Source organism: Vulpes vulpes, chromosome 4 (genome assembly GCF_048418805.1).
Source record: "Vulpes vulpes isolate BD-2025 chromosome 4, VulVul3, whole genome shotgun sequence".
NCBI lineage: Eukaryota > Metazoa > Chordata > Mammalia > Carnivora > Canidae > Vulpes > Vulpes vulpes.
The window spans coordinates 41,025,009-41,313,366 of NC_132783.1; the positions used below are offsets into that span (position 1 = coordinate 41,025,009).

At 36.6% G+C, this 288,358-nt stretch overlaps 5 protein-coding genes and 2 long non-coding RNA genes across 13 annotated transcripts in view; 4 read left to right on the forward strand and 3 right to left on the reverse strand.

Moving 5' to 3' along the window:
- Positions 1-23,673: 23,673 nt before the first annotated feature.
- LOC112908372 (uncharacterized) lies at positions 23,674-29,196 on the reverse strand. Its single transcript, XR_003232913.2, has 4 exons — positions 29,109-29,196; positions 28,408-28,558; positions 24,757-24,834; positions 23,674-23,881 (listed from the first exon to the last, which is right to left on the reverse strand). It is a non-coding gene; the product is annotated as an uncharacterized lncRNA (long non-coding RNA).
- Positions 29,197-29,423: 227 nt separating this feature from the next.
- CENPE (centromere protein E) lies at positions 29,424-115,328 on the forward strand. 5 transcript variants are annotated; one of them, XM_025983832.2, is made up of 50 exons: positions 29,618-29,793; positions 38,429-38,520; positions 39,878-39,967; positions 40,080-40,198; positions 40,904-41,023; positions 41,442-41,523; positions 41,678-41,745; positions 41,819-41,884; positions 49,187-49,238; positions 51,727-51,814; positions 52,142-52,271; positions 52,815-52,934; positions 54,484-54,642; positions 57,565-57,706; positions 58,545-58,633; positions 59,893-60,060; positions 63,775-63,849; positions 64,077-64,196; positions 66,012-66,134; positions 66,218-66,383; positions 66,823-66,977; positions 68,722-69,039; positions 69,155-69,427; positions 69,583-69,741; positions 73,063-73,266; positions 75,310-75,468; positions 77,989-78,279; positions 79,546-79,836; positions 81,256-81,498; positions 81,651-81,809; positions 81,997-82,281; positions 82,421-82,525; positions 82,695-82,982; positions 83,571-83,729; positions 83,907-84,188; positions 84,991-85,149; positions 85,747-86,016; positions 86,624-86,782; positions 86,947-87,237; positions 88,497-88,601; positions 90,525-90,743; positions 92,748-92,945; positions 93,631-93,834; positions 95,699-95,917; positions 98,314-98,499; positions 105,307-105,419; positions 107,054-107,151; positions 109,267-109,450; positions 112,157-112,443; positions 114,789-115,328. In XM_025983832.2, the coding sequence occupies exons 1-50, from the start codon at positions 29,738-29,740 to the stop codon at positions 114,881-114,883; spliced, it is 8,283 nt and encodes a 2,760-aa protein (XP_025839617.2). In that variant the 5' UTR covers positions 29,618-29,737; the 3' UTR covers positions 114,884-115,328. The 5 variants fall into 5 exon arrangements, with proteins under 5 accessions (XP_072611648.1, XP_025839617.2, XP_072611645.1 ...); XM_072755544.1 differs by lacking the exon at positions 86,947-87,237; XM_072755545.1 differs by lacking the exon at positions 86,947-87,237 and having other exon boundaries at positions 114,792-115,328.
- A 4,918-nt stretch (positions 115,329-120,246) lies between these two features.
- On the forward strand, positions 120,247-143,885 carry BDH2 (3-hydroxybutyrate dehydrogenase 2). Its single transcript, XM_025983836.2, has 10 exons — positions 120,247-120,364; positions 123,469-123,560; positions 124,430-124,508; positions 126,284-126,380; positions 128,129-128,237; positions 134,888-134,948; positions 136,133-136,246; positions 139,196-139,254; positions 139,810-139,902; positions 141,932-143,885. Exons 2-10 carry the CDS (start codon positions 123,489-123,491, stop codon positions 141,983-141,985), a joined length of 738 nt encoding a protein of 245 aa, XP_025839621.2. The 5' UTR covers positions 120,247-120,364; positions 123,469-123,488; the 3' UTR covers positions 141,986-143,885.
- Positions 143,886-143,947: 62 nt separating this feature from the next.
- Positions 143,948-144,730, reverse strand: LOC112908358 (uncharacterized). The gene is made up of 3 exons (XR_003232906.2): positions 144,642-144,730; positions 144,276-144,336; positions 143,948-144,066 (listed from the first exon to the last, which is right to left on the reverse strand). It is a non-coding gene; the product is annotated as an uncharacterized lncRNA (long non-coding RNA).
- A 175-nt stretch (positions 144,731-144,905) lies between these two features.
- Positions 144,906-205,226, forward strand: SLC9B2 (solute carrier family 9 member B2). Of its 3 annotated transcripts, XM_025983821.2 has the most exons (13): positions 144,906-145,181; positions 145,896-145,966; positions 156,254-156,388; positions 157,052-157,232; positions 162,153-162,323; positions 166,165-166,307; positions 167,221-167,348; positions 168,801-168,976; positions 176,463-176,569; positions 180,532-180,681; positions 193,018-193,126; positions 196,058-196,194; positions 199,590-203,279. In XM_025983821.2, exons 3-13 carry the CDS (start codon positions 156,299-156,301, stop codon positions 199,809-199,811), a joined length of 1,614 nt encoding a protein of 537 aa, XP_025839606.2. In that variant the 5' UTR covers positions 144,906-145,181; positions 145,896-145,966; positions 156,254-156,298; the 3' UTR covers positions 199,812-203,279. The 3 variants fall into 3 exon arrangements, with proteins under 3 accessions (XP_025839606.2, XP_025839607.2, XP_025839608.2); XM_025983822.2 differs by lacking the exon at positions 196,058-196,194 and having other exon boundaries at positions 199,590-205,226; XM_025983823.2 differs by lacking the exons at positions 193,018-193,126; positions 196,058-196,194.
- Positions 205,227-227,314: 22,088 nt separating this feature from the next.
- SLC9B1 (solute carrier family 9 member B1) lies at positions 227,315-268,082 on the forward strand. Its single transcript, XM_025983809.2, has 11 exons — positions 227,315-227,383; positions 229,341-229,476; positions 241,786-241,956; positions 243,168-243,310; positions 244,444-244,571; positions 256,714-256,889; positions 260,549-260,655; positions 261,539-261,688; positions 265,223-265,331; positions 265,768-265,904; positions 267,750-268,082. The coding sequence occupies exons 1-11, from the start codon at positions 227,315-227,317 to the stop codon at positions 267,960-267,962; spliced, it is 1,539 nt and encodes a 512-aa protein (XP_025839594.1). The 3' UTR covers positions 267,963-268,082.
- Positions 268,083-285,091: 17,009 nt separating this feature from the next.
- Positions 285,092-288,358, reverse strand: part of CISD2 (CDGSH iron sulfur domain 2) — a 13,366-nt gene continuing 10,099 nt past the window's right edge. The window contains exons 2-3 of the mRNA XM_025983815.2: positions 287,575-287,789; positions 285,092-286,091 (exon numbers count right to left, since the gene is read on the reverse strand). Of these exons, the coding sequence (XP_025839600.1) occupies positions 286,002-286,091; positions 287,575-287,789 (305 nt within the window). The 3' untranslated portion in view covers positions 285,092-286,001. The remainder of the gene's footprint in view (positions 286,092-287,574; positions 287,790-288,358) is intronic.

A 288,358-nucleotide genomic window follows, 5' to 3' on the forward strand; every position in this document is an offset into this window, starting at 1 on the left:
CTGGTTTTCAAAAAATCAATTGTACTGGAGTCTCAAGGAGAAAACCCAACTTAGCAGAAGTTCTTATGAAAAACACCTGCGGGATTTAGTTGACTTCAAGTTCAATAACAGACAAAAGCATAATGGACTTTACAAAAGAGCTAATGCAATCTTAGATGGCATTAATTGACACATATTTTGCAGGACTGAACTGCTGATAGTACCACTGTATTTTTCATTGGTCAGATTCTTCATGAAGTATTGTGTCCAGTCTAGGTATCAGATGACAAGGCATACCAACTGTAAAGGATTAAAGTTAAATCAGATTAAAGTTAAATTAAAATTACTGTCAATAGTATCTTCACAGCTGGTACTTCAAACAATCGAACAATTATTTCCTTAACTTTTATCTTCAAATCAACTAACCCATCGTCTACTTTAAATGTATCTTCCAGAACTTTGTATCACTATCATAAATGGAAATCCAACACCACTTCCCCAAAGTAGAAAAAGTGAAAATAAAACTGATTACATTTTAACTGGGTACTGTTGTCAGCCAGAGCTCAGTTTGAGGCCTGCTCTCTCTTTATAAAAAGTTACATTATGATGTATTAGTTGTTAAATATATATTACCATCAAACTTAGATCTTTCTTTACTAATGAGAAGAATTATAAAAGTTCAAAAAAGTCTGTGCTTAGATGCTATTTATGAACCTCAGGCGTACTATCTAAAATTATCTTCTTTATAAATAGTATGTATCTCCACTTTGGGAAACTAAAGTAAAACTAACTGGTATACCAGGCTATTTCGGTCTGGAGATTTAATCTGGAGAAGACTAGAAACACTAGAGAGCTCCTCACTCAAAATTACCTTCCTGAATAATGAGAAAATTATCTGTAGATGTGTGTCTGTTTGATAATGGTGCTCCCCTATCATGATTTCTCTGCTCCTGGCAACATCTATCACGGAGACATGTCTCATGGAACAAAATGATATGCGTCCATGAAAGATAGTGGGCTTAGGGGGCGGGAGTGGGAGAGAATGGAAAAGAGTAAGAATACTGAAAAAGAAGATCCACGGTTTCTACTCTTTGGTGATCTTAACCTTGACTCCTCGATTCCTCTCTTTATAATTGACCTAAGAATTTGATATATCTGTGGAATTCGTTGTCCTCAAATGCCTGAAAACAGCTCATTCTCTCATTTAAGATAACATATTTGCTCATTATAATCCAAGTAAATGAGATAAACATCTCTACGGAATAAAATGTCCTAAATTCACAAATCTTTTTAACAGACTCATTAAATTTGTCTTCTCAGCTTAAAGTTCTAGTTCTTTGCAACTTGTTGAAAGGCTGAATTTTCAATAACCCTAATTGTCTAGATAAATAGATAAATGAAAGAGCATAAGATAGTGATAGCAGCCCATGATGAATTTAAAGAAAGGTTTCATTTTCACATCAAATATTTAGCCCTAACACGGTGTCATACATACAGTAAATGTTAAAGATGAATTATTAATTAACTTTTCAGCATCACCCAAGGAACAATAGTTTAAAAAAAAAGTAGCATAGACCAGAATGAGAAAAAACTATATATTTATTCAGTGTCTGTTGTATAGCAAGAACTTACCCAAAATTATTTTAATATCCACTTAACAGATCTATAAGTGAGAAAAATTCACATATAAAACTAACAAAGTTTAAGTAATTTGCTCAAGGTTATAGAGTTAGTAAGTAGCAGGGCAGAAATTAAACCCAAGCCCAGAGCTTGGGGAATGGGGAGATGTTGATCAGCAGTACAGACTTCCAGTTATAAGATGAATAATTCTGAGGATATAATGTACACCATGGTGACTATAGCTAACAATACTGTATTACATACTTGAATGTTGCTGAGAGTAGAACTTAAATATTCTCACCATAAAGCAAAACCAAAAAAAGGCAATTACAGGAGGTGACGAGGGTGTTAACTAACCTCATTGTGGTAATCATTTTGCAATATGTTTGTGTAACAAATCATCACATCGTGTGTCTTAAACTTAATATGTTAATTATATCTCAATAAAGCTAGAAAAAATATGCCTTAAAAAAGCTGAGGCAGCCAAAAACTCTGAGACTCAGTAATAGCACAATTTATCCTGGTCATCATCATCATCATCCTCATAGCATAACTTTCTCATCAGATCTTCTCAAATTAGATTCTCAAAACTTAGCAGACCATATGTTTTAATTTTTATTTTTCAGGCCACATGTTTTTAAAGATCTAGCACCTAATAAGGAGAACACAGTAGTGTCTAATAGTTGTTTATATGAATGATTGTGGATAAAAACTATCCATAATATGAGAATTGTTGGCAGTTTCTTTTTTTTTTAAGATTTTATATATTTATTCATGAAAGACACACAGAGAGAGGCAGAGAGGGAAGCAGGCTCCATGCAGGGAGCCTGACATGGGACTTGATCCTGGGACTCCAGAATCACACCCTGGGACAAAGGCAGCGCTAAACCGCTGAGTCACCCAGGGATTCCTTTGTTGGCAGTTTCTATTGAAAATTAGTTAAGCTGTAACAGATCCCCCAAAATTATAAAAATATAAAGTATTCCAATTGTTTTTAACTTTCATTGTTTTCATGGCAATACTGAAGCAAGTAAAAAGATATAAAATTAGTAAGTGTGATATGCTCTCTCGTACTTCAAAGTTTCTTAACTAATATATACCATAAATCACATATAATATTGAGCCTTTCAAATATTTCAAAGAAACCAGAAGCTCTGTTTGGGCAAACTATGTAATAGAGGGAAAATTAAGTAGAAGTCAGGTTGGGTAAAACACGAATTTTCTAAAAGACTGGTTTTCTCCATATATTTAAGTAAGACCAGACATTCCCTGCTGATAATAACATTCTAACAAGAAAAAAACAAACAAACAAACAAAAACTGTTATTGTAGACAAGATTTAACCTCTGTATGCTATAAAAAAAGAAATACATGTTTTCTCTCTGGAATGTCATTATGACATGGTCAAGTATAGGAAGAAAAGTTAAATTTTTCAAAATAACTGCCAGGCTGGTACTTTCATGATTTTATTATTTCTGGTATTATGTTTATAAAAATGTCAATGAGTCACTAAGAGTATAATTTGCTTGTCCATCCTTTCTTCAGCCATAGAGAAAGTTAATGAGAGATTATGTACTATCTCTAAAGCTGTCAAATCAGCAGTATTGAAAGCCAGTGATAATATTCACTTACAGGCTACTGAACAGGTTCATAAAAGAAGAGAAGAGCAAGGGAACCCGAAACCATGTTTACTTTTAAATCAACAAATACCAGTTATAAACTAAGTGAAATCCAGTTGATAAGTGCCTTTGAGAATATAAAAACTTCAAGCAACACACAATGTCAGTACTCAGTAATGTGATTTTAAATTTAGAGAAATTTTTTAAAACACATAAAAATAAGCAAGCAGTATGAGCGTGCAATTATATTAAATGTAAATATTTTGTTAGTGCTTCTAAGCAAAGGTCAGCAGACAAAACAGACTACTAGCTTCCACTCTTCTTGAGAAGTAGAGAATGATCTTAAGACTATATATTTTGGGGATCCCTGGGTGGCTCGGCGGTTTAGCATCTGCCTTTGGCCCAGGGCATGATCCTGGAGTCCCGGAATCGAGTCCCGCATCGGGCTCCTGGCATGGAGCCTGCTTCTCCCTCTGCCTGTGTCTCTGCCTCTCTCTCTCTCTCCCTCTCTCCCTCTCTCGGTCTATAATAAATAAATAAATAAATAAATAAATAAATAAATAAATAAATCTTTAAAAAAAACTATATATTTTGTTTTTGTGATGCGCAAACATGAAAGAATTCTGAAACACAGTAGAAATCTGTGAGGAATTACTTCAACAGAAGATAAAACTAAAGTCAGAGGACGCATTACTACTACAGGTGGTAGCCAGGAAGAGATACACAAGCATTTACTCTAAGCTGACTCACAGTCCAAACTGCTGAGGACATCCAAGGACTTCCAACTTCAAGTAAAGTACCTCAAATGTATACTAACACATGCAAATGGAAGTCTGTGGACCAGTGTTGTTGCAATAAACAAGTATCCATAAGAAATCAGGAGAGTACCAAATGCTACAGAAGTGTGTATTTATCCTGTTAAAAACACTGTAAGAAATATTTCCCTTACTGTTTAATTTTATTTACCATAGTGTTTTACCTTTTTAAGTAAAAGTAAAATTTAACCTGTATTTTATATAAAGCATTAGATGAATAAGACTAAAATACCAACTACCACTCAAGAAACGTCTCATTCAAACCTTAAAAACTTTAAGTGGTAGTACTGTGAACCAAAAAGCTAAAATGTAACACATGTATGACAAACATAAATATTTAGACATTGTATTAAAACAGTAGCTGACCTACATTTTCTTTTTGTTGATGTTTATCACCACAATTTAATCCAACAGAGATTTATTGAGCACCCATTATGGACCAGCCACTGTGACAGATGCTGGGATAAAGAGATGAATGAACTAATTAAATGGTGGTCCAGAATCTAGCATTGGTTTTTCTCCTCACAATTTTCACACTCTTCTCTTCCCATTTATCTCATCTCATCTAAGCTCAATTTTGAACCAATAAAAATTAATCTGATAAAAAGCATTTGGAGAAATTCATATCATTTTAGATTTGATCCAAATATTTTCCAATTTCAGTGAAATAAGCAAAGTAATTCAATTATAAAATTCAAAACATACTATTGCATAGTTTTAGCTCCATCTTGCATTTTTCAGTAATAGTCATCTTTTCAATATTCCTCTTTTAATCTCTCTCTCTCTCCCATATACACACACCCCTACAACATTAATCCACATTTAATCTTTTAGACATCAATCATTCTCAGCTAATTAGCTAACTTCTTGAATGATCACAATTTCAACATTTTCATTGGTCATGTATATTATTTAAAACCTAAAATCATAATAATGTGCTGCCTCTCTATAACAGTATATACAGTAAATGCTATTAAAATAGCTCTAAAGTGAGTCGGGCAAAATATAAAATCCATATTGAATGTGAACTCATTTCTGCTGATTCACTATGAGAAACAACATAGTCGGAAGGTAGAGGAATTTAACTTGAGCAACCTTGAAGCCCCACTTAGGAAACGGGGGCACAGGTGGTGCTTCATCTGCCTCTATTGAATGAAGATCATGATTTTGGAAATGAAAACTGAACAGCAGCTACATAGATGTTGCACAAGAATAGGGTTTATTCATTCATAAGCCCTACTGTGCCAGGCACTAGCATTTAGATGAGGGAGAAAGAGAATAATATCATTACAAATCCCCACATAGAAGAAAGGAATGATACCTCACTGGCAGAGGTTACAAATCCAGCACAAAGGCAAGAGACGGTAGTCTCAATTAAACAGACTATCTGCTAAAAGTCAAATCCTTCTTAGGAAAAAAGTACTCTACTTCAGAAATTCATTCTCTTTCTCTCTCTCTCTCATTCTTGCCTCTCTGATAATATCCTTATGCACAAGATTTAAAAATTTTAATATTCTATTTCGGACTTATTTGTAATATAGACATGATAGAAATTTATATAGGGAACGGCTTCTTCATTTTAAAATAAATAATAACAAAGGAAGGAAATATTGGAAAGAGTCCAATATAGTCAAACTACAAACATAAAATGATTTGAAAGAGAAAAGGAGGGGGATCCCTGGGTGGCTCAGTGGTTTAGCGCCTGCCTTTGGCCCAGGGCGTGATCCTGCAGTCCTGGGATCTAGTCCCACGTTGGGCTCCCGGCATGAAGCCTGCTTCTCTCTCCTCCTGTGTCTCTGCCTCCCTCTCTCTATGTCTATCATAAATAAAAATAAATATTAAAAAAAAGAGAGAAAAGGAGAGAAAAATGTGATATCAAACTTTTAAACACGAATATCACAAAAGTGACAGAGCCTTAAAATAGCTCTGGAAAGATTTAAGCCCAGGATGTGCTTAAATTGTGGGAAACAAAGAAACAACTGGAATGTTTTCAGCTCATTCCAGGAAAGAAATAATCAAGGAATGTCTATTTCCCTGCTGGAGGTAGATAATGAGATGTTAATGGATAATAAAGGAAAGGCAGAAAGATCCATTAAGCAATTTCATTTTCATCTTCTCCAACGAGTACAATCTTTATCAATATGTTGCCTCTAAAAATATATATATGTGTTGCCTCTTAAGCTTGCCTGAGCTGTTAAGATACCAACTGCAAATACTAAACAACTTCTGGAGAGCCAACGAGGCAGGACTAAGTAACCTTTTCCACTGAGGAGCAAATATCAGACATTTCATTTCACCCCTAAATGTTTTAGAATATATATCTATAAGAAAAGGTTTCTTTAAAAAAATACCATTATCATTCTTAAAATTAACAACTTTTTAACATTGTCAATGTTCAAGTGTCTAATTGTTTCATTAATGTTTTATTTGGAGTTGATTTGTCTCAACCAAGAATTAAACTAGGTCCGTATGTTGCATTTGGTTAACACGGTTCTTAAATCTCTTTAATTCACACATTCTCTCCCTTTTCTTTTCCTTACAATTTTATTTTTAATTTTAAAAAACAGGACTGCTGTTTCTATAGTTTTCCACATTCTAGATTTTGCTGACTGTACCCATGGTGTCAGCATATCATGCCATCTCCTATACATAGTTAGATACAGAGATCTGATCAGATTCAGTTTATTTTGTTAAGACTAAGACATAGTTAATGTGGTGTACTTCTACCAGGAAGTGTGTCATATTTGGTTTTCCCTCTCTTTGTGACTTTAGGTGTTGCTGGCCTGCTTCTTCCATTAAAATGTTTTTAGCAGCTATTGTTGGCCTTTGCCTAGATCTATTTTTTATTAGAAATCAGAAAATGATAATGTTCTCATCATTTGATTTCTTCTTTATTATTATTAGCTGGAATACTTCAATAAAGATCCCCTTATCATCTCTATGGCCACACTGAGGTTCTTCATATAGGAAAGACATGTTTACATACACCCTCTTCCTTACCAGGATTCAGATGAATGAGTTGGTTCTGTAACATTATTCAAAAGTAACGAATGAGGCACTTTTTTTAAGGTTTTTTTTTTTTTATTCCAGTTAGTTAACATAAAGTGCAATATTAGTTTTAGGTATACAACTCAACACTTCTATACAACACTTGTGCTCACCACAAGTGTACTCTTAATCCCCATTACCTATTTCATCCATCCCCACTATCCACTCCCCTGCCCTGGTAGTCATCACTTTGTTCTCTAGTTAAGAGAGTCTGATTCTTGGTTAGCCACTCTCTCTATTTTTTCCCTTTGCCCATTTGTTTTGTTTCTTAAATTCCACATATGAGTGAAATTATATGGTACTTGTGATTCTTTCTCTGACTTACTTTGCTTAGCATAACATTCTCTGGCTCCATCCACATCATTGCAAATGGCAAGATTTCAATCTTTTTCATGGCTGAGTAATATTCCTGGGTGTGTGTGTATGTGTGTACCACATCTTCCTTATCCATTTATTTGATTATCATTATGAAGTCATGAAGTTTCACATATTTGATGTCTTTTAATCCAATACATTCATTGATCCTTATATGAGGAAGCCTCTTTAATTTGGCTCCTATGCCATGTTTGTCATAACTCATAACAATATTTGGTAGTTTCCTCACTTCCTGCTGTAACAAGATCTTTTTGATCCCTCTTGTACATTCTCTGTCCTGGACCTGGAAACACTCATTTCTGCAAAAACTGTGGTTTCTTTTAATGGAAAAAAAGAAATTTTAAAACCATAGCTTGAGTACAATTAATTATTGTCTCAGGACTTTTTTAGCAGACAGGGCTAGGAAACAACTTGTTTTAAGAAAAAAAAAATGTATCATCATGAATTCGTGTTAATTTTTCCAATGCAAATTTAGGTTGATGTTTTTAGTTAATTTTTTGTTTGTACTTCTATATGTGTCTTATGCTAAAAAAAAAAAAAAAAAAAAAAATGGGTTCCTAACAGCTTAACATAATTAGTTACTCAGTTTCGAACAATACCATCGGTAACACTAATAACTGAAAAAAAAAAACAATTTAATACTTATTTGCAGATCTTTTTATCCTTAGGGCATATTCACTAGAGCTTTACAGTCAAAATTATTATGTTTTAAGGTCACTTGAAGAATCTACTCTCTGTGTCACGAACCTACCAACTCGATTTGTTTCATTTTGCTCCCAGTTTTTAGGAACTCCTTTTTACTTTGGATTAATTTATTACATAGTTACGTAAAACATTCTCATGGTTCCAAAGTCAAATCTAAAAATTTAGGGATCCCTCGGTGGCGTAGCGGTTTAGCGCCTGCCTTTGGCCCAGGGCGCGATCCTGGAGACCTGGGATCGAATCCCACGTCAGGCTCCCAGTGCATGGAGCCTGCTTCTGTCTCTGCCTCTCTCTCTCTCTCTCTCTCTCTCTCTCTGTGTGTGTCTGTGACTTATCATAAATAAAATAAAAAAATTAAATTAAATTAAAAAATTAAAAAAAAATCATGCTTCTGAAAATTGACAAGCATAAGAGGAATTGCTAATGCATTGAGTGACATAATCAAGATTCAAACTATTCTTCACACGTCTAATTAAACTAAAAACCAACAAGAAAAAATGTAAAAATAAAATATAACATAGAACAAAACCTCGATAACTTAAGTATAAGATGAAAAATACTAATAGCATTTCCAATAAAACCACCAAAAAGTACATGCCAAAAGTACCATATTAAGTAATAATAACTCACAAAATCTAAAATAGCTAATAGACTTCTTCATTTGCATTAATAGGAAGTTAACATCCAGATCAAAGTTGGTCATAGTACCCAATACGCAGTGTAACCTGACAATGGTCAACAACATTAATTGTCTTAATTCTGGGCACCATGCTTTAAGAAGGACATTGACAACTGTGTACTGAAAGATCAACAAAAACAATAAGGTATATAAAGTCTACTTTCCATGGAGTGTGAGTTCATGTGAACTAAATAACTAAAAATGATTTACCTAGAGAGGGCATAATTAAATATCTGAAGGACTGGCATGTGAAAGAGAGGACAAATAAAATATGTGTCCATCCAAAAGGGAAGAGTATGATCAATGTACTGAAATTAGTGAAAAGCTGTGCTTATTAGAAATAGCCATATACGAATTTTAACTGTACCAGCCTGTATATAAAGAGAGAATAAAGAAAAATGTATGTTCATTTTGGGGATAGCACATCTTTTATTTAATGTGTCTTTTTCACTTTGTTATCTGAAAAGCAAAAGAAACATTTTATATCTTATGTGTTATTGCCAAGATGTCTATTTTTGCAAACTGACTGTGTAGAAACCCTCAGTCCCAAACAAAATCTAAGAAAGGTCTAGTATGAGTAAGGTTAGTGACATAGAAGAATTGTGTCATTTAAGGTATTGGTTTGGGGCCAGGAGTGGTGGTATCATACCACATCTGGAAGAACATGAAGATGTTTTGGTTGTCTCAATAATTAAGGATGCCATTGTTATTTAGTGCCATGAGCATGTATGAAAGTACACATACAAGTTGTGTCTTTCCACAATGTCAGCTTTATTCAATCATAAAGCAAAGTTAAATCACAATTATAAAGCAGGTTCAGCATTCCAAACTCAATGACACTTTATCATATGATTAAACTTGGCTTCCCAGACGGCATACAAAGCAGGACAGAAGACAAGCACACAACAAACAAGAGAATAGAAAGGTGGAGGAAGGTAATAAACCAAACGTGAAATCAGTCTTTGGTTCCGCAGTTGAGGTAAGGCCTGGTCCAGGTCAGCTCTCAGCACTCATCGCTTATGCTCAAAAGTGAAGGATCTTGGTTCTGTTCTGAGATCAATCCAGCAGAGCCTTTGGCAGCAGTTGTCTTTTTAAGTGGTCAGATGCAAAAGGGGCAGGTTTGAAGAGTCTGATAGTTTGCTGCCAAAATCCTTCCCTTTTTAAAGAGATTTAATCAGTTTTGGGTCTCTGTAGACCTTTAGTTCTGCTCATTATCAGTTCTGGAGTATCAGCGGACATTGGTCCCAGCAATATTTCCTAGCTGCAGTACCTTCACTGCTTGAATCATTGCTTGATACAAGCTCCAGCTTGACATGAGATACACCATTTTGCTCTACATTTAGTGGGTGGGACCATGGGTGATAAACATTCTGAAAAGCATGTGAGGGTATCCTTACAAAAAAAAAAAATTACTCTGCCCAAACTCCCAATAGTTACCATGTTGAAAAACACATGTTTAGACTATGATTGTGTACATGACACACTGTGAATACTAGAATTTTAGGCTGCATATTTAAAGGAATACAATTGTATCCACATACTATTAAAGTATTCCCTTGGATGACCTTCAGCACTATCTTAACTGTTTGAGTTGATATGTTCACTGCTCAGATTTCCATCCTATAAACTTATCAGGCCAAATGCTAATTTATTCCAGTAAACACGAGCTTTTTCTCGGTGCCAACATAGTGATAAATGCCACCTGTTATATGTTCCTTGCGCCCCACTCCTCGTATCTTACAATGCTCACAGCTCCAGATTCTGTCTGTCAGACATTGCTAAAATAGTTTCTATTCTCAGTAGTAGTCGAGACTCAATAAGCAAAATCCTGGACCACATTTTGGGGGGATTTATAGTATGCATGCCACAGGAAACCAGTTGAGAATCAATGACATACAATTTTAATTTTAAGTTTACAAATTACAAATTTGTAATTTTACAAATTTTAATTTTACAAATTTGGGAGTAAATTCCTCAAGTTCTTTTTTTTCACATTCTATGCCTGCCTTCTTTCCATATTTTTCACCAAAATGAACATAAAAGCTCATAAGAAAGATAATTTATCAAGAGTCTTCAAATTAACACTTTGTTATCTACATCTTTTTTCAAATGAGGTATGTTCTGCTGTCACTAGTGATGCTCATCATTGGTTAGCTATGCCTTCTATTTCCTCTTTCCCCTGGTCCATCTAGAGCTAAAATGGCTTCTTTGCCCTAGCATGCTAATCAAACTCTTTTTCAATAACAGATGGTTCAACAGCTGTTAACATTTGAAAAATTCTTTTGTTCTTATCCCAGAAAATGTTGTGTATTCTCATTAAATGCAAAGGGAAGAAATGAAAGAAAACACAAGAAAGGGACTGTGGACAAAACTATCCTTCAAAGAACTTTCAAGCTTAACCTATGAACCATGAAATTAGTGAGGTGCTAAATAAGCTGAAAATTTTACAATTTAAAGATCCTCACAATATAGAGTGAGCTGCTTCCTTGCCCATGTATATATAAAGAAATACATAATTAGGGACAGAAACTGCAATTTATGTAAACACGCAAAAAGAGCACCTAAGCTCCTGTTTCTAAGACAGGGGTTGGTAAATGGGCCTATGGGCCAAATCCAGCCTGCCACCCATTTTTGTGTGGCCCAGGAACTAAGAATAGTTTTTACATTTTTGAATGGTTAAAAAATAAAAGAGGAATAATATTTTATGATATACAAACATCAATTGAAATTTAAGTTTCATTGTGGGTAATTATTTATTAGAACACCAGCACACCATTCATTTAAGAACTGTATATACCTGCCTTCACACGGCAGTGACAGAGTTGAGTAATGCCAACAGAGACCAGATGGCCCACAAAGCCTAATATATTTACTGTATGGCCATGGCCTTTAGAGAAAAAGAATGAAGAGTATCAGAAAACGTTTAATCATGTGAATGGATGCTAAGTAAATACTTTTTGAAAGCAGCAGTGGTGGAAGAGAAGCACTGGAGCTGCACTACACGTTTCATTCATGGCACATCATCTTTTTCATTTAGATCCCTCAACTGTGAAATGGAAATGAGAATATTTAACTCGCATTTTTAAAATAAACTATGTAATTTGAAGTATAATATACATAATATACAAACTACAAGGGTCCATTCAATGAACATTCATGAGGTGAACACACATTTATAACCTCTATAAATATCAATAAATAAAATATTACCAAGACCCTCAAAATCTCCTTTCCAAATTACAATGCTCCTCTTCCCAAAAAGAAATAACCATTCCTCATTTCTAACACTATGAATTTCTTTTGACTATTTCTGATCTTTAATTAAGGTAGACCACACAGTATACATCCTTTTGTGTCCAGCTTCTCTTGTTCAGTGTTGCATTTGTGACTTTTACCCATGTCACGGTCGGTAGCAGTACTTCCTCCATTTCATTTCTGTATTTTATGTCATTGTATGAAAATACCATATTTATTCATTCTACTGTTGTTAACCATTTGGTTGTTTCTATGTTTGGGCCATGGCAAATAATGCTGCTATGAACATTTGGAGGGAGGGGGAGTAGGCAGAGGGAGGAGAGAGACAATATCAAGCAGGTTCCAGGCTCAGCAGGGAGCCCAACACAAGGGCTCCATCTCATAACCCATGAGATCACAACCTGAGCTGAATCAAGAATCAGGCGCTTACCCAACTGGGCCAGCCAGGCTATGAACATTTTTACATGCACATATGTACGGATTTCTGTGTGGTATATACACAAGTTTCTCTCACCTATTTACTTATACCTCAAACTGTTCCTAAAAGTATTAAGACAGCTTTCACAATTACTATAGTCGAGTTGGAAGTATTAATAGCTAATGCCTAAACTCCATCTAAGGAAGAATTGTCTGTTAGGAATGAAAGGTAAGACTCTGGAAATATACATTGGAGAGAAACAATAAGACAAAAAAATCACTGCACTTTTTTTTCATGAAGAAATGTATGGGGGAAAAAAGCATAAGAGAGGAGGAAAGAATTTATGGAGAAGACAATGCGGCAGAAGAGTGCAGCCTATAGATCTCATTGGTCTATGAGAAGTCACCAAGGAACTTTGAAGAAGAGGAATTTTAAACATTCAATATTAAATTGCACAAACTGTACTGTGTAAACCATCTCCATTTATTTCCACCTAAAAACTTAGCTGCCTGTGCAAATGCCGTTGTGAGTAAACTGGTCAAATTGTTTTTTCATGAACAGCAAAAAAAGAGGGAGTTACTACACATCTAGAGTAACAAAGCATAGCAAATTTAAGAATATAGCTAGAATACAGCACAGCAAAATTAAGAAATAAGCAAATATGTTGAGTGCCTGAAATGATTACTTTGTCTTATTTGTTATGGACGATGGAAGCAAACAACAATAAATAAGACACAGTCTCATCCTGAAGTCCAACATAATTGGCAATCTATAAAATTGATCAAATTATTTTTATAAGTCATATGGCTTTAAACAAACTAACAAAAAGAACCCTCTCTTTTTCTAAGCAAAATATTTACAATTGTGTTACCTAGAGTGTGAAGAGTCCATCTTCTACATTCATAGAAAACCTATTTTAGGGCAGCCCAGGTGGCTCAGTGGTCTAGCACCACCTTCAGCCCAGGGCGTGATCCTGGAGACCCGGGATCGAGTCCCACGTCAGGCTCCCTGCATGGAGCCTGCTTCTCCCTCTGCCTGTCTCTGCCTCTCTCTTTCTCTCTCTGTGTCTCTCATAAATAAAGAAATAAAATCTTAAAAAAAAAAAAGAAAAGCTATTTTATTAAATATAATTTAGGACTTTCAAAATTCTAACACAAAGATTAGAATAATTATTTAAGAAACTGTTAAGCATTAAAGTAGATTGCTTTTTTAACTTTCAATTTTGAAATAATTGTAAACTCACAGTAAATTGTAAAAACAAAATGTAGAGGGAGATACCACATTCTCTTCATCTAGTTTCTCCAATGGTCACATCTTTCATATTTATAGTACCATACCAAAGCCAGGAAAATTACCTCTGTACAATCTACAAAACTTACTCAGATTTCACTAATTTTATATGTACTCATAACTGTGTGTAGTTCTTTTTTTTAAGATTGTATTTAGTTATTCATGAGAGACATAGAGAAAGAGAGGCAGAGACAGGCTCCCTCCCCTGCAGGGAGCCTGATGCAGGATTCCATCCCAGGACCCTGGGATCACAACCTGACCCAAAGGCAGATGCTCAACCACTGAGCCACCCAGGTGCCCCCAAGGTGTGCAGTGCTATGGAGTTTTATCACCTGTGTTGATTTCTGTAATCATCACCACCATCCAGATACAGAACTGTTGCATCACCAAAAGGTTTCCCCTGGCCTCTTTACAACAACTCCAACTCTACTCCTACCTCCCTTCCCTAATACCAGGCAACCACCAATCTTCTTATGTCTTCATAATTATATTTCAAGAATATCACATAAATGGAATCATAAAGTACATAACTTTTGAGATTGACTTTTTTCCACTTGGCATAATTACCTTGAAATCCACCCAAATGATTACATATGTCAATGGCTCATTTTTATTGCTGACTAGTACTGAATGTCATAGATATACCAGTCTGCTTAACCATTCACCTGTTGAAGGACATTTGAATCACTTCCAGTTTTGGGCTATCATGAATAAAGCTGTTTACAACACTGATGTACAGGATTTTGTGCCAACTTGTTTTTCTTTGATAAATGCCCAAAAATGCAATTGCTGGGTCATATTTTTTAAGAAACTGTCAAACTATTTTCCAGAGTGCTTGTGCCATTTACATTCTCACCAGCCATGAATGAGTGATCAAATTTCTCTGCAGTCTCACCAATAATTGGTGGTATCATTTTTAATTCTAGCCATTCTGACAGGTGTATAATGATATCTTTTTGAGGCAGCCAGCTTAAAAAAAAAAATACCACTCACTACCTCTGGGCACTAAGAATTAAGAATGATAGTCTTTATATAACTTAAATAATTAAAAAAATCTTTTATCACCATTGATTTTCTTTGTCCTTTGAATTAGAAAGCATGCATATAAAAAGTTTTGTCCTCTTTGTTCTAAATGAGGAAATGTATATTAGGCACATGCTTTACATACAGTAATGATATGTGGAAATAATTTTACCTGTTAGCAGTAGTATGAATAGTAGTAGTAGCAGTAAGACAAAATACCCTTTATAATAGGTTCTGCAGAAAATAAGTAGTCAATATTTACAGGGCTCTATGCCTGCTGAAAAATAAGTATATTCTTAAAGAAACAAATTCCTATAATAAACCCAACCTGTGCTCTTTACTCTTGATTAGTCTTAATAATGTTTTTTATGTAAGAGTGAATTCATCAGTTTCTCAAACTTCTGTAATGTTGGTTTTCTATATTTCAAGGCTATATGGCCAGTACTTACAAATAAATGATTATTTTATAATTTTTGTAATGTTTCTCTTATGAACATATATTGCCTTATTTTAACCTCTATTAATACTTTTACCATCAATTCTATCTTGCTGGATATTAATATTGTTCTACCATTCTTTATTGGCCATGCTTAGGTTGGTATATTTTTTCCCTTCTGTCTACTATTAATCCTCTAGGTCATTTTGTTAAATCTGTCATTGTAAGCAACATTTAGCATTTTTTCTTTGTATCCAAGTGATATTTTTTTTTTTAGTGATTGAATTTTTTTACAGTAATTTTTCTATATATGTATATATCAGGACTTATTTCTATTCTTAGTTGATACTTCTGTCTCATCTATTTTCCTCTTTATCCTTGGCTTAATAAAATTTTCTATTCTCCTTTCCCATCTCAAACACACATACAGAGTTTTTCTCTTCTTGATCTAGTAGTTATAGATTTCCTCTACTGGTTGGAAATTAGTCATTAATGATACCAGATTGGCAGGAATCTCAGATCACCACCTGGGTAAAGCAAACAGGGTTTAACAATTGAAAGTCATCAAAAATGGGGGGGGGTGGGAAGATCAGTAACATTCTCTAGAAGAGACAACAGACCAAACTTTGAGACCCCAAAAGCTTCAATAGTGTGTAGACTAGTAGACTAGTATGAGTAATAATCTCTGTCAAATTAAGAGGCATATCAGAAATTCAGTTGTCCTGGGGTGACTGGGTGGCTCAGTTAAGCATCTGACTTTGGATCAGGTCATGATCTCAGGCTCCTGGGATGGAGTCCCCTCCCACCACCACCACCAGGAGGCAGGCTCGTAGGGAGTCTGCTTCTAGCTCTCCCTCTGCTCCTCCCGCTGCTTGTGTTCCCAGTCATGGGCACATGCACACACACACACTCTCTCTCTCAAAGAGAAAGAAAAGAAAGAAAAAAGAGAAAGAGAAAGAAGAAAGGAGAAAAGAAAGAAAGAAGAAAAGAGAAAGAAAGAAAGAAAGAAAGAAAGAAAGAAAGAAAGAAAGAAGAAAAAGAAGAAAGAAAAGGAAAGAAAAGAGAAAAGAAAAGAAAAGAGAAAAGAAAAGAAGAAAAGAAAAAAAGGAAAAGAAAAGAAAAGAAAAGAAAAGAAAAGAAAAGAAAAGAAAAGAAAAGAAAAGAAAAGAAAATTCAGTAGCCCAAATGTCCTCCTCCTGGTCCAGACTTATATTCTCAGACCAGTCAGGAGATGTACCAACTACTTCACCTGGACTGGGTGCAATTCACCAATGTAGAGTTAGAAATATCATCAAATACAGGGTAGAACTGACCCAGTAACAAGGATATTTAGATGTCACAATAAAGGAGATTCTTAGTTCATCCACATAGCCTAATTTACACATTCTTAACTCTACTTTTTTTTTTATCTAAGTATAAAGTTATTGAGGATCTTCAGTCTCCTCCCAAAACAAAAACCTTAATATGTTTCAACTACCCTTTGAACATTACTCCTCACCCATATCCCTTATTTACTAGGGGTTTGTCTTTTCCTAAAAATATGCCTTGAAAAACAAGTTCTTTTTCACAATTAGTTCATTAAATTTATCAGAACATTTGCCACTTCCTGTTTCTTTCATCCACTTATTCCTCTCCACCACCACCCCGCCCCCAACACATGCTTTGGTAGTTTTCTCAATGAACATCTAAGTTCTCTTATTATTTCTATGTCTGCAAATATCAGTATAATCCTACCCTCACTCTTGTAATAGGTTCACTAGATATAAAATTCTTTTTTTTTAATTTTTTTTATTTATTTATGATAGTCACAGAGAGAGAGAGAGAGAGAGAGAGAGAGAGGCAGAGACACAAGCAGGCTCCATGCACCGGGAGCCCGACGTGGGATTCTATCCCGGGTCTCCAGGATCGCGCCCCGGGCCAAAGGCAAGCGCCAAACCGCTGCGCCACCCAGGGACCCCCTAGATATAAAATTCTAAATGACAATTATTTCACCCCAACATTTTGAGGACAATTGGTATATGACCTTCTGTTATATGCTACTACTGGTGGGAAATTTGCTGTCTAATGTCAATCCTCTTAGGTAATTATTTTTCCTTTCTGGAAGCTTTTAAAATTTTTCTTTTTATTCTTGATGTTCCCCAATTTCACAAATCTGTGACTAGGTGTGAAGTTACTTTTAATTATCCTACTTGCTCTTTGCAGTACCCTTTCAATCTTGGGCATTTTGAAAATTCCTCAAATTTTGAAAATTCTTCAGTCATCTGAACATTGAATATTTGAATATTGCTTATTTCCTCTATTCTTCACTTCTGGAATCACTGTTCGATTTAAGTGAAAATGTTGGAGCCTCTCTAGCTATCCTTCATTTCTTGTAATGAATCAAATCGTTTTGTCTATCTGGGGTGCATTCTGAACAAACTCCTGAGTATTATTTTGCAATTCACTAAATCTCTCTTTGATTGCGACCTGTCTAGGAGGAAGTCCTCTTCTACCTACTGCTTTTGTTGGATGGGTTTCCTAAAGTGAATTTTCCACATTTTGGAATTTGGATTTTTCAGGTTTTTTTTTCTCTAATTGAAGGTTCTTGATGACTCTCTCTTCTGTTCACCTCTCTTTCACCCAATGTTTTGACAGTCCAGAACCAAATCTTCCATTAGCAGCTCCAAGTTCCTCCCTCCCAATAAAATTAAGCCTACTGCAAATCAATTTGCTGCACCAGAGGGAAGCTTGGCTCGGGACCTGGTCAAAACACTAAATCCAGACACCTCCACAGACTCAAGCTTTGTAAAAGCCACTGCCTTAGCAGTCATTGGTAGTAACCTTCCAGTCTCCCCTGCTGAATAGAGAAGTCCTCTTGTAGTCCCCCTGGATTCAAACCAAACCTGGCTTGGTGTTTTGTTTTTGCCCTCAGCCCATTACCTCACAGGAGCCAAATACCCAGCAGATCCTTGGCTTCAACTTTTCATCTTGTACTATTTCTGTACTATTTATACTCTTGTACTATTTCTGGTTTACAGAAATTCTAACTTTAATTTTCTCCCCTTATATTGTATCCAGCATTTATAATAGGTTTGGATGCATAGAGTAAGGTGAGGTCATGAAATACTAAAAAGAGTGAATTTATAATCCCTGTTCTTTCTATGTTATATTATTAAATAATATTTCTTATAGAATAAGGGAAGTTTTTTTTACATATAAGACAAAATCCAACTTTGTTAATTGATCCTCAAATAAAACAATGTACATAATGCTTCAAAAGGAAAAACATTGTGCTTGAGAGACATAAAATCAAAAACATATAAATGATCATTTAACTTTTGTTATCTAGAGGTTAAAAATAAGTCCTAAAACACAACAGCTTAGCTAAAATAAAAATGTTAAAACAGATTCAGAAAGAACATACTTGATGGTCTGTAGCAAGAAAAAAGTAGAAGTGAAAGGAAATCTAATTAAAAGTACATTTGTATTTCAACATTTACCATTAAATAATACAAATTTTAAATAGGTGAGTGAATTAGTGTGTGTGTGTATTTGTGGAGAGGAAAAACAGGTCTACAGAGAATGAAAATGTAGTTGGAATTTCAAATCTTTTGGTCTAAGCCATTATTAATGGGAGTAAAACAAAAAAAAATGAAAATTAGAGCAAAATATTTTTATCTGTTTTGTTCAAAGATGCATCCCAAATTCCTAGTTCCTGGCACAAAAAAAGATATTCAATTACTAATTGTTGATCAATGAATGTGGTTGTTGATCAATGAATGTGGTTGACAGATTGTACCTTGATTTTACCTACATAATTAACAAGTCTTTTTACTTAGGGAACAATTAAAGAAATTAAACTGAATAACAAGTACAATTAGGTAAAGTAATCATTAGTTCATGACCTTTCTCAATGTTATTAGTGAATTGAAGTGATCTGAATTGAAATGAAACTAAAATAACAGTTTCAGACAATCTAATTCCAGGACGGAAAGGAAGAATGCCAACTATAGTTATCCATCTGGAGAAGCTGATATGATCCATCCAGAGACACCTTCTCCAATGGGGATCATTAGCTACACGAGTTGCCTTCTATTTTAACAGCCTCCTCCCTATATAATCTCTTTCCTTTTTACTCCACCTAGAGAACTCCATTGGGTTGTCTGGCAACCCAAATGTATTGCACTGATGAGAACCCAGAGCTCAACATCTCCAAAAGCAATGGGTTCATAGCAAGTCAAACCCAGGTAGTGGGGACAAAGGAGGGGAAATTTCAACCTGGTCTCCATCTTTCCCCATAAACCATAAAGTCATTCTAGCTAATTTTCTCCCCAGTATCAATCATGCTAGGTCAAATTACATAATCTGATCAAAGGGACAAAGACTGGTAAGAATTACAATTTGGACAAGCTGGAAATATTTTCATTTTATTTTACTATTTCTTCAATTAGCAAGCAAAGGCGATCAAGCACCTTTGGAGATGCAAGTGAATTCTGCTTTCATGCTTCTCACAGTCAAGACCAGATTTAGTGAGGATCCGTATCCATATACCCAAGGATCCCAGAACTACTAACTTTCTGGTTTCATTCTCTTTTACACAAGAAACATCAGTCCACCATACTAGTTTTTGGAAGCAAGGCAGAAAGGACTGCATTGGAAAATAACCCTTTCTCTTTGGGAGTGCTTAAGGAATCTCTTACCTGTGGTTCATTTGATATAATAATGGTTTCCCTGTGTTATCTGGCCATAACAGACTCCTGCCTCAGTCACTGATCCTGTGTGTTTCATTCTTCTCTGCAGTTCAATCACTCCTGGAGAGTCTTTGGAAGAAGTACTACTCAAGGAGGACCAATCCAGCTTCCTTTCAATGGAAAGGCATAGCCCATAAGAAGTAACACAAGAACTAAAGGCCAGATTTAGGGTTAATAACTTTTTTTTTAAGTTTTCTTTTTACAAGTTGTTTTATTTTTATTAAAACAGCATGTGTACATATTTTACAAATCAAGTAGTGCTAAAAAACTTAAAATAAAAACAGAAGTTCCCCACCTTATACCCTCTACCCTTCATCCACTACCTACTCCCACTCCTCAGAGACAGCCATTTTCAAATCTCTTGAGACTATGTAATGTGGACACTGGGCATGTTTCCAGTTAATAGATGCATACATTTCTACAGGATTAGGTTGTTACTATTGGGTTGTTTCAGTCTGAAGTAGCAAAAGTTGGCAGTAAAATAAAGGAATTAGTTATTTTTAGGAGTTCCCTAGGACTTGCTTCTTTCTACTTTCAGTTAATGCTCCAACAGTTTCTCATAAGATGACAGGTTATTTCACAAAGAGATCAAATTACAAACCTATTAAGAAAAACAAGAGTACATTCCAGCAAAAAGCTCAATGTTTTACTGTGGCAAGTGCCACTATTAGGTTTTCAAATAAACCCATTCCAATGATTATTCTGTGTACTAAGAAAATTCATGCTGTTCCCATGCATATATTGCAAAGGATTTGGAAGTAACTCTCAAAAACTAAAGAGGTCATGCTTACAAACTTAATAGAAACATAGGTAGCAATAAGTTTAAACCAGGGTGTTTTACTGGTGAGATCTTATACTTCACCAAATTAAATAAATATCTTATTTTAAAATCTCAGTGTTTCCTCTTGTACTAAGGTATATACATTAAAGATTGTAAAAGTCAAAGTAAGCAAAAAACTAAATATGTGGAAATCATAATAAAAATATATTTTTTAAAGATTTTATTTATTTGAGATAGAGACAGAGTAAAAGCCCGGGGCAGGGGGTGGGTGGGGGGTAGAGTGGGCAGAGAGAGAGAGGGGGAGAAGCAGACTCCCCACCGAGCAGGGAGCCCAAAACAGGGCTTGATCCCAGGACTCTGAGATCATGACCCCCTGAAGGCAGACACACTTAACCAACTGAGCCACCCAGACATTCCCAAAACAATCATTCTTACTCACCATGCAAATGTAAAAGTATGTAACCTACATGGTAATTTGTTCTGCTAATTACATATGCAATGCCCTTTATGTATCCTGGAATGAAATGATGTGGTTCTCAATACTACGAGTATACACATATTCGAGATTACATTGCAGAGATAGCTCTAGGCCTGAAAAAATTATGTTATTAGGGTTCATTCTAGTTATAGCATATCAATTAACATTTTTAAGAAGATAGCTACTTCATGGGTATTTTCAGCTACTTCTCTCAGTACAAAAATAACTTCTTAGACAACGTAATTTTTCATAGTTATTAAAGAATTTGTATTTCATCTCCTAAAATATCATCAAGATGTCAAGGGCATGATAACTATCACCAACTGTGATTTAAGAAATGGAGACACAGCCCTACCCTCAAAGAGCTTATAGCCTAGTTGGGAAGCCATATGGATGCTCTAAGATATAAGTACTACATATCATGCTAGAGGAACACAGAGGACCAACTATTAAAGGTTTCTTGAAAAATGACATTTGAACTACTTATGGAAAAAAAATAGTCATAAAAGGAAGATGAAGCTGAATGTATCAGTGGTATTAGTGATGTGCAAGAAAACAAGGGTACAAAAACCTGTAGGACTTGCTGACTCGTTGGTTGTGTTGGCTGTGAGAAAGAATAGGACTTAAAAACAACTTCCAATTTTTCTCTTAGATAACGGGGTTGTTGTTGAACCAACTGACACACACATAACTTGGAAACAGTGATCTGAAGAGCACGTGGCACAGAGCGGGGAGGTTATTCACTTAGAGTGCATCTCTGAGAGACAGCATTCATGGAGAGACCCCTCCAGGGACAAGGAACTGGCTGGCAACATTTCCTTCTTCTGCCTCTCATCATAAGCACAGGGCTACCTGTGGGCACCAGCACAGTACCAATACTCCCTACCCAATTTGCCTACCCCACATCTAAACCCCCATGCTCCAGTGGAACAGCCCTTTCTAGCCAAGCTTGCCTCAGTCCCAGAGCAGCAGGCCCTCCCCCCGGAAGACTGGCCCAAAACCCCGCCAAATTGCATCTCCCCACCAGGGAGTTTGGCAAGGCCTCAGTTCACATGGAGGCAGCAGCCACATATCTCATTTCCCAAGCAGATCAGAGCACACCTAGTTCAAACACACCACATTCAGGCCAGGGACCAATGCTGCCTACAACACACAAAGACAGTGGTTGCAGACAACTGTCCTGAAGGATAAAGCAGCCAGGGTACAACTGCAGAGCACATGCAGCAAGGGAGCAAAATATTTGAACAGATAAAAAATCCACAAAAAAAAGAGCAAAGGACTTTTTAATCCAAATGGACAAAAAATAAGATGTAAATAATACATAATAATGAAAGGATGCTCAATTCTATTTGCAGTCAAGGAATTGCAGGTTAAATTAATAATAATAAATTAATAATAATAAAATATGTTTTTCTCCTATAAAAATTTTAAAATAGAAATACCTGATATACTATCAAGGAATAGTGATGAATGGGGAAGCAGACACTCACATACTCTTGCTTGTAGTATAACTGGTACAAGTTATTTAGAAAGTAATTTGGTAATATTTGTTATAATTCAAAATAAGTGTATTATTTGGGTCAATATTTTAACTTCCAGCAATCTATTCTATGAAAATAAGGGCAAGAGCCTGTAAAAGTGTACACAGATGGATTTTTGTGTTATAAGCTATATTAAAATGGTGGCAACAATCTAAAAGTCCATATAAAGGAATGGCTGAATAAACTACAATATAACGATACAATTGATTATTAGACAGCCAGTCAAAAAAAAAGACAGATCTACACATTGATTTGTTAGCATAAAAAGCAAATTGCATATCAGTAAGTACAGAATGATTCCATTATGAAAATACAAATATGGCTACTTCTCCAAATAGGTTTTTGCACATATTCAAGAAAAGGTCAGAAAGAAACGACGTTCATCACCTTAAGGAAGATGGGAGACAAGGAACATTCACTTGACAACTTTAGACAATTTTTTTAGAGTAGTAGACTGATGGATGATTCTTCCTTTTGTTATTTTATAGCCTTTTTTCTAAAATAGAGAATAATTCCTGATGCAAGGTCCTGAAGGAGACTGCAGAGGATGGAATCAGGGCATACACAAAAGAATCTGCCTCAGACATGACAAACACCTCATTCTCTGGAAGTGTGTGAAAATAGAATTGGCAGGATATAGGTCAGCTGGAGCACAGTCTGAAGGGTAGGAGAGCTGGGAGGTGAGACATCCTGCCTGGCGACCTGGTCTCTCAGTAAGGATGAAGATGGGACCCAGGCATGCGGAGGGTGAGGGAAGTTTGGAATCATTAGTGAGGGAAAGAGAAGGCTCACTGACCAAATGGACACCATGCACCCATGAAGTTCTTATTCTCTGGGCCTAGAAGTAACAGCTTTAAGTGCAAAGCTTGCTTTCTGGCCAGAAAGAAGACGAACGATTTTGGTGAACTATTATATACATCTCTGCAGCACCATGACCACCGGGGATATTCTCTGCAAGCTTATCCTGCTCCCTCATTCCTGTTCTGACACATATCCAAACTCAATTTTAACAAGTTTCTCTTTTTATGAAGATGTCATGGACTTACTAGTGCTGACAGGAATACTAGAAATTCTCTCAGCCAATTTCTTCATTCTGTGGAGGAGAAAATGGTAAATCACATAGATGAATGATTTTCTGGTACTGTTGCAGAGATTATAAACAGTGAAGCTGGACTGACCCAGGTCATTGCCGTTTCCAAGATGCCATCCAAATCCTACGTAACCATGATTAAAAGGAAAAGGGTACTATGCTTGTGATCACTGCAAATAGTTATACCAAAATTAAAGATAAGACTTGTGCTTTGGGAATTAAACATTGTGTCTATTAAAGAAAAAGCATTCCTGTTGAAGGTAATGGTATAACTATATATTGTAATTAATTTTATACCAAATGCATAAAATAAGTGAGTAGAGGAGAACAATTTGAATTGATGCTTATTTTTAATTATCAGGGGCTTCTCTGAATCCTAAAGTTTGCTCCATATTCAAGAACTGCAAAACACTCTTTCAGGCTATGCCATGCTTTTGGAAGGTGTACAGTGCCCTCTGCAGCTTCAGCAGAAATAAACACAGTTTGGGGGGAGAAACAGTAATTTCAACAACATGGAAAAATACACAACTAACATGCCTCAAAAATTCACTTTACCGTCTTAAACTGAATGAAAATATTTAGGTAAAGATCACATTTTAAGCAAAGTGCACTACAGCATGTACAACAGGTATTTTTGTTAAAAGATATGTAATATAGGAAAAGATATTTATGTGTACATCTATAGATTAATTTGAGGATAACACTCTAGGAAATGGCAAAATTACCTTTGGGGTGACAATGGTACCCTGGGGACCAGATGGGCCAAAAAGATTTATTTTTCACTGTGATTCTTCATTTACTACTTATAATTTTTCATCATGTGCATGTACTAATCTTCCAGGTAAGAAAAAAAATTAATCAATAAATGTTTTAAGTACCTTTTAGAGAAAGGTTATGCATCCAAATCTTAAACCACTCTCTCCTGAAGTTCCATAACTTCAGACAAGTTGTTCAATCTGTTAAACAAATAAACAAACCAAAAAACAGGCTCCAAATGAAGTTATTTATGCCAAGCCTCACATCATCAAACTGAGATTTAATTACTTTTTCAGTTCTCCCAGAAATAGAATCTTAAACCAATCAATCAGGAATCACCTAATCAGCGCTAGTTAGGTAATCTGGTTAACCACTCCTATCTCCTAAAGGAAAGTAACTTTTCAATAACTAACCTGTTTTGTTTTGTTTTGCCTAGTATGACTTCCTTCTTCCCATTCCCTTCCTCCTATAAAAGTCTCATTTTGTACAGGTCCTCAGGGCTCCTTTCTATCTATTAGATTGGAGAGATAGAATCAATTTGAATCGATTTGAATTCAATTTGAATTCAATTTTTTGCCCAATTTGTTGTTGTTGTTTTTAAGATTTATTTATTTATTCATGAGAGAGACACAGAGAGAGAGGCAGAGACACACATAGGCAGAGGGAGAAGCAGGCTCCATGCAGGGAGACCATGTGGGACTCGATCCCGGGTCCTGGGATCATGCCCTGAGCCGAAAGCACTCAACCCCTGAGCCACCCAGGCGTCCCCAATTTTTTGCCCAATTTGAATCAATTTTTTCTCAAACAAATTCTTAAAACTTAATATGCTTCAGTTTATCTTTGAACAAATCTCTTTGCCTTACCTGACCACTCATTAAAACATAGCTTCCTTCACTGTATTTTATATTAGATACAGCCTAGTATCTTCATAATTTAAAGTTGTCTATACTAGTCAACCAAAACCAATCCTGAATGACTAGACTATTTTACATACAGTTTTTACCTATTAACTAATTTCTTAAAGTTGAGGGAAATAATTAACATTTACTAATTAAGATATTAATGATTATGAAAGAGTATACAATGAAAGGTAGATCTATTTTCTAACACACTCCTCCCCACCAAAGAAGATTAGTGGTCCTCTGTGTAACCTTCAAGAAATTATGTTAAAAAGCACTTACTAAATAATTGAATAAGCAATTTTGTAATTGAATGTTTACTAGACTCCAAATCTCTTACTAGGTGCACGGCCTAAGGTATAAGCAAAAAGAAGTTGCTAACCTCATAGAGCTGACACTCTAATAGGAGACAAACAATACACATAAATTGATATATACATATAATTTCTGGAAGTTATAAGTAATCTTTAAAAGAAGAGTAAAGAAAGAGAAGTCATATATAAGACAGTTGATATTTTCTAGGAAGAGAGTTCTGAGAAGGTGACATCTGAGCAGATAGTGGATTTAAATGGAAGAGGGAAAACATGGATATCTAGGGTAAGACCCTACCAGGCAGAGAACAGCCAGTGCAAAGGCCTTCAGAAAGCATCTGTCTAGTATTCAAGAAACTGTCAAGAGACCATTGTGGCTGTAGTAGAAACAGCAAAAAGAGAGTGGTAGAGGGTAAGGCCACAGGGATTACAAGGGATGATATCATGTCATAGCAACAGCTGAGACTGTGAATCTTATTCTGAGAAAAAACAAGGTTGGGGGTGGCACTGGGAGTCTTAAGAGAGAATTAGCATGACCTAACATACTTTTAAACGATCACTGAAATTGTGTTGTGAAGATACTAGCAGTACTGGTGGGCAAAGGTAGAAGCATGGAGATGAGCTCGGTGAGAGATAAGGGTATTTTGGACTAGATAGGTAGCAGAAGTTGTGATAAAAGGTCATATTCTAGAAAATGCTCAAGGTAGCCCCAACAAAATTTTCAGGCACACCGAATATAGACTAAGAGAAAATAAATTAGACCTTTGTGGTCTAGGTAACTGGAAGGGTGGACTTGCCATCAACTGAGATGTGGAAAACTGCAGATCCACTAAGTTTTGAGAGGAAGATCACAAATTTGGTATTAGACATTTTAAGTTTGCAATATATCTTATTAAATGTCCAAGTGAAAGAAATTATGACATATATTTGCTAACAACTAGTTTATTAGAGAAGAGGAAATGACGACATCAGACAGAAAAGCCGGAGGGCCAGGATCTAATATAAATGTGAAGAAGTTTTCAGAGTGGAGGAGAGACAGTTGTCGACCTAGTTACAATCTGGAAATGGGCACATACAAGTAGGTGTGTAACCAGGTTGGCAGGAGTCAGTGTAAAGTTTCTTTTGGTTGCTTCTATTTTCATAGTTAAATAGAAAAGAAAATCTTGTTTTTCTTTTCTATTCTGTATCTATAGAAAATAAATTATCTATTGAAAAGAAATTAGTGAATCTCTTTTTACCTCCTGGCTTAAAACCTTCCATGGACTTCCCTTCACCATTGGAATAACAGCCAAACATTTTATCACAGCCCACAAGGCCCCACAGGACCTGGCTGGCCCTCACCTATCTCTCACCATTGCCCAAAATGTTTCAGCCACAGGGGCCCTCTTTCCCTGCCTCAGACATGTACAAGACAAACTGTACAAGCCTTGAGTTCCCTGACCTACTTGTCTCTCTGTCTGGGACAGGTAAAAGAGGTACCCTACCCTCCCAAGCATGGCTAATTCTTATCATATAGGTCTCACCTCCAAAGTCCCCACTGTTGGCCTTTCTTGAGCATCCCATCCAATATGGTGCCTCTTCTTATCAAAAGTTAGTTTACTTATGTGTTATTGTCTGCTTCTTCCCACATATGTGTTGCATGAGAAACTAGCACCTCCAGCCCACCTTCTCATTCTCTTTCCTCTGATCTGCTGTTAACTTTTCTTCTTGATACTCATTACCACGGTATATATAGGGCATTATCCATCTCCCCTAAGAGAATAATAGCTACATCTGGCACAGTAGGTGCTCAATGAGTATTTCCCAATGAATATATATGGAAAATTAAACGAAAAAAAATGCACGCGGAGCATATAACAGAGCACCTGGCACATAGTAAATCTCAATAAATGTTAGCTGCTACAATGATGACAACAGAGACTACCATGGCAACAATCACAACTATGAAAGGCAAATCCTCTTTTGCTTGTTGTGCTTTTGAACCAACTCCCTTTGTGCTGTCAGAGATTTTTCTCTCATTAATTGCATGTTCCTTCTTCCTTTTTTACAGGCTCCTTCCCTTCAGCTAAATATGTGCTGTATTTCACTACTATTTTTTTAAAATCAGTTAAAATATACTTTGCTTAACTCTGTCTTATTAGGTACAGCCAAGTACCATCACAATATAGCCACAAGAGAGAGTAGTCTATACTAGCTCGCATCTGGTTAAACAAATCTTGAATGATTAAACTCATTGTGACTTGCTGGGTTTTTTTTTCTATTAGCTAGTTTACTCAAGTTGAAAGAAACTACTTAATATTTGCATGGCTGAAATATTAAGAATGCTAGTAATGATTAATAATGAATTATACAAAGGAAGATAGATCCGTTATCTCACTCAGCCTTCCCTCTCCAAGGAAATCAGGTATATTCTATCTTTTCAGAAACTATGTATGCATATCCAGACATAAATATCTTTTGAAATATCAACTAGGATCCCATCCTGCACACAATTCCACACCTTGGGTTTCTTTCAAAGGAAACACCCTGCAAGGCTTTCTAAAGTTCACATTAAGAACGATACCATTGGGATCCGTGGGTGGCGCAGCGGTTTGGCGCCTGCCTTTGGCCCAGGGCGTGATCCTGGAGACCCGGGATCGAATCCCACGTCGGGCTCCCGGTGCATGGAGCCTGCTTCTCCCGCTGCCTGTGTCTCTGCCCCTCTCTCTGTATGACTATATAAATAAAAAAAGAACTGTACCATTCTTTGTACTGGCTACATAGCATTTCATTGTATCGATAAAACGCCATCCATTTAACTAGTCTCATATTTATTATTTACAGGCATTTAATGTTTTTAGCCATTTGCTATTATAAACAATGAGGCAACCTATATACATTATATCCTTGCACAGTCCTTCAAATACGGGTACAAATAAATTCTTAAAAGCAGAATTTCTGCATAAAAGGCACATGTGCCTTCAGTGTTTTATTTTTATTTTTGAAGTTTTTTGATATTGCCAAATTACCTTCCAAAAGTTTTATTAAACCGCCAGAATTTTCTACCCCTCCAAATAATAAGCAATTATTAACTGCAGATCATATTTTCGGTGAGGGAAAGGGAATTAATTCCCGAAGCGCCTTAAATCAAGAAAGGGAATGAAATGCTTCCTAAGGAAAATGTTAACACTTTACTATGATACATATTTTTAAAAAAATACAAACAGCACTATTTCTGGGAAAGCCTTAGAGTTATTTTCCCACTTTTTCCTAGTAAAAGCTCACCTCACTCCTCATAGTTTTTCCACTCTTCCATGATTCCTTTTTTCTAAAACAACCTCGTAGGAGCTCACAGCCAATGGCAACAGGAGTTCAAAGAAAAAGGAAAACCCAAAACTCAGTTTCTAAGGAGCACAAGATTCTGAGGTTTCAGGGCAGTGCAGGGACTTCAGTTCTTGTCGTTCGAGGGGTTTTTAATTTAAAAAAAAAAAAGTGGATTCTTTAAAGGACTTAACACCTATTGGTGAAAAAATTCTCTGCCTTATTTGTCCTACGGATCGCAAATACTTTTAGGGTGAGGTGGAGGAGGAGTTCGTAAACGGCGGCCTGCACTTCAGGGGCTTTTAGCGGGAAACAGCTGCCCCTGCCCCGCCGGAGGAGCGCGCTCCGCGGGCCTCCCGCATCCCTCTCCGCGGCTTCCTACCCGACCCCCCCACCCTTGACCCACAGACGCGCCGCCGGCCTCGCGCCCCCCGCACCGCGCGCAGTGGAACAACCCATGACGTCATGAGGCCGCGACGCAATCAGACGCGGCGTTTCGGAAATTTTAAAATTAAAGGCGGGGCGGCCCGTGCGCTCTGAAGCGGGGGAGGTTGAGCTTCTGCGCCAGTTGGTTTGGAGTCAGCCTTGGCGGGATGGCGGAGGAAGGGGCTGTCGCGGTGTGCGTGCGGGTCCGTCCGCTCAACGACAGGTAGGTAGGCCAGGCCGAGAGCAGGGCCCCGCTGCTTAGGATCTCGGCCGCTTACTGGCTCTGTGCCACGGTGTCCCCTCTGTGTAGGCGACGGGGAAGGACCGGAGGAGGAGGAGGAGGAGACACGTTCCAGCTGTAATCGCCTAACCGTACAACTCAGGCTGGCTCCCGCGTAGGACCTCCACGCCGCCGGCGCTGCACTGACTCGGCCTGTCCGCGCCTCCCCGCCCGGCCCCGGGAAGCCCGGTCGGACGGTTGTTACCGGCACTCCTCGGGGGTGGTCGTTTTGCCTAACTGCACCTAACTGCACCTAACTGCCTCTGCCGCTTCTCTGTATATTCCCTGAGAGCAAGGACTAGCCTGTCTTGTTGCCTTGTATCCCTAGGCGCTCAAGACGTAAGTCACTGAATGCAACATTCGCAGCGTTGGCGGATCTCTATCAATACGGACTTTTTAAAAAGTATAGTTGTACGGCACTAAGCAGACACTGCTGCTGCGGGAGAGCTTGGTTCTCGTCCCACGGAGTCCGAGAATGAATCTCGCAGAGGACAGAGTGAGCGAAGCGCTAGGTGGAAATGTACTAAGCAGAGGGAGCAGCGACAGGGGGCCCGGCAGGGTTGCCGCTGAGGGCTTTGGTGGTCTGTCTGTCTTTTATAAGAAACTGTCCCAGAAACTTGGTAAATTTCTTGTCAGCATCAGAGTGGATTTGTAAATGTATCTATATTTAGAACAAACATGGGGGACCTGTAACCAACAAAATGTTTCTCTGTAAATATCCTGAGCACAAACAAGGCGTTCCCCTCTCTCTGGTTAATACGCCCTCCATAAGATTTCTCTACATCTGGGATTTCTGGGAGTACTTAGTAGCCATTAAAGGGGAATACTCCCTAATATTTTGGAGCTAAGGAGCCCGGTTTATTTGTTTTGTTCATTTCTGTTTCCTTGGGATGTGTAGGAGCCTGACTCCTGGGGCCTTTCAGGGTCTATGGGAGGCCACAGATTGCTGGAAGCCTGACTCTGGACCTTTCCCTTATCTTTCCCCATCTGCTCCTAACTCGTTCCTTCGTCTTCCTCCCCCTGGAAGAGTAATCCTAACTACCATTAGGGAACTGGACGACGACCAGTCTGGCTGCTCCAGGCTGAAAAGGGGTGGTGTGAGGTGGGACAGCAGAGTATTCTCAGGGGTTGGTCAGGAGGTCCATGGTATGGCTCCCAAGAGATGTTGGAAGGCATGAAGGGACATAAGCACCAGCAAACAGAGAAAAAGAAAATTAACAATTATTTCTATGAAGAAGAAAAAAAATCACTGAAATATTGACCCTGGTTTCCAAACCAATCAAATATTGCCCCAGTTTCCAAACCAATCGAATAATCCTGGAGAGACTGATTTTGTCCAGTTGAGCCTGAATGTCATGTATTAATTGTGAGAGCTTATGAGAATTGTCAGTTATATTAAAACAGCACATGTGGAGAAACCCTTTACAACCTAAGTGATGTTGAAGTAGTAAGTAATCAGTAGTGGTCTGATTCTCTGGAGTCTTGCCCTGACCTCACTTAGTTCTTGATTTAGGGCATCTAACGTTTGAGACCCGTCATTCAGGGTTCTGCTGAGTAAGCAGTTTGTTGGATCTTAGGATGTAAGACTTTTCCTACTGCTGGGAGAGTCACGAGGGAGAGAGCTAAAGCCGCCGTTTCCCTGTTTGATATGAGAACCACGTAATCATCGTGGCGGGGGGTGGGGGGTGGGGGGGGTAGGTAGATGAGGCATTTCTCCTTGGTAATGGGCTGCTGTGGGGGAAGCAAGAGTGATGATGCCTAATCCCTGTTTGCCTACAGCAGGGAATCCCAAGAATTGTTTAGGAACCGTGTAATAGGCCATATCAGGGCAAAACAAAGTCCATTCTCTTGGCAGATGGGCAGATGAGATTCATTAGTTGGCAATGGGAGGTATAAAGTTTCATTGATAGTAGCCTCACTGCAGGCTATACATATACAATTGGCTTGAATGGTAGGTTTTATACGTATGGAGTGGGGGGCCTGTATTGCAGAGAAGCAGCTTGAAGCTGAGTAGTAAGGCTTTGGTTGAGTCATAAAATTTCATCATGGCCCCCACACCTATTACACTATTAAAAAGCAAACTTCGTGGGAGTTAATGCAAAAGGATACACATAAAACAAGTATTAGGTTCTAAATTATGATTACTAACATAAGATTTTCAATTACCAATCTTTTTGAATAGATCATGGTACCTTTTATCCTTTTAATTGATCACAGATGTCCACTATTAATTGAACACCTTGTAGGAGTTAATCGAAATGTTGAAACAACACACGTGAGGATACTCCTCCTACCCCAAATGATGTAGCAATAGTCCCTAATGGTGCGGTCCTTGAGAAGTCCTCTGACTTCATTTAATTATTGGTTGAGTGTATCCAGTGCCTGGGAAGTACCATTTAGAGTCCTGTCCAGCAAGCATATTTTTTGTTTATTTTATATTGCAGTCCTTCTAGCAGTCCTACTGTCCCATAGTGTGCCCTGAGGTTCTTTTTACCATGAGACCCAAGGTATGCTTGGCTATGCTTGTTTACAATTATACCTTAGAGGTGGCTTCTAGGATAAATATGACTAAAGGATAAAACCATCAAGAAGCCCTCTTGGTTTGAGGTCTAGCCTGAACAGTATTATAATTAAAAGGAATCACTAACAAGTGGGAGAAAACTTGTCTCAAGAGATATGGGCATCCCCATGTACATCATCCAATCCAATCAAAAAGTAGGGTCATCCATTATCTTTACGAGTCCATAGTTCACCCCATGCAGTAGAGTACGCTCTGGCTTTAAAGGAGCAATTTTGTCATCCCAGCCATACAGAATGGTCAAAGTGCTAGTTGTATATACAGTTGCTGGGGAATTCCATTTTTTTGTTGCTTTAATAATCAGACCCATGCGGTCTAGTTAATTATCCCCATAGGATAAAAAGCATAGAGTATCTTGTACATGCGCTATTATGTAGAAATAAAAAAGCTATTTCTCTGAAGTTTACCTCAAGAAGTCTAGCTAGGCAAACGACATTCATTTAAAGATCAGCTACAATTTAACATCCGCAAAGATGTGATTTTGAAAGTTTCTATAATCCTCACTTCTTAATCAGTGGTAGCCAAGTCAGGAATGACCTGTCTACAAAACAAGTCCAGTTTTAATAAACTGGGCCTAATTATTTACATAAGCTCAGCAAGAATAATGATTTGATCACATAGGTCTTTTAGAATCTGCTTTGCTGGAACTTTTTGTAAGGAATCTCCAGGTTGAACTTTGAGTGGCCTCTACAGGCCAGTAGCCAGGCCAAGTACTTGCCATCAGACATGCCTGCAATACCTGTAGTTTTGGGCAGGTTCTTCTTCACAAGGTCCCCGAAGTATCTCCTGCACCTGCCAGTGAGTGACATTCTTTACTCACTTGGTGAGGCTGTGGGGAGCTTAGCTCCTTAAGCAAGGTATCAGGCCAGCATTTCCAAGGGGCTTTATTGCTCCAGGTTTCACGAAGTCGACTTTCGTTCCTTAAAGCTGTTTGGTCATATCTGAGTCTATGCAGGTCTCTCAAATATGACATTTTAGTCAAAGCCTTGGTAAAATAACCAATTATTTCCAATGGTGTCCTGTTAAAAGAATAGAACGTATGCAAATAACTATGATTGCCATGGAAGAATGCTTATTACTAAGACACCTTTTGAATTTCAGAGGGTTCAAGTAGGGAGAAAAGTTAATGCTTTATTTTATTTACGAATGAATACTTCATATTTCTGTAAATCAGGTATCTTAAGAGAAAGTTTTAACCTGGGAGAGTAAACAGAACCAGTAGTGGATCAAACAAGGAGTCACAAAACTATAATCATCCTTTTGGTTTATTTATTTCCATGTTACTATTCTTGTTTAATTTGAATGCAATTTTAGTTCTGGAAATTATTACCCATTTCAGTTTTGATTTTAAAGAAATTAAAACCTATATTTGTCCTAACGATCCCTTGTATGAACCTCCTTGAAAATGGAATTCATCTTACAAGAGATAACAATTATAAATGACAAAAACTTAGAAATGGAATCTAATGTTATTTCAATGATCAAAATATCACTTGATGACCTTATATTAAAACATACTAAAACTTCAGATGTTGCATATTATCTCTTGAATAGTTATAGTACTTACCCAAACGTAACCTAAGGTGTATCATTTGTTCAACAGTACTTTCAGAGTAACTTAACATACTAAATAAAAGTCCTACGGAGTCAAAAAGACTCCATTTCCAATTAAATCTTGAGACATTCCTTAAAACCTTAGAAAGTGGATATAAAGGAAGGGAGAAGAAATGTTGGGAAATATCAGGAAGGGAGACAGAACATAAAGACTCCTAACTCGGGGAAACGAACTAGGGGTGGTGGAAGGGGGGAGGAGGGCGGGTGTTGGAGGGGAATGGGTGACGGGCACTGAGGTGGACACTTGACGGGATGAGCACTGGGTGTTTTTCTGTATGTTGGTAAATTGAACACCAATAAAAATTAATTTAAAAAAAAAAAAAAAAAAAAAAAAACCTTAGAAAGTTTTAAAGCACATGCCTAAATAGGATTAGGGATGTTAGAGACCTGATAAAGGCAAAACCTAGAAACTTTTTTCTGGGTAGGCAAAGAGAAAACTTTATTTTATTCTCTAGAGTAACCAGCAATTCAAGAAAAGTTGTCTTTTCGAACAGAGAGAAAGCAAACTAATTTTAGTCTTATTCCTGTGTACTTTAAAAAAAATTCATTCATCATCAATCTTAGTCCGTTCTGACCACATCTAAAATTCTTTTTCAAGGATTTCCCTTCACAAAACTGTACAACTTTCTTTTGCATGCAGATTTTTGTACCAAGCCATTTCTTTTTAAACAACCAATCTCATTTAGGACAAAATTACCTTCTTTTACCTTTAATAAAATGCATTCCCATTCTTAGATCTTTTTTATGTCTCACCAACCTTTTTATATACAGAGGTTTCCTTATTCTTCATGAGTCTTAATTACATTTAGCAGAATCTTTCACTCTTAGAAACCTTATAGCCTCCATTGAAAGCTAAGTAGTAACCAATTGTGAACTGTTATACAAGAACTTTAGGTAGCAAATTTATGATGAAGGGCAAAACATGTTTACAAACAGATTCGAGTATTCTTAGTTTCTCTGCAGTAAGAAGTCAAAAGCACAAATATATTTAGTACTTGATGCATTAGCATTATATCCTATTTGGAAAAGATCTGAATATCCACAATGAATTCAGTCTCAGTTACCATCCAAACAAAACTTTGAAAACTATCTTAACAATTACCTATTAAAACCGAGACAGAAGATAAACCATTTTCAGTCATCTTTGTGCTAACAAATGGCAACAGATAACCCAAGTTTATTTGACCTTTAGCAAAACCTAGATAGAATAAATGTTACACGTCTATCTTAAACCAACAAACTTTAAATACTGAATGGGTTTCACCTGGGTCTACTTTTTAAAAGCCCCTTTGCTCCCCATTTGTCAATTTTTGCCTGAGACACTGGTGGGGAAATCTGAAGTGAGCGGAGTATGCAAGCAGCACCCAAGATGGTGCAGACACAGGAGGAGGGTGGGGGGCGGAGGCAAAGTGCAGCCAGAAGACTGAGAAAAAGGATTCACTGTTCTAAAGCTCATCCACTTGGACAGATGAGCCAATTTCATGTTCTTCCCCAATGAGTGGAATGAGGCAGTGGATGTCAGTCTGGAGAAGACAGGGAATTTCCCCTGAAACAGTTTCAGCAACTGCTTGGGAATATTCCTTAAAGTCCCTGTCCTGAGAGAGACTAATTAGATGGCTCTAATTATAACCATTAACCTGGGAAATGAATAAAGGAGAAGCTCCTCGTGTATAGCTAGAGTAGCCTGTATCTTTTGGGAGAAACAGACAGTGTCCGCATCCCCTTTACTAGGGAGGGCCTGCGTTTCCTCCAGCAAACCAGTAGGTTTATTCTGAGGCCTACTTAGATAACTATCCAGTGTCAGGAGGGAGTTTACCAGCCAGCAGGTTCAGGCAAACACACATTCTGCTAGAGGCCCTTAGGTGGGGGTCCTGATGTAGAGCCCTGTTCTCTGCAGAAGAGCTGATAAATCCCAATGAAGCCATGCAGTGCTCCAGAAGATCAGTCCTTCCTTAAATTTTGTAATCCAAATTGTTTCCAGTGGGTTAAAAAGCACCCCAAGGGGAAGTCCTTGGGAACTGACCAGACCATGCCTTACCACGAAGGTCATACCTTATTTTAACCTTGCCCTGAAGAACTGTTTTTTAACCCATGGAAAACACTAGGAAAGTTTTTCAAGGGGAAAATACTCAACTTTGCAGTACCCAATCTAGAGAAATAGCCACGGAGGATGGTTTGTTTCCCATCTCGTGATCCTGGCAGGAGTCTCTTACTCCATACCTGTTGTTTTAAGCATCAGTGGGTCAAATTTTCCCCAACTTTTCAGAGTGAAAAAAAATACAGACTGTTAAGTTGACATAACATTATAGGAGTAATAAATGCTGTAGAGAAGAACCCAGAAGGGGAAGAAATGAAGTCTTTGCCTTCACTCCAGAATACTAGCGTATTTTGCGTTTAAGAAATAATTGCTAAATATTACCAGGTGTTTAATAAATGACAGTATCAAAATCAAGAATTTCCTATTTTTTTATAAATTTATTTTTTATTGATGTTCAATTTGCCAACATATAGAATAACACCCAGTGCTCATCCCATCAAGTGCCCCCCTCAGTACCTGTCACCCAGTCACCCCCACACCCCATCCACCTCCACTTCCACCACCCCTAGTTCGTTTCCCAGAGTTAGGAGTCTCTCATGTTCTGTCTCCCTTTCTGATATTTCCACTCATTTTTTCTCCTTTCCCCTTTATTCCCTTTCACTACTTTTTATATTCCCCAAATGAATGAGAACATATAATGTTTGTCCTTCTCCGATTTACATATTTCACTCAGCATAATACCCTCCAGTTCCATCCACGTCGAAGCAAATGGTGGGTATTTGTCATTCCTAATGGCTGAGTAATATTCCATTGTATACATAGACCACAGCTTCTTTATCCATTCATCTTTCGATGGACACCGAGGCTCCTTCCACAGTTTGGCTATTGTGGACATTGGGGTGCAGGTGTCCCGGCGTTTCATTGCATCTGTATCTTTGGGGTAAATCCCCAGCAGTGCAATTGCTGGGTCATAGGGCAGATCTATTTTTAACTCTTTGAGCAACCTCCACACAGTTTTCCAGAGTGGCTGCCCAGTTCACATTCCCACCAACAGTGCAAGAGGGTTCCCCTTTCTCCACATCCTCTCCAACATTTGTGGTTTCCTGTCTTGTTAATTTTCCCATTCTCACTGGTGTGAGGTGGTATCTCATTGTGGTTTTGATTTGTATTTCCCTGATGGCAAGTGATGCGGAGCATTTTCTCATGTGCTTGTTGGCCATGTCCATGTCTTCCTCTGTGAGATTTCTGTTCATGTCTTTTGCCCATTTCATGATTGGATTGTTTGTTTCTTTGCTGTTGAGTTTAATAAGTTCTTTATAGATCTTGGAAACTATCCCTTTATCTGATATGTCATTTGCAAATATCTTCTCCCATTCTGTAGGTTGTCTTTTAGCTTTGTTGACTGTTTCTTTTGCTGTGCAGAAGCTTTTTATCTTGCTCAAGTCCCAATAATTCATTTTTGCTTTTGTTTCCCTTGCCTTCATAGATGTATCTTGCAAGAAGTTACTGTGGCCAAGTTCAAAAAGGGTGTTGCCTGTGTTCTCCTCTAGGATTTTGATGGAATCTTGTCTCACATTTAGATCTTTCATCCATTTTGAGTTTATCTTTGTGTATGGTGAAAGAGAGTGGTCTAGTTTCATTCTTCTGCATGTGGATGTCCAATTTTCAGGAATTTCCTATTTTTAAAGGGCTTATCATGTAACGCATCAGAAGACAGTTACATAAAAAACCATTACAATACATGATAACAAGCATTATGGTGGCTAGAGGAGTCATTAATGCCTCTGAGATGACACCAGGGACAGAGCTGGTGTCAGGAAGTCCTGACACTTTCCATGAATGAAAGAACAGTTACTTAATGGAAAGGTAAGTCAGGGTATTCCAGACACAGAGGGGCTGCATTTCTTATTTTGAAAGGGATCTTCAGGTGGCTGTATGGAGGTAGCTATATATCGGAATTTAGAACAAGATAACATTGAAGAGAGAAATAAACATGATCCAAATCTAGTGTGCCATGGTAAGAACTTCAGATGTTTTCTTAAAGTTTTGAGCAAGAGGGATATAATCAGAGTTGCATTTGAATGTATCTTTTCAGCAACCAGTACTGGGTAGGAAGGTGGAAATCAAGAACTTCACAAAGAAATTCCCATGAGAAGGCAGGAGGTTACTAATTCCCACTTACAAGTATTGACCCCTCAAAGTCACATTTTCCATATTTCTTTTATACATAGCATAAGCCAATACTGTCTTTTAAAATAATCTTCAGAAGTTGGGAATCTTTTACCTGTCCCCTATAATATGACTTCTATGACCAGTTTTACTAAAGTGCAATGTTTTTATTCTTTCAGAGAAGAAGCTCTTGGAGGAGATACCCAAGTTTACTGGAAAACTGACAATAATGCCATTTATCAAGTTGATGGCAGTAAATCCTTCAATTTTGGTAGGCTTATAATAGCATCAAAAGTTAATCTGTCATCCTTTTCCTATTAGGAATATAAAAGCCTTTTATATTCCTGGACTTGGCATTAAAGATCAGACTAAACCTTCTATAAACTGCTTCAGTGGAAACTTTAAAAAATTGTTCATCCATCTTGTGTGATATGTAAGATAATAAATTGATACTTAAAATGCAATTATATCAGAGTGTCTTATGGTTCAAACTAACATTTTTTCTCTTATTCGTTAGTGTCATAAAACCCCATAAGTGTAAACCATGTTGCTTAATGTCAAATCATCTTTAAGATCTTTCAGTTTGTTTATTTTTTAAGATTTTATTTATTCATGAGAGATGCAGAGACATAGGCAGAAGGAGAAGCAGGCTCCATTCAGGAAGCCCAATGTGGGACTTAATCCCAGGACCCCAGGATCTCACCCTGAGCCAAAGGCAGACGCTCAACTGCTGAGCCACCCAGGCGTTCTTCTTTCAGCATAGTATATACTTTCTGTAATTATTTTTAAGGAATTATTTTTAAGAAAATCCCATAAAGAATAAATAGTAAAGATATTCCTTCTTTGCTGGAATACAGCAGAGGCCTACCCTGTCTTATGTGGAACTTACCATATGGTGAGAGAAAGGCTTTAAACAAGTAATTAGCCTTGTGTTGACATAAGCTCTGTGAGAGTTTATGGTAAATCTAACTAGCCTAGGTGTCTAAAAGGGTACCACCGACCTGGGACCTGCAGGATGCATGAAAGCTAGCTAGGATAAACATGGAGACACTGAAGGTTGACTAAGCTGATTTGTGTGTTGATTTAATATGGATATGTGCTGAGAGTGTGCCAGACACCGTTCTAAACATGCATGCATATTAACTCATGAGTCCTCCAGACAAGCTTATATGACCAGTACCTTTCCATTTCAGTGAGGAACGGAAACAGGCCTGCAGTCACACAACCAGCATATGGAAGAGTCAGACTCCAAATCCAGCCACACTAGCATGCTACCACTTAGGCACCTCAGGGCAACAGTGAGGTCCTCTCAACTGCAGGAGTAAGAATGGTTAGGCTGTTCGACTAGCATTAAACTAGAAAGCCATCATAAAAGGTTTTAGATCAAAGATATATGGAAGAGAAAAATAATTTCTGGTAAAGGACTGTTTTTCGAGCATTAACATAACTATTAAAGAAGTATGAACAACAAATAAGGTGAAGAGAATATTGTGTCCTAAATATCTTACCATATCCTGACAATTTTATTTCTTTGGACAACTACTAAGCAAGACAACAAAGTTGATTTGTTTGATTTAACTTTTGTGTATATGTGTGTGGTTTGTCTTTTTTTTTTTTTTTTTTTTTAGATCGTGTTTTTCACAGTAATGAAACTACTAAACATGTGTATGAAGAAATAGCGGTCCCAATCATAGATTCTGCCATACAAGGCTACAATGGTGTGTATTCACTGTAGAAATATTTGCGTATCAGTTCTGTGTTCAAGTATTGATAGTTTTACACCCTGTAGATTCATTTTTAGTTTTACACGTGTGTGATTTGTTTTTACAGGTACCATATTTGCCTATGGGCAGACTGCTTCAGGAAAAACATACACGATGATGGGTTCACAGGATTATTTGGGAGTAATACCCAGGGCAATTCATGACATTTTTCAAAAAATTAAAAAGGTAAATACCCAGCTAAACTTCTAGTACATACAGATAAAAGTAATAATAGTAGGATCACATAACCTTAGTATTATCTTGTAATGATGAAAGGAAGTAGGTTTAGGGTTATCTCTTCATTAGCTATGGGTAAAGAAGGTATAACATGAATTCCTTTTTTCCACACAAACTTACTTTGTAGAGCTTACAGTTCTTTCATTCTTTCCCTTGAATCCTGAAACAGTACTAATGACACCAAGAAGTGGGTGTCGAGGAACAGGAATATCTTACCAGAATGGTTAGCTCCACATTGCCTTTGCTTAGCTACCAGTGATTATTAAGGGGCAGAGAAAAGTAGAGGTAGAGAAAAGACCAGAATAAGCAACCTACTTTAAGAGTTGGTTTTAGGTTTATTTTTTCATTACTTTTTTAATGATTTTTAATGTCCTTATTTGAACATTCATTGGTAGGGTTTTATTTTTAGAGTTTAGAGAGATGGACTGAGCACTCTCCTTTTCTAATAATTTGATACTATTCATTATTCCTGAAACATATTTTTAAGTTCTTGTATTTATTGTCTATATAAAATCAAATGAGGTTTTGTTCGTTTTCTTTACGAAGATAATTTCTCAGAACATTTCAATATTTAATATTAGCACATAAATACTCAATATTAGGTTTTCATAAATGGATGATCTCTGATGTTTTACATATTTCTTTTCCTTCTAGTTTCCTGATAGGGAATTTCTCTTACGTGTGTCTTACATGGAGATATACAATGAAACCATTACAGACTTACTCTGTGACACTCAAAAAATGAAACCTTTAATAATTCGGGAAGACTTCAATGTGAGTAACAGAGTTGAGATGGCTCTAAAAACAAACTTGCTTATTGAGATTATTGTGCTTGAACATTTACCTTTAAGTTCTGTAGTTTTTAAACTGTCTCCTGTTTGTATGGTTTATTTTTTGTTTCTTAAGTGTTTACAGAGATCGCATATGAGCAATATATATAGTTTTTAAACATTGACAGCTGTGGTATTTTGACATAAGTGCCTTAAAGAGCAAGATGGAAATTTCAGGTTAGAATATGGTGTACTTTGGGATAGGAAATAAATTGTACATATCATAGGTTTACTTGTTACTTTCATATATTTTCCATTTGTAACTTCCACAAATGAATTCTATAATAGTTTACACCTTTTTTGAGAGGCACACTTTTTTAGTAATTTCTTCTCTACTCTTCTCATAATTAAACTTGTTTCAGAGGAATGTGTATGTGGCTGATCTCACAGAAGAAGTTGTTTATACATCAGATATGGCTTTGAAGTGGATCACAAAGGGAGAAAGTAAGACTTTATACTATATTTCTCCAAAATACTTGTAAAAACTATTCAGTTAAATGTATTTAGGTTTCAAATCACATCTTTCACTCTAAAAAAAAAAAGTTGATGTTCTTTGGAATTTTATGTACACAGCTGAAACATTATTTGCTTTTTACAGAGAACAGACATTATGGAATTACAAAAATGAATCAAAGAAGCAGTCGTTCTCATACCATTTTTAGGATGGTAGGTAACTCTCTGTTTGGCCTCTCCAATTAAAAATGCACTAAGTTTTTTACAAGTTTTCTTTTCTGTCTAGATTTTGGAAAGTAGAGAGAAAGGGGAACCTTCCAATTGTGACGGATCTGTCAAAGTGTCCCATTTGGTAAGTACTGATGGACCATGATGCTGTACCATATGGGTCAAAGCATAATTTAATTTGGTTGCTGGATGTTTGGTTTCCTAAGAACCGTTAACTGAATTAAGAAGGCAGAAACATGTATAAATTGGTAGTTTAATTAATTTCATCTATAAACATGAAATTACTAGCTAAAACATAGGAAGATGAAGCTTGCAAATTCCAAAGATAAGGAGAAGATCCTTAAAGCAGCAAGAGAAAAAAAGTCCCTGACTTTTATGGGGAGGAATATTAGGGTAACAGCAGACCTCTCCACAGAGACCTGGCAGGCCAGAAAGGGCTGGCAGGATCTATTCAGGGTCCTAAATGAAAAGAACATGCAACCAAGAATACTTTACCCAGCAAGGCTTTCATTCAAAATGGAAGGAGAGATAAAGAGCTTCCAAGACAGGCAGGAACTGAAAGAATATGTAACCTCCACCAGCTCTGAAAGAAATTTTAAGGGGGACTCTTAAAATTCCCCTTTTAAGAAGAAGTTCAGTGGAACAATCCACAAAAACAAGGACTGAATAGATATGATGACACTAAACTCATATCTATCAATAGTAACTCTGAACGTGAACGGGCTTAATGACCCCATCAAAAGGCGCAGGGTTTCAGACTGGATAAAAAAGCAGGACCCATCTATTTGCTGTCTACAAGAGACTCATTTTAGACAGAAGGACACCTACAACCTGAAAATAAAAGGTTGGAGAACCATTTACCATTCAAATGGTCCTCAAAAGAAAGCAGGGGTTGCCATCCTTATATCAGATAAATTAAAATTTACCCCGAAGACTATAGTGAGAGATGAAGAGGGACACTATCTCATACTCAAAGGATCTATCCAACAAGAGGACTTAACACTCCTCAATATATATGCCCCGAATGTGGGAGCTGCCAAATATTTAAACCAATTAATAACCAAACTGAAGAAATACTTTGATAATAATACACTTATACTTGGTGACTTCAATCTAGCTCTCTCTATACTAGATAGGTCTTCTAAGCACAACATATCCAAAGAAACAAGAGCTTTAAATGATACACTGGACCAGATGGATTTCACAGATATCTATAGAACTTTACATCCAAACTCAACTGAATACACATTCTTCTCAAGTGCACATGGAACTTTCTCCAGAATAGACCACATACTGGGTCACAAATCGGGTCTGAACCGATACCAAAAGATCGGGATAGTCCCCTGTATATTCTCAGACCATAATGCCTTGAAATTAGAACTAAATCACAACAAGAAGTTTGGAAGGACCTCAAACACGTGGAGGTTAAGGACCATCCTGCTAAAAGATGAAGGGTCAATCAGGAAATTAAGGAAGAATTAAAAAGATTCATGGAAACTAATGAGAATGAAGATACAACCGTTCAAAATCTTTGGGACACAGCAAAAGCAGTCCTGAGGGGGAAATACATCGCAATACAAGCATCCATTCAAAAACTGGAAAGAACTCAAATTCAAAAGCTCACCTTACACATAAAGGAACTAGAGAAAAAGCAACAAATAGACCCCACCCCCAGCAGAAGAAGACAGTTAATTAAAATTCGAGCAGAACTAAATGATATCGAGACCAAAAGAACTGTGGAACAGATCAACAGAACCAGGAGTTGGTTCTTTGAAAGAATTAATAAGATAGATAAACCATTAGCCAACCTTATTAAAAAGAAGAGAGAGAAGACTCAAATTAATAAAATCATGAATGAGAAAGAAGAGATCACTACCAACACCAAGGAAATACAAACGATTTTAAAAACATTATGAACAGCTGTACGCCAATAAATTAGGCAATCTGGAAGAAATGGACGCATTCCTGGAAAGCCAGAAACTACCAAAACTGGAGCAGGAAGAAATAGAAAACCTGAACAGTCCAATAACCAGGGAGGAAATTGAAGCAGTCATCAAAAACCTCCCAAGACACAAGAGTCCAGGGCCAGATGGCTTCCCAGGGGAATTCTATCAAACGTTTAAAGAAGAAATCATACCTATTCTACTAAAGCTGTTTGGAAAGATAGAAAGAGATGGAGTACTTCCAAATTCGTTCTATGAGGCCAGCATCACCTTAATTCCGAAACCAGACAAAGACCCCACCAAAAAGGAGAATTACAGACCAATATCCCTGATGAACATGGATGCAAAAATTCTCAACAAGATACTAGCCAATAGGATCCAACAACACATTAAGAAAATTATTCACCATGACCAAGTAGGATTTATCCCCGGGACACAAGGCTGGTTCAACACTCGTAAAACCATCAATGTGATTCATCATATCAGCAAGAGAAAAACCAAGAACCATATGATACTCTCATTAGATGCAGAGAAAGCATTTGACAAAATACAGCATCCATTCCTGATCAAAACCCTTCAGAGTGTTGGGATAGAGGGAACTTTCCTCAACATCTTAAAAGCCATTTATGAAAAGCCCACAGCAAATATCATTCTCAATGGGGAAGCACTGGGAGCCTTTCCCCTAAGATCAGGAACGAGACAGGGATGTCCACTCTCACCACTGCTGTTCAACATAGTTCTGGAAGTCCTCGCCTCAGCAATCAGACAACAAAAGACATTAAAGGCATTCAAATTGGCAAAGAAGAAGTCAAACTCTCCCTCTTCGCCAATGACATGATACTCTACATAGAAAACCCAAAAGCCTCCACTCCAAGATTGCTAGAACTCATACAGCAATTTGGTAGCGTGGCAGGATACAAAATCAATGCCCAGAAATCAATGGCATTTCTATACACTAACAATGAGACTGAAGAAAGAGAAATTAAGGAGTCAATCCCATTTACAATTGCACCCAAAAGCATAAGATACCTAGGAATAAACCTAACCAAAGAGGTAAAAGATCTATACCCTAAAAACTATAGAACCCTTCTGAAAGAAATTGAGGAAGACACAAAGAGATGGAAAAATATTCCATGCTCATGGATTGGCAGAATTAATATTGTAAAAATGTCAATGTTACCCAGGGCAATTTACACGTTTAATGCAATCCCTATCAAAATACCATGGACTTTCTTCAGAGAGTTAGAACAAATTATTTTAAGATTTGTGTGGAATCAGAAAAGACCCCGAATAGCCAGGGGAATTTTAAAAAAGTAAACCATAGCTGGGGGCATCACAATGCCAGATTTCAGGTTGTACTACAAAGCTGTGGTCATCAAGACAGTGTGGTACTGGCACAAAAACAGACACATAGATCAATGGAACAGAATAGAGAACCCAGAAGTGGACCCTGAAATGTATGGTCATCTAATATTCGATAAAGGAGGAAAGACTATCCATTGGAAGAAAGACAGTCTCTTCAATAAATGGTGCTGGGAAAATTGGACATCCACATGCAGAAGAATGAAACTGGACCACTCTCTTTCACCATACACAAAGATAAACTCAAAATGGATGAGAGATCTAAATGTGAGACAAGAGTCCATCAAAATCATAGAAGAGAACACAGGCAACACCCTTTTTGAACTCGGCCACAGTAACTTCTTGCAAGATACATCCACAAAGGCAAAAGAAACAAAAGCAAAAATGAACTATTGGGACTTCATCAAGATAAGAAGCTTTTGCACAGCAAAGGATACAGTCAACAAAACTAAAAGACAACCTACAGAATGGGAGAAGATATTTGCAAATGACATATCAGATAAAGGGCTAGTTTCCAAGATCTATAAAGAACTTATTAAACTCAACAGCAAAGAAACAAACAATCCAATCATGAAATGGGCAAAAGACATGAAGAGAAATCTCACAGAGGAAGACATGGACATGGCCAACATGCACATGAGAAAATGCTCTGCATCACTTGCCATCAGGGAAATACAAATCAAAACCACAATGAGATACCACCTCACACCAGTGAGAATGGGGAAAATTAACAAGACAGGAAACCACAAATGTTGGAGAGGATGCGGAGAAAAGGGAACCCTCTTACACTGTTGGTGGGAATGTGAACTGGTGCAGCCACTCTGGAAAACTGTGTGGAGGTTCCTCAAAGAGTTAAAAATAGACCTGCCCTACGACCCAGCAATTGCACTGCTGGGGATTTACCCCAAAGATTCAGATGCAATGAAACGTCGGGACACCTGCACCCCGATGTCTATCAGCAATGGCCACAATAACCAAACTGTGGAAGGAGCCTCGGTGTCCATCAAAAGATGAATGGATAAAGAAGATGTGGTCTATGTATACAATGGAATATTACTCAGCCATTAGAAACGACAAATACCCACCATTTGCTTCGACGTGGATGGAACTGGAGGGTATTATGCTGAGTGAAATAAGTCAATCGGAGAAGGACAAACAGTGTATGTTCTCATTCATTTGGGGAATATGAATAATAGTGAAAGGGAATATAAAGGAAGGGAAAAGAAATGTTGGGAAATATCAGGAAGGGAGACAGAACATAAAGACTCCTAACTCGGGGAAACGAACTAGGGTTGGTGGAAGGGGAGGAGGGCGGGTGTTGGAGGGGAATGGGTGACGGGCACTGAGGTGGACACTTGACGGGATGAGCACTGGGTGTTTTTCTGTATGTTGGTAAATTGAACACCAATAAAAATTAATTTTAAAAAAATCTTTAAAAAAAAAAAACATAGGAAGAATTCAGAGGGTCTTTCTGTTATGGGTGCCATCTCCTATGATTTATATGGAAAGGCTTTTCCTAACCAGAGTTCTTGGGGAGAGTTTCCATTTGCATTTAGGAGGTAGAGTATTCTTGGAATGGGGGTGGGGGCCATTTGGTTTTGTTGTTGTTTTTGTCTTAGCCTATAGAGTTGAAACTTATGATATCAACAGAAACCTAGCTGGGACTGGTAAACAGTAAATCACATTAATCAAGTATATTTGTAAATATAATAAGAAAATGTTTTATATTATAAATCTAGTGTCTTAGATTATAAATCCCTTGAAGGGAAGAGTGATATCTTATGCATATTTATATCCTCAACACATTTTACATAGTTTATATTCAATACTTGTTTGTTGAATAGTGAATATAAACATTATTCAGATGTTCCTTTTTTCCACATCAGTAAACCTCCCCTTCCTTCTTGATGTACTCTATCATTTCCCTCTTTTTTTGGTGCTTCCTTCCTGTTTCTTCCAATATTCTCTGTCTTCATGGTCTAAATTTTTTAGCTTTGTATAGGATGACGTCAGATTATTTTTTCCCTAATGTTTTCAAATCAAATAATTTTTTTTCACTTTCAGATTTGAGAAATCAGAATCTTAATTAAATATCGAATTCTAGTTTGCCTAGAATTATTTTACTGTACCACTCTTAACCAACCTAATTTCACTTCCTTCTACTCCATGTGAGCTGCTCTCTGATAGGTAGATTGGGTCTCTTGGTGCCTTGAACACTGATACTTGTTACCACCTTTATTTCTTAATTCATGCTGCCTTCCTCACCATTTTACTCCTTTATTACGTATCTAGGTCTTCTGTAATATAGATACTATACAAGAAAGATTAGATGTTGAGTATTTTAGAGAAAGTAGTGTCTGAGACCGTACATAACTAAAGCAGAAGTAAATAATAAATGCCCATCCTGAAAGTCTCCACACAGAGAATTTAAATCTCTTTGTTTTAATTCATTAAAAATACTTGCTGAGCTTTCATCACATTCTGAGCTTAGTACGGCTCTGAGATTGAAAGAATAAAGAAGATATCTCTCCACCACTCACTGTCTGCACTGCTACTTCCCTGGCCCAGGCTGCATCACCTGTCATTCAGACTCCTGCAGGAGCCTCCTAACCAGACTCCCTGCTGCCACTCTTGCCCCTCTCCAGTTCTTCTCCATCCAGGGGCTACAGGCTATCCTTCAGAAAGTTAAATCAAGATGTGTTTGTCACTCTCTTGCTTAAACCCTTTCCCATCACATTTAGAAATTCCAGAGCTCTTACTCTTCCTTACAATGCCCTGCACAGTCCAACCCCCACCTATTTCTCTTACCCTACATTGTCCCATTTTTACTTCACCAACTCTGCCACACTGCCCTATTTTTTGAATACACCAAGCTCATTTCTGCTTAGTGACTGGGTGTCCTGGCTATGCTTTCTATCCAGAGTATGGTTCACTTGGTCTTTGCACGGCTAGCCTCCTCTTCTCTGTCATTCCAGATGGTAGCTTAATGGGAGATCTTCCCTACTGCCATGTCTAAAGAACCTGGTCTGTACCTTCCTCTTTCCTCTTTCAGCATTTTATTTAAATTTTCTTAAACACTTACCATGATGTGTTTCTTATCTCTTTTTCTCACTTCTCACCAACTTCCTCCTCTTCCCATCCGGCCCCATGTAGAATAAAAGCTCTGTGAATACTGAGAACTTACTTGTCTGGTTCACTGCCATATCCCTAGCACCTAACACACTGCCTGGAGCATAACAGGCAGTAACCTTTGTCAACAATATTTGTGAACTGAAGGAGAGGCCAGTGCTTTTAAAGACTCTACAGTGTATTTGGAGACAAAAATGACAAGCTCAACATAGTAAGTGCTAAAGAATAAGTTGTATTTTCAAAGACCTCTGGGGAGTACAGGATTGAAAGAGAAGTTTATTTAAGGTGTGGGAGAGGAAGGATAAAGGTGGAAAAGTTTTACTAAGGAGGTAACAGTTGTCTTGGTACTGAATAAAGAATAGGGGCAGACTAGAATATTAGAACTAACTAAACAAAGGGAGTGGCAAGGGACACCTGGTGGCTCAGCAGTTAAGTGCCTTCCGCCCAGGGTGTGATCCTGGAGTCCCTGGGATCAAGTCCCACATCAGGCTCTCCCTGCATAGAGCCTGCTTCTCCCTCTGCCTATGTCTCTGTCTCTCTCTTTCTCTCTGTGTCTCTCATGAATAAATAAACTCTTTTTAAAAAGGGGGAGGGTGGCAAAAGGTAGCTTTTAGAAGCATAGAAAAAATACGTAAGACATTAAGGGATAGGCAGTAGGTCAGCTAGAATTCACAGTGAGTACTGGCTAGATTTAAGGCTGGAGCAACAAAGTGCCAGTGGGTAAAGAATCGTATTCACTGCTAAGGTTTTGAACTTTGTGTAGAAAATGGAGAACCTATTCTGACAGCATTTTGGAGGATATGTTATAAAGAAGGAACAAGGTTTACAGATCAGTTTGACTCAGAAAGGGGAAGGCCTAAACAGTGGGATGAAAGATAAGCATTCCAGATGGGATATGCAAATAGACCATGTGTTAAATTGTTCTTTCAGTAATTGGGATTTTTTTATTTTAAGTTACCCTTCCTAAAGTTTTATTTTTATCTATCTTACAGAATTTGGTTGATCTTGCAGGCAGTGAAAGAGCTGCTCAAACAGGCGCTGAAGGTAATGAAAACTCATAAATGGATTTGATCTCAATGTCATCTTGTTCTTTTACAGAATAAAAAAAGTGCTACCTTGCATTTTAGAAACTATTAAAAATGGTAATTTTGTCATGAAAGTCTTTAACATAAACTGTAGCTCCTGAGGGCACCTGGGTGGTTTAGTCAGTTAAATGTCCCAACTCTTGATATCGGTTTAGGTCATGAGCCCTGTGTTAAGCTCGTGCTGGGTGTGGAGCCTACTTGAGATTTTTCTCTCCCCCACTCCACTCTCATGTTCTCTTTCTCAAAATATTTTTTTTTAATGTCTTTTAAAGATTTTATTTATTTATATGAGAGAGAGAGAGAGAGAGAGAGAGAGTGCGTGCACACAAGAGGAGGGCAGGGAGGGCCAGAGGGAGAATTAGACTCCCCATTGAGCAGGGAGCCCAACATGGGGCTCAATCTAAGGATCCTGGGATCATGACCTGAGCTGAAGGCGGATGCTTAACCAACTGAGCCACCCACGTGCCTCAAAGTTAAAAACGTTTATAAAGTTCATTTAAAAGCATCTGTATCACTGTTGGGGATTTACCCCAAAGATACAGATGCAATGAAACGCCGGGACACCTGCACCCCGATGTTTATAGCAGCAATGTCTACAATAGCCAAACTATGGAAGGAGCCTCAGTGTCCATCGAAAGATGAATGGATAAAGCAGATGTGGTTTATGTATACAATGGAATATTACTCAGCCATTAGAAATGACAAATACCCACCATTTGCTTCAAAGTGGACAGAACTAGAGGGTATTATGCTGAGTGAAATAAGTCGATCGGAGAAGGACAAACATTATATGTTCTCATTCATTTGGGGAATATATATAATAGTGAAAGGGAATATAAGGGAAGGGAGAAGAAATGTGTGGGAAATATCAGAAAGGGAGACAGAACATGAAGACTCCTAACTCTGGGAAACGAACTAGGGGTCATGGAAGGGGAGGAGGGTGGGGTGGGGGTGACTGGGTGTTATTCTGTATGTTGGCAAATTGAACACCAATAAAAAATATTATTTTTTAAAAAAGCATCTGTATCTGGCAAATTACCTATTTTAGGCTACTATAGCATCAATTAAAAAGCTTAACTATGCAGTAGGTAGGATTGGATAGCCACAGAGTTTATGAGAGCTCCATGAAAACCATCTAAATTTTCATAATTAGTAAGGAAATTCAGAAAGTTAGTGGAATACAAAATTAATATACAGATATTAATAATTCATAATACAAACAACAACCAGTTAGTATATTTAGTATACAGAAAGACACCATTTACAATAATGACTTGAAGATCTAATACCTAGGTAGAAACTCAACAAAAATTACCCAAGATCAAAATAAAACTCTAAAGCAGACCTAAGGGACATAATCAAATATTAAAATAAATGGAAAAACATACTTAGATGGGAAGTTTCAAAATTATGAAGATGTCAGACCTTTCTATGTTAATTTCCTACAGCCTAACAGAGATACTCATTGAGCATGTCCTATGTCTACCAAACTAGTGGATCCTGCAACCTGTGAATAAGAAATGAGTATTTGTGTTTTAATCTGGCATGTTAAATAGCATATTATATCTGGCATATTATAGCAGTAGGTGAATAATTCACCTGTGAAGTAATAGCTGTCCAAAACTATTTATTGTAGTACTTTTTGTGTATGTGGTAGATTGAAAAACCACATGTCCCTCAATAGAGTGCTGAGTGAATGAATTCTGATATATCCGTACAGTGGAATTTTATGCTGGTAAGAGGAAGGAAAAACACCAGTGTTTACTGATATGATATATAAATTAAAACAAAAAACCCAAAGTACAGATTAGCATATATACTGTGCTACTATTTGTGTAAAAAAGGATAGGAAGAAACAAATGTATATGAGTTTGTATTTCTAAGAATCTTTACAAGAGTCCACTAACAAAAGTGATTTCCCAGTAGGAGGACTGGAACTGGTTAAATGGAACATTAGAGTGGAAGAGAGTTTTTTTTTCAGTGTTGTTTTTCTTGTTTTGTTTGTTTACACGTAAGCCATGAGAGCATCTTAGTTTAAAAATAAGAACTTAGCCTATAGGAATTAATTTGGTTGCTAAACATATAGTTGCCTATATGTGGAGGTTTGGAACAAACAGATTTAAACTGAGGAGCTAGGCTTTTTTTGGAAGTGAACTTTTCTTCCCTCTGATTTTTTTTTTTTTTTTTTTTTTTTTTTTTTTTTGCCTTAGCTATCTATTTCTTTTCGTTCTTTCTCTCAGGTGATAACCTTTCTGATCCACTTAATAGGTGGGAGGAATAAGGAATAATACCACTCCTTATAGCAGTGGTATTAAAGGGGGTTTCAGTCTAATCAAAAGCATATACTTTACCATCTAATGCTTTAATTTCTAACTTCTCATAATTTATAAGTTCATCATCTAGTACAGAGGTCAATTTTTGTTTTCATATTTGCCTAATAAATGCAGGTGTGCGACTCAAGGAAGGCTGTAATATAAATCGAAGTTTATTTATTTTGGGACAAGTAATCAAGAAACTTAGTGATGGACAAGTTGGGTAAGTTTATTCCATTGTACATTTACCTATTAATGCTTACTTTCATGAGGTTGAAAATTGTAATGTTTCAGTTGCAATCAAATAATGTACTGATTTCTTCCATGTATTAAAAAAGCTTTTGTGAATCTGAGCATGCGTAGTTATACATATGACTGTGATCTAAATTTTTTATTTTAAATATTTTTTAGTTAGTTTTGATCTGCTTCACATAACCTGTAAAGAAATTTTTTTAAACTGTAGCTAATTTAAGATTCTGCATTAAAAACCAACCACTTTGTTGTATAAAAATTCTTATTATTTTTTTCCCCAAACTCCTTTCTCACTAAGTGGTTTCATAAATTATCGAGATAGTAAATTAACACGAATTCTCCAGAATTCCTTGGGTGGAAATGCAAAAACACGTATCATCTGCACGGTTACTCCAGTGTCTTTTGATGAAACCCTTACAACTCTACAGGTAAGTTTAATTTTTATTTCAATGTGGGGGGAAATCATCTTTAAACAGAAAAAATAACCTACTAAAATTAGGTATCTTTTTTTTTAATGATATAATGTACCAGCTACAATAAAACTGATGTGTTGCCTACTAAATTTCACAATTTAACAGTCTTAGAAGATAAGACCTGTCTTCCAATGTGATTGCCTTGGATTAATTAACTATTAATAAATAGAGTTTGGAGGAAGGAGAGGTACTTTCAAGTAGAAGCAAACTTCAAAGTAGAGGGAGCATTTACACTGGAGTTACTGGGATTCCAGTAAGCCAATGTTTGTAGGTTCGCTTTTGGCATGCATCTGTCTTTAAGATAATTTCCTTCACTCTTCTGAAGACTAGTAGCCAATGTAAATTATAAGGACATGGAATACTCTGCATGTTCAAAAGTATCTTAATCTACCTAGGAAGAGTATTGATCTTACTTTATAAAAATTATTTAAAAACCCTAAATATTATTAATTAATTTTTTAATATTGAACACTTAACAGTCTTGTATTTCTCCCCCAGTTTGCAAGCACTGCCAAGTATATGAAGAATACTCCTTATGTTAATGAGGTATCAAGTGATGAAGCTCTCTTGAAAAGATACAGAAAAGAAATAATGGATCTTAAGAAACAGTTGGAGGAGGTATGTATGAATGAAGTATTTTAGTAAAGAATAGGGACAGAATGAGAACTAATATCTGCCCAAATGCCCAGAGATCCATTATTCATTAATAGTTGAGATCTATAACCTAAATTTATTGGGGTGGGGGGTTATATGTTTATTTTTTATTTTATTTAAATTCAATTAACATGGGGATCCCTGGGTGGCTCAGTGGTTTGGCGCCTGCCTTTGGCCTAGGGCGCGATCCTGGAGTCCCGGGATCGAGTCCCACGTCGGGCTCGAGGCATGGAGCCTGCTTCTCCCTCCTCCTGTGTCTCTGCCTCTCTCTTTCTCTCTATCATAAATAAATAAATAAATTCAGTTAACATATAATATATTATTGGTTTCAGAGGTAGAATTCAGTGATTCATCAGTCTTATATATAACACCCAGTGCTCCTTATATCACCCAGTTACCCCATGCTTCCGCCTACCCCACCCCCCTCCAGCAACCCTCAGTTGTAACCTATATTTAAAACAGCTTTCAAGTAAGGAGAAATCAACTCATAAAAATTTTAGTTTAATTTACTATAAACTGGGGATCCCTGGGTGGCGCAGCGGTTTGGCGCCTGCCTTTGGCCCAGGGCGCAATCCTGGAGACCCGGGATCGAGTCCCACATCGGGCTCCGGGTGCATGGAGCCTGCTTCTCCCTCTGCCTGTGTCTCTGCCTCTCTCTCTATCTCTCTGTGACTATCATAAATAAATAAAAATTAAAAAAAAAATTTACTATAAACTGAAAACTTTAGGTTTCTTAAAATTATTTTAGATTTTTTCATTTCCAAAGGGCAGAATTTGAGATTTTCAAATGAACCAAGTAGAGCTATTCTTTCTAAATTATCACAGATACATAGGGAATTAGGTTAAAAAGAGAGACCACATATAGTTACTTAAAACTGTCTTTTGTATTTTCACATTATCTTGAATTCTTCTTCTGACCCTGAGATAACCGTCTAATATGGTAGCATAATCACTTGTCATAATTTCTTTGTTTTAACCATCATGGTTTCATATTTTGTAAAAATCTTATATTTTAGTTATCTTTTTTAAAATGAGCTGAAATTTTAAAAAATAAAATATAAAATGAACTAAAATGCCAAATGGAAGTCTTATGAGAACATCTGTTCTTTTGCTGTAGGTATTGCAAGTCTCTGCTTTTATGACTTCTGTACCTATTATTTATATATTTTTAGGCAATTAATGGAATTACTTTAACAGCCTTGTTACAATCTTATATATGGCATCTAGAATACTCACATGGGAAAAATACATTTTATACTTCATTATATGTTTGAGAAATTACCATGGTAACTGTAGGTAGGGTATATTTCATTTCACTAAACCTGATGTGGGGCTCAATCTAACAACCCTGAGATCGTGACCTGATCTGAAGTCAAGAGTCGGACACTTAACCGACTGAGCCACCCAAGATCTGCCACATGTGAATTTAATATTCTGTTCTTTTAAACTACTTTCAAGGATTTAAAATCTAGCTACAATTATTATTAACATAACTTAATATTACATACCATAGGTTTCCTTAGAGACTCGGGCCCAGGCAATGGAAAAAGACCAGTTGGCCCAACTTTTAGAAGAAAAAGATTTACTTCAAAAAGTACAGACTGAGAAAATTCAGAACTTAACACGGATGCTGGTGACCTCTTCTTCCCTCACATCACATCAGGAATTAAAGGTAAAATTTAAAAGATGACAACTCAGGCTTGTTATACAGAGACTAGGATAGGTATTCCTATATGTTTATTATATAGTTACATATCTCTTAACCCCTTGATACAATATATTCAGAAAACCTGGAACATTTTGTGTGTTTGCTATGCATCAGCAAAACCTAGAGGTTCACTAAAAATATTGATCTCTGAGCTTACATTTAGAGATTTTAATTCAAGAAGTCTGAAATATTGACAAGCAATCTATGTACAACATACTTAAGAAATTCTGACGAAGTTGGCCAAATGATTGGAAACGTAGATGTCTAGGATATATGGTAATATTTTCTGTTTAAAGAAATATTAATCTCAGGAAAATTGATCTAGAATATGGATCACAGTGATCAAAATTCTGACTTCTAGTATGTGTACTTTTTGTTTTGACTAGTTAGGGTTTTTTAGTCCAGTAGATATTTTTTGGCTATGATGGTATCATGATTAAAAGGATAGCCTAGAGTTTGACTGCATGGATTTAAATCCTGATGCTGTCAATTCCTAACTCTACCTTAGGCAATGTCTTAAATCCATTTGGTTGCAGTTTCCTTATCTGTAAGATAATTTGATTCCCACCTCATAGGATTGTTGTGAGAATTAGATGAAATAATACATAGAATGTGCTCAGCATACTTTCCACAGGGCAGATCCTCAAAACATGGTTGCTCTTAAGATAATTATTAGCAGACATTATGTTCAAGTCACCATACTAGGTATAAAGAAGGCATTTCAAGAGCTATTTGTTGACTGACGGATGAATAGGAAACAGCCCAATGGAAGGTGTGGGAAAGAATATTTCAGGGAGAGATCCCCAAGTACAAATGCTTGGAGTAGTGAAAACAACATAATGTATTCCTTGGACTTAAAATATTTTGGTGGCAGGGTCTGACTTTAAATCACAATGAAGGATTTGAATATTACATTATGCTAAAAGCAAGGAAAAATCTTATATGGTAACATGATCACAGTTATATTTCAGAAAGATGTGATTGCCAATGTGCATCTGATTGGCTAGGACTCTACAAGGACTGTGACTCTAGAGATGGAAAAAAATGGATAAATTGGAGAGCTATGTAGGAGGTTGACCCAACAGGACTTTGTGATTGTTTAGATGTGAGGGGCAGGGAAAGGGCAAAAGAGGTATACAGGATGACTTGTAAACATTGCTGGGTAGCTGGTAACAGTATTCATTGTTAAGGAACACCAAATAAGAGCAGTGGAGCTGCTGTTTTATTTGGGACATTTTCAGTTTAAGACTTGAGGCCATTGAGGGATCCCTGGGTGGCGCAGCGGTTTGGCGCCTGCCTTTGGCCCAGGGCGCGATCCTGGAGACCCGGGATCGAATCCCACGTCAGGCTCCCGGTGCATGGAGCCTGCTTCTCCCTCTGCCTATGTCTCTGCCTTGTCTCTGCCTCTCTCTCTGTATGACTATCATAAATAAATAATATAAAAAAATAGAAAAAAAAAAAAAGACTTGAGGCCATTGAAAATGCAAATATATGAAAATCAGGTGAACAATGTGACGTAGAGCGAAACTTGGACATAAGCTACTGCAGATCCAAAGTCAAGTCATAGTAATGGCTGTGCTTGTTCTGAGAGCATGCTGAAAGTGAAAAGAAGACGAAAGACCAGATCCCTAGAACAGTTTTTTAGATAAAGGCAGACAATTTTTTAGATAAAAACAAGCCAAGATTAGCTCTAGAGTTAAGAAGGAAATCAGGTGAATTGTGGTCACTAAAGGAAGAGCATATTTCAGAGAGGTTGTGGTCATCAATGTCACATTCTGATGAGAAGTTAATTAAGATAAATATAGTCAAAATGTTTTTGGGTTTGGAAACAAGAAGCTTATTTACAAAGCAGTTTGAGTTATGTACTAGGTATGAAAGCCACCTTACAGAGGGTTGGAATGATTCCAAGGGATGGGATCACAAACACAGTAGAGGGGACTGGCCTTAGAGAAAAGGATCATTTATAAATTAGCTCACCTATGAAAATGATGTAGTAAAAGGAATGTGGAGAGGATCAAATAAGATGAAATAGTACTTGTACCGTATAGAAGGACAAGAGAAGAATGGTAGCTGTGAAATCTGGAAAAACACAAGAAGAGGAGGAAAAATCAGCAAAGGAGAGTGAGTAGTGAGGGTAGCTGGCCGAGTGGGATAAAGACCAGAAGACAAAGGTGTTCCTAAAAGGATGAGGAAGTAGACAAATGACGAGAAAGGGCACAAAAGAAAAATGAAAAGAAAATTGTAGCTAGAGAGAAGTAAGGAGTGAAGAGTTTAAAAAAAATCGAAAGCAGACAGGCCTGGAGCATTCATTCATTAAGCTGTTAGGAGGGAGCTGGTGAAGATAACAGATGAATAGACAACCAAGGAGCAAGAGGTCCCAAGGGAGAAAGGAACAATGAGGTTAGGAGCTCTGGAGCAGGCATTAGCTTTATTGAATTGAAAAAGAACTGGCATCTTGAAGGCTGTGCGTAAGATTTACTCATTGAAGGAAGTTCAGGTAGACTCTCTGTCCCTTCCCAGTGAGAGCTGGACACCCCAGAGTGCTTTGGGTAGCTATGGTGTGACAGTGGCAGGTTCCCTAGATTATTTAAAAGGGTTGAGTCAGCCCATTCCTTTCAATGAAGTCCCAGAAAAGTTTGTAGGGAAACTTTCAAATAAAACATGATTTTTAAATCATAATTTCATCACTTTTTTTTTATGGGGTTAAACACTGATTTTAAAAGTTTGAGTGTTTTCTTAGGATGTCCTTAGACTAATAAGATATTAAACCAGGCTTAAAAAGAATTCTACCAAATCCATGGTTTCCAAAAATGTAAACTAATCCCCATGTTTTATAACAGTTGAGCCCAGATCTGCATGAGGTAATTTTGATTTCTACCCTTTTAGGCTAAAAGAAAACGAAGAGTCACTTGGTGTCTTGGCAAAATTAACAAAATGAAGGACTCAAATTATATAAATGAATTTAATATGTCAACAAATATAACAACACGTAAGGCAGCTATAACTGTAATGGGCGAAATTGATGAATGTAAGTACTTTTTCAGCTACTTTTAAATTACAGAAGCATCCCTGTAAAGAATTACTTTATTTATAACTCCATTAATGTGATAAGCATATTTAATAAAATGTATGTATTTTAAATGTGGTTTCATTGGAAATAATGCTAAAAATTAGTGACTTTAAGAAAGTGATTTCACATCTCTTAAGAATGATACACTGTAGTTAAAACACATGAGACTTTTTTTTTTTTTTAAGGTTTTATTTATTCATGAGAGGCACAGAGAGAGAGACAGAGACAAGGCAGAGGGAGAAGCAGGCTTCCCGTGGGGAGCCTGATGTGGGACTGGACCCTGGGACTCCAGGATCATGCCCTGAGCAAAAGGAGGCGCTCAACCACTGAGCCACCCAGACGTCCCTACATGAGACATTTTTATCATTGGTTTTGTACTAATCATTATCCAGTTAAATTAGTATCCATATAACATCTGCCTTAAATTTTGTTTAATCTTGAAAGGCTGGCATTACACAGGCATGTTTCAAAATAATGTGTCTCCAACATTAGCAGTATTTTTAAGGGGCATTTTAAAACCTGCTTAAAATGATCACTTCCCAAATTCAGAATTTGTCCACTTAACCTATATTGTATTATGGATTCAGTATTTTATTACTAATTCTTACTAAGAATCTTAATTCATACAGTAATATAAATGATCATATTTGTTATTAATGCATTTTTGGCATTCATGCTGTGAGCACATGTTAGCTAATTGGAGCTTATTACCTCTGATCAGATTTTTTTTTTGTCTTCAACTTTTAAGAAAATTTATTAACATGTTTATGGATAAATTTCTTTCTCCTAATTATAGCTCTCTGCTCAGAGTCTGATGTTTTCAGTAATACTTTTGATACATTAAATGAAACAGAGTGGAATCCAGCAACAAAGCTACTAAGTCAGGTAACTTAAATGCGTGTTATAGTATATTACCCTTACTCTTTTTAAAATTCATTTTTTATTGGTGTTTATGTTGCAGTACATTACTGGCTCTGACTTAATTTCTTTAATAGTTTTGGTTCTAATTATTCACTGTATTCCTAGTTGGTATCTGATATGTAGAAGGAAGCTAAAAACTTCATAATGCAGACGTATGGCAATAGGTAAACTTTTGTGTCTAGTTCTTTACCAGCAGACCTTGGTATCTATGATTTTTAATTTTTTAAGTTTTTATTTTTCCTTAGACAATCCCTAAGGACAAAAAGAGCTGATTCTTTTAAAGTGTCAAAATTCTCAGGCATATAGTAGAAGAATGACACATCAGGGAAGCGTAATACTGCCAAATCATACTGAAAAATAAAAGTCAATATATTAGTACATGTAGTTTTATCAAAACTTTAAGGAATACTATAGTGAATTCATTGGTAGATATAGAGCCCATGTTTACTTTCTAGGCTACTAATGTCCAAAGAAATACAGTATAGTTTTATAAATGTATTTAAGAAAATTTCATGTTCGTTTTAGAATAAAATTACAGTGATTCTTAGGAATTATTATCATTACTTAACAATTGTATTAGTTTAAATTAAGTGAGTATTATAAAGTGCTTTTACATCTCTAAAACATTCACCAGAAGTGTGTTGTTTTTGGAAAATCCCTGATGTTAATTTTTTTTTTTTAACTTACAGTTTATCACTTTCTGATAATAGTATACAAAACAAAAACAGGCCTCTTTTTGAGTATGGTAAAACATAGCAGCCATTTAGAGTGTTAGAGGTCAATAAATAATACCTCTGTTCCCTTTCTAAATTCAGACCTATCTGAGAAATAAAACAGGCATCAAACAGGTGGAGAATTAAATTATCAGCTTTATGACTATGGAGCTTAATGATCTGTGGTCAAGTGGACTTCCCAGGATGCTCCCCAGCCTCTTACATCTGAAAACTTTTACAGTCAGATACAGGCAGAGCACTTGTTTACATGATCTTTTCTTTTTTTCATACCCCTTTCAAAATAGTCTTCTAAGCTAGTTTACAAAGTGCACACCCTTTATTTTACCCTGGATCAAGCTATACCATTGGAAAGATATTGAAGAGAATGGCCTAATTTAACTACACGATTTAAGGTTAAAATATTTGACAAATCCAAATTCTAGTTAAGGAAACAAAGAATATATTATTTGAATTCTCTCTGACTTGAAAATCTGCTTTTGTTTCTAATAGGAGAACTTAGAAAGTGAGCTGAATTCACTTCGTGCCAACTATGATAATCTGGTATTGGACTATGAACAACTAAGACAAGAACATGAAGAAATGGAATTGAAATTAAAAGAAAAGAATGATTTGGATGAATTTGAGGCTCTAGAAAGAAAAGCAGAAAAAGATCAGGAGGTAAGAGATATGGAAACATGAAACTAAAACTACACTTTTAAAATAAGGATCATTCTCTGAAAGATACTTATTTCTAAGGTTGATATGTGGAGAATCCAACCATTTTCTCTATGTATACACAATTTAGAGAATTTAAGAAATAATTTGTTTATATTATTTTTAAAGTATTTAAATCGTATTTGTTTCACTTGTACTTCACACAAGAAGTACCAATTTAAAATGTCTTTGGGAAGGTTTGGTGCATCTGCCTACAGGTGGATTTGTCTTGAAGAAATGATTTCCTTGTAATTTGTATATTAGTTAATTTGTTGAGTACACTGGAAATACTGTCTAGAGTATAACCATTTCCTACTGAGACCAATATGAAATTTTACTATCTGGCTGAATGTTCTATGCATGGATACCATGTATTAATGGATTTCATTTTCTTTAAAAAATATATTCCTAAATATTTAGAACATTATTGGAATAACTGGGGAAGCTGATTTTGCTCATGTCTTTTAACATATCAGAGTTAACTGTGAAAATTAGTGTAACTAATACTAGTAATGAAATTTTAAAAAATGAAACCGATCACTTAAATTTTCTAAATATTTAATATTAGGCTTCATGTGAAGAAAACCTAATCCAAAAATCCTCAGACTTCAGACACTTAGAAATTATCCAAGAAATTCAAGAGACTTCTTAGAGTCCTTAACCTAGAAGTTACAGATATTATGAATTATTTTACAGAATTTTTGAATGCATATTCATTTCTCTGGAACAAGTGTCCATAGCTGTTATCAAACTATAAAGCGATGTATGACTCTCCTCTCCCACCCCAAGTAGTAGCCAGTGTTCTAGTGTAGTTAAAATATGAGTTTATTTGCAGCTACTTCTGAGATTACTGTAAGGTTAGCCCAAAGGGACACAATGCTTTTTCCTCTATTGCTTCATTTCTCATCCTCTTTTTTTTTTTTTTTTTTTAAAGGAAAAAGAGTTCAGTGCAAAATGTATTATTTCCATTCTAAGAGGCAGTCTATGTGTTCTCCACAGGGTTTCATTTAATTTGTTTTAAAATTTGCATGTTAACAAAATACAAACTGTTGTAAATTAACCCGTGGGCTTCAATCAATAAAATTGAGTTTCATAAGAAGGGATGTGGTCTAGTGTCGTGGTTAAGAGCATGGCTCTGGAGACAACCTTGCATCTGAGTGGGATACAAGGCCTTGAGCGAGAGCAAGTTCCAGAATCTCCCAGGGCTTACTTCCTGTTTCTAAGTTTTTAAAATGATTTATATATTCAATTAATAATAAAAACTAAAGCTCACAGAGTATAGGACTTGACTCTCACATCCTGATTTTTTTTTCCTTTTAACCACACTTAAAGGGGTAACAGTGCTTTTCATCATTATTTGGACACAATTAAAATTCTAGATTTTATAAGGTAACCTAAAATGTTAAGTAATAAAAGCTTACTCCGTTCAAAGGCAGTTCCATTCCATTTTAAACTAAAAATGTAAGTCTGTGTATGCAGTAAAATATGTTCCTAAACCCCCATTTTGGGGAAAAGCTTATCCAAAAAGGAATAAAATGTCAAATTATAGCCTTAGGACATGTGGTCTTTGCCCTGGTTTGCCTAATGGTCTTATAAATCACCAGAGCCATGTATCATTTTCAAATGGGAATATAGAAATACAGGATGTTTAGATAGTAATTTTTAGGAGGGGCAGACAAGGTCAGGTATCAAGCTCAGGGAACAAAAGAAATTCCAACCCTCAAACTGATTTAACTTGATTTATGTTAGAATTTTAACAACTTGGAGGTTTTCGTCTTAAGTTAAATATTTTCTTTCAGCTGCTGAAAATTATAGCTGAAATCTGTAATATTTTCTTAGTGTAGCAACCGATTAACTATCAGTCATGTCGTATACTTTCTCCTATGCTCAACATCTTAAATAATACCTCATTAGGAAGTTACAGTCCAAGCTTTACAAAAGCTAATCTTTCTCCATTAATGAGAACTAACACTTAAAAGTATTATTTCAGATGAGAAGATAAGGTTTCTTTCTAAATGTGTATTTTCTAAAATGAAGACTAATTATTTAGTTCTTTATTGGTAAATGTGATTTTGTTGCACAAAATATACAAACAGGAAAGAAAAAAGACAAAGCCAATTTAAATTATACCCAATGCAAATGTCTGAAATTTTGCCAGTTGATAACCATTAACCATATGTGATGGTTGAAGTGTAGCTAGTCTGAATTGACATAAGTATAGAAAAAAGAATGTAAGCTATTTCTTTAGTTTTTTTATATTGATTACATGAACAAATGATAACATTTTGTTATATTGTTATTTATTTATATCAGTGTGTATCAGTTGGATATTTTAGGTTAAAATAGATTTTTAAAACGAATTCTGTTTTTTTAATGTGGCCAGTAGGAAAATTTTATTTTTGATATTTTATTTAAATTCAATTTGCCAACATAATAACACCCAGGGCTCATCCTATTAAGTGAAACTTCACTTACTCATTTGGCTCACATATTTCTGGATGATGCTGACCTAAAATGGTAATGCTAACACTAGCACTACTCTGAATCTAAAAATAGTTAGGACTGAATTATTAGCATTCAGAAAATATTACTTAAACCAGATGCTATTTTCATAAATCCCTTATATTCTACTAGAATTTGCCATTACTTATTTTCTTCTTTTTTTAGTCTTATTTAAATTCAATTAATTAACATTTAGTTTATCATTAGTTTCAGGTATAGAGTTCAGTTAATCATCAATTGCATATAACACCCAATGCTCATTATATCAATTGTCCTCCTTAATGCCCATCACCCAGTTACCCCAACCCCCCACCTACCTTGCCTTTACTTTTTAAGGACTCGTCGAATTATGAAAATTTCATAATTCTAAGAGAAAATGTTTATCTGTGGCAAATTGTCATTTACATGTTTTGACACAAAAGTGTCAAATATTTAATGCACCAGATATTTGATGGAAACTTTAAGAGAAATACTTAAATCTTTAAGTATTTTTTATACTTTTACACAGTTAAAAAAATAGGAGCAATAAATCATCATTCCAATATTTTCTGTAGAATGAGTCAACAACAAGGTAATAATTGGTAGTCCTATACCTATCTAGCTTTAGTGAACGGTGATATTATTGTAAAGGCACCACATGAAACTACCCTAAACCAAACCTAAATTCTAAACCACAAATCCTTAGAAAGTATGCCATTTAAAGCTAAATGGATAATTGATGGGAAGAAAAAAAAATCTTAATATTTTAAGATTAATAAATACACAACTGCATTTAACTTAGCCAAAACAAAATCTATTAAAAGTGTGTTGTTGTTTTTTTTAAGTTTGCTTACCAGTTTATCCCCTCCAAGGGATGCGTACTAATTTGCTTTTAACATTATAGCATTATTAACAGATGACATAACTGTTACTTGGGCCATTCTGAGGTTTTTTTCTTGTTTGCTTGTTTTGTGAGGTTTGGGGATTTTTTTTGTTTGGCTTATCGTGTTTCTGTTTGTTTTGTATCTTCAAATAATGAGGTGCTCTTACTGTTTTGGTGTTTCTGAATCAGTGAGTAAAGCTGTCTTTTGGGAGTTTTGTTTTTTTTTCTTTTTCTTTCTCTCTCTCTCTCTTTTTTTTTTTTTCTGCTTTATTAACTGTTGGTTTGCTCTGTTGTCTATTCACATGCTCTTCCAGATGCAACTAATTCATGAAATTTCCAACTTAAAGAATTTAGTTAAGCATGCAGAAGTGTATAATCAAGACCTTGAGGTGAGCATTTATGTTGGTATTTCTATTATAAGGAACTAGAACTATAAAATGTACAGTATATGTAATTGAACATGATTTCAGAAAATAGAACATTTTGTCTTTTAAATATCAACTTTTTAAAATTTCACTCTTTAAACTATTAAAATTTATTTAAAACTATCAACTATTTAAACTTTTTAATCCCCTAAAATTTAAATCCAATAAAATATGTTTCACACTTCTTATAGAATGAACTAAGTTCAAAAGTAGAGCTGCTTAGAGAAAAGGAAGACCAGATTAAGAAGCTACAGAAATACATAGACTCTCAAAAGTCAGAAGATATTAAAACAGACTCGTCCTACTCATCGGTAAAAATCAGGTTTATTTTGTTGTTTAGTCATGTTAAGCATTTCTAGTATACCATCATCATTATTATAGCAAATACTTATATTGAGCCTGCTCTATGTCAGGCACTCTTGTAATTGTTTTACATATTGTATTTTATTTAATTTTGTCAATAAGTCCATGAAAGAGGGACTATTAGTATCATTGCCATTGTATGGTTAACGAATCATTTGTAGAGAATTGAGGATATCACTCTGAATGAGTATAAGTCAGTTAAAGATGAGCTTCCATTAAAAATCAGTTATTCCGGGCAGCCCCGGTGGCCCAGCGGTTTAGCGCCACCTTCAGCCCAAGGTGTGATCCTGGAGACCAGGGATCGAGTCCCACATCAGGCTCCCTGCATGGAGCCTGCTTCTCCCTTTGCCTGTGTCTCTGCCTCTCTCTCTGTGTCTGTCATGAATAAATAAAATCTTTAAAAAAAAATTATTCCAACATTTTTATTTCTAATTGTTTTATGCAAATGTATGCAGAAGTATGTAGTCCGTATCTCCAGGTAAGCACTTATGTTGATATTGATAACTAGAACTATACGTATCATGAGTGAGCATGGTTTTATAAATTTCATTAATATTAATGCATTCTCACTATAACTTAAGTATTTTAACAGTTTGGTATTTTTCAGAAACTGTAGCTCTAGATGACTTTAGTTGGTATAAGATATGGCATTAAATTGAATCTCATGGTGAAATTGTTAATTTTTGCTATTTGCTTTCTGTTCTATTTGCTCTTGGTCCTCCTCATTACTTCAAGAAAGTATTAGTTTGATTCCCATTTTTAACATTCTCTTAAGAAGTCAGCGGATTCTAGCTGGAATTTCAGTTTCTGTTCTTTTGTTTTCATTTGAGTTTTTCAGAATACTTTTTATTACCTTCTCTTGGTACTCTTCTGTTACCTGTTATTAATGACAAATAATCCATTGTGAAAGTGATCTTACTATGGTAAGGCCATGGGAAGAAAGGCACTTTCATCTGATCCTGGAGTATCTATTGATAGAGTGGCAAGCAGAATTGCCCACTTTTTAAAAATTGTTATTTCTTTCTCTTTATTCATCCAACTTATTCATTTGTTCATTGTGCATTAATACTCTGCCAAGGACATGGATGGCTGAATTTACGTAAGCTGAATTTAAGATAAAAAGTTATATTATCTTAAAATGACACTCAGAGACTGTATCTTCTCATGTATTTATCGATCATTTGCATTTTCTGTGAGTTGCCCATTCATCCTGTTTGCCTCTTGGATTTTTTGTCTTAATTTGTGATTTCATGTACTTAATTTTAACTATGAACTACTCACCTACCATGTTTTAGAATAACTTAAAAATACATAGGAAACCATTGTGTGTTAACTTTTTGTTTTTTAAAGATTTTATTTGTTCATGAGAGAGAAAAAGAGAAAGGCAGAGACATAGAGGGAGACATGGAGGGAGAGACATGTGGGACTCAATCCCCGGGCCCGGGATCCCGTCCTGAGCTGAAGGCAGATGCTCAACCACTGAGCCACCCAGACATCCCTGTGGGTTAACCTTTTATAAACAATAGCAAATTTCTTCAGTCTATGTAACAGTATAATTTGGAAAAATATAATCAGAGGTTTTAAAGTATTTTTATTATGGAAAATCTCTTTTCATCTTTCCTAAATACACATTTGATAATTAGCATATTTTCACTATTTTTTTATTTATTTGAAATAATATCTGTGTACGTGTTCTCTAAAGTCTTTTCCAATTCTCAGAAAGTTAGATTTCACTAAATTAATTATTTTTATCATGTGTATAGGAAAGCACTGAAGACCTAAAACAAATGAAACAGACTTTACTTGATGCTGAAACTGTAGTCCTTGATGCTAAGAGAGAATCAGCCTTTCTTAGAAGTGAAAATCTGGAGCTGAAAGAGAAAATGGTAAGTGATTCCTATAATATTTATAATAAAGCAGTTTTTACAATCAGTATATTTCTGTGAATTTGTAATATTTTTCTTAATAGAAAGAACTTAGAAGTAGATACAAGCAAATGGAGAATGATATTCAGTTATATCAAAGACAGTTGGAGGCAAAAAAGAAAATGCAAGCTGATCTGGAAAAAGAATTACAATCTTCATTTAATGAGATAACGAAACTCACCTCCCTTATTGATGGCAAAGTTCCAAAAGGTATTTCATAATTACAGACTTCCCTCTTTGCAGATTTGACTTTATCTGGAAACCTACCTGAAGGATTTTGTGACTACATTTCAATGATTAGAAATCTATTATTCAAAAAAAAAGAAATCTATTATTCTCTGATCTGATTTTTTTAATAGCCTAATATAAGTTTCATTATCATTTGGTATTATTATTTATAACTGTTTCCATGGAATTAGATTCATAAGGGTTTAGGAATTATTTTTCAAATAAATTGGACCTAATTTTCAAAAAGTAACAATCTAATTGCTAAAATTTGAAGAACTATTAACAATTAGATTACCTGTTAACCAATACTCTTTCCTTAATAAATTTTATATGGTCTGATTAAATGATCTAACTTTGCCTGTAATTTAGATTGTTACAATAACTGCAAGCTGTTTTATTTAATTTACCCAAAATGTCCTAGGTTTGCTCTGTAATTTGGAACTGGAAAGAAAGATTACTGATTTCCAGAGAGAACTAAATGAAAAAGTTGAAGAAAATGAAGCTTTGCATAAAGAAGTTAAGTTGCTCTCAGCGTTGAAATCTTTACCCTCAGAAATAGAAATGCTGAGGAAAGAGGTAAACACATTTTCAAGCAAATAACTCTTCTTTTGAAATAAAAACCTTTGTGAAAGCACTTTAAATATTTTGCCATAGTTTATTTTAAAGTAGCAAGCAAGAGACTATAAGCATTTCATTTCATTCAGCTTGTTGGGAATCGAAATGATTGTAGTTCCTCCTGATTTTTACTACTAGACGTAAAAACACATTTTCAAAGCATACTTAACAGTATACTTAGTAACATTATCCATGTTGCAACCATTTCTACAGTTCTCAAATGTTGCATTTAAACAGAGTTCTAGGGGTGTCTGGGTGGCTCAGTCAGTTGAGCATCAAGTCTTGGTTTCAGCTTGGTCATGATCTCAGAAGTGGTGAGATCTAGCCCCGCAGCAGCTCTGCACTTAGTCCAATCTGTTTGTTCCTTTCCCTTTGCTCCTCCCCCCGCACTCTAAAATAAATTAAAAAATAATAATAAATAAACAAAGTTCTATAGGGGGTGTCTGGCTGGCTCAGTCAGTAGAGGGTGCAGACTCTTTTTTTTTTTTTTTTTAAGATTTTATATATTTGTTCATGAGAGACACAGAGAGAGACAGAGACACAGGGAGAGGGAGAAGCAGGCTCCATGTAGGGAGCCTGATGTGGGACTCCATCCTGGGACTCCAGGATCATGCCCTGGGCCAAAGGCAGGCGCTAAACCGCTGAGCCAATTTTTTTTTTTTTTTTTAAGATTTTATGAGGGTGCACACTCTTGATCTCAAGGTTGTAAGTTCAAGCCTTACCTTGGGTAGGGAGATAACTTAAAAATATATTCTTTAAACAGAGTTCTATGGCCCATCCTTTTTCTAATCTTTTTTTTTTTTTTTTTTTGCACTAGTCTTATCACTATGTTGAATAAAAAAGAGTAATGAGATATCAGGGAGGGCAGTGATAGTTTAGAAGTCAGTGTAAATCTTATAGGCTAGTGAATAATCCCATAAACCATCTACCAGCCTTTCCTTTCTCTCTGCCTTTCTAAAAGAAATAAAAAAGACGAGTGTTTGAAGACCAAATGACAGATATCATGCTAAAGAACTCTAGAAACATTATTTTATTCAGTCATCCTAAAAGCTCTTTAGTTGCTATTTTTTAGCTCAACCAATAGTTGAGCTTCATAGATGCACCTCCTATCCTCAGCCTGTGATTGAAACAGCCCTGCTATATTATCCCTGTCCTTGGTCTCTGCTTTAGTTCACTTCTCTTCTTCCCACCATTTCTACCTTACCTTTCACAATGATTTTACTTTTTATAAGCTGGCTATGGCTTATTTAAATAATAATTCAAATAAAGCTTAATTATTTAAACTATTCAGGGATTACATTTTTAGAAATCGGAGCTGCATTCAAAGGCTTTAGGAAAAAAATGTGCCAAATTCTAAGAAAAATCATAAAATGTCTGACACATCAAGAGGTTAGAAAATAAAATGATAAGGAAATAAAGGCACATCTTGAAATGAAATGTTTCTGAGTGTCCCTTCTGCATGCATTTCTTACTAGAACCCAAAGAGATCAGAAAACAAAACTTTTAATGTATTAAAAAGGATAATACATTGTTAAGGAGTTGGTGATGATAAAAATGTTGCCTTTCTTTGGTCAAAGCTTTGCCTAGTTACAGTCTTTCCACCCTGCCCTAGAGGAAACTCTTTCCTTTTTTTTTTTTTTCCCTGACAACTGCTTCAGTAGATCACACATTGTTCACAGAGCTAAATTTTATTTCTTTTCCATAGATACATGATAAATCTGAAGAGCTCTATATAATAACATCGGAAAGAGAGAAGTTGAATTCTGAAGTAGTTCAAAAGGAAAGTAGAATTCAAGATTTACTTGAAGAAATTGGGAAAACTAAAAATGACCTAGCAACTATCCGATTGAATTATGAAAGCACTGATCAAGAATTCCAAGATTTTAAAAATCATCATATTGAATTTGAGCAAAAGTATAAGATGGTCCTTGAAGAGAATGCAAGAATGAATCAGGAATTAGGAAATCTCTCTGAACAAGCTCAAAAACTTGGTTTAAGTTTGGATGCTTTGAGCAACACAGAGGTTGGTATAAGACACCCTCTAGGGAAGTGATCTGTAGTCTTCTGGGGTTTAGTTTTCATATATATACACCATGGACTGCTCTGCTTTTTCACATTTACTTCTTCTTATCTTAAAGCTTTCTCCCAAATCTGAAGAACTTCTACAAAAAACAACTGAGAGTCAAAAAAGGTTAAATGAAGTGGAAGAGCTGAAGGAACAATTAGAAAGTACAGGTTCAAGGCTGCAAACTATAGAAAAGGAAAAAACACTGATTGCTGAACAACTTCAGCAAACCTTGGTAGAAATAAGAACCTTAACCCAAGAAAAAGATGACCTAAAACAACTCCAGGAGAGCCTGCAGATTGAGAGGGACCAACTCAAAAGTGACATTCAGGATACTGTAAACATGGTAAGGCTTTGAGTAAACTCTGAAAACTCAGAGCCTCTTCATACAAATATTACAGGAGCCATCACTTAAGGTTCACATTCAAGTAGTCACTACAAAGTTATTCCTACTGGTTCACATTATTCTAACGGAAATTGTTTTCTGTTTTTCTGACAAAGAATATAGACACCCAAGAACAATTACGAGATGCTCTTGAGGCTTTGAAACAACACCAAGAAATAATTAACACACTAAGACTGAAAATTGCTGAGAAAACTTCCAGGCATTTGGAAACAGAGGAAAACCTAGGAGAAGCTAAGGATGAATTCCAGGAAGAGGTAAAAATAGTGCTTCCATCCAAAGTTTTTATATATGTGTAGATGAGTTTTCTCTTTTACTTGAAACACTTAAGAACATAATGATAGTCTCAATCCCATTTATCATCCACTGTGCTAGTAACTAAAAATAATTTACAAGTATAACCCTAATGTCTTTGAAATAACTTCAGATATAACTGCTTACAAGAGCTGTGTTAGTCCACTAGGGTTGCCATCACAAACTATCACAGACTGGGTAGCTAAAATAACAGAAATTTGCTTTCTCTCAGTTGTGGAGGCTAAAGTCCAAGATTAAGGTGCTAGAAAATTTGGTTTCTGTTAAGTCTTTGCTTCCCTGCATGCAGATGGCACCTTCCCTCTGTGTCCTCACATGGCCTTTTTCTTATGCTTGAGCTAAGAAAGAGCACTAATGTTTTTTCCTCTACTTAAAAGGACACTGATCCTGAGGCGCCTGGGTGGCTCAGTTGGTTAGGCAACTGATTCTTGATTTCAGATCAGATCTTGATCTTACGGTTGTGAGTTTGAACCCCATGTCTGGCTCTGAATGAATGAATGAATGAATGGTCACCAGTCCTATGAGATTAGGGCCCCAGTTTTATGACCTCATTTAACCTTAATTACTCTCCTTAAAGACTTTATTTTCACATATAGCCACATGGGGTTAGGGCTTCAACATGAATATTAGGAGGACACAATTCAGTCTCTAACAGGTGATTGCATATAATTTTGTACGATGGATTCGTTTACTGTCTTTCAATTTTATGTACTTAATACTATTTAATCTAGAATATTTGCTACCAGGAATTTAAAACATTCATCAGTGGGAGACTGATGAAATCATCTTTCGTACATCCATAGCTTGGAATAGTCTATGTAGATATGTATGTATATAGATAAGGCAACTGGGTTTTATATGGTCATATAATTTTTTAAAACTACATATTATATGCAAACAGAAAAATCACCAGATGGACATATTACTAAATAAAAGCAAATAACTACTTCAGAATAATTCAGTAAGCTCCAGCTTATGTAAATAAATCTTTATATAGATTTACCTAGTATTCTATATAAGCAGGCTTTTATTTTTCCCGTGGGGTACAGTATTTTTGCCTTGGAAAAGCTTTTCCTCCCTCTCCCTATGCTTCAGTTCTTCTCTCCTAGAAAAGCTTTTTCACTTGTTTTAAATATCTTGTGTTCTCAGCTTATCTATAGTTCGGATCCACCAAATGAGCCAAAGGCATTTGACCTTGATTTGAAATTTATGACTGTCACTTTCAGTAGAGGAAGGTTTTTTGAAAAGATTTTTGAAAATAAGCTACAATTAATAGCTGCTTTAAACAAATGTAAAATGCAATCATAGGGCCCCCTGAGAAGGGGCAATGGCAGAAGAATGAGAGGGAGAGTTCTATTCACTGGAACCAGCTGGTCTGTGGTATTAAGTTTATGTTAGAATCATCTGTGTTCATAAAAAATGTCCTACTGGTGCTTTTCTGTTTCTTGGAGTTTCTCAAATCTGGGATAGAAGGGTAGGATCAGCTTGGTCTTCTGTTAACATGTTCGTGATGGAATCTCATGTGGATCCCTCTATTCATCTGGGCCCCAGAGGGCTGTATTAGTAGGTCTCTCATGAATTCCCTTGGAGTGCCCACTTTGAATCCTGCCTGATGTTTCTCTCTAGAAATGCAGTTCCTCTAGTCTGTCTCAACAGAAATTTTAAACAATGATTAGTAAGCTTATCTAATGTAAAGGACACAATTCTTTTTCTTTATTTTATAATAAGATCTGTTAGATTTTGCTCATGATAGCTGAAATACTTTCTGGGCTGAGTTCAGTTCTGAAATGTACCTTGGGTATTCTCACATACTTTGTCTCAGCCTGCTTTGTTTTTGTGTACATTCCTACATTTAGAAGTATAGATGCAAGTTTCTGAATTACAGTATCTGACAAACTAGTCCCAATGACTTTTCCTTACCTTAAGTTCTCATGTAATTAGCTCTGTGTTTGCTATTGTCAGAAACTCATGCATACTGCCAACAGTAAGAGAATAGATTTGTCCAAACTCATTTAAGAGAATTGAGCAACTACTAAAAATTACAATTTGAAGATTATGTAACAGCATAATGGGAAAATGCATGTGATCTAAGTGGAAAAAAAGCAAAAACGAATTTTACATATATTAATCATTAGTCATAATTACTGTGTTCAAAATTTTTTCAAGGACAAACTGAAAGAAAATATTCTAGAATTCTAGTACTGGGTTGTATAAACGAGTGGCATTGGATGGGATTTTTCTTTGTTTTTCAGTTTCTAATGCATTTGTAAATTATCATAGAATTTTTTTTTAAGCTTTTATTTATTTGAGAGAGAGAGCAGGGGACAGGGGGCAGAGAGAGAGGAAAAGAGAATCTCAAGCCAACTCCCCATTGAGCGTGGTGCCTGACACAGAGCTAGATCACATAACCTTGAGATCATAACCTGAGCCAAAATCAAGAGTTGGATGCTTAACCAACTGAGCCACCCGGGCACCCCTATTATTAAAACTTTTTAAAACATATGTGGCTGATATGGAGCTGAATTTATTTCCTGGATGTGTAAGGTTATATAGTGATAACCTAATTTCATACCATTGATTATAATGTCAGTCTTTGTCTCCTTTTATCAAGGAGTAAACAACTAGATTATCTTTGCTTAAGACTTATTAACAGATAAATGAATTTATACAACATGCTTTTCTTAAGCAGAACATAAAAAGTATAATTTTTAGAAAGATGGATTATACTACTATAATATGAAATCTGTTTCCATCAAAATTATTTTGCCCTCTCATATGATAAAACTCCATCCAGCCTTGTATGAATATGACTGCTTCTGAAAATAATGATTTCTTGAGTGTGAGGGATAGAGAATTATTTCCAACTTTTGATGGAAAGAATGTGGGGGAAATGTGAGGTAGCTTACTCGTTCATAAAATTAGGTTGATCTATTATCATACATGACGATAATTTTAATTATCTACAGCTATGTAGGTAGTTCTTATCCATGAACAAGAGTATGCTTAAGGGCATAAACTCTGGAGCCAGACCTCTTGAGTTCAAAACCTGAGTGACTTTGGGCAAAGGACCTGTCATCCTCTCTGGGATTCAATTTCCTCATCTGTCAAATGTAAATATTACTAGTACCTACCTCATAAGGTTAGAGTGAAGATTAAATGTATATGCAAGTAGTGCCTGATAAATAATTTTAAAATGTAAGTTTTGGCAATTTTTATTATTTAAATTGTTATTAATTGAGAAATTCTTTAATCTATTTATATTTTAGATGGTTGACACAGATAAAAAACAGAATTTGAAAGCCAAAAATACTCAAGCACTGGTTGTGAATGTTGAAGATAATGAGCTAACTGAACAACAGAGAAAGATATTTTCTTTAATACAGGAGAAGAATGAACTGCAACGACTGTTAGAGAGTGTTACAGCAGAAAAGGAACAGTTAAAGACTGACTTAAGGGAAAATATTGAAATGGTAGGATCTGGCACTGTATCCTTACTTAGCAATATGTTTTCGTCTTGTATGTTCTGGGTTTTTACAACTTCACTGAGGCATAATTTACATATGAGAAATGCATCTCATGCAAGTGTACAGTCTGATGGCTTTTGACAAATATCACTCCTTGTGTACCCTCCACCCTAGTCAAGATGTAGAATATTTGCCTCACCCTACAGAGTTCTCTTGTACCTTGACCCAGTCAATTCTAACTTCACTCTCTGCCCTATCCTGACTCACTGTCCTGATGTTTTTTAAATATAGATCACTTTATCTATTCTAGAACTCCATACAAATAGAATCATACAGCATGTACTTTTTTTTTTTTTTTTTTTTTTTTTTTTTTTTTTATGATAGTCACACAGAGAGAGAGAGAGAAGCAGAGACAGGCAGAGGGAGAAGCAGGCTCCATGCACCGGGAGCCCGATGTGGGACTCGATCCCGGGTCTCCAGGATCGCGCCCTGGGCCAAAGGCAGGCGCTAAACCGCTGCGCCACCCAGGGATCCCCAGCATGTACTTTTTTTGTACCTTACTTTTTTTTTTTTTTTTTTACACTCCTTTTTATTTCTGGGTAGTGTTCCATGTATGGATAGACCACAAGTTGTTTAACCTTTCTCCTGTTGATGGAAATTTGAGTTCTCTCCACTGTTTGGCTATTTTGAATGAAGCTGCTGTAGTAAACATTCTTACATAAATCTATGAACTCTTTTAAAAAAAATTTCTCTAGGCTAAGTATCTAAATGGAATAGCAGGGTCATAGCAAATTACTAAACTGATTTCCAAAGCAGTTGGACCATTTTACATTCCTATCAGCAAATTAAGAGAATTCTGATGACTCCACATCCTCAGTACTTCATATTGCTGGTGATTTCAATTTTAGCCGTTCTATTGGATATGTACCTCATTGTTTTCGTTTGCCTTTCCCTAATGATTAAGGATATTGATAATTTTCTCATATGCTTTTTGGCCATTGCATATCTTTCTGTAAGTTATCTGTTCTCTCAGTGTTGTAGATTTTAGTGTTCCAATCTTGTCCATATTTGGTTAAATTTGTTCCTAATTGTATTCTCTTTTATTTATTCTGTTGTAGTTTCTAAATTTCATTTCTAATTATTTGTTAATGTTTGCCATATTGTCAAATCTACTTTAGTTTTTGTATTTAGGGACAGTATAATATGGATAGATCGAAATTAGCATTTTTAGAAGTTTACTGTGGATTATAAGAGAACCTGACCTTTTGTGTAATTTTTCATATTCTTGGGATTGTCTGTTTGGTCAAAAGAGCTAAGTATAAATAAGAATACAGACAGAAGTTGTAATTCTTCTTGGTCTTACTTTGCAGTGTTTCTGTGGTCATGACCCTTGAGAATGTCACTGTTTAAGTTTATAACTAGGGTTAACCCAAGTCATGCTAGCAAAGATTGGCTGCCATTTTGAGCTTGCTGTTAACTGGTGCCCCAAACCATAACCATTCTAGCATATGAAAAGCCCGTAACTGTAGTCTCACCATCAGTTCATGAGAGCTTAGAGACAGTCTCCCTTGGCTTGAGGGTGGGAAAATATCAAACCTCTCAAGATAGAATACTAAATCCAGTTCTAATTCTCATGGTAGGAATATAAGTGAAGCAATAAAGAAACAGCATGAAAAGCAGATGTTTGGCATCTATATGATTAAATTAAAGACTTTCTTTTTTTGGGACGTGTGAGTGGCTCAGCGTTTAGTATCTGCCTTCGGCTCAGAGTGTGATCCTGGAGTCCCAGGATCGAATCCCACATCAGGCTCCCTGCATGGAGCCTGCTCCTTCTGCTTGTGTCTCTGCCTCTCTCTCTCTGTGTCTCTCATGAATAAGTAAATAAAATCTTTTTTTTTTTTTTTTTTAAAAAAAAAAGGACTTTCTTTTTAAGGCAGTCTTTTCCCATAGAATTTGCCATGATTTCTTCATTTTCAGGCTGAGATAAATGCTGATTTTTATCAGATTTCATAAATGTAATATTTAATCTCAACTTTCAAAAAATTCTAGACTATTGAAAACCAAGAAGAATTAAGAATTCTTGGAGATGAACTTAAAAAGCAACAAGAGATACTTGTACAAGAAAAGAACCACACTATAAAGAAAGAAGAAGAACTCTCTAGGACCTATAAGAAATTAGCAGAAGTTGAAGAAAAGTTAAAGGAAAAGGTGAATTTTTAAAGCTATCATCATGACTAAACTTTTTTTTAATACATTTTGATTGCAGTAGAACTAAATTCTAGAAATAGCATATATTTCCCAAATGAACAGATCTTAATGCTAATATTAGTGGACAGTTTCAACACCTACCTAGCTCTTAACCAACATCCTTTTTTGTGAGATTTATCTTACCCTAATCTTTAGATGAGACATTACCTTGATTCATCTAAGTTAATCATACAATATTCATTCATCAGAGACTTACTGGGAACCACCTTAGCCCAGGAGCTGTTCTGGGTACTTGAGATCCATCAGTTAATAACACAAAGATCCTGCCTTTATAAAGATATATTAATGATTCTTAAAATTCTTTAAAGAATTCTTTAAGATTCTTTAAAGATTTATGACTATTACCATCTCTTAGACATTTACAGTTTCCTGTGTCATTTCTTTTATGGAAGTAAGGTGCTGTTATAATTCGTAAGAGCTAAGACTCTTGTAATAATGGTGCTGCCCAAGTAATTCTAGAGTGTACCTACAAAGATTTTTTTCTGTTTAAGGATAGTGCCAGATGCATTATAAATAATAGATTGTGATTTCCCACTGTGCTTCTGTGGAGTGCTTTTTCCTAGTATGTACTCTCTTAATTCTCCTCCTTTTCACTATAACGTAATCAAATTTACTAAAATCTGATGTCAATTTCATACTCATCCTAAAGAAGGGAATCAACAGGCTTATATAAAACATAATGCCTCACTAAAATGGACAACTCAACTCAGGAAACAACACATATTGACAAGGATGCAGAAAAAGGGGAACCCTCTTACACTGTGGGTGGGAATGCAAACTGGTACAGCTACTCAGGAAAACAGTATGGAAGTTCCTCAAAAAGTTGAAAATAGAGCTACCCTGTGACCTAGCAGTGCACTATTGGGGATTTACCCAAAGGATACAAAGAGTGATTCAAAGGGACATGTGCACCCCAATGTTTATAGCAGCAGTGTCCACAATAGCCAGAATATGGAAAGAGCCCAGAAGTCCATTGATAGATGAAGGATAAAGAAGATGTGGTATATACACACAATGGAATATTACTCAGCCATGAAAAAGAATGAAATTTTGCCATTTGCAACAACATGGATGGAGCTAGAGGGTATTAGGGTAAGCTAAATAAGTCACAGAAAGACAAATACCATATGATTTCACTCATGTGGAATTTAAGAAACAAAACAGATGAACATAAGGGAAGGGAAGGAAAAATAAAATAAGAGAAAAATCATAAGAAATTCTTAATTATAGGAAACAAACTGAGGGTTGCTGGAGGGGAAGTGGGTGGGGGAATGGGGTAACTGGATGATGGGCATTTAAGGAGGGCACTTGAAGTAATGAGCATTGGGTATTATATGCAACTGATAAATCACTAAATTCTACCTCTGAAACTAATAATACACTATGTGTTAATTAAATTGAATTTAAGTAAGTTTAATTTAAAAAGTTGATGCCTTATTGTTTGGGCCAACCTGTAAGGACCTCATTAGAAGTAAAAATAGATTATCCAAAAAGTTGTTTTTTTTGTTTTTTTTTTTTTTTAATTTTTATTTATTTATGATAGTCAAAGAGAGAGAGAGAGAGGCAGAGACATAGGCAGAGGGAGAAGCAGGCTCCAAGCACCGGGAGCCCAATGTGGGATTCGATCCTGGGTCTCCAGGATCGCGCCCTGAGCCAAAGGCAGGCGCCAAACCACTGCGCCACCCAGGGATCCCCAAAAAGTTTTTAAGAGATGAAGAATTACAGTTATTTGGCAGCTAGACCTTTATATTTAATTAGTTTCTTTTCAAATTTTTCTCATTTTCACTTTGTCTCCTTAATTAAGCTACTGATACTGTATTAATTTCCTAGACCCTCTATCAAATTACCATAAACTTGATGGCTAAAGAATAAGAGAAATTTATTGTCAAACTTCTGAATCTTAGAGGTCCAAAGTCAAGTTGCTGGCAACACCATGCTCCCTCTGAAGGCTCTAAGGAAGAATCTTTTCTTGAGTTTAAATGTTTCTTTAAAACCGAGCCAGCTGGAAAAGAGGAAGGCAGTTAGGAGGATGTGGTTATAATACCAACTATTCCTGGCTGCCAACTGTCCTTGGTGTCCTGGGCTTATAACTATATCCCTCTTATCTCTACCTCCATCTTCATAGAACTTTCTCTGTGTGCCCTTTTTTGCCTCTTATAAGGACTCTCATTACATTTATGGCCCACCCTACTCCAGTAGAAATCCATCTGTAAAAACTGTATTTCCAAGTAAGGTCATATTCTGAAGTTCTGAATTGACTTGAATTTTGGGTAGAACACTGTTCAACCAACTACAGTCACTATGCTTAGAAGGTTACTTTACTTCAAAGCTGTGTGACCATTTACATTGGGAGTGTATGCAGGGCTGTGATAATGATTATTTCAGTTCAGAAAATACATTTTATGCAAGATTTTTAAGAGTATATAGACAAAATGGTAATTAAAAATTTTATTTCTTAAGAACCAACAACTACAAGAAAAACAGCTACAACTTGTTAGTGTACAAGAAGAAATGAGTGAGATGCAGAAAAAGATGAATGAAATGGAGAATGTAAACAATGAATTTAGGAACCGAGAATTGACATTGGAACGTATAGAAATGGAGAGGCTAGAGGTGGCTCAGAAGCTCCATGAAAATGATGAGGAAATGAAATCATTAACCAAAGAAAGAAATGATCTAAAGGAATTACAGGAATCATTTGAATTAGAGAGAGAGCAACTTGAAGGATTCATAAGAGAAATCGAAGTTACAGTAAGTTATTACCCTTTTCTTTCATCTATTAAATGTTTCTTTAAAATGGAACTGATTGGAAAAGGGGGAGCCAATGTTAGGATGATGTGGTTATAATATTCTTTAAACTCCACTTACTAATAAAGGGACTAGAAACAAAAGAACAACTAAAAATTGCTCCATCTTAAAAGAACAACAGAAGCTATTGATGAACTAAGAAAAAACGTTTCTGAGAAGACTGTTCAGTTAATAAATACTTAGAAGGACTTAGAAAAATCCAATACTGAATCACAAGAAAAGATTTCGGTCTTCCTTCTCTCCTTTGTCCCTTCTTTCCTTTTCTCTTTGAAGGAAAGATGATTAGTAAGTGGTGAATGTGTTTGTTCATTTATTGGATATTATTTGTTGAAAGTCTGATGTGGCAGGCAGAGTTACAGGTTATAGAAATAAAATGGGAACAAGAGGAACAAAATTTCTGCGATCATAGAGCGTACTCTAATGGAAAGATGATAACGGGTAAATAAGCAAACGAATGAACAAAGATAATTTGAGATAATGGCAGCTGCTATAGAGAAAATGAAACATTGAGATAACTGAAACAACCTATGTTAAAGGCCACCATGTGCAAGGTATTGAAACTATGAGTGAATGAGTCATTGTCCTCCCCGTGCCCCCAGTAGGGACATAAAATAATCCCTCAATTCCAGTAGGACAAATGCAGAAATAGGACATGCAAATTTACATGGAACCATTAATGACCATAGGAAAGGGGAATCAATCTGTAAACATAAAAAAAATTGAGACATAGCATTGGAGCTCATCTGAAAATGAGGGACCATTCATTAATTGACATAATCTGCTCAATGATGATTTTTCTCTGGTAGCATTTGGGAGCAAGTAAAGAAGTTAAGTGTACAACTGACTGAATCAACAGTGTGTTAGTCAAGTATAAGAATTGGTTCACTCTGGATGTAAGATGGAGCAAAAGAAAATTATGGCAGAAAGTGACCAGCAGAAAAGTCATGAAGAACTTCAGTAGGAATCAAGAGAATGTGAATAAATTGGGGAGTTCATGATCCACAGTAGGCAGTGGGTTCTAGATCACTTTTATTTCTGTGGACAGTATCCTCATCTTTTCTCTTTAAAGAATTATGATAATACAGCATCTCTTTCTGCTCATGGGTCCTGTCCCCATGCTTTAATAAAGTCACCTTTTTGTGTGCACACGCACAAAATTATGATAATAACTTCCAGATAGTAACCTTGGTATTTTACGTATATCACAAGATCCCAGTGCTTCATGAGGAACAGGAGCTACTGCCTAATGTGAAAGAAGTCAGTGCTACTCAGGGAACAATGAATGAAGGGGAGCTATTGAAAAAGCAGTCCAAAACCAAGGATTCAATGACACCAGCACACATTGAAATAGAAAGGCTTGGGTTGACTGCAAAACTTCCAGAAAGTCATGAAGAAATAAAATCTCTAACTGAGGAAAGAGACAACCTTAAAACAATAAAAGAAGCAGTTCAGGTTGGACAAGACCAACTGAAAGAAGACAGTAGAGAAATGTTGGCTGAAGTAAGTTTCATGCTTTCATTTGATTTAAGAGGTGTTTTATAAGAATCAAGTCTTTGAGGGATGCCTGGGTGGTTTAGTGGTTGAGCATCTGCCTTTGGTTCAGGGCGTGATCCCAGGGTCTGGGATCGAGTCCCACATTGGGCTAGTTACAGGGAGCCTGCTTCTCCCTCTGCCTATGTCTTTCCCTCTCTCTTTGTTTCTCATGAATGAATAGAAAAAAAAAAAGATCTAAAAAAAAAATCTTTGGGGAAGGAAGCACTTGTGCTACAGTTACAATATTACTACCATGTTTTCTTTAAATGTCTCTTAATTATGAAGTGATTGGAAACAGAACTAAAAATATAAATACTAGCAGGGTGCCTGGGTGGCTCAGAGGTTGAGTATCTGTCTTCAGCTCAGGTCATGATTCCAGGGTCCTGGAATTGAGCCCCATTTCAGACTCCCTGCTCAGCAGAGTCCACTTCTCCCTTTCCTTCTGCCTCACCCCCTGCTCGTGCTCTATCTTTAAAAAAAAAAAGAAGAAGAAGAAGAAAATCTTAAAAAATTAAAATTATAAATACTAGAAAACTAGGTAGATGTGTGTGTAGGTAGGTGTGTGTGTGAGAGAGAGAGAGAGAGAGAGAGAGAGAGAGAGAAATCTTCCCCCTTTTCTCTCCACATTGCCAACACCCTGATCCAAGCCACTGTTATATCTGTCCCTGACTTTCTGCAGTAGCCTCCTTACTAGCCTCCCCATCTTCATTCCTATAGTTCATTTCCCATTCTGAACCCAAGTAATCTTTTCTTCTTGAAGTCCTTTAAAATAATTTATTGCTGCTCTTGAACTGAAGACCAGAATCCCTCACATGGCTTACTTATGAGGCCCTAAGTCCAATTCCTTACTGGTCTCTAGCCATATTTCTGCTCACTCTTACCCTTGCTCATGATGCTCCAGCACTGTGCTTGGTCATTTCATGGCTTCCAGATGTTCTGGTCTCCCTGCCTACAGCATTTCCATTCCCCCTTGCCTAACTAGTTCTCTCATCCTTCAGATCTCAGTTGAAGCTTTCCATCCCCCAGGAAAGCTTCCTAACCACTAAGGGTAAGTTAGGTCTGCCACATACCCTGCAAGAACCCAGAACCTCTGTTGGGTAAGATTTGGCATAATGTCTATCTTTCCCTCTAAAGTGCAAGTCTCAAAATGGCAAATATCATGTAAGTCTCGTTTACCATTTTATCTCTAGCTTCTAGTAGGATGGTGACAATACAATGAGCCCTCAGGAAGTTAGTGTTCAGCACCTGAGTATTGTCGAGTGGGAGTGAAAAGAATGCTCTGTAACGAGCCACTGAATCCTGACTTCATTGTTTTAGGAAGTATCATGATTTATTTTATCCTAGAGTAAAATAAAAGATCTTTGGTTGTCAACTCTATTGTTTTAGGATTCTCTTAATATCTCAGAACCTCAAAATAAACAAGAACAGTCCTTTGACATGAAAGAAAGAGAAGATGAAGCTGAGGAAATCGTGAGAGAGTTGGAACAACTGCAGGAGCAGCTTGAAGCCAAAGAGGCACCACAGCCAAGAGTGGGCATGGAAAGGCTTGAGATGTCTGAGAAGCTACAAGAAGTTCTTCAGTCTGAAACTAACCATCTCAAAGAGAACATGAGAGAAATCATAGCTAAAGTAGGTTTCACCTTTCCCCATGTGCTTTTTTTTTTTTTTAGCACTTTATAAGCAGATATTTTTGCAAAAATTAAGCCTTTCAAAAAAGAAGTTAGAGTGTAATAGTTAAAATGTTTCTATAAATTTCTCGACAATTTTCTCTGATAATAAAGCACCTGGAAACCGAAGAGGAACTGAAAGTTGCTCGTTGTCACCTGAAAGAACAAGAGGAAACTATTGATAAGCTGAGAGTGAATCTTTCAGAGAGGGAAACTGAACTATCCAGCCTTCAAAAGGAATTAGAAATAACCAATGATGAATTACAAAAAAAGGTAAATTGGGGGTGAAGTTCATGTAGGAGAAAACTTGAGGGAGCTAGCTTAACTGAATTGTAGAAACTAATATTATGTACTAAATTGTTATGCAGAACACTCTGGGTGTTTTTCCTTTAAAAACAAAAACATTTATGTATACACACACACATATAAACACACATATTTTATGTGTATATGTATTAAGATCCAAGAGCTTCATGAGAAACAGCAATTTATGAGCACCAAAGAAATCACTGAGACTCAGGAAAAAATGAGTGAACTGGAGCAATTAAAGGAGCAACTCAGAGTCAAAGATTCATCATTACAAAATATAGAAAGTGAGAGGCTCAAGTTGACTGAGAAACTTCAGGAAAGTCAAGATAAAATAAAAATTATAATTAAGGAAAGAGATGAACTGAAAAGGATACAGGAACTTCTTCAAATGGAGAGAGACCAACTCAAAGCAAACATTAAAGAAATTGTAGCTGAGGTGAGTTTCCTTCTAATGTTTTTTGGGGTGCAAAAATAGTGTTAAGGTAGTTAACAGATTCACTATTGTTTCATTTTTACCCAACCATAAAGGACTGAAAATCAAACAGGAACTAAAAACTACTTATGTTCTTTTGAAGGAGTACCAACAAACCATTAGTACTCGGAATATTTCAAAGAAGACAGACCAAGAAGCAAATATTGAGAGAGTTATAGAAAGTTCAGATGCTGAATCACAAGAAAAGGTAGATCTTGTTTCATTAAGTTGGAAAATGACATCTGATTATTGTATTGCTCATTGTCCAGTAGAAGAAAATAGTATATACATTAAAGATGACTGATTTAATTTAGAAACAATTTCTCTTTTTCCTACAAATTTCTGCCTGTGTCCTAACTTGTTTTATTTTTTCTCAGATTCAAGAACTTCAGGAGAAAGAGCATCAGCTTCTTAAGATGAAAACTGTCAATGAGACTCAGGAAAAAATATGTGAGATAGAACACTTGAAGAACCAGTTTGAGGCCCAAAAGTCAATTCTGGAAAATATAGAAATGGAGAATGCAAGGTTAACTCAGAGACTTCATGAAAACCTTGAAGAAATGAGATCTGTTACAAAAGAAAGAGATGATCTTAGGAGTATAGAGAAGACTCTCAAAGTAGAGAGAGACCAGCTCAAGGAAAACCTGAGAGAAACTGTAATTAGAGTGAGTTACCACCTTTCCCCCATTCAGTAAATATGACATTGTATCCTAAAAGAACCATGGGCAGTAGGGCTGGTGGGAGTGTAAAATCCATCCAACTGGGTAAGGTTGGAGGGGTAATATTTGATAATATATTTCAAATATTTCAATAAGTTTATTCATTGACCCCAAAAGTCCAGTCATAGCTATTTATCCTGTACACATCACATTAACACAGTTGTGCAGAGATATCTGTAGAAGGATACTCATTGCAAAAAGTTGCAATAACAAAACAAAGCAAACAAAAATAAGGAAAATGCTAAATGTCTATCAGCAGGGGACTGGTGAATTAAGTATAACACATGCAGACCATAGACGAGTAGGCCACTAGTAAAGAATGAGGTGGTGCCAATGGTGCTGATTTGGAAGTATCCTATTGGGGAAAAGGAGATAAGCTGTGGAGTAATATATCTAGCATGTACTGAAATTAAGGTGAATTTAGAGAACGAGACTTAAGGGGGCAGGGCATATTTACCTCTTGCCCTCTCTATCTTTCTATACACTGAATTTTCTTACTCTGAATATACCATTTTCCTTCCTCTAATAATAAAGGACCTGGAAAAACAAGAGGAACTAAGAATTGCTCGCATGCATGTGAAAGAGCACCAGGAAACTATTGATAAACTCAGGGGCCTTGTTTCTGAGAAGACAGATGAACTATCAAATATGAAGATGGATTTAGAAAACACAAATGATGCCTTAAAAACACAGGTATTTCTTTTTTTTTTTTTATTTGAAAGGTTGAATTAGGTTTTATATGTAATGAAGCAGGATATGAATTAGCCTAAAATTGAAGACAAATATTTGCCTACCTAATTTTGAAAGTATTATTTAATATTTTTTTTCAATATCTATCTATATCTTAATTTATTGTATGATTATCTCAAGATCCAAGAACTTCAGGAGAAAGAACATCAACTTCTTAAAGTAAAAAATGATCTCAGAGAAAATATGTATCAAACAGAGCAGTTGAAGGAGCAATTACAGGCCCAACATTCAACCCTGGAAAGTGTAGAAACTGAGAGGCTGAGGTTAAGTCAGAAACTTCATGAAAACCTCGAAGAAATAAAATGTGTTACTGAGGAAAGAGACACTCTAAAAAGAGCAGAGAGAACCCTCAGGATGGAGCAATGCCAGCTCAGAGAAAGCCTCAGAGAAAAGGAAGCTCAAGTAAGTCACTCTTCCTATACTAGTGAGTAAACATGATGTTTTCCTGATAGCAGTGAACCATTCTTTGACATAAGTGGCACCATAGATATGAGTGAACTGATAACCTTTCAGGCAGGTAATTTGGTATTGTTCTAAAAGTGTTAAATTCTGTAACCATTATTTTCTTTTTATTTATTTACTTATTTATTGAGAGAGAGAGAGCACGGGAAGGCAGGCAGAGCAAGAGAGAAAGTCCTAACAAACTGAGTTTGGAGCCCCACATGGGATGGGACTCCATCTCAACAACCCTGAGATCATGACCTGAGCTGAAACTAAGAGCCAGACTCTCAACAGCACCACCCAGGTGCCCCTGTAACCAGTATTTTCTTTGTAGACTTCATCCTACATATATATTTATGTATGTACACAAGCACACAAGGTTGTTGATTGTAGCAATTTGTAATAAAAAGTGGGAAACAAGCTAAATGTCCATCAGAAGGAAACTCGGTAAATATGAGCGATATGTCATAATACTATGCAACACGTTAAAAAGAAGAAATTGATTTGGGCTTCCAAATCAGGTTATTCAAATCTTAGAGGGAAAAGCAAGCTGTAGAATAGTATATGTATCATGTGTTTGCTTCTCAAAAGTAGGACTAGGTCGTGGAGAGGTGAGGGCAGGGAAAGTTTATAAGTTTCTAATAACAAAGTTGGAGAGTAAGAAGTAATAGTTTTATTATTTTTACTAAGGAAATGGGTCACTTTTAGAAAAAAAAAAATAGCGTTAACCTGTGTCACCATTCTTAAAATTTCTCTGACAAAGGATCTGGAAAAACAAGAAGAACTAAGAATTGTTTGCATGCATGTGAAAGAACACCAGGAAACTATTGATAAACTCAGAGGCCTTGTTTCTGAGAAGACAGATGAAATAGCAAATATGCAAATGGATTTAGAAAATTCAAATGCTAAATTACAAGAAAAGGTATGGAGAATGTGTTTGCTTGGATATTTGATTTAGTTGTACCTAAACTCCTTTGGGGGATGTAAAATGGTTTAGCCACATTGGAAAACATCTTAACAGTTTTTTACTGTTGCTGAACATATACCTACCCATGACTCAGCATTTCTATTCCTTGAGTATATACCTAAGAGAAAAAAAATGCATACTTCTACATAGTTATGTGCAAGAATGCTCATAACAGTTCTGTACTCATAACAGCAAAAAATGGAAAACAAGTGAAGTGCCTATCTATAGGAAAATGGATAAATCTATTGTGATTTATAAGTTCAAAAGCAGGCAAGATTCAACTAGAATGAAAAAAGTTCAGAACAGTGTTTAGTTGTAGGTGGGGGGTGCATACAGGAACCTTATAGCGGTGCTAGATATGTATACATGTGTCAAGAGTAATTAAGCTATATACTTAAGATTAATGTCCCTCAAAAGAAAAATTTTGTATGAAATTAGGCAGGATATTAATGAGCAACATAGGAAGACTTGTCTTAATCAATTTAGACACTATTCTTTATGCTTCTCTTAAAAACTCTGTGTCCTAACACATTATTTTATGATTATCTTCAGATTCAACAACTTAAGGCAAATGAACATCAACTTTTTAAGCTAAAGGAAGATGTCAGTGAGACACAGAAAAAGATGTCTGAAATAGAGCGATTGAAGAAACAATTGAAGGGCCAAAGTTTAACTCTGGATAAAATAGAAATGGAGAACTTAAATTTGGCTCAGAAACTTCATGAAAACCTTGAAGAAATGAAATCTGTAATGCAAGAAAGAGATAATCTGAAATTGGAGAGAGACCAGCTCAAGACAAACCTACAGGAAACCATAGCCAGAGTGAGTTGCGCTCTTTTTACCTACCCAGTAAACGTGTTTTTAGTACAAGAAGCTTTCTTTTTAAAGTACTGTTGAACATGTAAATGTTAAAACCTTCTAGGGAGACAGTTTAACAATGCCTTATTAAAGATTTGTCAGCATATATATCTGCTACAGTGATTCCACTTGTAGTGATTTATCCTACCAATATATGCGCACATTGGGGCAGAAATACAATAGCGTTCAATGCAACATTGTTAGTGCTGACGAAAATCTAGAAGCAATCCAACTGTCCACCAGGCTAAATGGGGTACATCTGTATGATGGATTACTCATAAGCATGAGAATGGGGCCCTTTTTACGTAGTGTACTGATTTAGAATGATGTCCAAGTGGTATGAAGGGGACAAAAGCACTGACCGAGTTCACCAGGAAGCCCAACGAGGATAGGTGAGGCTAGGGACAGGGACTTTGATTTATGTCCTTCTGTACGGTTCCAATCTGGAGGTGGTGTGCTTGTTTTTTGAACTGTGAGCGTGCATTTTTAAAGATTTTGGTTACCTATTTCATCATTAAGAAAAGGTAATGTGCCTTTATACCATGGTATTTCTCAATTTCTTCTAATAAAGGATTTGGAAACACAACAAGAACTAAAAATTGCTCTTTTGCATTTGAAAGAACACCAAGAAACTATTGATAAATTCAGAGAGAGAGTTTCAGAAAAGACAACTCAGATTTCAAATATCCAAAAGGATTTAAATAAATCTAAAGATGAGTTACAGAAAAAGGTATGTGTTGTTTTGTTCTTTGAGGAGTAACTGCCCACAATCATTTGTGGAGTAAGAAAGGATATAGATACAGATAGAGAGATATACATATAACCAGTAGACACTATTTTCCTTCCTTGAAGGAATTCTGTTCACATTCTAACTTGTTTTATAATGATCTCAAGATAGAAGAACTTCAGAAAAAAGAGCTTCAACTTCTCAAAATGAAAGAAGATGTCAATAAAACTCATAAAAATATAAACAAAATGGAACAATTGAAGCAACAGTTTGAGGCCCAGAACTTATCTGTGCAAAGTGTGGAAATGGATAACTTACACTTGACAAAGAAACTTCATAAATGCCTTGAAGAAAAAAGAATTATAGCTAAGGAAAGAGATGAGCTAAGGAGGATAAAAGAGTCTCTCAAAATGGAAAGAGACCAATTCAGAGAAACCTTAACAGAGATGATAGCTAGCGTGAGTCCAGAATCTTCCCTTATCTAGTAACTGTTTATAAGAATCAAGCTTTTTCAAAAAGGGGAATAATTTGGTTTTGTTGTGGTGGTGGGGTTTGTTTGCCTTTTTTATTTTGTGTGGGGAGAGGAGGGTTGTTTGTGGGGTTTTTTTCTTTTTAGAAATTTCTACAAACAGTAAAAGATCATAGGATAACTATTACTATAATTTTTCACACAAATAGAAGATGCAGTTTTAAAAGAAGCCAAAATATTTTTCAGGAAATATCATTTTAATTATTTATAAGAGAAGATTTCTTATTACATAAAGCAGACTTTAATTTTTTAAAAAGTTTTTTAAACCAGGAAATGCCATTATCCTCCATAGAAAAATATTTGAAGGACTATATTTGTAAAAGAGCTAAGTGCCCATTTCTCTGTCTCCTTATGATGGAGTTTTAGGCATGGGATCTTCTCAGTGAAGTTAGAGGGAAGCGGCCAGACACACAGCAGAATGAAATTCATCCAGTGAGACTGTCTTTAGGTATTCAGAATCACACCTTAAAAAACTCAGTGGAACCCTCTAGAAAATAACATACAATTCAGACAAGAAATTGCATAAAATCTATAAAAATCTTTTATTCTCATAATTCAGCAAGACTAGAACACCTTATCATTTGCAATATCAACAGAAACATGGACACTTGGGAACCATCCTTATGTGGGCCCTAATTAAATTTATAAAGAAATTTAATTCAACAAATATTTTGTTCAACAGTCATTCTTCTAAATAGTGTAGTGAATAAATGAGAGAAAAGGTTTTGTTTTATATTTCTAATCAGAAGTACAAAAAGGAACAGGATATGTATTTTATGTTCCATTGTGCTGGGAAAAGTCTGAATAGATAGATATATTTCAGGTGGTTTTGCGTGTATTAATTGGCAACAATTCAGAGACTAATTCTAATTCAGAGACTTGAAATTGTAAGAATCAGATATAAATCTAAAATCTAATTTGTGACTGAGGGTTATGGGAATAAATTCTGTCTCAAAAAATAATGTGGTTCTTACACGATTTTTCTTAATGAGTTGAGGCCACTCCCTACAATACTTAGTGGTACTCTTGTTATTTATTTTCTGGCCATTTTTAACTTTGTTTTTGAGTTGCAAGCTTATAATTCCATTATTGAAATGATATGAAAAAATGTAATTGGAAAAGCATATAGAGGTTATAAATGAATGTAGCTATAGTTGAAGCCTTATTTTTTTCTTTGTATCAATGCAGGACCAACAGAACCAAAAAGAGATAGTAAAATATGAGAAAAAGTTACAATGTAATGAAAAACACCACCTCACAGAAAGCCTAAGGGAAAAGTGCTTTAGGATAAAAGTAAGTGTCCCATGTTAAAATTATGAATGAATATTGGTACCCTTCCAAAGGCCTAAATGGAATCAAAGGAACCTCTATGGAATGAATAGATAGTGTTCAGTGTTTTTTTTTAAACTTTATAATCTAGTATAGGTGTGCATGTGTATGCATATGTACATGCATAAACACACAAAACTGGGGGGGTTATGATTTTAAGTCCCCATTGGAAAGGTGGTATTTGAGCAAATACCTGAAAGAGGTAAAGAATTAAGTCACATAGCTGTCTGGGGGAAAAACAGGATGAGAAGAAAAAATGATGAGTACAAAGCTCCTGAGGCAGAAGCCTGCCTGATGGGTTCCAGGAACATCAAGAAGGGGAAAAGCTAATAAGAAATGATGTCAGAGAGCTCATGGGGAAGATACAAGCTGTGGGGCCTTGAAAGATCTTTGGGTTTTACTCTGAGTGAGATGGAGATCTGTTGGAGGCTTTTGACCATGTGAGTGAGAGACATAGTCTAACTTACATTTGAAAGGGATGACTCTGATCGTTGAAAATAGAGTAGAAGCAGGAAGAACATTTGGGAAACTAATTCCAATAATCCAGGCAAAGATGATGGTGGCTCAACCTAAAGAGGTATCAGTGAAAGCAGTGGGAAATATTTGGATTGTGAATATATACTGAGGGAATGATTAACTGTCATTCCTCTTAGAAGGCAAGATCCCTAAAGACTTTTTTGGTGTGTTTTTTATATCATTGAGCACATTCCTATCAGAATATGTTTTAAAAGTATAAACGAATGACTATACAGTGCTGTTCCATACCATAATTTGATCATACTGAGACCAAAGGCAGGAATCGCCTTTCCAACATCCCAGATGAATGAACAGCCTTAAGTTATTTAAAAGGAAACTCATTGTCAGCAGCCCTTTGTTCTATTATTTAGCACCCTGAATTAAATGTGTCATTTGTTATATGACTAGCAATTTGAACTATTGTGTTCTTCCACCTATACCTTAACCAGTGTGTCCCCTGCATGGCCTCTAGTCTTTTGAGCTTATAGGCCAGGCTTATTTAGTGTCTACCATTTGCATTAATACCAGGTGCCTTACCTCATGAGATACTCTTTATTGTTTCACTTACAGAGAAACTGAGGCTTGGAGAGGAAGTTTAGTAGTTGCCCAAGGTCACATAGCTAGTAGGTTGGTAGTCAGGATTTGAAATCAGGTGTAAGTTTAAAACTTGACTACAGAAACATTTTTATAAATAAAATTTTATTTCCCTTAAGCCATAATGTCTGTATGTATTTTATAGATTACATAGATACAGGTATCATATAATAATTATTTTCCCCTAAAAACTCTATGGCAGTTACCATAGTCTTCATTTTGTAGTTGGAAAATGGTTCAGTGAGTTCCCTAGATAGAGCCTGAACTCTAATTCTGATAAAAAGTTAGAAAACTGAAATGCTAGGCAGATAAATAGAAATGTGTAAAGAGGCTGCACCAAGCAGGCAAACAGCTATTGGATTCTTTGTCACTTGTTTTACCTACAAACTCACACTGCCTACTGTAAACATGAGCCAGGATTCGGTCTTGAATTGTAATAGGTACTACTTTGAATTCACTCAAATTTGTCTTCACTCTTTGTAGGTGGTCATTTAAATCATGAATGCAAAAAACTAAAAATGTATCAAAATGGTAACAGTAGTGGTTTCTGGTTTTGTTGTTTAAGTCTTTAAAATTTTCACAGTAATCATACATTATTACTGTAATCCAAAATCAACAATGAAAGTTTTCTTTTCTTTCTTTCTTTTTTTTTTTTTTTGTTTTTAAGCACAAAGGTCTTAATTTGTTTCTGTACTACGGAAAAGTTAAAGCATAAATTTTGTTACAATTCTAGGACAAGGACTATTGTTAAACTGAATAATTTCTAATTTTTCTTAGGAGCTTCTGAAGAGATACTCAGAGATGCATAATCATTATGAGTGCTTAACTAGACTATCTCTTGACTTGGAGAAAGAAATTGAAACCCAAAAAGAGCTTTCAGTTACAATAAAAGCAAACCTCTCACTTCCACATTCACAAATCAAACAAATTGAAAAACTTCTCGCTGTAAACCAAAGATGTTCAATGGAATTCCACAGAATCATCAAGAGATTTCAGGTATCACCTTTTTTAGGAATAGCTTTTAAATATTGCTATAAATTTTAGTTTTAACATCAGTATATTTAGGTCCTACTTTGAGAGTTGGCACATTTGCATACTTAGTATGTTTGCTACTGAATTAAAGGTTATGTGCATCTCAGTATGTGCAAGATCCACTGTACATCTAGTATCTGTTCATTCACCAAAACTTGAGCTCTACCTGTGAGCCTAGATATCATCATGGTGCTCAAGAGACAGATAGCATTAACATCTCAGGTATCTCCCAATCTAGTGCATGAAGCAAACATAGAAGCAGGTGCAGGTTGTATGACATACCAGATAAAGAGTTACAGAAAACGAGATCACAGTCGAAGCTGGACTCGAACAGTAATGCTTGGAGTTCATTTTGCAGATGATGGGGAGCCACTAGGCAGTTATTTTCAGTGGTGGCAAGAGATGATCAGATTACCATCTTAGCTGCTTAACTATAGAAAAGCAGTGAGTTTCCTCGCAGCAGCGGCAGCTCCTGAGCAGGGTTGAACTAATAAACTAATGGTATCCAAATGGAAAAAAAAAAAAAAGAAAAAAAGAAAAGCAATGAGTTTGTGGCAGAGAGAAGAGACAAGAGGCAGTATAATTTATAGTGGTCCACATGAAATAGGTGACCATACTACTAGAAAAGGATTTATAGGCATAGGTAGGATAAAAGAAATTAAATATTCAGCAATTTAAAATAGTACGTGTACGTTCATGTGATTGATAGTGGAGGTAAAGGGGGAGACATTTAGATTGAGTGTCAGAATTTGGCTGTAGCCAGGTTTGTGCCATTAATTGACAAAAAAGAAAGAGAAACAAGGCAGATGAGGGCAGGAGAAGAGATCAGGTGTTTAGTTTCAGATGTTGTAAGGTAGAAATACCCATGATGGAGCATTCAAGAAGAGAAACCAAGTAGGCACTTAGTTGTGAGTCTGAGGTTTGTCAGGACTAAAGATAAAGGTAGGTACTTATCAGCATGGAGATGCTAGATAATACAATATGTATGATAGGGCCACCCAGAAAGCATAATAGAAAAATAAGAGCCTTCGGATAAGAAGAGAACTCTAGAAAAGATCAATTTTCAAGAGCCAGTAGCAGAAAAGAGAGCAACACAGGGCTTTGAGGTTGGAAATGTCAAAGAGGCAAGAGAAAAATCAAGCAAAAGTGCCATTGCTCAAGTCAGTGGCGGACAGCATGTCAAAGATGAGGTGGTCAAGACGGGCAGATTCTTCAAACAGCCAGAGTATGAACTGAAGAGATGCCCTTAACTTGTTGATAATAGACTTTATTGTTGACCTTTGTCAGAGTGATGTTAATTGAATGGTTAGGGAAAAGCCAAATTATAAGAGGTTAAGGAGGAGTGGAAGATTGAAGAAGTAGGGAGCTGGTGTCTGTCTTTCCTAGGTAGATTGCCTCTCAGGTCCTGATATTTTTCCACAAATCCTGGCAATCAGATACCCAGAATTTATCTAGGAGGTCTGTGGAACATAATGGCATTCAAATTGTCACCTTGATGCCACACATCTAACTAACTACATGTGAGAAACACATCTTGAGGCTGGCATACCCACATTGGCCACCCAGTCAAGGTAGGAGGAAATTAAAAATGAATCTCAGGCATCTAGCTGGGAAGTCTGTGTGATTGGTAGTATAATTAACTGAAAAATGAGAAGAGAAAAGGAAGTTTATAGGGAAAGAGATTATGTTACATTGTAACAGCAAATCTGAGGTAATTGTGGGACATCCATGAAGTGTATCCGGTAGGGAATCCGAAATAAGGAACTCGAAGTCTGGAAGTTATTCTCCCAAGATACTGAGGAGAAAATTAGGGATAGAGAAATGTTCTTTCCTGCTTCCTCAGCTTACCAGAGGATATAGATAAACAAAAGATGCCATCCCACTTCTTAGTCTTGAGAGCTCAAAACGTCCTCTAAATGTGTTGTTAAAAGGTTCATTTCCCAATCTGCTTAATGTTTTTCTTACAAGTATGTGTTAAGCCAGATTACAAAGATAAAGGAAGAACAACATGAATCCATAAATAAATTAGAAGTGGTTTTTATTGATGAAGTGGAAAAGCACAATGAACTGGTAATTAAAATACAGCACCTTCAACAAGATTTTGATGTACCATCCAGAGAATTAACGGACCTCAAATTGAGCCAGAAGATGGATCTACGTATTGAGGTATAAGTTATTTCAAATGACTTAGATTTTTTTTAAGCCTTTTTATCATATAGATAAGGTACGTTTTCATGGGCTTGGAGCCATTTTCATATTCCAAAAATTAAAAATAGATTGCATGGTGACTGCTGACCAGATGTAGAGAGTGCCACATAATGGACTAGGTGGCCTCCGCAGATACAGAAAAAATAGATTTAGTACCAACAAGCAGGAATTCATAGAATCCCAGAATAAGTTTCCAAATGCTTTCTAAAACATCCTAGATCTATGGTTGGGAATCAGGAACATTTTTATTATAACTCCACATGGATTATCTGGCTTTCACCCAGCAGTGTGAGGCTGGCAAACAGTTACAAACATGCATACAAGGCCTGGGTGCACAGAAAAGCTACATGCCGAAGCACTTCACATACTGTGATTATTTGTCACAGATAGTTTTGAGTTTTCAATTCTAACAGGCAGAATTTGTAGACATTCCTTACATAGCCTGTACAGGCAGATTTTTATGATTGGAACAAGGTTGTAAATTAGAATTCTATTTCTAATACAATTAAAATAAATTAGAATTACTTCAAAATATTAAGAATGAGAGTTCAGTAAGGTATTTTCCCTTTTTATGATATTTGTATGCTATTTAGATAAAAACTTTCTTAATGTCCAGGCAACTCAATACTTATTTTTCAAACAGGAAATTCTCAAAGATCTTTCAGAAAATGATTTCCACTTACTAAAGACTGAATTTCAAAAAGTGCTAAGTAATAGGAGAGAAATAACCCAGTTTTTGGAAGAATGGTTGAACACTCATTTTGATATAGAAAAGCTTAAAAATGGCATCCAGAAAGAAAATGATAATATTTGTCAAGTGAATAACTTCTATAATAACAAAATAATTGTAAGTAGTGATTTTTGTATGCTACCTCATTCTTTTTGTTGTTTGCTCTAATTTTTCTACCTTTTTCTTTAAAAAGACTTTGAGCAACTTAATCTTAAGTATGCTTCTTTAATTTATTTGTATATACTTTATTTTGTTATTTGAAAATGAAACGAGAAAAAATTGGGTAAAACATGTTCTTCCTCTAACATGTTATAATTTAAAATATCAACTTAGACTTGTAAAGAAGATAAAATCTTGGGATATAATAATCAGTTTCCACTTACAGAATCTTGAATCATCTTTCTCAATTCTCTCTGCTTCTGTAGGGATTAAGCCTTTTCTCCAAGTAGCCTCAGATAGGGTAAGATATGAGCCTATTTCAGGGCTACAGGCAGCTGCTGTGTGGTCTTTCCATAGAAAACTTGTCTAGTGACTTTACTGAGATGTTATTTTCATCTTGGTGACCTTATGCACTCACTGGTCCTTCAACTCTGAGGTTCAGAGATGTGCTTTGTATCTTTGTTCCCAAAGTGACTGGCAGAGTGTACAGATTCATAAGAACCAACACTGCTTAGGACCATTTTGTTAATTTGTTTTACTTTGCACTGATCAGAATATTCATTCTGCTCTCTGAAGTAATCCCTATCTAATATCCTGGTAAAATATGCAGTGGTCAGAAAGTTGTGTGTTGTATTATGCAGCTGGAGGAAGGGAGCTAGATCAATATTATAGCTTCTAAGATTGGTTTTATGTTTCATATGTTTGTGTAGGTCTTTTTTGAGACTTTAACTTCATCTGGAAACTATACTTAAATCACACTGAAATGTAGATAATATTTTCAAAATATGTTTTCCTCTGGATGTTCCCATTTGTTGACTACCTCAAGCTAGCAAAATAGTAAACGAGATGCCTCAAAAAAAAAAAAAATATATATATATATATATATATAAAGTCTACAATCAATAGAGAAAAGCATCAAAACCAATATTTGGATAAGATAATTGCCATGTATAATCAGGGTTTTTCTTGTAATATCGAAGGCCTACTTGTGAAGTAGAAAGTAGGGATACCTACTGTGTAGATGAGTGGATATGTGTAGATATGTGGCTTCTCCCAGCACCTTGAAAATAGGAATTGATAACTTCATCTGGTATGAGCGCAGTAGTCTAAAACAAAGGAGAGTCCAGGATGCCAGCAAGAACACAACTAATTTAGCATCCAAGTCTGATAGAAGTGCCTTAAAGATGTAGATAAGACCAATAAGGCATTAATGATGAGAGCAAAGAGAATATCCCATAAGAATTAGAAGTAAAAAGATGTTATAGGAGTAATTTCAGAATATGCCTTCAATATAAAGTATTAATTGACTGTTACTCCCTGCACAGAAATATAAGATTTTCAGATTCATTATAAAAGTTAGTGAATTCTTTTCCCTGTAAACACTGAGGTTTGAACTGAAGCAGGAAAATAGATTGCTGTTAAGTTTATTGGATATACTCTGCCTTTACATGTCAGTTAATGTTTGTATATGACATTATAAATGTCATAATACACATAAGGACTTTAACCTGCACAGTTGTGCAGATTTCCTCTTCATGTTACCACTGATCTAATAAAGTGAGATTTATCATCTTGCAAATCAATGTAAATCCTCTCCAGTCCTTATTCTCCTTTTATTCTCATCATCAACATCCAGCATCTTCTGAAATTTCAGGAACTGATGCAAACCACAAAGAATGTCCACATTCTTTTAAAGTACTGCTCTAGAATGTTCTAAATAATGAATTTCAGCATATGTGTTGCCCTAGAATTCTAGTAGTTTTCATAGTATTTTTACATGTAGTTGATTTTAGTGTTATAATGGTGTTTTACTATTCAATAGGCTATAATGAATGAATCTACAGAGTTTGAGGAAAGATATGCCATCATAGCCAAAGAATGGGAACGTGACCTGAATTCAGTGAAAGAGAAAAATGAACAACTATTTAAAAACTATCAAACTTTGAAGCTTACCCGGACGTCTGGTATCCTGGTAAATTCTGCCACAGAAGACAATAAGAATCTTCATGTTACATCAGGAGCCACACAACTAACCACAGAGGTATGTGATTTCTTATAAGATGCTTTTCAGTTTGCAGATTGATCAGAGTTAAAATGTATTTTATATAATATTTCAGAACAAAATTATAGTACCAAATGTATTAGGAAACATGGACAACGTTAGTGTGTGTGATGGGCTTATTTTTTAAATATAGTTCTATTGTGGCTATCACTCAAATAACTACAGAACTGTATACTATATGACATCTTCCCTTTGAATTATAAAACATAAGTAACTCATAACTTAATTTGATTAAGAGATACATACACCTCTTAAGGTGCCATTACAGTACATTATAAATTTCTTTGATCATGAACTGTAATCTGTGTCTATTTATAGAACTAGCTTAAGGGAAAGAACAGTCCAGCTCTTCTCTATCATCAGAGTCTTTAATATTGGTTAATGTTCTATCAAAATTAAAATGGAAGAGGTTAAAAATATAACAAATGCCTTGCAGATTAGCCTGTATCCAAGAATCAATACCTTATTCTAATGATTCACTGATTTCATCAACTAGCCTTACTTGGGAATCTGTGAAGCAAATATATGCTATTTTATATTGTTAGCACACAAAATGACTTAGTGAAGAACCAAAGAGTAAATTACAATTTATCATTTTTACCAAAGTAAATACAATAAAACATCAACCACTAGTTTAGTAATCAATTACCAGTGGAAACTAGAAGATCACTAGTACAGTTTATTGGTTTGCTAATCCCTACAGATTTGCTAGCTGGAAGAGACAAAAATAGCAGAAATATTAAACCTATCTACCAAAGCAAAAAGGAAACAGAAGGAAATTCCATCTCCAACGATCCCATGAAATACCTTATCCGATAATTAGCATGTGCTAGGAGTTTTTGGTAATTATGCCAAATTAGAGTAGCACAGCATAATTTGGTAATGATACGGAAATAGTCAAATAGAGCAGTGGACCAGAGTAGAGATTCAGCAGCAGTATACTCAAGTAAGGATGAGAACTGATAATGTCAATAGCCTAAAGAGGATTTACTTAATGTTTGATTCCAGACAACCAGTTAGCTACCTGGAAAAAAATAAATCTGGATTCCTCACTCATTTAAACAAAAATAAACTCTGCTTTGGCCAAAAAGAAACAGACGTTTTGGGCAGCCCAGGTGGCTCAGCGGTTTAGCGCTGCCTTGGGCCCAGGGCGTGATCCTGGAGACCCGGGGTTCGAGTCCCACGTTGGGCTCCCTGCATGGAGCCTGCTCCTCCCTCTGCCTGTGTCTCTGCCTCTCTCTCTCTCTCTCTCTCTCTCTCTCTTTTCTCTGTGTCTCGTGAGTAAATAAATAAAATCTTTAAAAAAAAAAAAAAAGAAAGAAAGAAACAGACGTTTTCTAGGAAAACCTGTATATGTGTGTAGGTCAATAATCTTGTAAATATGAACAAATTCGGGTATTTTGGGGACACCTGGGTGGTTCAGTTGGTTACGTGTCTGCCTTCGGCCCAGGTCATGATCTCAGGGTCCTGGAATGGAGCTCTTCATCTGGCTCCCTGCTTCTCCCTCTTCTTCTCCCCCCACCCCCAACACACTCCTGTTCGTTCTCTCGTGTGCGTGCATGCAAAAGACAAGTAAATCTTTTTATAAATAAATTCAGATATTTTTATACTTGCAAAAAAAAAAACTGGAAATAACCTAGATGTTCATTAGTGGTTGATGGGTTAACTAATTTATAGTACAACAAAGAAACTAAGTATGTATCCATGAAGACAAAAATGTGGAGACATTTATATGTGTTGGTCATGGAAAGATCTGGAAAATACATTGTCAAGTTAAAAAAAAACTGTATACTCAGTATGTTCCTACTGTGTATATGGCTGTTTTTATAACTATAGATTTCACAAATGCTCAGATAGGCCTGAAAGTTTCTAGAAGGATACAGTTGAAAGAGTTTAGTAGTGGTTGCTGCAGGGTCAGCTGACATTCTGAGATGGGGAAACTTACCCTTCATTATATGCCTTTGAATTTTTCTATATACTTGTATTTTTTAATTTAAAAACCAGGTAATAAAAATAAAGGGAAAGATACAGTATGTACATTTCTTAAAGAGTCAGTTAACAAGTGTGCTTTAAGTGGTGTTAATTTAAAATGTTAATTTAAAATGTTAGTGCTTAACACTGCACTAACCATAAATAAAATAAGCACTAAACCTTATATTATAAAATTTGGGTCTTTTTTAATCCAAAAATCATCAGCTTCTAATAAAGAAAACAATACATGTGTAAATTGAGTGACATTTGGTTTCTCTTCTATTCTTTGTTAATGCAGTGTGAAACATTAATATCTATAGATATTATAGATATTATAGATCTTTGTCTTAAACTTATATACTGTGATTCTGGCACATCTTATATATGTGTGCTTTCTCTAACAGAAAATTCAGGAGCTGGAAGCTTCACTGCATGAAGCTAAAGAAAGTGCTTTGCACAAGGAAAACAAGATTGTAAAGATGCAGAAAGAACTTGAGATGACTAATGACATAATAGCAAAACTTCAGTCGCAAGTTAATGAATCAAATAAATGCCTTGAAAAAACAAAAGAAATGATCCAAATACTTCAGGTAACTTAACGAACTCATTCTATAATAACAAGGTGGTTTTTTTTTTTTCTTTTACTGTTGAAATGGAGGATAATTTGGGTGTCTGATCTTTGAACTTCCTGTTACCTATGTACACTTGAAGTTCAGTACTGAATCTTTAAAAAAGCAAGTGGAGGGATCCCTGGGTGGCGCAGCGGTTTGGCGCCTGCCTTTGGCCCAGGGTGAGATCCTGGAGACCCGGGATTGAGTCCCACATCGGGCTCCCGGTGCGTGGAGCCTGCTTCTCCCTCTGACTGTGTCTCTCTCTCTCTCTCTGTGACTATCATAAATAAATAAAAATTAAAAAAAAATTTAAAAAAAGCAAGTGGAAATTGAGAAATGAAATGCATATAAAATATTTCCATATAAAATGATTATTTTTATATTCCTAGAAAAAATATTTTGTAAAAGATATATAAAGATTATTCTTTATCGTTTAAAATGTAATTTTCTTTTTCAAAAAAACCCCACTTATCTAAATATTTATTAAGTAAATTTTAAAATCCTTTATTTTTTTTTTATTTTTTATTTTTTAAAGATTTTATTTATTCACAAGAGACACAGAGGGAGAACCAGGCTCCATGCAGGGAGCCCGATGTGGGACTCGATCCCAGGTCCCCAGGATCATGCCCTGGGCTGAAGGTGATGCTAAACCCCTGAGCCACCCAGGCTGCCCCCCCCCCCCTTTTTTTTTAATTTAATTAGTAAGTCCCACCTGGTAGCCTGTGGCCTGACTCTGACCTGTTTAGGAAAGCTTGTCTTTGAACTTGATTGCCGTTAAACAAGTCACCTTCATTCATCACATCTTTACCACTTTTTTTTTTTTTTTTTTAAAGCCCAGCCCTTCTCACACTTCCCTTGCTTGAGCCTGACCCCTAACAAGCACTTAAGTTTGCTATCTCTTCATTTCAGTTAAAATTAGGAGCAAGTCAAGAATGTCTGCTCCTTTCATCATTTTAACATTGTTCTGAAAGTTCTGATTCATTCAATAAGACATGAAACAGAGAGGCAATAAAAAACAATCTTGTAAAAAAAAAAAAATCTTGTTAAATGTAAAGCTAAAAGCCATGAAAATCAATTGGAAAGCTCTAGAATTTTTGAGAGAAATCATTTAATATGTCAAATCACATTTTTATTCAGTCAAGATACATATCTGTTGAATATCTGGCATATGTTGGTCATTGCTCTAGATGTCATGTGTACAGCAATGGAAAGAAATAAAAGTCCCTCCTTCCTTCAGGGAGCTTACATTCTGGTTTAGGAAGACAGAAAATAAGCAAGTACATATTTGTGTCAGATGGTGAAAAATGCAGTGGGAAAATATTAAGCGAGACGAGGGGTATATGGGTACTGGGTGGATATGAGGGCATGAGGGAAGCAGACATGATCTTATAAAGGGGAGCTGAGGAAAGCCACACCACTAAGGTTTCTTGAAGGGATTCGTGAGCTATGTGGTAGCAGAAGAGCCTTCTTAGCAAAGGAAATCGCAAATAGTGCAGGTATGTTTAAGAAACAAAAGCCCATGTCTCCTGAGCAGAATGAGCAAGGGGACAGAAGTGGGAAATAAGGTGAGAAGTAGCAGTGAGTCCAATCATAAAGGGTCTCACAGGCTGTTGTAAGAACTTTGGTTTTTATTTTGAGTAAGATGGGAAGTCATCAGATGATTTTGGCAAAAGGTTATGATGGTCCGATTGAATTTCTTAAAAGCTGCCCTTTGAAAATAGAATCCAGGAGGGTGTGTTTGTTAATCTGACATACCAACTGCTACAACAAAGGGAACCAAACTGCAACAACTCAAACAAGAGGGAGCTTTATTTCTCTATCTCCTATAAAAGTGTGAATTCTAGGTTGGCAGATGGCTCCACAGGCTCACTTCCCTCCCATCCTGTTTTTCTGCCACCCCCTCAGGTGCTGTTTTCATCTGCATGGTTAAAACCAAATTGTTAACTGTCCATGCCCTGGTTCATAGGAAAGGGACAGATAGAAAAGTTAAAAATCATCTTAAAACCTCTACTCTTAAAGGCTCTGGCCCAGAAATGGGACACATCCCTTCCTCCCATATTTCTTGGAGTCAGAGATGATTCCAGAGTTTTTGGCCTGAGCACCAGGAAGGATGGACTTGCCATTTATGGAGATGGGAAAGATTGTCAGAAGAGCAAGTTTGAAACCATGGGAGCTGAATCAGAACTAAGTTTTGGACATATTGATTTTGAAATGGGTACTGGGGACATCCAACTTGAGATATGACTAAAGCAGTTGTATACTTAAGTCTAAGAGAGCTCTAGACTTGTGGTGTAAGTTTGGAGAATTGTCAGTATATAAGTCATGAGATTGGATGAAGGCATGAGTATAATGGGGAAGAGATAAGGAGTAACCAAAGGATACCAAGGTGGAGTAGCCAGTAAGTTGGGCAGGGGCAGTACAGCATAGAGTGCAAGACAGTGGTTACAGTTTCTTCATGTAAGTAAAAGTATTTCAAGAAAGGAAGTAAGCAACAGATTTCTTCACATTCTGTCTAGATTGATACAGGCATCTATGGAGAGAGATATATTTTTGCTGCATACCAGGAATAACTATTTCTGGGTTTTGGCATTATATAACATGTATGGGGAAAGAAAGCAAAATATAGGGTATTCATAAAATCTTTATACAGTTTGAGTTTTCTTTCATTTGCTTTTCGGTATTATTATAAACATTCTATAAAATGCAACAATGTGGGCAGCCGGGGTGGCTCAGCGGTTTGGCGCGGTCTTCAGCCCAGGGCCTGATCCTGAAGACCCCGGATCAAGTCCCACGTTGGGCTCCCTGCAGGGGGCCTGCTTCTCCCTCTGCCTGTGTCTCTGTCTCTCATGAATAAATAAATAAAACATTTTTAAAAAATGCAACAATGTATTTAACTCAAGACTTTGACATAAGAAAAAACTTTTAACCTATTCACCATTATTTGAAAACATCTTGGCTATAACTGTCCCAATATAATAAATAATGTAGGGTTTGTTAATTGAATAGAGAAGAAATTAATTTGAACAAATGAATCATTAACAATTTTGTTTAAATATTGATACATTTCCTCTGTTATATCATTACAAATTATTTATATCAAGTAGCAGTAAATTGATCAAAACTTTAAACTGTGCTGGAAAGGCATCTGCCTTCTGCTCAGGTTATGATCTCTTGCGGGGGGTCCTGGGATCGGCCTGAGTCAGTTTCCCTGCTCAGCAGGGAGTCTATTTCTTCCTTTCCTTCTGCCTCTGCCTCCCCACTCACGCTTGCTCTCTCACTCTCAAATAAATAGATAAAATCTTCAAAAATAAATAAATTGCACTAGAACTTTATGGACATCCTGCATGATGAGGAAAAGATTTTGCCATTATTTATAATGGACACAAAATCTAAAGATGTTTGAATGACTAACCTTAACAAAAAAAGTGAGGGCAAAGGATGTGAAAAGAAAAAAAAAATTAAAAAGAAATAGAACATGTGGTTTTATAAAAAACATCATTTCCTAGGTTGGAATCTAAAAACTATATGATCCTAAGTTTTTCCCAAATTAATTCATAAATTTCATGTCATTCAAATTAGAATTTCAAAGAAATTCTTTTTCCAGTAGAGCCCCAAAAGTTTAACAACTGAATCCATCCAAGCTGCAGATGATAAATAGGTAATGTTAACCAAGAAATTTGTTTTCTGTCTTTTCAGACAGTAAAACTGTTTAAGATCATCAATGTTTCTTGAGTGTAATTTTGGCCATGTGTTTGAAATACGGAATTCTCTTGTCTTTCATTTCTAATTCAGTATTTTCTATTTTGATTTATTTTACCTAAGAATGTTTTAAACAATATTAAATATGACTGATTTATTTTATTATACTGTGGCAAAAAAAAAACAGTAATTTCTGCATTTCTAAAATATTTTGAAATTTTCTTTTTGGTGTCATAAATGGATACCTTTTATTTATTTTGAGAGTTCTTTGAATTTTTTTTTTTTATTTATTTATGGTAGACACACAGAGAGAGAGAGGCAGAGACACAGGCAGAGGGAGAAGCAGGCTCCATGCCGGGAGCCCAACGTGGGACTCGATCCCAGGACTCCAGGATCGCGCCCTGGGCCAAAGACAGGCGCTAAACCGCTGAGCCACCTAGGGATCCCCTTCTTTGAACTTTTAAAATAATATGTAGACAGATAGCTCAATGGAAAAGAATAAAAATACCTGGGATGCCGGAGTGGCTCAGTGGTTGAGCATCTGCCTTTGTCTCAGGTCATGATCCTGGGGTCCTAGGGCAGAGTCCCACAAAGAACTCTTAACAGTGATCACAAAAACAAGCCGATTAAAAAATAGGCAACAGATCTGACCAGACACCCCACCTAAGAAGATATACATGTGACAAGTATATGAAAAGAATCTCAGCATCATATGTTATGAGAATTACAAAATACCACTACATAACCTGTGATACTTCAACATGCCATAATGGCTAAAATCCAAAACACCACACTAAATGCTGGTGAGGAGGTGGAGCAGTAGGAACTCTCATTCATTGCCAGTAGGACTGCAAATGGGACAGCCAGTTTGAAAGGGAGTTTGGCAGTTTCTTACAAAATTACAACACTCCAGCCAGTCATATGCTCAGGGAGTCCCTGATATCAGCACCTGATTCAGAAGGTGGGGTTGAAGTGGTGCTGTGACTGAGCAGACAGTGGGCTCCTCCAAGAATGGGCTTCTCTTACCCAGTCATCGACCTCCTTAAGCTGAGCATTTACCATTTATGGAAGTTTTGCACCTCTTTAGTCTGCTAGCCATGGTGTGCATGTAAATGTTTGTGCAGTGGTTGGGAATAAACCCAACCCCCATAGAAACCCAATTTACCTGGAGGAATAAAGAGAACTCTCTGGGTCCCTATTTAGATGGGTTTTATTTTTTGTAATTCTAATTCTCCATTGTATGGCTGTGGTACAGCAATAAAAAGAAATGAGTGATTTATTCAGTAATAATTAAGAAATGAGCTATCGAGCCATAAAAAGATACGGACAAACCTTACATGCACACTTAATTAAAAGAAGCCAATCTGAAAAGACTTCGTAATCTGTGATTCCAACTGTATGACATTCTGAAAAAGGCAAAACTGTGACAATAAAAAGATCAAGGCTCGCCAATGATCCAGAAGGGGTAAGAGAGGGAAGGATGAGTAGGTGGAGCAGGAGACTTTTAAGACTGTAAAACTATTCTGTAGGATATAGTAATGATGAACACATGTCATTAGGTATTTGTCAAAATTCATATAAGGTACAATAGGAACAGTAAACTCTAAGGCAGCCTGAAATGTATCAGTATTGCCTCATCATTTGTAACAAATCATACTAATATGTGATGTTAATAATAAGGGAAATAGGTGGGGGGGGGAGGGAGATGGAGCGTATGGAACTCTGTACTCTGCTCAGTTTTTCCATAAACCTAAAGTTGCTCTAAAAAATAAAAATCTATTTATAAAAAAAAGAGCCTAAATATATTTAAGTATGGGGGCACCTAGGTGGCTTAGTCAGTTACATGTCTGCTTTTGGCTCAGGTCATGATCTTGGGGTCCTGGGATGGGAGCCCCGATATCTGCTCAGTGGGGAGTCAGCTCCTCCCTCCCTCTGTCCCTCCTCCTCTCCACTTGTGCTCTGCTCTCAAATAGATAAAATCTTTAAAAGAAATAAAACTCAAAGGTTTTTTTAAAAACTAATAAATACATGTAAATATGTATTTGCATAGGATTTTTGATTCTTTAAGGAGAAAGTAGATACATTTACAGCACTGGATTTAACCATCTTTGAGTCCAAATATCCCAACAACACTTTATAATGCTCTATACCTTGAATTCAGTTCTAGTTTGGTATTTATATTGCTATTCTGACTTTTTGTTGTTGTTGTTTCATTTTCCTGACTTACTTTGTCTACTCCTTATTTTCAACTTTTCTGTTTCATTTTGTTTCTCTTTTTTATGATAGTCACAGAGGGGGAGAGAGAGAGAGAGGCAGAGACACAGGCAGAGGAGAAGCAGGGTCCATCCACAGGGAGCCCGATGTGGGACTCGATCCCCGGTCTCCAGGATCACGCCTTGGGCCAAAGGCAGGCGCCAAACCGCTGCGCCACCCAGGGATCCCCTTGTTTCTCTTTTTTTTTTTTTTTTATTTATGTATGATAGTCACAGAGAGAGAGAGAGAGAGAGGCAGAGACACAGGCGGAGGGAGAAGCAGGCTCCATGCACCGGGAGCCTGATGTGGGATTCGATCTGGGGTCTCTAGGATCGCGCCCGGGCCAAAGGCAGGCGCCAAACCGCTGCGCCACCCAGGGATCCCCTTGTTTCTCATTTTCAATTGAAAAAAAAGTCTTTAAAGAACTGAAAGTCAGGGCAGCCCCGGTGGCGCAGTGGTTTAGTGCCTCCTGCAGCCCGGGGTGTGATCCTGCAGACTTGGGATCAGGTCCCACGTCGGGTTGCCTGTGTGGAGCCTGCTTCTCCCTCCGCCTGTGACTCTGCCTCTCTCTCTCTCTATGAATAAATAAATAAAATCTTAAAAAAGAAAAAAAAAAAACTGAAAGTCTTATGTTCTTAATTATACCTTCCAGTAGTTTTCATGTATACCTCACATCAGATATCTACTTGTTATTCATTTTAGGGTTAAGTTTTGTGCCATTTTTGCTTTTCATATGTTTGGAATTTGCTGTTTTAAAATGTTCCTACCAAATAAGGTAGTTAACAGCTCTTTAAAAGTGCTCTGGAATTATTTTTCTTTTCTCTAAAAATTTAGGATAAAGTTGCTTTAGGAGCTAAGCCCTATAAAGAAGAAATTGAAGATCTCAAGATGAAACTGGTGAAAATGGATCTAGAAAAGAAGAAGAATGCCAAAGAGTTTGAAAAAGAGTATGTCTAACTGAACACGACTTTAATAGCTTAAGTTTCCCTTCTAAATTATATAAAATTTTTTGCTTTGGTTAACGTTTTAAAATACATGGAAATATTGTTACTGCTTCTTAAACTAAATACAAACATCCACAGATTTTAAACTTGTTAAATTCTTACTACATATGCAAAGTTTTTAAAAATAGGCATAGTTCTGGTCAATTACTAACACACCATGTTTTTTGATGATTCTTGCTGTCTTCTATAAACAGCTTAAAACTGGCCTTTTTATGCTTGAAGATGAATAATAATAACATATATATGTTATATATATACATATATGTTATGTTATATGTTATTATATGTTATATACGTATATATGCATCATATATATGTTATATGTTATATATATACATATATATATATATATGCATCTGTGTGTGCTTGGCGGTTCAACTAAGATTTCTGTTGGCTCTCTTAATTTAATTTGTTCTTCCTGTTGTGTTTTTATGTAAAATCGTATTTCCTTTTAAATTATGGTACCTAGTACCCAAAAGCATAACCTCTTTTTATTTATTTATATATACTACTGTACATAATGGCATGCCTAAAGTTCTTTATGATCTAATCTGATGAAAGAACATTAAACAGAGTCAGGGACAATGAATTAGAAATATAATATTGCCACTTATTATTATATCACTTTACATACAGGCAGTTTAATCTCTCTGGTCTTTATATTCATAATCAGTTAGGATAGGTTTGTAGTAGAAGATTTCTTAAGATTCCTTCTGACTCCTGATGCTTTTTGTTCTTCCTATAAATATTTAACCATGATACCAAATTTGCCCGGAAAGCACTCAAGCTTCCCACATTCCATTAAGACTATTGGTTTTAGTGAAACTAATACCCATCAAGTTTTTTATTATAAAAAGGCAATTTTAGAGGAGCCTGGGTGATACAGTCAGTAAGCATCCAACTCTTGGTTTTGGCTCACATTGTGATCTCAGGATCTTGAGATCCAGCTTCATGTCTGGCTCCCTGTGGAATCTGCTTGAGTTTCTGTCTCCCTCTATGTCTTCCCCTCCTGCACTCTGTGTGTGTGTGTCTCTCTCTCATAAATCAATCAATTGATCTTTTTTTAAAAGATCAATTTCACATATAGAATAGAATCAGTAGATACTGCCAGAGTCTCTAAAGGCAGAAAGTCTCTTGATTCATAACTGCTGATTAATACTTAAGCCTACAATACATAAAATGTCACTTTGTACTAGGGAATAGTGAGTAGAATTTGACCTCTGATTGTATCACATTAGACTAAAGCTGCAGCCAGGGTTTGCTTCCCTGACAATGTAGAAATAGGTGTAGAAGTTCTCACTTTATGGTCTGGTAATTGTATCCAATTAATAGCTATTGGCCTTCCAGAAATTTAAGAAGAATTTTAAAAATTACTCTTGCAACAAAATAGAATACTTCCAATCTGATGGTGCTATAGCTATAAAATACTTGATACCAGGGAGTTGTCTACTGCCACTTATGGGTTTTATGTCAATGTGATAAATCTTATTAGAAAATTCTCGACAGCATTTCTGTTTATCCTTCCATTAAAAATCGGTTGCTAGGCTTTTACATATTTCCATTGTTGTTCTTATTAGAATTACTTCTACAAAGGCCACTGTAGAACATCAAAAAGAAGTTATAAGGGTACTGAGAGAAAATCTTAGAAGAAATCAACAAGCCCAGGATACCTCAAGTAAGTAGAAAATGCTGATGATGTTTCGAGGTCCTTTCTGTCTTATTTCTCAATACACTTAGACATTTTGAAGACACTGTATATGTGACAGTCATGAATAAACCTGTTAATCACTAATTTAGAAAAAACTATCTTGAAATGAATTTATTGGGATCATATTTATTGTGTGACATCTCCTTAGTTTCCTGTAATCTCAACTGCTTATCCATTATAGATTCTTAAAAAATATTAATTTTACCTTTGTGTTATTAGATCTTTACATGAGTAGAGTATCTTCAGTACTATAAAAGAATCCTGTAACTATCAAGGTAGAAGTACCCTTCCCAATAAAAACACAAACATGTTCTAATAGATTTTAACCATATGCACATTAAAATACAATCAGCACACAGTAGAAATAAGGAAATAATATCCTACATATTCTTAGTATAGAAAATAGAGTTGATGCTTACTTGCGAAAAACTCTTTCAAATTTATCTTAGACACAGTTTCAAATCTTATTTTTATAAATTTATTTTTTATTGGTGTTCAATTTGCCAACATATAGAATAACACCCAGTGCTCATCCTGTCAAGTGCCCCCCTCAGTGCCCGTCACCCAGTCACCCCCACCCCCCGCCCACCTCCCCTTCCACCATCCCCCTAGTTCGTTTCCCAGAGTTAGGAGTCTCTCATATTCTGTCTCCCTTTCTGATATTTCCCACTCATTTTTTCTCCTTTCCCCTTTATTCCCTTTCACTATTTTTTATATTCCCCAAATGAATGAGACCATATAATGTTTGTTCTTCTCTGATCGACGTATTTCACTCAGCATAATACCCTGCAGTTCCATCCACGTCGAAGCAAATGGTGGGTATTTGTCGTTTCTAAAGGCTGAGTAATATTCCATTGTATACATAAACCACATCTTCTTTATCCATTCATCTTTTGATAGACACCGAGACTCCTTCCACAGTTTGGCTTTGACACAGTTTTAAATCTAATGATCAAATTTCTACATATGCATTCCTCAACCTGTACCTTTTTCCATATTACTGCCTCTTGTGTTTCATTTGAAAAGAGAGGATGCTGAACAGTGTTTGGGACAGCTTTGTGTAGTAAACAAGCACTGAACTAAGGGCAGATTCCCCTCACTTCATGACTAGATGAAATCATGGGGACAATACCCGTCCTTCTAGCTTATGTATATACTTATTGTAAGGATCAAACTGAAAATTGTGTGTGAAAGCACACTACAAATTCTGAATGTCAAGCAAACATAAGATAATACTTCTGTGTATTTTTATCCATTCACTTAAAAATAATGAGATAGTGTTCAAGATGTTGTCTAGTACATGTTTGGCCTGAACTTCTCTAGAGTCTATTGCAGGATAAGTGCACCCCTATCTGGAAAACTTCAAGGGATAAGATCGAAAACAAGCAAGCAGCGAGTATGCTTTTTGACCCACACACATAACCCTCTTGTAAATTGTCAGTTATGTAGTGGATTATTTTACTTTATAAGTACCTCACATTTTCACATTTTTATGCAGTTTTACCTAAGATTTACAAAACAATTCCTTACCTTATTTTCACACACATAGTATAGAATACTTAATAGTATATACTTAAAAGTATACTTTAATATACTCTTTAATTTAGTATATCGTAATAGTACAGCTTTGGTATCATTCTGAGTTTTATTTAGGTAACAGGTATATGTTGAGAATTTATAGTATGCTGAATGACTGGTGGTGGACCCTACACACATTCTGCGTTGCAGGAAGCCCTGCTGCGTTTCCACTGATGTAGAGGAGAGAGCAGTGAAGGACACCACTAACTAGGGTGATTGCTACTGCTGCCATGGTAGTGAAAGATTCCAGCGAGCAGTGTTGGGCTAGTGGAATTGGTGGGTAAAGAGAAGCAGAAAGACTCTAGAAACAATTAGAAGTGTTGATCAAAAAGGTATGGGAGGTGAGGTAGGAGGAGGAAAGCAAGGAAGGCTTCTAGGGAGATGGTGATTAAGATGTTCTGGTTTTTGCAGTGACTTCCTGCTCTTTTTGTAATGTTACTTTTATTTTGAACTCTGGAGATAATTAAAAGTATCACCTATTTGTGTAATTTGTCTCCCTCACAGTTGTATCAGAATATACGGACTCTCAGCCTCCAAATAAACCCTTAACTTGTGGAGGTGGCAGTGGCATCGTACAAAGCACAAAAGCTCTTATTTTAAAAAGTGGATATATACGGCTAGAAAAGGAAATCTCTAAGTTAAAACAGCAAAATGAACAGCTAATAAAGCAAAAGAATGAACTATTAAGGTAAGATCTGCTTAGGGCAGCCCAGGTGGCCCCGCAGTTTAGCGCCACCTACAGCCCAGGGCCTGATCCTGGAGACCTGGGATTGAGTCCCACGTCAGACTCCCTGCGAGGAGCCTGCTTCTCCCTCTGCCTGTGTCTCTGCCTCTCTCTTTCTGTGTCTCTAATGATTTTAAAAAAACAAAAAACACAACAGGTCAGAAGATAAAAGCCCTAGCCTTTAGAAAATGGACACACACACACACACACACACACACACACACACAAAAGGTAAGATCTGCTTATATGATATCAAAATTAGGTATCTGGCTATTACATGTGGGGAGCTTGGTGTATACACATACGTATTTTTTGCAGTTGACAACCCTTCACACGTGGGGAAAGTCATTTTTAGAGTAAATGTAATAAATGTCTTTTAAAAGGAATAAGAGGGATCCCTGGGTGGCGCAGCGGTTTGGCGCCTGCCTTTGGCCCAGGGCGCGATCCTGGAGACCCTGGATCGAATCCCACGTCGGGCTCCCGGTGCATGGAGCCTGCTTCTCCCTCTGCCTGTGTCTCTGCCTCTCTCTCTCTCTCTCTCTGTGACTATCATAAATAAATAAAAATTTAAAAAAAAAAATAAAAGGAATAAGACTGGTACCCCCCATTCCAGATGTTGGCTATCAATTGATCTATTTTTAACAAAGCCAAGAAACAGGAAGTAAATAAAGATCTTTGAGGGCCAGCTTAACTATACCACAAGTCTGCATACCCAAGTCAAAAGAGAACTCCTTAAGTCCATTACTGTAGCCTATTTGCTTTTACTTTTTAAACAGTTCTGACAAATTTAATTATTTGACTTCTATCAAAGATTAGAATCTTGTGCCAACCACTTTACTGTGATGATACAATAGAGGAAAAGTAGGCATTAAACAAATAACTATACAAACAAGTAATTTTTTGCAATGAGTGCTATTAAACAGTAACAATAAAAAGCCACAAATAGGACCTTATCTGGGTATGGGGAAGAGTGATGATGAAGAAACTGATGTAAGAGTAGCTGTAGGGCAGCCCCGGTCGCCCAGCAGTTTGGCGCTGCCTTCGGCCGGGGTGTGATTCTGGAGATCGGGGATTGAGTCCCACGTCGGGCTCCCTGCATGGAGCCTGCTTCTCTCCCTCTCCCTCTGCCTGTGTCTCTGCCTCTCTCTCTCTCTGTCTGTTATGAATAGATAAATAAAATCTTTAAAAAAAAAAAAAAAAGAGTAGCTGTGGGAAAAGGGTAAGAGGCCAGATAAAGGCTTTCAGTCAGAAGGAATAACCAATTGGTGGAGCTCAAAGACAAACAGTGTGGCCAGGGCATAGAGAACGAAACAGAGTTAGGTGCAAGGAGAGATGCCAGAGGTAACTAGTGTAGGTTACACAGGTCACTCTGAAGAGGTTTGGGTGGTATCCGAAATGTAATGGGAAAATTACCTCCAGTGGAGGATTTTAAGCCAGGGCCTGATGAGATCAGATAGTGTCTCTGGCTGCTGAAGCAATCAAGGAAACCCAGTTTAGGAATCTATTTGCTGCACTACAGGCAAAAGATAATTTTGGCATGGGCTAGAATGGGGTCAGTGGGCATAAATATAAGGAGATAGATTTGAGAATTAAGTGTAGAGTTGTGTCCACAGACATGGAAGACCAGATAAAGGAGCGCAGGGCCTCTGGGACTTCCCTCTAGGTTTCTCTCTGCAGGAACTGGTTAAATGCTGGTGGCATTTCCTGCAACAAGCAAGATTATAACTCAGAAGTATGGTGTAATATATTTCTTTTAAAATAACAGAAGTACATTAAAGATTCATCTATTAGGGGATCCCTGGGTGGCTCAGTGGTTTAGCGCCTGCCTTTGGCCGAGGGTGTGATCCTGGAGTCCTGGGATCAAGTCCCATGTCAGGCTTCTGCATGGTGCCTACTTCTCCCTCTGCCTGTGTCTCTGCCCACCCGCTCTCTCTCTCATGAATAAATAAAATCTTTGAAAAAAAGTTCATCTATTCAGAAGACTAATGTATCAAATTATTGCTGCAAGGTATCAATAAGTAAACCACTCTGGATGATATCATTGATCCATTGGAAACCTAGTATCATACTCTAAGCTTTCTTTTTAGGACTTCATGATTACAATTTTTCAATTTACAAGGCCTTATTTCATTTTCTGAACTGTGGAAATAGTCCAAATAGGAGGCATTAGGTGGAAATTAAAATTAGAAGTATGAGAAATTGATCAATTATAACAAGCAAAGGGAGAAAAAGAGACCAAGAAGCAGAGTTTTTTTTTAATTTAAATTCAGTTAATTAACATGTAATGAAATATGTTATTGGCTTCAGATATAGAGGTCAGTGATTCATTATCTTATATAATGCCCAGTGCTCCTAACTGTAGAGAACAAACTGATGGTTACCAGAAAGAGGGTGGGTGGGAAGGATGGGGAGTGGGGGAAAGGGCCCTTGCTATGTTGAGCACCATCACAGGTGTTGTATGAAACCGTTGAATCACTATATTGTACACCTGGAACTAATATAACACCATATGCTAACTATAGTGGAACTAAAATTTTAAAAAAGTAAATTATATATATTTTACCACAGTTAAAAAAAATTTTATGTGTTAATAAATTCAGAAATTGTGCAGACTTAGTCTCTCTCTCTCTCTCTCTCTCTCTCTCTCTCTCTTTTTCTGCTACATTCAAGCAATAACCATCATCTTTCCAACGAGGTCAAAACATGGAAGGAGAGAATCCTTAAAAGAGAGGCTCACAGAGAAGTTACTTGTGAGAATTCCCCACAGTCTCCTAAAGTGACTATAACAGCTCCCAAAAAGAGGCCGCATACGCCTTCTCAATGCAAGGAACGGAATTTACAAGATCCTGTGCCAAGGGAATCGCCAAAGTCTTGGTTTTTTGACAGCCGATCAAAGTCTTTACCATCACCTCATCCAGTTTGCTACTTTGATAACTCGGGTTTAGGCCTTTGCCCAGGTAGGTAAATATACTGGTTCTTTGGAAATCAAGGGATAACTGTCAGAACTTATCTTTAATTTTGGCCCCAAAGGGCAAAGTTAGACAAGATATAGTTGAGCAAGCTAGAGTGTACAGACTTCATTTGACATTTCTGTTGTGAGAAAGTTTCTCCAAAGCACAGCCCTAAAGTACATCATTTTTTACCCTAAGTCTGTATTATGCCTCTTAAACCCTCAACTTTTCCCTAAGATAAATAAGCAATTCTCAAAAATATGAGAGCACTACCCTATAAATAAAATTTTTACTGAGGAAACCTTTCTTATGAATGCAATGGGCCAGTATTTCCAATTATATTCATTTTACACAAGCCAAATCATCGACTTGTTTCATTAACTTATTACTTCATTCGGTCAGCAAAAAAATTTGATCTCCAACTATGTGTCAGAGTAAGACCCTGATGCTACATTGATAAGCAAAACCAGACATGGCCCCTACCCTACTGGAGGTTAGAGTCTAGTAGGAGATACACACAGTAATCAAGTAGTCAATAATAATAATAATAAAAGTAGGTAAAACTACGGAGTGCAAAAGGCTGTGAGGCTTATAATAGGTTTTTGTTTTGGGAATATTAAGGAAGTCTTCCTTGAAGAAGAAAACAGATCTGAGAGATTAACGTGAGTTAGCTTAACAATCAAGCAGATGGAACAGTGACAAGCCCAAGGTAGAAGGGACCATAACCAGGGGAGGGGTTGAAAGAAAGATGATGTGGCCAGACCACAGATTATATAAAGGAATTTTTACTTTATCTTGAAAGCATATAGAGGAAGCCTTTGAAATATTTTAAAGAACATGATGAGGCGCAGGAGAGGGGAGGGTTGGGGATCATAAGGAGTTGTAAATTTTGAACACACCACCTTACTTGAATGGTAACCAACAAATAATAGGAGCAAGAGTTTATGACAGTTGTCCAAGCAAGAGGTGATGGTAGCATGGACTTGAGCGGGTACAGTAGAGATGAAGAGTGGATGGTCAGGTGAGATTTGGGGAAAAAATCAGCGCTAGGCGCCTGACTGGATAGAGGGAGGCAGCCTCAAGGGTCATCCCCATCTCTGCCCGGGTGCCAGACACAGAGGTGTGGAACATTGCCAGAGATGCTCTGTAATACTGCATTTCTTGTCCTTCTCACTGCTCAGCATTAATCATGTGTCCATGTGCCAATGCATCTGCCTGTCAGAAATGCCGTTACACAGTTGGAGGAAAGCTAAAGCGACAAAAGTATATGCTAAAAGAGGCAGCTGTCTGATCATTTTTAGCAAGATCAAGTCAGCAGTCTGGAAGTGCTCCTGGGGGTATAGGAAGGCACCAAATTTGAGAACATTTCTGAACCATTTATTCACTTTATGGAATAATATTTAACAAACATTTAAGGACCTTCCATTAGCTAGCACTTAAATGGAACTTTTGCTGTATACACATACATGCTATTTTAGAAGGTTTTTTTGAAAAATGGAGAAACTTTAAATCACCTTTTGATTTTTTTTCTGATCGTGCCAGAGGCACATGCTTGATATGAATTAATTCAACTGTAAATAGAAATGTTTAAGTCTTTTTATCAATATATGGATCACTCTGGTACTACTCTCTTTTTTTTTTTTTGGTACTACTTTTAAGTGAAATAAACAAAAGTGTAGTCTGGAAGAATATATGAATCAAAACTGACCAATTCAGAATTAAAGGAGATGGTTTCAGCCTGAAGTAGTAGAATACTGTTCTAAAAGAATTTTAATGTTAGTTTTTAATTTGACTTATAAAAGATAACTTGAATTTTCTCAACAACTTGAGGTAATTGCAAAGACCAGATATATGAGATTTACTTTATTAAATATGATCCTTTGAAAATGAATATTGTTTATAAACAAATAAACGAAGTACTTTTAAAAGCCTCAGAGTTTTCTGAGAATGACTATTCTTCAAAATATATGCTATTTTTCCAAAATTAAGGCAAAGGAAAATAAGACCCAACTTATGTTTGATTCACTTTGAATCTCAAACTGATGAACTTCAAGTGACACTTTATTAATTCTTGGTTTTATGTACAAAATGGCTTTTCTAACAGTTGATTTTATGAGAAAATGGGGAAGAAACTTCTCCACCTCTTGGTGAAGTGAAAGGCACCTTTTTAATGACCAAACTTGAGCTCATTAATGACCAGATTGTCATTTTTCATTCTTCATATCTCTACTGTCTTAACATTGGTTTCATTTCTACTTGTATTCAAATTTTATGGGTTTTCTTTAATAAAATAAGATGATTTAGGGGTTTTTTTTGTTTGTTTGTTTGTTTTTCCTTTTGTTTTTTCTCAGAAGAACAAATTGCTGGAGCAGAGAATGTGGATCCTCAGCCAGGTCCATGGCATGCCTCCTCAGGAAAAGATGTGCCCGAGTGCAAGACCCAGTAGACTCCTCTACTGTCACTTTTCTGGGGGCCCAGCATTCTGTGTTTGGAAATTATTACTTTATGTGCCTATCCCTGGCATTGTTGTCACAATCCAACTTAATTTCAATTCAGTTTTTACTTTGCCGTTACAATTAGAAGATGAAAGAACAGGAGATTAATGCATTCCAGTAATTTAGAATGGTGATAGCAATATCTTCTTCTTGAATGTGGTAATACTTTAGAAGTTGAATTGTTTTATTTATATATTTTGTAAAGAGTAAAATTATTGAAGGAAATTTCCAGTCTTTCATGTATACATAAAATGTATTCATTTTTATTAATGTAATGTTATCCACATATGATTTAGATAATTCTAAGGCATAATATATCCATTAAAGCATCATTTAATTTGTAAAATTATAAGCTTTTTTTAAGTACCTAATAAATGTTTAATTAGTGGTTCTGAATCACAACTCTGTAATATTAATGATTTCTTGGTGGGATATTTGGTATATTTGGCTCTATTTGCTTGTTGACTTTCAGAATTTTGCTATGAGATTATATACATGCTTTCTGGATTTAAATTGCTACGGGATAGCAAAGTGCTATGACCTCTTCATTTTCTAGGCTAATCTTTCTTTGGCTATAACAAATACAAAAATTATCCTGTGCTTTTCTGCTACCCACCAACCCCCTATACAAGCACTCAGAATTGGTTGGTTTGTTATCAGACTTTGTACTCTACTACATTTTTCACTCCCAGCTGGACGAACTTCACAGACCATTCTACCCTTTTATTTCAGACATGAGGAAACAGCACCAGAGTTTCTATCAAAGTAGAAAGTCTTCTAAACCCAGAGTCCCACAGATCCATAAGGCATCTATGGATGGGGCTTCATGCAGTCTCTGAAACCTCTGAAATTTTATGTTAATTTGTATGTGTAGATTCCTTTTTCTAGGATACTTGGGTCCATACTTTTATCATATTCTTAAAGGATTTGTCATCCTATAGGAGGTTAAGAACTGTGGTTTTAGAGAGTATCTGATACCTCTTCTCTATCGTGTGACTTTGAAAAACCACATAAATCACCAAGTTGCATAAGGTTTAGAACAGAGTTAGTGATTTCAACTCATCCTTGGTTCTTTGGTAAGAAGATTCATTGAAAGAAAGAGATTATGATTTATATCATAGCCATCATTTTACAATTTATGAGTGGATATTTGCCCTTGATATACTATCATAGGAATTCACTGGGGCTAAGGGGAAGGTGTCCCTCCCTATAATTCTCTCCCCCAAGCCTGCCCCTTCAGGGTCTTGTTTCTCCTTGCCATGCTTCCCCAAATAAGACACTGGAACAGAGCTGCAGATTTGATTCTTTACAATGTCTGCTCCTCCGCTGAATAAAAGTAACTCAATAAGCCCACCTAGATAATAAAACTAAGGCCATTAAAAGTATAATCAGTCATCAGATATCCTGTCTAGTAAAATGTTGCTTAACTTAGAATTTGGATTTCCATTTTCTTCAGATTTGGGAAATTTGGGCCCATTATTTCTTCAAATAAATTTTTTGTCCCTTTCTCTCTACTTGGAAGTACCATAATGCAACTCTTGGTCCATTTGCTGAGTCCCATAAGTACCTTAGGCTTTCTTCACTTTTCTTTTTTATTTCTTCCCTTTTTCTTTGATTCTTTTTGCTGCTTGATCAAGTCTACTATTGAACCCCTCTAGTAAAAATTCAGTCATTGTATTCTTCAGGTCCGGAATTTGTTTGGTTCTTTGCTAGTTTCTTTTTTTTTTTTTTTTTTTTTAAGATTTTATTTATTCATTCATGAGAGAGAGAGAGAGAAGCAGGCTCCATGCAGGGAGCCTGATGTGGGACTCGATCCCGGACCCCCAGGATCACATGCTGAGGCAAAGGCAGACGCTTAACCGCTGAGCCACCCAGGTGTCCCTAGTTTCTGTTTCTTTGTTAATAGTGTCATTTTGTTCGTACATTGTTCTCCTGATTTCATGTAGTTGCCTATCTGCATTCTCTTGTAGATCATTGAGCTTCTTAAAAACTACTTTTAAATCTTCCTCTGGTAATTTGCTTCCATGGTGTTGGGTTCTGGAGATTCATTTTGCTCCTTTGGGTCATGTTTTGTGTGTGAATGTGCATGCGTACTGATTTTTTTTTCTGAGCTTTATGCATTTGAAAAAGCAGCCACCACTACAGACTGATTCATACAGGGGAACACGTTCATCTATCAGCCTGGTTGGAGATTCTCAGAATCTCTGAAACCTTTTTAGGAGGATGTGACCTCTCTGGGCTGTGTGTATAAGTTGCCAATTAGAGAGGCTTACCAATTTTCTTAGGAGCCAGATCTCTGACTCCCTCTGGTGTCTGTCTGCAGTAAGCATGTTCTTGTGGTAAGAGGCCACCCCACTCTCTGTTCTCCTTGGCCCTCAGGCATCCAAAGTATTTCAGCTCCCCCTTAGCACCTCAGGTAGGCAAGACAGCAGTCTTGGACAGCCCTCCAAAAAGTTGGAATACCAAGCCCTTGCTCTACTCTTCTCCCTCTCTCCCAATTGTGCTGAACCACTCTGGCCTCCACCTGGAGCACTGGCCCTCTTGTGCCAACTATCACCAGTTCCATCCGCACTCCCAAGTCAGGCAAGACAGAAACCAGTCCCTTGGCCTCCCATATAAAAAGCCAGACGTTGGATTTGTTTTCTACTCTTCTCTTCCCCCTACTCCCCCTGGAGAAACTAGGAGCCAGAGGCTGAGATGTGCTAGCTTGGACAAGGGGTGAGGTGGGTGGAGCCATAAGAAAATGAAATGATTCTTCTTACCCATGTCATTGCAGCTGTTCTCAGCTTTCCCCTTACCTAGGGTACTGCGACTTCTTAACTAGCCTAAGTTCTCATAAAGGTATTTTGGTCTGGTCTGTATATTGTTTTAAATCTGTCTCTGGGAGAAAGAAGTGGAATTTTCTGGTCCTCCATGTCGTTGACATCTCCCTTTTAGGATCTGGGTTTCAATATCATGATAAACGGCTGTGAAGGTACAATGATGAAAGTCAACAATGAAACATGCAACAATGTTTAAAGGAAATAATATGGCCAGACAACACGAAAGTGGTCTGAAAAGTAAAGACAAGACTAAAAAAGACAAATTATTTTTTTGTAGGAAATATTTTCTTGAGAGCCTGGTAAAATTATATCCAAGAAACCTAGTGAGAGCCTACCATGCATATTCTAAATATTTAATGGCTGTTTACTGTGCCAAGCACTGATCTAGGCACCAAAAGGTACTGCCTTTGTGAAATTCACGTTTAGAATTAAATATCTCATAAGATGGGCTGATTGTAATATAAGGGTGAAAAAGATATGGTCCCTAGCCTTAAAGAAATTTAGTTCATGGAAAATATAGATGGGTAAGCGAATTTTTGCAACACTATATTAGGCTGTCACAGAGTATGATTATTAAAAATCCAGACAAAGGGAAGGTGAAGAAAGCTGCATCAAGAAAGAATTAGATTTGACCTTGATTAGAGAATTCTCATATCTGTATAAAATCTATTCTAAAATTCTCAAAAGTTAAAGGGAGATTGTTAGTAAAGCAACAAGCACAGCTAGGTGTGACTAGAGATCATTAGACTCCACTACAAGCTATCGTGGGCAATAAGGGACAGTTTTACCAAAGACTTTGTGTGCATATGTTTATATATGTGAAAATTAGGTCAGGGATTTTTTTTAAATCCATTTTTGCCATCTACTCTAATTGAATTTTCTTTTAATTGGAGTTCAATTTGTCAACATATAGCATATCACCCAGTGCTCATCCTGTCAAGTGCCCCTCTTAGTGCCCCTCACCCAGTCACCCCAACCCCCTGCCCACCTCTCTTTCTACCACCCCTTGTTCGTTTCCCAGAGTTAGGAGTCTCTCATGTTCTGTCACCCTCACTGATATTTCCCACTCATTTTCTCTCCTTTCCCCTTTATTCCCTTTCACTATTTTTTATGTTCCCCAAATGAATGAGACCATATAATGTTTGTCCTCCAATTAACTTATTTCACTCAGCATAATACCCCCAGTTCCATCCACGTCGAAGCAAATGGTGGGTATCTAATTGAATTTTAATAATCATTAACATTTATTAAGTACAAATGTAACAAATGTTGTGCATGCCTTGTCCTTCCTTCTCACATGCCTGAGGCAGGTGCTATGGTTACCTTTATTTACAGATACGAAAACTGGGGCTTGGAGTGTTAAATGATTTACACAGCTAGTGAAGGATATGAGACTTAACCTTCGTCTTTCTCACTACACAGTCTTTGTTCTGAACTGCCATGACTGTTATGAATATACTTGGCTCCAAAGACAAAAAACTAAAGAAAGATGTGATTCAAAGAAATTAACTTTTTCTCACAAAAGAATCCAGAGGAGTTGGTCTAGAACTGTGGCATAGAAGCTGTCTTCAAGAAATCCGGTTCCTTCCCTCACCCTGCTCTGCCTCTGACCTCAAAAGTCACACAATGGCTGCCATGTCCCATAGAAGATCCACATTCCAGGCAAAAAAGAAGGGAAAGCCTTTCAAAGTGGCCTTGCCTTTCTATTCAAGAAGGGAATCCTCTCAACTTACCTTCCATTGGCCAGCTCTAGCAACAAAGGAGGCTAGGAATGTGAGTTTGGTTTTCTGACCTTTATAAAATAAAAGGCAGCGGAAAGTGAGGTGAGGGGATGTTGAGTGAAAGAAGGCAAATAGTAAATGCACAAAATAACCTACACAATCATTCTGCTCAATTATGCACCTGATTAAGTATGACTTACTAAGCCTAGCACACATGACCTAGTCCTTTTCAATCTCTACTATCTCTGTTCTCTTCAGCCAAATTTGAGTTTTTGTTCTTGCCCAACATGAGCCTCCACACTCAAGTTCAAAGTGCTACCCGGACCTTGCCCCTCAGTACTCAGGATGCCTGCACTCTGCCACTAAACATATACAAGTGTTAGAGTGTGACAAAACAACCATAAATAACTAGATTTTAAACACAAAGGAATTTTTATTTCCCTCCCTCAAAACAATCTTGGGAAATGGCCTAGAAGGAAGCCTCCGCTATCTTAAATGACCTAGGGTCCTTCTATTTTATTGCCCTACTCTCTTTTATATGAAATTTCTGGCTCATTAAATTTTTAATATCCTAGAGCAGCACATAGTAGGCACGAACAAATAACAAAGACTTAGGTTAAAGTGAAGGTGATGATTTCCATATCCTAAGTAAGCTATAGGGCGCTTTTCCATTTTTCACTTCCTTGGAGTTAACTGTACCACCTGAGCTCCACTTGATGGCAGCACACGCACATACGTAGTATATAAATGTGCTCCTCCTTTCTTAAAACTGACGGAAACTACAAATCCCAACATGCATTATTAAGCGCCTGACTTGCTTCTGCACAAAGGTCTCAAGTTTGTTTCTCGCCCACAGATCTGAAGGACGCCGTCCACTTGCTGCTCTAAAGTAAGATTTCCTTTTATTTTATTAAATGACACTTCAGACTGGGAGAGGAGGAGGTTTAGATTTTGCGTTCTGCAAGTTACCCATTTCAAGATTAATTTCAGCCGTTAGATCAGTATAAGGGTGCGTTTTTAACAAGTCTAAAACTCTAGTATATAAGTTTTTCAATGTGGTTTTCATGTTGGATTTATGGAGAGTTGCCTCATTTTACCATTTCAGGTCATGTTTGTACTACATTTTCCCAAATAAATCCATTTTAGTTTGATACTATAGTTTTTTCCAACAGTAAGTCTTTGGGACCAAAATCTGATCCCAGAAAGGCAAGACCAGCTAAGATTTCAGAGCGAGCAAAGCAGCTGTGCTTCAATAGTTGTTCAGTAAGTGCTTCTCTGGGTTTCAAAGATTCCTAGGGACATCTTTGGTACTGGTACATGCTTTCAGTGCCATGCGCCCAAAGCCAGCAGGGACAGTGGTGTAAAATAACATCTTTTTAATGCACCATGCCCAACACTGGGGAGGGGCGGAGGGGGGGGTTGATTATTGGAGTCTCTTACTTTCTAAAGCATATATTTCTCAACTCTTTACGTGCTTAAAGTGAAAATGTATGACTCGTGCAAGAAAGAAAAAAAATAAAAAGCCACAGAAACTCCATGGCCTCAGAGTAGGTCAGGCACTGGAAAAGCTCAGCCTCCTGGGCACATAACAAATGCAGACTTCATCCGAACTTCGAACTTCGAGAACTTCAGTGAAGCTGTAAACAGGCTCCGGGAGCCAGTTGCTAGCCTGACCCTCTGAGAAGCAAAACTCCAAGACAGAGTTAAAGGTGCATGAGTGTTACCAGGGGAGAAGCCCGTGTGAGGGTCAAGGAGAGTGAACTGGCCGTCAGACCCCAAGGGAGGGATGGGATGGCGGGGAGAGGGCTGGGGAAGGAGTCGGGGGGAGCCCACCCACCGCGGGGCAGGGGCTAGGGCCCACCGCACACCCGCGCTGGCCTCCCAGGGCCGGGAGCGGGGCGTGCAGAGCCCACCCACGAGGTCTTCTCTTGCACCTGCAACCCAGAGGCCTAGGTTTGCATTCACAGCCGCGAGAGACCACTTATGACCTCCGAAGGAAGTGCACTGCTGACCAGGCCCTGTCTCCTGTCTTAAACGCTGCTCTGGTCCAGCCCCCTTCTCCATCCCCTCACTCTCTGCTGTTTCACCGGAGGCCCTTCAGACCACTGCACACCCTCCCAAAGACATCCTCCCGCGGCCTGCTCCACAGTGAGCTAAAATACGTGTCTGATTGTGTCACACTCTTTCCATCAATCCTTTAGTGTCCGTTGCCCACAGGAGTAACTGGCCCCTCAGCATTCCGAGCTTAGATAAAGCGTGGAGGCTTGGTTACAGCAAAAAACCAAGGTTGGCTAGTGAGAACAAAGATTGGTTCAAAAAGAAAGGACTAGATCATGTGAGCCTTCTAAGCCAGACTTGCTACCTATTTTCTATCAGGCGGATAATTGAGTAGGGTGATTGTGTAGGTTATCTGTACATGTACCTTTTAAGTTGGCTCACTACCCTCCTCCCCTAGCTTTTCTCTTTACAGAGGCTAGAAAACAAAACTCTCAAATTCCTAACCTCTGCAGCTAGAGCTGGCCTGTGAAATGAACGCTGGAATTTCTAAGGAGGGCTTCCTTCTTGAATAGAAAGAGAGGACACTCTGAAAGGCTTTTGGCTTTTATTCCACTACCTTTTTTTTTTTTTTTGCCTGGAATGGGGATGTGATGCCTTGGGACAAAGCAGACATTGTGTACCTTGGTGTGAAATCAAAGACACCCAAAGACCCCCATTAAGGACAGCAAGGCGAGCAAATGTACTCAGTTCCTTGAAGACAGCCTCAGTTAGCCATCATTTGACATTTAACTACCCCCAACCTCATCATTAGCCATTCCCCTCATCCTGCAAACTACTGCTCAAGAACCAGTCAAGTAGGGATCCCTGGGTAGCGCAGCGGTTTAGTGCCTGCCTTTGGCCCATGGTGCGATCCTGGAGACACGGGATCGAATCCCACATCAGGCTCCCGGTGCATGGAGCCTGCTTCTCTCTCTGCCTCTCTCTCTCCCTCTCTCTGTGACCATCATAAGTAAATAAAAAAAAATTAAAAAAAAAAAAAAGAACCAGTCAAGTATCTTATGCATATCTTATTTTCCCTAGGTCAGAATTCCTCAGTCCTCCGATCTGAAAATTACAGATAGTATCTGTTAAAGTGTTACTACTGCATACTTAAACTTTTCTTTTTGAAGATTCTTATTTATTTGAAAGACAGAGAGAGAGAGAGAGCACAAGCAAGGGGAGCAGCAGAGTGGATAAGCAGGCTCCCCACTAAGCAGAGAGCCCCAATGCAGAGCTAGATCCCAGGACCCTGGGATCATGACTTGAGCTGAAGGCAGACGCTTAACTGATGTAGCCACCCAAGCACCCCTGCATGCTTAAACTTTAAGAAAGGATCAGCAGTATTGTGGGGTGGAATTTCACATAATGAAGGAGTCAGGAGGCCTGAGCATAGTTCTGTCTCTGTCATTAACTGGCTCTGTGACCTTGCGTAAATCAGATCAGTTTTCTCATCTATAAAATGGGAGTATTGGATATGATTTGATTTTTCCAGCTTTTTTGTTCAATGACTCTCTGAGGCCAACCATGAAATCTTTCCAGTGACAAGGAAAAGCCACAGACAATTGATAGTACAAACCCCCAACAAAAGTTTACAGCAGAGAAATCGAGAATGCCATAGCAGTTTGTATAGGGACAGTGGGGACAATGGTGGTGGTAGTGAAGGGAAGGACTCCAGCCTTGCTATATCAGTATCAAAGGCTGTCTTCTCTAAGTACTCAGGAAGCCGAATGGTGGATTAAAGTCCAATGTCTGTTACCACTTAAGTGGGTTATGCTAAATATTTCTGATACACTAAGGTAGGTATCTAGTGTCAGCATTCTTGGAGAATTCAGATGATGGGACTATTTGTACAGAAACTGTCATTAAGTTCTTAGAGAGTACGTTGAACTGTTCATTCTAGATGTCACTGCACAGGACCATGTGCTACAGTGTAAGCCATTAAATATATGTCTCTAGCTTTAACCACAGATTCCATTATGGGTCGACTTGATGGGAAGGTCATCGTCCTGACAGCTGCTGCTCAGGGGATTGGCCAGGCAGCTGCCTTAGTAAGTTATTATCTCTTGTTTACTTACTACCTTTTGAGGTATTGAATTATGTGGACAGATCCTATGATTACTTGATTCTGCTCTACTTTTTTTTTAATTTTGTGCTTCTCTTGTCTTACGTTACAAAAGAAAAGTCCCTATTCCTGACCCCAGGCAGATGAAGGAATGAACACCTCACATGTTTATTATGCGACATTACTGATAATCTTTGACTCTGAGAGACTTCTCTGTCTCAGTTTCTCTGCACTATGATATATTTACTACAGTGACCCTACAGGAATGCAGAGCTTTCTGAAATTACATCAATTCAGGTATAAGACTCGAATTACAAGACTGTCAGGTTACCTTTACCTTCCTAATTTATATCAACTTCTTGCACATTATTACCCCCACCTGACCTAATTAATGCATTTAAAGTGTAATAGTACGGTATGGTTTGACATTTATGAAACTAATATACTCAGAAGAAAAAAAGTGTTGAAATAACCCATTTTCTCTTATTATTTGGAATATAATAAGAAATAGAAAACAGTAAGAACTTGCTCAAAAATGAAATAAATACAGGCCATGACATCAGAGAATAGTATTTTGAGAAGTGTCAATAACAGAGGCCTCGTTTTTAAAAACACTATTTTATTTGATAATGCTTAAAGGGACAAAGTCAGATGACAAGCACAATGTATGTCACGTTCTAAGTAATGAAAATAATAGCGGGATGGGTGAAGTGAAAGAGAGCTTGAAATTCTACCTATTTTATAGGGAAAGCAATGAAAATAAGATAAGGGAGAAAAGGCTAAAAGACTTTCCATTCATGAGAACAGAATCAAATCAAATAGACAAAGGATTTACTTGTACATTGTGTCTCTCAGGCTTTTGCAAGAGAAGGTGCCAAAGTCATTGCCACCGATATCAATGAGTCCAAACTTCAGGAACTGGAAAAGTACCCTGGTAAGCAACTCGACAGTGTGAACTTGGAATTCAGACTCAGCAAGGTGTCTCAGAACTTGATCCCAGGCCCTGGGATCATGACCTGAGCCAAAGGCAGACGCTAAACCACTATAGGGTTCCTATTCTGAATCTTTGAAATGCACATGTATTTTACACTTACAGAACATTTCAATTCACACTATCTGCATTTCAAATGCTCAGTAGCCACGTGTGGCTAGTAGCTACCATAACGGAAACAGCTTAGCCTTAAAATGACATATGATCAGAAGCTGTAAGAGTCGGGTCACCTGGGGTAGCTCGGTGGTTGAGCATCTGCCTTTGGCTTAGATCCCAGGGTCCTGAGATCGAGATCCGGATCAGGCTTCCCGCAGGGAGCTGGCTTCTCTCTCTGCCTATGTCTCTGCCTCTCTCTGTGTCTCTCATGAATAAATAAATAAAATCTAAAAAAAAAAAAAAAAAAAGCAGCAGCTGCAAAGACTAATTTGTTTGGCTGCCCCTTAGTGTACCACACCAAACCTAATTCCAACATCAGACGGCTTCAATCAGCATTACTCAGAAAGAAATCAGGACATAGAAGTCACTTGAAATTTAACTGTTTCAGCAAAATAGAACAGGTTACATGAGCAAACACAGTTTAGTTCATTGAATTAGTTAACTGAGCTAGACTATGTTGAGTTATCATTTCAACAAGTCTAAGGGGTAGCTGCTGCCCTGGAAAAGCACAAAGCAAAGGAAGTTCTTCTGAAACTCAAATTTAGTCTTCCCTTTCTTTATTTATAATCTACCTTTTCTATATCCAAAAGGGAATAAAATAAACTATATATTTTTAAATCATAAAAAATAATAACTGCTTCTTTCATTAAAGCAGATTTGTTGGGGTGTTTTTTTTTGGTTTTGGGGTTTTTTAGTAGCTAGTATAGTGTGTCTCTCTCAGATCCCACACCAGATCACTCCTGGTTAGTGTTTTCATCCCTTCTTCTGGCCTCTCATTTCTTCTTGCAATTTAGTCCAGAAATAAATGATGGTACCCATGACCAACAGTTATTTCTAGTAAAAAAAAGAATTGGCATAAAGGTAAAGGGCACAAATAGAAATAATTTCTTATTCCACTTCCCCTGCCCTTCCCTCACAGGCAGAATTCAGCATCACTGTAGCAATAATTCAACCTTTAGGGAAAGAAAGGGCTACAGGGGCCCAGTTGCTTTATTCCTACTGGCTTACTGAGAGGCATCTAATATAAAGGTCAAGACGAGGAGGACTTTCAGATTTTTACTAATAAGATTCTTAAGATTCCTAAGACCCTCAGGGATCCCTGAGTGGCTCAGTGGTTGAGCATCTGCCTTCAGCTCGAGGCATGATCCCAGGATCCTGGGATCGAGTCCCTCACTGGGCTCCCCGCAGGGAGCCTGCTTCTCACTCTGCCTATGTCTCTGCCTCTCTGTGTGTCTCTCATGAATAAATAAATAAAATCTTTAAAAAAAAAAAAAAAGATTCGATGTCTGGGTGGCTCATCGGTTTAGCGCCTGCCTTTGGCCCAGGGCACGATCCTAGAGTCCCAGGATCGAGTCCCTCTCTCCCTCTATCATAAATAAATAGATAGATAGATAGATAGATAGATAGATAGATAGACAGATATTCCTAAGACTCTCTAATGGCCAACAATCCTATGAAGTCTAACTGAACAAAGACTGCAATCCTCACACTTTAAAACAGCTGTATCTTCAAGGCTAAACATTTTTATGAGTACAGATAGATTCCTTTGTTTTATTTTTCAGGTATTCAAACTCGGACCCTTGATGTCACAAAGAAGAAACAAATTGATCAGTTTGCCAATGAAATTGAGAGACTTGATGTTCTCTTTAATGTTGCTGGGTAATTCATATGTTTTAATTTCACTGTTCTTACAGAAAGTTTTCCATGACTTTTATTTAATGATTTTTGATAAAATGGCAAAATTATTCATCATGAACCATAATATATTTCTTAGGAAACACAGCTATATTGTAACAGAATTTTTATTCCAAGATTCAGCAAGTAATAAAGCCATAGAAGTGGACATAGAGGGATGCCTGGGTGGTTCCGTTGGTTAAGCACCTGCCTTTGGCTCGGGTCATGATCCCGGAGTCCTAGATAAACGCATTGGGTTCTGTGCCCCCCGGGAGCCTCCTTCTCCCTCTCCCTCTGCCTGCCATTCCCCCTGCATGTGTGCGCTGTCAAATAAATAAATAAAATCTTTAAAAAAAAGAAGTGGACATGGGCTTGAGGCCTAAGGGAAGTTATGATCTACCGAAGAGAACTGGTATTAATCTGAACCTGTTGATTTCTTAAGGCTAGCAACAGCTCACACCAATGGACTCGTGGTGAGTGCTCCAGTGAGACTTATAAATGAGAAACTATATTCCAGTAGATGTCTCTAAAACAAAGTATATATACCAGAAACCAAGTACTCAGCTTCTTGAAATGCAGGTGTTCCCAATTTTTTTGGCACAACCTCCCAAGCTCAGGGTTTCTTAGTGGGACAATGAGTCCCATCCATCAAAAGAAGTTTCTGTGTTGCACTTCTGTATAGAGGACAAAGAGAATGGCTTAATTGAACTTATTAGGTAGCAGCAAACGTGGAACTATGTGTGAAAGAGAGGAGACTGAAAGTGGAGCAGCTGCACATAGGACAGCTAGTGCCAGTATTTTCTCTGCTTAGGTGTGACAGTAGAGACGAATACAACTGAGGTTTATACAGGACCCAAGTGACATTCCACCTTTCTTATGTAGTGAGATATTTGTACTACTGCATTGGTAGAAAGCCTCCAGAGCTTTCTAATATGTTTTTGTTCTCCTTAATCATGTTTCAGTGCAAAAAAAAAAAAAATCCATCTATAGTTTGTCATGTTACATTACATGAAAATTAAATTAAAGCAACAATTTTTGACAATCTATTTTATAAATTTTCCATCCCTTATATGAGAATATACTCAGAGCCATGACAAAAATAAATCAGGAAAATTAGTTTTTGAACATCTACATGTTAAATTTTAGGCAGTGTAAGGGATACAGAAATAGAGCACGTGGTTCTTGCTGTCACACAAAGGATGAGCAGGTTATTTATGAGTGTGACTTAAAAGGCAGTGAGTGAAGGCTGCTTTAAGAGTTTGTTTTGTTCTGCTTTGTTTACTCAATATGTTAGAACTGTATGATAACCATATTACTTGGCCATCCTGAGATGTTGAGACAATGGTTTCCCTTGCAATTTGATTTTCCCTTTGAAAACACTAAATCTGTGCCACCTGAGGGCACTATTGCTCTTGAAAAAGTAGTCAGGGCAGGCGTCCTAGTCTCATGTTTTTGATATTTCCTGTGCAGTCGCTATCAAGCTTCTTACGTTTGGTGGCCCCAGACTTTTGCCTTTCTCTTTTAAAAGAAGGATATTGTTTTCAAATAAATTTATTTAGCTTAAGTTGTTGGATACTCATTAACCTAGTGTACTAGGTGATATCAGAATTGTTAAAATCTTCACAAGAGTCAATGATCTAAGTTAATATATTACAATAAAAAAATGATAAGGAAATGGAATACAGATCTTCTTAAATGATCATTTTTTCCCCGCTATTTAATTCCTCTTCCAGTTTTGTCCATCATGGAACTATCCTGGACTGCGAGGAGAAAGACTGGGACTTCTCAATGAATCTCAATATCCGCAGCATGTACTTGATGATCAAGGCATTTCTTCCTAAGGTAAGGACTACCACCACTAGGATAAGCACTACTGGATAAGTAGATCTCCACACTGGGCATCCAGAAAGGGTCCTCACGTGTGCTGAAGAGTGACAGTAGCTAACATAATGACTAACCTGTACTGAATGTTTATATCAAGGCACTTAATATAAATTAATTGATTTAACCTTTCAGTTAAGAAATATTCAAGAAATATTAAGCACTTTCTATTGGCAAATCTCCACTCTAGGTGCAGAAGACACATCAGAAAACTAAACAAAGTCCCTTCTATAAGAGATATCCCATTTTTGAGGAGTAAGACAGGATAACAATGAATCAGAAATATAACTTGGGAAGTGATTAGAAGTACTATGAATAAAAAGCAGCTAGGATATCAGTAAAGCCCAGGAGGGCCTCACTGACATGCTGAAATTTTCATAGAGGCCCAAGTGAAATGAGGGAGCTAGCTATGCAGGTATTTAAGGAAGAGGGACCCAGGGAGAGGGACAGCAAGGAGGCATGCAGGACCAGAAGAAGGTAATGAGGTACATACTACTTTATCACATCCACCGTACAGAGGATAATAAAACTGAGAGGTGAGGTAACTTGCCCAAGGTCACATAATTAGCAGGTGGTTATAACAGGATTTGAAGGACGCCTGGGTAGCTCTGTGGTTGAGTGTCTGACTTATAAATAAATAAATAAAATCTTAAAAAAAAAAAAAAAAGAGAAAAAAAACAGGATTTGAAACCTGGAGTTGGGCCCCTTCTTAAATTTCAGTGTCTAGGCACAGGCTCTCAAGATGGATGTACCCCATAGCTTTTCTGTTCCCTGATCATTCTTCTTGTTTTTAGCTGAGCCACAGAGGTACCAGAGAGGTGAGTCACAGCATGTGTTAAAGAGAGAGCATTCCTCTTGATATATTAACCCTTGAATTCCACAGCTTTCACACAAGTTGTCAGTGTTTTTCGTTTTATTTTACAAACAAGCATTAAATGCCTTTTGATATAAAACATACACTAGGTGTTCTGTGGGAGGGGAGCATAAATATGAAAAATATTGAGTTCAGATGAATTCATAAGCCAATAGTAAGCAGACAGCACAAGCTCAGACACTGAAAGGGGTTGACTGAGTACAGAACCAACTCAGTCCAAGGTTGTAAACTGAAGCCTAGTGAAATGCAGAGAAGCTATTCTTCTCTTCCATCCCAGATGGATTAGATGACAGACATACTGAATGCCGCCAACCCAGCATGGAGAAAAGCTTTTTAATGGCAAGGCACGGCTGATGCTTTGCTCTGAACATTCAACCTAAAAGATCCAGGTGAACATTAAAAGGAAAATTACGAAAAACTGACTTAGAAACAAAGGAATTTGGGATGCCTGGGTGGCCCAGCGGTTTAGTGCCACCTTCAGCCCAGGGCGTGATCCTGGAGTCCCAGGATTGGGTACCACATCAGGCTCCCTGCATGGAGCCTGCTTCTCCGTCTGCCTGTGTCTCTGCCTCTCTCTCTCATGAATAAATAAAATCTTAAAAAAAAAAAAGCAATTTGTTTTAATCTGCTTAGCACCTAGAAAGGATCTCTCAGTGAGTCCATGGGATGTTGAAGTAGCACATTTTTAAAATATAAATCTCTTCTTTTTTTCTTTCTTTTTTTTTTTTTTTTGTGCTTATTTGGAGTTCATGAGAATCTATGCTATTTGGAACTTGGATTATTTTTTGAAGACTGATTCTTAACCTAGGATATAGGAGAGAAGCAGAAGCTATGGTAAAAGGAGAAAGTCACAAACGGTAAAGCTGTCACATGTGCATAACCAGCCTACTCCATGTCTGGAATGGTTTACAAACATTAGTGAAGGCAGCAAGTGTGTGGTATGGTCCAGTGGTACTCAAATTTAAACATGTCAGTGGGCAACCCAGGTGGCTCAGCGGTTTAGCACCGCCTTTGGCCCAGGGCCTGATCCTAAGGACCTGGGATCTAGTTCCGCATCGGGCTCCCTGCGTGGAGCCTGCTTCTCCCTCTGCCTGTGTCTCTGCCTCTCTCTCTCGCTCTGTGTGTGTATCTCTCATGAATAAATAGATAAAATCTTAAAAAAAAAAAGTTACTCTTCCTTTAAAAATAAACATGTCAGTAAGTGTTAATTTTTTTAAAGATCTTATTTATTTATTCATGAGACAGAGAGAGAGAGAGAGAGAGGCAGGCAGAGACATAGGCAGAGGGAGAAGCAGGCTCCTCGCAGGGAGCCCAATGAGGGACTCAATCCCGGGACCTGAGCCGAAGGCAGACATTCAACCGCTGAGCCAGCCAGGCATCCCAAGTGTTAACTTTTGAAGTATCAAACATGAACTTGCAAATTAGTGAGTTTACCTATGATTTAAAGCATCTTAACAATAAACCATATGAACCAGTAACACTGATTTGTAAAAAATCCCAGGAGATATTAATGTCTGGGATAGGCAATCAGATAGAGTCAATCTTATTAACCAGTACCTGGTTACTTTAACAGTAACCAACCTGACCCCAGATTTTGGACTCTGGCATCACAGCCTGAACTCTGCACCTACTTCACCATGTGCCATGGGAGATGGCACTTGTACTCTATTCTATTTAAAATGGAGGTGAGGGGGCACCTGGGTAGCTCAGTCAGTTAAGTGTCTGCCTTCAGCTCGGGTCATGATCTCAGGGTCCTGGAATCGAGCCCCACATTGGGTTCCCTGCTCAGCAGGGAGTATGCTTCTCCCTCTCCCTCTGCCCCTCCTCACCATTTGTGGTCTTCCACACTCTCTCTCTCTCTCAAATAAATAAAATATTTTTATTTTATTTATTTATTCATGAGAGACACAGAGAGAGAAGCAGAGGGAGAAGCAGGGAGCCCGATGTGGGACTTGATCCCAGGATTCTGGGATCATGCCCTGAGCCAAAGGCAGACGCTCAACTGCTGAGCTGCCCAGGCATCCCAAATAAATAAAATATTTTTTAAAATAAATAAAAAATAAAATGAGGGTGAGAGATTACACAATCCCTAATTGTCTGGGATCTTCTGGGTTCATTAAGTATGATGCACATATACCAGGTTAGAACTTTCTAGGGGAAGCCAGGATTTGGAGTCCAGGCAGATCTGAAAAGTCAGGTGGCCAAAACATAGAAACACTTGTAGAAAATTTTTGTTCATGGGTAGACATACAGAAAACCATTCCAAAACTGGAATATGAGTCAAAAGGCAAAGAACAAGTTGAAAATACTGTAAATAGAGATCAATGCAAAATCCAAAGTCAAGGAAGTCTCAAATATGTGGAGATTTTTTCCCCCTTTGCTGTATCTTAGAAGACACTCTAGCACATAGAAATGCTTTAGCAAGTATTTGTTGAATGAATAAATGAATCTAGGTTGCCAATCCAGGTAGAGGTCAGACATGGACTCACCAAAGACCCAAGAAACCAAGGTCTGCCAGGTTTAGGAGCTGACAAAAGAGCTGGATCAGGGTAGGACTAACTAGATCTACAGCTAGAGGGAATTTTCAGAGCTCTTTCTAGCCCCTGCCTGAGCTTCTGGGAGGTTGATCCTACATAGGAATACTGTGTACTAGACACTGCACTTTACACTTGCCAAGTCATATTTGCCTGACTACAACAGAGGACTGTTAGCCTGGGAAGCCAGGAAGAGCATGCACCTGTACCAGGAGGTACTGAGCCAGCATTGAGAAGGCTGCATGGAAGGAGGCTGGCACAGGGCTCTAGAACCAGCAGAAAGACCTGGTTGAATGGATGGCACAAGTGCTTGGGGGCAGCACTAGCATCTCCTAGGTGACTGTATTCTTTTTCTTTAAAGATTTTTATTTATTTATTTGAGATAGAGTGAGAGCATGAGAGAACACAAATGAAGGAAGAAGCAGAGGGAGAGGGAGAAGCAGACTCCCCATTGAGCAGGGAGCCTGACTTGGGACTCAATTCCAGCACCCTGGGATCATGACCTAAACCAAAGGCAGACACCCAACTGACTGAGCTACCCAGGTGCTGCCACCCCAGGTGACTATATTCTAAAGTTTTGCTTGAAGAATTACTGCATTTCAAAAGATTATAGACTGAACTAACTTAATACCTAATCTTTATATATTCAGTTGGGGTATATGTAATCTCTAGGTAGTAAAAATGGGTTATGTAGGGACAATGATAGCTCAATAAAACTGGGGAAAAAATAAAAATAAGTAAAACCAGGTTATTTGCAAGTTGGATAAGAAAGAATAATGTGAAGGCTTCATTTTCAACACCATTATACTTGACTCATATCCCTGGTCTTTTCCATGAGGACCTCATTTCATTATGATCCTCTTTATCACGAAGACAAACAAGTTGGGTTAAATATTTTCACCCCTACTGCAGGGGTGAAAGTATTGGTTGGGTCACCTCAGCCTTGGTTGACTCACCTTGACTTGGTTGGGTAACCTCAGCCTCCCCTGTACCCTTTAATCCATCCAGCACGATGCTTTAGGTTGTTGTAGATCCTATGCTTTTGGGTACAAATAGTAACTAAGTATCAAAACAAAGGCAGAAAAATACTGTAGGGAGACCTGTCATCTTGGTAGCTTCATCCCTGGACCAGTCACTCACCTCCATTCCTTCACCTCTCTGTCTGAAAGCTGCTAGAGCAACTCACCCCAGCAGAAGAGACTTCTCTCTCTACACTTACTGTTAGGACACTTTTTTAATAATTCTTTTACTTGACTTTCATGGCACAGCATATCCTACTTTTCCTCCCTCTGTTCTCTGGTGGTGGTCTTCCATTTCCTTTCAAACCTTGTTTTAACTCTTCACTCCTCCTCATGTCCACCATCCTCTGCTTGTTCTTTGTGGTCATCCTGTGAGCTTCTGATTTCAATGAGAAGGTAATGTCCATCGGACAGGAATTCCCTCCACCCCTTGCTTCTTCCCCCAAAGCATTCATGAGTCCCCATGCCCCTGGACATACCTGTATACCCTTGAAAACACACATACATGTTATACTTAAGTATAAGTTCATCTGAAAACATTGTGAATTCATAGCAGCTTTTTCATCCATTATATTATTCCTGTAGGTCTGGGACAGGGCCCAGCAATCTGCACCTTAATCTAGTATCTCAGGGTGCCTCTGTGGTAGTCAGTTGAGCATCCGACTCTTGATTTGGGCTCAGGTCATGATCTCAGGGTTGTGACATCGAGTCTCGTGTATGGCTCTATTCTCAGTATGGAGTCTGCTTAAGATTCTCTCTCACTCCCTTTACCTCAGCCCCTTCCCCCACTTGCACTCTAAATAGATTAATCTTTTTGAAAGAAAACCCTAACACCTTGGGATGCCTGGGTGGCTCAGCAGTTGAGCATCTGCCTTCGGCTCAGGGTGTGATCCTGGAGTCCTGGGATCAAGTCCCTCATCAGGCTCCCTGTGGGGAACCTGCTTCTCCATCTGCCTGTGTCTCTGCCTCTCTCTGTCTCTCATGAACAAATAAAATCTTTAAAAAATAATAAATATACACAAAAAAACTAGCACCTCAAGAGATTTTGATGCATCACAGTATATGGACCACCTACTGGGTACCATCTCTAGGAGGACAAAATAGCCACAGACCCTCCTCTTCAGCCATTCACACTTTGAGTGGGGGAATTCTGAGGGAGGGGTTCTTAGGAAACACTTCCTTGTTGAGGGAAGCAGGCCTCACTGTGAATAACCATTTACCACATCCTGCATTTAACCATCTCAATCAACTCTACCCTTGTTGCCCACGGACATTTCTGCATCAGTCCTATCTGAAATCACTCTGTCAACTTCCAGTGGGTCTCCTCTACATGGCACCACAGTAATCATAGTATTCCCCAAATATAAACATGGCACTTCTCTGCATTAAACAACTCATCGTTACCACACTGCCTTCAGGGTAATGCCCAGATTCCTAAATTCAGCCCCCATTGTCCTCTGCAGCCTCATTCTTCCCATGCCTTGGCATTCTAAGCAGACCTATCCTTTCCTCCCAGATCCGTGATGCAGCCTTTATACATGTGGTACTTGCTCCTTAAAACACCTTTCTTTTTTCACTTTACAGCCTAACACTCTAGCTTTCAAAAACCATCCAACCTCTCTCCTCCTTAGGAGCCCTCCTCTGAGTGTCCCGAAACCTGGATTTGTCCCTTCCTGCCAACCAATCCTCCCCTGTGGAGGTCTCTGATGCCGCTGGATCCTGGTCACGTCAACCCCTCCAGTCCACTGGCAGCTCTCGCTAGGCAGGGAGTGTGGCATTTGTCTTCCAAACTCCTGGACCTAGTGCTGCATCTGATTATAGTAGGCCTTCAACAGATACACACTGAATAAAGTAAAGAGTTTTCCAGCATCAGGAATACAAAGTAACAATTAATGTTCATTAACTTTCATTTAGCTCAGAGTACCTTCTTAGTCTTGCTGATGCTCTTGTGCCAGAGGAAGGCAGTAATCCTCCTGAGAAATATTCCTGCCAGTAAGTGCGTAAGCATGCCATCCACTCCCAGCGATGACTGGGTGAGACATTAAAACTGCCTAACAGGCTTAATGTTAATAGTTAATAAGATGCTTCTGCAAACCATAATAAGCAAATGCAAACCTTTTAAAGAGGTAGTATTTTTATCTTGCAGAGTGGCATTTTTGTTTTCTATTTGTTTTGTTTCGGCAGATGCTTGCACAGAAATCTGGCAACATAATCAACATGTCATCTGTGGCTTCTAGTATCAAAGGTAGGTCTGTCTTCCTCTGGGAATCAGGATGCACATACTCCCGTACCTTCACCAGCTATGGGTTTTCGCAACAAGCATAGCAGAGGTTATAAAACCCACAAATAATGTCAAAACCATCTTTTAAAAAATTAGTAACAGGTTCCTTACCACCAGTCCTTTTTGCCTTCACTGTAAACCAGTCATAAAAAATAAGTTTCATTTTCCCTTTCTTTTATTCCTCCTAAAGGATATGGGAATAAAAATCAAGCTGAAAGAAGGAAATATTTATCCATTTAATTAACCAAAAGAGATGTATTGAGCAGTATGTGCCCCTGCCCCAAAAGAATTCAGTCTGAAAGGGGGAGAGTCAGGCAAATGCATGTCTCCTACATTGTGACAGTATTACAACACAGGCTTTTGCAAAGTGCTGTCTCGATTCAGAGGAGCATAACAATTTGGGAAGTGCTTCACAAAGACAACCAATCTAGGCCCTAAACAAGAAGTCCAGCCAGAGAACCCAGATTGCAGTGCCAAATGGAAATACCATCACAGTCTGGCAGATGGATTTGTGAGTTTAAAATGAAAGAGCTACTGCAGAAATAGCATCCCTTCTCTCTACAAGAACACACATGAGCCTGCCCAAGACAGGAAGGCAAAAAAATGTGCAGTCCTCTTGACTTACTTGGTTTGGTTTTTGTTTTGTTCTTTCCCTTGATTTTCATTTGGAATCTGCCCAAGGTTTCTACCAACCGATGATGAAAACCTAAGACCACTGCCATCTTTAAGTGCAGATTCTCAACACCTAAGCCCTGACTGGGTTGTGTCAGGAATATTATTTTCCCACATTCAGACACTAGCCCTCTTCAGGGAGAAAACCTGATACCAAATTTTTTAAAGGGTAGGATGGGAGGTGGTATGACAGTGGTTACTGGGGACAGCTATTTGTGTTCCCTTTTTTTTTTTTTTTAAGATTTTATTTATTCATGATAGACATAGAGAGAGAGAGGCAGAGACACAGGCAGAGGGAGAAGCAGGCTCCATGCTGGGAGCCCGATACAAGACTCGATCCTGGGACTCCAGAATCACGCCCTGGGCAAAAGGCAGGCACTGAACCACTGAGCTACCCAGGGATCCCCTTGTGTTTCCTTTCTAAAGGAGACTGTTGTTTTATTCCTTCAACTGTTGAACCTTCCCTTCACCCTCAGGAGTTGAGAACAGATGTGTGTACAGTACAACCAAGGCAGCTGTGATTGGCCTCACAAAGTCCTTGGCCACAGACTTCATCCAGCAGGGGATCAGGTGCAACTGCGTGTGTCCAGGTGAGGTGGGCTCTACAAGGCTGTGCACTTGTCCCTTCTGACACTATGGTTGCCACTGTGACATCTACCTACAGAAGCTTGTTAACCACATGTTATATTGTATCCTGTCACTGGGAAAAAGCTCAAACGAAAAAGGGTCTAGGCTTATTAAGATAATAGTCCAACAGTAGGTTGGGAATGAGATTCTAAGTCATTAGGAATGAACCACAGATGCAAAGGGTTTAAATGGTATTTATGTGTGTGGCACAATTACAAACCTCGTGGTCAAGCCACATTACTGGCCAGAACTTGGTGTTTTGGAAGCAGACCAAAGATGGCCTTGTCAGGGGAAAGAGGAAAAGTAGGCCATGCTCACAGAACCACAGGAAGAAAGTAAGAGACTCCCAAAACACAGAGAGCTACTGAATTTTGTAAATCACCTGGGATGACCCATAAATTAAAAGGAGGGATCAGCACCTTCCTTTATGCAAACTATGGCCTGCAGGAGAAATCCAGCCCATCACCTGTTTAGTAAATACTGTCCTATTATAACACATCCACACCCGACTTGCATTATCCATTGACTATGACTGTGCTCCTGCTACAAGCAGAGTTGAGCAGTTCTAACACACCAAATGCTTCTCAAAGCTAAAAGTATTTCCTATCTGGCTCTTTACCAAAATGTATGCTGACTTCTCATATAAAGGAAAGAAGAAAAGCAGAACTTAGTAGAAAGGACATTCAATCTGTCCAAATAAAAGCATCCTATAACTTATTTCATAAGAATAATTTCTCATTTTCTCAATAACTATGGATATGCCTATTAAATAGATATGCCCTTTCACCTGGTTCCACTAACCCAAAATGAACACAAGGTGCCTAAGAAGAATCACTAACTTCCTTCTCTGAAAATGAATTAAATATCACATTTCCAGAATCAAGGTTGCTCTTGGTGGTCACAACTGGTATTGGGGGGTTGGGGAGAGGAGGTACTTCACACTTACCTATGGAACTTTTCTAAACCTAAAGTGTATGCTAGAACTTGGGGAAAGAGTTGATGGGAAAAACTGTGTGTAGTTTGGAAAGTTCCATACGAGACTATATATTCCACCATGGTCTCCCCTCAGGTTAGAAACCATTGACTTACTAATTTAAAGGAGAAATACAAAATACCCTGCAAGCTGCAGAATTTCCATGATTGAGGTGTTCTGTTTAATTTTTCTTGGACTAGAATGGCAAACATAGGTAACACTAAGAAAAAGCATACAGGAAAGACAGTTTCACTGGGTTTTAGCATGCCCACTGGTGACACTTGACTGTAACTATTTTTGGTGCCATTTACCCAATGGAATAAATGGCAAAATGATCTGGAAAATGTGGTTGTTTTAGCAGCTGGACTTTTTAGAAGATTGGAAAATATATTATCAAACTGTCTGGAACAAGGAACTAGCTGTGACTCAAGAGCCAGTCGCAAAAGAACCTGACAAAGAATGAGTGTACCTGGAATTGCGCTGATGGCGGTATAGTCATAACTCTTAAAAACCAGGCTTGTATAGACTATGGCATGCTGTGTCAGTCTGTGCCACAGAGGACAGAGTAGAGTAGGGACAATGGAATTAAGTAGAAGGCATAGGCTTGCTCTGTAGTTTCATTTACTAGCCATGAATACCAGCCATATGAAAGAGATGATGCTTGCTCTCCTGAGTGATACAGGAAGGTATCAAAGTTGCATTTTAAAACTGAATTTTGAGGCTATTAAGTGAAAGCTTAAGATGTCTTGAGCATACTGTTGGTAGGATCCTGGATTATAAGGAGGGTATGGATGAGAGAAGTGAGGAAAATATTATTGGAAGCTGGGTACAAGAGAACTTTGTTATGTGTTAAGTTTATCAACACCATTGCCTGCAGTCATGTGGAAGGTAGAAAGTGTTCCTAATGAACTGAGTGATCTAGTAAAGGCAGCTTCCACTGAGTGTGGACAGGGCTGCCCGCTTATGGTGAAATGTGAGAGGATACAGGTAAGCTAAAGAAAAGGGTGTTAAACACGAAAGAGCCGAAACTTTTCTGACTTTGAAGAATCCCAACCTCTCCAGAGAAATGATAAATGATGCTAAAATTAAAAAACAGTTTCTGGTAAACACTGACCTCAGACACTCTCAGGACTAGAGGGTATGACTATAAAATCATTTGTTATGAACCTACAAGTATCATATGGTTGCCCAGAGTACTGTCAGCAACCACTGCCCCCAAAAAAGGGCTTCTAAAGAGAATTTACAAATTACATAAATTAAAAACAAACAAACAAACAAAAAAAAAACAAATTACATAAATTAACAAGAAGTGTGGAGTCCTACTTGCTCTGTAGGAGCTCAAACTGAGTGGAATTTAAAAAATTTTAGCATCATTTCTACTTTTTTTATAGTGAAATAATTTCAAATTACATTTTTTGTGAGAAACATGAAACAGTGGTTAAAAATAGAAATTCAAAACCAGTGAAAATAGGCAAGATAATGAGGAAAATGTAGAACCATCTAAATTACTGAGGACCAATGACAGGCATGGCATTGTCCCTGAAGATACTCAGGGATTTTTTTTTTTTTTCTTTTAAGGCATCCTGGGTTCTTGTACAAGTAAAGTACTTATATGGTTGTACCTACATCTCAGGGTTGTTTTGTGGATTAACTGAGATAATGCATGCAAATGTGCTTAAAATTGATAAAGTGTCATACCATTGTACTGTGATCAAAATACATCTTGGAATGCTGAGTGATTCACCCAGAGTCCTTGCTTCGGGTCACAAAGAATTATGATCTGTGTTTTTAAAAATCATAGAAACTGGAGGTGAAATGATCATTCGAAGTCATGGAGAAGGATTTCACTGTTGTATCATATAGAAAGGAAGTTTAAAGTTTGTCAATTTCTTTTTCAGTTTGAATAATTAACCAAGCCAAATGTCTTCCTTTGATTTAGCAACGGTTGATACCCCATCCCTGCAAGAAAGAATACAAGCCAGACCAAATCCCGAAGAGGTATAACTATTTTAAATGTGTTTAAAGCTTCTGGTTGAAAAATATCCTCTTCCTAGAGTAGACAAATTCATGGAGACAGATAGGGTGGCTGCCAGGAGTTGGGGGGAGGAAAGAACAAGGAGTTATTGGTTAATCTGTATAGAGTTTCAGTTTTGCAAGATGAAAAGAGTTCTAGTTTGTTGCACAATAATGTAAATGTACTTAACACTACTGAAACATACTTAAAAATGGTTAAGATGATGAATAACATGTATATTTTACCACAGTTTCGAAAATTTAAAAAAAAAAAAGCTCTCCTCTTTAACTGATCTGATATATTGTCTGTAGATTTTAGCATAACATAGTTTGAGTAGCTTGGAAGTCACCATAGTCCTACTTGGTCCACAATTAATGAGATTAATGATATTTTCATGTATCACGTTTCATACATAATAAAGCAGAATGCCGATGGTACCTCTGTAGATTCCTCTTGCCTTTGACCTCCTATAGGAGCTGCAGGTGAGTTCACACTTCACCTCACATCACTGATATCATGGTATGGCTTTCTGGTCTCAGGCACTGAACTACTTCCTGAAGCGACAGAAAACTGGAAGGTTTGCAACCGCAGAAGAAATAGCCCTGCTCTGTGTGTATTTGGCTTCCGATGAAGTAAGCACTCTTCTTCCCAAGGAGTTCATTATCCTCATTTGGCCATGATTTGCTTATCAAGATAATGTCATGTTAGAGAGTTACAACATATATATGCTAAGAGGTTGCATTTATTTTTTTTTTTAAGAGGTTGCATTTATAAGATAGGGATAAGCTGTGATTTAATTTGCTCAAAGAAAGGCCACTTGATCTGACCCACCAACTCTTCTCCATTCAGCTCTACAGGTCACTAAATCTTGTAGCAAATGACATGGAGGACTGAAAATATTAAATTGCTTAATTTTATGAGAGGCAGTTGCTTTCAAAAATTATAATTGGGGAAAGCCTGATTAAATGTAAGTCAAGCAACGAACCTCCAAAACTATGAGAGCTTCAGGTGAAATGGGGAGAGAGTTAAGCAGATGTCATTGTTTCTATTAGACACAGGGTTGGCATCTGGTATTTTTAGTTTTACTTGTGACCAGTTCAGGAAAATCCTGCTTTTTTTTCTATGAATTCTTGTTGGTCATCACATATGGATATTCCTAATTCTCTTTCCACTTTGCATCTATTTAGTCATCAATTTCTTCCTTGATAGCTATTGTATATATTCCTAAATGGAATTAAACTACAAAAGCAGAAACTATATTTATAAAGGTACAGAGCACAAGAACATCCCCCTCTGTTTTATGTGTTTGAATATTCCATGACCAAGGAACTGCAGTGTATAAGAGAGGAAGAGAGAAAGAGACACAGGCAGTAGTGAGGAGGTGTGTTGTTAATCTGTTAGCACTTCTTTATAGTAACTTGGTGTACATCAGGTGGTTGGTGAATGTGACAAATACTGGTTGAAATGTTTTAGTGATAGAAGTTCCCACTTCTCTGGACTGTTAACAACAGTTTTTAGCAGCTAGGGACACTGCTAAACAAATTAATGGAACAAGTTCATTGGCCTTTGTGGCTTCTCTGAATCTATATCTACAGAGCTTATCTGATTTGAGGGTACTGCTGATAAGTTAAATTGCCCTCGTTTAGCCAGGGCTTAGGGTACCAAATATTTGGAAATGTTCTGGCTTGAAATGTGCAATAAAAAGACCTTTGGACTTTTATAGAGGAGTCCATATGTATAACAGAAAGCTTGCTTTAAAAATAAAAACTTCAGTAAGTTGGGGTCATTTCTTGGTAAAATGACTAGTAACCTCCTAGTTTATCTACAGTATTTGATCAGTTTTCATAGATTGAAGTTCAAAAATTTCTGTACTCATACTATGGTGTCTTGCCTCCCAGCTTTTCTTATTGTCTTAGGCTTTAGATAAATTTAAAAAAACACATATTTAACATCCATGCTTAAAAGATTTTTAAACCCCTCCCACAAGGATTACTTCAACATTATTTCTTTGGAAAATGGAAAATTCTATGGAAAAAAGTAATTTTTAAAATTCCCCTAGTTTTGTACAGATTTGGATATCTGAAACTAATATAGAATATTTTTCATACTTTAATATATATATTGTTATTATTCATTTAAGTTTTTAAAACACATTTAGTGTGCTCAGCTCCTGGAAATACCTATGTATTTTGATCAACTATACAATATCTTATATTAAAAAAAATTCTGTTTGGTAAGTCACTTTATGACTTACATACTTGATGATGTTCAAAAATTTATTAATGGCATAAAGCTCAGGTACTTTAGAGTAGTTCTGAATTTCAAAATGAAAATGTACTATTTTAGCTTATACTTTATCCTAATTTGGGGAATGGCTTCATATCACTAAACTTAATTTTCTGATCCTGAAACCAAACACCTGCTTAGAATGTGACATGTGCTCAAACACTAGCCAGAGGCTAATTAACTAGATCACAAGAACATGCAGCAGTTTCAAATCATCCAAAATTTAATTCAGATTTTCCTAAAAATCTGTGTTAGGTGAGTGTTCCTATTACCATGAATACATTGTTTAGCTATCTCAGTCATGGGAAAATTGAAGAAACACAATCTGTGTTAAACCTGGTTAATTGTTCTGTCTCCTTGTGTTTATCATTGCAGTCTGCCTACATAACAGGTAATCCTGTCATCATTGATGGAGGCTGGACCTTGTGATTTTAGAATCTGTTTGCTGGAAGAGCAGGCCCTTCCTGCCCACAGTGAGACTGGTTATGAAGAAAATTCAGCCATCATGTCTTTCCCATTCATGGCTTATTTATGACAATTAGCCCTTTTTAATGATGCCATTGTTCACAAAAGTCAGATTCTTTAAATATATTAATCTCTTTCTAACCTCTTCTGAAATCATTATAGGGAGATGACATAAAAGATAATGAACTCACTGCAAATGAAAAGTTTTAAAATAAACCACAGTTTGCAAGCATATAAAATTAAAGTGTGAATTTGAGAAATTGCAAGTTTTTAAGAAAAAGGTATTAATTTGTATTTTACTTCTTCCTAATATTCAGCCATTTTGTATGATTCTGCGTTGGTCTTTACATAGATTCTAAATTTTTTTTTTTTTATGATAGTCATAGAGAGAGAGAGAGAGAGAGGCAGAGACACAGGAGAGGGGAGAAGCAGGCTCCATGCACTGGGAGCCCGACATGGGATTCGATCCCAGGTCTCCAGGATCGCGCCCTGGGCCAAAGGTAGGCACCAAACCGCTGCGCCACCCAGGGATCCCCTTTACATAGATTCTAATTTTAAAATTTTACACCATTATAAATGAACACAAGGTAGGAAGGAATTTAGCTTCAGTAACTTATATTAAAAGGAATTTAGATTCGGAACTATACTGTTGATCTGTTATATAAAAGAAAAATAATCATCAAGTGTTGATACTTAACCAATGTTATTACTCATAAGTACTATTTTCTTAGTTCAACTAAAAAAATCTTTCTTAAAACAAGCAATGACATTTGGCATGCGCCTAAAAACTTACAATGAACTAGCAGTATTGTTAGTTTAAGTGATATTTTTTAGATTAAGTGTATATTTTTTTTTCACCAAATTCCAGGCTAACAGTAAGAGGACATGAAATTTAGAAGCAATCTCTGGATCAATAAATATAAGTGAATCATATAACAGGAAACAAAATTAAAGAAAATAAAATTTGCAAGGGATGGTTGAAATAGATAAAGAGAATTAAGGAATACAAACTTCCAGTTATAAAATAAATAGGTCACAGAGATAGAAAGTACAGCATAGGGAATACAGTTAATAATATTGTAATTACATTGTATGGTGACTACACTTACCATAGTGAGCACTGAATAATGCATAGAATTACTGAATCAATATGCTGTACACCTGGATTTAATATAGCATTGTATGTTAATTATAATTCAATAAAAAATGGTTTAAAATTTTTTTTCAAGAAGAAGCTTAAGCAGATTCATGGATGATAATTCTGTAAGAGAATAAGAAGTTTTTTCTTGTTCCTTTAATTTTAAGGTTCTATGTTTGTTTTTTATTTGTTGTTACTTCAAAAGACCAAATGGTATGATGCACATAAACTCAGTAAATGAGCATGTAGTCTTTCCTCTTAGAACCTCATTAATATTAATCCATATTAACAAGGAAAATTTTTAAATGGACAATGAAAGGATAACATTTTATGTGTGAGGAAGAATATTATGTGGTTGATGAAAAAGTTAAAATTGACAGCAAAAAATATTTTGACTAGCATTCCCAAAGAGTTCATTGATTAGAAGGTTTGCTTCGGGGTTCTGGACCAACTATTCCACAACTGCATCACAGATAGCTTGGTTTGTTATCTAGACCAAGTCATCCAATTTACTTTGGATTTTAGTTTTCTGGTTTGTGAAATTAGGGAGTTGCACAAAATGAGTTGGGTTTCTTTTGGTGTATCGTAACCAAAATGCTGTACTTCTCCTCAAGTGAAGTGATGGGACACTGAAGCTTATAATTATGTTATGAAGTACTTTATACTGTGAGTGACATACATGTGCATGTATAGCTATGACGGACGAATAAATTCTAAATAAGCACACGATGAATTCTGCAAAATGAATTCTAACATTAGCAAACGCTTCCTCAGAGTTCTCTCACCTAATTATGAACAATAAAACATTATAAACAATAAAGGCAGAGGTAAAATCTAACCAAAAAGTTCAATGTTCTCCAAAGTCATGTTAATCAAATCCGGTGATGAGTCAATGAAGATCATATGACTGAAAGAAAAGGAAAAATCTATTTCATTCCTGTGGTAAGAGGAAGCTGGATACCACTAGAAATTTCTGCAAGCTTTAGGAGAAGAAGAGTTCAGTTCTTCTGAACACAGTAATCACTTTGGATGCTCTGAAGACTATTGGATGGAATGTAGGTTAGGCCATCCTACCCACAAAGTAAGACCTGAGGGAAGGGAATGAATGGTTTTTACCTGGTGGGGACATTTCCTTGACGTTGTCCCTCGTGCTTGAAAAGTGGTGATTAAAACTGGCCTGAGGAGTGAAAAACAGGTAAGAATTTTTATTTCTGAAGGAAATGAAGATTACCCGGCAAGGGGCATGTGCGTATACACACACTCACTTTGGGGGGGAGGGGGGGGGGCGGTAACACAGGAAAGGAAGACCCAGAAACGGAAGGGAGTTTTAAAGAAGAAAGTAACTGTTGATGGGAAGGTTAAAATCCAAAATGATGCGGTAAGAAGGCCTCGCGTTAAAGAAGCAATAAAGAGTCGAGGGGGGCAAGTCTTCCCTCCCCTCATTGGTCACCCAGACCCAAGAGCCCGCTCTTCCCACCGTACCGGAGAAGACGCTTCTAAGAGCACACGGATAGGTGGCGCTTAAACCCAAAATGTGGACGTTGGTAACGGGCTGTGGGGCCTGCACTCCGGGCTGCAGAGGAGCCGGCGCTGCTCCCCGCCAGGGGGGTCTCGAGGTCGCCTCGTCACCGGGGTCTGCGCTAGGGGCGCCGGCTCCCGGCCAGGGCGCACGGCCGAAACCCCACGGGCCCGCGCCGAGGCCTCGGGAGGCGGGCCGGGGCCGGGGCCAGGGCCGGGGCCCTCCCTCCCGGGCTGGCTCCGGGGACGGCGACCGCGGGGACCGGGACCGGGACCGGGACCCTCCCTCCCGGGCTGGCTCCGGGGGCCGCGGCGCCGGGAGCGCGCGGGGGAGGCGGAGCCTCGGAAACCCGCGGCGCCGAGCGCTCCGACCTCTGCGGGTTTCGCAGCCCGGGGCTCCGCCCGCGGGGATGCGCTGCCGGGAGGCGCTGCGCGCTGGGCGGACCGAGGCTCACCTGCAGACGTTTACCCTGTTGCGCAGCCTCCTGCGCTGGAGACCGCGAGGTGAGTAGCCCTCAGGGGACACTAAGGGCCCAGGGCGTGTGTTTCTTGGTGGCCGGTGTTTCCGTTCTCTTCTCAGCCAGACGGTGTTGCTACTGTGGGCCACGTTAGCACCACCGAGGTGCTGGGAGCCTCAGATCCTGCTGACCCAGCCATCAGCTGGTCGTCTCATCCTTATTATCTCACGCTAGACCGTGGGGATTTCTTGCCCTAAAAGATTAGTATCAGAAAACCACCGTTTCCCTTAGCCTCCCGTCCAGAAATGGGCACCACCAGTGGACAGAGACAAGGCGGGTACCCCACTTAGCCAGGTCAACCTCTGTGTTCACTGCAAGACACACACCCCAGGCTTCCACTCTGTAAGGGGGCCTCCACGTGACATTACTGCTGCCACCAACTGCTCTCATGAAATTCTGGTTTACTGTTTCTCTCTAAGCTAAGAATGAGGCATTTCACTTTAGCAGATATCTGTGTGTCTTCTCTGGGCCAAGCTGGCATGGAGACAGGAAATCCAAGTATGAATTAAATACAGTTTCTGTCATCCAACACCTCAGAAAAAAAAAAGATCCAATGAATCAAAATATACTTAAGTAATTAGTGTGATTCATGCTATACTAGTGATGTGAGCAAAATGCCAGATTCACCTATTTTCTTGAATATTAAGATCTTTAGCATTATAATCCTACTGACTAGATTTTTGCTTTTTTTGTTTTTCAGGATTGCTGTAAAAGCGGGAAAAAGTCAGTGATAGAACTCTACTCCAGAAGTTGCTGTGCCGGATATAGAAGGTTGGCACTCACATCCATTCCTACCTACTTCTAGTATGTACAGGACAAACTGGAAAGCTAAAAACACTTCTTAGACTCCATTCCAGCTAGAGTTCTAGATGTAAAATTAGGATCTGGCAAGTAGATGATGAACTTGTCTGAAATTTCGAAGGCAAAGGCCATCTCCCTGCTATTTTTGGCTGTTTTCTGTTGGCAGGAAAGGTCCAGGACATGCCAGTCCTAGTCTTCAGAACTGTGGGTGTGGGAAGGGCCTTAACAGCAGTGGTGACGGCCAGACTCAACATTGTCATGTTGTATCACCACCTCTGTGGCTGTCAAGAAGCAAATGAGGAAGGTAGTGACCATATTCTTCTTCATAGTGTTCCTTGTCCAGGCAGCTTCCAGATCCCAGCTTCTCCGGGGTCACAGCTACAATGGTGTTCTCAAACTACATAGTCCTTGCAGGGCCTTCAGATTGTCACGAAAGTAGTACATTCCCCCTGTGGTTCATTTATTAGTGCTTTAGATGTCATTCCTGGAGGCCCAGCCTAGAACCTGCACTTCTAGCCCTTTCAATAATCTCTCAGCCTTTAAACAATTCACTTAATTCCCTGTATAAAACTCTCTTCCTGTTTAAAATACCTGACGTGATTTCAATTTTATGCAATGATTAATATGTTTACCATGTGGCTTCTAAGAGTCACCTAAACCAAATCTCTTCTATTTCTTTAAATGGGACATGAAACCATGAGATTAGACTCAGGGGCTTGCAGTGATGTGAATGCCTTCAGTTCGGCTCCTCCCTCTGCAGTTGCCATAGACCCCTTACAGCTGAGTTTGGCTTATTTGAGTTTGTTACCCATTGACTGGTAATAAGATAATTCAGAGATAATTAGATAATTCAGAGATTCAGAGATAATTCAGATTATCTCTGAATTCTCTTTATGTTACAAATGTAACGTAAAATACTTCATTTAAAACATCTATAGAATATGTTCTGTGACAAAGGATTGATGAGTATCTGGTTCATGACCAACTATTTACTAGTCCTGTTGATAATTGGCAGGTCAGCGACTCTTGGTCAGCACACAAACACCAATGACAGAACAGATATTTCCTCTGGGAGAAAGGATTTATATCTTTGTCCGCACAAAGCCTAGGAACATTGTATGTGGAAAATTGGAGCTCCGTATATGTGCACTTATGTAATGAGGAAGTGTCCTCAGTATTGTAGTCATGTGTCATACAGGTTAAGAAGAGTATAATTATGATAAGTTTTAAAGAGTTAACAGCCTTATAAAGTCATTGAATATCTCTTGTCAATATAATAAAAGCTCTTTACCTATTTTAGAAATCTGTTATTTCTTTTTCTGCAGTTTATGAGGGACTAAAAGGCTTGAATTTGGCAGTGTCCCTTTTCTTTGCTTTTCAGTACAGTATATGTATGCTTTTTTTTCCTTAAGGAAAATATTATAAAAGGAAGATAAAGCATGGGGGAGTACTTTATTGGGACTCTATGATGTACTTAATACTATATTACAATTTTCTGCAACATAGGCATTATCGCCATTTTATAGTTGGGAAAAACTATCCAGACTGGTTAAGTAACTTGCCCAAAATGGCCCAACTGGGAGGCAGTGACACAAGGATTTACATTCAGGGTTTTCATCTCCATTTTCCTCTGATCGCTGCACATTTTGCACCATTATGCTCATTATACTCTAATTAATATAAATATGCATAGAATTCCCTTCATGCACTTTCCTTTTCACTAATCATCCTTTATTTTTTTAAAAAGATTTTGTTTGTTTAGTTGACGGAGAGAGAGAAAGCACAAACAGGGCGAGTGGCAGGCAGAGGGAGAGGGAGAAGCAAGCTCCCCGCTGAGCAGGTGGCGCTGATCCCTGAGATCATAACCTGAGCCAAAGGCAGATGCTTAACTCACTGAGCCACCAAAGCACCCCACTCCTCATCCTTAAACATGTGGTTCCTTTGCCTGTAATGATCTTTATTTTTTATAAGGCTGTCATCTTTCAAGACTTGACTCAAATATCACTTGACCCCAGCTACACTGGGCAATATCTCCTCTCTCTGTTCAGCTCTGTGCCTGCACTTCTCATATCATAATTAAATTACCTTAAGATAATACTGTTATAACTTATAAACTCCAAAATCTCAGTAACTTAACAGAGTAGAAGCTTCTTTCTATTCATGTAAAGTCCAATCAAGTGTTCAGCTGATGGCATTCTACTCAGTAATTGAGGAACCCATGGCTTTGTCATCCCCTAAGACTTTAAAAGTTCTTAGGTTCCAGGCATTGGACAAGAAAGGAGAGGGTATGTAGCATATTGCATGGAGGTTTCTTATAGGTAAGAAATAAGAGTAGCATGCATTATTATGCTCACATCCCCTTGGCCACGCCTCACTGACATGTAAGAGAAGCTGGGAAATGTCTTCTACATGTGTGCCCAGGCACCACAGGAAACTGATTTGATGAAACATACCGGTCTCCTTCCCTCCCTAAAGAACAGGGACTACATCTCACTAATCTTCGTATCTCTTGTGCTTTACACATTATAGAAAATCAGTAAAAATCTAATGAACTTTAGTAACTGTGAAGGGATGGAGTTGCTATCTCATGTGCCTAATATAAAAACTTATGATGCTTTACTATGGTTGTTTAAGGAGTGATCTATCATTCTCTGACTAGGTTGCAACCTTTGAGTGTGGGAACCATGTCTGACTGTTCACTTTTTTTTTTTACTGTTTTCTTTTTTAATTGAAGGATCATTGACACAATGTCACATTATTTTCAGGTGTGCAACATAATGATTCAACAAACCTATATGTTATGCTGTGCTCACCCCCAAGTACCATTTGTCACTACCACTGTCACCATTACATTATTACAATGCCATTGGCTAATATAAAGCATATTCCCTATGCTTTACCTTTCATCCCTTGAGCTCTTCACTCTTGAATCCCCAGAACAAGGGCTAAAATCTGGCAAGAGCTTAATAGATGTTTGTTGAATGGATAAATGAGTCCTCAGAAAGAAAGAGGGACAGAGTTATTTACATATAGTTAGGAAATAGTAACTGAGAAAGTGACATTAGAGTTAGATCTTGAATGACTGGTAGAATTTTACCAGGTAGAAAAAAACAAAAAATGAAACCCCAGGCAGCGATAGTAGTGCTGTTTTGTTGTGGTTTTATTTGCTTCACGAATAAACAGAACACAATCAGACTTTTATAAGCTCAACTTTGTTTTTATTCAGTATTCAAATATTAAAACTGAACTTCAGGAACAGGGAAGGAAAAATATATAACCTTACAATCTATATAATCTCTATTAACTAAAAGAATGGCACTAAAAACCTTGGCACTGATTTTTTTAGCTATTAAATATTATTTTCTGAATATCTTTGAGAAATATCAATACAGAGACAGTGTTCTGATTGTTCATCCTCCATAAAGATTTTGCACCATGTCAAGATGCTAGGGAGGCACGTATAAGCCAAAGGTTCCTCATGACTGCTCTGAGCTGGCTCTGCATCAAAATCACCTGTTGTATTTGTTAGGATGCTTTTGGTGGCAGGTAACGTGACATTCAGCCAAAATTGCCTTTGAAAATACAAGTTTATTTTCTCACACGAGATGTCTAGAGGTAAGTAGACCCAGGGTTTGTTCAATAGCCCCAAAATATTAAGGTGTATGTTGCTTTCTATGAGCTAATCTTGACTTTGTCTTCATGAGTAAATGATGGCCACTAGAGCTCCGAGAAACACAGGTCCTATCCTCAGCTCCATCCCCTCCAACACACACATACACACCATTTAAAGGCAAAAAGAGGAGAAGAATAAATGAATAAATAAAGTTTTAAAAATTAAGTTTTACAATTAAATATTTTTTTAAAAAAGGAGAGGGTTCTTTCCTCTCTTTGGAGGAAGGAGAATCATACCCGGTGGTGCCCAACAGCCCTTCCCACAGATTTCATTGGCAAGATATGAATCATGCTCAGTCTTAAACCAACAGCTGGCATAAAGGAATGGTGTTATAGAGACTGATTCAGACCAAGCATGATTTATCCGTAGGGGTGGAGAAGGTACACACTGGCATACCTGAGCAATAGCTCTTAGTAGGTAATAGGTTGTGTTGCAGCACTTGGGGAGATTAAATCTCTGGAAATTCTGATTTTACTAGGCCTAGAGGTAATATTTTAAACTTTCAATTAAATGCATTTGTCCTTGATAGGGAGAGAAATTAGAAAGGAGAAAGCAAGTATTGGGCCCCTTCTTACCGAAGGGTAATTTCCTTGTATTCATATCTCATTATGTAGTGTTTTACTTCACAGTGATTCAGCCAAATCACTGTATCAGTTAGCCAAATAGAATAGCAGTTGTTTTCCTTGGTTTCGTGTGGTCAGCACACCTAACACTTTCAGATAAGGTCATGTTGTTCAGGGAAACATCTTAGACATTTTAATAATTAATTCAAGGAAATTTTAAGTCCCTCCCTTCACTTGACCTCACTGCTAGGTAGGTATCCTTTTGAAGGAAAGAATATTAGATCAGAGTTGATTAACAGAGAATCCAAAAACTGAAAGGTTTCTGTATGTTCTACATAAACATACTGTATCAGACTGAGAACCTCCACTTTCAACACATGAGTGGATAAACATCGAAGGTAGGAGTTTTTCATTACAGAGCACTTAATGAACAATCGTGGAGATGTTCTTTCAAATGTATGAATATAGCACATATAGTACTCCGGCCATATATATAAATTCTCAGTAAGATTACCCCATGAAGTATTGATCTGTTCCTAGCTCAGACACACACAGAAAAAAAAAAAAAAAAACAAGAATTACCAGGCTTTATCTGTGTAAAGATCTATTAGTGTAATTTACCTGATAGTAGTAAGCATATTTTACTTGACCAAGAGCCCATGGACATTCACAAATTGAGAGTTCTTTTATTTCCTCTGGAATATTACAGAAAACACTTTTAAACATTGAGATTAATAAAGTACTCTGAAAAAGAGAAGGCTGATTTTACAGACATCTTTCTGTATATGAAATCGTATTTACAGAAGTGGTTTTCAAAATGTGCTTTGCTTCACTTGCCAGGAGGAATAGGGGTCAGTGGACAGGGCTCCTGCAGCTCCATCTTTATTTGTCTCATGTGTTGGATTTCAGGATAGGGTTTATTTGATAAAAGATTTCCTTGGGCTTAAAAAATATTTGAAAACTGCTGAGAAGATGTTAGGCTGTTCCCCCATCTTCTTTGAAAACCACAAAAACAAACAAAAAGACCTTAAATTGTATGTGGGATTAAGTTATCTAAAATGAAATTACCAGATTTTATCTCTGAAAAATATAATTATTGAGGAAAGCTATATCATTTTCTTTTCTCTAAAGCTTTAAGGATTATATAACTTTTTAAAAATGAATTTTGAATTGCATAAGAATATCTTATTATAAAAATCCTTATTGTAAAAATGTAAAAATATAGAGAATAAAAATGAAATTCCAATCACTCTAATTCCATTTCCTTCCCCAAAGGCAACTACTATTATCAGACTTTTTCTATGTATTTACATACATATGCATATACATAATTGCTCATATTCTTGATCTGTTATTCTTGATGTACAATTTTCTCTCAAGTTTGGAGGAAAGATATAGGAGACTGCTCTTTTCAAGTCCATAGCGCTATGATTTTGGTGGCATATGTCCCTAGTATTGCAACATGAAGTTCAAACTAAGCCAATATGGTTTCTAAGCATGTGGATCAGTTCTATGAGAAATACTGGGAATGCTAAAGAGAGACATGAGTGGCCAACAACCTTTGCATAAGTTTTTAGAAAACCCTTGACCTGCTAACCTCCTAGCAAGTGGCAATCATAACAGCCACATTCTTTGGCTTAGGTCAAACACATTCTTCTGTTGAATTCTATATTTGAGTCATATAACTTTCATTAAATTAACATGATTTACTAAATTTGGAACCTATAAAGTTCCACCATTTGACATGAATAAATGTTTTCTAATATGCCTTACTGTTGTGTTTTGGTCTGAATAATGCAACATCTTGGTTGAAGAGCAGAAAAAAACTGTTGCTTCTGTTTATAGGCCCTTTTAGTATTTATCTAAGATGTGTTTTGCCTTCCTACTTTTTGGTGTCCTTTTTTTTTTTTTTTTTTTTTAAGATTTTGTTAAAGCACAGGGACAGAATCCATGGGCAGAAAGAGCAGCTGCCTCGGTATCATTTTGTATATACAGAAATCTCTCAAAGCATCTTAGTTTAACTGAATTTCTTTTTAAAAAGAGCTCCTTAATCCTTAGACTCTTTTTTTTTTAATCCTTAGACTCTTAAGGCATATTTAAATAGCAAGTTGTCAGCCAATTAATAATTCAGAATATGTAAATAATATTTGTTGTGGGAACAGATTAAAAGTTCTAGTTTCATTTATTTTGTCACCAATGTTGTGCAACCTAAATGAATTAGTAACATTTTTTTATTTTAATAAACTCTGTAACAGTCATAATAATGGGAAAGAATAAAGCTGAAGATAATACAAGATAGAAAACAAAAAAATTTTCTTATAGGATGTGTTTCCAAACTTCTAATAGAACATGTTTTCAAACTTACAATTAATTATAACTATATATGAGATTTTAAACAAAATATTACAGCAAAAAAATATAATGCAGTGATTTGGTAGAAATTACATGAAATCAAAGATATAAAGAATTCTATCATTTCACAAGTTTTTACACAGTTTTACTATGAGACTTGGCTGATACTGGCTATGCTGATTGAAAATAGTTATTTCACTTATCTAGGCTTTAGTTTTCTTATGTGACTATTAAAGAGATTGAACCAGGTAATTTCTAAAGGCCGTTCCAACTTTTATTATTCCATTAAACTATGATTCTTAATTACTAGGAAACCATCTAGTTTCTCCATATTTCCCCACTTTTTAATTTTTCCATTCAAGACACCCAAGTATCTCAGTTTAACAGCTTTCTTGAAGCTTTAGTGGGATGAAAGATTTGAAAAGACTTTCATGAACACAATGAAAAAATAATTGTCTCATTTAAATAGCATTGTTGAAAATGAAGCATTTCATTTAAATTAACTTTCTAGATAACTAACACCTATTTTATTGAATACCACATTTTTTAACATTCTCTTTACATTTCTAAACCATACAATATACTTTAATGACTCTTAAAACAGAAAATATTAGCACATCATTTTTTATTCCTTCCATTTTCTTGAAGATGTAAAATCACCTTCCTAAACATCTGTTATTATAAAGGGGATCCTTCAGCCAATTCAGGTGTAAAGCTTCTTATTGAAGATTCATTTGGTGGCAAGTGACAGAAATCTAACTCAAACTTAAGGAATTTATTGGCTTACCTATAACTGAAAAGGAAATGCTTCAAGGTATATCAACAATGTGGTTATTAATATGGGGCTTTCCCTTTTTGTCCTTCCATATTAAGGATCTGCTTTGCTCTGTGGTCACTTCATTCTTTAGAAGGCTTTTCTGTATGTCAAAAGAATTGTCAATAGTGAGTGTGGGCTTAGCAACCCCAACAGAAAGAAAGCTCTTTCTCCAGGATTCCAGTAAATACCTTAAAGCTGACTCTCACTGGCCACCAATGGATCACATGCTCATGCCCGAAACAATCAGTGTGACTGGGAAAGAAGGTCCTCATTGGCCAGGCCTATCCTCATCTCCAGAGCATTGATAGAGTACAGGGATTGGGAAGGTGAGGAGGACATGAGTATCACATGAACCGCATGGGTGGAGAATAGAGGAGATGTGGATTACATAAAAGAAAATTAATATGCTGTTACCAAAAGTCAGGGAGAAAGATGCTTGGCAGGCCAAAACTGGAGATATAGGAAAGATATTAATCCCCACATTGTATAGCCTTAAATTTCTGTCTTTCCATCTCCTTCCTGTCACCTATCACTTATGCTGCTCTCAGTTTGCCTCTTTAACAGTCTCTTCCTACATTTTAACTTATAACATCTTATCTTCTGAGAGTTTAGAAACCAGATGAGCAAAGTCATTTGAATTGTTTCAAAGTAAGAGTTAATGGGCGCTGAGTTGAGAGCTTCTCTATAAGCAAGGAGTATAAACTTTCTATTTTTTTAAAAGATTTTATTTATTTATTCATGAGAGATCCAGAGAGAGAGAGAGAGACATAGGCAGAGGGAGAAGCAGGCTCCCTGCAGGGAGCCCGATTCGGGATTCAATCCAAGAACTCAGGATCATGCCCTAAACCAAAGGCAGATTGCTCAATCACTGAGCCACCCAGGTGTCCCTAAACTTACTACCTTTTAATGGATTTCATGACATCTCCTAGACTCCATAAATGGTCATTTTTGTGAATTTTCTGATTTCTTTGCCAAAACTGCCTTCTTGGTAGGGGATATGCTATTGTAATTTTAAGATTCAATGACTGTGAACAGCAAGTGCCATTAACATGGGTGCTTTACGATAAAGGTTACATTTTTGTCATTTTCCTAAATTTAAGCGGGTTTCTAGAGTGAGACAGATGGTATAAGTGTTCTTTTAGACATGGAAACATAGCAGAGAATAAACAACTGTCCAGTTGTAAGTTGTTTTCCTGGCTTTATTAAAATACTAGTATTTTATTTTACCTTTTCTCTCTGCAATACCTCTCTGATCTCAAATAAGTACTTTGCATCCATGATGGAGATTTTAGGAGAATAGGGAATTTTTTTGGAATGTGAAAACCTATGTAAATTCCCGTAAATAGCATGCTATGCAAAATGTCAGGTTTTGATTGTTTTCATTAAAAGAGACTAGAATAATAAGTTCTCAAGACTTCATTTTAGCCAATAGCTTATGTCTATTAGAAATAATCATTTATACTTGTTGGCTGTTCAAAAATATTCTTCATTAAATGGCAGAATTGACTGATTTTTGAAATTTGATAAAGGAGGTGATTCTAGTAATACTGCCCAAGAGTATGATCCCCAAAAAGCCTTGGCTTATTGTCTGGGAATAAAAGCCACCTCAGGGGTGGGCTTTTATATCTATATCGTATATCTCATTACATAGAACTGTTATATATGGTCATCTATAGCTTCAAAAATGAATAGGAATTGGAGTTTTTGGCTTTTCAGCCAATAGCATGGGAATCCAAGGGAGAAGAGATTAATTTAGTTGTTTATGGAGTCAACCTATAGGTCTGTCCTACAGATTTTTTTGTTACTTTATGTAAGTTTATTTTTTCTGGCATATTGTCAGCCTGCAGGGGAAAAAAAAATGTTTTGGTAATCGTCTAATTACTCACAATGACTCCCAAGAGACTAGGTGTCGAAGACATTGTGGCTATTCAATCAGTGTTGTATTATTTTAACTTTAATTTAGAAATATGAACCAGAGGGCAGCCCCGGTGGCTCAGCAGTTTAGTGCTGCCCCCAGCCCGGGGTAGGATCCTGGAGACCCAGGATCAAGTCCCACGTCTGGCTCCCTGGATGGAGCCTGCTTCTCCCTCTGCCTGTGTCTCTGCCTCTCTCTCTCTTTATGTTTCTCATACATAAATAAATAAAATCTTTAAAAAAAGAGAAATATGAACCAGAAAGGAATTAGTGATTCTAGTTTCTTTGAAAATAATGGAATCCACCGATTTCTCTTTGGTCACTCATTTCAGCATTGAAAAATTGCCTACAACTTTCCTGTTTCATCAAGTTGACCTATTAGAGAAAACAATTTAACAGTAATATTGCTTGTAATATTAGAAATATAACCCAGAAAACAGGGTGGGAAAGAAATCATATAAAAATATAAACAAAGTTTTTTCAAGAGAGGTAAAGGTAAATAAGAATTAGTATACTAAAAAAAAAAAAAAAAAAAAAGAATTAGTATACTAGGGGGATCCCTGGGTGGCTCAGCGGTTTGGCGCCTGCCTTTGGCCCAGAGTGTGATCCTGGAGTCCCGGGATCGAGTCCCGCTTCAGGCTTCTGACATGGAGCCTGCTTCTCCCTCTGCCTGTGCCTCTGCCTCAGTCTCTCTCTATGTCTATCATGAATAAACAAATCTTTAAAAAAAAGAATTAGTATACTATATTGTAATCAAAGAAAATATTAGCAATTTAAAGCTAAGAATAGACTAATTTAAAGTGTTTTAGATATTTAGAGTTCTAAGGGAAAAAAATAAGTGCAATTCATTCATTTAAATTGCTCAAATTGCTGCTTAATTCATTCATGTAAATCTCAAGTTGTTGTTCCATATCTATACTATTTCTCCTTCAAAACAGATCCTATTCCTTTTCTCTGTGTCATCTTATTTTTAATTATAAATCATGGGGGATGAAGATAAAGCAATTGAACATGAAGATTTGGAACCATCTATAGGAATGGATCACACAGCCTCTACATATCAAGAAACACAGGTAACCTATGATCAAATGTAGAATATTCCAACCATTTCCTTAAAAAAAGGACTATGTATTTCCAAATCTATGATAAGATTGTGTTCTCTTCATTCTCTATCACTCAGTTAACAATTCTCCCATTCTTAATCTCCAAAATCGTACAGTAGGTACTTCTACCAGTTTTCCTAATCATCATTAGCAGTTGGCCCCACATGAGGCTAGAAAAATAGAGAGCCTGTGAAATGCTTTGTGTTCCCAGCCTGACCCCTAGAATTCTGTGTTCTTCCCTCTTTTTTTATTGCTTAAATTCAAATAGATTAATGAATTTGAATTTGTTTTCACCACAAAAAGTTATCTTTCTCTGGACTACTTTGACATATTTACCAACTATTACTTTGATTAATACCTTAAATAGAGTGATTTTTAAAGCCAGTACTACAAAACAAAATGGAACAGTATGTGATTCAAGCATTTATAATGTTATCAATAGTGACTCAATGGTAAATACTCCTAACATAGTTCTTGTTCCAACCATTTACTGATTAGCTACTAATATAGCACTATAGGGTGTTAGCCTTGATTCTAGCGATGGAAATTTGGTCTGTGATGTGGTGGCTCGGTAACTATAAAAATGTACAGCAAACATATAGTTTTAAGGATTCTTAAATTGCTTTCACACAGGAGGAAACAGTTATGAACTCCAGGGGAATAGATGCAAAAGAACCAACAGAAGGAAGTAACCTACTGAATAGCAGTGAAAAAAAGCTACAAGAAAGACCAACTGAATCAAATAATTTGCAAAGACTAAGACAAATATTTGCTTGCCCTCCACATGGTTTACTGGATAGAGGAATAACAAATGGTACGTAAATGGTAAAAATTAATTCAGAAAGAGGGTAAAAGATGAAACTGTAATAATGAGAGATTCCAAAATGATATGGTTTAAAGAACAAAAAGAAGTTGACTTCTCTCACACACAAAAACTCCTGGGTGAACAATTCATTGTGGTAGATAGGTCTGGTCCACAGTCATTGAAGGGCCCATGCTGACATGTTTCGTCATCTTCAACACGAGGCTTCCCACAGTGCAGTTGCCACCCATTCCAGCTGGCAGGAAGAGGAAAAAGAGCAGAGATCAACGACATTTTACTTTTTTGTATCTGAGTAATTTCACAAGATTACATTTGGGCTCCAATGAGAAAAATTACTGAGAAATCACTTGTAAACAGAAAACCACTACATAAATGTTGGTTTTAATTATTATTGAATAATGCAACTAATGTTTGAACAAACACAGCTCAATTTATACTTCCAAATGAATCCATCGTTTTATAAGTAAGAATCTTGGTTTCCAATTCAACTTATTCCAGTACAACTACTATTATGTAAAATACTGGGGGGATTTTTCTTTGGGAATGTAATCTGAGCACTACTTCAAATATTGTCTTTGAGGAATGGATTTGGTTTTGGGAGGCAGCCAAACATTATAATGATATAAATTTGATGAATAGATGCATGTTCTGATTCAGTAATGCTGTTTTTTGTTCAAAAAGGAAATGTGTGTGTGTGTGTGTGTGTGAGGGTATATATATTTTGTACTTTGGAGAATATGTAAAATAGTACCACTACTGGGGTACATATATATGGATTCTCAAAATAAATACGTTGAAGAATATAACACATTAGATTTAAAAGTTTTGTTTACTAAAAATCAGACTCACTTCTTTATTGTTATACTTTATTTGTAAGCTCTGAAAGACATTTTTACCATTCTAAACTGGGATGGAAGCTAAGTATAATATATTATACTTTAGGCTCTATATGTTTTTAACGAAATTAGGTAAGTCTCTAAACTAGCATGAGAAAAAAAAACTCAAACTTTTCTTAAAACATGTAGAAAAAACCAGGTTCCAAAATATACACCAGTTGATAAGGCAACAGATAATTTAATACCTTTTCTGTCCTTTTTATTATTTTTTTAAACTTTCATCATTCAAATCGTGGCAGATTTCTAGTTAAAATATTTACAGTAAAACAGATAGGGATTGCATTAAGGAAAGGGTATAAATGAATGATGTGATTGGAGATTCATTTTTTCTAATTCTATGATCATCATCCATAAAGCTGCCTGAGAAATGGGAAATCATGATATATAAACACCTCTTCACTTGTTTTCCTGTACTCCTTCCTGTGTTCCTTCAGTATACTTAACTATTTTTTCTTAAGAAGTAGATCTTACATGTGAAAATATTATTTTCCAAAATCATAAATGAGAAAAATTACTAACTGAATTACTAACTGAATTAAATGTTATTTAGAGCAACCTTGTAAATGTACATTTACTATGTACTTAGAACTGCATTTTGAATATGAGAAAGGAAAGGAACATTAGAAGTTTCAAAGAAAAGTGGCCTTTTTAAAATCTTTTATTTATTCATGAGAGACACAGAGAGAGAAGCAGAGACACAGCAGAGGAAGAAGCAGCTCCCTGCAGGGAGCCTGATGTGGGACTCTATCCCAGGACTCTGGGATCATGACCTGAGCCAAAGGCAGATGCTCAACTGCTGAGCCACCCAGGTGTCTCAGAAAAGTGGTCTTGAAGTGGAAAACTTTATTCTATTTTTCTGAATTTAGTACAAAACTGTTTTTATGCTGTGACTAAATAAAATTTAGTAGCCAGCAGTTCCTACTTTCCTATTACACCTCCCGTACTACATAGAAATTTCAGCTCCTATTCCCAACTGAAAAATACAAAAGCTTCTTAGTCATTTCACTGTAATGGCATCATAGCCTACAAAACTATAATAATTTCGTGAAGGTTAAAAAATGGGACATCGGATTTGATCTCCAGCAATATGGTAGGTGAGACTCAACCGTCCTCTCATTTATGTAAGTGAAAACATCTGAAAACAATATTTTAAGTCTTCTTAAATGTATCTTTTATCTGTAGAAAACAGGAAGTTGTCAGACACCAAAAACAGTATGACTGGAAGGGTTAAATAAGCACTCAAACTGGCTTCTACTCTGGAGGCTTTTGTAAAATACCAGTGAACTTGAGTTTCTTTTTGAGAACCATGAACGTATCAGAGGCTATGCTTGAGTCTGCCCAGGTTGGGAGAAGTTTCATAGGAGACATCATTCTCCCTCACCCACATTGGGAAGCTGGAACCCAAAGTGGGTGAATTTGAGGCAAACCTGCCCTGCAGAGGGGCCTGCAACTAAACCTATTTGTCTCAACCTATTTGTAGTGTTGGTTGGAGGAATGAGTCTTTACTAAAAATGTGTGACTTCATACTGATTTGTGTTCCAAAGTCACAGAAAAAAACTCAAGCTGAAAATATATCTAAAAGTCATCCTCGATTGTTCAGATTCTAAGCACATGATAGGAACAAATTCAGATCCTATCTGGAAAACCTCACATTCAACTCCAACAATTCCCAAAGATTAAGTTTCACGGAAGAGCTCACTGTTGCCAAAAAAACCACAAAAGACAAATAACAAAATCACAACATGTATAAGGAAGCAGATTTCAAAAATTTGTATTATTAGAAAATAAAATACAAAATATTTTTAATATCTATTAAGAAGTTAAAGAGGAGGTAGGAAATATAGGTATAAAACAAATAACTATTTACAAAAATGAACAGATTTTGATAAGCACCAAATTGAAGTTCTAGAAATGAAGGACATAGTACAGTAATTGAAATTTAAAACTCAGTAGATTAGGTAGCGATTAAGTGAAAAGAAGTTTGATAATCTAGCAAAGATCTGAAGAGATTGCAAGGCCATGCACACAGAAGAAAAATGGACATTATGAAAACTGAGGTTAGGCAAATGGAGAAGGGACTATGACTTTAATTATTTAATCATAGTTCCAACAAAGGAGAATAGGAAGAAGAATGGGGAAGAGGAAATATTTGAAGAAATAAAGACAGAATGTTCCAGAATTGATGGAAAACAAATCCTAAGCAAACTAAAGATCATACTGAAATTAAACATAAGTACTGAACATTTCCCACTGAAATTGCAGAAACCTGAAGAAAAAGTGAAGATCTTCAAAACAGCCAAAGAAAAAGAATTCTCAAAAAGAGACTTAAAAACAATAATGAAAGCCAGAAAACCAAGGAATAATATTTCAAGGAACTGGGAGAAAGTGACTCTCAGCCTAGAACTGTATACCCTGAAAAACAATCTTTTAAGAATGAGAATAATTACCTTTATTAAAGATAAATAAAACTAAGAATTTACTACCAACAGATCTTCATGAGAAATATAGTGTGCCTTGCTACAGTGCTTCCACACCATGAATTAGTTCATATAAGATGGTAAATAAGGAATTGTGTCAGCGTAATATGAAAGTTTGCATTTGTACCTAATTTTTCCTGCCACATTAATGTTTTACATCATCAAGCAACAGCGAGTGAATGCAAAATGCATTGAAAAACAAAAAAAGATCAGGTATATGGTTTCTTACAATTAAAGATAAAGCCTTCCTAAAATTAGGACTTTCTAAAAAGCTGAACTCTTTCAGGCAGTTAGTTGCTGGTTTAGGGGCCTCAAAGACTTTTCAACTTTCTACACTATTGAACTATCTAATGAAACCACATGTGGATGTAGAAGCTGACAGTACAGATAAAGTAGCTGCCAACACTTTTCCCTCAGTTAAAACATCAACAATAACAACAAATATTTGATTGATGGAGAAGGCTATAATCTGGGTCAGATTCGGATAAAACTGCTTTCTATTTAAAGCAAATGCTTTCAGGATTCTACATCTTGAAGTAGTAAGTGTGGTTCCAGGATTTAAGTCCACAAAAAAGAGACCATGAGATGCAAATATCAATGGAGATTTAAGTATGCTGGTACTTTTATTAGGATTCTTACTGTTTTTGTCAGTACAGTTGATGACAGTTGGTTATAAGTTTGAGTAGTCTGCCCAAGTGCTTTCCCATAAGTCTGTATTTTCAGTGTATAATTTAGTACAACATAAGGTTTTCAAACAAGCAAACCTATTTCACATTCTAATAGAAATGCCTCTATTAAAGGAAATACTTCAGGCAACAAAATAATTGTCCCAGATAAAAGGCCTGAGTTACATAAGGAATAATGATCAAAGTAGAAAATAGGTATGTGGGTGATTCTAAACAAACATTGACCATAGAAAAGAAACAATAAGAGCATTTAATTAAAGACAGAACTAAAATCCTGGAATGGGATTGTTCAAGTATTCTCCTGTTCGTATGAAGAGAGAAAGATAACCATTGTTTCCCTTTTTATTAAATAATGAATATTTATGGTAAAATTATAAAGAAAAATAGGGGAGGGATCCCTGGGTGGCGCAGCGGTTTGGCGCCTGCCTTTGGCCCAGGGCCCGATCCTGGGGACCCGGGATCGAATCCCACGTCGGGCTCCCAGTGCATGGAGCCTGCTTCTCCCTCCGCCTGTGTCTCTGCCTCTCTCTCTCTCTCTGTGACTATCATGAATAAATAAAAAATTAAAAAAAAAAAAAGAAAAATAGGGGAATTCAAGGTAGTAGTTCCTTCTGGCAGGAGATGGGGGAAGCGATTAGGAGGGGCCATAAGGGATCCAAAGGCACTGGTAATATCCTATTTTTTAAGATAGTTGGTAATTACCCAGTTGTTCATATTACTGATGTTCTTTAAAATTACACATGGTTATAAATGTTTGTGCGTATATATTCAATCTTTTTAAATTTTTACATTATATTAAAACCTACATATGACAAGTTACTGGTAGAAACTAGTTTTCTTGGTTTATTTCAGTTACCATGATTGTTCTTCTCTGGGCTGTAGTTTGGTCAATTACTGGTAGCGAATGTCTTCCTGGAGGAAACCTATTTGGAATTATAATCCTATTCTATTGTGCCATCATTGGAGGTAAACTTTTGGGGTTGATTAAATTACCTACATTGCCTCCTCTGCCTCATCTTCTAGGTAAGTGCTAAACACTTTCTGTTTTCTTCAAGGGTAAATCATATTTTAAAAATTATAGTTTGGAACACTTTGGGAAATAAATATAAAATATTTCTGTATTTGTTGTGCTGAAGCCAAAAGCCAATTGTTAAATTTTGAGTTTGATGAGCCAGTTGTTAAACAGTAATTTTTAAAAATAAATTATATATGTTTACAACTAAATAATTTGCATAAAAACAAGACCAATAGATTCTCAAAACTGATCACTTCCTAATTATTTTACTGCATTTTCCCTTTATCAGTGCTCTTGAAATCATATAATTAATATATAATGGTGTGCCACTGGCTAGCTCTTCCCAACTGCACATTCATTGACTTCATATTGGTAGCTTAACACCAACCATGGTAGAAATAACTATAAAACAGAAATCAGTTAATGATACAGAAGAGGGCTTAATATACTGTAAGTCACTCACATCATTGACAAAGGGGTGAAGGGGTCATCTGCCAAATCAGTATCAGGTGGTCATGTCAAAGCAGACCATCAGCAAAGGAAACAGTATCCCAGAGAAGTTGTTTTCACATTCATTTGGGAAATAAAAACTGCTTCTTCTTGCCCCCCACCAGAAACCTCCAGAAACTCTTAACATATTTTTGAGTTATTAGGTTATTATTTCCTTTGAACTGTGCTCATTTCAGCACTATTTGTAATGAAAAATCTGAAAAGTTCCATAAAGTCCATTAATTGATCCAAAAATTAGAGTACTTCCAAACAATGAGATACTATTACAACTATTTTTTTAAAGATTTATTTATGTTTTAGAGAGAGATTGTGCACAAGAAGAGGTGGGGAGCAGAAAGAGGAGAGAATCTCAAGCAGACTCCATGCTGAGCATGGAGCCTTGTGTAGGGTATGATCCCAAGACCCTGACATCACAACCCGAGCCAAAACCAATAGTCAAATGCTCAACCAACTGAGCCAACAAGGCACCCTGATACTATTAGAAAATGAGGCACATGGCACACATACAGAAGCATGCTTAAATAGGTATAGAAACTTTCTGGAAAGGCACAGAAAACCCTTAAGAGTGAATACCTTTGGTAAATGAAGGTTGAAAATTTGTACTTGGGTTAGGGCAATGTGCTTGTCACTTTATGCATATTGATAATGTTTTAATTTACCATCAGCATGGGTTATCCATATTATTCTTTTAAAAACAACTGTTGTAAATTAGTTCATACTTCCAGCAATTCTGGAAAGACTGTAACTGGAGAATCCAGAACTTAAGAAACTTTCTAGATTAAATGGCAGCAATGAGAGATGCCTGGCAGTGATGCTTCCTGGCCTAACAGTGTCTGGAGCAAGTCACAAAAACTATGCTTGTAATTAGCCTCTATTCTTACAGCTTACATACAGAATGTTACATTAGTAAATTAGTTTAATCATTTAATGTGTAGTACTTCTAAGGACATGCTGAAAAGAGGATCCTTCTGGGGAAGAACAGAGTCTGAAAGCCTCATGATGTCTGATGGAGGAGACTTTCCTGTTGAAGGGGCCTCACAAACTCCTCAGCTACTTCAATTACATATACTTCCCAGATGTGTCACACTTGATCTTCACACCTTGGAAGAAACTTCTAGCCCATCCAGAAACTTCTCAACTTCCTAGCCCCTTCTTCCTTCTTTGAATTCCTCTGACTCACCCCTCCTGCCTGAGCTCATGTAATACTTTCCTATGTTTCCATAAAATTGAAGTTGTCAGTTTAACTTGCTCCCCTAGAGACTGAAAGCTTGTTGAGGTGAAAGTACCAAGCTTTTTGTTTGTCATTATATTTCTAATACCTACCATGATGTCTAAAATACTGAAGGCATTTGGTAAATGTTGTATGGCTGAACAAAAGAAGAGTCAGCAGCTGACATGATAGCAATGTCTATTTCATCATACCATAACTCACCAATAAGCCTTTGTTTTTTTTTTTAAAGTAAGTTGTATCTTTTTTAAGATTTTATTTATTTATTCATGAGAGACACAGAGAGAGAGAGGCACAGACACAGGCAGAGGGTGAAGCAGGCTCCATGCAGCGAGCCTGACATGGGACTCGATCCCAGGTATCCAGGATCACACCCTGGGCTGCAGGCGGCGCCAAACCGCTGAGCCACCCGGGCTGCCCACCAATAAGCCTTTGCAAAGCAAGTTATATATATTTTTATTAAATTATCTGGCTTGAAGGTAAAATAGAGCCCATACAGATATTTGTTGGTAATGCAGGTCATCTGACATAGCAAATAATTTCAGGAACTGTTTGCTATTTGCACACAAAAGAGTGACCGAATTGGGCGTTATATTAAAACATTTTGTGTTGAGAATTTGACCACATTTCTGTCCAAATACTGTATCCTTTCTGTTTCAAGTTCAATTGTTTAGGAATGATTAATGATTGCAATCATTTTTTAAAGATTTATTTATTCATCTTAGAGAGACAGGGCCGGTGCAAAGGGAGAGAATCTTCAATCCAACTCCCCACTGAGTATGGAGCCAGACTCGGGGCTCTATCCCATGATCCATGAAATCACGACCTGAGCCAAAACCAAGAGAGTCAGATACTCAACCTTCTGAGCCATCTAGGGACCTCTAATTCTAACCATTTAAATCTGCATATTAAAAAAAAAAAGGGGGGGATCCCTGGGTGGCGCAGCGGTTTGGCGCCTGCCTTTGGCCCAGGGCGCGATCCTGGAGACCCGGGATCGAATCCCACATTGGGCTCCCGGTGCATGGAGCCTGCTTCTCCCTCCACCCGTGTCTCTGCCTCTCTCTCTCTGTGACTATCATAAATAAATAAAAAAAAAATTTAAAAAAAATAAATCTGCATATTAAGACCTTGTCTTAGTTCTTCTAATATATTATTTTAATTTTTTTATTAAAAGTTTAATATTATTTCATCTAGGACTAAGGATAAAAGAAGTGTTTTCTGGGATTACAGGGTAGTCTCTTTCACATCTCAAGTGCAGAAAAATGCCTGTCAGAATGGTAAAATCAACAACACAGGAAACAACCGGTATTGCCAAGGATTTGGTAAAAGGGGAGCACTCTTACACTGTTGGTGGGAATCCAAACTGGTGCAGCCACTCTGGAAAACAGTATGGAGGTTCCTCAAAAAGCTAAAAATAGAGCTACCCTACAACTAAGCAATTGCACTACTGGTATTTACCCAAAAGATACAAAAATACTAATTCAAAGGGACATTTATAACCTGAACATTTATAACAGCATTATCTATAATAGCCAAATTATAGAAACAGCCCCAAGTGTCCATCGACCGATGAATGGATAAGGAAGATGTGGTATATTCATATGCAATGGACTACTACTCAGCCTTGAAAAAGAATGAAATCTTACTATTTGCAAGGATATAAAGAGAGCTAGAGAGTATTATTGCTAAGTGAAATAAGTCAGAGAAAGACAAATACCATATGATTTCGCTCACATGAGGAATTTAAGAAACAAAACAGATGAACATGGAGGAGGAAAAAGAGAGGCAAATCAGAAAACAGACTCATAATTATAGAGAACAAACTGATGGTTACCAGTGGGGAGTTGAGTGGGGTAATGGATTAGGTAGGTAATGAGTATTAAGAAGGGCACCTGTCCTGATGAGCAGGTATTATATGGAAGTGTTGAATCAATCAGTTGTAAACCTGAAACTAATATTATACTGTATGTTAACTAGCTGGAATTTAAATAAAAACTAAAAAACAATATTAAAGAGACATGAACTCAAAAGATAGCTAAATAAATAAAATGCCAAAAATATTTTCTATATTTAACTACTAACTAAAGAGTTATTTGACTTTTCCATTTTAGGCATGCTGCTTGCTGGGTTTCTTATCAGAAATATCCCTATCATCAGTGATAACGTACAGATCAAGTACAAGTGGTCTTCTGCTTTGAGAAGCATAGCCCTGTCTGTCATATTGGTCCGTGCTGGCCTTGGGCTTGATTCAAAGGTTTGCAGTTTAAATTTCTAATTATTGACTAGGAATTGTAGTGGTAGTCTGCAGCTAGTGGTAGTCACTAGTGGTAGTCACTGAGCTTTAAATACTTTGCATGACATCTCAAGAAGAGATTGGAGTTTATTTCATGCAGGACTGACTATTCCCAGAAGATGTTGCTATATTCTTTCTTGGAGTAATGTGGAATTCCTGTTTGGGGACAGCACTAAGAATAAAGGCTCCCCTTTTCTCTGACAGAGATGTAGATCATTCTTAAAACTAATGGTCAAGAGAGAAGATATCTCATTTTTGATGTGCAAAGCCTTATGCAAGTGTTTAGAGCTAACTATACCAGCTCAAGAAACTGCTTGGTACATAGGGTGAGTCTCAAGTATACTTATTTTATGCTATTACTAATATATGTTCTTGAATTACGGAATGAATGTTCTTAAGGATGAATATTTTCACCCTCGCTTCATTATGAGGCCACAAATTATTAAAAAGAAAAAAAAAGCTAACACTAAGAGTTAAAAAGTTAAATCAGCTAGTTTGGGGATTAATGAGCACAGACTCTGGAACATCCTCCCTGAGTTCAAACCTAGTTGCATAACTTATCAATTTCATGATCTTAGGCAAGTGACTTTACCTTGTACCTTTTTAGATAAGGACATCTAAAAATAATCCCCATTATAATCCCTAACTATATCATACGGTTGCTATGAGGACTAAATAAGCTATCTTCAAAACACTTAGAACACTGAAATGTTTGTTAAATAAAACTCATTACCTGGAAAATTCATGATAACCCAGACATGGTCTGCATACTGAAGAAAAGTTTGTTTGTTTGTTTTGAAGAAAAAGTATTTAATGTCATAATCTCTTTCTGTCTTTATAGGATTATTTTAGTATCTCTATTTGTATATTTCAGGCCCTGAAGAAGTTGAAGGGTGTTTGTGTAAGATTATCCATGTGTCCTTGTCTTGTGGAGGCCTGCACATCTGCTCTCCTTGCCCACTTCCTAATGGGTTTACCGTGGCAATGGGGATTTATACTGGGGTAATGATTTTTCTTTGTCATATGAAAATAGTGCAGGGATGTTAGGGCTTTCTCTGATTCCATACAAGAGAATGCATAACAGCATTTCTTAGGACATCGGAAAATACAACATAGATATTTCAGCATAATCTAAATATTGTAACTTCAAAATATAGTATATGTCTAACTTTTACAGCGATTGTGATTTAAAGTATTGAAGAAGTAATGGTCTTTTACCTACACCTGATTCCATGCCAGTGAGAGAAATGTCATATCTCACCTCAAAGTCTGTAGAAAGGATGATAAATACATCAACAGTAGTCCACATCTAATACTGTTTTTCTCCTTTTTCTGTCACCAGTTATAATTAAGTGCTTCCACTGTCTCTTCCTTCCACTGCCAGTTCTTCTAATGGGTTAATAGCCATGAGAAGTAAATAAATATAAAAGTAGTTAGTAAGAATTTAGTATTAATATTTAGGGAAGAAAAAAGAAATTCTTACTCCTCATGGTTGAGACTGTGGAGCTGGACTGCCTGGATTCAAATCCCAACCCTGTGACTTACCAGTATGTGACCTTTGGCAAGTTAATGAATCTCTCTTCATCCCAATCTCCTGATTTACAGAATGAAGATAGCAATTATAGCTACTTTCTAGGATTATTGTGAGGATTAAATTAGCTAATATATGTAAATCTTTTAAAATAGACTTTGGCACACAGTAAGCACCGTATAACATTTTCTGCTGTTACTGCTCCTACTGGGGTTCTATCACCGTCACTGCTACTATGGCCTTCTCCTAGTCTGTTTTCTATTTTATATACCAAGTCCCAAAAGAATGTCTAACATCACTCGGTTCCTATTTATTTATTTAAAATTTTATTTATTTATTCATGAGAGACAGAGAGAGAGAGAGAGAGAGAGAGAGAGAGACAGGCTGAGGGAGAAGCAAGCTCCCTGCAAGGAGCCCAATGTGGGACTCAATCCCGGAGCCCAGGATCACACCCTGGACCAAAGGCAGACGTTAAACCACTGAGCCACCCGGGTGTCCCAGATCGGTTCCAATTTAAAAAGCATGTGGCTGTGTTTTTCAACCCTCATACCATGAATGCTTTAGTTTTGTTTGTTTTTTTTAAAGGCAGATTCCTGGAACTGAACCCCATTAGGTCTTCTGTACCACCCATAATTAGATATTTTTGGGCAACCCAAGTAACTCCAGTATAGGTTGTCTGGGCCACATTTTGACATCAGTGTAGAACTTGTGTGTGTGTGTGTGTGTGTATTTCTGATTTAGTGATTTACTGCCATTTGAAAGATGGCAGTTATCTAAAATATAACCTCTAAATCAATAGCTTTATCTATAATTTCAACAACAATAATCTAAAGTATAACCTCTAAAACAATAGCTTTACTATAATTTCAACAACAATAATAATGAGTAAGCTGCTATCACATTTTAAAGTGCTGCCTACTTAGTTTTGTTTTAGGTGCTGTATCTCCAGCTGTCGTGGTACCTTCCATGCTCCTTTTGCAGGAAGGAGGCTATGGGGTTGAAAAAGGCATCCCGACCTTGCTCATGGCTGCTGGCAGTTTCGATGATATTCTGGCTATCACTGGCTTCAACACATGCTTGGGCATGGCCTTTTCCACAGGTAAACAAGGAGCTGTTTTCTTGTGATCTAAAGACATTAATCATGATGTTACAAGCTAGGGATATTTGCTTGATAATTGAATAAGGCAGACTAAAATAGGGAAAGCAACTCTGAGAGCTAGTTCTATACCTAAGGAGGGACCTGTAGCTTCCTATTTTATTACCTTCATCCTCTGGACATGGGCTGTTCCAGTGTTCTGGTCAGTGCATTAGTTAGGGATCCAGAGTAGCAAAGTTTAAGGAAGGATTCAAATAGTTTTTGCATGGAGCCTCCTGGGAAAGTTAAATTTTGCAGACTTCACACTTAGTAGGTTTTTCAAAAAGCGCAAATGACTAGAGAGCCATCCAAGTGGAAGGAATAGCATTCTTCCAAAACAGGAAGAGTTTCTGCTCTCTTCTCTTTAACATGTTACAGGCGATACAGCAATGATGGTTATCTTATTAATACTTACTAAGTGATATGGATGTCTTTTATGCTAAGTAGTAGTAAAAGAAAGGTGTAAAGCATTTTTTGTCCCACACTATTATTAATACTTTTATTCTCTTTTGGAACAGGAGTTTATTTTTAATCCATGTCCAAGATTGGGAGATAAGATTTGCAATTCCATATTACTGACAAAATATAATTGTAGCCTACATTTAGCTTCCAATTATTGTGGGAACACACTTTCTTGGAAAGTTATGTGTTCTTAGTCTCTACCCCCACAGTTATCTTACCATTTTACATTTATGCTGATTACTTAGAACCTCACCCCTTTCATTGCCCTAAATTTGCCTTACATCCAGTAATTAAATTAATCTTAGCAAAACATTGTTTTCATAGTGTTACCTTTTGGTACAAGAACCAATGAGATTTCCTTATTATCTAATAGGTCAAATCTACACTCTCATCTTTCTTTTAATTCTACTGTACCTATCCAAACTTGTGTTCTCACTGCCTTCCTGGTATACATCTTTGTTTACCTTTTTGTCTTCTCCTCCCCAGCTTTATTGAGGTATAACTGACAAATAAAATTGTAAGACATTTAAGGCATATGGCATGGTGATTTGTTATACATACATTGTGAAAGGATCCTCTGTCGAATAAATTAGCACTTCCATCACCTCACCTATTTACCTATTGTTGTTGAGAACATTTAAGTTCTGCTTTCTTAGCAAATTTCAGATATCCAATATAGTGTTGTTACAGTTACCATGTTAAACATTAGATCCTCAGACCTCCTTCATTTTATACTTGAAAGTTTGTACCCTTTACCAGCCTCTCCCTGTTTCCCCTACCCTCGCCCCCCCAGCAACCACTTTTCTACTGGCAGGTCTGAGTTCAACTTTGTTTCTTTGCATCTTTAAAACAATGGTTCTCAGCCTCAGCTGCATACTAGAATTACTTGGGGAGCTTTTAAAAATACTCATCTGTGGGCACTACCTTAAACCAATTAAATCAGAACCTTGGGAATGGAAACTAGGCATTAGAGCAAGAGCTTGCATTAGAATCATAGGGGAGGGGGAGAAGGAGGGGGAGAGGCGGGGTGGGGCGGGTTTACAGGGGTTTTCATAATCTGGGGAGAGTATGGGTTATAGATAAAGAACTTTCCAAGTCAACAATGCTATGTTCCCTCTGTGCTGCTCCACTAAATGTGGTCCTTAGACATTATGGATGAGAACTACCCGCCGAGCCTCTTTATACTGTGGATCCCAAGCCCTGCCAGGCTTACTGAATCAGAATTTTTAGAGGTGGGTCCAAGAAGTCTTTTTTTCTTTCTTAAGCAACCTTACATACCAGAGACTGAAACTAATTAACTACTTTCTACACATTTATAGTAAATTATTTACTGTAATAGCTTGAGACATATGCTATTATCACAGCTAGATGATTCTGACAGTCACACCATTACCTAACATAGAGCTGCCCAGCTTAATAAAATGACTACAGAGGTAATTATTTTTTTAAATAAGAGAAATGAGTGAAACTCTCAGGAAGGAATAACTGTTGCCCCCCTACCCACCTTAAGTCCATTGGCTGGGGCCCTGTAAATCAGACTGACAAAAAACAAATTAACAAGAGAAAAGCAGTTTGTCATCCTGTGCACCCTACTTACAGAGGGGCATACTCAGTGATGACTAACTCAAAGGGGTGGTTAGACTTTGGGTGTGTGCATGTGTGCATGCCTGCATTCATGTAGCATCTTAGCAAAGAACAATAATTTTGTAGAGAAGACCAAGACAAAGGAAAAGAACTTTGAGCTTTCGAAGGCAGCAAATTGTGGAAAGGCAAATTGGGAAACTAATGGTAGCTAGGGCTGCTTTTAACAAAATTTGTTATGCACATTACTCTGGTCCTGTCTCTGGGCTGGTAAGGATCCAAAATTGTCTCAGTGGTTAACTTCTGTCCTTCCTGGTGGAGGGGAGAAAAACACTTTAAATATTTATGTCCTTTTAGGCAAATATAGGGAGATAGATGCCTTTTCTTGATTCTGCTGCTTCTCAGTTGTCTTCTGCTCAAAATAATCCTTATGCCAAAGTGACATATCTTGGATGGTATGTTCTGCTACCCTACACTACAATAACAAGAAACCACATAAATAGTACATTTTTTCTTACAACAGTGGGAGAAAGTGCTTTATGTGTTGAGCAATTTATTTTCAGTATAATATACTAACAGGTTTTTTGAAATTAAAGTATTCTAAATTCTGTTGGCTATGGATGAAAACAGATTCTATTTACCTATATATTATATTTCTTTCTTGTTGTTTTTCGGGGGTTTTTTTCTTTGTTGGATTGATTTTTTATGTCAAGTTTTTATGTAAATGCCAGTTAACATACAGTGTAATATTAGTTTCAGGAGTAGAATTTAGTGATTCCTCACTTACCTATAATACCCAGTACTCAGGACTCAGTGGTTGAGCATCTGTCTTTGGCTCAGGTCCTGATGCCGGGGTACTGGGATCAAGTACTGCATCGGGCTCCCCACAGGGAGCCTGCCTCTCCCTCTGCCTATGTCTCTGCCTCTCATGAATAAATAAATAAAATCTTAAAAAAATACCCAGTACTCATGACAAGTGCCCTCCTTAATACCTATCACCCATTAGCCTACCTCTCTTGCAGCAACCCTCAATTTTTTTCTATAATTAAGAGTCTGTATTATGATTTGCCTTTCTCTTTTTTTTTAACGCATGCTCATCTGTTTCATTTCTTAAATTCCACATGTGAGTGAAATCATATGGTATTTGTCTTTCTTTTGCTGACTTAATTATTTTAGCATTATAGTCTCTAGCTCCATCCATGTCATTGCAGATGGCAAAATTTCATTCTTTTTTTCATGCTGAGTGATATTTCTATTACATCTTCCTTATCCCTCAATCAGTTGATAGATATTTGGGCTATGTCCATAATTTGGCTATTGTTGATAATGTTGCTATAAACATTGCAGTGCATTTATCCCTTAAAATCAGTATTTTTATATCCTTTGGGTAAATACATAGTAGTGCAATTGTTGGATCCTAGGTTAGCTCTATTTTTAACTTACTGAAGAACCTCCATACTGTTTTTCAGAGTGGCTGCACCAGTTTACATTCCCACCAACAGCACAAGAGAGTTCTTTTTTCTCTGCATCCTTGCCAACATCTGCTGTTTCATGTATTGCTAATTTTAGCCATTCTGACAGGTGTGAGATGGTATCTCATTGTAGTTTTGAGTTTTATTTCCCCGATGATGAGTGATTTTGAGCATCTCTTCATGTGTCCGTTGGATATCTGCATGTCTTCTTTAAAAAAGTGTCTATTCATGTATTTTGCCCATTTCTTAACTGTATTATTTGGTTTTTGGGTGTTGAGTTTTATAAGTTCCTTATAAATTTTGGATACTAACTCTTTATCAGATATATCATTTACTAATATTGTCTCCCATTCCAAAGGTTGCCTTTTAGTTTTGTTGATTATTTCCTTCACTGTGCAGAAGTTTTTTATCTTGATGAACTCCTAATAGTTTATTTTTGCTTTTGTTTCCCTTGCTTCAGGAGACATATCTAGTAAAACGTCACCATGGCCAGTGCCAAGGTGGTTATTGCCTATGTCCCTCTCTATGATTTTGATGGTTTCCTGTCTCACATTTAGGTCTTTCATCCATTTTGAATTTATTCTTGTGTATGGTGTAAGAAAGTGGTCCAGTTTCCCCAACACCATGTATTGAAGAGACTGTCTTTTTTCCAATGGATATTCTTTACTACTTTGTCAAAGATTAGTTGATCATAGAGTTTGAGGGTTCATTTCTGGGTTCTCTATTCTGCTCCATTGATCTATGTATCTGTTTTTATGCCAGTATAGTACTGTCTTGATGATTATAGCTTTGTATATAACTTGAAGTCCAGAATTCTGATGCCTCCAGCTTTGCTTTCCTTTTTCAAAATTGTTTGGCTATTCAGGGACTTTTGTGGTTCCATACAAATTGTAGGATTTTTTGTTCTAGCTCTGTGAAACATGCTCGTGGTAATTTTCATAAGGATTGCATTAAATGTGTAGATTGCTTTGGGTGGCATATACATTTTATAATATTTGTTCTTCCAATCCAAGAGCTTGGAATGTTTTTCCAAGAAATCTTCAATTTTTTCATTAGTGTTCTATAATTTTCAGAGTACAGATCTTTTGCCTCCTTGGTTAGGCTTATTCCTAAGTATCTTATGGTTTTTGGTGCAATTATAAATGGGATTGATTACTTGATTTCTCTTTCTGCTGCTTCATTATTGGTGTATAGAAATGCAACAGATTTCTGTACTTTGATTTTGTATCCTGCAACTTTGCTGAATTTGTGTATCAGTCCCTAACAATTTCTTGATGGTCTTTCAGGTTTTCTACATAGAGTATCACATTATCTGCAAATAGTGAAAGCTTGACTTCTTGCTGATTTGATGCCTTTTACTTCTTTTTGTTGTCTGATTGCTGAGACTAGGACTATGTTAAATAAGAATGGTGAGAGTGGACGTCCTTGTCTTATTCCTGACTGTAGATGAAAAGCTCTCAGTTTTTCCCCATTGAGGATAAATTAGTTGTGGGTCTTTCATATATGACCTTTATGATGTTGAGTTATGTTCTCTCTATCCCTACTTTGCTGAGTGTTTTTGTCAAGAATAGGTACTATACTTTGTCAAATGCTTTTTCTGCATCTATAGAGAGGAACATATGGCTCTTACCCTTTCTTATCATGTTGATTGATTTGCAAATATTGAACCATTCTTACAACCTTGGAATAAATCCCACTTGTTTATAGTGAATGATTCTTTAACTATTGGATTCGATTTGCTAGTCTCTTGAGAATTTTTACATCCATGTTCATTAGGAATATTGACCTGTAATTCTCTTTTGTAGTGCAGTCTTTGTCTGGTTTTGGAATCAAGGTAATACTGGCCTCATAATATGAGTTTGGAAGTTTTCCTTCCATTTCTACGTTTTGGAACAGTTGAAAAGAATAGATATTAAGTCTTCTTTAAATGTCTGATAGAATTCCCTTCAGAAGCCAGCTGGCCCTGGACTTTTGTTTATTGGGAGATTTTTGATTCTTGATTCATTGTTTTTGCTGGTTATCAATCTGTTCAAGTTTTCTATTTCTTCCTGTTTCAGTTTTAGTAGTTTATGTCTATAGAAATTTACCCGTTTCTTCCAGATTGCCGAATTTGTTGGCATGTAGTTTTTCATAATATTCTCTTATAATTACTGTATCGCTGTGTTGTTTGTTGTGATCTCCCCTCTCTCATTTGTGATTTTATTTATTTGGATTTTCTCTTTTTGAAAAGTCTGGCTAGGAGTTTATAAGTTTTATTAATTTTTTCAAAGAACAGCTCCTGCTTTCATTGAGCCTTCTACTGGTTTTTTGTTTGTTTGTTTCTGTATTATTTATTTCTGCTCCAATCTTTATCACTTCCCTTCTTCTGGCTTTAGGCTTCATTTGTTCTTCTTTTATTAGCTCCTTTAGGTGTAAGGCTAGGTTATATATTTGAGATTTTTCTTGCTTCTTTATGTAGGCCTGTATTGCTATATAATTCTCTCTTATGACTGCTTTTGCTGCATCCTAAAAGTTTTGGAATGTTATGTTTTCGTTATCATTTGTTTCCATGTATTTTTTTATTCTTTTCTTTAATTTCCTGGTTGATCCATTCATTCTTTAGTAGAATATTCTCTCTTTTTAAAGATATTTATTTATTTATTTATTTAATTTATTTAGAGAGCATGAGGAAGGGGAGGGGCAGAGGGAGAGGGAGAGAGAGAATCTCAAGCAGACGACACACTGAGCATGGAGCCCAATGCAGGGCTCAGTTTCACAACCCTAGGATCATGACCTGAGCCAGAATCAACAGTCAGATGCTTAACCAACTGAGCCACCCACATGCCCTTAGTGTAGGATGTTCTTTATCCTCCATAAACTGGTGGTCTTTCCAAATTTTTTCTTGTGGTTGACTTCAAGTTTCATAGCATTGTGATAGGAAAATATGTATGGTATGATCTGTCTTTTTGTATTTGTTGAGGCCTGATTTGTTACCCAATATGTGATCTGTTGTGGAGAGTGTTCCATGTGCACTTGAATATGGACTTTGCTGCTTTAGGATGAAATGTTCTGAATATATCTGCTAAGTCCATCTAATCAAGTGTGTGATTAAAAGCCATTGTTTCTTTGTTGATTTTCTGCCTAGATAATCTGTCCATGATGTAAGTGTGGTGCTAAAATCCCTTACTATTATTGTATTATTACCGATGAGTTATATGATGATATTTCAGAGAAGCTATACAACTAATAAAGGCTCATCTGGGAACAATTTAAAAAATAATTTGTTTTCAGATTTACTTTTAGAAATAACTTTTAGAAACAGTAAGTCCCCTACATTCATTGTAGTAAGAAAAGATTCTTAGGGCTCCTAGCTGGCTCAGTTGGAAGAGCATGTGACTTCTGATCTTGGAGTTGTGAGTTTGAGCCCCATGTTGGGTGTAAAGAGTATAAATAAATAAATATTTTTTAAAAAGAGAGATTCTTGATTTTAAGTTACTATATTCTACACATCAGAGCTACTAAAATCAAAATACATTATGATTTAAAAAAAATAGCCTCTTAAATGGCAATTTGAAAACTAGATCTGTCTTTTCACTCAACCTTTACCTATTGTATAGTAGAACAAATTAGCTCTGATTCATAATTTTTATTTTATTCATATTTTCCTAGGCCCTTTAGTAAATTTTTATTGAAATAAATGAACAAAAAGGTGTACAAATCATTGTGTGTGCCTGTTTTGGAATTTATCTGCAATAATATGCATAGCTTTCTTATAATACAGGCCCATTTTATTAGACATTTTAAGTCACATGTATTTAAGAATGTGGAGATCAGGAATTATCTATATACTTTTCCTTCTATGTAATTAGATGCTTTATGTTGATGATTAAAGTAAAGTCTAAGTATTTATGGATTTAAAATTCTGTCTGAAGTTTATCTTTTTATATGTTTTTAAGGCTCTACAGTTTTTAATGTTTTCAGAGGAATCTTAGAAGTGGTCATTGGTGTGGCAGCTGGATCCCTTCTTGGATTTTTTATTCAGTACTTTCCAAGCAGTGACCAGGTAAAAGAAATAATTTATAGGAAAGTCATGCTTTAAAATGTCATTGGAAAAACATTCTGGAAGAGTCCTCTGAAAGCCAATGTGAAGAACATAATCTAGAAAGTAGCTCCTCATTCTAAAATTGTTTATTGCTGAAGCAGTACTATCCATGAGATTTATGAAGAGGGCTAGAGATAAAGTTGACCCTTGAACAACATAGGGATTATGGGTGCCAACCCCCTACACAATCAAAAATCCATGTATAACTTTTGACTCCCCAAAAACTTAACTACTAATAGCCCACTGTTGACTGGATGCATTTCTGATAACATAAACAGTTGATTAACATGTTTTGTATGTTGTAGGTATTATACACTTTTTCTTACAATATAGTAAGCTAGAGAAGAGAAATTATTAAGAAAATCATAAAGAAGAGAAAATATATTTATAGTAGTGTACTGTATTTATCAAAAAAAATTGACATATAAGTAGACCTGTGCAGCTCAAATCTATGTTGTTAAGGGTCAACTGTGTAAGATTTTAATACAACCCTAGAATTCTTTTTGAAAGATTTTATTTATTTATTCATGAGAGACACACAGAGAGAGACAGAGACATAGAGGGAGAAGCTGGCTCCTTGCAGGAAGCCCGATGTGGGACTGGATCCCCAGACCTGGGATCATACCCTGAGGCAAAGGCAGACGCTCAACCACTGAGCCACCCAGGCATCCCCAACCCTAGAATTTTTTCTCTAATTTATATTATGTAAACTTCAAATTTTACCAAGAAATAAATAACATCAATTCCAAATACATAAGCCTTTTTTATTATTTTTTTATTTTACTATTATTCATAATGTTCAGCTAAATCAAGATATAAAATAGCTTTTGGACTTCTTTTTTTAGTATCAGCATATCTTAGATTCTAATTTTATCAAATACCTAAACTTTAATATCTTATTATAACATCATCTAATATTTCTTACCAAGGAAATCAAAGTTCTTTATTTTTTTTCAAAGTTCTTTATTATGCACACTGATTTCTTAATATTCACAGAGTTTGTTTTGTTTTGTTTTACCCTCCTAAGTCCCTTGGGATAGATAAACATATAAAAGTCTTTCTTTTCTATAAGAACTGGTATTATTTTGAGATTTCAGGGCATTTTGAATGGAATTAGAAACTCAACTAAAGTAGAATTTTAAGAAAATTAATATTTCCATTGCCAGAAGGTATATTCATTTGAATTTTTACAATGCTTTTAAAAACTCCAACAAAAATTATAAAAGATTTTATGAATCATAAAATAAAATTGTGAGATTTTCTAATTACAACAAAATAAAGAGAAAAATTATGGCTTACATTTTGTTGCTTACTATATATAAAAATGATGTGGTAAGTACAGTAAAGTGCCACTCCATTTAATATGGAAGCCACTAGCTAGCTACATATGGCTATAGCAGATAGAGAACAATTTAATGGCAAGATACAGAAATTTCCAACATCCCTGAATGTTCTTTTGGAAAGCACTGATCTAAAGCAATCATATAAATCTATGTAGTCTAGTGTAAACCATGAAAAAGACCCATGAAGAGAGTACTATTAATATAATCTTTTTTATTGATGAGGAAATTGAAATTTATGGAGAAGTGACTTGAACAAGTTCACATAGCTGGAAAGCAGCAGAGCTGGGAATGAACTCTGGTAATCTACCACTAGAGCCTGCATGCCTCCAAATCAAGAACTTCTAAAGAAGTACTTGCTTGCCTTCTAAACTGATCATAAAGTTTGGGCCATGACAACATTTTTCTAAATATGTCTCCTAAGACGAGGGAAACAAAAGCAAAAATAAGCTATTGGGACTATATCAAAATAAAAAGCTTTTGCACAATGAAGGAAACCATCAACAAAACTGTAAGACAGCCTACTAAATGGGAGAAGATATTTATAAATGATATATCCAATAGAACTTAATATCCAAAATATATAAAGAACTTCTACAACTCAACATCAAAAAAAAAACCAAATAATTCAATTAAAAATGGACAGAGTACCTGAATAGTTTTTCAAAGAAGGTATACAAATGGACAACAGACACATGAAAAGATTCTTGTCATAACTCACCATTAGAGAAATGCAAACCACAATGAGACATTACCTTACACCTGTCAAAATGGCTAAAATAAAAAAGACAAGAAATAATGAGTGTTGACGAGGATGTAGAGAAAAAGGAACACTTGTGAACTCTTGATGGTAATGTAAATTGGTGCAACTGTGGAAAATTGTATGGAGGTTCCTCAAAAAATTAAAAATAGAAATACCATATGACCCAGTAATTCCAGTACGGGGTATTTACTCAAAGAAAATACTAATTTGAAATGATTATGCACCCCTATGTTTATTGCAGCATTATTTACAATAGCCAGGATATGAAAGCAACATTAGTGTCCATTAATAGATGAATGGATTAAAAAGGTACAGTATATACATGGAATATTGAGCAGCCATAAAAAAGGATGAGATCTTGCCACTTGCAACAACATAGATAGATCTAGAGGGTATTATGCCAAGTGAAATAAGTCAGACTGAGAAAGACAAACAGCATATGATTTCACTCACATGTGGAATCTAAAACCAAAACGAATAAACAAACAAAAAGCAGAATAAAGCCTATAACAAACTGATGATTTCTGGAGGAGAGAGCGGAGGGGGATGGACAAAATGGATGAAGGGGAGTGGGAGGTATAGGCCTTCAGTTATGGAGTAAGTCATGGGAATAAAAGACACAACACAGAATATAGTCAGTGGTATTATAATAGTGTTGTATGGTGACAGATGATAGAGCTACACTTGTGGTGATCATGGCATAACATAGAGAAGTGAATCACTGTGTTGTACAAATGAAACTAATACAACATTGTGTGTCAACTATGCACAAAAAAATTAAAAATTAAAATTTTAAAAAGTGATCAAGAAGTTTAAAAAGTTGAAGAAGAAAAAGTAAAGGGAGAAAGGTGCACATTTCCTAGACTTTAAAAACCAGCAGCAACAAAAAACTATTCTCAGTCTATAGGCTCTTAAAACATCTCAGTTATCAAGATTTTTTTGTTTAAAGAGTTTATGTATTTATTCATGAGAGACACAGAGAGAGAGACAGAGACATAGGCAGAGGGAGAAGCAGGCTCCCTACAGGGAGCTCGAAGCGGGACTCAATTCCAGGACCCCGGCATCACGACCTGAGCCAACGGTAGATGCTCAACTGCTGAGCCACGCACGTGTCCCAATCTTCAAGGGTTTAGAAAGAAAAACCAAGGGAGTGTTACATTAAAGAGAAAATAGCCTGAAAATTATAGAGATATCACATTTTTAACCTTCACAAAAACCCTATAACATAACTGCTTTCAGGGAGGAGAAAACAAAGCCTGAAGAAGCTAAATAATGTGACCACTACATATTCCAGGGGTAAATAAGAGTTAGAATTTTAACTCTGGTCTGTTGGCTCCAAAGCCCATGCACTTTTTTTTACTGTTGCATTCAGCCCTGTGAAATTCCACTTTGATAACTGCAGAGGAAAGTAACTAGAGTTCCTGAAAGAGGAGCTGGCATCTGTACATGTGCTGACTCTACTTTTATTAAGGAAAAGAAAGTATTATGGCGTGCATTTATGAGCAGAGACAGACATTTTTATTTTTCACTAAAATCCTGAATATAGAAAAACCAATCTTTAAAAATCAGCTATATATTGGGACACCTGGGTGGCTCCGCGGTTAAGCATCTGCCTTTAGCTCAGGGCGAGATCCTGGAGCCCCGGGATCGAGTCCCACATCAGGCTTCCTGCAGAGACCCTGCTTCTCTCTCTCTCTCTCTCTCTCTGTCTGTCTCTCATGAATAAATAATTAAAATATTTAAAAATAAATAAAATATAAAAATATAAAAGTCAGCTATATGAAATAATTGACCTAATCAACTTTTTTTCTCTCCTCAAGGACAAACTTGTGTGGAAGAGAGCATTTCTTGTTTTGGGGCTGTCTGTGCTAGCTGTGTTCAGTAGTGTGTATTTTGGTTTCCCTGGGTCAGGAGGACTATGCACATTGGTCATGTCCTTCCTTGCAAGCTTGAAATGGGCCGGCGAAAAGGTAAATTTCATTTGAAGTTCTACTCATTTACGTTCTTTCTGATCAGATAAATTTTTTCTTTCCAGATACTTTCTTAATATCAAATTATTAAAATTATTTAAAATGAAAGCTATTTTATATGCATATGTAAACGTATGCCAAACTGTATACACATGCGTCCTCTTCCCCTTTATATAACAATCTATAATTTGATGTCTTTACTTAAAATACATCATAGTTATATTTCCATGCTGCCTTCCTTATTCTTTGTAAGGGCTACAGAGTATTGCATTGTATGTGGTACTATATTTAACCACTCTCCTACTAACAGACATTTAGATTGTTTCTGGTTTTCTACTAAGACAAAAACTTTCAATAAAATATCCTACAAATGCCATATTTCATAAACTCTAAGACATTATCGAGTCTAAGATCACTATTATTTTACATGCCACCAAGAAAGAAAATCCATGCTGCCAATTAAACTATGATATGACATCCTAATTTCAGAAATGAGAAAATGTGAAAAAGAGTCAACAAAATATAATATACTTTGAGTTTACCTGTAGGATAAATTTCTAGAAGTACAGTTCCTCTATGAAAGAATATGTACACTGATAATTTTGATAATATCAGCTTACCCCTTTAAAAGACTGCACCGGTTTGTATTCTCACTAACAGTATGAGAAGGTAATCTGTTTTTCTTTTTCTTTAATTTTTAAAATTTAAATTCAATTAATTAACATATAATAAATTATTGGTTTCAGAGGTAGAGGTCAGTGATTCATCTGTTTTATATAATACCCATCATATACTCTCCTTAATGTCCATCACCCAGTTATTCCATCCTCCCAGGCCCCTCTCCTTCAGCAGCCCTCAGTTTGATTCCTATGATTAAGGAATCAAATGGTTTGTCTCCCTCTCTGATTTCATTGTGTTTTATTTTTTTTTCCTCCCTTACCTATGATTCTGTTTTGTTTCTTAAATTCCACATATGAGTGAGATCATATGATAATTGTCTTTCTCTGATTGACTTATTTGGCTTAGCGTAATACCCTCCAGTTTCATCCATGTCATTGCAAACAGTAAGATTTCATTTTTTTGATGGTTGAGTGGTAGTCCATTATTTATATATATATATATATATATACCACCTCTTTATCCATTCATCTGTTTATGGATATCTGGGCTTTCTCCATAGTTTGCCTATTGTGGACCTCACTGCTATAAACATTGGGGTGCACGTGCCCCTTTGGATCACTACATTTGTATCGTTGGGGTAAATACCCAGTTGTGCAATTGCTGAGTCATAGGGTAGCTCTATTTTCACCTTTTTGAGTAATCTCCATACTGTTTTCCACAGTGGCCTCACCAGCTTGTGTTCCCACCAACAGTGTAAGAAGGTTCCCCTTTCTCTGCATCCTTGCCAACATGTTATTTTCTGACTTGTTCATTTTAGCTGTTCTGACTGACTGGTGTGAGGTGGTGTCTCATTGTGGTTTTGATTTGTATTTTCCTGATGCTGAGTGATGTGGAGAATATTTTCATGTGTCTGATGACCATTCGTATATCTTCTTTGGAGAAATGTTCTTTTGGTTTCTATTTCATTGATTTCTGCTCTAATCTTTATGAATTCTCTTTTCCTGCTGGGTTCAGTCTTTATTTGCTGTTCTTTCTCTAGCTCCTTTACATGTAAGGTTAGGCTGTGTATTTGAGATCTTTCTTGTTTCTTGAGAAAGGCTTGTATTGTTATATACGTCTCTCTTAAGACTCCCTTTGCTGCATCCCAAAGGTTTTGAACAGTTGTGTTTTCATTTTCATTTATTTCCACGAATTTTTAAAATTCTTCACTAATTTCCTAGTTAACTCATTTGCTCTTTAGTAAGATGCTCTTTAGCCTCCGTGAATTTGAGTTCTTTCCAAATTTCCTCTTATGATTGAGTCCCAGTTTCAGAGTATTGTGGTCTGACAATATGTAGGAAATTATCCCAGTCTTTTGATACCAGTTGAGACCTGATTTGTGACCCAATATGTGATCCATTCGGGAGAATGTTCCATGTGCACTCAAGAAGAATGTGTATTCTGTTGCTTTAGGATGGAGTACTCTGAATAGATCTGTGGAGTCCATCTTGAAAGAAACCCTTGTTTCCTTGTTGATCTTCTGCTTAGATGATCTGTCCATTGCAGTGAGTAGGGTGTCCCCTACTATTATTGTATTATTATCAATGTGTTTCTTTAATTTTGTTTTTAATTGGTTTGTATAATTGGCTGCTCCCATGTAATTGTAAATATTTACAGTTGAATAGACCCTTCAATTATAATATAGTGTGCTTCCTCATCTTTTATTACAGTCTTTCGTTTAAAATCTAATTTGTCTGATATAAGGATCACTACTCCATCTTTGTTTTGATGTCCGTTAGCATGATAAATGGTTTTCCAGCTCTCACTTTCAATCTGGAGGTGTCTTTGAGTCTCAAATAAGTCTCTTACAGGTACATATTGACGGGTCTTGCTTTTTTATCCAATCTGATACCCTGTGTCTTTTGATTGGGGCATTTAGCTTATTTACATTCAGAGTAACTATTGAAAGATATGTATTTAGTGCCATTATGTTACGTATAAAGTCATTGTTTCTGTATATTGTCTCAGTTCCTTTCTGGTCTATATTATTTTGGAGCTCTCCATTTGCTAAAAACATATCCTTTACTACTTCTTGCAGGGCTGGTTTAATGTTCACAAATTCTTTTAGTTTCTGCTTGTCCTAGAAGCTTTTTATCTCTCTTTCTATTTGAATGACAGCTTTGCTGGATAAAACATTCTTGGCTGCATATTTTTCTCATTTAGTGCCCCGAATATATTATGCCAGTCCTTTCTGGACAGCCAGGTCTCTGTGGATAGGTCTGCTGCCAGTCTAATCTTTTCCCCTTTTATGTTAAGGACCTCTTGTCCCAAGCTGCTTTCAGGATTTTCTTTGTCTCTGAAATTTGCAAGCTTCAGTGTTATATATTGAGGTGTTGACCTATTTTTATTGATTTTGAAGGGTATTCCCTGTGCCTCCTGGACTTGAGTGCCTGTTTCCTTCCCCAGATTAGAGATGTTCTCATCTATAATTTGCTCCAATATACCTTCTGCCCCTCCCTCTCTTTCCTCTTCTTCTGGGATCCCAATTATTCTAATATTGTTTTGCTTTATGGTATCACTTATCTCTCGAATATTCCATCCAGTAGTTATCTTTTTCTCAGCTTCTTTATTCTCCATAATTTTATCTTCTGTATCACTAATTCTCTCTCTGCCTCATTTATCCTAACAGCTAAAGCCTCCATTTTTTTTTGTATCTCATTAATAGCCTTTTTTATTTCAACTTGATTAGGTTTTAGATCTTTTATTTCTCCAAAAAGGGATTCTCTAGTGTCTTGTATGCTTTCCAGAAGCCCAGCTAATATCTTTATAATTGTTATTCTAAATATTTCCAACATCTTATTTATTAGGACATCTTACTTAATCCATACTGATTAGATCCCTGGGAGGCAGTACTGTCTCTTGTTCTCTTTTTTGAGGTGAATTTTTCCATCTTGTCATTATGTCCAGAGAAGAATAGATGAATGAAAGAACAAAATACTAAAATAGCAACAATGATACCAGAGAGATAGACACTAAACAAATCAGAAGAGACTTGAACTGAAAAAAAAGAAATTAAAATTAAAAAAGAGAGAGAGAGAGAGAATATAATCAGATAGGTGAACAGAAGAGAGCAATACACTAGATTCTAGGTATATTTGGGTCTATTTGTTAGAAGAAACTACATCCCAAAATTGTAAAGAAAGAAAAACTTACATATATATATACAAAAATAAAATTAAATACAATGAAAGGATAGAATGTAACTGTAAAAATGAAAATTAAATAAGACTTACAAAAAGAGTTGATAAAATAAGAAATTGGTGGAAAAGGAAAAAAATTAAGATAGAAAGATTAAAGAATCTTGAGAAAAAAAAAAACATGAATTCTATATATTATTTCCCCCTAGCCTGGAGTTTTGCAGGTCTGTGTGATCCTTATACTTGGTCTGAGCTGCATCTTCTCAGAGAGGGGCCTGTTGTACTGATTCTCATGTGTCTTTGCCCTGGTTGGAATTATACGACCCTTGTCAGGTGGCCAGTCTAAGTAAGCAGCTTGGGATTGCGCCATGTGGCTTTTGTTCCCTGAAGGCTTTCCATACAGCTTTAGAGGATGAGAATGAAAATGGTAGCCTCCCAGTCTCCAGCCCCAGACCTGAAAGCTCACTCACGCCCCCCTCCCCCACTCTTCAGTGCACCCTCAAGGAAAAGCAGTCAATCACTCTCATCTCCCTGGCTCCTGTCTGCTCTCTGTGTTCATCTAGCCTGTGACTGAGCATTTTTTTTTCAGGCAGCAACTCCATTTGGAATCTCCAAACTTTGCAGACTCCTGCAGAGCACACTCACACACTCCTCCCCCTTGGTGGGTGGTGGGGAGGGAGTGTCCTGGGGGTGGTGGAGGTAGGGTAGCAGGGGGGTCTCGCTGCAGTTCTGCCACTTGCTGAGGCCCTGCTTAGAGAGCAGTCACCCAGTGGTGCTATGATTTGTGGTTTATGGCAACCCCTAGCAGAAAGCCCATCCCTGGGCTAACTAATTGTAGCAGGCTTCCAGAACTCTGCTGAACTCAGGCAAGCCTGTTCTTTCTGTGACCCAGGGATTCTGTCTCACCTAGCATTCCACCCCTCTTGGCCACCTGAGCACCTTTCAGGTGGGGATGTCCCTCACCAGAGCACACTTGTAAAAGTTCCAATTTTGTGCTCTGCTCTATCACTTTCCAGTAGCAGTTTACAGAGGCTCCCTCCCCCTGCAGTTTATTTATCTTTCCCATATATTGCCTGGGATTAATTTCTCAGCACCTCCTACCTTGCAGAAAGTGGTTACTTTGCTTTTTGTAGAATTACAGCAAGTCTTTTCTTAGATTGCTTGTTGAGTTCACAGGTGTTCAGAATGATTTGATAGCTATCTAGCTGAATGCCTGAGACCAGACAAAACTAAGGTCTCCTGCTCCTCTGCCTGGGATGTTTTTCTGAAGAAATCATTAAAAATCAGATATTTGGGGCAGTTTGGGTGGTTCAGCGGTTTAACGCCGTCTTCAGGCGTGATCCTGGAGACCCGGGATTGAGTCCCGCATCGGGCTCCCTGCATGGAGCCTGCTTCTCCCTCTGCCTGTGTCTCTGTGTGTGTGTGTGTGTGTGTGTGTGTATCTCATGAATAAATAAATAAAATCTTTTTAAAAATGTCAGATATTTTGCAAATATGATGGGTGAAAAGCATTTCTTTATGAGTGAGGCTAATCATCTTTTCCTATGCCTGCTAAACCATTCAAAAGCTTGTGCCCATTTTTTAAAAGATTGTTTTGGTTTTTCTTACTGATTTTCAAGGTTATTGAATTATTTATTTCTCGATATGTATGATGGAAATCAGTTGGTGGCCATTTACTAACTTTAATTTCAAGTTACATCTTTATAAATTTGAACTTGACAGGAGCACATGCTATTCTGTTTAATGAAGAAATTATCTGTAGCTGACCTAACTAAATGCAGATATATCATTTTAGACAACCTGGAAACAACTGCTCAAAATAATTATGCTTAAAATAATGCCATATGGAAAAATAAATGACGATTATAAAGCTTGAGGTTAAGTATATAATTAAATTCAGTTGAGTGAATCTCTGCAGAGGTATCCTAGAGACAGAATTTTCTTGTGAATAAAGAACACTCAGATGAGAGGCTCCCTATAAGGATGTGATTACTAAGTTAAGACAAGTAAAAGTGAATTGTCTTGCTTCAGAGGAGAGAGGGATAGTAAGAGCTGCCTGGAGCATTGTTTAGAGAAGGGTATAGAGGACACAGGAAGTGAGCCTAGATGTATTGGGCTTTGAAGGAAAAGAGAAAGTCCCTTTCAAACCCTGCTCTATCTATTAGATGCACACCTGGGTTTGCTGTCTTACGAGAGGTTTGGTTATAAGGCTTATTTCAAGTCTTTTTTCTTTCCTAGCCGCACCTATGTTATTCAATTTTACTTTTTGATTTCAGGTAACCTAACATTTAACAAGGGCAGAGCTATAGAGTCAACTAACTTCCTAGTTATAAGTTGGGTACTCATCATCCCTCATTTCTTTTAAGCATTTGATCTTATCAAAACATTTGTTTCCCATGGCTTCACTTTACTTGTGAGCTGAAGCACAGTTATCACCTATCCCTGGTCAGTCTTCTGTGTAATCTCAGCTCTGGACTGAAGGACTGTGCTTCCTCCTTCACTTCTCTCTGTGGATTCACTGCTGTCTGTCTTCAGTCCTCTCCTGGGCTGCTGACAACCGTGCCCTGCTCTTTGAAGCACTCAAAACTATTGTCTGCTCCAGGACCAAGGTCACAGTTTTACTTTAGTGAAGGATGCTGCTACATTCAAGTTGTGAACCCTTGTCCAACACCTGGGAAGTTTGCCTGGCATTGGCATTTTACAAACTGTTCACTTCTTAATGGTAACAACTTTTTTTCAGCATTATTTTTTTTAAAGGTTTTATTTATTTAATCAAGAGAGAGAGAGACAGAGGCAGAGACACAGGCAGAGGGAGAAGCAGGCTCCATGCAGGGAGCCCGACGTGGGACTCGATCCAGGGTCTCCAGGATCACGCCCTGGGCTGTAGGCGGCACTAAACCGCTGAGCCACCAAGCTGCCCTTTTTTCAGCATTAGAAAAGTAAATTACCACAACAATAATTTTTAAAAGAAAATTAATTTTATTTTTGAGTATGAAGGTGATATATGCTCATTTTTAAACTTTGGAGGGGAAAAAGTCTGAAAGGAAAGAGGGGCACCTGGGTGGCTCAGTAGGTTGAGCATCTGACTCTTGATCTCAGCTCAGGTCTTAATCTCTGGGTCATGAGTTCAAGCCCCACATTAGGTTCCATGCTGGGTGTGGAGCCTTTTTGAAATTTTAAAAAAAGGAAAGAAATCATTTGCAATTCCTTCACCTGAAACCAACAGTTCTGTAAACTATTTAAATATTTTCATTTATTCAACAGAAAAACTCAAAAGTGCTTATAATAAGATTTTTCAAATTGAACTTTACAGGTAAATGTTTTTCTGTTGTCACCTCTTTTAAAATCCTCAGAAATCACAATCAACTCATTATTTTATACTGTAATGGGTAAAGAGGGAAGGGAACTAATAACTTTTTTTAATCTTTCTTTTTCTAATCAGATTTTGGTAATTAGATTTTTTAAAGATTTTATTTAAATTCCAGTTAGTTAACATATAGTATAATATTATTTTCAGGTGTACAATATAGTGATTCAGCATTTTTATACATAACCTGGTGCTCATCACAAGAGTCTTCCATAATCCCCATCACCTATTTCAACCATCCCCTCCACCCACCTTCCCTCTGGTAATCACCTATTTGTTCTCTATAGTTAACAGACTGTTTCTTGGTTTACCTCCCTCTCCTTTTTTTCCTCTTTGTTCTTTTGTTTCTTAAATTCCACATATAAATAAAATCATATGGTATTTATCTTTCTCTGACAACTTATCTAGCTTAGCATTATACTCTCTAGCTCCATCCCGTCATTGCAAATAGCAAGATTTCATTATTTTTCGTGACTGAGTAATACTTTATATACCACATCTTCCTTATCCACTCATCAGTCAATAGAATTTTGGGTTATTTCCATAATTTGGCTATTGTTGATAATTCTGCTATAAATACTGGGGTGCATTTATCCCTTAAAATCAGTATTTTTGTATCCTTTGAGTAAACACCTAATAGTGCAATTGCTGGAGACATAGGGTAATACTATTTTTAACTTCTTGAGGAACCTCCATACTGTTTTCCAGAGTGGCTGTGCCAGTTTACATACACAGCAACAGTGCAGGAGGGTTCCCCTTTCTCCACATCCTTGCCAACATCTGTTGTTTCTTGTATTGTTAATCTTTGCCATTTTGACAGGTGTGAGGTGATATTTTATTATAGTTTTGATTTGTATTTCCCTGATAATCAGTGACATTGAACATCTTTTCATGTGTCTGTTGGCCATCTGTATGTCTTCTTTGGAAAAATGTCTGTTCATGTCTTCTGCCCATTTTTTAATAAATTTTTTTTGCCAGTCTGTATGGTTCTACGCTAGGCACTACGTGGATATTCTCATTTATGTTCACACACACACAAAAGCCTTAAAAAGTATTACCGTTTCCACTTTATAGAGACTATAAATCAGAAAGACACAAATAACATGTCCAAAGTCACAAAATTAGAAAGTGGCACTGTGATTTAAGCTCAGGCTTACCTGACTCCCAAGTATACTAATCTGTAATACAACTATAGCATTATTGGACAGGGCACATTTTTATATTTTTGACATCTATTTGAATAACATATACCAAGTATATTAAAAACATACTGCTGTGCTTCATAATTTTAAAATTAGTCTCTAAATTTATAAATGATAGGATAAAAAAACAAATAATTAAAGGGAACCACAGCATTTGGGATAGAGCATAAAAGAGTAGTTTTAGGGGCATGTGGTGACTCAGTCAGTTAAGCATATGCCTTCAGCTCAGGTCATGATCTCGGGGTCCTGGGATCAAGCCCCAGGTCAGGGCTCCCTGCTCAGTGGGGAGTCTGCTACTCCTTCTCCCTCTGTTGTTTCCCCTGCTTGTGCTCTCTCTGTGGCTCTCTCTCTCTCTCAAACAAATAAAATATTTTTAAAAAGAGTAGTTTTAGCAATAGGGAAATCAAGGGAGAGGCTATTGCCTATGGTGAGTGCACATTAGCTACAGGCAGGGAAAGGGAAACTTTGATGACTTCCATTCACACTAGTCTTTGAAAAACTAAAATATGGGTTATAAAAAAGATTGTTTATAAACCAAAACATAGCATTTGGTTCCTCTGCATTTGTCATAATTTTGCCAGAATTGCCTGCAGTCCAACTGATTATTAGGTCAGTGTAATCCCACAACTCAGTGAAAGAACTAAGAACAATTTTTTCATATTTATCTCAAATATACTCACTTTTTGAAAGCCTTTGTCATATTGTTTTATCTATTTTCAAATCCAGTGCTGCTTCTATGACCTTTGTAGTTGTGGGATGGTTTTCCTGACATATTTTGAACCTTCTGAATTTTGAAATGTTCTTCTCTCTGAGAAGGGAAGTATCAGCTTAAGTACATATTGAAGTCATGATAAAACCTCTGTTTCTGATCATTTTCTTCTTTTGTCTATCCCTAAAAGTGATTTATGTTTTTGAAGATTCTTACTACTAGTGTAAACAAATGTGTAAAGTAGCCCTAACATTCAGTGTGGGCAACATAGTCTTCATTCCCCTGTCTCTTTTACACTTAGCCTATTCAATGACTCCATTCATAAAATGAATGAAGCACATTCATTTTATTTTTGATGTTATGAAAAAGCATTAAGAAGATACATTTTGACTCAACCCATTATTAAGTTTTACAGTATATAAGTCCATGTCTGATGTTCAACCAGTCTAAAGTGTTACAATCAAGAAACAAATGGTGACCTTTGTCTACAGTTTAGAGATAAGAACTATTTGATAGAGAAAACTTTTTAGGCCATCTGCTTTCATTGAAGTTCTGAGTACGTGAAATATTTTTGAGGCCTTCCCTTAAATAATTAGTCATGGCAACAAAAGGCTCAGTAACCTAGGAATAATAGAGCTGATTTTTATTCTACACTAACGTGGATATCAACTAAAGTCTGAGTTTTATCTACAGTGTACTCTAAAAGCCAAGTTAAAAAGTAAAATTTAAAGATTTGTAGAAAGGTGTTCACTGGACCCCAGTTTTGGTAGAACTAGTCATTGGCAGTAAATGATAAAGGATCTTGGATGTTATCTAATATAAACCTCTGATTTTACAGATGAGAAAAAATAAGATGCTGAGAGAAAAGTGGCTTGCATTTAGCAGGTGGCAGAATTTGAACCTAAGTTATTATCTGATTCCTTATGATGTAAAAATGTAATTCTTTACATGATGTAAGAATAGAACAATATAAGTAAATCAACCAACCCCTTCACATATGCACTCAACATTTATAAGCCAAGAGGAAATAGAATCTTTATCTGAATAAACATACCAGAATTAATAAGAAAAGAAAAAGAAAATAGAGACACAATGTAATCATCTTTTGTTAAACTGCTGAAAAATAGATATGGAAAACCAGATTCTCAAAGACGTGTACTTATAAATGCAAAAGTGTTGTCCAAAAATATAGATTCTTGGGATCCCTGGGTGGCGCAGCGGTTTGGCGCCTGCCTTTGGCCCAGGGCGCGATCCTGGAGACCCGGGATCGAATCCCACATCAGGCTCCCGGTGCATGGAGCCTGCTTCTCCCTCTGCCTGTGTCTCTGCCTCTCTCTTTCTCTCTGTATGACTATCATAAATAAATAAAAAAAATTTTAAAAAATATATAGATTCTTATTAGTTGATTAGAAAAATTTGTTTAGTATAAAATTTTAGATACTGTAATGAGTACTACTAAATTGCCCTCCAAAAAAAAGCACCATTAATTTGTTCTAAGAATTAGTGAGTTTCCTTACAGTTGGAGGTATTTAACATTATAAAAATTTTTAGTATTTTTTCTAATATGGTATCCCCCCCAAAAAAATGTGGCATATCATTTTAATTTGTGTTTCATTGATTGCTGAATTTTAGCATTTTATATTTTTTGGTGATTTGTGTTTTTTCAGTTGTGAATTACTTGTAGGTATGCATTGCCCATTTTTCTATTAGGTTCTATGCCTTTTTGTTATTGCTTGGATACTGCTCCTTATTCTGTTATACACAGTGCAGATATTTTCTCCTGGTTTGTCATCTTATTGTTCTTTGTTTGCTTATGGTTTCTTTTGCCACACGACATTCTAGTCATGCTACCCTAATTGTGTCTATGTTTTTTTTAGGGATTTCTCAGTATGTGTTATAAAGTTAGTACTTGTATTAGTTAGGATCTTATGGGGAAAGGGAAATCACCTAATAACTGGAATAGGGAAAATTTATTATTAACCATACCAGGGGATTAGATAACCAGGGATTGGCTTGTAAGATGTAAAAGACCCCTGAGGAATATAGAAATAGCAACTATAAACTCCTAGGGCTGAGATTGAGCCATGCCCTGGCATCTCTCCACTTCACCCACCTACTCCCACCCCCAGGCCTCAGATTCCAGATCTTGTTAGAAAGCCTTTGTTCACTGGATGGTAGAAAAGACCCCTATGGTGCCTGGCTTGGACAATTTGCTGGAAATCTATACTCCAGTGTGCAGGAAATTCACCCTCTAGGGTGCAATCCAACTCCCTTGGGTTGGCTATGAAACTCCCTTGCAGTAAGCTAGGGGCAGCTTCTGGCCACTTGGTGGTGCTGTCTGCCATGCACTATAGGAGCCCAGCACTGCAGAAGCCACCTGTGTACTGAAGAAACCCAAGTGTGCTACAGGATCCTACTGTGAGGAGCCCTGAAAATCAGGAAGAGCATCTTCCTTGCAATATCTCTTCAGCACCCTCTACTGACAAAATTTAATATAATGCCAGGTAGCAAAGGAGAAATATTTAAAGGGCTCAGTTTCATTTTCTGCAGAGCCAACAAGGGGTAATAAATTAATAAACGCAGCACTTTACTATACTTGAATTATATTTTTGTGCATAATTTGAGGTCACCTTAAACTGTTTTTTATAAAGATAAAATTGGAGAGGGGGGCGCTTGACGGGATGAGCACTGGGTGTTATGCTATATGTTGGCAAATTGAATTCCAATTTAAAAATTAAAAAATAATAAAATAAAAAGATAAAATTGGAAACAACTTAAAGGGCCATCAATAAAGAAATTATTGAATATACTGAAAATTCTATACCATAGATTACTATATAGCGATAATTAGATGTATATCTAGATATATTTACTATTATAAGATGTCTAAATCATATTGTTGAGTGAAAATTAACATTTTAAGCTATAAAATAATACTAAGTATTACATATGTACACACATACATATTGTATATTCACTAGTAGAAGTCCTCCTAAGAGGATTCTAACAGAATTACTAGACTCTTTATCATTATCATCTATTTGCAAACAACTCTAAAGCACCTCATAAAATAACTATGTTGGAAATATCTTTATATAATTTTTTGTTTTATTTTAGCCAACCTCTTATTTATCGATGTCACAGAAATAAAGCCTGGCTCAGGTCAAATTGACTCAAATTTCAAATGAGTAAAATTCTTAGAACTTGTAACTTTATATAATAAAAATCTGTGTGGGGTATGTATATGTGTGTTTCTCTTAGGCAGAGGTTGAAAAAATTATCGCAGGTGCCTGGTACATCTTTCAGCCCCTTCTCTTTGGACTGATCGGAGCAGAAGTATCTATTGCATCTCTCAGACCAGAAACTGTAGGTAAGAATTTCCAAGTAGCGCTTGCTAAAATTAACTTTTGTTAATACCTTTGGAATACCTTTGGTAGGTATTTGTCACAATTATATAAAAAGCTAATAATAATCTAAGTGTCTAAGAGTAGTAGGTCAGAAAATAATATTTGTCAATCTCAGGCATAAATTTTATACCATTAATATTATTCATTGTAAAGAAAAGTAACACTGCTAACTACTATCCAAAAAAATGCAGGTCTTAAAAGTTTTTTCAAAGGATAAAAATATTCAATTAGACTTGTTCTGATGAAGGGCAAGAATTGTAGAGATAACTCATCAGTTCTATAATATACACCCATGGAACAAAAATGTTTCTTTTTTCATTCATGCATTTATTTATTCATACATTCAAAAGCAATCATATTAAAACTTTTGATTTCATAACACTGCACTTAAAAATTTTTTTGTGTACTGTACTTGTTATTTTCTCCTTTCCACTCATTCCATTTTTGTCCATCTTTACTGGGAATCCCATCTTCTGCTATCTCCTTCTTGATCTCACACATAGATTCTTCCCCTGTCCTCATGTATCTTCAGATATCCATGTGACAGTTTTCTCCTCTTTGGAATTTAAGCAAACTCTAATCTCTCCTGTCTTAAAATAATTTCTTTCCGGGCAGCCTGGGTGGCTTAAGTGGTTTAAGCACCTGCCTTCATCCCAGGATCCTGGGATCAGGTCCCACATCGGGCTCCCTGCATGGGGCCTGCTTCTTCCTCTGCCTGTGTCTCTGCCTCTCTCTCTCTCTCTCTGTGTCTATCATGAATAAATAAAATCTTTTTAAAAATAAAAATAAAAAAATAATTTCTTTCCACTCCAACACATGCTACAACATGGATGCACCTGGAGGACATTTGTCACCAAAAGACAAATACTATATGATTCCATCTATATGAGGTATCCAGGGTAGTCAAATCATAGAGACAGAAAGTAGAATGGTGGTTGCCCGGGACTTGGGAGAGGAGGAAATAGAATGTTCTTTAATAGATCAGTTTTGCAAGATGAAAAAATCTGGAGTTTGGTTACACAAAAATGTGAATGTTTAAGTTAATGCTACTAAAGTGTACACTTAAAAATGGTTAAGATGGTAAATTTTGTTGTGTATATTTTATCATGATTTTATATGTGTATATATATATAAGTATATAAAATCTCCTTTTTTCCATTTAACTTACCCCCTCACCTGCCACACTTCCTCTTTACTCCCCTGTTCAAACTTTTCCAAAAAGGTAATTATATCTCCCTTTTCCATTTCAACTCTCACTCTCTTCTTCAATACATTTCAGCCTAGCCTCTGCCCATCACACAATTGACCCTGCTCTCACCAAGGCTATATTGTTAAATACAATGAATACTTATCAGTCTCTTTTTTTTTTACTTGATCACCCAGCAGCATTTGATACTATTGACCTCTTTAAAACACATTTTACATTGAATTCTGAAACTTCATATTTTTCAGTGCACTTTGAGTCCTCACTTACACTACATATAGTTCTTCATCTAAGTTCTTCAAAGCCTTCAATGCTTCTCACTCTATGTTATTTTTCAGAGCTCATCTACACTTAGTAGCTTTGATTATAAACTACATAATTCCAAAATTTTTATTTCTAAATCTATGTACCTAATTGCTGATTGAACATGACCACTTGTAAATCTCACAAAACGTCAAACTCAATATGTTCCAAACTTGTAAATCATCTTCTCCCCAAACCTTCAATGCTCCCTCCTGAGAATGGTATCATCTCTTTTGTTTCTTATACTTCAGGCAACAAATACTTTTGAAATGTCCATCCTAGGTGCAATATCCTTCAATAAAAAAACACAACACTCTCTGTAAAGAAGCCATATTGCAGGTTCACAATAAATCCTCCAGCAGTGTCTATCTGTTGTTTGACTAGCCTTTTGAGCTTAAGAAAGCCATTTATCCTTTTTAAACTTCACTTTTTTCAACTGTTAAATAAGAAAAATTACCCGACAGATTGTAAGGATTAAAAGATAATGAATTCACTTAAAGCTTAATACAGAACCTGGCACACAGTAAACATTTAACAAATAATTACTTCTTAGAAAATCACCCTATTCCTTAGCAGTCACCTTAGCTGTGCCATTCTCAGGTTCAGTATTCTAGTCAGTCCTTATTCTGCCAATCAAGATGAACTGATCTTTCTCAGCAAAGGATTCTAAAGGATGGAATAAAGTAGCTGTGTCAACCTGGCTAATGGGCAGTCAGTGTATACACCAATATGGTGAAACAGGTGTAGACTGCCAGTGTCTATTCTGATTGGTCAGTCCCTCGCCAGTTCTGGCTGATTGCTTCCATACTGGCTAATAAATATTTTTCATATCACCTCGGGTTTATACTCTGTAAAGAATTCTCAACCATTTTGATGAAAATACCAACTTTTTCCTCTTCTGTGACCTCTTATCAGTATGTTCATACTGCACTTACCCTATAGTACTATAGTATTCATTGTTTATATTTATTTTTTCCTCCAGCTTTGAAGTTTACAGAGGCAAAGTCTGTACATCATACATTTTCGTATACCCAATATCTAGTCCAAATCCTGTCATGCATAGTTATTTAATAAATTCATGTTGAATTAACACACAGAAAAAAGTTTGGTTCTTGCTGTAAAGCATAAGAGAAATAACATTCAAATCTCCTTTATAATATATATCAAATATGTTTAATTAGTTTCTGATTTAATCTAGGAAAATACCTTCTTTTAAACAAATAGTTTGATTGATATTGCCATTTTGATAAATTATGCCTATTTTTGTCTTCTTAATTTTTTGATATATTTAGATAATTGCAATTGATAGTATTTTGAATCAATAACCATGAAATTCAGTTTCTCTCTCACTATTTTATTATGTCTAAAAAGAAAGCATTTCTTGCAGGCCTTTGTGTTGGCGTCCTGGGCATTGCAGTATTGATACGAATTTTGACTACCTTTCTGATGGTGTGTTTTGCTGGCTTTAATATAAAGGAAAAGATATTTATTTCTTTTGCATGGCTTCCAAAGGCCACAGTCCAGGTAAAGATGATAGGATGGCTTAGCATTTTAACTCCTATGTCTATATGATACCTTGAAATTTTGAATAAGAGGGCTTATTCAAATTTTTTCCTAATGATTACATTAGGGAAAATTTAATCAAAGTTTGATTTATGAAAAGGTTTATACTAATCTACTCTTTAAAAGTTTTATTTTGGGCATATTGATTTCCTAAATATGATGGCTTATTTAAATTTATCTAGATCATCAGCTTTATTGAAGTCAACTAAAAATCTGAGAATTCCCTACACTACTAGAAATCAGTAGTCACAGGAAGAGTTTGGAATTTTCATCAGTCAGAGCCCTTTAAATCACCCAGAGAAATAGCTGTTAACTCTTTTCATTATAGTATCTTCCAAAAAGAGAGTGAAACAGAAATAGCATGGACCATCTTAGTATTTGGAGATATTTCAATGAATGATAGATAATCTGTTATGCTTGACTACAGCCTTTATATATAAAGGAGAAATATTTTTTAAAAACCAGGGAGGGACACCTGGGTGGCTCAGTGGTTGAGTGTCTGCCTTTGGCTTAGGTAGTGATCCCATGACCCTGAGATCAAGTCCCACATCAGGCTCCCTCTGGGGAGCCTGCTTCTCCCTCTGCCTATGTCTCTGCCTCTCTCTGTGTGTGTCTCTCATGAATAAATAAATAAAATCTTAAAAAAAAAACACTGAGGAAATATATTATTGATTTCCTAGATTATTGGTTGATAATAAATTTTTCAAACTAGCTAAACCTGTTGTCAAATGTATCAATCACATACATTGACCCCAAAATTGTTCACTATAATGAATAAGCATGAACAGATATGTGCTTGAAATTATTAATCATGTATTTGGTAGAATTTCATTACTAATGAAATTAAAACTATATAGATTATTATTTGTTGTAAATGTAGTATATTTCTGATTATATTCTTTATTTTCAAACTAATTATAGCAAACAAGATTTAACGGTCTCCTCCCTGATTATTTTGCAATTGTTTAAACATGCAAATCTCTGTTTCATGAAATGAAAATCAGATTTTTATTTAAAGATTTATTTATTTTGGGGGTGGCAGAGGCAAAAGGAGAGGGAGAAAGAAAATCTCAAGCAGACTCCCCACTGAGTGCAGAGCCCAAGATGGAGCTCAGTCTTATGACCCTGAGATCACGACCTGAGCTGAAATCAAGAATTGGATGCTTAACCAACTAAGCCACCCAAGCACCCCCAAATCAGATGTTTTTAATTTAGGAAGCTTTAGGGATATTTATGCTCTGTAACTATATGCCAGATTTTGTATGGCTGTGGGCTATGGCATTATTCCAGAGTTGTTTCCATTTCCAACAGACTTTCAAAGAAGTCTGAGACACTGGATAAGAATACCGTGAGGTTAGTAGTACAATAAGTAGAAGAGTTTCTCCCTCGGAGTGCCTTCAGCTTCCTCACTACCTTTGGTAACCTTAGTGGGTAAATATCAAAATAATCACTCTAATAGCTTTAGTATGAAAAGTGTGTTTTGAAACATTAAAATTTGAGAGGTGGCACTCTCCTGCTATCAAAGCCAATTTAAAATAAGAAAACATTATCTAGAATGTGTTGAATAATGTATGTACTGTGAAGTATTGTACTTTTTTTTTCTCTTTTTGTCACTGCACAAGAAACAAAACTTTCTTACATACTTATTCTACTTTAGTGTTTTTCAAACTTTTTAAATCATGTAATACTATAAGAAATATATTGGGACATCAGGTGACTCAATTCATTAAGTGTCTGCCTTTGGCTCAGATCATGATCTCGGGGTCCTGGGATCAAGCACCAACTTGGGCTCCTCTCTCAGTGGGGAGTCTGTTTCTCCCTCTGCCTCCCCTGCTCATGCCCTCTCTCTGTCTCTCTGTCTCTTTCTTTCTAATGAATGAATAAAATATTTAAAAATATTTTTAAAATCACAACTCAGCATGCATACAAACCCCAAAACATACATGCATACAAATACACATCATAATATGTGCAATTCCTGCCAAGAATTATTGAAATGTTGTATTAGCTATTAGGTACAAGGTAACCTGCTATAACTGAGAGTCCTCAATAAATTCTCTGGGCATTCCAGAGCTGGCAGGGTGACCATTACCCTCAGTGTGTGTCTTCCATCCATGAGTCCACCTTTCACCATTTCTTATCCAGAGGGGTGGGGAGAAAAAAGTTCACGTGTCAATTTCTTTTCAGAACAGGCTACTAGTAGCATTTATCACTTCTTCTCACCTCTCAGTGGCAAGAACTTAGATACATAGCTTCAACTAGTTGTAAAGAAGGCTTAAAAAACTCTATATTTGTACAGCAATGTGACCAGCTGAAACTGAAGAGTTCTATTATAGAAGAGTATATTCAGATACTTGTGGGCAATTAGTAGTCTCTGCCATGCATCTCATGCACATGATATTTTCTTTCCTGTTTCATTGTTCTAGAGGCTAACATTGTTGTGTTCTGTAGAATAAGGGAATAATCAGATTGTTTACTATATTATTTTTCCATGTGCACTGATAATATTGCGTTTTGCCTATAAAAGAAAACAAGTTTTCATGAGACTTTCTAAAAGATAAATCATAAATAAAACATTTTGCCAACTCCTGAGGCAAAAATTAACCAAATACCTAATAAGATTAACTTCAACTTTTGAAGATACCTCACATTTTCAAGTTCCCTAATGTTTAACAATTAGTCTCTAGGGACGCCTGAGTGGCTCAGTGGTTGAGCATCTGCCTTTGGCTCAGGAGCCTGCTTCTCCCTCTGCCTATGTCTCTGCCTCTCTCTCTCTCTCTCTCTCTCTCTCTCCCTCTGTGTGTGTGTGTGTGTGTGTCTCATGAATAAATAAATATTTTTTAAAAAACAGTCTCTAAAAGCAGTACATATTCTTATGGGTCTTTTTGTTTTTGTTTTTGTTTTTTTACATTCAGAAGTTCACCATCTTTCGGTATTACTGAATTTTTTCATCTTATGTTTTCTTACTTTGAAATTACCAAAGATGAAAGAATGACATGACTAGTAGCTTTAGTAGCTTTCATCTTTACTCAGGGGGAGTTTAGTAAATGGGATCATGTCATAGTTAATTAATATCATAAGTCTATATTTGCCTTGTGTTTTGAATTATATTTTCCTGATATTTTTGTAACTCTGCCTTATGCAAATAGGTACATATGAATCATTATGCTTTCCCCCAAGCAAGGGCAGGGAGCATTTTCAGACAATCAAAACTCACTGCATTATACTTTGAAAGAAGACTAGTGTAACTTAGCTGAGCAAAAGAATAAGCAATTTGTTTTTGCAATGACAAAATAATTTACCTTTTCTCCATGCACTTGTCTTATGTTTACAATGTTACCTTTAAACTTTTATAGGCTGCCATAGGATCTGTGGCTTTGGACACAGCAAGATCACATGGAGAAAGACAGTTAGAAGAATACGGAATGGATGTGTTGACAGTGGCATTTTTGTCCATCATCATCACAGCCCCAATTGGAAGTCTACTCATTGGTTTGCTGGGCCCCAGGCTTCTCCAGAAAGCTGAACATCGAAATAATGGTGAAGAAGTTCACGAAGAGACTTCTATACAGGTTTAGAGGTGAAAAGAGAGAATGTTGAATATATAATGATCAGAAAGCTTCTAGCAGCTACTTTTACCAATTAGCAGAGGCTATGTAATCTAGATGCATATTGAGATATGTAATATTCACACTTTAAATGTAATAGAACCAAAAGTGTGGCTGTTTCTTTAAGGAGCGTTTTTAGCCATTATCCTTTCTATGTGGATGGTAATATTCTACATCTCCAACCTGATTTCTTGACCGTTTTTTTTTTCCCAAATACATGTCTTCATCATGTATCTTAATTTGTTTAGGGACATATACACTAAAATGTACTACCACAATTTAAAATCAACATGGAAAAGATCAAGTTCAGTGTCCTGTTCTACTAGCCAATAGCTTGTTCTAACTTACTGTTATTGTCATAGTTTCATGATTAATGGTCACCTGACTAGTCATGCCTTGAAATGTTTTTGGCTCCTCGTTTTTCTTTTTAAATACCATAATGCAACCCATCATCAGTTTCTACCCCTACTTCCTGTCCCAGTCAGTCTCTTCTCCATTTCTACCTTTCTTGCTACCTTTCTGTGAATTATCGTAACTGTCCCACCAAAATTTTCAAGTATGCGAAGTGTCTTCATTGGTTCTTCCTCTTGCACATATCTAGATATCAAAAGACCTTACCCTCTCTCTGAGGTGGCAACACAAGAGTCTCCCATTTTAGTAGTTCATCTGAGTTTGCCTTCCCCTAAGGAGTGCCCTGATTCAGCCCTTTCTTACTTGTTTCTTGTGAACCACATCTTTGGGCTCTTCCTCTTGTCTTTGTAAGAGATAGTTAATTTACAAATCTATGCTAGACTTATCAACATAATATTAATTAGGGTACGGCAAGCTGCTATAATGAAGAAACAAAAAATACAGTACTCACAATAGAAATTTATTTCCCTCTCATGAAACTGACTGACTGGTTGATGCTGATGGGATTACTTGACTCATGTGTCTGCTCAGAGATCCATGTCCTTCTGTCTTGAGGCTCTGACATGCAGTAAGCCCTAGTTTAAGATGTAGGTTAAAGGTGAATCTCTCCCATATCTCCTTTCTAGACTTCAGGAAGTGGAGGGGGCAATCCAAGGCAAGCAATTCATTTTTGAGGCAGTGATATGGAATTTGGCCACATCTCTCCTCTTGCATTCTACTAGTGATGACAACACCCAGCTCTGAGGAAGTCTCAAAGTATTGCCTCCTACTAACCATTTTTTAGGGAGATTCCTAGGAGGAAGGAAAGATCAGATTTGGGAGATAGGAGTACCACTGTATTGAGTGTTACCATCACTTAGTAGCATAATCTTGCATGTTAAGAGGCTTTCTACAGATTGTACCTTAAACTCAAAGAGTGATTTCTGTGGCAAGACACTGTGGCATGCCTGTGAGAAGATAGTAAAGAAAGACTTATGGGATGCCTGGGTGGCTCAGTGGTTCAGTGTTTGCCTCCAGCTCAGGGTGTGATTCTAGAATCCCAGGATCGAGTCCCACATTAGGCTCCCCACAGGGAGCTGCCTGCTTCTCCTTCTGCCTATATCCCTGCCTCTCTCTCCCTCTGGTCTCTCATGAATAAATAAATAAAAATATTTAAAAAAAGAAAAGACTTCTCTACATAGATCACATTTTATCCCACTTATTCAACAGACCGTCTCTGCTTTTGTGCATCACATTTAAGTTCTTCTTGACACTAAGGCGACTCCTGCCCAGTTGCTAAAATAATCATGTTTGAATATAGTACACAGCTTTTCTCATGGTGTATGTATACCTGAAGCATTTATTACTCATATCTCATTCCAAAGTTCAGTCTAATCTTGCAGTAAACATTAAATATATGTGTTAAATGAATCGATTCTAAATATTCTGATCCTACTAAGCTGATCTACATGAAGCCTGTCCATTCCTCTCTTGACCTTAGACTATCTTCCAGACCCTTTCTCCATGAATTTCACCTCTGTTCAAAACCAGCTTAATTTTTATTAAGCTAACATAATATGAAGCTATAACAGCTTAATTTTTACATTAACTTGACTTTAGTTATACTTTGGTACTGCGCTTTCTTCTAGTTTATGCTCTTTATTTTTTTCCCTTTTTTAAAAAATTTAAATTCAATTTGTCAACATATAGTATAACACTCAGTGCTCATTGCATCGAATGCCCTCCTTATAGTATATGCTCTTTATTTGGGTTGGGTTAATTTATACCAAAAATCAGATGGATATTTCAAACTAAACTTAATTGGTTAGGTGCACCTTGGTGGTAGCGACATAAACCTAATGCTCATCTGGTCCTCTCCTTTTATAGGCTTTAAAACCAGATTCATTCAACAAATACTTAGTGAAAGCTTAGGAATACCTAGGCTCATCCTCAGAACTGTTACTGTTTCTGTCCTTAAGGATATGACAGTCTGATAGAGGAGACAATTAAATAAGACATTTCAAAACAGTATAATTAAGTTCTATGATACAGGAAATACGGGAGTGTTAGGGGGCTCATAACAGGAATACCCACCCAATCCAGGGGTGGTGCAGTTTCCAGAGAAAGTAGGGTCTTGGCTAGGATGTGAGGGATGATGAAGACTGAGACAGAAAAACCCATGCAACACAGAAGGGTGCTGCACTTAATGCTAGGTCCCACATTTTCTAGTAGTTTTTGTCAAAGAAACAGGCTTTGAATGCTTGTTAACTTATACAAAATACAGTTAATATAGGTAAATGAGAATGTTGTTATAAGTATTCAAGACCCCAAAGAAGAATGAGAAGTGGAAATTCACAGTGTAGAAGTGGTGGAAGAGGCCATTCAGCTGCTGCCAATAGCCTGTTTCATTGTGGAGAGTATGCAGCAAGTTCTGTTCTCCCTTTCCTCGGTAGGTGGCCACCATCTAAATCTCTGTAGCTGTCCCATATGGGCCTGTGCAGAGCTCACCATTGAAGTCTCTGGTTTATCACCACATTGTGAGCCACAGCTGTTGACTTGGTTGACGAACTCAGAGTTAGCATGATACAGTGTTGACTCAAGCCAACCAAACTTCCCCAACTCAACCACAGATAGGAACAATTACTCCAACCTCTGAGTCTCTGAAAAAGGGATGTATGTACTCCATATATACTTCTGTCAAAGCACTTATAGCCCTTTTTCAATTTGTTTATATGCTTGTTTCCTATGAAGTCAGCTCCTTAGGGGTGAGAGCCTTGTCTTGATAATCTTTGTCCTCGGTACTTTGCACGGGGCATGAAACACAATAGGCATTTAATAAACATTTATTGACTGAATCACCGAGGGGATCCTCTTCCAGTACAGAAAACTACTTGCCGGGCAGATCCGGTGATGCAGCTGTTTAGCGCCTCTTGCAGCCCGGGATGTGATCCTGGAGACCCGGGATCAAGTCCCACGTCAGGCTCCCTGTGTGGAGCCTGCTTCTCCCTCTGCCTGTGTCTCTGCCTCTCTCTCTCTCTCTCTCTCTCTCTATGAAAAAATAAAATCTTTTAAAAAAAGAAAAAAAAAATAAAACTACTTGCCATATAACAGTTCAGATCTTAGTCTACTTGTTCTGTCTTAGTCTGCTTGGGCAGCTCTAACAAAGTACCATAAACTAAGTGACTTAAACACAGACATTTTTTTCTCATAGTTCTGAAGGATGGAAGGCCAACATGAGGGTACTAGCATAATCAGATTCTGATAAGGGCTCTCTTCCTAGTTTGCTTTGGCCTCCTTCTTGTTATGTCCTCACATAGTAGGGAAAGAGATGAGAATGGGGTCCAGGGTGGTGGTGCAGTGTATGTAAATTCTCTGGTATCTTTTCTTACAAAGACACTAATCCCATCATGAAGGCCTCACCCTCATGACCTCATCTAAACCTAATTACCTCCAAAGGCTCCATCTCCACATAAGATCACAGTGGGGATTAGGGCTTCAACATATGAATTTGGGGGAAAACAGTTCACAGCAAGAATGTCACACTACTAAGGACACTGCTAAAAAAAAAAAAAAATCACTATAAGCACTTGTTCTACAGTGTCCTTTTTTTCCTATGGTCAGTGCCATCCATCTCTCCCTGTGAGGATTTTATTTTATTTTATCTTATTTTATTTTATTTTGGCAAGCTGATGAGATTTCAGCTCTAAGTTATTTTCACATTCCAATATTTTTTTCTCTGGTATTTACTCCAAATAACCTTGTTTGGACTCGGGTGTCCTTAAAGTTTCCTCAGCCACACATTTGCAGATGATCTCATCCTTTCCATTCTTTAAAAATAGTATTATTTTTTCCTGATTGCAAAAATAAGACATTTTCATTGCAGAAAATTTAGAACACAGAAAAGTACAAGGAACAAAACTGAAACTTCTCTTAATGTAAACAACCATAACCATTTTATTTTGGTTTATATTTTGCTCTTACAGTTTTAGGGGATGTCTTATTTTCAGAAAGATACATCATCCACTGAATTAGGTGAAAGGCAACATAAATACTTTGTATTTGACTTCTGTGAAGATATACATATTGAAGTACTTTTGTTGTATATAAAGAATACCGAGCCTTCCAAATAATCATTCATTCACCTGGTAATAAAACAGACAAATCCTTGCCTTCATGGAGCTTATGTTTTAAAATCCATTTAGTCACTCACTCAAAATGCACGTATAATATGCTTACTGTGTGCCAGCCATTATGCTAAATGCTGAGGAATACAGTGATAACCAAGATGTTTGAGGGCTCTGTTTAATGGAATTTGAATTCTAGTGGGAAACTGAGACTGTGAAGAATACAGATATGAATGAAATATGATACTTGCCTTCAAGAGTCTTAAATGGAAACAAGGTATGTACAAACAGCTGTAATCCAAATGAATGATTCAAAAGTGTTCTAAGTGAGCAAAATTTCCTGAAGGAGGCAAAACTTGAATTGGACCTTCAATTTGAATTGATGGATTAATATTAGAGAGTAAGGTGAAAAAGGAAGCAACTAGATCGAGGACGGGCATATTAGAAAAGTTTGAAATAGAAAAGCCTGGAATATAGTAAATAATTGGCACTTAAGGATGATAAAGAGAATTAGTGACAGGACTGGAAAAGAAAATTGCAGTTAAATTGTACTAAGTAGATCATTGACCACATTTCTATTTTTATTACTAGCAATAGCAATTTATTGCTTCCCAAAGTACAGTCATTTATATAGAGGATTTTTTAAGCTATTTCATCATGTCAAACTTAGTGAAAAATGCTGTCATTAATAAGGTTCTCATTCGTCAAAAGTGTTTTGCTTTCAGTTAAATGGTTGCAAATATAATCAACTTAATAATTTTTAAGTTACTATTGAGTTTTTATAAGAAACGACATTGATGTTTTTTAAACCCTTATTAAATTTTCATCACTGTTATCTTTAAATAAAGGACATTTTTGAAATGTTTCAAAATGTTCTATTTCTGTATGAATAATTTATGTGGTTCTTTGTAACAGGTGAGAATTGTTTTGCACTATTTTAGGAGCAAGTAATACAGGTTTTAGTTGATGAACCCAAATTAAATCTGCCTTGAGCCTTCTGTTCTGATGAGAATTCCAAAACACCACTTGTTGATGTGCCCTAAAGCACTAAACTATCCAGTAGTTTCTTGCATCTGGAGCACAGAGCAGTGTGCTGGAGGCCATCAGACTCCTCTCAAAAGCCTTCCTTCCCAGTTCTACCATTTGTGCTGACACCAGTACCCTGCTTTTCCCTTCCCTACCATGAGAACAAAGCATTTCCCTAACTCTATAATCACAAAAAATCTTGTCTACTCTCCTAAAACAAGGAAGAAAATGACTTCCAATCCTTGTTGAGATGCCTATACTATACCATGCTGAAGATGAAGGAGAATTTTTGTATTTGATCACCCAAAAAAGAGTTGTAACTTAAGTCAGATTTTAAGGGACAAATAAGAAAAGGGGAAAGAGAACGCTTAAAAAAAAAAAAAAAGATTTTATTTATCTATTCATGAGAGACACAGAGGAGAGAAACCGAGACATAGGCAGGAGAAGCAGACTCCCGGTAGGGAGCCTGATGCAGGACTCAACCCCAGGATCACACTCTGAGCCAAAGGCAGAGGCTCAACCACTAAGCCACCCAGGAGCCCCAAGAATACTTTTGATAGAATAACTTTAGGGGCTCCTGGGAGGCTCAATCCATTATATGACCTGCTCTTGATTTCAGGTGAGGTCATGATCTCAAGGTCATGGGAATCAAGCTCCTCCTAGGGCTCCTGCTGGGCCTGGAGCCTGCTTGGGATTCTCTCTCCCTCTCCCTCTGGCACACTTCCATTCCCTCTCACATGTGCTCTCCCCCCCCCCCCCCCCCAAAAAAAGGAAGAAGAAGAAGTACTTTAAAAAAAAGGTAGGCAAAAAAGGGATAGAGTGTGGGGAGTTGAAGTTTGGAGTATCAGGAGCAAAGTTAGAAAAAAGCAGTTTGTTTTTATAAACAGTTTGGACTCTCCAATAACTGGTTTTCCTCTTTTAGGACACTTGGAGATTCCATTAGAGGAGGCTTAGGACTAAGAACGCAAAGCTTCTAGGAGCCCCCACCCTCAACTGGAGTAGCTCTGCTTTCATTTATTATGAAGGTCTCTCCACATAAAATTTCATGTGGAGGAAAAAAAAGGGGCGGGGTTATACTAACCTGTTTTATACTAACAGGACAGTGAGTATTTGCTTTGTACAAGTCCTGTTCCAGACACTTGAATCAATTAATTTTTCTCACACCACCACCAACCACATCCTTTGCAAAAGAGAAAACTGAAGCCCAGAGAGCCTATTATGTATTTGTCTGTCGTTCCATATCTATAAAGTGGCAGTGCTGAAATTTGAGCCCAGACAGTCTTAATTAACCCCAGGGACTATTCTCTTTTACAGTCGCACTATATTTAAGCTGACTTAAGGGGAAACATGATGCGAGTTGTGACAAGTCACTTCTGGCAGGTGCAGCCCCTGGCGGTGCTTTTTGGCTGAAGGGCCCTGTGATGTCAACTCTGTCCCTGGACTTCGACAACCCAACAGGTCAATGTTCACAAGCGACGTGAAAAGGAAAGGGTCGAACAGAGGGAAAGCACACCAGTCGGTCCCGGGGAACCCCCAAACCCTCCCCTCCGCGGGCCAGAGCGCCCCCCAGGGCACTTACAGGCGCTAGCGCCACTAGCCCCGCCCCCGCCGCCAGGCCCCGCCCCGCCCCGACGCCAGGCCCCGCCCACGCTGTCGGCCCCGCCCAGGCCCCGCCCCCGACGCCAGGCCCCGCCCACGCTGTCGGCCCCGCCCAGGCCCCGCCCACGCTGTCAGCCCCGCCCGGGCCCCGCCCCGCCGCCAGGCCCCGCCCCGCCCCCGATGCCAGGCCCCGCCCACGTCGATAGCCCCGCCCAGGCCCCCGCCCCTGGAGCCTGGTCCCCGCCGCTGTCCTCCACGCGGCGCGGCGCGTGGTCCACGCAGCGGTTGCTGGGCGGCAGGGCCACTCCCGGGGGATCGAGGGATGCTGAAGGAATTGTAGGTACGGTCCATTTTTCTCAACTTTCTCCCTTTCCAGGCCCTTGGGCACTCCTGGCCCCTCGCCTCGCGCAGTCCTTCCCTTCCTGGAGGCTCAAGGAACCCCTTTCCTCCTGCATACAGGAGGCTCCTTTGCCAGAGGCTGGGGAAGCAGCCACACACCTTCTTCTCTCCTCCCCCTGACTCGTTTCTTTACTTCCTCATCCCACATCTCTTATTTATTTTCCCTTTATTTTCCTTCCTCCTCTGTTTTTCTCACTTTACAGGTAACTCGCAAGTAAGGAAAAAGAGGTCGGTCACTCAAGACTGACCGCAAAATTAATTTTATTAAAAGCACACCGTTGTACAAATCGTGAATATCTGCACATGAACCTTCACGTGCTCCTGGGACTGGAGGTGTGGTTCCAGGGCTAGTTGCTTATCCCGGGAAGGCTTTCCTCCCTAACCTACCCACCTCTCAGATCCCTGGTCCCCGGACGATTTCTGTTAGCTTTATCACAAAGGGAAAGCCTTTTCGATCAGTGCTTTTGAAGGATTAAGGACGGTTATTGCACAGGTACCATGTGTCCAGTACATCATTCAGGAGTTATAAGAGCTCTGCTGGCCCGTATCAGGTCCCTGACACCCCTCTCTGTGTGCCTTAGGGCCTATGAAAAATTAGATGGTATGATAGAAAGGAGCAATTGACCTGAGTACTCCCTAATTTTCCTTAAGGGTAAATAGAATGATTACTTGTGCAACAACACTGTGAAAAATTAACACTTGTTTCTATCACAGCTAAAGAATTCATGACCCCAAATGGTTTAGTCACTATGTGCCTGTGAAAAGGGCATTCATATTTATTGCCTTCTGTGAGTAACAAAATTTATATAGCGGTTTTTATCAGTTGGCTGTCTCTTGCCATGAGCTCCTGCCCATTACCAGACAAAAGGAAAGAGGCAAGCGCACTAGCAGTACTATATAAATGACATGTATATGCTTCATCTCATTTTGAACATTATTTTCATACTCATCCTGTTTATACACTTATGTGAGTTGGAGTTGGTTAACAAAGCTCCATTTTACTGAGGAGAGAACTAGACATAAATTAAACAGTACCTGGAACTGTATATAATATGTATATTAGTATATACATTCAGTAAAGATTTGTTGAAGGGGATGAATGGATGAGATCCTCAAGGAGCCATGCCTTCTTTGCCTTTGTATTGCCTGGATGCAGAGCTAAGTTTAGTACTAGTAAATTTGCAAATGTGAGAGAGGTCGAGTGACTCAGGAACAGACATCCAATAATGATCTTTAAGGAATCTGCTGTCTTGCCTTTATTCTGAATACAGTGGTAAGAAACAATGGCAAGATTCCTGTTCTCATGGAACTTAAAATTTAGTGAAAGAAGAAGATATGAACAGGGAAGTTTTGAATGATGTTAAGTGTAGTGAAGAAGTAAGCAATATGACATAAGAGAGATACTGGGGAAGAAGTTGCTTTAGATTGATTGGTTAAGGAAGGGCTCTCTGAAGAGCTAACATTTGTGCTGAGACCTCAGTGATTTTAAAAAGCCAACCATAGAAATACTTAGGATCAGGGATCCCTGGGTGGCGCAGCGGTTTGGCGCCTGCCTTTGGCCCAGGGCGCGATCCTGGAGACCCGGGATCGAATCCCACGTAGGGCTCCCGGTGCATGGAGCCTGCTTCTCCCTCTGCCTGTGTCTCTGCCTCTCTCTCTCTCTCTGTATGACTATCAAAAATAAATAATTAAAAAAAAAAAAGAAATACTTAGGATCAGAGTATTGTAGTTAAAGGAAACTCCAATTGCAAAAATCCTACAGTAGGAAAGAACTTGGCTTTTTCAAAAAACACCATAAAGACTGCTAGAGCTGGAATATGGATAAAGTGGTATAATATGACCTTGAAGAGATAGGTAGGGGCCAAATCATATAGGGCTTTGAACAAGTCATGGAGGAATTCATTTAAAAAGTGATGATAAACCAGCAGGGAGTTCTTCTGGAAAAGAGTAATATAATCTGATTTACCCTGAAAAAAAAGATGTGTTCGGCCTATTATATGGTTAATGGATCATAGGGATTGGGGAACAAGATTAGTAGCAGAAGACAATTGTGATCCAGGAAGGAATGACAATAATTTGGGCTAAAGTGGTATAAAACTGGATAGATCTGAGATTTTTTGGAGGCAGAACCTACAAACTTGGTGATGTTACAAATATAGGGGTGAGAAAAAAGAGAAGCCCCTAGGTTTTTCTCTTGAATTTGAGTGAATGATTGTGCTATTTACCAAATGAAAAAGACTAAAAAAGAAAATGTGCATGCATATGTGTTCTGTGTAAGGAACCAAAGATACAAAGTTGAGAATCATCAGCATGTAGGAAAAACTACTTGGAGAAAATGTATTTATAGAGTGCATTCCAATGATTTAGAGAGAAAGCAGAGGAAAAGAAGCAAGCAAAGGAGTTGGAAAAGGAGTAGCCAGTGAGGTAGGAAGAAAACCGATAAAGAGTGTGGTGACTTAAAAGCCAAGACAACAAAGCACAGCCAGTACTACTGAAACATGCTGAAAAGTCAAATAAAATAAAGAGATCTGACCATTGGATTTTGGCAACATGTAGTAGTTACGTGCCTTGACAAGCACAATGAGGAGAAAATGTAAGAAGAAATAGACATAGCACTATAGATATCTCAAAATATTTCATGAAGAAGAGCTGAAAAATGTTGGTTATAGAGGAATATGTGGGGTCAAAGTAGAATTCTCAAAGATGGAAATACTGAAGTGTATGTCTAGGTTAATGAGAATTATCCAGTAGAGAAGAGAAAAAGGTATAGTATGAGAGAATGTGTATATTTTAGGAGTCAAGTCTTTTAGAAAACAAAAGGGAATGGAATCCAGGTAATAGGTAGAAGTGTTGGCTCATGAACATGAACATAAAATTTATAGTAATGAAAGACAGTGGTATAGATGCAGATAGATGAATAGATTCAGTGATTTCAGGAGAGAGTTTCTGCCTGAGACTGATTCTCTTTTTCTCAATAAACTAGAAGGTCTGAGGCCAGATCAGTAAGGAGAGAGAAGAAGAATGTTTGGGTAGGAGGCTTAAGGACTGAAAAGAAGGCATAAAACAGTCATTTTAGAGGGCAGAAGGCTGTCATACTTGTCTTAATCTGTTTAGGCTGCTATAGCAAAACAGAGGATAGGAGGAGAGAGGAAAAAATAAAACCAGATGAAATCAGAGAGAGAGACAAACCACAAGAGACCCTTAACCATAGGAAACAAACTGAAGATTGCTGGAGGGGAGGAGGATGGGGGGATTGGGTAACTGGGTGATGCACATGAAGGAGGGCATGTGATGCCATGAGCACTGGGTGTTCTATAAGACTGATGAATCACGACCTCTACCTCTGAAACCAGTAATACATTATATGTTAATAATTGAATTTTAAAAATTTATATACAATAAAATGAAAATAATTTTTATTTTTTAAAAAATTTTATTTATTTTTTGAAAATATTTTATTTATTTGAGACAGAGAGAGAGAGAGAAGCAAAGACACAGGCAGAGGGAGAAGCAGGCTCCATGCAGGGAGCCCGATGTGGGACTCGATCCTGGGTCTCCAGGATCATGCCCTGGGCTGAACGCTATGCCAAACCGCTAAGCCACCAGGGCTGCCTGAAAATAATTTTTAAAAATAGGCTGCTATAATAGCTTATAAACAATTTTATTTCTCATAGTTCTAGAGGCTGTGAAGTCCAAGGTCAAGAGAAAATAAAGCATAGCACAAAATGTAAAAGGCTACCTCAATGCTGTCTATTATTATCATTATATATTACTTTTATTATTAGAATAAATACAGATCAGGTCTCCCTATTATGATCATCTCACCCCTCCAGCAACAGGATTTTCAAATTTCGTCCTTTATCTCCACTTTACCATTTAAGAGATAGGGTTTTGCAATTTAATAAACACATATTGATGGAAGTGGTTAAAAAAAACCCACAAGGAAAACAAACCAAAAAATTTAACAAGCAAATATTAAAGGGATAAGAGATGGCAGATTCAGTGACTGGTGAGAGCCCTATTCCTGGCTCCCAGATAGCCAAAAGGGATTAGGGAGCTCTCAGGAACTCATATTAAGGTCACTAACCCCATTCAGGAGGGCTTTGGCCTCCTGACCTAATCATAAACCAGAGACCCCCCCACCTCCTAAAACTATCACATTAGGGGTTAGGATTTCAATATACTCATTTTGAGGGGACACAAATATTAGGTCTATAGCAATATTAGAGACGTATAGTAGCATAGCTGAGCAGGATCAAGTGCCTGTTTGAGATTTGTGGCCTTGTGAGTGGGTAGTTGAGATAAGGTGGCAGAAAAGATCATCGGAGCCAATGAGCCATAAGACCAGACTGTTGGAAGGGTTGGCTACCTGTTTACTAGTTATTACTGGTAAATTTGTGGCTGAGTGAGTTCTTAAACCCAGATAGCCTGGCTTCCCAGCTCAATAGGTTACCATTTTACTAAGAAAGGGGTCACAGCAGTACTCTTTTGTGCCACCTACCCTTCCAGTTGACATTAAAAAAAAAAATGTGTCTTGATTTTTTTATCCATATATCCAAATTCTAGATTTTCATAGACTGCTGCTTTTGTCTCTCTTATCCCTTTAATATTTGCTTGTTAAATTTTTTGGTTTGTTTTCCTTGTGGGTTTTTTTTTAACCACTTCCATCAATATGTGTTTATTAAATTGCAAAACCCTATCTCTTAAATGGTAAAGTGGAGATAAAGGACGAAATTTGAAAATCCGGTTGCTGGTAGAGGTGGGATGATCATAATAAGGAGACATGATCTGTATTTATTCTAATAATAAAAATAATATAATAATAATAATAATAATAATAATAATAATAGACAGCATTGGGGTAGCCTTTTACATTTTGTGCTATGCTTTATTTTCTCTCTCTCATTTAATAACTACCTTTTTCAGATGAGGAAACTGAGGCTCAGAGAGGTTAAGGGTCTTGACCAAGGACACATACCTAGTAAATGGCAGAATTATTAACCACAGTGTTCTGACAATAGGTCCCATATTTTTTACTGTAGTAGTTTGCCTCTTTGCTTTTTACACTCTATTATATCCAAAGTGATATCAAAGAAAAACTGCTAGATAGAAAGTAATGGCTGGCCAGAGGCTTTTACAATTCAAAAACTTTTTTTTATATGTTTAAAACTCAACAGTTAATGGGATTAGATAATTACCAACCATCTACTATGTTAGGTAATTCAAAGAACTCAGAAATGATTATGAAATCAGCACTGATTTAATCTAGTAGGGAAGTGGATGGAAATGCAAGTCACTAATAGCATTTCTTGGGCCCTCTCCCACATACTGTATGTGCTTCCACAGTACCCTGTATCAAGTAAACCTATATATAAAGGAGAATGAATACAGTACCAGTTATATAGTGGGCTATTGCTGAATATTTGTCAAATAATAGAATGATGTTAGTTAAAAGCGATTGTAATAGCAGGATGAATTGCTGTGATAAGGGATGGACGCTATTAAAAGATGCATCCTGTAGAGAACTTCTAAAGGAAGGGCCTCAAACTGTTAGAGAGTTAGTTGTGCAAAAAAACAGGGGTTTAGGATTGGAAGACAGCCCACAGAATGTATAAAGTCTCAGAGATATGAGGCTTGGCAAGTTTAAATAACTAAAATATAGTTTAGTTGAAGTTTAAAAAGCCAAGTTAAAAATTAAATAAGCAAAAAAAAAAAAAATTAGATAAGCAGGGAAGGGGTTAGCCCTTATTAAAGTGAGTTCCATAAACTGGGATTAAGGAGTTTGATCATTTTTCTTCTGTGAGAAGCCACTGACGAATATTAGGCAGGAAGTTGCCATAATCATGCTACATTTTAGATTCTGCTGCATTGTGGAGATTACAAGGGGAGGACCAAGACTGGAGGTAGGGAGAACAGTTGGAAGGCCATTAGAGAGCTTATGGGGAAAGGTGCTTATGGCCTGGACTGGAGCAGTGGCAATTTATAATGAGAGAAGGGAACAAAATTTTCAATTATTTAGTAGCTTGTATTAACATGATTTAGTAACTCACTGGATATCAGCAGGAAAGGAGAAGGAATGACTCCTCAGTTTCTAATTTTAGCAACTGGGTATATAGTGGCTTCATTCTCTGAGATAGGAAATTCTCTGAAGAAGGAATAGATTTAGTGGGGGAAGGTCTTGATTCCAGTTGTGCATATATTGAGTTTAAGATGCTTGTAAAGAGAATGAAGTAGAGATATCCAATAAGTACTTAAATACACTACTTAAAAATCTCAACAGAGCTTCCTAGGCCAGACTCATCAGCATATTGGTCATAATTGAAGCCATGAGAATATAATAAATTTCTTAAGAAATATATGTAGAGTAAGAAGGAAGAGGGCATAGGGAAGAATGCCGAGGAACCCCAACATTCGAAGGATGGATAGAGGAAAAGAAGACCAAGAAAAGACAACCAGAGAGATAGAATGAAGGTACGCCAAGTGATAAAGTGATGTGAGAATTCAAAAAGGGAAGGCAACTTCTACTTTTGTGCTGTGACTTGCAGGAAGTTCTATTGGAATGTCCCTTAAGCAATAGATTTCATTTACAAAGAAAAGATGCAATGGTAAAGTATTACAAGCAATGAAAATAAAAATGCATGGGAGAATAATTAACAGTTTAACATAACTGAAAAGTAGAGTCAAGAGAACTAGAGAGAAAGCCGTGATAGTTTGATGCCATATCGTGGAAAACCGTGGATTCTGGGTAAGTTGTTGGTAACTTTATTATTTGGTGAGAAAAACCATTGTGATTGGGGCTAAGGGAAATACAGGGATATAAAACATGCTCTGAACCCTGGAATTTTATTGTGGAAACAAGATCTAGGTTCCTGAAAAGAATAAAAATTCGAGATAATATCTGTTTAAGGAGAATGAACACTAAATACTATAGGAATTTTTAACAGTGGCAAAGTCAACTTGAATTGGAACACTAGTTTAGCCCAGATTTGTATTGTCCCGATTAAATAATAATAATGCCAACTAGTCATCATCTTAAAACAAAAGCAAAACAAAACAAAAATTCCTGTTCTAATTTGAATTCTCTGTATAAAGAATATTCTCTTTGTGAATGTAGCTCTCAAATTCATTTGTTTGGAAAGGCTTATACTGTAGTTTTTACTTGATGATCTTTGATGTACACTCAAAAAGACTTCTTTATATGAAAGACAACATTAGTTCCAAAGATCCTAAAGCAACACATATAAATAGATATTGATGAAAAAAATAGATATTGATGCATATGCTTTCTAATATTCATTCAATAAATATATGTTAAATGGCCATTATGTGTCAGTAATGCCTGGTGGCTCAGGGCATGAACTACATATTGAAACACACCTGAATTCAAATCTCAGTTCTGCTTGCATTGGAAGAAAAAGAATTGCAATCTCGCTTAGAATAATTTATACTTAACTCTAAGTATTATGATTTTTTGAAAGAAATTTCAGTTATTATGTATCCCAATTATTATTGCTGCTGTCAAACTTAATTGATATTTTAAAAATCTTTAAAGAAGAAAAATAAGGGATGGTTTTAAAGTATTTAGCTGAACTACAGTGAATCATCCATATTTAGAGAACTAAGAATTGGCCAGAAATTTTGCTGAATGATGGGTGATACAGTCACTAGATGTCACCATTGCACAACATTGCTTCAAAATGATAAACGCAAAAGCACAGTATATAGTACAAGAACACATACCAAGGAAGTTGTTTCTATTATGTGATATACATACATATACACATATATATAATGATATTTATATAATATGTGTAGGTAGTTCCCAAGCAACATGTGTTGGTATTCTCTTATGCTGTTTCTTGGTAGTTCCATAAGTGAATAGAAAGAACCATAGATTAAAACTGATAAGAACCTTAGCTCATCTAACCACCCCCCTCTCTACCTCATTTTATAAGTTTGGAATTGAGGTACAGGGAGGTGAAGTAAGAAATTTACTCAATACTCTATAGCAGATTAAAAACAGAAAGCTTAGATTTCCCAACTCTTTGTGATACCACACTGTGTCTGTTATTAATATTCACAGTGAAATTGACATTCTTTTAAGATTTTATTTATTCATGAGATACACAGAGAGAGACAGAGACACAGGCAGAGGGAGAAGTAGGCTCCCCCATGGGGAACCCGATGTGGGACTCAATCCAGGACTCAGGGATCATGCTCTGAGCAGAAGGCAGATGCTCAACCACTGAGCCACCCAGGTGCCCCTGAAATAGACATTCTAATAAAACCAGAACCTCTTAAATCCATCAAAAATTTCCACTATTTAAAAATAAGTTTAACAACAAAAAAAAAGTTTAACAATATAAAATTACCTATTTTTAATAAAAATTATCAGTTGAATACCATAGCTTTTGCTATGAACTGTATGTACAAACATCTTACTTTATCCGCATAATAGTAAGATATGTAATATGTATTTATTTATTTATGTTTTGTTCCAAAAAGGATTTTTAAGAAGCTTATTGAGGGGCACTTGGGTGGCACAGTTGGTTAAGTATCCCACTCTTGATTTGAGCTCAGGTCAGATATCTCAGAGTTGTGAGATTGAGCCTCTCACTGTGCTCCGCACTCAGCATGGAGTTGGCTTGGGATTCTCTGCCCCTCTCCCCCACTCTCTTTCTCTCTCTCTCTCTCTCTCTCTCTCTCTCTCTCACAAATAAATAAGTAAATCTTTTTTAAAAAAGAATCTTATTGAAATAAATATATAATAAAAATTTTAAAACTGGTGATCATAAATATAAGATACTAGAATATAAACTACTATGAAGTCTTCTTTTTGTTAATATATGAAAATCATGCCCTAATGTCTAGTAAAATCAAATTTAATTGGCTAGTATCAAATTTTGTCCTGCTTTCTCTAGCTGTGAGAAAAAAGGAAGAAAAGTAGATAGTATTATGTTCACTAAAAGATGACAAGATACTATAATTTTACCAAGATCATACAATTAGTATATTTCTGATTTCAGAACCCTCATTCTTTCCATTATGCCAGCCATCCAGACATATAATGAGAGGATTCCTAATAGGATACAGTCACTGTAACCCTTAGACACCTGGATTACCACAATTCTGATTTATACAGGTAGGCTTTTGCTTATATCAAATTTATTTTTAAATAATTGAGCTGTTGACAAGATTTATTCTGTCAAGAAATTTACTCCTAAAAATTTATTAAAAGAAAGATAAATTTTATGAGTTTATCTACATTTTAAATTACAAAATTTGTATTAAGGAAATGACCATTTGAAAAATTGATTATAAAAGAGAAAGATGTCTCCAGGGGAAGCGAGAAGTCCAAAGGAAAATAGGAGATACTCAGAGCAAAGAGGAAAGCAGATAGGCACAGTATTAAAAAAGAGAAAAAGGGGCAATGGGGAGAGAGCTAAGGCTCATATAGCCTGCCTAGCCTGCTTCTGATCCTTACATTACTCAGTTACCTGTATTTTTCTCTTTATCTTCCTCCATTTTTGTATCAAAAATCTACATTAGTCCTAGTTCTTTAAAACTTCCACTATTGATTTTTTTTCTATAGATGTGGAACCTTTTTCTAATTTGTCCTGTTGATTTCTTGTTTGTCTTTGCAGCATAATCATTAAAGATCTTATTCATTCTATAATTTGCTTCCTTTTTCTTAATGTATTTGTAAAGCCTATTCTTGGCTTTGGAATATCTTACTCTTCAACGAAAGATTCCTTTCTTGTTAACATGCAGAAATGTTTTTGTTTTTGTTGTCATTTTGAGTATCTGGCATTTTAAAATCCTCAGTTCACTCTATATTTATTCCACAAATATTTATTGAGTGCTCACCATGTGGTAGGCACTATGTAAATCAAAGGTAAAACTGGACATTGTGCCAGCCATCCAGACATATAATGAGAGGACTCCTAACAGGATACAGTCACTGTAACCCTTAGACACCTGGATTACCACCTCCTCCTCTTGTGGAATAAACAGCCTTCCAGTTCCCTCCAAGATGTGATAAGTCCACTGCAACCTCTTTTTTACTGCTCACAGTCAAAAACTGGACAAATTATGAAGAGCAACTACCTGAGATTGAAAAGTAAACAAAAGCAAGTGGATTGTGAAGGAAGGTCAAAACTACAAGAGTGAATTTCTCTTGCTCTTGCAGCTTTGACCTGAAGACAGACTCCAGTCATAAAACCATGCAAAGACAGCACAGGAGGCCAAAACTACAATAAAAAAAAATATATTTGGGGGCCTAATAATTGGTAAAATGGACTCTATAGTTTAATAAGAGTATGAGGAATCCTTGTTATTGTTGTTGTTTTCCTTTCGTGGTTTTTTCCTCCAGGGCAGGTCCTATTTATAATGTTTTGGGCAGCAGAAAATCCCCATCTTCTGACCAGAGAAACCAGAAAAGAAGACCTGGAGAGATATAGCAGGGTGCAGATTCGGGAAAGGAAAAAGGTGGAGAATGAGGTTCCTTAGTTCTGTTTATGAACCCACCCAGGTGCCTTGGGTTACCTCCAACTGTTCATGCATGAGACAGGCCTAAAGCAGCATAACAGCTTGAAGAACTAAAGATTAAAAATTTTAAATTAAATGGGAGGGAAACACTGCCCAAATCATAGACTAACCCCTGAGTGGCTCGTGTATGGCACAGACCAAAGACAGCATAGCAAAGGCTTTGAAAACAATTGACATTGGAACCAGTGCCCTCAGAAGGTAAGAGAGAACTTATGCTCTGCATCTAACCAAGTTGATTACCTACTGAAAGAAACAAAAAATTTAAATATTCTTCATAAGATTTTAATAGGACCCAGAGTCTATGCAACAAAATATTAAAGATATACTCCAAAAGTACTTGATATACAAAGAACTAGGGGGACGCCTGGGTGCCTCAGTGGTTGAGCTTCTGCCTTTGGCTCAGGGTGTGATCCCCAGGTCTGGTGATCAAGTCCCACATCCGGCTCCATGCATGGAGCCTTCTTCTCCCTCTGCCTATGTCTCTCAGCCTTTCTCTCTGTGTCTCTCATGAATAAATAAATAAAATATTAAAAAAAAAAAAACAAACCAAAGAACTAGGAAATGAATGTCTTATAAGAAAAGAAAATCAATAGAGTTGAAAATTGTCTGATAGGACGAAAAGAATGAAATAAAAGATGGAAAAATAAAATGAACATAGCCTCAAGAATCTGTGGGACACTGTTAGGGAGTCTACAGCCTAATGAGACTGATTAACACACTGAACAATCACTCTAATGGATATATAATTACAAACTGAGACAAATGTTCTAAAGAAAATGATCAAGATTCTATAACTGCATATAAAAACTGGACCTGACTTAGCCTAAGAGTAGAGGTGATGTTACAAATCTTTCTATGAGGATATGGCCCTTGAGCTGAGGGATGAAAAGGAGTTAACCAAAATAGGGGAGAGTGGTGGTGGAGAGTGTTTCAAATTAGAGAGAAAAGCAAATGTTAAACCCTGCAGAAGGAACTTCGCACTTTCAAGGAACTGAAAGAACATCGGAGTTACTAACAATGGGGAAAAAATGGATGGGGAATGGTATGAAATTAGGCTAGAGAAGGGGCCTGGGACCACACTATGTAGAATCCTGTAGGTCATTGCAATGGACTGAATGTTTGTGCCCCCCACGAATTTATATATTGAAATCTTAACCCCCAATGGGATGGTATTAGGAGGTGGGACCTTTGGAAGGTCCCTGTGGGTTTATCTCTTATAAAGGGATTAGTACCCTAATAAAAGCAATCCCAGGGAGCTCTCTACTCTTTTTTTGCCATGTGAGAATACAAGAAGTTGGCAGTTTGTAACCCGGAAGAAGACTTTCAAGCCTACTTGCTGAGACCCTGAGTTTGGATATGCAGCCTCCAGAATTGTGAGGAATAAATTTCTGTTTATAAGCCACTCAGTTTGTGGTACTTTGTTATGGCAATCTGAACGAGGACAATCATGTTAAATATCTTTGTCTTTATTTATCCTAAAGCCAGTGAGGATTATTAGGGCACTCAACCAGTGAACTGGTGGAGGATTGAAAAATGAAACGTTTAGGATACCCGGCGTATAGTAATTGAGAAGCTTGAGTCTGTAAAGAGACAGAGAAGAAATAAGAAGAAAGATAGGGAGCAGATGGGTATGAGAGAGTTATTTAACAAGAGCTAAAAGAAAAATGTTTCACCACACCATATGGTCACTTGGAGATTCCTTATGACCTTTGCCAGAACTTTTTTTTTTTTTTTTTTGAGTGAAAGGAGTAGAATTTTCAACTAGAAAACAATGAGGGGTGAGAAGTTTATGAGAAAAAAAGAGACTATGAGAACTATCAACTCTTTGAAAAGTTTATTGGTAAAGGAACAGATGGATGGGGCAATCACTGGATGAGCCGTTGGGTTTCTGGGAAACTTTTATTAAGATGAACTCATTTAAAAGTCATTGGGAAGGATCTAGTTAAAAGGAAGTGTGAGGGGAGGAATAGTTGGTACAGGCAGAGAAGGATCCTTGATAGTATAAAATTCTTGAGACTATAGGAAGGAATATAATCCAAAATACAAGTGCTCTGATTGCCTTAAATAGGAGGAAGGACACTTCCTTCAATGTAAGAAGAGAGAAAAAAGAGGAAAATAGATTTGTATGTGGAAATGGGAGGTAAGGTTATCAACTGAGAAAGAAGGGGAATATGTGAAGGATCTGTGGTTTGAGAAGAGTGGAAAAGGGTTGGAATAGTTATTGGGGAAAGTGACAGAGAATATATTTTTTTAATATTGGTACATTTTAAAAGCTCACTGAAGGCTGTTGGTTATGAATTTATAGTGATGCCAGGTTACTCTAGTGTAGCTTTTTGTGGCAGTATTCAGTTGCTCAGTTAAGTGAATGAAAAAAATAGGTTGGTTCAGGATCAATCAATTTTTTTCTAGAAAGGTGCAATGAGTAAACATTTCAGGAGAGTATAGGATATTGGTAATATTTTGGAGATGACAGATCACACATTGAATACGAAAGGAAATAATGAGGGCAAGGGCTAAAGGCTTGAACCATCCTGATGAGGTTGAAGAATAATTGGAAGGGATGAAGCAAAGGTAACTGAACAAGCAAACTAAAGGAAGATAAAGTAGTATTTTTAGAGGTAGATGTTTGAATTTGTGATTATTGATTATAGAACATTTCAGATGATGGAAGGGTCTAGCATGGCCTTTACTTTATTAGAAAGGAAGTAAAGAACTGAGGAACCAAGGTAGCAGATGAATTATCCAAGTATATGTTTAAGACTCACAAGCATTACAAATTTAGTGTCAGGTGCTCATCATGCCTTTGGTGAGTAATGGAAAGGGACCAAGATGAGGTCAGTAAATGACAGTGACTAGAAGAGAGAGAAAGTGGTATTGTCAAATCATATAAGCTCAAAGAAGCAAGGTTGTTTTTTTTAAATAATGTTTAGAAATAGCAGTAGGGTGTCAGAAGGAATGCTAGCAAATAAACAGGTAGTATGTAAGAACTATAGGGGAAACAGTGTCCTTAAGAGAAGGAATTGGTTTCAGAACACAGAATTTAAGAGAATGCTTTGAAAATAGGTTGAGAATGTAAGAGACCAAGAGTTTGATAATAGTCTATCAGAAGTTCTGGAGTACTCAAAGGGCTTGATGGATGAGGGGCATGTAGAAGGCTGAATCACAGGGGATGAAATGATGGCTAGGGATCTTAACACTTTATAATTGACTTCCAATGAGCTATTTCTAAATGATGTTAGCCTTCTATAACTTATCATTTATACTTTTTTTAATAGATTTACTTATGTATTTTAAAGAGAAAGAGTGAAAGCAGGGGCAGAGAGAGAGGAAGAGAGAATCCTCAGGCAGATTCCATACTGAGAATAATTGAATAATATTCAATTATTGTGGAGCCTGACACGGGGCTGATCCCAGGACCCTGAGATCATTACCTGAGCCGAAATCAAGAGTCAGATGCTTAATCAACTGAGCCACACAGGTGCCCCTTGTTATTTATACTTTATTTTGAAGTTCTAAAACCCTTACTTTTAATAGTTTATTTTCTAAAATGGAAAAGCCAAAAAGTTAGATATCTCATAGATTTTTCTTCTTTTTCAAAATAGATTTATTATGGCCATTTCCTAAATGTTAGCATCTAAACCCTTGTGAAAGATTTAGTCTATATGTGGCACAGTCTCTGGCATATTATAAGCCCTTTAGTTTTAAGAGTGTAGGCTCTGGAACCAGACTGCCTGATTCTGGCCCCACCCAACTCCTTTATTTATACTGTCACCCTGGAGAAGTTAATTCAACTATTCCAGGATAGTAAAGCATGGACAAAAGGAGTGAACCAAGGGGAAGTGGTAAAGTATACTGATCTGTGAAAAACAAATGAGGCTACCATAATTGGGGGGGGTGGGGAGAGTATCATTCAAGGCAAATACTTAGAAAACTATTCCCTAGGAGCTGGGGCAAATTGAGGTAAAACTGAGTGCCATAAGGCTGTATCAACCAACCTCAGTCTCTGATTTGCTTAGTGATTAATACTCTCTCCCTCCCCAACTCCAATATTTCTCTGGAAGGTATTATCTAGAGACTATAAATTTTTGTACATGGTGTCAAGCTTTCAATAAAAATTATTAACCATAAGGGGCGCCTGGGTGTCTCAGTCGTTGAGCATCTGCCTTTGGCTTAGGTCATGATCCCCAGGTCCTGGAATGGAGTCCTGCCCCCATAAGGAGCCTGCTTCTCCCTCTGCCTATGTCCCTGCCTCTCTCTGTGTGTCCCTCGTGAATAAATAAATAAAATATTTTTAAAAATTATTAGCCATGCTAGCTATTAGATAAAACTGTATGACTACAAGCCAAGAGAGAAAATTGAAAATAGGAGCAGACTCAAAGGTGACCGAGAATTTTTAGTTAGAGTTAGAAGACAAAAATGTTAAAATGACTATGACTGTAAGAACTAAAACTATAAAACTCTTATAAGAAAATATGGAGGGAAGTTTCATGATATTAGATTTGGCAATTATTTCTTTGATTAGATAGCTAAAACACAGACATAAAATAAATAGATAAATTGGGCTACATCAAAATTAAAAATGTTTGTGTGTTGAAAAACACCATCAAGAAAAAGAAAAGGCAACCCACAGAATGAGAAAATATTTGCAAATAATATATCAAGTAAGTGATTAATATCCAGAATATATAAAGAACTCTTACAACTTGAAAACAAAAAATAAATAACCCAACTAAAAACTGGGCAAAGGACTAAAATATACATTTTTCTGAAGAATATATACAAATTACCGGTAAGGACATGAAAGATATGCTCAATAATCATTAGGAAAATCGAAATGAAAACCACAATGAGATACCATTTCATTAGGCTGGCTATTATGGAAAACAAAATAACAGGTGCTGACAAGTATATAGAGACATCAGAACCCTTGTGCATTACTGGTATGAATATAAGATGATATAGCCATAGTCACTGTGGAAAACAGTATGTCATTTCCTCTAAAATGAAAGTTACCATGTGATCCAGAAGCTTTCCTTCTGTGTATATACTCAGAATACAATGGAACATCTTTAAAATTCTTAAAGGAAATAGGGGTGCCTGGGTGGCTCAATTGGTTAAGCCTCTGCCTTTGGCTCAAATCATGATCCCGGGGTCCTGGAATTGAGCCCTGCTTTGGGTCCCTGCTTGGCGGGGAGCCTGCTTCTCCCTCTTCCTCCACCACTTACCCTGCTTGTGCTCTCTGTCTCTATCAAATAAATATTTTAAAAAATCCTTAAAATAACTTGTAATATGGAATTCTGTATTCAATGAGAATCTCTTTCAAAAGTGAAGGTGAAATAAAGACATTTAAGGCAAACAAATAATGAAGGAATTTATTGCCAACAGATCTGTATTAAAACAAATACTGAAGACAGACAATACCAAGACCAGCAGGGATATTAAAAAACTGTAAAGACAGGTTACAACTAGTACAATAAAGAAAGAAAAAAGATAAAATATATAAAATTTAGAAAGGAAGAAATAAAACATATTTGCTGACCACATGCTTGGTACTTAGAAAATCCAAAAGAATCTATTAGAATAAAGTGAATTTATCAAGGCCTAGATGTGAAGTAAATAAATAAAAATTAGTTGTATTTTTGTCTATCAGCAAAAAACAAGTAATAAACTTTTTAAGATGATACTGTTTGACACATCCCAAAAACATCAATACCTAGAAATAAGCCTATGTAGAAATAAGTCTAATGAAAGATATATAAGACATCTACACTGAAAACTATAAATACTATTAAATAAACTAAAGAAAATCTAAGTACATGGAGAGATACATACAATGTTCAAGGATTAAAAGACTCAGTACTGTTAAGATGGTCAGTTCTCCCCCAAATTAATCTACAGATTCAGTGCAATTTCAGTCAAAATACTACCAGGGAGAGAGAGTGTGTGTATGAATGAACAACTTTATTCTAAAATGTATGTGGAAATACAAAGAGACAATCCTACTCTGAAGGAGAACAAAACTAGAAAACTTACAGCACCAGGTAACAATTTCTATTATATAAGTACTAGTGTAGTGTTGGTATAAGGATAGAAAAATAAGGGCAGCCCCGGGCATGATCCTGGAGACCTGGGATCAAGTCCCACATTGGGCTCCCTGCATGGAGCCTGCTTCTCCCTCTGCCTGTGTCTCTGCCTCTCTGTGTCTGTCATGAATAAATAAATAAAATCTTTAAAAAAAGAAAAATAGGCCAGTGGAACATAAGAAAATCCAAAAATAAATTAGCATATATGTAGTCACCTGATTTACAACAAAGGTGATGCTGGAATGCAATGGGTAAAGGATGATCTTTTTAATAAATGATACTGAGTCAATTTGATATTGATATGGGAAAAAATGAATTTGTATCTGTTCTCACACCATACATAAAAATCAATTCCAGATGGATCATAGACCTAGATGTAAAAGGCAAAACATTAATGCTCCTAGAAGAATATATAGGAGAATACTTTTATGATTTCAGGATGGCAAAGACTCATAAAACAATAAAAGCTCTAATTAGAAAAAAGATTAATTAGACTAAATTAAAATAAAAACTGTTCATTCAAAGACATCAGTGAAAAGGCATGCCACACACTTGACGGGATGAGCACTGGGTGTTATTCTATATGTTGACAAATTGAACACCAATAAAAAATAAATTTATTAAAAATTAATTAATTAATTTTTAAAAAGGCATGCCACGGAGTAGAAGACAGTATTAGCTATTTATATACCTAATAAAAGATTCGTTTCTGGAATACATAAAGAACTCAAAAAAATCAGTAATAGCCAATACATTTTTTAAATGGGCAAGAGATTTGAACACTTTACTAAAGAAAATATTCAAATAGCCAATAAATGTGTGAAAATATGTTAGTCACCACGAAAATGCAACTTAAATCCACAATGTAATATCACCAGAATAACTAAAAGGAAAAAGAAGATACCAAGGTTAATAAGGACTTGAATAGTATTAAAGAGTATTTGGTTCAAATTCCAACTATGCCACTTGCTAGCTGTGTGACTTTGGGAAAACCTTCCTGGGTCTTAGTGTCAACACCTATAAAATGAGAATAACAAATAGTTCATAGTGTTGTGGAAATCTAATGTAATGATTCATGTCAAGTGCTTAACATAATCCAGCTTGTATAAGCTATTATATCATTTAATCCTCACAATAACCAATAAATTTAGCAATATTATATCATTACAGATAAGGAAGTTGAGGCCTAGGGAGATAAATCACTTCTCACAGTTATTAAAAGATAAAGGGAAGAGTGAAACACATTTCTATCTCAGCTCCAAACTCCTTGCTCTTAGTTACCAAGCCTACAACTACCTACCAATTCCTCTCTTGGCAGATATGTAAAGAGAATATTGAGTAGTTGCCAGGCATGAATATTACTTGACACAGCATCAATCTTCTCTTATAGCTGCTAACATGTACATTTGTTGTTCAGACTCCTTATCTAGGATTTGAAGTTCTACTGCATGGTCTGCTTGCCTGAATTTCAGTCCTCTTATCCTAACCATGACATAGCTATAGATTTTTTAAAAGATTACTTTATTGATTTTTTAGAGAAAGAGAAAGGAGGAGGAGGGAGAAAGGCAGAGGGGGAGGGAGAGACCATCTTAAGCAAACTCTGCGCTAAGTCCGGAGCCAGACTTGGGACTCAATTTCACAACTCTGAGATCACAACCTGAGTGGAAACCGAGAGTCAGACAGACGCTCAACCCACTGAGCCACCTATGTGTCCCCAACATAGCTGTAGACTTTAAAATATGCTGCCTGGCTTTTTGTATGATTCTTGATATTATGTTTGCCTATTCTTGTCCATCTGCCTAGTTATGACTCATAGCTTCTCCTTATTTAGGTCACAGCTCAGATGTCACCTTGATCACTGTAATATCATCCGGGTTTATTTTCTCCAGTACTTCATCACAATCTGAAAATACTGTTTATTGTTTTCCTCTTCCAACAAGAATATAAGATCCATGAGAGCAGAAACCTACATTTGTTTTATTTTGTTTTGCTGCTTTATCTTCAGAGCCCAAAAGAATAGACATTCAATAATCACTGTGTGGATGGACTTTGTGACCTGTCCTCACAACTCTTATGCACTCCAGCTTAATTTTTTTAATGATTCTAACCCTCAGTCTGTCCTTTCAGAACTTGACACAGCTTAGGTGATTTACCCACCCTCTTTGTACTTGGAACTTACTCACATTTAGCTTCTAGTCTAACAGTTAATGACAGGTTGTCATTCTAATGACCAGGTAGTTTTTATATTCCCTTTCATTAAAATGGAATTTTACTTTAAAGGGACTTAGAGATCTAATTTTTTCATCACATTTTAAAAGTAAATGTTATTTTCTGTTTTAATGTCATAAATTAGTTATCCCTTATAAGATTTTTACACACTAATATTTTATTCCATTAAAATGAGGCAATATATGTAAAGCACCTAGCATATGTGGTAGGTACTCAAATATTAATGCTCCTTTTCATTAAAAATTTTCATTACTAAAATTGCTTGCCTTTTAAAAAATATAGATACTTTAAATACTGTGGGGTTTGGTCTTATCAAGTACCTAAAAATTAAGACTTAAAGCTTTTAATTTTGTCCTCACTAGTAACTCAGGAATTGAAAGATATTTTTATGGCAGATACTCTTCCTACACTCAAAAGCATCAAAATTCACAGAGAAGGTAGAAACAACAGATAATTTAGAAGTCCAATGCGCTATCCATTGTGCCATGGAGCCACCTACAACAGATGATTTAAATAAGTTTCCAAACCTAAATCTTCTAATGTGGTCCTATTTCATACCCTTTTTTTTTTAGTTCATTCTTATTCAAAATAAAATTTATTTTATTTAAATGTTGACCCTCAAATCTTTCAAATGGATCACAAATAAAGACAGTATGTATCAGTAACTTATAGATGTAGGTATTAATATTGTTGATTATATTTAATTTTTAAAAAGTTTGGACTCTTTTCTGACATGAATGTGACTAAAGATAGAGTAAAGCAATTGTGGAAATTATTACAGTGCATAAAATAAAGAACTGAGTTTTCTGATATATGCTTTTAAGATATGACCCACCACTATGAACTACTGAGAAGTATTAAGTTTCTGTGTGACAATGGTTTTTAAAATTTATGATTTTGCTTCATAACTTTACAATGAATATTTGGAGTTGTCTTAACCATAAAAATATCTGACTTGACTGTGATACAATTTTATGATAAAAAAATCATTAAAAATTAATCCCATTTAACCGTGTTTGTTTCAGATAGATTTACAGTACTATTTTTTCAAACTATTTTTCTTTTAAATATTAGCATGTACACCATAGAACCACAAAATGAACATTTGGAGGATAAAAACACCCCATCATCTACAACTCTTCAGGTAAAAACCTAAAACTATTTTGTAATACATGACATAAAAATCAATCTGATCTTAAAATTTATCTTTCAAGTTTACTTATTAGGCTTCTATTATATGTCTGGTTAAAAAATAAGAAGTGGTCATTATTTTAAAATATTTTGTTTATTTAACAAAGAGAAAATGAGAGCATAAGCAGGGGGAGCAGCAGAGGAAGAGGGGGAAGCAGGCTCCCTTCTGAGCAGGGAACCTGATATGGGACTCGATCTCAGGACTCTAGGATCATGATCTGAGCTGAAGACAGACACCTAACCAACTGAGCCACCCAGGCACCGCGAGAAGTGGTCATCTAAAAGTAACTAAATAAGTCCTAATAAATTAGCAGAAGGAATAAAAAGATGGAAAGGGGTGACTAAAGATTATTTTGGAGCTAAAGAGGGCAGATTTTAGGAATAATGGATATGGCTTATTATTTCTTCCATATCTAGGAAAAACTCAGTAACTTAGACTACATGAGGTCAAGACAAATTAAATGTGCTGTGTATTTGAAGAGAACCAAATTTTTATTTTTCCAACTGTATAGAGAAAATCATATACCTTCTTTTGGTCTGGTTTTACTGCATAATAATTGCCCATAATTAGAATGATAAATTTTTTACTTTTTAAAAATTTGTTTACTTTTTAAAAGAGGTTTCTATAGTTCTTAGGGGCCCAAATGTTCTTCTTTTGGATATTTAAAATATTTGCCATTGATTCTAATTATTTATCTGTAAAGACCTCATCCTAGTCTATGTCAGTTTCTTATAAAATCTGAAATAATAAAACTTAAAATAATATGGTCTTACCTCATATGACCTTTTACCCACACTAATCAAAATTCACCTTTGTGCCTTTACCTTGCCCTTTTGTATAGTGACAGACTTTCCAAAATGTCTCTATACTAGAAATCCAACAAATTAATCATGATTAGATATAGAGAAGTATGTTATTAATAAAGCTACATAATTCATTTATATTAGCTGCAGTGGTGCCTCTGCCTCCCTAGTCATTAAATGTTTCCTCTTCCCTTCCTTAATCTGTCCATGCCTCTAGCCTTTGTTACCATTTCTTGTGACAATGCAATATTCTCTCTCCACTGCACTTAAAGTATTATCAATACACTCAAAGTGTTGGCCTGTGTGTGCAGGTACATACATGCACATTCATGCACACACATACACACAAATACACACATACTACATCATGGTGACAATAAGGCAAATTTGAAGATTTCTATTTCAAGGTTAACTCTGTTTTGTTTTTTTGTTTTTTTGTTTTTTTTTTTTTTGTCTTGTTTTGTTTACCTTGGAAGAAGCCTCTCAATTTCTCACAAACTAAGATGTCTTTTTTTTTTTCTAAATCAGCAGTTTCATAATTAGACTACCATTTAAAAGCCTGAAGATGTAGCTAAACTCATGAACTACCTAAGGGTGTTATCTATAATTAATAGTGGGAGCATGAACCTTAAATTTCTGAAAGCCTGATCTACTTTTCTCATTTTTTCCAGTTATATAATTTTTCAAATGAAATGAGTCTAAGTAAAATTATATTTCACCTCCTTTCCAACTTAGTTGTATTTTCATTCTACTAAAGTTTTATTGAGTAATCTGTGGAGGTAATACTAAAGAGGGACACTTTTAATTATTCTGCCTACACTATAGGCTCACTTATTCAATATGCACAAATCACAAATGAAAATGGCAGGGATTCAAATCTATAAAAGCTAAATCAACATGCACTACAAAGTGCACTCCTGGGACATCCCCAAATACCTGCACTATACCATGCACTATAATGATATAGTGCATGAATATTCTTTTATATGTGTAATTCTCATGGTGACATAATAATACGAATTTAATTATGAGATTAGGTGGTTTTGTACATTCATAAAATTGCATGGAAAATATATTTCTTAAAAGATTTCCTTGCTTTACTTCAGAACCTCAAAGACAGTAATAATAAACATGAAGAAACTACGGAAACTGTCTTGTCACAAACAGAGGAAATAAAACCACATATGGAAAAGAAGTATTCTTGTCCTCCACAAGGAATATTAAATAAAGTTATTACAAATGGTATGTGAAATTAGAAATGTAAATGGAGAGAAAATGAGAGATATATTTGATAAATATTAAAATATAAACCAACAAAGCCACTGCTTTATCTATATATACCAGATCAAATCAGCTGCATACCTCAGCTATATACTTCAGCTCTTATTACAAGCAATTAGTGGACAAAAAGGAAGTATTTCCTTAACTCTGTCAGAATAATAATTGCTTAACATATATATGTTTTAATGTTTTTCATGACTTCTTATATTAATTCTTGGGGATTATAAACAGCATTTATTAAGGGGCTGGCTCAGTCGGTAGAATATCCAACTCTTGATCTCAGGGTTGTGATCTCAAGCCCCATATTGATTGGGTGTGCAGTCAGAAAGAAAGAAAGAAAGAACATTGATGAAAGATTTTTATTTAAAGCCTACTTTTGATATTTAGTTTTTTTAAGATCTATTTATTTGAGAGAGAGAGAGAGAGTATGAGTATCAGTAAGGGGAGGGGCAGAGGGAGAGAACATCAAGCAGACTCCCCACTGAGCCCAGAGCCCAGTGTGGGGCTTGATTTCACAATCCATGAGATCATGACTTGAGCCAAAATCAGCAAACACTTAATCAGCTGAACCACCCAGGCATCCCTGATATTTAGTATTAAGTCAGCTGGAAGGAATATTCCTGGAAATATTAAGGTTCTTAATAAAATTAGGACCCACATTTTTATTTATTTTATTTTTTATTATTATTTTTTAATAAATTAATTTTTTAATAAATCAATTTACCAACATACAAAATAACACCCAGGGCTCATCCCGTCAAGTGCCCCCCTCAGTCGCATCACCCATTCATCCCCACCCCCCGCCCTCCTCCCCTTCCACCACCCCTAGTTCGTTTCCCAGAGTTAGGAGTCTTTATGTTCTGTCTCCCTTTCTGATATTTCCCACACATTTCTTCTCCCTTCCCTTATATTCCCTTTCACTATTATTTATATTCCCCAAATGAATGAGACAACAAATATACACTGTTTGTCCTTCTCCGATTGACTTACTTCACTCAGCATAATACCCTCCAGTTCCATCCACCTTGAAGCAAATGGTGGGTATTTGTCGTTTCTAATTGCTGAGTAATATTCCATTGTATACATAAACCACATCTTCTTTATCCATTCATCTTTCGATGGACACCGAGGCTCCTTCCACAGTTTGGCTATTGTGGACATTGCTGGTAGAAACATCGGGGTGCAGGTGTCCTGGTGTTTCATTGCATCTGTATCTTTGGGGTAAATCCCCAACAGTGCAATTGCTGGGTCATAGGGCAGGTCTATTTTGAACTCTTTGAGGAACCTCCACACAGTTTTCCAGAGTGGCTGCACCAGTTCACATTCCCACCACAGTGCAAGAGGGTTTCCTTTTCTCCGCATCCTCTACAACATTTGTGGTTTCCTGCCTTGTTCATTTTCCCCATTCTCACTGGTGTGAGGTGGTATCTCATTGTGGTTTTGATGTGTATTTCCCTGATGGCAAGTGATGCAGAGCATTTTCTCATGTGCGTGTTGGCCATGTCCATGTCTTCCTCTGTGAGATTTCTGTTCATGTCTTTAGCCCGTTTCATGATTGGATTGTTTCTTTCTTTGGTGTTGAGTTTAATAAGTTCTTTATAGATCTTGGAAACTATCCCTTTATCTGATACGTCATTTGCCAATATCTTCTCCCATTCTGTAGGTTGTCTTTTAGTTTTGTTGACTGTATCCTTTGCTGTGCAAAAGCTTCTTATCTTGATGAAGTCCCAATAGTTCATTTTTGCTTTTGTTTCTTTTGCCTTCATGGATGTATCTTGCAAGAAGTTACTGTGGCTGAGTTCAAAAGGGGTGTTGCCTGTGTTCTCCTCTAGGATTTTGATAGAATCTTGTCTCACATTTAGATCTTTCATCCATTTTGAGTTTATCTTTGTGTATGGTGAAAGAGAGTGGTCCAGTTTCATTCTTCTGCGTGTGAAAGTCCAATTTCCCCAGCACCATTTATTGAAGAGACTGTCTTTCTTCCAGTGGATAGTCTTTCCTCCTTTATCGAATATTAGTTGACCATACATTTCAGGGTCCACTTCTGGGTTCTCTATTCTGTTCCATTGATCTATGTGTCTGTTTTTGTGCCAGTACCACACTGTCTTGATGACCACAGCTTTGTAGTACAACCTGAAATCTGGCATTGTGATGCCCCCAGATATGGTTTTCTTTTTTTTTTTTTTTTAATTTTTATTTATTTATGATAGTCACAGAGAGAGAGAGAGAGGCAGAGACACAGGCAGAGGGAGAAGCAGGCTCCATGCACCGGGAGCCTGATGTGGGATTCGATCCCGGGTCTCCAGGATCGCGCCCTGGGCCAAAGGCAAGCGCCAAACCACTGCGCCACCCAGGGATCCCTGGTTTTCTTTTTTAAAATACCCTGGCTATTCGGGGTCTTTTCTGATTCCACACAAATTTTAAAATAATTTGTTCTAACTCTCTGAAGAAAGTCCATGGTATTTTGATAGGGATTGCATTAAACGTGTAAATTGCCCTGGGTAACATTGACATTTTCACAATATTAATTCTGCCAATCCATGAGCATGGAATATCTTTCCATCACTTTGTGTCTTCCTCAATTTCTTTCAGAAGTGTTCTATAGTTTTTAAGGTATAGACCCTTTACCTCTTTGGTTAGGTTTGTTCCTAGGTATCTTATGCTTTTGGGTGCAATTGTAAATGGGATTGACTCCTTAATTTCTCTTTCTTCAGTCTCATTGTTAGAGAATAGAAATGCCACTGATTTCTGGGCATTGATTTTGTATTCTGCCAAGCTACCAAATTGCTGTATGAGTTCTAGCAATCTTGGGGTGGAGGCTTTTGGGTTTTCTATGTAGAGTATCATGTCATCGGCGAAAAGGGAGAGTTTGACTTCTTCTTTGCCAATTTGAATGCCTTTAATGTCTTTTTGTTGTCTGATTGCTGAGGCTAGGACTTCCAATACTATGTTGAATAGTAGTGGTGAGAGTAGACATGCCTGTCTTGTTCCTGATCTTAGGGGAAAGGCTCCCAGTGCTTCCCCATTGAGAATGATATTTGCTGTGGGCTTTTCGTAGATGGCTTTTAAGATGTTGAGGAATGTTCCCTCTATCCCTACACTCTGAAGAGTTTTGATCAGGAATGGATGCTGTATTTTGTCAAATGCTTTCTCTGCATCAGATGAGAGGATCATACGGTTCTTGCTTTTTCTCTTGCTGATGTGATAAATCACATTGATGGTTTTACGAGTGTTGAACCAGCCTTGTGTCCCGGGGATAAATCCTACTTGGTCATGGTGAATAATTTTCTTAATGTGTTGTTGGATCCTATTGGCTAGTATCTTGTTGAGAATTTTTGCATCCATGTTCATCAGGGATATTGGTCTGTAATTCCCCTTTTTGGTGGGGTCTTTGTCTGGTTTCGGAATTAAGGTGATGCTGGCCTCATAGAACGAATTTGGAAGTACTCCATCTCTTTCTATCTTTCCAAGCAGTTTTAGTAGAATAGGTATGTTTCTTCTTTAAATCTTTGATAGAATTCCCCTGGGAAGCCATCTGGCCCTGGACTTTTGTGTCTTGGGAGGTTTTTGATGACTGCTTCAATTTCCTCCCTGGTTATTGGCCTGTTCAGGTTTTCTATTTCTTCCTGTTCCAGTTTTGGTAGTTTGTGGCTTTCCAGGAATGCGTCCATTTCTTCCAGATTGCCTAATTTATTGGCGTATAGCTGTTCATAATATGTTTTTAAAATCATTTGTATTTCCTTGGAGTTGGTAGTGATCTCTCCTTTCTCATTCATGATTTTATTAATTTGAGTCTTCTCTCTCTTCTTTTTAATAAGGCTGGCTAATGGTTTATCTATCTTATTAATTCTTTCAAAGAACCAACTCCTGGTTCTGTTGATCTGTTCCACAGTTCTTCTGGTCTCGATTTCGTTGAATTCTGCTCGATCTTTATTAACTCTCTTCTTCTGCTGGGTGCAGGATCTATTTGCTGTTTTTTCTCTAGCTCCTTTATGTGTAAGGTTAGCTTTTGTATTTGAGTTCTTTCCAGTTTTTTTTTTCTTTTTTTTTTTTTCTTTCTTTCCAGTTTTTGAATGGATGCTTGTATTGCGATGTATTTCCCCCTTAGGACTGCTTTTGCTGCATCCCAAAGATTTTGAACGGTCGTATCTTCATTCTCATTAGTTTCCATGAATCTTTTTAATTCTTCCTTAATTTCCTGATTGACCCTTTCATCTTTTAGCAGGATCGTCCTTAACCTCCACGGGTTTGAGGTCCTTCTAAACTTCTTGTTGTAATTTAGTTCTAATTTCAAGGCATTATGGTCTGAGAATATGCAGGGGACGATCCCAATCTTTTGGTATTGGTTCAGACCCGATTTGTGACCCAGTATGTGGTCTATTCTGGAGAAAGTTCCATGTGCACTTGAGAAGAATGTGTATTCAGTTGAGTTTGGATGTAAAGTTCTGTAGATATCTGTGAAATCCATCTGGTCCAGTGTATCATTTAAAGCTCTCGTTTCTTTAGAGATGTGCTTAGAAGACCTATCGAGGGTAGAAAGAGCTAGACTGAAGTCACCAAGTATAAGTGTATTATTATCTAAGTATTTCTTCACTTTGGTTATTAATTGATTTAAATATTTGGGAGCTCCCACATTCGGGGCATATATATTGAGGATTGTTAAGTCCTCTTGTTGGATAGATCCTTTAAGTATGATATAGTGTCCCTCTTCATCTCTCACTACAGTCTTCGGGGTAAATTTTAGTTTATCTGATATAAGGATGGCTACCCCTGCTTTCTTTTGAGGACCATTCGAATGGTAAATGTTTCTCCAACCTTTTATTTTCAGGCTGTAGGTGTCCTTCTATCTAAAATTAGTCTCTTGTAGACAGCAAATAGATGGGTCCTGCTTTTTTATCCAGTCTGAAACCCTGCGCCCTTTGATGGGGTCATTAAGCCCGTTCACGTTCAGAGTTACTATTGACAGATATGAGTTTAGTGTCACCATGATATCTATTCAGTCCTTGTTTTTGTGGATTGTTCCACTGAACTTCTTCTTAAAGGGGAATTTTAAGAGTCCCCCTTAAAATTTCTTGCAGAGCTGGTTTGGAGGTCACATATTCTTTCAGTTCCTGCCTGTCTTGGAAGCTCTTTATCTCTCCTTCCATTTTGAATGAGAGCCTTGCTGGATAAAGTATTCTTGGTTACATGTTCTTCTCATTTAGGACCCTGAATATATCCTGCCAGCCCTTTCTAGCCTGCCAGGTCTCTGTGGAGAGGTCTGCTGTTACCCTAATACTCCTCCCCATAAAAGTCAGGGATTTCTTGTCTCTTGCTGCTTTAAGGATCTTCTCTTTATCTTTGGAATTTGCAAGCTTAACTATTAAATGTCCAGGTGTTGAACAATTTTTATTGATTTTAGGGGGGGGGTCTCTCTATTTCCTGGATCTCAATGCCTGTTTCCCTTCCCAGATTAGGAAAGTTTTCAGCTATGATTTGTTCAAATACGTATTCTGGCCCTCTGGCCCTTTTGGCGCCCTCGGGAACCCCAATTAAACGTAGTTTCTTCTTCCTCAGGCTGTCGTTTATTTCCCTTAATCCATCTTCATGGTCTTTTAATTGTTTGTCTATTTTTTACTCAGTTTCCCTCTTTGACATCAACTCGTCTACTATGTCACTCACTTGTTCTTCCACCTCGTTAACCCTTGTCCTTAGGACTTTTAGTTTAGATTGCATCTCATTCAATTTATTTTTAATTTCTGCCTGATTGGATCTAAATTCTGCAGTCATGAAGTCTCTTGAGTCCTTTATGCTTTTTTCTAGAGCCACCAGTAGCCGTATAATAGTGCTTCTGAATTGGCTTTCTGACATTGAATTGTAATCCAGATTTTGTAACTCTGTGGGAGAGAAGACTGTTTCTGATTATTTCTTTTGAGGTGAGGTTTTCCTTCTGGTCATTTTTCTCAGTGCAGAGTGGCCAAAAACAAGTTGTATTGGGAAAAGGAGAAAAAGAGAGAAGGAAAAAAGGAAAGAAAAGAGAAAAAGAAAAAAGGAAGAAAAAAAGGAAAAAAGGGAAGAAAAAAAGAAAGAAAAAGAAAGGAAAAAAAGGGGTGGGGGAAGCAAACAAATCAAAGAGAAAAAAAAAAACACGGGGGAGTATCTTCCGATTCTGTGTACTTTAAGTCCCTTGACTTCCCCTGGAACTGGTCCGTCTCGCTGGTCTTCTGGGGGAGGGGCCTGCTGTGCTGATTCTCAGGTGTTAGCACTTGGGGGAGCTGCTCTGCCCCTGCCTGGTGCAGGGCTCAGTGGGGGTTGTTCACCCCGTGAGGCCCCTGGAGGAACAACTGCAGTGGCGGGGCCAGCTCTGGAGCCCTGGAGTCAGCCCCCGCAGTAACTCCGGAGCTCTCCGTCTGCAGGGCCTGGGGGCTCCGGGGCGGGGCCGCTGATCTGCTCAGCTCGGGGCAGGAGCGTCCTTGCTGTCCTGGGCCCTCCCGGCCTCTGCCTGTCCCTGGGAAGGCCGGATCCTGGGCTGTGTCCCCGCGCTCTGTGCTCCGGGGCCTGCGCTGTTGCATTCGCGCTCCCGCCCCGCAGCCCCCTCCGCGGAGCCACCGCCCGAGCCCCTTCGAGCTGCTCCGGGTCCCGCCGTGCGCGCTGCAGCCCTTAGGGAGCTCGGCGCACTCTCCCGGGGCGCAGGTGCCTGTTAGTGTCCCCGGGAGCCCGAGGGCATCCCCGCCCTCTGGGTCCTGCTCTGACTCCCTGCGGGCCCCTTTCCGCCCGGGAAGGTCGGTGCAGCTCCTGCTCCTCCGGGACGGGGCTCTCCTGTCCTGGGGACACTCGCCCCGGCCTCAGCCCGGCTCCTCGCGGGGCCCCTCCCCCTTGGAGGCCTTTTGTTTCTTTATTTCTTTTTCCCCGTCTTCCTACCTTGATAGAAGCGCGAACTCTTCTCACTGTAGCGTTCCAGCTGGTCTCTCTTTAAATCTCAGGCCAAATTCGTAGATGTTCAGGATGATTTGAAGGTTATCTAGGTAATTTGGTGGGGACAGGTGACTTGGGGACCCTACTCTTCCACCATCTTGCCCCTCCTCCCCAGGACCCACATTTTTAAAAAGCTGCTGCCTTGTAAAGAATTGTATAAAATATGCTTTACCATTAAAATTTTAAAGCATCTCATTGTCATGTATTTATAAGTTGTCACCTAATAACAAGAATTTTTCTTGATTTTTTTTCCTGGATATATGGTTTAACTTAGATTTTGGCTTCCACAAGTATACAGCCTATAGAGAACAAAAATTAGATTAAAATTTGATAAAGGATAGGTAACTGAAGTTTTAAATTTTTTTCTTTTTTTAAAGATTTTATTTATTGGGAGGGAGAGGGTGAGAGAGAGTGTGTGCACATGCATGAGCTGGGGGAGGGGCAGAGGGAAAGAGAGAAAGAGAATCTCAAGTTGACTTTGTACTGAGCACCAAGCCTGAGGTAGGGTTTGATCTCATGACCCTGAGATCACAACCTTAGCAGAAACCAAGATTCAGATGGACACTTAACCTGCTAGGCCTCCAGGCACTCCTAAAATTTTATTTTATTTGTTGCTTGCTAACTTTAAACTTTTAAAACCAAATTCCATTAATTGATGTTTTCATTTAGTAAAAGTTACTTTTTAAACTATCAGTATTTTTAAGGTTCTAAATCTGAATTTGAACATCTGACAGTGTAAAGTGATTGGACTCCTTTATAAATATAATTTCTGTACATCGATCTTACATGCATAGTCCCGGGACCCTATACTCCATATAGTGGGCATTGTCTATACAGCAATTGTTAGGAGTAGGGTTAGGACCTGTGAAGAGAGAAAAATGTATTATCCGTTGAGATTGAGAACTACAGTTTGCTCAGGAATTAATTAGGAGTTTTATAGCACCAGTATTGAAACTACAAACATACTTGGATCTATAACTGGTTTTCCCCTTTGTTTTCTTTCATTTTTGGTTTTCTAAATTTAGAGAGGTTTATAGGAAAAGGATCTTTCATGTTTCTAGCTTGGGGGGTGTATATTCTTGTACCTTTTTTTTCTGTCTCTGTCCCTATCTCTTGGTCTCCATCTCCATTTGTTCGTCTGTTCTTGTCTCTGTCTCTCTCACACACACACCCATACACCCTACTTTCACTAAAGAAACTCTTAAAACGTATTTTCCAGATAATAGCATATAGAGATAGAGCTGTGATTTAACATATTTAACATTCAACATATTTAACTCACCAATCCCATAGTGCATATAAGTTAATTTAAATAAGAAATCTAAACTCTCAACAACATGCAGAAATCAGTCTCATCACTTTTATTCACACTCTTTAAGTCTTTTATTTGGGTGGTACCTTGCCTAGTTCCAAAGAAATGGATATTCTGGGGAAATAGGCTTAGGTTTTAGGCTATTAGTCCTTTTTTTGTTTCTTTTAAGTGTACTTTCAATAAAGATACTTTATTTTCAATAAGAAGAACTTTATAACTTTTTTCATGAAGTTGTTTTTCCTTTAAGTAAATGAAAGTAAGTAAAAAAAATTTAAAAATAAAATAGTTTTACTAGGGATGCCCTGGGGAGCTCAGCGGTTAAGCGTCTGCCTTTGGCTCAGGGTGTGATCCCAGATTCCCAGGATTGAGTCCCACATCAGGCTCCTTGCATGGAGCCTGCTTCTCCTCCCTCTGCCTTTGTCTCTACCTCTCTTTCTGTGTCTATCATGAATACATAAATAAAATCTTAAAAAAAAAAGAAAAATTGTTTTACTAGATACTGAATTCTTGATTTATAGGGTTTTTTCCCTGCACTTTTTTTTTTAAAGTAGGCTCCATGCCTAGTGTGGAACCCAATGCAGAAATTGAACTTACAACCCCGAGATCAAGACCTGAGGTGAGATCAAGAGTTCGATGCTCAACTAAGTGAGCCACCCAGGTGCCCCTTTTTCTACACCTTTGAAATGTCACTCCTCTGCCTTTGGCCTTTATTTTTTCTGATGAAAATGCTGCTGTTAATTGCATTATTATTCCCCTGTACATGATGAATCATTTTCTTACTACTTCCAAGATTTTCCTTTTGTCTTTTGTCATTAGCAATTTGACAATGATGATGTCTCTAGGTATGGATCTCTTGTGCTTATTTTACTTGGGTTTTGTTGAGCTCTTTGTATCTATAAATTGATGTTTTTATTAACTTTGAGAGGTTTTCAGACATTATATTTTCAAATATGTTTCTGATCCTTTATTTCTCTTTTCCTCCTGGGACTTCCTTTATGCATATGTTATTACTCTTGATGGTGTCCTATAGGTGTCTGAGGCTCTGTCCATTTCTCTTTATTCCTTTCTTCCTTTTTTCAGATTGGTTAATTAATCTCTATTGATCTATATTCAAGTTCACTGATACTTTCTTTCAGAAGCTCAAAAATGTTATTGAGCCTTTCTAGTCAGCTTTTCATTTCAATTGTACATTTCAATTCCAGATTTCCATTTTTAAATAAATGTTATCACTTTATTGATATTCTCTATTAAATGACACATTGTTGCATTTTCACTATTCAAACATTATTTATAATGACTGTTATGAAAACTTTGTAAATCCAACATCTGGACTCATATACTCATTGTCTATTGACTGCTCTTTTTTTTTCTGAATGGGTTGTATATTCTCATATTTCTGAGTGTCTAGTAAGTTTGGGTTGAAAATTAAACATTTTAATTATACATTATGGCAACTTCAAATTCAGTTTTATTTTTTTAAGGTTTTTATTGTTGTTTGAGTAATTTGCATGTACTTAAACTGTGGAATCATTCTGCCCCATGATTTGATTTGCAGCAGCTGATGTCTCTTAGTTTTTGTTTGTTTATTTGTTTTTAGCCTGATTTCCTCAGGGTTTCTCTTTTGTCTGAATAGCTTAATAGTCACCTAATGATTTGGGAGAGACATTGTGTTCAAGCCAATAAGGCTTCCACCTTCTGCCAAGTGATCTGTAGGTGGGTTTTCTGGAGGCATCCAAAATTGCTGCTGGTAGTCAGTCTCACATCATTTTTTTAACTTTTTGCCATACTCTCTGGAGTCTTCTCTGCACTTGCATACTTTCCCAATCAGCCATGGATATGTGGGGAACTCAGTCTTTCTGACTGTGTCATATCTGAGATCTCCCAGTTAAATTTTTACCTTGTCTGCTTCTCATCTCAACCTGAACTACAGCATCAAACTAGCACCACTGCATGTTTTTTCTGCCTGTTCTGAAACCAATCTACCATTTTTAGCCAGCAAAGTCATGGGTTTTCTCCTTCCATTCCATATCAGATCTGCCCTACCTCTTCTGGCAACAAAGGAGCTGGTTTTTAATCAAGCTCCATTCTGATGAAACTACAGTTTTTCCCAAATGAAGTAAGTGGGGAGAAATGAGGGAAGGAGTGGTAGCAATCTCAGGCAAGAAGGCCTCAGACTTTGACTAGTCCTACCCAAAATCCTGGCTTTTTTTAAAGAATAAATGCTTCTTTCAAGGAAATACAAATCAAAACCATGATGAGATACTACCTCACACCTGTCAGAATGGCTAAAATTAACAATCCAGAAACAACAAATGTTGACAAGGATGCAGAAAAAAGGGAACCTTCTTACACTGTTGGTGGGAATGCCAACTGGTATAGCCACTCTGGAAAACATTATGGAGGTCCCTCAAAAAGTTAAAGATAGAGTTACCCTGTGACCCAGCAATTACACTCCTGGATATTTACCCAAAGAATACAAAAACACAGATTCAAAGGGATACATGCACCCTGATGAAGCAGCATTATCAACAATAACCAAACTACGGAGGGAACCCAGGTGTTCATCAACTGATGAATGAATAAAGAAGATGTATGTGTACAGTGGAATATTACTCAGCCATCAAAAAGAATAAAATATTTCCATTTACAATGATATGGATGAAGCTAGAGCATATTATGCTAAGCAAATAAGTCAATCAGAGAAACATAAATACCATATAATTTCACTCATATGTGGAATTAAAGAAACAAAAGCTACTCTGATACAAAATGAAGTAAAGCTCATCATATTGCCATGACTTTTTTTTAAGATTTTATTTATTCATGACAGACACAGAGAAAGATGCAGACACACAGACAGAGGGAGAAGCAGGCTCCATGCAGGGAGTCCGACATGAAACTCAATCCCGCGTCTCTAGGATCAGGCCCCTGACTGAAAGCAGCGCTAAACCACTGAGCCACTTGGACTGCCCTGCATGATATTTTTAAAATGTCATATGACAACTGTTAAGCACTTTAAAGGACTCACATATACTTTTTAAATAGTTTTTTAAATTAATAATACTTTGTTAAAACTTGTCCATAAATTGATAGGGACTTTGGAATATATGTTTTTTATAATAAATTAATTTTTTATTGGTGTTCAATTTACCAACATACAGAATAACACCCAGTGCTCATCCCGTCAAGTGCCCCCCTCAGTGCCCATCACCCATTAATCCCCACCCTCCACCCTCCTCCCCTTCCACCACCCTTAGTTCGTTTCCCAGAGTTAGGAGTCTTTATGTTCTATCTCCCTTTCTGATATTTCCCACACATTTCTTCTCCCTTCCCTTATATTCCCTTTCACTATTATTTATATTCCCCAAATGAAGGAGAACATACACTGTTTGCCCTTCTCCTATTGACTTACTTCACTCAGCATAATACTCTCCAGTTCCATCCACCTTGAAGCAAATGGTGGGTATTTGTCGTTTCTAACGGCTGAGTAATATTCCATTGTATACATAAACCACATCTTCTTTATCCATTCATCTTTCGATGGACACTGAGGCTCCTTCCACAGTTTGGCTATTGTGGACATTGCTGGTAGAAACATCGGGGTGCAGGTGTCCTGGCGTTTCATTGCATCTGTATCTTTGGGGTAAATCCCCAACAGTGCAATTGCTGGGTCATAGGGCAGGTCTATTTTGAACTCTTTGAGGAACCTCCACACAGTTTTCCAGAGTGGCTGCACCAGTTCACATTCCCACCAACAGTGTAAGAGGGTTCCCTTTTCTCTGCATCCTCTCCAACATTTGTTGTTTCTTGCCTTGTTTGGAATATATGTTAAACAGATATTTCTTCAACCATACTAGCAAGCAACACTAGTCTATGCTATGTATCATTCATTATATGGGACTACTAATAAGACATTTAATAGAATTCATCTTTTGTGTATATATATATATATATATATATATGTCTATGTAGATATATAGATATATGCCTTTTTTATATTTCAGGAGTTGCATTTTTTATGATATGGTGTGTAGCCTGGTCATTCTCAGGCCCTGAAGTTCTCCCTGGTGGAAATTTATTTGGACTATTAATTATCTTTCATAGTGCCATTATTGGGGGGAAACTTTTGGAACTCATTAGAATACCTTCAGTGCCTCCACTTCCACCTCTTCTTGGTAAGTGTACAGTTAGTTTTTATTTCTTTGTTATTAACTATATGTAAATTATGAACATACTCCAGTCAGAATAGATATAATTTAGAAATATTTCAATGTAACATGATCTTTATGTATGTATTTACTATATATGTATGCCTGTAGCTTACTTATAGAAATATTTATTCTTTTTACACATAAGCACACAGATTTTTTTTTCTGAAATACATTTGCAAATAATTTAAATATGTTCAATGTATGATTCCTCTTGCTTTATTGTTTAGTAGGACTTTTTAAGTTAGTTTTAAATATATTCTAAAAAGGAAACATTTGGAAAAGACTGAATTTTTCTGTAGATAATCTAATTCGAATATTAATTGTAAGATTCAAATACTATAGTGACTAGGGCATCAGAAGGCTTTAAGGTTTTAGAGTAAGCTATTTGGTTATCTCCACTATGTACATTCATGGATGCATCATCTGCCTAACCAATATTATATCCTATGTCTTCATTAACATTATTATATAACTCTCCATCTGGACAGAGGAAAATTAGTGGAAGAACTTCTATTAGTGGTGTCTCATATCTTCTAAGTATTAAATACACCCAAATATTCAGTACTCTGTAAGTAGAGATAATCACTCCATTCTATTGCTAAACACCCTTTCTATGTCCACAACATTCTTTCAGCACCTGCTAAGTATTCACTGAATCTTTTTTTTTTCTCCAAAACTTCCACTCCTGCCCTAACTTAGGCTATTCGTTTTCCATCTCTTCCATGGACTATGAAAGAGCCTTCTAATTGTTCTCTCCTCCAGTTTTATGTCTATCTAATTCATCAAGACCATCACATAGAAAATACAAGATTCATTATGTCACTTCCTTCTAAAACTTTCCTATGGTGCAAAAGCATAAAGGCATTACCAAAACCAGTGAGAATGGAGGCTTCAGGAGGATTAGCTTTATATTATTTGGCCCCTCCTACCCATCTCCCACTCCCATCGTTGTTTTTTATGTTCCAACAACACTCAATTACTTATTGTAGCCATTTGAGATATGTCATTTCTTATCTTCATTCCTTAACCTATACTGCCTTCTCTATTTGTATGTAAGCTGCCCTTCACCGAAGTAATGAGACATAGTGTGTTTGAGGAAGGGAAATTAAATATTTCTATTTTCTAACTTAGAAAAATGAACTGAATCAGACATGCCTTATTTTCTTTCTTTTAAGGGATGTTACTGGCTGGTTTTGCCATAAGGAATGTTCCATACCTCAGTGATTACATCCAAATTAATAGTACATGGTCTTCAATTTTAAGAAACACTGCCCTTACCGTTATCCTAATACAAGCTGGGCTTGGACTTGATCCACAGGTAGGTTTCTAATTATATCTTGAATAAAGATATTTTAAATATTAGAGGCTAGTAGAAAAGAAAAAGGCAGAATTTTTGTTACTGCTGTTGCAAGTAAAGCCTGTAAGGAAAAAAAAAGACGAAGATTTTGCAGAAATGTGGCATCTTTTAAGTTCTACTTCTGGTCATCATTATTACTGATATAAGGCAAAATTATTATGACGTGAGATCTCTATTAGAGATCATCTTTAATGATGTGAGATCTTTATTAGAGCTCATCTTTAATTATTTGCATAGAGATACATGCCCCTTGCACAGCATTTGTATTATTTAGCAGCTGTGGCTTTTCTCTGGAGAATTATTTACTTTTCAGTTAAAAAAGGATAAGATCTACTCCTAAACGTTTTTGCTTTTCTTTTATTTTGTTTTTCAGGAGGATTAGGAATTTGATAATATTTTTGTTCCATGACTTTTTTCCTACACTGAAGTATGTTCCTGATTATCTTTGCATCATTGTAGAAGCTAATCTTTTTAAATATTTCTTAAAATATCCCATAAATCTATTTGGGTTTTAAAAAGATGACTATTCATGAATATAACTGTACTCAAACACCAAATATATGAGTTTAGTGGAAATATTTCAAGAGCATAAAGACAGTGATAATTATATCCTCCAGCAGAAAATTTGAGCCAATGAGAAAATTTTAAAATTCACCTTTTTAGTGAGGTATGCTGTTTTTAAGTTATTTTCTCTTTTGGCACATTGATATTTTCTATTATAATTATCAAATTAATCAAACATATCATTTCTAAAAGTTAACTGATAGAAATAAACCTATAGGTTACTTTCATTATACTATTTACAAGAAAGATTGTTGAAGGTAGGAATAGTTATTTAGTTACAGAGAAATGGAACTTTTAAAATAATTTAGATACAACAATGTTTTATAAAATGTGAAATAGTTTATAATCCAATCTGTGATGACATATAAAATTAGCTGCATTTGCATTTCAAGCCCAGTAGAACAATCTGGAAGATTTAACTTAGTAAAAGCTAATTACTCAGAAAAGACCATATATTTCAAAATTTACTTAAATAATTGTCTTATTGGCCATTATAAATTTGTCTAAATGTGATTATTTTTATATTTCAGGCTTTGAAGAATTTGAAAAGAGTTTGTTTAAGATTGGCTATAGGTCCATGTCTAATGGAGGCATGTTCAACCGCTGTTATTTCCCACTTCCTTATGAATTTTCCCTGGCAATGGGGATTTCTGTTGGGGTAACTTTTTCTCATTTTCTCTATGAAAATATTGAGTTAAGAATGCTTAGTTTAAAATTATCAGAATATTATATAGACAAACTTCTCATTAGAATTCTTTTCACAGTGGTAGAAAATCTTGGAAATTTGTTGGTCAGAAGCAGAGCCATGTCCTAAATCTACCATGTCCTTAACAAACATGCATATTCCCTCAATGTTTAGTGCAAGATAATTCACTTCATCAATTTATTCCTTCTCTCCTATATTTTAATCTATTTCTACTTTTCAACCCATCCAATGCCCTTTTACTTATACATTGTATGTATATATTACATACACATATGAGAGAGATTCTTTATAGATATAGATATTATAGCAAAAACACTCTTTCCCTATATCCGATGTCCCATCTGTTTTTACACACTATTCATTGACCTTCATGTCCCAATTCCTCACTGTCTCTAGATCCTGACTGAACTCCTTTTCATTTTTCAATCCATTTACCTTTGGCCTCCACTTATCCATTTGAATGTAAAGTTCACCCATTACATACATACTTATTGCCAAATGCAATGTGTTTTTTAAAATTAGTTTTTATTATAAAATACCCAATGAATTTTATTTTTGAAAAGTTAGAACCTTACAGACAAAAGTAAAAAGCCTTTTAATCATGTTTTCAAATCCTGGTACCCATAGCCCTACCCAAAATAACAACTTTTATGAGTTTTATGTTATCATTCTAGATCTTTAAAAATAACATTTTGTGTGATTTATATGCAAATACACAAAAAATACTCTTTCCAGGGATATAGCTACTATATACATATATACTATATAAATCATATCAAAGAGTATCACTTTGTTTGCAGTTTCCTTTTTTTTAATTCAATAGTATTCTTGAGATTTATACCTATTAAAAAATGTAGTTCATTTGTTGTTTAATTGTTGTATAGTGTTACATTGCATGATAAGACCAGATTTCATTTACAGTGTTACAAAAAATACATTTTATTTGTCTCCTTTTGCACAAATGTGGGTTTTCTAGAATGGTTACCTCGATTATGTGCATTTTCAGTTTTGATGGAACTGTCAAAATTCCTTCAACCCTATATCCAGCAGGGTATGAAAATAACCTATTATTTTCAAATCCTTGCAAATTCTTGATATTATCAAGCTTTATGATTTCTTCCATTCTGGTGAACAAAAAATGATATTTTTTGTTGTTTTAAGATGCATTTATTTAATTATTAATGAGCTTAAGTATTTTGATACTAGCCTGTGTATATCCTTTTTCTACTTTTCTGTTGAGTTATTCTTTTCTTTCTTATTATTTCAGTGTTTTGCTACAAATATTGCAAATATCTTGTCCTAATATACCACTAGACATTTAACTTTGCTTATGGTGACTTTCTTTTTATTTAAAAAGGGCATTTTATTATTTCCAATGGATAAAAGAGCAAATACATAATATTCCTTGACCTTGAAAATCAAAAAGAAAAATGAGGCCATGGGGAGGCAGTGTAACTGTTTTTGATATACCAAAGGTTTTTTTGATGTAATCAAATTTATCAAGATTTGTGTTTCTGTTTAATAATTTTCTATGTGTCATTCAAAAGGTCCTTTTTACCCTAAGGTCACAAATATATTCTTCTATATTTTATTCTCATTACTTTTAAGTTCATTTTTAAAAAATTCCTTTAAAATAGCTAGTTTATTACATGTGAGGATTTAGCTACATTGTTTTTCACATGAATAGGTAGTTGTCCCAACACCATTTATGGAAAACTTCTTTCTTTTCTCTATTGATTTGAAATATTGATTTTATAATCTAAGAAATACCGTATATTTGTTTTTATAATTTGTGTTCTGCTTTCTTCCAATCTATTCTGTCTATTTCAATGTCACTATTCTACAGTTTTAATTATTTTGCCTTTACAAAAACAGTATTTTTTTTACATTGACTTCATTTTTCATTCTAAACCCTTATTCTCCCAAATGAGTCTTAAAATCAGCTAGTCTAGTTCAATGAAAAATCATGAGAATATTTTAATTGGCATAGCAACAAATTAATGAATTAATTTGGAGGAGAGATTATACCTTTATAAAATTGAGACCTCTCTCTAATTATTTAGGTGTTATCTTAAGTTCTACAATGTTTACAATTTTAAGAAAGATCTAGGCTATCTTCATAGTTTTTTTCCTAGGTATTTTGTGCTTTTTATTGATGATAGATTTTTTCATAACGCTTTCTAAGTTTTTGCAGATATTTGAGAAATCTAATAAAGTTTTATTGAGGTATAGTTCACATACAATAGAATGAGCACCTATTTTAGTGAACATTTCAGTGAGTTTTGAGAAATTTATATACACATGTAACCACCAGCACAACTGAGATGCCAAATATTTTCATTAACCCTACAAAAATTTTCTTTACTTCCCCCAGTTAATTCCACATGAGCCATAGGCAATTCACAATCTACTTTCTGTCACAATGGACTCAATTTTTTAGAGTTTTAAGTAAATGTAGTTATATAACATGTACTGTTTCCTTTCTGGCTTCATTTGGTCAGCGAGTTGTTTTTGAGATGCATCCATATTATCCATTCCATTTTATTGCAGAGTAGTATTTCATTGTATGAATATACCACTAACTATTCACTTCTTGATGGATGTTTAGATTGTTTCCAGTTCAGCCATTATAAATAAAGTTGTATGAACTTATGCATTCAAGTCTTTGTGTAAACATATGTTTTCATTTCTTAGGGAAAAACCTAAGAATAGATTTGCAGAATCACATGATAATCCCTGGGTGGCGCAGCGGTTTAGCGCCTATCTTTGGCCCAGGGCGTGATCCTGGAGTCCTAGGATCAAGTCCCACGTCGGGTTCCCAGCATGGAGCCTGCTTCTCCCTCTGCCTGTGTCTCTGACTCTCTCTCTCTCTCTCTCTCTCTCAGGAATAAATAAAATCTTTAAAAAAAGAATGGGGCACCTGACTGGCTCAGTTAGTAGAGCATGTAACTTTTGATCTATGGGTTGTGAGTTCCAGCCCCAAGTAGAGATTACTTAAAAATAAAATCTTTAAAAGAATAAATAAAAATAAGTAAAAAGTGCCAGTTTTCCAAAGTATTATAGTACATTCCCACTAACAATGTATAAAATTCTAGGCTATCCACATCCTCTCCAAAACTTGGTACTGTCTGTCTACTTAATTTTATCATTTTTTAGTGGATGCATAGTGGTATAAAGTTGTTGTTTTAGGCAAGGGAAACAAAAGCAAAAATAAACTATTGGGACTGCATCAAGATCAAAAGCTTCTGCACAGCAAAGGAAACAATCAACAAAATTAAAAGGCAACCTTTGGAATGGGAAAAGATATTTACAAATGACATATCTGATAAAGGATTGGTATCCAAAATATATAAAGAACTTATAAAATACCCCAAAAAACAAATAATCCAGTTTAAAAATGGGCAGAAGACATGATTAGACATTTTTCCAAAGAAGACATACAGATGGCTAACAGACACATGAAAAGATGTTCAACATCACTCATCATCAAGGAAATACAAATCAAAACTACAATTAAATAACACCTCACACATGTCACAATGGCTAAGATTAACAACACAGGAAACAACAGATATTGGTGAGGATACAGAAAAGAGGAATCCTCTTACGCTCTGGATGGGAATGCAAACTGGTGGAACCACTCTGGAAAACAGTATGGAGGTTTCTCAAAAGGTTAGAAGTAGAACTACTCAACAATCCAGTAGTTGCTCTACTGGGTATTTGCCCAAAGGATAAAAAAATACTGATTCAAAGGAATACATGCACGCTAATGTTTATAGCAGCATTATCAACAATTGCCAAATTATGGAAAGAGTGTGTGTGTGTGTATATATATATATACGTATATTCTCTAGTTCTATTTATTTTGTTGCAAATGACAAGATTTCATTCTTTTTTATGACCGAACAATATTCCATTGTATGTGTGTGTGTGTGTGTGTGTGTGTTTGCTATATCTTCAAGTTCATTGATCTTTGCTTCTAGTGTTCAACATTCTCTCAATCCTATCCAGTGATTTTCTTTTTAATTCAGATGTTGCATTTTTTGTCATAAGCCAGCATCCATTTCTTTCCAACTTTATTAATATGTAATTCACATAAAACATTTTGTAAGTTAGATATACAACATGTTGATTTTATAATTTTTGGTTTTATTATTTTTTTAATTTATGATAGTCACACAGAGATAGAGAGAGGCAGAGACATAGGCAGAGGGAGAAGCAGGCTCCATGCACCGGGAGCCCCATGTGGGATTCGATCCCGGGTCTCCAGGATCACGCCCTGGGCCAAAGGCAGGCTCTAAACCGCTGCGCCACCCAGGGATCCCAACATGTTGATTTTATACACTTATATATTCCAAATGATTACCAACATACCATTAGTTAACATTTCCATCTTGTCACATAATTACTTTTTGTTTGTGTGTGTAGTGAGAACATTTAAGACCATCTCCCTTAGCAACTTTCAAGTATATAATACAGTACCATTATCACCATGCTGTACATTAGATCTCCAAAATTTACTCATCTTATAATTGGAAGTTTATAGTCTATTGACCACCATTTCCCCATTTCCTCTACCCTTCAAACCCTCATAACCACTATTCTATTTCTATGAGTTCAGTATTTTTAGATTCCATAATCTAAAATTATGATATGTGATATTCCATGATATCACATAAATGATATCATACAATATTTGTCTTTCTGTGTCTGACTTACTTCACTTAGCATAATGCCCTCTAGGTCCATGTTGTTGTAAATGGCAGCATTTCTTTCTTTCTCATGGCTGAATAATATTCCATTGCATACACACACACAGCACCCCCCCCACACACACACATACTGCAACTTCTAGTTTATTTGTGCATTCTATTGTCAGTGGGAATTTACATTGTTCCCAGCTAGGGGTTGCTATTATTAATGCTCTTACAAACATTTTTGTAAATAACTCTTGGTACATAGTTTTCTATAGATACATAATTAGGAATTGAATTGTTGGTTCACACAGTAACTATATGTTTAAAAGTTTGGATTACATCAAATTATTTTTCAGAATTCCTAATTTACATTTGCACCAGTAGTATATAAGAGTTCCTGTTATTCTAATCCCTGCCACTTCTTGGAATTATCAGTCTTTTTATTTATTTTTTTAAAGATTTTATTTATTTTTTTTAATTTTTATTTATTTATGATAGTCACACACACACACAGAGAGGAGAGAGAGAGGCAGAGACATAGGCAGAGGGAGAAGCAGGCTCCATGCACCGGGAGCCCGACGTGGGATTCGATCCCGGATCTCCAGTTTCGCGCCCTGGGCCAAAGGCAGGCGCCAAACCGCTGCGCCACTCAGGGATCCCTAAGATTTTATTTATTTATTCATGAAAGACATAGAGAGAGGCAGAGACACAGGCAGAGGGAGAAGAAGGCTCCATGCAGGGAGCCCGACATGGAACTCCATCCTGGGACTCCATCCTGGGACTCCAGGATCCCGCCCTAGGCTGAAGGCGGTGCTAAACCACTGAGCCACTGGGGCTGCCCTATCAGTCTTTTTAACTTGAACTATTAACATGGGTATGTTGTGATAGCTCACCGGGATTATTTCTATTTCTCTGATTTCTAATAAAGCTGAAGAGTGCCTGTTAAGTTTCTTTCCCATATATCTAATGAGTTTTTGGTTGTTGTTGCTTTTTCTGATTTGTTGATAGGAGTTCTTAACATATTCTAGTCCTCTGTTAAATATGTTACAAATATCTTTTTCCATTTAGCAACTACCCTTTCTACTCCCTTAATGGTAGAAATTCTTCATTTTAATGTAGGCCAATCTGTCATTCTTTTTCTTCATTGTTAGTACTTTCTGTTTAAGAAGCCATTCCCTGGGCAGCCCGGGTGGCTCGGCGGTTTAGCGCCACCTTCCGCCCAGGGCGTTATCCTGGAGACGTGGGATGGAGACCCACGTCAGGCTCCCTGCATGGAGCCTGCTTCTCCCTCTGCCTGTGTCTCTCTCTCTCTCTCTAATAAATAAATAAAAAATATTTTTTAAAAAAGCCATTCCCTATCCAAAATAATAAAGATACTCTCTGTATTATTTTCTGGTAATTTTACTGTTTTACCTTCACATTTAAATCCATAATCTACCTTAAATTGATTTTTGACATGAAAGAGGGCCAAGTTTTTTTCTGTCTCCCTGCTTCTCTGCCCTCAATTTAGGAATATCCAATTGACTCTGCACTATTGATATAAGTGACTACTTTTACCAGTCCTATTGCTCTATAGTGTAACCTTTGTCATAAATAATCTGTCCATATAAGTATGCGTCTGTTTCTGGACTCTATTCTTAATCATTGTCTATTTGTCTATCTTCTGTGTTAATTACTACAACTTTGTAATAAATATTGATATCTTGCATAACAAAACTTTTATGATCTCCAGATGGTCTTCACTATTAATAACCCTCTGTATTTCCATATAAAGTGGGAACCATTTTGTCAATTTTTACCAAAAATTTTCATTGAAATTATGTTGAATATATCAATTGGGAGATGATTGATACATTTATTGTATTGAGTTATTCAGTTCATACTCATGACTTGCCCCTCCATTTATTTAGGTATTCTCTAATTTTTCTTAAGGGATTTTTATTTCCTACATAGAATTTCTGTTTATGTTTAATTACATTTATTTCTAGGCATTTGATAGTTTTGAGGCAATTGTAAATAGTATGTCTATATTTTTTATGTTTTTATTACTTGTTGCTGGTTATTTAAAAATATTGTTTATTTTTTATATTATTTTTATCTCCAGAAACCTTGTTGTGCTCATTAATTAAAATTTATCTGTAGATGCTTTGGTTTTTCTACACGTATAGCTATGTCATCTGTGGATAATGACAGCCATAACTCACTCTTTCTTTCTTTCTTTCTTTCTTTCTTTCTTTCTTTCTTTTCTTTCTTTCTTTCTTTCTTTCTTTCTTTCTTTCTTCTTTCTTTCTTTCTTCTTTCCTATTTTTCTTTCTTATGGCACTGATTAGGCCCTTAAATATAATAATGTTGATTAGAGTAGTGATAGTAAGCATCTTTATTTTGATTCTATATCTGTCATAAGTGTTTTGTAGCTTCCCTTAATTAGATTAAGGAAATTTATATCCCTTCTTAGTTTGCTAAGTTTTTATTATACCTGGGTGTAGAATTTTATCAAATAATTGTTTGCTCCTATTGAGATGATAATATAAATTTTCTCCTTTATTTTATAATAGTGAATTATGTTGATTAACTTTCTAATGTAAGCCAAAACTTTAATTTATGAAATAGATCCAATTTATTCATCCTACTTGTAATTTTCAACTTCTCTGTACCATTTTGTATTAGATATATATCTTACTAACAACTCAGAGCTAAATTTTAAAAATTCAGTCAAAGAGGCTCTTTCTTAACAGGTCCATCCAACCAATTCCTTGTAGATCAATTTTTACTTAACCTTGCTTTTATTTCACTTTTTAAAATATTATACATTCATGTGAATTTCATTCTTTTTTCACTTTTTTAATCTTTTGTTGGATTAACAGCATTTTCTTTGTTCCACTTTTGTTTATTCCTTTAATACTTAGAAATTACAAACACATTCTCTTTGTAATTACCCAAAATTTTTGAAAAACCATACTTAATGGCTTGTTTTTACATTACTTCACTGCCTCATACATTTCCCCACCAGTTAATATAATCTAGAATTTTAGTCTAAGATTATTTTTAAGTTTTTTTCACAATGAACTATAGATTTAGCAATGAATTTCATTACTCATCATTATTTCTTGTGATGATAATCATAATAATTATAGTAATAGCAAACATTTATATGGTGTTACCATGTGTCAGGCACTTTGTGAAGTACTTGATAATTTATTTAATCCTCACAAAGTTCTGTGAAGTAGATACTATTATTATTCTCATTTTTTTACATACAAATGGAGACAAGGAGATGCTACATGGTTTTCCTAACATCAGATGACTAGATAGATAGATCCAAAACTTTGGCTGTGCCTAGAGCCTTTATTCTTAATGTCTCCATTATGCTACCTATGCCCTTTTATTTTTTTTAAACTTTTTTCTTTTGTACTAATATCCTTCCTAATGAGTTGATCTCCCAGTTCTCTTAAAACTGATCAGTGGATAATAAACTGCATACTTGAATGTCTGAACATGACTTCTGTGTGACTCAGAATTGAATTTTAGATTCAAAAGTATTTTCTCTCAATACTTCAAGGATATTGGTGTTATCTCTTTGCATTAGTTTTCCCATGAGGAGTCTCTTATCAAACTAATTTTTAATTCCTTTTCTAGGTAAGCTATCCCAATCTTGTTTTCTCTCTCTCTCTTTGGAAGCTCAGTATTCTGAATTATTCCAATTAATTTCTTGCTGTACAAAGTATGTTCTTTGGACAGCAACATTAGTATCACCTAAAAGCTTGTTAGAAATGCAGAATCTTGGGCCCAGATCTTTTGAAATAGAATCTGCATTTTAATGAGATTCTCATGTATCTTGTTTTCATATTAAAGTTTGAAAAGAGCAGTCTCAGATAGGTCTCTTTACTTAGTGAAAATTTTCAAACTTGTACAGGAGTAGAGAGAATACTAACAAACTCCCAAATATCCTTAATTTAAACTTGATAGTCCCTAATTAATCCTAAAGTAAATTACACAAATGATGGTATTTCATCCCTGTATCCTACAGTATGCATTTCTAAAAGGTAATGGCATTTTTCTTACTAAATTAACAATTCCTTAGTATCATGAGGTGAATCTTTTAAAAATCTGTTCTACTCAATATTTGGTGTGATGTGTCAATCAAAGGGTTGTGTATCTATTTTTTTTTCCAGGTCTTGAGTATGTCTTTTTCCTCTCTGGAGTTCTCTTCTATTATGCCCTTTTGTAACTCCTTTATACCTATTAAGTTTCCTTTATACTTTTTTTGTGCTTACCTTTTTGCAGTACGTGCTGGAAAATTTTCTCCGCACAGTCCTCTAGCTTATTAAGTCACTTTTTAGCTATGTTTATATCACTAATTATTTTAATTTGGAGAATTTATTGTTAATTTCTAGAAACTATCATTAAATTTTTATGGGTAGATGCAGTATACTTTCATGATTCAGAAGGTATTTATAGTTATCCTAAGGTCATGTTTTGGTTTCTGTCTTCCTAGTATATCTCTTTTCTCAGGTATAAATTTTTTTCCACTTAATGAGCATGGTGCCTCAAAGTGACAGATTTCTCTAAATATTTTGTGATCCTTTAATGGGGGCCCATTTTTGTATTTTACTCTTAACATTAATTTGTGATTAGTTTATCTATTGGGTTTTGTTTGTTTGTTTGTTTGTTTGTTTTGTCTTCTTGAAGGGAATAGTCCAACCATTTTACCAAACAAGGTATCTCAGAGGCTCAGGCTGAGACTAAGATTCTTATGCAAGTAATGTATTGAGGGAGGTCTCAGTAGAAACCTCTGAGTGAAGGAAGCTACGGGGAAAATCAATGGTTCCCAAACTTTGCTATACATTAAAATCACCTGAGGAGCTTTCAAAAATCCCAATAATCAGAAGAATAATGTCAGCAAGATGGAAGAATACAAAACCCCAGGCTCTCCTCACACAACACTGACTTAAAAACATAAGAACCAGATTACCTTTGTGACAACTCCCTTCCAAGTGCAAGGCCAAAGACACATGGGAGCAGTTAGAACACCTCATTGCACTTACCTACCATACCTCATCCCCTCCCTGCACAGCAAGGGGCAATTGGGAGAAAGCTCCCAACTCCTGGCTTCTCCATCAGGAAGGAAAGAAAAAAGCTAAAGCATATGTTTTTCATTTTGACTTTTTGAGCTGAGGGACTTGTTTCTGTCTCACCTGATTCAATGCTGGCAGAAAAAAGAGTGGCACACTTTGGATACCTGAGGCCTATTGAAAACAAGGGATCTCAGAAATATTTGCACATCGATGTTTATTGGAACATTATTTACAATAGCCAAGAAGTAGAAGCAGCCCACACTGACAGATGAATGAATGAAGAAAATGTGGTGTATACATAGAATGGAATATTATTCACCTTTTAAAAAAGAAAGAAATTCTGTCCCATTCTATAACATAGGTGAACCTTCAGGACATTATGCTGGGATAAATAAGCCAGGACAGTACTGTATGATTCCACTGATATATCTAAAGTAGTCAAAATCATAGTAATAGAAAGTATAATGATGGTTGCCAGGGGCTGGGGTGAGGGAGAAAGAGGACTTGTTGGATGGTTATATAGAGTTTTAGTTTTGTTAAGACAAAAAAAATTCTAGAGATCTGTTATACAGCAATGTGAATATGGTTAACACTACTAAACTGCACACTTAAAAATGGTTGAGGACAAATTTTATGTCAATTTCCTTGCCACAATTTTAAAAAATTGTTTAAAATGCTAGTACCAGGTCAAAGACCATTTTATTATCAGATCAGTATGTCTTGGAATGGGAGCCAGGCATCAGTATTTTGAAAGATCCCCAAGTACATTGTACTCAGTATCTCAGATCACTCCCACTGATCCCTACTTTCTGATATTTACAACTTTGTGTAACATCCTCTTCTTGAATATGGGCTGGACTTACTGACTTGCTTCTAACAAACAAAATATGGTGGAAATGGTAGAATGTCAATTCTAAAATTAGGTCATGAGAAGACCATCCCTTCTATCTTGTATGTTCTCTCTTGCATTTTCTTTGATTGCTTCTCTTGGGGGAAGCCAGCTGCCATATTATGAGTACAGCCCCGTTGATTGAGAAGCACCCATGACAAAGTATTGAAAGCCTGCAGCAGCCATGTAACTAAAGCAGATCATCTTCTACCTACCTCATGAGAGACCTGGATTCAGAGGCATACAACAAAGCCACACCCAGATTCCTGGCCCACAGAAATTGTGTGATAAGTGTTGTTTTAAGCTACTAAATTTGGAAATAATATGTTAAGCAGCTACCGATAAATAATATACCAGGTGATTCCAAAGTGCTGTAAAGTTCAGAAGCAATCAAGCTAGGCAAATAAGTATTTTCAGAGAATTCTAGGCTCTTCTTGAGTCCATGGGGAAGTTTTAAGAGTAAACTGTATCAGATTGTATAGCCAGAGGCAAAGTACTAAACTATCAGACCCTCTACTTCAGTCAGTAATTGACAGGAGCTGTCTAGAAGAAGGAGGAGTGGGAGGAAAACCTCCTTAGCATCCCCAAGTAAGCTCTTCTCAGCAGAGTAAGACTACTAGAAAGCTCCAGGTGTAGGGGTTAGCAGCCAGCAGCAGCATCTGGGGGATGTGTGCACTGGTAAACAGGTTCCGGTGGGGCACCAAAAACATCTCTGCACAAGGTATATACTTCATTCTTTATAAAGTGAATGTGGAAGAGATGAGGTAAGGTACTGAATGGGATATACCAACGAAAGACATTGCATCCACCCCAGGAATTTTCTCATTTGCCTTTGCTCTCATTGTTCCTTCTTTGGGGCAGACATCTCTGTTCCTTACTGACTTGTTCAAAAGTTAGAAATGGGATGGAGAATACATTTGGCCATTCTTACTCCAAATCATCCATTGGATTTCCTCAGAGATCCCTCCTGCTCCTGGCATCTATTTCTGAGCTTGGAGCATTTTTAGAAATATCTTTTGTAGCAATATTTCCTTACACACACTTGTCCTATGATTTTTTCAATCTTAAACTGTGTCTTATCTTCCTTGGATATACTTGGTTTCTTACGCACTGGAGATTCTCCTTTTTTTCTTTTTTCTAGTTAGGTTATGAGTTTTTGTATTATTTTTATATCTTCATCTCAAAGATTTAGGGATGAAGGTAGAGGCAATTTGTTCCCAAACCAGCATCTTCAATGAAATCTCTATAACTTTCAACCAGTAGTAAAAAACATGTAAAAATTTTTACCACCATTAAATGACATTAACTCAGCATTTTTACTTTGAAGTTATTGTAAATCTGTAAAGGTTAATGTATTTGTTGTACAGTTTAATATAAAACACTGCTTTGTTAAAAGGATGTTTTAAAATTGGTTTTCAAAGTCTTTCTATTAGTTTTGTACTAGGTGCTGTCTCTCCTGCTGTGGTTGTCCCTTCCATGCTTCTTTTGCAAGAAAATGGATATGGCATTAAGAAAGGCATCCCAACCTTACTAATAGCTGCTAGCAGTATGGATGACATCATAGCAATCACTGGATTCAATACATGCTTGAGCATAGTCTTCTCCTCAGGTAAACAAAATACAACTGCCATCTCATTCATAGCTTTTTCTGGTCATTAAACAAGGCTTCTGGCTTTGCTTCTTTATTAACATTTATTTATTTTTGCATGTAACATATTTTCATTCTTCATAGAAACTCAGTCTAGGGATCCCTGCGTGGCGATCTGCCTTTGGCGCCTGCCTTTGGCCCAGGGCGCGATCCTGGAGACCCGGGATCGAATCCACTTCGGGCTCCCGGTGCATGGAGCCTGCTTCTCTGTCAGCCTGCTTCTCTCTCAGCCTGTGTCTCTGCCTCTCTCTCTCTCTCTCTCTCTCTCTCTCTGACTATCATAAATAAATAAAAATTAAAAAAAAAAAAAGAAACTCATTCTAGGGCAGGGAAGAAGCTTCAATGGATTAAGAAACCACTATTTAACAAAAGATTTTATTTTAATAACCAAATATTGTAATGAATCTTATATCCCATATTATCATTTTTCTGTTCATGTTGCTTTGAAATTTTATCACAGTTTTCAATAGAAAATTTTAAGCAGAAATATTATTAATACTGTTATTTAATATATGTTTCTAAAATGTGCCTTTTTGGCCATCATTATAAATATTTGTTTTGTTATTAAGAGAACCTAAATATATAGAGCATGAACAGCTATGTATCTTTTTGGTAGTGGTGCGACAAGATCTGCAGCAATTCTGAATCCCAAAATATTTGATATTGAATGTCAGTCTCCAGAAATTGTGAAAGTAAATGTTTCCTTGTTTTGTAATGCTTTAATTATCTGCAATGTTTGAAATTCAGTCTTCTGTATTATTGAAGCACCAAAATATTTCTTAAGTTGAGCAATAATTTGTATAGTTTCTCTTAAAAACGTAAGACATAAATAAGGAAAAAAGGGAAAAGATAAAAATAAACTCTGTAACAGCCACAGGAATAATAACTGACTCTTGATATGAATCTAGACTTCTCCTTCTCTCTCTCTCTCTCCCCCCTCTCTCTGACTTCCCTCCCAATAGTCTTCGAAATTTATAAGAATTGGCCTTACTTTCTTGTAACCTGATTCTTTCCAGTAAATATATTTCCACGATATTTTAATTGTATAGTTTTCTATTGGCTGCATCATACTTATTGATGTAACCTGTTGAAAATTGAAGTTGACTCCAATGTTCACTATTAAAATAATGCTTGGGGGATCCCTGGGTAGCTCAGCGGTTTAGCGCCTGCCTTCAGCCCAGGGCCTGATCCTGGGGTCCCAGGATTGAGTCCCACACCGGGCTCCCTGCATGAAGCCTGCCTGTGTCTCCGTATTTATAATTTTACTTTTGATTTTATCTTTTTTTGTAATTCAGAATTTTCTAATTTTTTATTGTTAATCTGACAATTTTTTTCTTCATAACTAATATCAGTAATTCTTTCAAAAAATATTTTTTGTGCTCCTCTGCCATTGTGCCAACAACTGTGCCAAATACTGAGGATAATTTTACTGAGTAATTTCCTGGTACTTGCTCCAAGTTCCATAGCTATTTCCACTCATTTAATAGTCACACAACAGTACTAATTTTACAGAATAAGAAACCAAGGAACAGAGGTTAAGTAACTTGCTCAAAGTCAGAGAATCCAAAAGTTAGGGAAGCCAAGATGCAGTCTGGCAATCTGACCCCAGACCACACTTTTATTTTTTTTTATTTTTATTTATTTATGATAGTAACAGAGAGAGAGAGAGAGAGGCAGAGACATAGGCAGAGGGAGAAGCAGGCTCCATGTACCAGGAGCCTGATGTGGGATTCGATCCCGGGTCTCCAGGATCGCGCCCTGGGCCAAAGGCAAGCGCCAAACCACTGCGCCACCCAGGGATCCCCAGACCACACTTTTAAATGCTATTCTATACTGTTTATGCAGCAGAGAAGACCATGTGGCTCATGTTCTCAAGGAGTTTGTGTTAAATAATTACAAACTGTGATGAATAGTATATAGTATAGGGTACTGTGGAACATGCTACCAGAGATCAAACCTAATTTGAGGACAGAAAGAGTAAAAAACCAAAAGCAGAAACATGCTTAGAAAACCCTCTTGACTCATGACTATGTAAACTGTCATTTAAAATGTTAAGGATTTGGGGCACCTGGGTGGCTCAGTCGGTTAAGTGTCTGCCTTCCGTTCAGGTCATGATCCTAGACTCCTGGGATCAGCTCCTAGTCAGCTCCCTGCTCATCAGGGAGTCTGCTTCTCTCTCTCCCCAACCCCCCACTGCTGGTATTCTCTCTCACTCTCTCTCTCTCTCTTAAATAAATAAAATGTTTTTTTAAAAGGGCCTTTTAAAGTTTTATTTTTACAGTAGATCTTCAATACATCTATATTTTAGAATATGGTAGATACGGAGACCTAACCCTATCTTCTAGGTTAATTGGCCTTTTTATCATTATATAATGCCCTTCTTTATCTCTTGTGACTTATTTGTATTTGACTTAAATTTTAATTTGTGTAAAAAAAAATTTTTTTTAATTTGTGTGATATAAGTATGACCACCCTGCTGTCTTTTGGTTATCATTTGCATGGAATATCTTTTTCCATCCCTGTAGTTATGAAACCTTAGAGTGATACTTTAATTTCAATCACATATAAAAATTCTAATCCTTTACATCTCACCCTCTTCACTTTATGTTATCCATGTCACAAACTATATCTTTTTATTTTATCTATCTACTAATGCTGTCTTACAGTCATTTTTATGTCTTTATCTTAAATTCTATAACAGAATTGAATTCTGTTTCAACACTTTAAATATACCATCCTACACCTTTCTGGTCTGTAAGGTTTCTGCTCTGAGATCCTCAGATAATCTTATAGGAGTTTCCTTGTACATGATAAGCCACTTTTCTCTTGCTACAACTTCTTAATTTGTGGAATTCCATCAAGTTTTGGACTGTATATTGTTGTTAATGCCTTCTTGGGGGATCAGGGTTCTGTGGCTTCCCATTCTACCACCTTGGTTTTGCCACCCCACATTTCTATTATATTTGCATGAAAAATATTTCTAAAATATATATATTTACACACCTACATTTGGCTAAATACCCATAGCATAACAACTTTTTTGTGACTTAGAATATTTTTGGTTTTTAATTTATTACTCTAACTACAGACATGGGTACATAAAATATGTTGGAAACTCAATTGATTGCTAACTGGAATATTCCTAGGATTGACACTGGAATAAATATTTTTTTCTGTTGTTAAATTTTTCTTTTTTATCTTTGTCATTTGTTCCTTTGTTATAATAGTATATCAGAGAAGAAACATTCCCAGATATGTGCTAGGTGCTAGAGGTGCTGCTCCTTTGTCCATCTCTGTCCATTCTTCCACTTCCCCTGGTCTTTTAGGTTGTGTTTATAAGGGAGGACACACAGCTTATTACTTTCTTGTTTTCTGGCCTATATTTTCAATGAACATTTCTGAATTGTGTGTATTTATTAAATCATTTGAAAGTACATACTAAGTTTATCAAATAGACCATGATGTTTTCAACTATATAAATATTAAAGGTCCACTTTTATATATTTGCTCTAGAAGATATGTACCTTTCTTTATGAACGACGTAGATTTGGTCTTCTGATATGTTACGTATGTGAAAATATTATTCTTTGAAATGTTTCCCTTATTGTGTGCACTTACAGGTGGTATACTTAAAAATGTCCTTGTCTCTTTTCGGGACATACTTATTGGTGTTCTGGCAGGAGCTATTTTGGGAATTTTTCTTCAATATTTTCCAAGTGAAGATCAGGTAAATAAAAAGTTAATCTATTTTTTGTAAGTATAGTTGTAGACATTTCTTTCAAAAATTTGAACTTTTAGAAGATCCATGAATATTACATGTAATATTTAATTCTCTTTCCCCAAAATAGCTCCCAGTGCTACTCTCTGTTTAAAATGGAGCACAGTTGTAATTGATTCAGGTCAATGGCCTTGACTGAAGTCTCTGCATCTTGATTTGGCAAATAAGAATATCAGAGAAGTGTACATAACCCAGAGTACCTTCTCTATTCCACCCCAGCCCTTTATTCATTCATTAAATTTCCTATTGACCCCTGACAATTTTCCCTAATCTTTTTTCCCTCAAATTTTCCCTTGAACATTTTTGGGGTAATAGATTGCCATTTATTTCTGCATATTTTCTGACTTAAATTCACTCCCACTCCCTTTGACTAAGGCAACACTATTAAACTCTACCCTTTACTTCCCTAAAGGATATGCCATTACTCTGGTATTTCTGTTAACTTCCACCTTAACTTCCCTGTAACAGCTGTCTCAGCTAAAGAGATATTCAAAACTTTGTTTTTAAAGAATTCTTTGGATATGTTATATATCCAAACTACAGTTTATATGGGTCTCTTTCCTTTCTTCTTTACTTATAGCTAAAGTACTGTAGCCATTTCACTGACATTAATATCAGAGATGTGGCAAAAGTTAAAACTTAATAATTGCACATATTTTTCACTTGATACCAAGTCTGCTAAAATATTTGGAAAGGAAGAAAGTAAAAATTTTAGACACTTTAATATGACATATAGAGACATGATACCAAAGGGTTAATAATAAATGGTAGATGTAAACATTATATTAAATGTTAAATGTAAAGTAATTTCTAAATATCTACCTAATTCTAGACAAAACGTCCACTGAAGAGAGCATTTCTTATTTCGAGTATGAGTGTTTCTGCTGTCTTGGGCGGCCATCGTATTGGTTTACATGCAGCTGGAGGATTATGCACACTAGTGTTGAGCTTTGTTGCAGGGTTAAATTGGTCCACAGAAAAGGTAAATATCTTTAATACATCATTTTAAGATAAAATAACTGTATTTTTAAAATATCTATAATAAACATTTAGGAAATCTCTTTGTTTCAGTTGGAAGATGTTCCAGAAATTTGTGTCTTCAAGGATGTGTATAAATCAATCAAAGAAGTAAAAATATTTGGGAAAAGGACCTGGGAATACACTAAAATGCAATTAGAAGTTGAGTTATCACATCAGGCTGCTTTCTTTTTCCCAAGTTTTGTGCAATATGATTGTATAACTTATTGATTTAATTATTTTATTCATTAAAATTTTAGTTATACTTATTGATTTAATTATTTTATTCATTAAAATTTTAGTTATGCAGTTAATACATGACAAATGCTCATAACAGATTAGAACAATACAGAAAGCCCACATGCAGAATGAAATGTAAAAGACTCCTTTTCCCCTACCACTCCCAAATATCAGACCCCCTTTCCTAGAATCAATCATCTCATTTAATCAGTTCTCCATTTGTAGACATTTAGTTCCTTTCCATTTTTGTTATTATAATGCTACCATGAACAATCCTGTTCATGTGTCTTTTTGCATATGTACAAGTGCTTTTGTAAAAGTAGATTCCTAGAAATGTAATTGCTGACTTTAAAAATGGAATGTTTCTATTTTTGATGAGTACTGCCAAATTATCCCTTCTAAGATTTTAAACAATCTGATGGGTAAAAAATGATACAACATTGGTATTCTTTGTTTACATTTCTGATTAGTAGTGTAGTAAACTTCTCTTCATATATTGTTTGAACTACCTATTCATCTTCTTTGCCCATTATTTTAGTTGATTGATTTGCCTTTTGTTCCTAATTTATTTCTCTATACCTTAGTGTTACTCTTTTGTTCTATATATATTGCACATAATTTTTGCTTATTTTCAACTTTGTTTATACTGTCTTTTGTATTGAAGTCAAATTACCTATAGTCAAAACTGACCTTTTTTTTTTTTTTTTGGTTCTATATCTCGTTTAAGAATATCTTCACCCCAGATTGTAAGATTGTAAACATAATGTCTTCTATAGGATCATCTAATACTTTGGTAGTTTTTTTGTTTTATTTTTGCATTTAGTGCTTTAATTCATCTGGAATTTATTTTTGTAAATGTTGTGAGATAAGGATATGTGTGTGTTCATAAATATGTATACACATACATATATGCATATAAACTGGTTAGTCATTTTTTACTAAATTATTTATTGACTAACCCATTAACTATTCAGTGATTTTTTTTGAAAGATTTTATTTATTTATTCAGGAGGGACACAGCGAGAGAGGCAGAGACATGGGCAGAGGGAGAAGCAGGCTCCCATGGGGATCCCAATGTGGAACTCAATCCCAGGACCCCGGGATCACGACCTGAGCCGAAGGCAGACCCTCAACCACTGAGCCACCCAGGTGCCGTAAAGAATATATTTTAAAAATTAAAAGTAACAGGGGCACCTGGGTGGCTCCGTTGGTTAAGCGTCTGCCTTCGGCTCAGGTCATGATCTTGGGATCCTGGAATGGAGCCCCATGTCAGGCTCCCTGCTCAGCGGGGAGTCTGTTTCTCCCTCTCCCTCGGTACCGCCTCCCTACCCGCCTTCTCATGCTCTCTCTCTCTCTCTCTCTCTCTCTCTCAAATGAATAAATAAAATCTGTATTAAAAACAAATAAGAGAGACACCTGGGTGGCTCGGCGGTTTTAGCATCTGCCTTTGGCTTAGGGCGTGGTCCCCGGAGTCCCACATCAGGTTCCCCACAGGGAGCCTGCTTCTCCTTCTCCCTGTGTCTCTGCTTCTCTCTCTGTGTCTCTCATGAATAAATAAACAAAATCTTTTTTAAGAAATGGGATAATGTCCCACCAAGAAGAAAGGGTAATATTGAGTTTTTTTGTTTGTTTTTTCCTCTTTTAAACTTCACTTTTATAAATCAGAAAACTCAGTCATAAGGGAAATAGTTACAGACATAGTTTATACCCAAACAAAGGATATTACAGTTTTATCTTCTTTTAAAAAAAAAAAAGATAAATAAGCACATACTGAAACTAAAATTTCTTTATCCAAATTCCTGGAGAAGAGCTAGAGTACTGTTATATCAATAGGGGACTTTGTTGTAACCACATAATTGGGGAAGTAGCACTGGGAGAGGTTCACTCTCAGAAAGGAAAGCCAGGCAGGCAATCAAATTAAGAATCTATGTATGGGGCAGCCCTGGTGGCGCAGCGGTTTAGCGCCGCCTGCAGCCTAGGGACCTAGGTCTCTCCTGGAGACCCTGGATTGAGTCCCACGTCAGGCTCTCTGCATGGAGCCTGCTTCTCCCTCTGCCTCTCTCTCTCTGTGTGTCTCTATGAATGAATACATAAATAATATTTAAAAAAAATAAGAATCTGTGTATGTTTTTGGTTTGGTTTTGAGGAAAAAATAAGTTTTTTTTGAAGTTTCAACATGGGTCCTTTGGAAGCAGGCCTGACAGGTTACTGACAGTTATTGCCTGGTAGCTTAGGACATATCAATTCACCACTTTCATGGGATTGGGTTCCAAGATAATTGTTAAGGGAGATCCTCTCAACTTTTTGAGAGCTGAAATGGTTGCATAATTTTGAGTATGTGCTCATCTGACATGATGTAGTTCTATTTCTGTCTCTGTTCAGTTACCTTATAAACAAAAGCTAGAATTGTTACTGAACCACTAGAACATGTCTGGAACTCCAAAGATCTTATTTGTTCCAAGACAAAATTACAAAATAATATTTTTATTTTATAGCTTTGTAGATTTTTTTTTCTGGTTTCAAGGAGCATTTATTTCTATTCGCTTCTTTTTTAAAGTTTTTGTTTTAATTTCAGCTGATTAACATGCAGTTATTGTATTAGTTTCAGGTGTACCATATAGTGTTTTAACACTTCATACGTTATCCAGTGCTCATCAACATGAGCACTCCTTAATCCCCTTCACCTATTTCACTCATCCCCCCACTTCCCTCCGCTCTGGTAGCCACCAGTTTGTTCTCTATAATTAAGAAACTGCTTCTTGGTTTCTCTCTCTATATATATATTTTTTTCTCTTTGTTTTGTCTCTTAAATTCCACATATGAGTGAAACCATATAGTATTTGACTTTCTCTGATTTATTTCACTTAGCAGTATACTCTCTAGCACCATCTATATTGTTGCAAATGACAAGATTTCATTCTTTTTTATGATTGAATAATATTCCATTGTGTGCATGTATAGGTATTTACATACCACATGTTCTTTATCCATTCATCAATCAATGGATATGTGGGCTGTCTTGGCTACTGTAAATAATTCTGCTATAAGCTTTCCAGATTTTTCAAAACCAAATTCTACTTACATGTTTGAGTAAAAGAATTAACCTACTCAATCTTTAAGTTTTACCATTTCTTCTACAAATAAAATATCTTAAGTTCATTAAATGTTAAGAGAGATTTTCATTTCTAAAATGCAATTTATTTTTATGTGTTACAACCACTAAACACAATAACTGAAAATATATTATTCTTTTCTACAGGTTAGAGTCCAAAGAATTATTAAAACTACATGGCATGTTTTTCAACCCCTTCTTTTTGGTTTGGTTGGATCAGAAGTAACTGTTGCATCTCTTAAATCAAATGCTATTGGTAAGAATAATTAGAGACACAACAAAATACAAGATTTGAAAATATTTAAGAAAACTATGAATAATTTTTACTTTGTTTACAATATGTCTTTGAATGCTACAAGAACCTTCTTCAGAAACTCATGTTGATAGAGTTACTAACATACACTTGCTCTCCTGTTACCCTGTGTGCTCTGTTACCAAAGACAGCCTTGACTATTTTCCCTGAGGCATCCGAGGAAATGCAGATTGGAATTCTTTTCTGACAGAAAGTATTACACACCATTAGCACCTTTTGGATACTTCCATTTATAGCAAAATTTCAAAGTCTATTAGCTCCTAATTAAATAAATATAATCATGGTACCTTTACTATCAGATAATCTCTTGTACTTTTTCTAGGCATAAAGAACCACCTCTTCCCAAATATTTTGTTTATGTTTATTTTATCTGTTGTAGGCATTTGTGTTGCTACCATGAGTTTGGCATTATTGATTCGAATTTCTTTTACATTTGTATTGATGTGTTTTGCTGGCTTTAGTTTCAAGGAGAAAATATTTATTGCATTATCATGGATGCCTAAAGCTACAGTCCAGGTAAGAACATGTTAAGTCATATTAATAATTTTTAATGTTGATGAGTTTTTAAAATTCCAAATGAATGTTACTTTATTTTTTTTTAAGATTTTATTTATTTATTATGAGAGAGACAGAGAGAGAGAGAGGTAGAGACCCAGGCAGAGGGAGAAGCAGACTCCATGCAGGGAGCCTGATGTGAGACTCGATCCCGGGACTCCAGAATCACGCCCTGGGCCAGAAGGCAGACACTTAACCACTGAGCCACCCAGGCGTCCCATGAATGTTACTTAAATCACAAAATGTGGGCTATTAACCTTACTTTTAAAATGTTTGATTGATTGTAACTACTCATTGAAAATAATATAATCTTTTAAACTCTCAGTTTTATTTATTTTTTTTAGTTTTACTTATTTATTCATGAAAGACACACAGAGAGAGGCAGAGACATAGGCAGAGAGAGAAGCAGGCTTCATGCAGGAAGCTCGACATGGGACTCGATCCCAGGACCCCAAGATTACGCCCTGAGCCAAAGGCAGACACTCAACCGCTGAGCCACCCAGGTGTCCCAAAATCTCAGTTTTAAAAGCAATTCTTCTGAGGTTAAAAAAGTGTACTTTTAATGACAAATATTTCCTATACTTATGCAACATTTTTTTTCTATTTTCCCAAAATATAAGAATATATCTGAATACTGGAATGTTTACATTTTGCTGAATATTGTAGGGCTAAATGTAATGCTTTTAAAGCAGAGACACATTAATTTTTTAAAAATATATCTTTCCTACATCTGCACCCACTCCCCCATACATGAATGCATATATATTATTTTTAATTATGCATTTAAATTATATTATTTTAATTAATGACCAAATCTCCCCACCAGGCTATATGGGAAAGATAGGAACAGTGTCTGTTTTCTTTCATTATTCCTCCCCTCATACTTAACACAGCGCCTGGCACACAGGAGGTACACAATAAGCACTGCATACTTACAGAATGAATGATGAATGAATGAATGAATGAATGAATGAATGAATAGGGAGACCTTATAGTTTTGCCCTCTGATTCAATGGTATTCTGCTCCTACTCAAAGGTATTGCTACTTATTGTTAGACTTTTTAACCTGGCAACATAATGTCTTGATTTCCAGAGATTTTTTTTCTATCGTTATTCCAAAATAGAAGTTTGTGAGTTCTCATGCAACAAAATTTTCTATGTGTCATGGTTAGAAAAGCAGGTCCATGGGACTAGCCTGGGTGTTTTCAATACCATGTTACTTACCTATAATATTAGGCAAGTTACTTCATAATCTCTCAGTGTCCACTTTGTAGATTCCAAATCCCTTTATCAGTTTTACCATACACAGCCTCCCAAGTAGGAAGAACAAAGAAAAGATAAGCAACAAAATCCTGGAGAACCATAAGAAACCTTAGTATTTTGTGTTTGCTGTCTTATTACAGCCAAGAACCTGATAATCTATGGTAAAGGCAAATAAGCAAAACCCTGCTTTATTTAGAACTCCTGAGGTTCTGAGAGTAATGTGAGTATATATATATATACATATATATATATGTGTGTGTATATATATATATATATGAAAGCTGAGATGATAAAAATACAAGATCAGCCCCAAAATGCATGCACACTAATTTGTCACTGTTTCACTTTTCATTCAGACATATTTGCTAGGGAGAACATAGAATTGATGAGTAATTTGTGAAATTCCTCAGCACTTTAAGGCTTGTCTCTTTTCTGATAGCCTACTACTAGGTTGTGTTTGTTTTAACGGGGCCATAACTTTTATTATGTATTCACTATTTAACATTTTTCTTTATGCCTCATCTTTTTACCCCCTAAATGCAGGCTGTATTAGGTCCTCTGGCTCTAGAAACAGCAAGAATCAGCGCACCCCACTTGGAATCATATTCGAAGGATGTGATGACAGTAGCATTTTTAGCCATCTTGATCACAGCTCCAAATGGAGCTCTAATTATTGGCATACTGGGGCCCAAAATACTTACACGCCATGATCCAAGCCAAATCAATGTGGAATTGACAAAAGTAGAACTTCATTAAAAAGTTTATTTGCCATCACCTGCCTGTGTCATTTAATAATCTTACAAGAGGAAAATTAAAACATACAAATATGTGGAGATTGTACATAGAACCAAGGATTTAATAAATATGTGATTTCATTACAGAGCTTTCCTCTGATTTTTTATTCCAAGGTTAATTTAATAAGAACAATGAAAATAGAATGCCCTTTTAGTATATATGTATTTTAAGAACAAAGCAAATCTGCCAGTACTCCAGGGAAGTCTAGAGTAATCCATCAGGCTGAATCTGCTGTCATATTACAAACTCGGTATCATAAAAAGTTGAATGAACCCAATGACAGAACGTTAAGATAGCCTAAGACTCCAGACAGGAGCAGAACTCACCATCAGTTTAGTAATTCAGTTAAATAGATCACCAGAAAAAGAAAAAAAAAAATGCCAGGAATAAATCCACCACCTTTGAGTGAGTCAAAAAAGTGGATATCAAATTCTGTTTTTAGTGACTATCTGAATAAATGATATGTTGAGTAAAAGAACCAAAATTAGACTTACATTACTTCTGCAGTACCCTTAAGATGACAAGTTTAATAGTTTTTAAATGAAACATTGTAGTATTTATTCATAGATGTAAAATTAAATCACAAATAGAAATAAGCCCTGATTTTTTCAATGAGTATAAAATAAAGTAATAATTAGCCTGCAGAAATGAAAGATTAGTAGACTTGTCCATGTGAGATTTTTCTTTTCCATGGTAATACAGAATCATCTTTCAATTCTAGCTGATGAAATCTGCTTTGCTTATAAAGAACCCATCCCAAGCAAAATGCAGCTTCAGTTTATGTCAGGATTCTTCATTTTAAAGTTGGAAGGGTCATGTAAAAGCTTCTCAAATAGCCTTAGTGGATGGCTTCTTAGAAATCATTCAGACTTCTTTGGCAAAAGCCAAATGCAGGAACTAAACATTACATAGTTTCTCTCTTCCCTCTTCTATATAAGGTAGTAAAATAGCACAGAATGTGAAATTTACACATGTTCTTTGCAAAGTGAAGCAACTATAATGTAAGGCAACCAAAAGTATATATATTCCTATTAGGACTGGGACCTTTCACAGAATATAACACTAAAAATGTCAAAAGTTTACACACACCTAGATAACTCTGGGAGGAGCTAAAATAGCTACTGTTTTAGCAGCATTTTCTTCAACATTTTTACAACTCAGCATGGATCCTATGCCTCATTTTCAACTATTTTAATTCTAGTACTAAAAGTCTAAAAATTTAAAAGTCTAAAAATTTAAAATTCTAACTGCCCCAATGTTTTGACTATTATTTAAATCATCAGGGCATATCATTTTTACTACTAATAATAAATAAATGAAAATATATTTACATTCACAAGATAGTACTTTACATTTATAAGAGACTTTAGAATGTTGATCTTAATAAAAGAAAAAGGTACAATAAATCACTTTGAGAATTAGGAACTATGTTTTTTTAAGTAGGGAAATTTGTCATTTTTTTGTGATTTATAGATTTTTTTCTTAAGTAAATTTTTTTAAAGATTTATTTATTTATTCATGAGAGACACAGAGAGACAGAGACAGAGACATAGGCAGAGGGAGAAGCAGGCTGCATGAAGGAAGCCTGAAGTGGGACTCGACCCCGGGACTTCGGGATCATGCCCTGAGCCAAAGGCAGACAGTCAACCTCTGAGCCACCCAGGTATCCCTTTTAAGTAAATTTAATATATGCCCATTAGACTGAAACACTCTACTTTTTAAAGTAGTTTTGCAGGCATTCAAATAATATTAATTTAAGATTTTCTATTTATGAAAACTTTTTATAAAAATTAACTTCCTTAATGTAATTTTAAAATTACAACCAGCTAACCTTGTGTACAGTATTCAAGTGTTCATAGTATTTAAACAAGTAAATACAAGTATATTGTTCCTTATAAATTTTTGGAGTATGTCTTGGTTTACTCAATATTTTTTCACTATTTAAGAAATTTTTATTAAAGCAAGAATTTTATAATCCAGATTACGTTTTCTTGGTCAGTTGTCAATTCTGTTATTTAAAACAGAAATGACATTCTGAGTTCTTCCACAGTAAAGAATTATAAAATTAAAAGAATGCTTTAAATTTTTGTGATTTGCTGAAAACAGTTTTTCCCGGCACCCATAAAACATTAGTTTTTATATTGCTAGTGTGCGTGCATGTGTGTTTAAATCAGGACGTAATCTAATGCAGTGTGTTTCAGCCCAGCACTATTTACTTTTTGATTCTCACATTGTCCTAAATATGGCCCTTTGTAGACTTCATAATTGATTCTGTACTTTGGACATGATACCATAGTGTTTGAATGCTTTCTTCCTTTCTGGCATAACAAGCTGCCCCAGATTCACACACGTTTTCCCTACTCCTGACCTGGAATCAGATAGTCTCCAAAAGACTGGTATCTTTCCATGAACATTGGTATGTTAAAACCAAAATCTGAAGGTTAGGAATGCTATGACTGGAAGATCATTGCATCTAGACCTTTTCAGTAAACATTGTCAAAAAATACATGTTTCAGAAATAACGAAATACATGTTTTAAAATAAAACCGGTATTTTTTTTTTTTTGCTATTACTATCATTGGTGATTTTAGGATATAATTCATAGCTCAGATTATACTTAGTCAAAATCCCTTCAGTGTGGATTAATGAGGAGAAAAAGTAAATGTTATATAAAATAATGCAATTGTAGGACGTAAATTCTATAGGATAATTAAACATTTTAAAATTTCCTAAGTTATCATAGTTTTTGAATCATTTAAAAAAATAAAACTATGAGGGGTACCTAGGTGGCTCAGTCTGCCTTGGGCTCAGGTGATGATCCCAGCATCCTATGATCAAACCCGATGTTAGACTCTTTGCTTAGCAGGGAGCCTGCTTCTACTATTCCCTCTCCCCCACCAACCCGTGTGCTCTCATTTGCTATCTCTCAAATAAATAAATGAAATCTTTTAAAAAATTAAAATAAAAAAATTATGAAAAACATAAGATTGAATTGTTACTCTAATTCAAATGTAACATTATAGGGCTTTTACCTTTATCTTTTTTCTCTTATGCTGAATATCTTGGTTCCAAATATCATTAACATAATATTAGCTTTATTTTATAATATTTAAAAATTCCAAAATAGCAATACCAATATTATTACTTACAATTACTGAATTAAGTTTAAGATATTTTGCAGTTCTTTTTGTCTTTAGACTATATCCCACCAGAGATGTCCACCAAAAGTACTAAATTCTAAAGTCTCTTGAAATTATATATATGATTATATATGTAATTATGATATATATACTTTGATATACAGTTATATTTATTTCTATTTGCTTTCAGTTCTAAGATTTGCTTTTAAATAAGATTTATGTATAATTTTGGTTTACATAAAACATTTATAGTTTAAAAGTCAAAACTACATGAAAAGGTACTTTTGGAAACTCTTGCTTCTTTTCCTGTCCTCTAACAATTCTAGCCCACTTTCTTTTTCTTTTATTTCAATTCTGTTTTCTCCATCTCTTTTCTATATTTTAGTAAATATAAGCAAATAAATATTTATTGTTGAAAATTATCCCTCTTTAATTATACAATTGGAGCATTTTATGTACACTTTTCTGTTCCATGTCAGTACATAGAAATTGTCCTTGTTTCTGTTTCCCACTGAATAGTACTACATTGTGGCCATGTCCCAGCAGTTTGAGCAGTCCTTTACTGAGCAAAGTTCTTTCCAGTCTTTGGATGTTATAAGTAATCCCACAATGATTGAACACGTGTTTATATTTCATGTGCACATGTGTGTGCTTGGGCAGAGTCTTTTCTAGGGTCACACCAAGAGCATATATTTTCAAACTTTGGGATTTTTCCAATCTGATAAAAGAGATAGCCTTACAGTAATTTTAAATTTTTTTTTTAATTATTAGTGAGTGGGCATCTTTCTCATTGATTTAAAGGTCATTTGCCTTTCTTTTCCTGTTAACTCTCTGTACATGTCCTCTGTTAACCAGATTTTTGGTATTTCTCTTTTCTTTTTTAAAAAGCTCTTTACAAAAAAATAAAAAGAAAATTAAAATAAATAAAAAAATAAAAAGCTCTTTACATAAAAGAGAATAGTCAGTTGTCTGCGATATAAATTATAAATGTTTTTCTTCAATTTTTCTTATCTTTTGATTTTGTTAAGCAAAAGAGTTTTCTATTCATATACTTAAATATATTCATCTTTTCCTTTTATGCTACAGATATTGATTCGAAGTTAGAAAGGAATTCACTCGTTTTCCCCTTAGCACCTGTGTAGTTTCATTTCTCACTGTGACTTCTCTGATGCATTTAGGATTTATTCTGTTATATGATGTGAGGTATGGATTCAGTGTTATCTTTTGCCAAATGGTTATCCAGTTATCTGATTCTGGGTCAATTTGGTAGAGCTGCCAAAACAAAGTACCACAAGTCGGGTGGTTTAAAACAGAGTACCACAAGTCGGGTGGTTTAAAACTATGAGAAATTTATTTTTTCATAGTTCTGGAGATTAAGAAGTCCAAAATCAAGGTGTCAGCAGAGCCATGTCCCCTCCAAAGCCTCCATGGGAGGGTATTTCCTTGCCTTTCCCAGCTGGTGGTAGTCCCAGGCATTCTTTGGCTTGTAAATGTGTCACTCCAGTCTCTGCTTCTGTCTTTACATGGTTTTCTTCTGTGCATCTCTGCATCATTTGCCCTTTGTGCATGTCTGTTTCTGTGTCCAAATTTACCCTTTTCAGGATGTAAGTCATACTGGATTAGGGGCTCAACCCACTCTACTATGGCCTCACCCTAACTTAAATAATTACATTTGTAATGATGCTATTTTCAAATAATTCTGACATTCTGAGGATTAGGACTTCACATATCTTTGGGGGGAACACATTTCAACCTGTTATAAGTACCATTTATTAAAATAACTATCCTTCTCCCTTTGTGATTTAAGATGTCTTCTTAAATATTAAATTTAAGAATTTAATGTATATTAAATTTCCATATATATTTGAGTCTATTTCTAGAGTCTTATTTTATTCCACTGATTTATCTATTCACCTACTAATACCAGAACATTTTTCTTAAATATTTATTTATTTGAGAGAGAGAGAGAGAGGAGGAGGAGGAGCAGAAGGAAAGGGAGAGAAAATCTCAAGCAGACTCCCTACTGAGTGTGGAGTAGGATGTGGGGCTTAATCTTACAATACGGAGATCATGACCTGAGCCAAAATCAAGAGTGGGATGCCTAACTGACTGAGCCACCCAGGTGCCCCGATATTTTAAGCTAATAAAGATATTATGTTTTAATATCTGGTAGAGCTAGCTACCCTCAATGCTCCTTTTCCCCTAGAACTTTCCTTGCTTATTTATTTTCCTCATGAACTTTAAGATGAACTGTTTAAATACAGAACACAATTCTTGCATATTACTCTGCCTGCATCTTGAGAACAGCATAGCAATGTGTGGTAAAGTATCCAATCCAACATTCACTGCACAAGAAGAGACACAGAAGGAGAGTGTGGGTCAGAAAACATAAGTGCTTTTCATTAAAGAATAGACTATATTTAAGTGACTTTCTTTTGTTTAAGGGAAAGAATGACTGTCCTATTTAATACCCTTGCTACTACATTAGTTTTATCTTTATTTTTTATTTTTTTAAAGATTTTACTTATTCCTGAGACACACACACACACACACACACACACACACACACACAGAGGCAGAGGCAGAGGCAGAGACACAGGCGGAGGGAGAAGCAGGCTCCATGCAGGGAGCCAGACATGGGACTCCATCCCAGGTCTCCAGATTCACACCCTGGGCTGAAGGTGGCGCTAAACCACTGAGCCACTGGGGCTGCCCAACATTAGTTTTATACTGTACATTATACTCCCATGGTGAGAGTACTCCTAATGTCATATTATTTTTAATACAAACTAATTTTGTTGTCCTTGTTCATAGGAGCTATTATCAATTGGAATGTACACATAATTACTTCATGGTGTAGGAATCTCTAGCTTTTGGATAATTATTTGTGTCATTGTATTAAATAATAATCTTCTATCAGTTAGCTAGTTACATGTTTAAAGCATTGTCCCCCAGTGCTACTTGTTTGTATGTTGGGCAGAGGACCTTAGAATTTCAGAATACAAGAGCAAAATGGTACTCGGTGATCATTTAATCGAACTTGCTTCATCTCCTGCATGAGAAAACAGAAACCCAGATATATTATTACTTGGCCAGTGTTCCAGTCTGGCCCTCAAATCTACTTCTCTCAGCTAACCCTCTGAACAACAGTGGCCTGCATTGACCGCATCATCATTATTTCCTCTGCTCTTACCAACAGTCTTCCAATAGTTTCACTCTATATCAGTTCATCTCAAGTTTTCTTTTTTCTTTCACTGACAACACATTACTTAAAATATTGTTGTCAATAATTCATATCGATTCCGACGCACCTGGGTGGCTCAATCGGTTAAGCATCTGCCTTCAGCTCAGGTCATGATTCCAGGATCCTGGGATCCAGCTCTGCATCAGGCTCCCTGCCCAGCAAGGAAATCTGGTCCTCCCTCTCCCTCTGTCCCTCCCCTGGCTTGTGCTCTCTCACTATCTCGCTCACTCCATCTTGCACCTTCAACTGATTGTCTCCCTCCTCTACCACATACTATCTGTTCTACATTTTTCATTACCTCAGCTTGCACCTCTGCTGGTCTCTGTCACTTATCTGGCAGGGTGACCCAGATCTGAAGGGTCTTACCATGTCATCATTTCTGAACATAGAATGCCACACTCGGCCATGGTACTACACTTGTCTACTTAAATTGTGCCATCAAAATTGAACAAAAGATTACCTAAAGATCCCCCAGTGGATCACTTGGAATGTGCCAACCACAGTCCTCTCTCCTTCCATTTTGTAACAACATTGAGAGAGACAAGAAGCTAAAATTTCCCAAGCAGTTCACTGTGAATGATGGAAATGTGCCATTCTTTCTTCTACCCTTGATCCTCTGTCTGCTGGATATATGGGACCATATAATGGCCACTGATAGAGAGTGTATACTGGTACCCCATCTGTAGCTTCAAATGGCTTCTAAAGCTTTTTCTATCACTCCATCAGTTTAGCAGGTTCTGTTTGTAATGACTTTATGATTTTTGATGGGATCACTGATTCACATTGTCATGTGTCCACTGTTACAACTACTGTGCTATAAAAGTGCCCTCCATGGCCCAATGCAATGATGACCAGGATTCTATGTTGGTTGATCAAACATTCTGTTAGCCCTTGCATGATGGTACTGTTTAAGGCCATATGAGCAGGAAAGCAAACTTATACTCAGAAAAAGTCTCAGTTCCAGTCAAGGTCAAGATGAATTGCTCTCGTTCCCAATGTGTTCAACTTGCCACCATGTCCCACCAGAGTCCCTGAAGGATGGTGCCATAATGAGGCGTCAGTGTTGTTCTCTGTTCCTGGCAGGTTGGACATTCAGCAGCAGTAGATAAATCAGCCTTGATCAGTAGGAACTTCTGCTGTTTGGGCTTCTTTATAGACTCCATCCCTGCCACTACATTTATGCACCAGTCACACCAGTACTTAGGTGGTCAGTGGAGGAAGCTGGCTGGACATCAATTGACTGAATCATTTTGTCATTTTGGTTGTAAGTAGATGCCCTCTGTAAGAGTTAACATGTGATACAAAGATTTTCATATCTTGGGTCTATTCCCATAGTTTCATCCATATGCCTCTTTACCAGATTTCTTTGTCTTCAATTTTCCAAGCTTTCTCCTTCCAACCCCTGACTTATCAGCCAAGCCATTTGACCATGAATATGAATTATTCTTATTTTGGACCACTTCTCTATACATGCAAAATGAATGACAAAGTACACAAACCAAAGTTCTGACTACTAGGAGGATGTTATTTTTTTGCTATCTTTCCAGAGCTAAAGTAGGCAGTCAAACAATTTTGGCTTGTATCCACATCTTGAGCTAAACTCTCAATAAACCAAGTTTAACTTTTTTCCTCCCTAAGCAATATGGGAATACCTATACAACCATAGTTGCAGACTGAGGGGAGAAACTAGTGAAATAGTTTTTTATGACATGGGAACCTGGGCCACCTGCTCATACTGTTTACTTGTGCCCTGTGGTACTTAAGCCTGATCCTTGATGTGCTACTTCCATCTTATGACGGGTTACTACTAGGCCAAGTTGTCCTCATGACAGGATAGGTTTAACAAAACCAAGCTCATTATGAGAAGTTCCAATCACATGGTCACTCAATACCCATTGCCAGGTGAATCCAGTATCATTAAAGTGTATGACTATACAATATGATTTATAATTATCAGCAGATAGCATGGCCTTGCTAGAGACCCCCATCGGACTATGTTGTGATTCCTCCTGTTGCACTTTACCATATACTCCACATGGTGTCTTTCCCACTGCATATATCTTTAATGCCAGAGTCTGCTGGATTATATGGCCCAAGTGATAGGGCAGCTTGTACTGTGGCTTGGACCTGTTGCAAAGCCCTATCCCACTGTAAGCTCCCATCAAAGCTGGCAGCCTTCTCTGTCCCTCAGCAAATGTGTCAGAGCATTATTCCTAAATTTGGAATATGCTACCTCCAGAACTCAAAGACGCCTATGAGACATTGTGCTTCTTTCTTCATGGTGGGAATACAAGATGCAATACTTTGTCCTTTATTTTAAACCTATTGCAGACCACTAGGCCCTTAAAATCTCTATTAATGTGTTAGGTCCCTTAATCTTCGAAGGGTTTTCTCTTACTCTGAGGGATGCATGTGTCCCAGATGTCCAATATACCTGCTACTTTTTATTTACCCAGTCAGTTTTAACTGATCAATGTAATGAACAAATGTGATATTCTACAGAACGTCTAGACAGTCCAGGTCTCTTTGAACTGTATTATGACAGAGGGTAGAAAAGCTAACATACACTTTGGAAAGACTATAAATGTTGTCCTTCTCATGAATATGAGTACTGCTTCAGCTATACTGCACATCTGTTGGTCTATAATCTTTTCATCTTCATTCAATTTTAAATATATTCTAATTTTAGTATAATTACTTCTTAGTTCCATAAATTATTTAGAATTGTGTTTTTACTTTCTAAACCTTATGTATCTCTTTTGGATCTTTTATTGATTTTTTTTAATTTATAAAAGGGGAGGAAGAGGCAGAGGGAGAGGGAAAAGCAGGGTCCCTACTGAGCAGGGAACCCGATGCAGGCTCAACCCCAGGACCCTGGGATCATGACTTGAACCCAAGGCAGATGTTAAACTGACCCAGCTACCTAGGCACCCCTGGATAACCTTTTGTTATTGATTTCTAATACTAGTGCTTTGTTATCTATACATGAATTTTAAAATGTGATACCTTTAGGTCTAATACCTGGTCAGTTTTTATAAGTATTTCAAGTTTATTTGAAAAGAATAGGGATTGTTTAATTGTTGATTATAGTTTTATATCACTTATATAGCCTTACTAAGTTTATGTCCATTTAGTCAATTTCTAAAAATAATGTGTTAAAATCCCTCAGTGTATTTGTGAATGTATCAATTACTCTGTATAATTCTATTAATTTTGACCTTATTAATTTTGAGGATCTATTATTAGGTATCTACAATTTTAGAATTAGTATATCTTCCTCGTGAATGGTGGGAATAAAAGATGAAAAGGAGGGAGTTTGAGCATTTCAAGGCTGATCACAATGGGGGGAATATGGCCAGGAGGTGGCAGTAGCACACACAAGCTTTATTTGGGTGATCCTTTGAAGGTTTGCATATTGGGGAAGGCCCTGACAGTGGGAGATTATCCAGAGGTTTAAGGCAAGGAGACCATGGTTCCAGAAGGGGAGGAGAGCCAAGGAACTTCTGGAGGAGAAAGGCATCAGAAAGAGGGCTTATGTGTTTAGGTGGCTTTTGTATGATGTCACTCAGTTGCATGTCAGGGAGTCTCTAGGTCAAAGAATTCTAAAGAGCAGCAGCAGGTTAGGATCTTTGTAGCCCAAGATTTGTTTTATCTGTGGCAAGCAGATTTTAGACAGTTTCATAGGGTATGTGAAGCAGCCAAGCTAAAAATAGCTAAAAATTTAATTAAACTATGTTTAAAACAAATGGATGTGTAAAATTTTGATATGGTGTCAGTGGGCTTTTGAGCTAATCAACAACCCAGGCACCAGTATACAGAGGCTTCCTTTGCTTCATTCATGTACATAACAGTGACTCCCTTTATGGCTTTTTTTTTTTTTTTTTTTTGCTCACTATTGTTCATTGTATTTTACTCGTTTTTTGGGTTTATTTCTATTGGCATTATTTTTGTAAAAAGTCAGTTCATTGTAGTCTGGTATCTTACCACTTATTATCAAAACTGCTGTAGCAGCCCCGGTGGCTCAGCTGTTTAGCGCTGCCTTCAGCCCAGATCCTGGAGACTTGGGATCAAGTCCCAGGTCAGGCTCCCTGCATGGAGCCTGCTTCTCCCTCTGCCTGTGTCTCTGCCTCTCTCTCTCTCTCTCTCTCTGTGTGTGTCCCTCATGAATAAATAAGATCTTTAAAAAAAGAAAAAAGATGCAAAACTACTGTAATAGGAATTTTATTTCATTCTTTGTCCTGCTTAACTGAAACTGCTCCAGGTAAGGTCATCAATGACCTTTATGTTATCAGCTGCAATTAATGTTTTACATTTTCTTACAGTGTTTACGGAGGTTTAATTTATGTAATTCAAAATAAAAAACATTATATTTTTTCCATACATACTGATTTTATTTTCATAAGATTTCTATGACATATATTTTTTCTCCCATTACCAAGTTATCTTCCAAAAAATCGTAATCATCCATATTTCTTCTCAGCAATGTATAAGGGTACTTTGGTCCCCTACTCCAAAATCCTCACCAGCAATAGGTACTGTTCTTCTTGATAGATGACCATCTAATGGGGTCTAATGGGGTATAAAATAACAATCCTCAAATGCTTTATTTGTATTTTCTTGAGGCCTAGTGAGCTGGAGCATAATTTTACATTTTGGTCATTTGGATTTACTTTTCTATGGTCATGTCTTTATATTATTTACCCACATTTTTGTGTTGTATTTTCTTATAAGTGCTAATTGTATAATACATATTATCATTATATATTATAAAATACATGTTAGTATAGTATAGATGTTAACTCTTTGTAACCCACGCTGTAATTTCCACCATATCCATATTATTAATATTTGACTTTATTTTTATCACAAAAGTTAATTTTTGCCACATAGGTTTTCCCTGTCATTAGTCTATTTTCTCTCCTATTTTCGAGACGCCTACTCTCTATCTTTAAAATGATTTTAGACATCATTTTATGTGTCACATCAAAGCCCTTTAATGTAAATTGGGAATTCAGTTTTGTTTTCTTTGAACTGAAACACATTTGTCATATATTAAATGTTCATATATATCTACTCTCAATTCTTTTCTTTTTTTAAAAAAATCATTTTATTTATTTATTTTTGAGAGAGAGAGAGAGAGAGAGAGAGAGGCAGAGACACAGGTAGATGGGAGAAACAGGTTCCATGCAGGGAGCTCAATGGGGGACTCGATCCCTGAACTCTGGGATGATGCTCTGGGCCGAAGGCAGGCACTAAACCGCTGAGCCACCCAGGGAACCCCTCAATTCTTTTCTACCAATCTTGTTTATCCTTATTTAATGCAATTGCTTTTCTTATATCAGCTGACTTGATTCTAATGTGTCCTAGTATATGGTGATATCTGGTGAGTAAAGTTCCTCTCAGTCTTTTTTTTTTTTTTGTGGAATTTTTTTGTTCTTCTATGTAAACCTTAAGATAATTTTTTTAAAGATTTTATTCACTTATTCATGAGAGACACAGAGAGAGAGGCAGAGACCTAGGGAGAGGGAGAAGCAGGCTCTCTGTGGGGAGCCCGATGCAGAACTCGATCCCAGGACTGCAGGATCACAACGTGAGCCAAAGGCAGACACTCAACCACTAAGCCACCCAGGTGCCTCAAACCTTAAGACAATGTAATCCAATCTTTTAAATACTCTTCGGATTCTAATGTGAATTTTATTAAATTTGTATATTAATTTTATTTTCCATTATATATTTTTTAAGTAGGCTCCACGCATATAGCAAGGAGCCCATTGTGGAACCTCAAATCACAACCCTGACATCAAGACCTGAGCTGAGGTCAAAAGTTGGACACTTAACTGACTGAGCCAGCCAGGTGCCCTTATATATTAATTTTATAAGATTTATATTTTTACACTAGCAAGTTTTTTTCATGGGTTGAAATGTCATTGTCATTCCATTGCTTTTAATAACATGTTCATAGTTCCCCTACCCCCACCCTCCATGGCCTTTTGCCTTTCTTGGCAAATTTCTTTTACCCCTTTTTTTTTTTTCACTATTTTTCCACTATTGTGAATGGAATATTTTTCCCATTACCATTTCAAGATGCTTATTGCTATTAAATTTTGTAGATTCATTGTTTCCAAATAACCTACAAAATCTTTTTGTTTTTCCTAATCTCTGATTTCTTAGGCATACAATTGTATCAACAGTTTTCTATTTTCCTCTATTTGTACTGATTATTTCACTTTTTAATCTTGTCACTTTCACTGGCTCCTCCAAGATACTTTTTAATAATATATAATGATAGTAGGCATTTTCTGCTAGTTCCTGATTTTAAATGAGTTTGATATTAAATACTTGTAGGCTTTTCATAAATAACCTTCATTGTTTAGTTTCCTTCAATTTCTATTTTACTGAAGAATCTTCATTAAGGGGTGCCTGGGTGGCTCAGTTGGGTTAAGCATCTACCTTTGGCTCAGGTCATGATCCTAGGGTCCTCTAATTGAGCCCCGCATCCAGCTCCCTGCTGAGCGGGGAGTCTGCTTCTCCCTCTCCCTCTGCCTGCTGCTTGCTCTGCTTGTGCTCTGTCAAATAAATAAAGAAAATCTTTAAAAAAAAAAATCTTCATTAGGTATGGCTATTGAATCTTAGCAATAGTACTTTCAGCATCTATTGATATGATCATCTTTTCTTTAATTGGTTTATGTGGATTGTGTGAATAAATTTACTGATCAAAATACTCTTAATTCTAGAGTACAGTTTTCTTTGCCATAGTATATTAATTTTTTTTAACTGTGCTGCATTTTTTATTAGAATGTTCTTTGATATGTGTGAGATTGCTCTCAGTTTTTGTGTTTATCAGCTTTTCATATTAATATTATATAACTAAATTAAATGAGTTGGAAAGTTTTTCCTATTTAAGAAATTGGGGGTAGGACCCCCTGTGTGGCTGAGTGGGTTGAGTGTCTGCCTTTGGCTCAGGTTATGATCCTGGGGTCCTGGGATTGAGCCCTGCATCAGGCTCTGTGCTCCGGGGAGAGCCTGCTCCTCCCTCTCTGGCTTGTGCTGTCAGATAAATGGATAAATTCTTTAAAAAAAAAAAAAGAGGAGGGGGTAATTTAACATTGGAATTATTTTCCTTGCAATCTTAGCACTTATTTTTTTAAGGATTAATTTTAGAGAAAGTGCAAGCACACGGAGAGGAGAGGCAGAGGAAGAGTGAGAGAGAGTCACAAGTAGACAGTGTTAAGCACGGAGCCCCATGTTGTGGGGGTGTGTGTGCGCTAGATCTCAGGACCTGAACTAAAACTATAAGTAGGACACTTAACCGACTGTACCACCCAGGTGCCCCAAGTACTTTTTAAATATGGATTTAAGGGGGATCCTTGGGTGGCTCAGTGGTTCAGCACCTGCCTTTGGCCCGGGATGTGACCCTGGAGTCCCGGGATCAAGTCCTACGTCAGGCTCCCAGCATGGAGCCTGCTTCTCCTTCTGCCTGTGTCTCTGCCTCTCTATCATGAACAAATAAATAAAATCTTTAAAAATAAATAAATAAATATGGATTTAAAAACTCACTTAAAAAACCCTCACTTTTATGTTCTCACTTGACAATCAATCTACTAACATTTTACATTTCATCTTAGGTCATTTTTGGTCATTTATGTTTTTCTAGGAATTTATTCATTTCCTGTAGGTTTTCCACTGTGTTGCTTATAAAGTAGTATGCAGTATTTTAAAGTGAGTATCATTCTATCTTCATTTTATTTCACTTCTTGGCAGCCCTCAACTAGCTTTAGACTGTACTAAGTTTAGAGTTTCTTAAATTTGTTGAATGGGTGTTACTGATGCCTATCTTCAGTGTGATTAAGGCAGAGGAATATATGATGGATACTTAAGGGAAAGTACAGGAAATTTGAAAATTTAGTAAATCATTTCTTGACATTTTTTATTTTCTCACTAGCACAGGGTTCACTTCTGTAATTATGCAATTTCCTACCCTTTGCCCCTTTTCTATATTATTGGAGAATTACAGCCTTATATTAGAAATCAGGAATTTAACATTGCGGCTGATCAATTTGACAACAGTAAATATTGAATTTGACAACAGAGAATAGAGTCACAGATACACTCTTTTTATAAGTAAAGAATCAAATATTTAAACCAAAGGACAATTAGAGGGTGATGTCATCTATGAGTAACAACATAGGTATGCCTCACTGAACAAATTTTCAATGTCCTTCAAGACTATAACTAACGTAAAATGGCATACTATAATTGCTAGTAATTAATATGGACTGTCTACTTTTTATACTAAAATAATGCTTGCTATAACATGACTCCACTAAACGATTTCTGCAAAAGACAAAAGCACTCACTATCTGAACATGAAAAAATAAGTGAGCTTCCAGGAAAAGACTATCGAGACAAAAGTAAAACACAACTTTAGATGATGCAGTATAGCTAAAAACAGAACAAAACAGATGGGCGTCCTCTGCAGTCCAACCTTTGGTGCAAAGGGACTCCATGACCAGCAAGACAGTGAGGCAGTCATAGGTCTGCTGCTGAGTGGTTTTCAAGCAAGCATATTTTATCCTCCCAAAGGTGGAGGTCACCTAACATGATTTGTGTGGTTTAAATCACTGTTCCTTTAGTTTTCCTCATACTTTAACAAATTATGTATTGAATTACAGTCATTAAGCTTGACAAATGATTCAATTAAATGGAAAAACTTCCTATGATAACCCTCCAAATATCCAAGAATGAGTCAAGATATATTCTGCATAAATTTTCCGCCTGGATATACCACTTTAAGTGGCTAAGCTTTTTAACTATTTGAAGTGGAAACTGGTATCTCCAAATGCAAAACATATCCTGTCTCCTACCATACACTGTCTATCTTGATTCAAATTCATCATTAAACATCACTTGTATAGTCTGATCACAGAGATGCTCTCAGGGACAGTGATGTGCAGGGTCCTATGTTAAACTGTCTCAAGCTGCTATGCTTTTAATGTTCACATTAAATTTATTGTTTGGTTCCCTCCCCTGCCATCAGCTGTTATATTTTATTATTTACCTATCACTAGAGCAAGACCTTATCCATACCTGTGATTTTTTTCAGAGAAATCAGATAACCAAATTTATTAGAATAAACAGACTGAAAGTGGGGACCTGAGGTATTCAATTTAGATGTTTCTGGTGGGTAGTTAATAAAATATCCACCATAACTTAAGAACCCTAATGAACAGTAGAGTCTTAAAACTCTCTTTGCAGAGGGAGAGTCTGATAACATGTTTCTACTGGAAAACTATAGGAACCACAATAAGGAAGGCAGAACTATATGATCAGCAACTGGCTTAAGTAGCTTCCCATAAACTTATTAACAAATTAGGTTACAAAATACAAAAGCCATTTAATGAATCATCGTATGAGGCATTGAACTCAAAGCTGAATTGTAATATGCTTTTATAATACAATTTGTTTAATTACTCATATGAATGAATCATTAATACCTCAAGCCTGCTCAACAGTTTTGAATACCTGGTATTTATGTAATGGTGGTGCTCATTTGCTGATTAAGGCGAAGAGCAGTCCCCTGGGTAAGGAAAGGCAGGCCTCAAAGACATCCCATGACAGTAATAGTGTTGTTTCTTAAAGGTTCTAGAAACCCAAGACTTGTATTTCAAGAGCTGTTATCTTCTGTTTTAACAATTCAGAAGCAGTTATTAGATAACCATTTTTTAAAGTAGATAAATTCTGTGAATTTACAAGAGGAAGTGACAGCCATTAATAATGCTTACGTAAAGGGAGTCATTAAAATAACAGCTTGCTACCAGCCCTAGGCTTCTGAAAAATCTGCACAGGTAGGAAAATATTTGGACACAGCTCTTTACCATATTTCAAAAACTGAAAATGAGGGGAGCAAAAACTATTCTGAGAGTACAGTCCTTATACTTTTGGGGTATTAAAGTTACCTTTTATGAGATAGTTTTCAAATCTTTATATAGTTCAGTTGACAAAATTTAAAGTTGATAATTTCATTTTAGTCTCCACATTTTAAGGAAATTTTAGCTTCTCCTGTGAAACCTAAGTATGGGAACCAGTAGAATACACATGTTGCTGTGTGGCAGTAAATATTTTAAAGAAAATATTTCATGACCGCAGACCATGTATATTCAAACTTTTGGTAAGGAAAATTTTTCCCAAAGTCCTATGATCAACTATGGAAAAATAATTGCTCCATCTGATAGTGAAGCCCCTTAAGAGTGTTAAAGAGAAGGTTTTAGGAAAGAACACCCAGAGCCATAGTGACAGCAGTGGTATATTTCTACCTCTTTCCACACAGGGAGAGATTAACTATTTTATATATATGCCTTGTAAAACTTCTCAAAACCACAACTATATTTCTAACCCTAACTTTAAAATTCCTGTTAGTCATGAGAGTCAAGATCACACAACAGAACCTACTGACATAATATGCAATAAATTACAAATGTACATACTGGACTTAGTGCAATGTCTCATATGTACATGTGGTAACTATTAGCTTTGATTATTATTGGGAGAATTAAATGTTTGCCTCCTGTACCTTTTTTTTGTATATAAAAAAGACACAGTAAACTGACAGGATGTACCTTTAATAAACAGACTTAAGGACAGCTATTAATATAAGAACTGTAACATACAATAAAACTAAATAGACCACGGCTAAAAAATTACACAAGTTTTAAAGATTCTCCAATAAGTTTATTTAGCAAACTTTCTTTATTTTACGTTTTATTGGATTATACTGTTATAAAGAGAAAAATGTATACGATTTTGAATCACTGAACCATTTATCATTTTGATATGAGTTCAGATATACTTTATTTCTAATTAACCTTCAAATTGCAGCAGCTCATGAATTTAATATAGGTATTCCTGCCATTCCATCCCACCCTGTCACTGAGTCAAAGAGTTCATGATACATATACAAAACACACACCTAAAGAGACACAAACAAGCCTTTGTAAAGTAAACACATTTTTCTTTAATAGTGTAAATAACTATTCCTTTTTGGAACTTTCTATATCCAGTTCATGTCTTTTCTGAAATTGGGATATTCACACTTTAATTAGACATAATGTTTATAAAGCAAAGCATTTATCTCTTTGAAAACTCAAGTAATTCTTGACAGCAATATTTTTCTTACTGATCTGAAAAGAACAGAGTGTGGAAGGCCAAAGAGGAAAAGTCACTTCAAATGATCAGAACAGAAGACTGAAAAATAATATGTTTAATGTAGGGAGAAAAAATTTAAGTGTAGATTCCATAGAAAATATTGATATTCAAAGGAAGAGCTTTGGACCCACAGCCAAAAACAGATTTTTCTCAGTTAATGAAAACCAAGACATTGTCTTTGAAGTAAGAATGAAAGGGTTGTACAATTTAATTTCTATATAAATGACCGTTTGAATACACAAAGTATCAAATATAAACAGTAGTGTAGAAGAAAATAAATTGGCAGAAATAATTACTCAACCAGTAGCAATAATTAAGACTACCATTTAAAAGATCTTCTATACATAAAAAATGAAAAAATATTGTTATAGAATTTTACAGCACACAACTTAATTCAATCCTAATTCATTACTATTATACTTCTTTCTTCTTCAGTATTAGTGGGCCCACATTATCTCCTGTCAATTCATTGTGTTTATTATGTGAACCATCACAGGCAGGAAACTAGAAAGGAAAAAGAATTACAAGTGTTATTTTAAAAATGATTCAGTAAGTAGGAATATTTGTGAAATGCTCTTACAAGGAAGTACATAACTTTGAAGAAAAAAATTATCAGATAGCTTTCCTGAGTAATGTATATTCTACATCTAACCTAACTACACTCCAATATCACAGCAAGTTTAATAATTTTAAATAGTTAATATATTATTTGATATAGATTTTTTGGATTATTTTTTATTATTCCAAGAGTCAATAAAACAGGTTTAAAGGGCGATCAAAATAAGCTCTTGTTCTCTGTAGAGCTCCAAATTAGAACTCCTCTCTTCACTTATTTAAATTTGAAAAGAATGTACCGTTGAACCTTGAACAACAGGTTTGAACTATATGGGACCATTTAACTGTGGATTTTTTTTCAATAAACACAATACAGTACTGTAAATGAATTTTCTCTTCTTTATGGTTTTCTTACTAACAATTTTTTCTGTAGCTTACTTCATTGTAAGAATAAAGTATGTAACACATCTAACATACAAAATAGGTGTTAACTGACCTCATGTCATCAGTAAGTCTTCTAGTCAACAGTAAGCAATTAAGTTTTGGGAGAACCAAAATATATTATCTCATGTTTTCCTACTATAAAACTCACACATACTGTATAGTTTTTGAAAAAATTTAAAATGCATATTTAGAAATTCACTCATAGATAACAATAATCCAGATTCTGAGATATTTTTTCCTATGCATTTTACTAAGTGTATTCCTTTTTTAAAAACAAAATTGGGATCAAACTGTACTGTGCTTTTCTTAATAACTACATCATGCTCTCATGTCATTAAAATAGTCTTAAAAACATGATTTGTAATAGCTTCCTAACATCCCATAATTTATATTATACCATAATCATTACCATTATCAGACACCTAGATTATTTCCAAAACTTTATTACAAAAAAAAGTTGTGATGAATGTTACTATACTTAAAACTTCAAATAACCTAGGATCATAGTACTAGAAAACAAATCTCACCAGCTACTTATAATACTTATCACTCCATACTTATTTCCACATTAAAAAACACCCATAATTATAGCTGCCATTTATTAGCTCGTCTGTATATAAGGTACTGTACATACATCTCACTACATCCTAAAAAATGTGTATGATATTGACATATTATAAAAAAAAAAAAAAAAAAAAAAAAACCTGAACTGAACATCAGAGATTAAAGATTAAGAAACCTGCCTAACCAAAGTCACACTATAAGTGGCGGACATCAGCTTTGAAGCATAAGATTTCTATCTTTCCTTGCACTGCTGTAACTTTTCTCATGTAGATAAGTACCCAACATAAAATGCAAACTTTAACTTAGGAATATAAATTTTCAGTACTGAATACTGCGGAAAAATCATCTCAAAGAACCTCAAAACTGGGACTTAAGAACAACTTTAACTGCACAATTTTAGAATACGTGTAAGCATATATCTTACCGTCTTAGAACGCCAACACCTACAGTAAGCTGCTTTAGTGAGACACAAATCTTCAATGTTTATTTCATTCACCACTTTGGGATTTTCCTTTTGTATTTTAAGATTAATCAAGCTATCCTTCTGTTGTTTTTTCTTCGGGAGGAATGGACGAATTGCAAGGTAGCCAAGTAGTGCAAGTACACCGAGGAAAGGCAGTAACCGAAGCCATTCTGAAACTGAACATGTACAGATTTAACAGTACTCTCTTAATAGAGCTCAAACAGCACATGTCGTCCTTGGGTTTATCCTTTACTTGTTTTTTACGTCTCATGTTAATCTCTTACCTAACTTATCTATAACATAACACTATGCATAAATAACACAATCAAGCTACCTATACCTGAGACCACTTTGTTTTATTTGTGGGCTAACTTAAGACTTGTAAAACTGGAACACAAAACTTTGAGAAATAGATCCTGTGTCAAATATCCTATTTTACTATCCTCACACTAAGTATATTTAACTTCGTTTTTATTTCAAGAGTAATGATCACCATTACAAAGTTCAATGTGTGACATATTTTATAGGTTTAGAAAACATTTCCGCCATGTCTAAAATCATACAACAGGGGATGCCAGGGTAGCTCCGTGGTGGAGCATCTGCCTTCGGCTCGGGGCGTCATCCTGGAGACCTGGGATCAAGTCCCACATCGGGCTCCCTGCATGGAGCCTGCTTCTCCCTCTGCCTGTGTCTCTGCCTCTCTCTCTCTCTCTCTGTGTCTCTTATGAATAAATAAAATCTTTAA

Bases quoted from the DNA above. Each gene is read 5' to 3' on its own strand.
- CENPE (XM_025983832.2), top strand. From the start codon at position 29,738: ATGGCGGAGGAAGGGGCTGTCGCGGTGTGCGTGCGGGTCCGTCCGCTC. The intron at 86,017-86,623 runs GTGAGTTGCGCT...CTTCTAATAAAG, and splicing joins TACAGGAAACCATAGCCAGA to GATTTGGAAACACAACAAGA. The intron at 95,918-98,313 runs GTATGTGATTTC...TTTCTCTAACAG, and splicing joins CCACACAACTAACCACAGAG to AAAATTCAGGAGCTGGAAGC.
- SLC9B2 (XM_025983821.2), top strand. From the start codon at position 156,299: ATGGGGGATGAAGATAAAGCAATTGAACATGAAGATTTGGAACCATCT. The intron at 162,324-166,164 runs GTAAGTGCTAAA...TTTCCATTTTAG, and splicing joins TCCTCTGCCTCATCTTCTAG to GCATGCTGCTTGCTGGGTTT. The intron at 196,195-199,589 runs GTAAAGATGATA...AAACTTTTATAG, and splicing joins TTCCAAAGGCCACAGTCCAG to GCTGCCATAGGATCTGTGGC.
- SLC9B1 (XM_025983809.2), top strand. From the start codon at position 227,315: ATGTACACCATAGAACCACAAAATGAACATTTGGAGGATAAAAACACC. The intron at 261,689-265,222 runs GTAAATATCTTT...TCTTTTCTACAG, and splicing joins TAAATTGGTCCACAGAAAAG to GTTAGAGTCCAAAGAATTAT. The intron at 265,905-267,749 runs GTAAGAACATGT...CCCTAAATGCAG, and splicing joins TGCCTAAAGCTACAGTCCAG to GCTGTATTAGGTCCTCTGGC.
- BDH2 (XM_025983836.2), top strand. From the start codon at position 123,489: ATGGGTCGACTTGATGGGAAGGTCATCGTCCTGACAGCTGCTGCTCAG. The intron at 134,949-136,132 runs GTAGGTCTGTCT...CTTCACCCTCAG, and splicing joins TGTGGCTTCTAGTATCAAAG to GAGTTGAGAACAGATGTGTG. The intron at 139,903-141,931 runs GTAAGCACTCTT...TTATCATTGCAG, and splicing joins TGTATTTGGCTTCCGATGAA to TCTGCCTACATAACAGGTAA.